The sequence below is a fragment of the Typopeltis vanoorti genome, chromosome 6 (genome assembly GCF_054136105.1).
Source record: "Typopeltis vanoorti isolate ZY-2024b chromosome 6, IOZ_Tvanoo_1.0, whole genome shotgun sequence".
Classification (NCBI taxonomy): domain Eukaryota; kingdom Metazoa; phylum Arthropoda; class Arachnida; order Uropygi; family Thelyphonidae; genus Typopeltis; species Typopeltis vanoorti.
The window spans coordinates 149,961,492-150,249,849 of NC_143554.1; the positions used below are offsets into that span (position 1 = coordinate 149,961,492).

Below are 288,358 nucleotides of genomic sequence, written 5' to 3' on the forward strand. Positions count from 1 at the left end.
GTTTGTTCTGATGTATCTCTTCTTATCTTCAACATCATTCTTTTCTCCTGTACTAACTTCAGTGTTTCTAGTCTAATCCACTTCTTCTTGATCTTCTCTTCTTCTGGTGTTGTTTCTTCAACAGTGTCTTCTATCACCTTCATTACTCCTCTAACTCTTAGATTTGAATTTGTTTTCTTTGTCCACACTTTTAAGTTTCTCTTCTAGCACTGTTCTGTACCCACTTCTTATTTCTGCTTCACTTATTCTTGCTGTTTCTCTTAGTTTCTGATGATGGGGTTTATATTTTCTTTTTAATTTCAATTTGATGGTTGCAATCACTAAACTATTCTCCAAATCTATATCCGCTCATTGAAAAGTTAGACACTGCTGTACTGATCTTATCCATTTTCTTTTAATCGTAATCATTCAATCATGTTCTTGGTTTTCCCATCATTTGATCACCATGTCCATTTTCTACACTCCTTTTGCTGGAATCTTGTGTTACAGATCATCATCTCGTGGTCCACAGCAAATTCTAACATTTTTTCACCTTGTTTATTTTGTTCATCAGGACCTTGCAATGAGGAAAAATAATTTCCACATCCTAACATGTCAGTGTTCATTTCAACATAAGTTTATCCTCTGAGTTGCATTTGAAATTTTTACTATGTGAATTTTCAACTTCCTTTTTGCCATAACTCTACGTTCTTTATTCTCATTCAGTTATTCCAAGCACCATATTTTTTGATAGATAACGTGCATCTAATGTATAACATGCACCCCCAACATTTTCATTGCTTCTTTTGATGTATAGATAACGTGCATGTGCCAACTAACGGTAGAGTTAGGAAGTACAGACAGAGGACGGAGGAATTTTTTAAAAGCACGTGTGTTGCTAGTAGCAGTAGTCAATTATTCCATACATCCTGTTTTAAAATATTTCATAAAGTCAATCATTATTTGTTTATATTTTATTATTAGATTTGAATTACCCATGGAAGACAGAAGTACTTCTCGGAGAAAATCCTACACAGTGCAGTTCAAGCTTGAAGTGGTAGAAGTAGCAAAGGAAAAAGGGAATCGTGAAGCTGGTAGATTGTTCGCTGTTGGAGAAAGTAGTGTTCGTGAATGGCGAAAGGCTGAAAAGTCCTGAAATGTTTACATACGAGGAAACGTGCTTATGGGATTTAGAAGATGCTTGTGGCAAACCATAGGAAAAAAACTGTTTGATTGGGTTGTTGGTGAAAGAGCTAAAGGTATGAGAATATCTACTGTCCATGTGTTGCAGGAATCAGAAAGAATTGTGCAAAATGATAATATAAAGGATTTCAAGGCCTACCCATCTTGGGTTTTTGGATTTATGAATGAATTTAAGTGTGCGCTCCTCCACTAGTGTTGGACAAAATTTGCCATGTGACTGGGAAGCAAAAGTAGCTAAATTTCGTTTGTTTCTGAGAGAAAACTTGTGTGGGATGACAATGATTATGAAGCTGAAGAAATACCAAACGAATTTTTAATGCAATTGATTCTTTCAATATTGAGTCTGATGAAGAATTTTTTGGAATTGAATAGTGTAATGTTCACTAAATATTGGGTAATATTTCTACCTTAGTTTTGTTGTTACATTTGATTTACCTCTTATACCTTTCTAATGTATACTGCACACATTCATTTTTAACGAATTTAGACTTTTTTGCATAGATAACGCGCACGTTATCTATCGAAAAATACGGTATTATTCCATGAAAAGTTGTAATAATCACCATGAAGGAATTGAGGTAGAACCATGTAACTTACACATTATTCTGCATATTCCCCATGAAGTGTTATGAATAAGTATATATGAATAATTATACACTTGTTACAGCTCTGCTGCATCGTTTGCAGTCCTCTGAGAAAAAAAAGTCTTTCCCTTATTGCACAAACAAGGGAAAGACTCTGTGGTAAATTTTGTTCCTTTCAAGTGTTTTTTTTTTAAATTTGGGAATAGTCAGGTGGGGCCCAGGTCTGGCAAATAGGAAGGGTGAGGCAACATGCCTCTGTTCAGTTTCCTGCAGCATTTTTCCTTCAGTACCTTCTTTAATTGTTTCATAGCTTCTGAATAAACTGCAGCTGTAACAGTTTCACCTTTTTTGAGGTACTTGGTAAGGATTACACTATCCATATCCCAGAAGACAATGTCAAGAACCTTCCTTGCTGACTTTTGGGTTTGGAACTTTATTGGCCATGTATCTCCATTCCATTGACTGATTGTTGTTCTCTGGGTCATAGTGATGAAGCCATATTTCATCATCAGTCACAATACGAGCCAAAAAATTTGTACCTGATTTCTCAAAATGACCCAAAAATCCCTTGAGATGACAGCACATGTTTTCTCTTTTGATCAGCATTCAAACATTTGGGGACTCACTTCACTGAGGGCTTCTGGATGTCCAGTTGATGGTGGATAATGACCCCAACTTGTTACCTGGATATCCCCACAGTCTTTGCAATGTTTTTGGCTAGTATTCGTGTATTATCAAGGATCATGGCATGCACTGAATCGATGTTTTCAGATGTGACTGCTGTGGAAAATCTTCCTGACCTGTGGGCATATGTTGTCACAGGATGCCCAGTTTTTAAACTTGACTACCCGTCTGGTAACTGTTGGATATGTTGGGGCACAGTCCCCTAAAGTCTCAAACAAAGTTTGGTGAATCTCAGTTGTAGACTTTTCTTGCAGCATGAAAAACTTGATGATGGCCTGCACCTCTCTGTCTTCGAATTTCTTCAAAATCTCTGACATATCTTATATATCCTAAAAGAAAAAGAAGAAATTATTACAGTTTGATGAAACCTGGTGGTTAAAGGGTTTTAAGATATGTTCTTTCTTGTAGTTATATCAGTTGCTTTGCAAAACTTTACAGTTACTGTCATTGAATTGATAGCCATAAGTTAGTATATCTGCTCTCCAGCTGAAACGGCTGCAGGTTTGAATCCCACCTTAGGCATGGATGTTTGTGATTGTCTGTGAAAATACTAGTGGTTGTGGTGGTTGGCAGTAGATGGTGTAGATCAGTGGTCTGCGACGATGGGACAGGTGGTCCACAGGCAGACTTAAATTAATTAAATAAATATATATTTTTTAATTATCTAAACAAATTAAAATTGAATAAGTAAAAATTATTGAAATCAAATGGAGACTTGAAAAAAAAAAATCATCAGAATGTTCAAAGGCAGAAGCAATAAAACTATATTGTTGTTCACTTCACCCTTATTATTATTCTTCATTCTGCCATTAAATTTGTAGCGGCAGAATGACAATAATAAAAGAGGGGTGAAGTGAACAATAATATAGTTTTATTTATTCTCCCTCCCTTGCTGTTTTGTCAGATTTGAAATGAACATGTGTTATCCCCATTTCAACCAATGGCTTGTTGTTTATTGATTTTTATTATTGAAGCTTTCCCTTCTTAAACCAAGGCTCAGTATATCTTGAGAAGTGCTAAGTGATACTTGGACAAAGTGTCCTGACTTAACCCCAGTATTATATATTTATATATTTTTCAGAAACGTTTTTTAATAATGAAAAAGTGGCTTAGAACTAGGACTTTGAAAACAAGGGCAAATGAAACAGGTGATGTTAACCCTAATTGTGATACAAGTGTTGTAACGGCGAGTAAATCTGATACTATTAAAGAAGAAGAAACAAGTAGTTCAAAGAAAAAATACAGTAGGAAATATAACAGTACATATTTGGAATTCGGGTTTACTTGGTGTGGAGATGAAAGTGAACAGAAACCTCATTGTGTTTTGTGTTATGAAGTGTTATTGAACAAGTGCATGAAACCTGCGAAACTCCGAAGACATTTAGAAACTGAACATTGTGATGTGAAAAATAAGCCAATTGAATTAGCTTCAATTGCCTTATTCAGTTGGCTATTGAATAAGCTAATTGAATCAATAGAGATGCTTAGAGACATTAAATCATAAGAAAGATATAGTTTCAGCCATGGGTTCCATTAATAGCAAGCCACTGATAACATCCTATCTCTTAAGTCTGCACATAGCAAAAACAGGGAAACCTCATTCTATCGGGGAAAATTTGCTACTTCCAGCTATAAAAGATGTGGTAAAAACGATGTTTGGCAACAAGTTACTAAAAGATGTTGATTTGATTCCTCTTTCAAATGACACTGTTGGTCACAGAATTAATGATATGGTAGGTGACGTAGAATCTCAGTTAATCAAAAGAGTTAAGAAGAGCTCTTATTATGTGTTACAAATAGACGAGACTACTGATGTTTCAAGTGATGCGCAGTTAATATGCTACGTAAGATATGCACATGATAATAACATTCATGATGATATTCTGTTTTGTAGAACTTTGCCATCCTGAACAACTGGAGAAGAAATATTTCACACTCTCAATAACTACATAATACACAAAGGGATCCAGTGGGAAAAATGTATAGGCTTCTGTTCGGATGGTGCTCGTGCCCTTACAGGCAGGCATAGTGGGGCTGTTTCTATGGTCAAGGAAGTAGCTCCAGATATGAATCGAGTACATTGTTTCATACATAGGGAAGCATTAGCCTCCAAAGGAATGTCACCAGAATTTAAAACTGCTATATAATGCTGTAAAGCTAGTTAATTTTATTAAAGCTCGACCGTTAAATAACAGGTTATTTTCAGTACTGTGCGATGAAATAGCCAGTGAATATATACAACTTTTTGCTTCATTCTGAAATTCGCTGACTTTCCAGGGGCAAAGTACTAACAAGATTATTTCAATTAAGGCATGAAGTGCTTTATTTATAAATGAACATAATTCTGATTTTGCATCACTTCTTGTTGACGAAGCATGGTTATCAACACTATCCTATCTTTCAGGCATTTTTTCGAAATTAAATGAACTAAATCTCTTCCTTCAGGGAAATTCTTTAACTGTTCTTGATACCTACGACAAAATAAAGGCATTCGAGAAAAAACTGGTTTTATGGATTAATTATGTAAAAGAGAAACAATTTGCACCTTTTCCAACATTAGAATTCTTTTTAGTGGAAAATTATATTTTTGTTGATTCTGAGTTTCTGGAAAGGGTTTGTGACCACCTTAAAAATCTGAAACGGAATTTTGAAACATATATTCTGAATAACTTTTAGAATTCTGAATAACTTGATAGGAGAGAATGAAAAATATATATATATATATGAATGAGAAAATAATAGTTGATAGTGTGGAAGGTGTGAGTGACTGTGAAAGTTTAGGAGATAGTTTTGTTTGGGAGAGTGAATCTAGATTAAGAGTGACTGACCTGCAGAGGGAGATAGATGAGCTGAAAGAGGAGGTGGAATGTCTTGTGAATGAGAGCAGAAGTATGAAAGATAAGATTAGGAGAATGGAAGAGATAAATGCAAGGCAAATCAGAGTAGGGGAGAGAGAGAATTTAAGGAGTATGAGTGAGAGGTATGGGGGTGCTAGAAGAGGAGAGAATGGAAACAGTAGAAGAGAGGGAATGAGAGAGAGGTATGGGAATGCTAGCAGATGAGAGAATGGAAACAGTAGGAGAGATGGAATGAGAGAGAGGTATGGGAATGCTAGAAGATGAGAGGATGGAAACAGTAGGAGAGACAGAATGAGAGAGGGATATGGAAGTGCTAGAAGTGGAGAAAATGGAAACAATAGGAGAGAGGGAATGAGAGAGATGTATGGGAATGCTAGAAGAGGAGAGAGTGGAAACAGTAGGGGAGAGAGAGAGAGGGATAGGAATGCTAGAAGAGAGAATAGCAGTAGAGAAGAGGGAATGAGAGAGACCTATGGGAATGAAAGAAGAGGAGAGAGCGAATGGTACGAGGTATAATGCATGGCGACTCAATGATCCGTGGTGTTCAAGATAGGATGCGTGAGGAGTGTTTGCCATTAGGAACAATAGAAAGGGTGGCTATCGCAATTAAGAGAGGTGAAAGGGTGGAGAGATGATTGTGATGGTAGGAACAAATGACTTGAGTGGTAATGTAAGTCGGGAAGCGAGGGATATGAGATTTTTGCTTGAGACTGTATGGAAGAAGACAGAGACAGGAAAAATAGTGTGCATGTTGCCTAAGTATGATAATGATGAGCTGAGCAGAAGAGCGGTGATATTGAATGGTGACAAGAGAGGACTGGTATATGTGGATGCTTGGAGTGCATTTGAGGAAAGAGAGGAATTGTATGCGAGAGACCGTTTACATTTGAATGAGGAAGGACGTAGGCATCTGGAGAGATTGCTGTTCTGAACAAGTCAGTGTGTCCCAGGGAGGATGATAGCAGGGGTAGCCTCTTGTGGGAATGGATACTTGGGAGAAGGGAGACGATGTCAGGTAACACTGAACCCAGTGGAGTCTAGAAGGGATAATGCTGGGTATAGAAACAATGGCATTTACAGGGTGTTCGGGATAAATTTGACATATTTATAATTAATTATATTTTTCCGTAAGTTACATGTATTAACACACACTTCTCTTCATTTAAAAGTTTGGACCCTTCTTCATTCATATACAAGATGTCAGAAAGGATGGATAGCTGGAACCCACCTGAATCATGGAAGAGAATAACTTGTATCATGATGATTCGTGCCCGCCATCAAAATAAGGATATTACGACTGCTGCCCAATGCTCCCTGAATACAGTAAAAACAATCAGGCATGAACTAGAGACTTGCAATGGTGACTACGAGGATGTAGCAAGAAGAAAGATCCCTAGCAGACGATCTGATTGTGTTCGTACAGCAGAATTCCTCGCAAATCTGCAGGAACAGGTGTTGAAGAACCCTGGCATTGGAATTCGGGCTTTGTTCGTGGAGTTGCTAACTGTAGTCAAGCCCTGGATAACAAGGGTAGCCAATGGTAGGCCGTATGTATGGCAGCAGGATTCGGCCCCTTGCCACACCTCTGGGAAAAGTCAAAAATGGTTGTCTGAAAATTTCTACGACTTCACCAGTCCAAATGTTTGGCCTCCAAACTCCCCAGACCTTAACCGCATGGATTATTTTGTATGGGGCGCAGTTGAAAAAGACACCAATCGCACTTCCAGTAATACAAAAGCCCAGTTAATGGATAAAATTAAAACAGTTTTTGCGGCCCTTCCCAGGGAGACTGTAGCATCAGCTTGTTCGAGGTTCCGAAGCAGAATTGAAGCTGTGATCGATGCTAATGGTGGTTATTTTGAGTAAATCTTGTTGATAGTATTGTAATTAACTCTGCCTGTAATGTTTTTTTGTCAATTCATTAAATTTAATAGATACAAAGAAGATTTTCTTTTTCCTTACGAAACTGTCAAATTTATCCCGAACACCCTGTATATGCTTTATGCTAATGCTAGGAGTAACCGGAATAAGGGAGAGGAATTGGTGGCACAGATAACATCAGCCTGGCCAAAAATTATTGCGATCACTGAGACATGGTTGACAGAAGGGGGATATAACAACAGGAATAGAAGTCGCTGGGTATAGCATTTTTCATCAGGATAGGAGGGGAAAGCGTGGTGGTGGAGTACTGCTTATGATAAGTGATGACCTATGTCCTCTAAGAGTGGAGGCTTTGGAAGGAAGTGAGACAAATGATTTTGAGAGCGTATGGTGTGAGGTAGAGGTAGGCAAGACAGGATATTTAGTGGGGTGTTGCTACAGACCCAGGAATACAGAGGATGGGGACCAGGAGATGTTTAGACAGCTAAGTTTGGCAAGTGCAAGAAGAATGATTGTTATGGGAGATTTTAACTACAGTAGTATAAATTGAAGAGAGGAAGATGCATGTAGCAATAGGGGAATGGAATTTCTAGAATTTTTGAAGGACAAATGTCTTAGGCAACATGTAACAGAGGGAACAAGAGGTTCAAGAGTTTTGGATTTGGTTATAGCATCAGAAGAGTTGATTATAACTGAGTTGACATCTCTCCCACCAGTTGGAGAGTGACCATATAGTTTTGACTTGGAAATTGAATAGACATGCAGGAGTATCAAAGAGACGGGAACTTATGTGGAATTATAATGCAGGTGATTACAATAGTCCTAGACGTCAACTTCGGGAAGTTTCATGGAGGGAGGAATTGGAAGGCCGGGATATCATTAGTGCATGGGAAATTGTGAAAGAATATTTGTTAGCAGCAATGATAAGTTGTATACCATAAGTGAAGAAGAGGACACAATTTGGAGTAAAGTGGATGACAAACAATATTAAACAGGAATTGCATGTGAAAAAGAGGCTATGGAAGAGATATAAGGAGACAGGTGAAGAGAAGATGCATGAAGAATATAAGACAGAGGCCAGAAGAGTGACTAGTGTGGTAAGGAAAGCGAAACTGGACTATGAGAGGAGATTGGCCCTAAGATCCAAAGAAAATCCTAGGGAATGTTTTAGCTATGTGGCCAGTAGGAGGAGAAATGACTGTGGAAGAATGATATTGTGGGATAAAAATGGGAATAGAGTGACTGATGCAGAAGACATAGTGGAATTGTTCAATGAACACTTTATTGGAGTATTTCATCCTACAGGAGTCAGTTTTAATGCTAGAGGGTTAGGGCAGGTTCGAGGTTTAGAGGTACAGGAGGAGAGTGTGTTTCAGATACTGAGTACCCTGGATGTCAGTAAAGCTTTGGGACTGGATAGTATTTCACTACGAGTTTTGAGAGAATGTGCTAGGGAACTGGCAGTGCCTTTAACCTGGCTTTTCAATGAAAGTCTGGCTTCGGGTGCCCAGCAAATGGAAGGAAGGTAAGATTAGTGCCATTGCATAAGGGTGGTAACAGACTGGAAGTGTCTAATTATAGGCCAGTCTGTGTGTCATCAGTAGTTGTTAAGATCTTGGAGAAAGTAGTGAGGGACCGTATACAGCATTGGGCAGATGAGGGTAATGTTATCTGTGAGAGTCAACATGGATTTGTGAAAGGGCGCTTTTGTTTTAGCAATATATGGGTATAGAAACAATGGCATTTATATGCTGTATACTAATGCCAGGAGTATCCGGAATAAGGGAGAGGAATTGGTGGCGCAGATAGCATCAGCCTGGCCAAAAATTATTGCGATCACTGAGACGTGGTTGACAGAAGGGGATATAACAACAGGAATAGAAGTCGCTGGGTATAGCATTTTTCGTCAGGATAGGAGGGGAAAGCGTGGTGATGGGGTACTGCTTATGATAAGTGATGACCTATGTCCTCTAAGAGTGGAGAATTTGGAAGGAAGTGAGACAAATGATTTTGAGAGCGTATGGTGTGAGGTAGAGGTAGGCAAGACAGGATATTTAGTGGGGTGTTGCTACAGACCCAGGAGCACAGAGGATGGGGACCAGGAGATGTTTAGACAGCTAAGTTTGGCAAGTGCAAGAAGAATGATTGTTATGGGAGATTTTAACTTCAGTAGTATAAATTGGAGAGAGGAAGATGCATGTAGCAATAGGGGAATGGAATTTCTAGAATTCTTGAGGGACAAATGTCTTAGGCAACATGTAACAGAGGGAACAAGAGGTTCAAAAATTTTGGATTTGGTTATAGCATCAGAAGAGTTGATAATAACTGAGTTGACGTCTCTCCCACCAGTTGGAGAGAGTGACCATATGGTGTTGACTTGGAAAATGAATAGACATGCAGGAGTATCAAAGAGACGGGAACTTATGTGGAATTATAAGGCAGGTGATTATAATAGTCTTAGACGTCAACTTCGGGAAGTTTCATGGAGGGAGGAATTGGAAGGCCGGGATATCACCAGTGCGTGGGAAATTGTGAAAGAATATTTGTTATCAGCAATGGTAAGTTGTATACCACGAGTGAAGAAGAGGACGCAATTTGGAGTAAAGTGGATGACAAACAATATTAAACAGGAACTGCATGCGAAAAAGAGGCTATGGAAGAGATATAAGGAGATAGGTGAAGAGATGCATGAGGAATATAAGACACAGGCCAGAAGAGTGACTAGTGTGGTAAGGAAAGCGAAACTGGAATATGAGAGGAGATTGGCCCTAAGATCCAAAGAAAATCCTAGGGAATTTTTTTAGCTATGTGGCCAGTAGGAGGAGAAATGACTGTGGAAGAATGATATTGTGGGATAAAAATGGGAATAGAGTGACTGATGCAGAGGACATAGTGGAATTGTTCAATGAACACTTTATTGGAGTATTTCATCCTAGAGGAGTCAGTTTTAATGCTAGAGGGATAGGACTGGTACGAGGTCTGGAGGTACAGGAGGAGAGTGTGTTTCAGATACTGAGTACTCTGGATGTCAGTAAAGCTGTGGGACTGGATGGTATTTCGCCACAAGTTTTGAGAGAATGTGATAGGGAATTGACAGTACCTTTAACGTGGCTTTTCAGTGAAAGTCTGGCTTTTGCAAAGGTGCCCAGGGAATGGAAGGAAGGTAAGATAGTGCCATTGCATAAGGGTGGTAACAGACTGGAAGAGTCTAATTATAGGCCAGTCTATGTGTCATCAGTAGTTGTTAAGATCTTGGAGAAAGTAGTGAGGGACCGTGTACAGCATTGGGCAGATGAGGGTAATGTTATCTGTGAGAATCAACATGGATTTGTGAAAGGACGCTCTTGTTTTAGCAATATGCTAGCCTTTTATAATAAAGTTACAAGAACATTAGATGAGGGAAAGGCATATACTGCAATTATCTTAGACTTGGCGAAGGCATTTGACAGGGTGCCACATGATAAGCTGATATTTAAGTTGCAGCACATGGGTCTGGATGTCAGATTGGTCAACTGGATGCAGGATTGGCTGTCTGATAGGTATCAGAGAGTTGTGTATGGTGGAGCAGTTTCAAGGAGGCAGAGGGTTACAAGTGGGGTCCCACAGGGCTCAGTACTAGGACCTATATTGTTTAACCTTTATATCAATGACATAGCCAGTGGATTGCAGGGGGATATTCAGTTGTTTGCAGATGATGTGAAGCTGGGAAGGATTATTAGTAATAGTGCAGATGTGGTAGCCCTGCAAGAGGATTTAAATAAGCTAGATAGATGGGCAAATGAATGGGGGTGTCAGTTTAATGCAGCAAAATGTAAGGTCTTGAGGTTTGGGAAACATCGATGGGATGCTGCATACTCTATGGGAGGAGTTATACTGGAGGAAGTAGGGGAGACAAGAGATCTGGGGTTGATGATTGATAGAAACCTGAAGTTTAGGGGACATATTGCAAAGGTGGTGACGGTAACACAGAGGATTGCTGCTATTATGAGAAGGACACTGACCTGCAGAGATAAGAGGGTTATCATTCCGTTGTATAAGTCTCTGATCAGACCACACTTGGACTATTGTTCTCAGATTTGGTCACCAGGATTTGAAGGGGATAAATTAACTGTGGAAAGGATACAAAGACGGATGACAAAGATGGTTTCAGGACTGTACAAGGATAGTTATGAGGATCGGCTGAGAGAATGTGGACTGCAGAGTTTGGTGGATAGAAGAAGGAGAGGTGATATGATTGAGACTTTTAAACTGTTGAGAGGTGGTTACAGGGTTAACACTGGGGAGTTCTTTCGCTTGGTTGATCAGCGGGAAGGAGTGATGACAAGAGGCCATCCCTGGAAGTTACGAAAGGAAACTGTGAGCAAGAGGGTAAGGAGTGGTTTCTTTGTGTGGAGGGTGGTTGAGCCGTGGAATGCATTGCCTGATGGAGTGGTGGGAGCGAGAATGGTGAGTGAGTTTAAAGAGTGGTATGATAGACTTTGTGTTTCTCAGGGGGGGACCTCCCCTCAGTGAGTCTTGACAGACTTTATGTCTTAGGAAGGACCTCCCTCGGAGAGTCTTTTGACTCCTTGGAGGCCTGAATGATAATAATAATAATATGCTAGCTTTTATGATAAAGTTACAAGAGCATTAGATGAGGGAAAGGCATATACTGCAATTTTCTTAGACTTAGAGAAGGCATTTGAGAGGGTGCCACATGATAAGCTGATATTTAAGTTGCAGCAGATGGGCCTGGATGTCAGATTGGTCAACTGGATTCAGGATTGGCTGTCTGATAGGTATCAGAGAGTTGTGTATGGTGGAGCAGTTTCAAGGAGGCAGAGGGTTACAAGTGGGGTCCCACAGGGCTCAGTACTAGGACCTATATTGTTTAACCTTTATATCAATGACATTGCCAGTGGATTGCAAGGGGATATTCAGTTGTTTGCAGATGATGCAAAGCTGGGAAGGATTATTATAATAGTGCAGATGTGGTAGCCCTGCAAGAGGATTCGAATTAGCTAGATAGATTGGCAAATGAATGGGGGTGTTAGTTTAATTCAGCAAAGTGTAAGGTGTTGAGGTTTGGGAAACATTGATGTGATGCTGCATACTCTTTGGGATAAGTTATACTGGAGGAAGTAGGGAAGACAAGAGATCTGGGGTTGATGATTGATAGAAATCTGAAGTTTAGGGGATATGCTTTTGATATGCTTTCTTTTTTTCCTTCACTGTCGCTTTAACTTTCTGTGTCCACCAGGGAGTTGTGATTTTTTTATCCTTGCAGACAACCTCACCACATGCCTCTCTGGCAGAATCAATCAATGTTTTCTTCAGAGTTTGCCACTTAATCTCCAAGGTTTGATTTCTGTTCTCAAACTCTTTCATTTTTTCTTTAATAATCGTTGTGTATTTTAGTCTACAGTTCACATCTGAGAGCTGCTCAACTTTTATTCGCTTTAAAACTTTCTTGCATGTTATTCTTTTCAATATGAAATTCAATTTTATCCTGCTCAAGACTAAATTGTGATCGCTTCCAATTTCAAGTCCTCTGTACATGCTTGTGTCCTGCACCAGGGAGAAAACATCGCCATCAACAATAAAATAATCAGTGAGACTTTTCTTATTCCTTGCCTCTTCTCTCCATGTGAATTTGTGCACATTTTTATGTTGGAACATGGTGTCAGTAATAACCAGTGCATGTCCTGAGCAGAAATCCAACAGGTATTTGCCATTATTATTAGCTTTGCTCTTTTCTTCAAATGTTCCCAAAATATTTTTGTATGTCTGCCAATGCTTTCCGACTCTGCTATTTAAATCTCCAACATGGACCAACTTTTCCTTTTTTATTGTGTCAGTTGCTTTTTCTAAAGGCTCAAAAAATTCCTCCACTTCTACCTTGGTAGAACCTTCTGTGAGACCATAGGCACAAATAAGTCTCAGTGTCTAATTTCCCATTCTGATATTTGCCCCCATCACTCTACTTGAGAGTGCCTGCCATTCAAGAAGATTAGCCTCGTATTTTGTGTTGAATACTATGGCTACTCCTTCTTGTCCTTGATTGTCATTTTCTGAATATAACATATTATTTATTTGTTTAATAAAAATTAAAACTTTGTTCAATGATGATACACTTTTAATCGTTTACTTCCAGTTTAATTAATTATGTTTCAATATGTATTCAAAACATGCTTTTAGATTTATTATGTTATAAATGGCACAGTTTTTCTGAAATGTTGATAATTCCTACTTAGGTTTTTAAAAAAATTACGAAAAGTCAAAATGACATATAAGAAAATAAATTAAAAACACTGTGTTTATTTTTGAAGTAAAACTTTAATTTCAACATTCTGAAAAATTATTTTTCTTGCTTTTCTGTTCGCCAAATCGTCGATGACATTGTCAAAGTCTATTTCATCACTCAGTTGCTGTTTTATAGACAGTAAGGCAAGATTTCTTAAATGCCAAAAAAGTGCTGCCCAGGGCGGATCGCCCCTGCTCCAGCTACACCTCTGTAACTTAGTGGTCTGTAGAATTGTTTTCAGCATTTTCTTGTCCTTGGCCTTCGAAAGGTTGAGAAACACTGGTGTAGATGATAAAGGTAGTTGCAGTTGGTGGAGACAGAGAGTTGTGGAGTAGATGCCTTCCCTCGGTGAATCTTTGGACTCCCTGGAAGTGTTATGTATCATCATCATCATCATCAAATTCCTGCCATGTATCCTCAAGGGGTGTACAGGATATGACAGTACTACATGAAAAAATTACATCATTACTAACTTCCTATCTACAATTTTCCTCCAAATCAGTCTGTTACTTGTCAAGACTCCAACATTATCAGATCTTATATTTCTATCGTCTAAGGCACTTTGTACCGTATCAATCCACCTATATCTTGGTCTTCCTCTGGGTCGTTTTCCTGCCAACCTGGCAGAGAACACTTGTTTTGCTAATCTTTCCTCTCCCATTCTATTTAAGTGACCATACCATCTGAGATTAGCTCTGCTAACGCATTCCTGGATGCTGACAATGTCAAGTTCTTTCCTAATATCCTCATTTTTAATATGATATTGCCATTGATGCCATCTGTTCATGCCTCTAATCTTTCTCATGACTCTCATATCTGCAGTCTCTAGTCTTTGGTCAAGTGTTTTACTTCTGACCCAGCTCTCAGATCCATAAGTTAAAATTGGTTTGAACACAGTCTTGTATACAGCTAATTTAGTGTTATTATTATTATTATTATTATTATTACGGGTATCTCCATGGAGTCAGTAGACTCATCGTGGGAGATCCAAACTAGCAAAACAATATCTGTCATATCTCTTCTTGAATTCATTTACAGACGAAGAGCTCACAACTGAGTCAGGCAATGAATTCCACTCATTCACCACCCTCCAGGCAAAAAACCTTGTTCTGACACCTTTGTTAACCACACTCTTCTTTAATTTCCAGAGATGACCTCTTGTTCTTCCATCACTATCACACAGCTGAAACATTTCCCCTGCATCAATCCTATAAAAACCTTTTAGTAATTTGAATGTTTCTATCATGTCCCCTCTTCTTCGCCTATCAACCAATCTCTGCAATCCACAAGCTCTCAATCTATCAATTCTGACGTGTTCCGACTAATTTCTTTCTTATTCCATATGAATTTATTCAATTGACTTCCCACGATACCAGCTTTGCTGATTCTGTTGTCTATTTCTATATTTAGTTTACCATCTTCAGTAAAAATTGTGCCTAAGTAGCCGAAATGTTTTACTTGTTCCACAGGTTCTCCATTCACAACACAGTTGACATTTTCAATGATTCTGCCTATTTTCATTGTCTTTGTCTTTTTATTGCTGACCTTCATACCATATATATTACAACAGCTATTCAATTTAGTCAGAGAATCTTGCAGAAAATAAAAAATGATGGTACAACATGACAAAGTGTTATGTATTATTATTATTATGTAATAATAATAATAATAATAATAATAATATTGTTTGCCCATGTTTCCATGCTGTATATCAGTAGCATCACTGATTGCCTTGCCTAGTTGTGCATCATCAGCACACAACTCCAGATCTCCTGTCAGCCCATTTCCTATATCAATAATATATAGATTAAACAACAATGAACCATGGGCTGATCTGTGGGACACACTACTGGTCACCATAAATCTGGAAGATTCATCCCCCCCCCCCACTTTCTGATACCGGTCCTTCAGCTATCCACTTATCCAAGCCAATATGCCATATTTTCCAGTTTATGCAACAGAGTAACTGATCCAATGCCATAGCAAAGTCTACTAGTATAATAGTGTATCTAACTCAGCCATAACATTATTATAAAATAAAAGCAAATTGCTAAAACATGACCTCCCTTTAGTAAAAGCATGCTGTACCTTGCAAAGTATAGTTTAAAGGAGTAGAAATGCTTACTTATGTGTTGGTAGTTTCTTGCTGATTTCTGTACGTGATCCAAAATCTTTACAATCATTCCATAGATACTGATGGGTTGATAATTAGACACATCAGTATTTAACTGTTTAACTATCTTGAAGGCTATCACTCACACTTCGTGGAGAATTGAGGGAGGGACAGAGAGAGAGAGAGCTATGTACCGTTATTAGCACATAGTTCTCTCACTCTCTATATATCATCTATATATCACTCTGTATATACTGTTAAATTTGTTATGTAATGATCATGAATTTATTGGAAAATCATTTATTGAATAAATACCAGAAATCAATAGCAGTGATTAAGTACTGTTACAGCCATTGAGGCAGTTTTGTTTGGCAAGATTGAGGGCATGAGAAGGAGAGGAAGACTGCAAAATTTCAAATTGAATGGACAACATAAAGAAACTTACCAACTTGAACTTACAACTGTTGAAAGAAAAGACGAGAGACCAAGTTAGGTAGAAAGGCTTTGTTCACAAGTTTGTCAGATACGAATGGATGCCACATAACAATGACAAGCCATCCCAACTATTTCCAGCAACTTAATGTTGAAAAGTGTGCTATCCCTCCCCCCCTTTGAAAATAAAAGCATGTTAAAAGATGTAAATGAATAGTTAAAATGTGATAGTATTTATGATATTTATGATTCTGTCTTTGTTTTAGGAAACAAAAAACAAGAAGATAAAAGACTTGCAAAATAGGCTGAGAATTGCAGAACAGACTATTAAGGTATTGTTTTCCTAGAATACATATTTTATTATTACTATTATTACGGGCAACTCCAGGAAGTCATTAGACTCATCGAGGGAGGCCCCAAATCATATTCATCACAACTATTTGACATTCATACAGTATCTATCATACCTCGCCTTAAACTCATTCACTGTCACAGCATCCACCACAGACTCAGGGAGCGCATTCCACTCATTCACTACTCTAAAAGTAAAAAACCCAGCTCTAACACCTTTACTAACCACACTTTTGCCCAGTTTCCATGGATGTCCCCTAGTCCTCCCACAATCAGCCCTGTTCTCAAAAATATCTTCTGAATTAATTTTATAGAAACCCTTCAGTAATTTGAATGTCTCAATCATATCTCCCCTCCTCCGCCTATCAACCAATTTTTGCAACCCACAAATCCTCAACCTGTTCTCATACGGTTCATTCCACAGACCTGCTATCATCTTGGTCACTCGCCTCTGGATCCTCTCCACCTCCTCCCCATCAAGAAGAAACCTAGGTGACCAAATCTGAGCACAGTAGTCTAGATGGGGTCTTATCAAGGCTCGATACAGAGGAACAATAACCTGCTTGTCTCTGCTTGTCAACGTATTCTTCAGCAACCAAGTGATTTGATGAGCTGTTTTGGTCACTTTTGCAATGTGTCCCCTAAATTTCAATTCCTTATCTACCAACACTCCTAAATCTCGTGCCTCATCAATTTCCTGGAGCAGGGTTCCACCAATGCAGTAAACTGCCGCCAATCTTTTCACCCCAAAATGCATAACCTTACATTTTGCCACATTAAACTGACATCCATTCTCCTTAGCCCAGACCTCCAATCTATCCAAATCATCCTGCAAAATTTTGATGTCATCTGCATTCACTATTGCCCTACCCAACTTCGCATCATCCGCAAACAAATGAACTATTCCTCTCAGATCATTTCCTATATCATTTATGAACAAATTAAACAGCAGTGGTCCAAGAACAGATCCTTGTGGCACACCACTAGTCACAGGCCGTCTTGTAGACTCTACTCCCGAGTAAACCACTCTCTGATATCTCTCCGTCAACCACCCTCCTATCCATCTCACCAACCCTATGTCCATTCCCATATGCTGCAATTTACTGATTAGAATTCCATGTGGAATCCTGTCAAAGGCCTTGGCAAGGTCCAGTAGAATCACCGTAAACCCATTACCCTTATCCAGTTCAGCCGTCACTGTGTTATAATACGTGAGCAAGTTACTGAGGCATGACCTACCCTTCACAAAACCATGCTGTCCCCGATACAGTATCTCATTTTCTTCTATCCAATCTCGTATTTTCCTCTTGACTATTTTCTCTAAGACCTTGACAATGATTCCTGATATGCTAATCGGTCGGTAATTTACAACAGCAGTCTTGGAACCACCTTTATGCAGTGGAACTATTTTCCCCTCTTTCCACCCGCTCGGGACTAACCCAGACCCGAGACTCAAATTGAACAAAATGGTCAAGGGTACTGACAGTTCTTTAGCTGCTTCTCGTACAACACGAGCTGGTATACCATCCAATCCCACAGATGTATTGACAGTGAGGTTATGCAATAGACTACTCACCTCCACTTCATTAACCACAATTCCCGTATAATCTACTGGTTTATTCGTTTCTGCAATGTCACCACCTGGATGATATACTTTTGCAAAGTGCTCACTCAGTAACTCAACTGATTCAGTTACCTCCCTACCATCGGCATTCTTTAAAATCAATCTGCCATGTACATTTTTCCTTTTACTTGCTACATATCTAAAAAACTGTTTAGGATTCTCTTTAGCCTGCATGGCCAATGTTCTTTCGTAATCCTTTTTTGCTTTTCTTACCACACTTGTTACCCTTCTGGTCTGGGCTTTATACCGTTCATGTGCCTGCCGGTCACCCTTCTCCTTAAATTCCCTCCATAGTTGTTTCTTTTTTTGCAACTCAAGCTTAATGGTGTTATTCATCCATTTAACCCCTACTTGATTTATTTTTCGGACTCTAGGTATACAGTCAGCCATTGCTTCATGCAAGCACTTCTTAACTACCTCCCATGCACTATCAAGTTCTAGTCCTTGCAGTTGTACATGCCATGGCACTGAACCAATCAAACTCCTAAGTTTGTCATACTTTCCAGCCCGATAATTCCACATGTACCCTGTCTTAATTGAAAATTCTACACCTTTAGCCACCTCCCAAGTTAAGACCCTATGATCACTCTCACCGATTGGTGGCAATGTGGTCATATTTGTTACAGCCAAATCCTCAGATGTAATTACTAGGTCAAGCACTCTCTGACCCCTAGTATTTTCCATTACATGCTGTCGCAGATAGTTATCCCTTAATAACCGCATAAAATCCAGTTCCTTCCTCCCTTGTGTCCTCTCCTCACTCCAATCAATGCGACCATAGTTGAAATCTCCCATAATAATCACCCTCCTTCCACCCATTTCTTCTATTTGCTTGTGATACTGTCACCACCATCTTTTCCATCACCTGGTCTATAGCAACACCCAATTGTATATTTAGTTCTGCTAGCCACAATCTCACACCACATGGCCTCAAATGTGCTCTTTTCTCTATCCTGCAATTCAACTTCTATTCTCCTTGGCTGGAGCTCATCAGCTATCATCAACAATACTCCTCCCCCCATTTTATTCTCTCTGTCATTCCTGAACACACTATACCCATCACATTCAATCCCACTAGTTATATCATCTACAGTCAGCCATGTTTCACTAATACCTATAACCTGTGGTCTGGAAGTGCCAACCATGGCCAAAAACTCTTCCTTCTTGTTCCTAATACTCCTAGTATTAGTGTACATGAATTTAAGACCCCCAACCCTACCTTGATGCCTTATATTAACTATCCCACTCAGATTTGTTGTCCTTATTTGCTCTGGCATATTATATTCATTCTTACATTCAACTGCCTCCATAAGGACTGTATCTCTACTCTCCCCCCCCCCCAACAAATCTAGTTTCCCTGAATTTGCACATCCACTACATTCAGCAACACTTTCTCAAGTCTTCTTACACCGTAACCATTCAAATGCAAGCCATCCATCTTATATAGATCCTTTCGCCCATCAAACTCACTCCACACATCCACAAATTCCACACCACTCGTCATACATAACCCACGCATAAAGTCATTTGCAATTATAGCCCTCCTTTTAAACATTTCACTGTCATACCATGGCAAAAGACTAATCATTCTAACTCTCTCACTCTTTTCTTTTGCTACCTCAAACAATTCATTCAGGTCTTCTATCATTTCCATTTTATCTCCTTTCAAATCATTCGTACCTGCCACAACAATCATTTCTTTCACCCTTTCCTTTTGCTCTCTAATAGACGCAGTTACGTCCTTTATGGTCGCACCAGGTTGGTGCGATTTTGTCAAATCCTCTACTAACACACCTCTTACTAACGAGTCTCCATACAGCACTCTATCCTTCATTTTGTTCATGTTCACATTCATACGTCTATTTTTCCTGTCATACCTTTTATTATTGGTTGGTTCATTCAGTCTACTTTTGTTCATGCACTCTAGCTGCTGTTTTGCTCTTTCTATCGCACTATTCAACAACACGATCTCACTCAATGCATCAATCTCATCTTTTTTGTTCTCTGAGAAACCATTTATACTATCATTCACACTTTCTACATTCACACTCTCACAATTTTCATGTACAACCTTGCCGTTTCTTGTCATATTCCTATTTCCTTCATTCTGAAGGTTGACAAAAATATCACACTCACGATCCGAAATACACTTCAATTCCGCATTCTCCCTACATTTTCTGCACACATTCAATCCTTTATTATCATCTAACCACACTCCGACCACACTCCGCAAGCGTACATTTCACAGCTAGTACACTGACTCATTTCTTTTATGCTACCATTCTTTGATAACGATGGCGAACCTTCATTACTGGCCGCCATTTTCCTTCGCACAGGTGCCATAGTTATCTGTAACGTGTTTTGTCAAATTATACGTTATAACACACCAAAAATAGACGCACTAAAATACGCAAGGCAAACAAAACAAAACTACACAATATTAAGTAATTTGTATCGATAACTGAAAATGATACTTATCTTATCTGGAGCTTGCACTAACACTACACATTATGAATTCATCTAGCGGCGACTTCCCGACATAGATTATGTTATAAAACACTTTAGTACACTAACCACGCTAATAAAGCTCCAATAATATACCAAAATTAAACACTTAAGTCCATTAAATTGAATCCAAAACACCAATAAATCAACAAAAAACACAAATCTCTCAGGAGCTCTCCGATAGCACGTCCGTTCACCAGCTAGCCTCGACACCCTCAATGATTTTATGATTTTATGAAATATTTAATGATTTTAACATAAGTTAACATTAAATTAATAAAATTGGTTTAACATATTTATGAAATTGGATATAGTGAATGAAATAATATTTTATTGTTATGATGATATTGTATGTAATATAAAACCATTTTAAAAAGAAACACAATTTTAGTTTTGTACTTCTTTGATTTTGATATTAATTAAATTTAAATATTGAAAAATATAAAACAGTTTCATTTTTGTGTAGGAAATAGAAACAGAAAATGAAGATTTGAAAAATAAGATGAGAGCAACTGAAAATCGAATCAATGGTCTTTTGTTTGATATAACTGTTTGTCATCTGGTGAGTGAATAAATATTAAAGTGATCAAGGTGGTGAAGAAATATAATTTAATTCAAGAAGCATCACAATTAGATATTTATATTATTTATGCCAAGGGACAATTATTATTATTATTATCCAAGACCCAATGAAGTCAGAGACTCATCTTGGAGATCCTTTTATCCTACACACAGCTCATCATACCGTGCTTTAAACACACTCATACTCTCTGCAGACATCACACTCTCAGGCAAGGCATTCCAATCATTCACAACTCTGCATGAATAAAACCTGTTTCTCACTCCCCTAATTATCCAGTTTCCAGGGATGACTTCTGGTTCTCCCCTGATCTCCCACTGTTTTCTGTAGAACCTCTCCAACATTGATCCTATAACAATCCCTTATTAACTCTGTAGGTCTCTGTCATATCTCCCCTCTTCCTTCTATCCACCAGACTGCAAATTGCATCTTCTCAATCTTTCCTCATATTTGACATTCCAGTGAGTTGTCCCTGAACCCTTTCCAACATCTCTTCGTCCTTCAAAAAACCAGGTGATTAAATCTGGGCAGTAATCCATGTGTGGCCTAATCAAAACCTTATACAATGGAAAAAGAATCTCCCTACTTCTACAAGTCAGTGTCCTTCGCATCATTCCCAGAAGCCTTTGCGTTGTCTTCACAATTTTGGCAATGTGTCCTCTAAATTTCAGACCCTTATCTACTATCACCACAAAATCTCTTATTTCCTCCAACTCTGACAATATATCCTCACCAAGCATAAATTCTGCATTCCATCTTTGTTTCCAAAATTTTAAAAACCTTACATTTTGCAACATTGAACTAACATCCCTATTTCCGTGCCCAATCACTCAATTTATTCAAGTCTTCGTGTAAGGCCACAACATCTTAAACTGACCTTTTAGTCATATTTGCTTTGCAATTCAAAACAACCCTATCTGAACTTGCTCTGGGTTCAGTGGTGTAGCTAGAGCTTTTGCTGCCCCCTCTGAATATACCAAAAATACTACAAAAAATCAAAACGACATATAGGGAAATAAATTAAAACACTATGTTTATTTTTGAAGTAAAACTTTAATTTCTACATTGTAAAATGTTATTTTTCTTGCTTTTCTGTTAGCAAAAGGAATGATACCACAGGAATGGAAGGAATGTAATATAGTTCCATTGCACATGGGTGGTGCAAAAACTGATGTGTCTAACTACCGACATATTAGTATTTCTGGTGTGGTAGTGAAGATTTTAGAGAAGTTAGTAAGAACTCGCATACAGAAATGGGTAGACAATCATTCTGTACTCTGCAGAGAACAGCATGGGTTTACAAAAGGAAGGTCATGTTTTAGCAAGGCAAGGGATCTTGATGTATTGGTGGATAATAATTTAAAGTTCAAAGATCACATAGCAAAAGTTGCAAATACAACTCAGAGGATAATTTCTATGCTGAAGCAAACCTTGACATGTAAGGATAAGGAAGTAATTTTGCCTCTTTATAAGGCTTTGATAAGACCACACTTGGATTACTGTGTGCAGATTTGGTCTCCTGGGTTTCAAGGGGATAAAGAAGCTGTGGAAAGGGTGCAAAGAAGAGTTACAAAGATTATATCCGGATTATAATCTTTAGATTATGAGGACAGATTGCGAGTATGTGGATTACAGACTCTGGTTAACAGGAGAAAGAGGGGTGATATGATAGAGGTCTATAAACGTTTGAATGGGTGTTATAGCATTTCAAATGATGAAATTTTTCGTTATATGGAGGGTGGGGAGAGAACACGGGGCATCCATGGAAGTTAAAGTTGTTTTCAGTCAAGAAAGGGGTAAGACTAGGTTTTTCTCTAGGAGAGCAGTGAGTGAGTGGAATAAGTTGCCCTTAGGGGTAATGAGTGCATGTAAATGAATTTAAGGGAAGGTATGATAGCTGGGTTGGGTAATTTACAGCCTCCCTTGATGAGTCCTTGACTCCCTGGAGGTCTCAGATAATAATAATAATAATAAAATCATCAATGATATTGGCAAAGTCTGTTTCATAGTAATGTAGCTAATGTTTAATCAATTTTATTTAGAAAAATTCCTCTCACAACTAGCAGCACTTACAGCAATTGTGAAAAAAAAATTGCAGTAGCAATACAATATTTGGAAATGAGTTCTCCAGACTGTATTTTAGAATTAAATGCAAAAGTTCAAAAAGGGTCTAAGTGTCGCCCGGGGCGGATCGGCCCCTCCCTAGCTATGCCTCTGTCTGAGTTGCATACCAGTTATGTCCTGCTTTAATATTCATTATTTCTGAAGATATGATTCTCTAAATAATAAATTATTAAATAACACTTTTAAAAATGTTTAAAATTAAGAAAGAGAAAGAATTATGTTGCTTTGTTTATTACAAAAAAATTTATTTTGCATCATGTTAGTATTACTGTAAGTGAAAAGTATTTGAAAGATAAATTTATAATCTGGATTTTTTTTTTCTCAGAAACAAGAAACTCTACTTAACAAACCAACTAAAACCATTTCATCTTGTTTACCTGAGGATCAAAAGCTTTTTGGTGCTCAAGTACGAAATTTCTTTCATGTTCACCAGTGCCAACAGCTGCGAGCACCTACAGCTACCAATGTACAATGGTGCTCTCTTGTGCTGTGTCAAAGGATGAGAAATGTACTGAACCATATGAATACCTGTCAGTCAGGAAAGTCCTGTCCTCTACCACACTGTGTGTCTTTTAAACTGGTCATTAATCACTGTAAAAGTTGTACATTCAGTAATTGTCCCGTGTGTACCATCTTTGAATCCAGAACTAAGCACTCAAATTCATTACAGCTTTGAGAAAGCCTGCATATCACTTTGATAAGAATCCTTTTTATTAAATTCATTGTTGAAAAGAACTTTTATACAAAAGGGGGCTAATCAGAAGATTGCTTTTAGTAACTGTCATCATCTTCCAAAAGTGAACATATAGGAATATTCTGCAGTGTACTATGGAACAGCATACTATTCACCATTCCAAGGTTCAGAGGATGAGAATCATAAACAGGTATTAATTATAGACACATTCCTTTGTAACTGAAATCTTTGTTGAATATAAATATATATTTTTATGATATTCCATTTGTTAATGCAAATTTCTGTTAATAAAAAATGAACCAAAGCCTAGGGTCTTTATTAAATATGATGTAATGTCATGTCATGAAAATTATGAAGACAAGGCTCATATCTGACAAACAACATTATTTTTACATTGGGATTCATTTTGCTAGGAGTATTAGGAACAAGAAGGAAGAATTTTTGGCTTTAGTTGGCACTTCCAGACCACAGGTTATTGGCATTAGTGAAACATGGCTAACTGAAGATGATATAGCTAGTGGGATTGAATGTGAGGAGTATAGTGTGTTCAGGAGTGACAGGGAGAATAAAATGGGGGGAGGAGTATTATTGGTGATAGCTGATGAGCTGCAGCTGAGGAGAATAGAAGTTGAATTGCAGGATAGAAAAAAGAGCACATTTGAGTCCATTTCGTGTGAGATTGAGGCTAGCAGAACAAAATATACAATTGGGTGCTGCTACAGACCAGGTGATGAAAAAGATGGTGGAGATAGTATGCATAAGCAAATAGAAGAAATGAGTGGAAGAAGGGTAATTATTATGGGAGATTTCAACTACGGTAGCATTGATTGGTGGGAGGAAGGAATTGGATTTTATGTTGTTATTAAGGGATAACTATCTGCGACAGCATGTAATGGAAAATACTAGGGATCAGAGAGTACTTGAAATAGTAATTGCATCTGAGGATTTGACTAACGAATATGACCACATTGCCACCAATTGGTGAGCGTGATCATAGTGTCTTGACTTGGGAGGTGGCTAAAGGTGTGGAATTTACAATTAAGACAGCGTACATGTAGAATTATTGGGCTATAAGTATGACAAGCTTAGGAGTTTGATTGATTCAGTGCCATGGCATGTAAAACTGCAAGGGCTGGATGTTGATATTGCATGGGAGGTGGTTAAGAAGTGTTTGCAGGAGGCAATGGCTGATTGTATACCTAGAGTCCAAATAATAAATCAAGTAGGGATTAAATAGATGAATAACACCATTAAGCTTGAGCTGGAAAAAAAGAAACAACTGTGGAGGGAATTTAAGGAGAAAGTTGACCTGCAGGCATATGAACGGTATAAAGCCCAGACCAGAAGGGTAACAAGTGTGGTAAGAAAAGCAAAAGCAGATTATGAAAGGAAACTAGCTATGCAAGCTAAAGAGAATCCCAAACAGTTCTTTCAGTATGTTGCAAGTAAAAGAAAAAATGTATACGGCAGATTGATTTAAAAGAATGCCGATGGTAGGGAGGTAACCGAATCAGTTGATATAGTTGAATTACTGAGTGAGCACTTTGCAAGAGTATATCATCCAGGTGGCGACATTGAAGAAATAGAAGAACCAACAGCTTATACGGGAATTGTGGTGAATGAAGTGGAGGTGAATAGTCTATTACAAAACCTCAATGTCAATTCATCTGCGGAATTGGATGGTATACCAGCTCGTGTTGTACGAGAAGTGGCTAAAGAATTGTCAGTGCCTTTGACCATTTTGTTTAATTTGAGTCTCGGGTCTGGGTTAGTCCCGAGGGGGTGAAAGAGGGGAAAATAGTTCCACTGCATAAAGGTGGTTCCAAGACTGCTGTTGAAAATTACCAGCAGATCAGCATATCAAGAATTAATAAATTTAGTTTAATCCTGTATCCAAGTGTGTGCAAACAAAGTTTGCGCCTGAAAGTATCTTCAGGACTGGGGTAAAGTGGTAACTTTACCCCAGTCCTCAAGATACAACACTGGGTGACTCCTTGCAAAGGTGGAGCAAGCTACCAACAATCCTATCTCAGTATCTGCCATAATGCAAAACACATTTCCTTGCGGATATGTATAATGTTATGCATTAAGGGAAGGGCCACTACCCAGACTAGTTTCGACCTTTATTGAGGTCTCTTCAGTGGGAGCCAGGCCCAAGTGGAGATACCAAGGCAGAAGCATTAGCAAGGTCATCTCCTCCTATAGGAGCTGCCAAACGGTGTGCTACCTTTTTTTAGAGAAAAATTTTGAAAGTTTATTTTTCGCTTGGTCAGACTATAATAAATTTAGTTTAATCCTTTATCCAAGTGTGTGCAAACAAAGTTTGCGCCTGAAAGTATCTTCAGGACTGGGGTCAAGTGGTACAACACCGGGCGACTCCTTGCAAAGGTGGAGCAAGCTACCATCACTCCTATGTGTTTTGCATTATGGGAGATACTGAGATATGTGTTTTGCATTATGGGAGATACTGAGATAGGAGTGTTGGTAGCTTGCTCCACCTTTGCAAGGAGTTGCCCGGTGTTGTACCAGTTTACCCCAGTCCTGAAGATACTTTCAGGTGCAGACTTTGTTTGCACACACTTGGATAAAGGATTAAACTAAATTTATTATAGTCTAACCAAGTGAAAAATAAACTTTCAACATATCAGGAATTGTTGTCAATGTCTTGGAGAAAATAGTCAAGAGGAAAATACAAGATTGGATAGATGAAAATGGGATACTGTATGGGGGACAGCATGGTTTTGTGAAGGGTAGATTATGGCTCAGTAATTTGCTCATGTTCTATAACACAGTGACGGCTGAACTAGATAAGGGTAACGGGTTTACAGTGATTCTACTGGACCTTGCTAAAGCCTTTGATAGTATACCACATGAAATTCTAATCAGTAAACTGCAGCATATGAGAATGGATATAGGGTTGGTCGGATGGATAGGAGGGTGGTTAATGCAAAATCAGGAATAGAGTCCAAAAGATGGCCTGTGACTAGTGGTGTGCCACAGGGTTCTGTTCTTGGACCACTACTGTTTAATTTGTTCATTAACGATATAGGAAAAGATCTGAGAGGAACTGTGCATCTGTTTGCAGTTGATGCAAAGTTAGGTAGAGCAATAGTGAACAGGACGTCAAAATTTTGCAGGATGATTTGGATAGTTTGGAGGACTGGGCTAAGGAGGATGGATGCCAATTTAATGTGGAAAAATGTAAGGTTTTGCATTTTGGGGTGAAAAGATTAGCAGCAGTATATCACATTGGTGGAACTGTACTCGAGGAGAATGACGAGGCTAGGGATTTGGGAGTGTTGGTGGATAGGGAGTTGAAGTTTAGGGAACACATTGCAAAATTGGCAAAATCAGCTCATCAAATCACTTGGTTGCTGAAAAACACTTTAACGAGTAGAGACAAACAAGTTATTGTTCCTCTGTATCGATCCTTGATAAGATCCCATCTAGACTACTGTGCCCAGATATGGGTGCCAGGGTTTCTTCTCGATGGGGAGGAGGTGGAGAGGATCCAGAGATGAGTGACCAAGATAATAGCAGGACTATGGAATGAACCTTATGAGAACAGGTTGAAGATTTGTGGGCTGCAGAAATTGGTTGATAGGCAGAAAACGGGTGATATGATTGAGATATTCAAATTACTGAAGGGTTTCTATAAGATTAATTCAGAAGATATTTTTGAGAATACGACTGGTAGTGGGAAGACTAGGACTTCCATCCATGGAAGCTTGGTAAGAGTGTGGTTAGCAAGGGTGTTAGAGCTAGGTTTTTTACTTGGAGAGTGGTAAATGAGTGGAATAAGCTGCCAGGGTCTGTTGTGGGTGCCATGACTGTAAATGAGTTCAAGGTGAAGTATGATAGATACTGTGTGAATATTGAATAGTTATTCTTGACATGATGTTGGATCTCCCTTGATGAGTGTAAGGACTCCTTGGAGCTGCCTGTAATAATAATAATAATAATTTTAGTCATTGATTCTGAATTCTGCTTGTGGAATGATCCTGCTTAAGTAGGAATATGTACCAGTATTTTAAGAGTTACTTCTTAAACATTTGATGCAGTTATTAAGAGCATTCTTCTGTTTAATTCCTATTTTTAAAAATAGGAATGAATTGATCTCTTTCCATTTATAATTATTATTATTACATGACACCTCCAGGGAGTCCAAGGATCATCACAGGCAGGCATTCTGCTTCGCTAAATACATCTCACCTTCTCCAATACTACTTAATTCTCCTACTATGACACTATTACCATCAGCGCCATCTACTATTTATCATTACCAACAACAGTATTTTTTTGTCTGTAAATTTCATGCGTTCTGAAAGCTGATATGTCTGTCAGCCTTGTACAAGGAGTCAGTCCATCAAGAAGTAGCAACAGTGTGATCTTTACAAAATCATTACCAATTCTTATTGCATACCAAAATAAAGATTGTGCTATAAATATGTGATTGAGATCCATTTTGTGTTTTTCAGGAGAGAACTGACACGTGCAGAAGAAAAACAAAACTATAGGCCTAAGTCAGTTCTGGGGTAGGGGAAAAAAATCAGCTGCAAATAAGAGACTAGTTGAAACCGCAGTCGAAATTGACATAGGGCAAGATCTCTTACATTCTTGCTTCATTCACTCATGTTTATTTACAGTCAGACTAGCCTCCTTTTAAACTACAAATAATATGGTGCAACATGATGAGATTTAATGCCGGCTGTGGCATTGTCAGCTTAAACAAGCCCCCCCCACACACACACTGTTTTTTTCAGGGAACTATGGCAAACTTTGTAAAGTCAGCTACTAGAAGAGGCTCAGGCTCAACTTCTAGAAGAAGAACAAACCTAATATCACAAGAAGTGAAGATAAGAACCATTAATATAAGGAGTATTAATGGAATGGAAATCGATCTGACAGAAGAACTAGAAAAATACCATGGACATAATTTGCATCCCTGAAACCAAAAATTAAAAAAAAACAGATGAGATCTTACTAAATAATAAGTATAGAATGTTATATTTGAGCAATAATCATCAAGGAAAGGAAGGAATAGCAATAGTATTCAATACCAAATGTGGTGTTGGAGATTGCTTAAGGGTCAAAGCCACATAACTGGGGGGATACCTCCATATCTCTAATTATATATTTGGTTTAATCCATTATCCAAGTGTAAGCAAACAAAGTTTGTGCCTGAAGTAATTTCAGGACTAGGGCAACTCATGGTAAAGGTGATATAACTTCACATCACTTGCCTTAGTATCCCATAATGCTAAGAGCACATCCTTATGGTTATGTATAATGCTATGCATTATGGGAAGGATCACTACCCAGACCGGTTTCCCTGTTTAAGTGCAGGGTTAGCTCTCCAAAAACACGTGCGATCACTCAGATCATACAACAATGAGCTACCTGAGTGATCATTTAACTCAGCCAAGGAAACTCTAATACAGGCCACCCTAACGGATCCAAATCCTTGGATGCTCAAAAGCTCCATAAGGCAAAAACCTTAAGAGAGCAAAAACTCTGCTCCCCTGGAATCAAACTACCAACCAGTTTTGACCTTTATTGAGGTCTCATCAGTGGGAGCCAGACCCAGAGGTGGTGATATTAAGATGGAAGTAATGCAGAAGTCATATTTCCATATACAAGTTGCCAAAAGGTGTCACACCTTATTATTAAAATTCTCTGAATTAGAGATAGTTGATGGAAGTTTTTCCACTTGGTTATGCTACCAGTTATATATTTGGTTTAATCCTTTATCCGAGTATGTATCTACTGGGTACTGAAAGTTTGCACCTGAAGTAATTTCAGAACTGGGGCAACCCTTAGTAAAGGTGAGTAAACGTCGTAGTAAAGGCTTACAACATTAGATAAATGCAATACAACTGTCAAAGGTTACAGCTTATGTTTTGACATTGATTGAATAGTTAATAATAATTGGAATTGTTCAATTAACACTTTAGATTACGACACAATTGCACTGAAATCTAATGCAGTGTCGGAATTATCACATTCAGCCAACTGCAGCTAGACTTGCCTATATTCATTTGCGCTTCTCATTGCACGTTACAAGTGATTCTGACACTGCTCGTTTGGGCAGTGTATAGTATACTTGTGCGCGTTATTTCTGTGAAATACGAATCTTTTATTATTGGTGCGTGTTCGTGGTGAGGGTGAACTATTTTTTTGTAAATCTTATTTTATTATTATTATTATTACGGGCAAATCCAAGTATTCCTTAGACTCATCGAGGGAGGCCCTAAATATCCTGCCAAGAACACCTATTCAACATTCACAGTCATCTCACCCACAAGAGACTCTGGCAACTTATTCCACTCATTCACCAATCTCCAAGTAAAAAAACTAGTTTTAACACCCTTGCTAACCACACTCTTGCTCAGTTTCCATTGATGGCCCCTAGTCTTCCCACCACCAGTCCTGTTCTGAAAAATATCCTTTGAATTAATCTTATAGAAAGCCTTCAGTAATTTGAATGTCTCAATCATATCACCCCTTTATTGCCTATCAACCAATTTCTGCAACCCACAAATCTTCAACCTGTTCTCATAAGGTTCATTCCATAGACCTGCTATCATCTTGGTCACTCGCCTCTGGATCCTCTCCACCTCTTCCCCATCAAGAAGAAACCCTGGCACCCAGATCTGGGCACAATAGTCAAGATCGGGTCTTATCAAGGCTCGATACAGAGGAACAATAACTTGCTTGTCAAAGTATTCTTCAGTAACCAAGTAATTTGATGAGCTGGTTTTGCCACTTTTGCAATGTGCCCCCTAAACTTCAACTCCCTATCCACTAACACTCCCAAATCCCTGGCCTTGTCAATCTGCTGGGGTACAGTTCCACTAATGTGGTATATAGCTGCTAATCTTTTCACCCCAAAATGCATAACCTTACACTTTGCCACATTAAATTGATATCCATTCTCCTTAGCCCAGTCCTCCAATCAGTCCAAACCATCCTGGAAAATTTTGACATAATGTGCATTCACTATTGCTCTACCCAACTTTGCATCATCAGCAAACAAATGAACAGTTCTTCTCAGATCCTTTCCTATATCGTTAATGAACAAATTAAATAGTAGTGGTCCAAGAACAGAACCCTGCAGCACACCACTAGTCACCGGTCGTCTTCTGGACTCTACCCCTGAATAAATCACTCTCTGATATCTCTCCATTAACCACCCTCCTATCCATCTCACCAACCCTATCTCCATCCCCATATGCTGCAGAGTTCACTGATTAGAATTCCATGTGGTATCCTGTCAAAAGCCTTAGCTAGATCCAGTAGAATCACTGTAAACCCATTACCCTTATCCAGTTCAGCCATCCCTGTGTTATGAAACGTGCGCAATTTACTGAGCCATAATCTACCCTTCACAAAACCATTTTGTGCCCCACACAGTATCCCATTTCCATCTATCCATTGCTGTATTTTTCTCTTGACTACTTTCTCCGAAACCTTGACAGCGACTCCTGATATGCTGATCAGTCGATAATTTGCAATAGCAGTCTTGGAACCTCCTTTATGCAGTGGAACTATTTTCCACCCCTTGGGACTAACCCAGACCCTAGACTCAAATTAAACAAAATGGTCAAGGGCACTGACAAACTAGAATACCATCCAATCCCACAGATGTATTCACATTAAGGTTTTGTAATGGACTATTCACCTCCATTCCCGTATAAGCTATTGGTTCCTTCATTCCTGAAATATCAACACCTGGATGATATACTCTTGCAAAGTGCTCGCTCAGTAATTCCACTATATCAACTGAATCAGTTACCTCCCTACCATCAGTATGCTAGTAGGGAGGTAACTGGTCTGTGCTTTATACTGTTCATGGGCCTGCAGGTCACCTTTCTCCTTAAATTCCATCCACAGTTGTTTCTTTTTTTGCAGCTCAAGCTTAATGCTGTTATTCATCCAATTAACCCCTACTTGATTTACTATCTGGACTCTAGATATACATCAGCCATTAGCTTCTTCACCGCTTCCCATGCACTATCAAGCTCCAGTGTAAAATGGCATGTAAAACCATGGCTTCAGTGCCATGGTTTTACATGCCATGGCACTGAACCAAGCAATCTCCTAAGCTTGTCATACTTACCTGCCCGGTAATTCCACATGTACCCTTTCTTAATTGAAAATTCCACACATTTAGCTACCTCCCAGGACAAGATATCGTGATAACTCTCACCAATTGGTGGCAACATGGTCATGTTCATTACAGTCAAATTCTCAGATGCAATTACTAAGTTAAGCACTCTCGAACTCCTAGTATATTCCATTACAAGTTGTCTCAGCTAGTTATCCCTTAATAACTGCATAGAATCTAATTCTTTCCTCCCATGTGTTCTGTCTTCCTTCCAATCAATGCTACGATAGTTAAAATCTCCCATAATAATTACCCTCCATTGTAAGTGGATGGTGGAGATAGTATGCATGTCTATGCATACTATCTCCACCATCTATTTCATCACCTGGTCTACATAGCAGCACCCAACTGTATATTCTGTTCCACTAGTCTCAATCTCACACCAAATAGCTTTAAATGTGCTCGCTTCACTTTCCTGCAGTTCAACTTCTATTCTCCTTGGCTACAGTTCATCAGCTATCATCAATAACACTCCTTCCCCCATTCTTTTCTCTCTGTCCTTCCTAAACACACTATATCCTTCACATTCTATCCCACTTCTTCTGTAAGCCATGTCTCACTAATGCCAATAACCTGTGGCCAGGAAGAACCAACCCTGGCCAAAAATTCTTCCTTCTTTTCCCTAATTCCCCTGGCATTAGTATACATAAAGTGCAGAAGCTTGTTAGTCCCACTCCTATCTTGATGAATTATACTAACTATCCCAATCTTATTTGTTGTCCTTCTTACTAGCGCAGGCATATTTATTATACACATTCTTACACTCAACTGCCTCCCTGATATCTGCATATCCACTTCCTCCCCCCCCCACCCCAATAGCTCTAATTTCCCTGATTATGCACATCCACTTTCACTTCATTCAGCAACACTTTCTACAGTCTCAGAACACCAAATCTAATCAGATGCAAACCATCTATCTTATATAAGTCCTTTCGCCCATCACACTCACTCCATACGTCCACAAACTCCACACCACTCCTCCTGCATAACCTACGCATAAGGTCATTTGCAATTATGGCCTTCCTTTTTAACTCTTCTCTGTCTTACTATGGAAACAGATTTGGGATTAAATTCATCCAAAATTCACAGCGATTAATAACCTCAATACTATTTACAGTTGACTCTATTACCTGCCTCCCTAGCAAATCCCATTTCCCAGTTTTTTGACCATTTACTGTATCCTTTATCAATAAATGTTTTAAATGCCAAGCGCCCAATCCATTTAGGTGCAAACCATCTCTCTTAAAATACTCTTTCCTTTTATCAAACTCATCCCAGACATTCATAAAATGAATATTCAGTTTCATTTCATTGCAGAAGCTTTTACACAATCCTAACATCATTCCATTTACTATAATTGCTCTTCTGTTTAATTCGTCACTATCAAATCTTGGTAGCACACTCATGATTTTTCCACTCTCGATCTTTGCATTCATTGCTATCATTAAATCCTTCAAATCCTGTCTCGCAGAAAATCTTTCGCTACCTAGATCATTCATCCCTATAACTACAATAATCTCACTCGCTCTATCTTTCTGCAATTTCACAGCCTCAGTTATATCCTTACTCTTTGACCCTAGATAACATGCTTTAATTGCTCTTCCATCCTTCACACCCTTAATTATAAAATCCCCATACAGCACAATATCTTTTCTGCTCCTTTTTAACTTGACATCATTTACTCCCACTGATGCTTGTTTTTGTCCCTGATTTTCTCCCACATTCTTTTGTATATCGCTGAGCAATCTCTCTGTATGTATTTCTGCACTATTTATTCCATGCACACATTCATTTAATCCATTACTAAATAATCTGTCATTCTCATTCCATGTCATTCTTAATCCCCTCATACTTTCTATTCCATAAAAAACATTAGAATATATTGGAATGCTGATATATAGACTATACAATTTGGTCAGATCAAAATTATAAAACATTGCAGTCATTTAAAAATATCAGTTCCTTTGTCTCAGGAGAACTTGCACAACAGAGTTTACTCCACATGCTTCTACCAGTTACATTGGGATATGGCTGTATAAAAAAAGGAATGTTTCCTATGGGACTGATGGCACCTAACTGTGAAGTCTTGATGATCACTTAAACTTGGGACATTAGACAAACCAGATGTATCACCATATATTACACTAAACCTTTGGTGTTTATATGAGTCAATTAATACAGTCAAAACAGTTGATACATTAGAAGATGTGAAATGGACTGCATTAACTTTCATTTCTACCTTGACATCAGATTCAAGAAATGATACAATAGACACACAAGATGATAAAGATGTTAAGTAATCTGGATTGACATCCCTAGCAACTACAGAAGAAATGGTTAATTCAGATGACATATCAAAACTAGAAAATAAAGGATTGATGTCATCACTACCCATTATTTTGATTGGCAGTTGAGAATTAACTGTAGCATCAGAAACTGAATGAGACAACACACTGGTATGCACACATTCATCTGAATTGATGAAAGGATTGTTGTCATCACTACCCAAGATTTTGACTGGTAGGTGAGAATTAGCTGAAGAATCAGATACCGAATGGGACAATACACTGGTATGCACACATTCATCTGAATTGATGAAAGGATTGTTGTTATCACTACCCAGGATTTTGATTGGTAGGTATTATTTATTATTATTATTATTCCTGATACCTCCAAGGAGTCCGAAGACTCACCTCATCTACAACTGTCTCTACACCTAACCTCTACTACGAATCATCTCCATCAACGCCCACCTCCAACACCACCATAACTAGTAATTTTTGTCTGTAAATTGCGTGTGTTCTGAAGGGCCGATTTGTATGTATGCGGGATGAAAAACCCGAGTTTCCGGGAGAAAAAACCCTGCTACCTCCGTATGAGATCGGCTAACTCACCTTCGATTGAAATCGACCAGATAAAGATTCCTCCCATCGCGACGAGAATCGAACTTAGGCCTGTTCCAATCGAAGGGCGCAATGTACCATGTATTATAGATACATGGCTGAATTATGATGAGTGTCACTGTTGAAAATATGAAAAGAATTATATTTTTTCAATTATCGTTACACTAAACAAATGCACTGCGATCTAACGCAGTGTCAGAATTATTGCGTCAATTGCAGCTAAACACCGATAATCGTTTACGCTTGTCATTGCACGTTACAAGTGATTCCGACTCTGCTCGTTTGGGCAGTGTAGGAATCACTGACAGCAAACGTAAAATATTCGTGTACGAAACCTTTAGTATTGGTGTTTGTTCGTGGTGAGGGTGGAATATTTTTAATAAAGCAATTTTTTAATATGTAAATTTATTTATTATTAAATATTGGTTACTGATTAGGAAAAAAAATTATTTTTTATTTATTTTTTATTTTGTTTATGCAGCACCCCCACTTAATTATTTTATTTTATTTTATTTTTTTTTAATAAATGGTTTGGAATTAAAAACTTATGATTTCTTCCAACGAAGGAATTTATTTTGCCTTATCTGTATTAAAAAATTCTGAAATATAGTTGATTAATAAAACTTGTCTAATGGCAGTTTGCTGAAATACATTTTTAGAATACAAAGCATTATATATAAAAGGATTCTTAGTGTTTCTTCGGCATTTGGCCCCACAGTCGCGAAACATTAAATACATTCCATAGCCACTTGCACAAACGTGTAGAATTCACCATCGAAATTGAAAACAACAAATATCTTCTTTTTTTCTATACATTATCGTCACACGTCTTCCCTCAGGCTGCCTCTCCTTCACCCTCTACTGCAAACCTACACATACAAGCCAATACAAACATAACAATTCATACCACCATCGAGCACAAAAATTACGAGTCATCAGCACCCTCAAACACAGTCCTAACAATTTATTCAGTGAACAAGCTCTGAACCAAGAATTGGAAGTCGTTAACCAGGCATTTGTAAAAATGCCTGCATAGCTCAGTGGACATAGCGTTTGCACACCACAACTCTTGACCGCCCGAAGGAAGACTTGCTTTCGAATCTAGTTGGTGATTAGAAGACATTTTTCTAAGCCTATTTTCTACTGGTTCCAAAGTTAGTCGATCTCTGGAACGGGCAAGCGATTATTTTCTTCCGGAAACTCGGGTTTTCGTCCCATAAACTCAAGAAAATCGACCGTAGAACCCACATTATTTCAGACATTAAATATATTGTGGAAGGTTCAGTGCTTAAATTCTAAACGAATAAGCTCTGAGGCATTTAAATTAGGATCATAAATGTGAGGCTACTGCTAGATTGTCGCAACATTTTTTAAATTTATTTATTTATACTGGTGGAGTTAAAGCAATCAGGCCTTCTCTTCCACACTGCCAGAAACAATAAATACAAATATGGGAGGTGGTTAAGAAGTGCTTGCATGAAGCAATGGCTGACTGTATACCTAGAGTCAGAATAATAAATCAAGTAGGGGTTAAATGGATGAATAACACCATTAAGCTTGAGCTGCAAAAAAAGAAACAACTATGGAGGGAATTTAAGGAGAAAGGTGACCGGCAGGCACATGAACGGTATAAAGGGCAGGCCAGAAGGGTGACGAGTGTGGTAAGAAAAGCAAAAAAGGATTACGAAAGAACATTGGCCATGCAGGCTAAAGAGAATCCTAAACAGTTTTTTTAGATATGTAGCAAGTAAAAGGAAAAATGTACATGGCAGAATGATTTTAAAGAATGCCGATGGTAGGGAGGTAACTGAATCAATTGAGATAGCTGAGTTACTGAGTGAGCACTTTGCAAGAATATATCATCCAGGTGGTGACATTGCAGAAACGAATAAACCCGTAGATTATACGGGAATTGTGGTGAATGAAGTGGAGGTGAGTAGTCTATTGCATAACCTCAATGTCAATACATCTGTGGGGTTGGATGGTATACCAGCTCGTGTAGTACGAGAAGCAGCTAATGAATTGTCAGTACCCTTGACCATTTTGTTTAATTTGAGTCTCGGGTCTGGCTTAGTCCCGAGCGGGTGGAAGGCGGGGAAAATAGTTCCACTGCATAAAGGTGGTTCCAAGACCGCTGTTGTAAATTATCGACCGATTAGCATATCAGGAATCATTGTCAATGTCTTAGAGAAATTAGTCAAGAAAAGAATACAGGATTTGATAGATGAAAATGGGATATTGTATGGGTGACAACATGGTTTTGTGAAGGGTAGATCATGCCTCAGTAACTTGCTCACGTTTTATAACACAGTGACAGCTGAACTGGATAGGAGTAATGGGTTTACAGTGATACTACTGGACCATACCAAAGCCTTTGACAGGATACCACATGGAACCCTAATCAGTAAACTGGAGCAGATGGGGATAGATATAGGGTTGGTAAGATGGATAGGAGGGTGGTTGAAGGAGAGATACCAGAGAGTGGTTTATTCAGGAGTGGAGTCAAAAAGACGTCTTGTGACTAGTGGAGTGCTGCAGGGCTCTGTTCTTGGACCACTGCTTTTCAATTTGTTGATCAATGATATTGGAAAGGATTTGAGAGGAAGTGTTCACTTGTTTGCTGATGATGCAAAGTTGGGTAGAGCAATTGTGAGTGCACAGGATGTCAAAATTTTACAGGATGATTTGGATAGTTTGGAGGACTGGGCTAGGAAAAATGGATGTCAGTTTGATGTGGCAAAGTGTAAGGTTATGCACTTTGTGGTGAAAAGAATAGCAGCAGTATATCGCATAGGTGGAACCATACTCCAGGAGATTGATGAGGCCAGGGATTTGGGAGTGCTGGTGTATAGGGAGTTGAAGTTTAGGGGGCACATTGCAAAAGTAACTAAAACAGCTCACCAAATCACTTGGCTTATGAAAAATACTTTAACATGCAGAGAGAAGCAAGTTGTTGTTCCTCTGTATCGAGCCTTGATAAGACCCCATCTGGACTTCTGTGCCCAGTTATGGGCACCAGAGTTTGTGTCTGTGGAATGAACCTTATGAGAATAGGTTGAGGATTTGTGGGTTGCAGAAATTGGACGATAGGCAGAGGGGTGATATGATTGAGACATTCAAATTACTGAAGGGTTTTTATAAGATTGAGCCAGAAGATATTTTTTAAAATATGACTGGTGGTGGGAGCACTAGAGCCCATGCATGGAAGCTGGGAAAGAGCGTGGTTGACAAGGGTGTTAGAGCTAGGTTTTTTACTTGGAGAGTGGGGAATGAGTGGAATAAGCTTCCAGAGTTTGTTGTGGGTGCTACGACCGTGAATGAGTTCAAGGCAAGATATGATAGATACTGTGTGAATGTTGAATAGTTGTTCCAGACATGATGTTAGGGCCTCCCTCGATGAGTCTTTCGACTCCTTGGAGTTTCCCGGAACAATAATAATAATAATAATAATAAATTTAAACGCAAAAATATTTCACGATTTCCGTTGTGCTTCTGACGATCACGAGCTCTGAAAAACAACTGTTAATCTGCTGTTCTGTAGTTGATTACTGACTGTTGGTGACAGTGTTGCCACCCAGAAAAGACAAAATATCGCTAAGAGCCTGTCAAACTTAAGCTCCATTACGCTGCAACAGGGCTGGTCCGAGAGTATCTGAGACCCTAGGCAAAGAAAATTTAGGCACCCCTATACATTCATCCTCTATATATATATATACTCACACAAGCACACGTACGCCTACACGTGGATATTTATAAAATTAATATCATTATGAACATTAAACAAATTTATTAATAAAAATCAATACATCAATCAGCTAACGCCTGTTTGTTCCCGTATATAGGGAGTAGGCGAGGCCGTTTTTAAGCGCTATCTAACTTTTGGAGACTGAGTGGGCAGTTCAATCTCCACTGGTAGCCAATCAGAGATAGCTGGCCTAAGGCTATCACTAATTAATCTGCACGCAGTGAAGAAGGCGGCTAATAAGTGCCGCCATCTGGTGGTCCTTAATCCTAACACGATATATTTAATTTCTGAAAATAGTGTGGGTTCAACGGCCGATTTTCTTGAGTTTACGGGACGAAAAATCCGAGTTTCCGGGAGAAAAAACCCGCTAGCCCATGCCAGAGATCGACTAACTCTGGAACCGGTCGACTAAAGGCTTAGGAAAAGTTCCTCTAATCGGCGACTAGATTCGAACGCCTTTTGTCATGTGGTCAAGCGCTGTAGAGTGCAAACGCCACATCTAATGATATTTTATTTTCTCAAAAGCATCTATGTACATTCGGACTACATCTACTGAGCTACATTTGTATACATATATGATTACTTCTAATATCTGTATAGAAAGAAAATTATTACATCTTAAATAGAAAAAATAATCTTTCGGGCTTTTTCTTTGGCAAAGTTTTGAATTAATTCATCTATATTGATTGTAGATGCAATTTCATGCTCTCTAGATAGCTATTCATGCTCTCGGGTTATTATTTGAAATTCGTCGCTGCACACCTTTTACGTTACCTTTGATATTACTGGCGTTATTGTATCCTTGACCTCGTAAATCTTGTATTGGTAATGAAAATTTGTCTAGAGTTCCTAGTATTTCATTTGATAAAAATTCTCCAGTGGTATTTTTTATTTCTATAAATCCCAAAAACTGTTCTTTTATAGAAGACGTGCTATTACTAGTGTCTAGGAAACGAAGTGCTATGCTGATTTGTTCTGGTTGACCACTATCGGATCCACAGTCAATAATTATGGAAAAATATTTTGCGGCAACAACTGATTCTAAAATTTTCTTTTTTATCGCATTGGCGAATATGTTTATTATTTCATTTTGAATATCTTTTCCGAGATAATACACATATCTATCTTTATATTTTATTCTTCAAAGATGTTCATTCATTATTGGATCAAACTTGGCTAGAAATTCGACAAATTTCAAAAAATATCGGTTTCCATGCGAAAACAATGTCTAATTTGTTCCTCGAAATGATAAATCTTGATAGCTAACGTCTGAACTAAAGCAAAGAGTCGTTCTAATACTTGCATCCAATGTTTCCCGTCTTTTCTAATAATTAGCAAGTTCTCTTCTTCAATGGTTTTCTTTTCTTTTATTCGAATTTTTAATTCTTTCCACTTATGGCAATTTTCAACTTATTCGAAAATGAGAATATTTTATGAAATGAAGAACTTCATCTTTAAAATATTTAGTATCAATATATTTTTAATATTTCGTCGTTAATCTATTCACGAATTCATTCATTTCATGGTACCACATTTTATTATTGAAAAAATGCTTGAAAATCGTTCAAAATTACCGACAGAGGCGAATGTACTGTAATGTATCGTAAATGTCGTCTTCATTGAGCTTTAATCTCGGAAATTTTACTGATTTTAGTGATGTTTAAATGATACGAAATAAATAGACAGGTATTACTTACAGAAATACTGCTCTATGGAGAACACTGACTATTTTGGCCACAAACGTTCAGCCACTGTAAGAATGTTAGATAAACAAGTACCAAAACTACTAGCCATCGGACTCAACTGTCACCAACGAAAAAGCTTGACCCAACTAATCTGAAATCAGTAGAAGAATGCAGGAGTGGGGATAATGACAAGTAAGGGGAGCGAAGAGAAAGACCAATCAGAGGTATTATTTCACGAATACATGAATACTACCAATCAGAATCCCTGCCACCGCTATTCTATGAAAATTCTCACGACATTCTTATACTGATTTAGAATATACTGAACTGAATTAACAAGACGATTCTGTGAGAAAATGAATGACGTAATCCCCAACTTTTCAGACCTCAGGGAGCTTGCAAAAACAGGGCTTAATCTAAAAATCAACAGAATTGTCTATAAGGAATGAAGATAAGAAGTGAGAACAGTCAGTTAGTCACGACCTGATTGTTAGTTTGAGGTATACCCTGGAACTTCCCTGCTCATCTTGCGACAGATGCCAGAAGGAGGAAAATTTAACACAAACGCCACATTAAATACCTCAACTATGATAAAACAGGCCTATCGGACCACGCATTCCAAACATGCCACAGAACTGACTGGAAGTGCACTAAGTCCGTACACCGCACCAAAACCTGGTTTGAAAGAAAATTTCAAAGAAGATTGCAAAATGTTGAAACATTATCCAAATCTGAACCAAAATGATGGATTAATTATGCCAATAATGTGAAGGACCCATGTTCAACCCATACAGCAACCAGAAAAACCTTAGGCAGAAGAAAACCTCAATGCAAAAGGACTTTAGAAATTGTTTTATGTTGTTCCGTTTTTTTTTCTTAATGACAGGTCAACTAGTAGGAATGATTAACGAACGTTTAGATTCATTTTACTTTTGTATAGTGCAGCAGCAAGTAGCTTGTATATTGTACATATGTTTTCCTGATGATTACCCCAGGGTTGAAACGTCGATTGTTACTTGCTTAATATTAAGTAAAGTAATTATTCTAAAACGTGTGTTGTGTCTCCATTAATTCTTCACTATGAATGCTGACCACCGTGTAACCTTAAAAAAAAAAAAAAAAAAAAAACAGTAAGAGAATTCTATCAACCTGACACACTGATGCATAACATTTTCTGTCAAATATAGCGCCATCGTAGCGCAATTGGAAGAACGACTGTACATTGCACCCTTCGATTGGAACAGGCCTAAGTTCGATTCTCGTCACGAAGGGAGGAATCTTTATCTGGACGATTTCAATCGAAGGTGAGTTCAGGGCCGACCATCTCGGGGGTGCAGTGGATGCAATGCACCCGGGCCCCACGATCGAGTGGGCACAGTCGGTACATATTTGCAGAAACGTATTATATTTCTAATGTTTTTTTTTTTCCTGTGCCAAAATCATTTGCAGGAAAGAGGTTTTACAATACGTTTATTTCGAATCCTTTAATTTTTACCTTTGAAAAATATTTTAGGCCCCAAAAGGTTTCTTGCACCTGGGCTCCTTTATAGAGAAGGTCGCCCCTGGGTGTGTTAGCCGATTTCATACGGAGGTAGCAGGGTTTTTTTTATCCCGGATATTCGGGTTTTTTCATCCCGCATACAGACAAATCGGCCCTTCAGAACACACACAATTTACAGACAAAAAATACTAGCTGTGGTGGACGATAGATGGAGATGATTCGTAGTAGAGGTTCGGTGTAGTGGTTGATACAGTTGTAGGTGTCCTCCTGCGATGAGTCTTCGGAGACTCCTTGGAGGTGTCAGGAATAATAATAATAATAATAATAAGTAGTAGTAGTCAGTACTAATAATAATAAGTAATAATAATTAGTCAGGAATAATAATAATAAGTAGTAGGCTCTGTTCACTTACATGAGACGGCGGTTGCTTCGCTGGTTGCTTAGTTTCCGAAACTACGCAAGCGCCAGCGAAATCGAAAGTAAAACGTTGCACGTTGTGCTTACCAACATTGATGGTTAACGTAAGTTAGTCTCAGGATGAGCGAAAAACAGAATTTGTAGGATTCATGTATACGAATGAGTAACTTATAGAATATTTATATGTTGAGGTAGGTTAAATACGGTTTAACTAAATTATCTGTGTGTGTGTATATATATATATATATATATATATATATATATATATTGGAAAATTCAGCATTATATCATAATACGAGATAAGTATGACTGATACAGTCTAGCTAATGAAAACAAATTATTACTACATTCAGTGATTTTTCATATGGTCACAGGACTCATCGCTCGTTCATATTACCCTACTCGATGCAATACATCATAGTTCATTGCCTGTGTTTTCCGGCCGGTTTGAATGATTTGGAAGAAGAAAAATTCCGAGTTTTCAACAGAAAAGTGTGCTTCATCGTTATGAGGTTGGCTGCCGGTTATGAGATCACTCTTAAATGATGCTTACACGCAGCCTGATGCTGATTAACCATTAAGCAAAATAATCACGTGCGTAGGTACCATGGAGAGGGGGATACCATGGTTCTCTCCCAGCTCTCATGCCCTCAACTTAACTCTCACCATTACACCCATCTTTAGTCGACAGTTTTGTAATTGATCTTTTGTTTGCCCTGTTTTATTTTAATTTGAATTGTAAAAAAAAGTTTTCTTTGGTATAGTGAGTTACTAAAGTTTGCAAGTGTCAGACATAGACCAGGAATTTAATTAAGATATCAGTTTTTAGATGTAAACTTAAGTTTCTGTGGTAAGTTTTCAGTATTGAGACCACATTATAATGTAAATAAAGAGTTTAATAAAAATAAGCAATTAAAAACTGACAAAAGCTTAAGATTCCCACACAGTGCAATAAAAATCAAGGATTAATCTTACACCAATGCAATAAAAATCAAAGATAATTAATGTCTCTGGATGATTATTTGTTTTCTAGCTACCATGTTTATTTGGTAATGCATTTATTCATTACTATCAACCTATCCATTGGGCGTGTAACAACACTGTACTAAGTATTTGACCTTGTTAGACTCCACATCATACTAGACAGCTTCAAACTTACTGCACATGAAAGACTGTTACTGGTGTTGCAGTCATAGGTCTCAACTCTAACTAACATTCACACGCTTGCACATGCTTGAGAAGTCAGAACTGGAAGGACATGAAATCATTATTTCATCATAATCATTTCCATAGTAATGCCCATTCCCATCACTAACAAAACTACATAACATTGTTGTTCTTACACAGATCTTACCATTCCTCCCACCATAATTTAGTTTCTCTAACACTGTGTTAGGTCTCATGTGAATTAATAATTTCTCAAGATGCCTGATGCCAAACACATTCAAATATGGATTGTTCCTCTTAAAGAAATCCATTCTTCCCTCAAACTCACTCTATACATCCACAAACTCACATCCATTACTTCTACAGCCTCCACTTTGAATTATTTGCCATCATAGCCCTTCTTAATTAATTTCTATCATATCTAGGTAATATATCGGCAATATATTTTCACTTTCTCATTCTCTACTTTCACTTCTTCCAACAGTTCTTTCAGATTCTCTCTCATTTTGAACTTATTGAAGTTATAACCTGCTAATCAATGGCATGTTTTATGATAGTCACCATACCACATGACATCCTTCTTTTTCACAACTTGACTTTCCTGCTTTTTGTTACACACAGACTTACCTTATTTCATGCTTTGCTGTTTCTCATTTTGCTGCTTAGTTTTTTTGTTCTCTCTGTGTTTCTTTAAATGCCACTCAACTTTCTGTAATTCCCACGAAGTATGGCTAATAATCTGTTTTAACCTTGCAATTTCAGAAGTTAAATTTTCAGTTATTTTGTTTAAGGTAACCAAGATTTTTATAAAAGACTCACCCACCTACAAACTAGCAACATTTAGCCAGAGTACTTTCTCAAACTTTTCCAGAAATTCTATCCCCTTCTTACTACTTGCATTTTCCTTTCCATATGGGAGATTGTTATGGGAGATTTTAACTACTGCTGTAGTTAAAATCTCCCATAACCATCATTCTTCTTGCACTTGCCAAGCTCAACTGCCTGAACATCTCCTGGTCCCCACCCTCTGTACTCTCTGGTTTATAGCAACACCCCACTAAATATCCTGTCTTGGCCACTTCTACTTCACACCATATGCTTTCAAAACCATTTGTGTCACTGCCTTCCAAAGCCTCCACTCTTAGAGGACATAAGTCATCACTTATCATAAGCAGTACTCCACCACCACGTTTTCCTTTCCTATCCTGCCAAAAAATGCTGTACCCTGCCACTTCAATTTCGGTTACTATATCATTCTCCGTCAACCATGTCTCAGAAATCCCAATAATCTTTGGCTAGGTTGATGCTATCAGTGCCACCAATTCATCTCCTTTATTTTGGATACTCCTGGCATTAGTATAGAGGCATGAAAATGTCACTGCTTCTGTACCTATCATTGTTCCCTCTCGACCCCCCCCATGGGCTCAATGTTACCTGATGTCATCGCCCTTCCCACAAGAGGCTACCCCCTGCTACCATCCTCTCTATGAATTCTAGTTTCCCTGCATTGACACACTGACTTGTTCAGAAAACAGCAATCTTTCCAGATACCTTCGTCCTGTCTCATTCAAATGTAAGCATACAGTTTTCTTCTGTCCTCAAATGCCCTCCAAGCATCCACGTATTCCAATCCTCTGTTCTCACACATTCTGGCTATTATGTGATTCAGTATTGCTGCTCTTCTGCTCAGGTCGTCACTATCATACCTGGGCAACACACACACACACACACAATCTTCCCTCTCTGCGTTTTCTTTTGCACAACTTGAAGCAAGAATCTCAGATCTCTCACTGCCATTTACACTGCCTCTCAAGTCATTCGTGCCCAACATCACAATCATTTCATCCATCCTTTCACCCCTCTTAATTGCCATAGCCACATTTTCTATCATCCTTCCAGGCAAACACACCTCTGGCATCCTATCTTGCACACCAGAGATCATCGAGTCTCTATACATCACAGCTCTAACCACTCTGTTCCTTGATTGCTCTAGTAATCCTTTCCTTTTTTTTTTTTTTTGCAGTATACCTGAATTTTGTGCATTAGTCTTCAGTACTGTTCCTTGTCCTTTTAGTCTTTTATGTCATGTTATTTAATGATGCTAACTGGTGCTAAGAGTTATGAAGAGATAAAAAGGAAGTCACAAGACAGGATGTTGTGATGTGCTGCTATATTTACCTTTCGGATTGATGCACCAAAGAAGAAGAAGAAGCATGTTATTTCATTTTTGAATTAAATTAGAGGAACTGTGGGTAAAGAATACCATCTTTTAGATACAGCAGTATTCTGTATTACCCAAAATAATACATAAATATGTCACTTTTCCTCTAAATATCTAATTTTTTAATCCAAGGCTTCCACAGTTGTGTGTTCCTTATATATTTTCAGTTTCAGTATATATTTTTAATTTTATAAATCCTAACACTTGTTTTTAGAACTTTTAGTTATTTCTCTGTTCCTTGATGATCATTCAAGTCTTACTTCCTGTTCATCTCACGTGTGCAATCTGTTTCTTTTTAAAATCCATTTTACTCTTTCTGAAGTCTTTAGCAGTTAATATTCCATTTTCTTCTCCTTATTCTATGTATTTTCTTCTTTTTCTTCTTCTTAGTATGTGACACCTCCAGGGAGTCGAAAGACTCATCGAGGGAGAGTGTGCCAACAGCATCGAACGATTAATTCCTTCCAACTACTAATCTCGCTCAAACTTGCTTAACTTTTTGCGAGCCATTAGTAGCAGAGGCTCTACCAATTGTGACCAACCTTTGCTGGCTAAGGTTGTTTTGTGTTTTATAGTTTTCCGATGATGGTCATATTGGCCGTTTCTCCTTCTCTTAGCATTTCCTAAAAATGTCGTTTTCCTCTTCCTGATCTCATTCAGTAATCTTCTTTTTTGGTTTCCTCCAAGTACTTGGTGGTTTGTAACTTTTTTTTTATCCAGCTGATCTACATCATTCTGAGTAATGGCATCACCATGGCTGTTAATTTTCCATTTCTTTTCAACAGTCTATTGGAGATTAGCAGCTGTATTCTTGTATTCATTTTGATTTTTTGTTGTAAGTACTTATTTCATGTTAAGAAAGGCTGTTTATATTTGTCTTTTAATTTCTTCATCACATTTTCTATGAGGTGGCCTTTTAAGGCTATATTTAGATTTTTATCCATGACTTACCTGTGATTATATTATCACTGTTTTTGTTTTCTGTGTTTATTTTAGTCCAAATTTATTGCATCTGTTTGTTAGTTTATTAGCTATGTTTTCCAGATCTTCTTTATTCTCAATGATTTATACTGTGTCCTCTGCATATTTTAGGTTATGTTTCTACCACTAATTTGAAATACCTCTCTGTGTTGTGATTTCTTGTATGACTCTTTCTGAGATCTCAAACAGCAATAGTGATAATACACATCCCTGTTGGACCCCTCTTTTTATATCTATCCATTGTGAAAGCATGTTGTTTATCTTTGTGGCAGGTAGTTGATGTTAGTATATATTTTTTTTTTTTTTAAATAACGAAACCTGTGTTGCATTCATAATTAGAAGAAACACACGTATAAACCACAGTAAAAATTATTTAATTGTAAATATTTCATCCTAAGTATCTTAGGACCATCAGTACTGTATTTAAACAAAAATTAGGAATAACATACAGTTAGGGCGCATGATTACAATAGAATCTCATGAAAACGTGCATAACGTGCTAAAGTAGTACAAAAAAAAAAAAAAAAAAAAAAACGTTAATTATTTAACACAGTTTTGTATGATAATTTCCCATACTTTAGGAATAGTAAGAACGTCGTTGCGGTTTAGGTTTGGTCTGTGTAGTAGGGCTTCAGAACTTTCTTTGTATAAACGTTCATGTTTAAATAAAGATCTATGTAAAAGTTTAGCCTTTTCCCAATGGATCCTATGGTTTGGATTTTCAATTCCTTGTTGAGAGAGGCCAGATTTCTGCGGTTTAAGAAGACGAATGTGGTCTTGATGTTCCGAGATGCGTTTCTGAACAGACCTACCTGTCTGTCCAAAGTAAGATAATTTGCATGAGCATGGAATCTCATAGACACCACGTAACATCAAGGGTGAGAATTTGTCCTTAGGAGAAGGTAATAAGTTGTAAATTTGGTTGATAGGTTTGTAAGTAGTGGCAAATTGTATTTCTTCATAATTTTAGAAAGACGTTCTGAGATGCCTTTAACGTAAGGTATGGGAATCCTATGCACTTCTTCCTGTCTGGTTTGATGTATGCAGAAGTGACTGATGATTTTTTGAGTTGGATTATATCCATTTAGGATGGCTGTATTTTTGATAGCTTCTAATTCCTGGTTTAAAGATTCTTCAGAGGAGCAGAATTTGTGTGCTCTGGAAACTAGTGATTTAATAATGCCAAATTTCTGAGATGGATGATGAGCAGAAGAATTGTGAATGTAGCGACCTGAGAATGTAGGCTTGCGAAAGACGGAAGTGGTGATGGAACCGTCTGCTTTTCTTTTGATGTGTAAATCCAAAAAAGAGATACCCTGTGGAGATTCTTTTTCTTAATCTGGCTTCTCTCAACACGGAATTGAAAATCCAAACCATAGGATCCATTGGGAAAAGGCTAAACTTTTACATAGATCTTTATTTAAACATGAACGTTTATACAAAGAAAGTTCTGAAGCCCTACTACACAGACCAAACCTAAACCGCAACGACGTTCTTACTATTCCTAAAGTATGGGAAATTATCATACAAAACTGTGTTAAATAATTAACGTTTTTTTTTTTTTTTGTACTACTTTAGCACGTTTTCATGAGATTCTATTGTAATTATGCGCCCTAACTGTATGTTATTCCTAATTTTTGTTTAAATACTGTACTGATGATGTCCTAAGATACTTAGGATGAAATATTTACAATTAAATAATTTTTACTGTGGTTTATACGTGTATTTCTTCTAACTAATGATGTTAGTATATATTTTTTTATTATCCTGAAATCTTTGGAGTCCGACCAGTGTTTTTTGATATTCCTATAAGTTTATCATGTGAAACAGTATCAGGTACTTTTTTGAAAGCTATGAAGTAGAGGTAGAATTGTTTTCATACAGCAGTTGATCTTTTGTGTACCACTGTGAGGTTTAGTATTGCATCACTTGTGTTTTTTTCACTTCTGAATCCATATTGTTCTTCAGCTGTTATTTTATTTATCCATACTTGACTCCTGCCCAATATTATGTTATGAAATAATTTTAAGCCATAGATATATTATTATTATTATTATTATTATGTGACACCTCCAGGGAGTCCAAAGACTCATCGAGGGGGGGGGGGGGGCACCTGCTCTACAACTCTCCATCTTCACCACTCTACCAACTGCAATTACCTTCATCTACACCAGGGGTCGCCAAACTTCTTTGACTGTCGACCCCTTCAAGAGTTTCTTGACTTTTTATCGACCCCCTCTATTTTACTATTACGTAATTTTAATATTACCTAATATGTATGTTGATGAATTTTAGAACATTAACGCTCACTTCTATGTCGATGCGCAAAAATGAGACTGGGTTCGAATACGTGTAGGTATAAGTAAATAAGCAACCGCGCACGTGTTGCAATGTCGCCGGCCAGGCGGTAACCACTACATCTGTTTATTGGTAAATACGTCATTTTGTCCTACTTGATTGGCCTCCGTAACTATTTTCATGACCTTGCTCTATATTACAGGTCCTATTCTTGTCAATGTTCCCACGATTCACTCTTAATTGCGTTGTCATTCAGGATGGAGGTAATCCAAGTTAACCAAATTAAATATTTCCCGTACAATGATGTCTTATATTTTTCTATCGACCCCTGATCCCGAATCGACCCCTAACAAAGTTATATCAACCCCTTTGGCAACCACTGATTTATACCAACGCCATCTACTGCCGACCATCACCACTAGTATTTTCACAGACAATCACAAACATCCATGCCACGGCGGGATTCGAACGGAAGCCTTTTGGCTGGAGAGCTGATATGATAACCACTTGGCCAACCAGGGTGGCATAATTAATGGCAGCAGCACCCTCCCAAGTACTAACTGGTCTCAGGTTTGCTTAACTTCAGTGATCAGACGAGAACTGGTGCTTTCAAACCGATCTGGCCGCTCACAATTAAGCTAATTGCTCTAATTGGGATGCTTTTAGCAGAGAAAAATGAAAATTAATGGTGAAGATGTATAACCAAAAATGGTTATAAAAAGGGTTTAGAAGAAATATGTAGTCACATGGTATTTAGTAGTTAATTTGTTTTTATCTAGCCACAGTAGTTTTTAATGCTAATAGCGACATTTATTTTCTTCTAATAAGTAAGAAGTGTATGAAGGTTATTTTTATTTTCTGTAGGATCAGTCTGTGATTTCACAATGGCTTTGGTATTAAAAGGTGTTGCTTGTGTTCACTGTAAAAAGACATATGATTACTTTAGCATCCGGGTAAGTATAGTAGAAGTGTATTCAGTATATAAGCAAATAATTATGCATTTTCAATCTTAAAATTATTATTTTTTTAATTTGTTCATAAAATCTGCATTTGATATGAGATGGCTTCCAGGCATACCAAAATAATGAATAAGCAAACATTATCAGTGTATGTGTATTGAAAATGATAAGAGAAAGCATCATCATGCCTATCAAGGATTTAGGCCTAGAGTGACCTGTTCCAGTCTTAGAAGTCATCGTTGAATCTCTTAAGAGGACATCCTGGTTTCCTTTTTCCCTAATGGTTTGTAATTTAAGGATTGTTTTGGTAATCTTTCTATTTTCATTCTTTCAACGTGTTCCATCCATTTGTGTTTATGTTTTTAAATTTTTTTCTATTACTGATTCCTGGTTTGATTCTTATATAATTTCTTCATTTCTTTTGTGATCAAATAGAGTATACATTGCAGTTTTTCTCATAAACTTCATTTCAGCTGTTATTAATCTTTGTCTTTTTGTTTTATTGCCCAGATTTCACTTCCATACAATAGGACTGGTAGTGCTAATGTATTGTATACTTTTAGCCTGGTTTGGTTTAAATATAGAGTTAATTACAACTGTTATTTTTAAATATTTGCAATTTTTAGGTTTATAGAGCCTGTGTAGCTCAGTGGATGTGGCGTTTGCACACCACGGCGCTGGCTGCACGAAGGAAGACTTGGTTTCGAGTCTAGTCGGCGACTAGAGGAAATTTTTCTAAGCCTTTTTTTGACCGGTTCCCGAGTTAGTCGATCTCTGGCACGGGCAAGTGGGTTTTTCCTCCCGGAAACTCGGGTTTTTCGTCCCGTAAACTCAAGAAAATCGACCGTAGAACCCACATTATTTCAGACATTAAATATATTGTGTTAGGGTTAGGGACCACGAGATGGCGGCACATTTGAGCCATCTCTTCACTGCGTACCGCTTAATTAGTGATAGCCTTGGGCCATCTATCTCTGATTGGTACCAGTGGAGATTGAACTGCCCACTCAGTCTCCAAAAGTTAGATAGGGCTAAATGGCCTCACCTAGTCCTGTATACGGGAATAAAAAGGCGTTAGCTGATTTTTTTTTTATCTTTTTCATTTTCATATGTGATCATACATCCTAGGTAGTTAAATGAATTCACCTGTTCTAAAATTTTGTTATCTATTACTATTTTAGTTCTTATTGGATCTTGTCTTTTAAAGGCCATCATTTTTGATTTTTCTGTTGATATTATTTCCATAATCTTTGGCTGTCTCATTTAAATTTAAAATATCTTTCTGTAAGTTATCTTCAGAATTTGTAATTATTATTTGGTCATTGGCAAAAAGGAGAGTGTTTAAGTTCACAGTAGGAGAAAGTTTAATACCTTGTTGGAAATTTTTAATCCATTTTATTATTATTTCATTTAGATAAATATTAAAAAGAGTTGCTGAAAGGGAATATACCTGTCGGATAAACCTGTCCTTGGTTTATCTCTCTCTTCATATATGATAGCTTATGATTTAATCTTATTTGTATTTGATTATTTTTATATATACTTATAGCTTTTAAAATATTTGGTATTTGTCTTTCTTTTAATATGTTAAATAAAATACCTTCTTTTAACTTTATCAAATGCTTTTTCAAAGTCAATAAATGTAATGTGTGTTTCTAAATTGTATTCTCTTCTTTTCTATATTATTAATTTTAGGCAGAAGGCTGGGTCTGTAAATGATCGTTCTTTTCTAAATCCATTCTGTACTTCTAAAATAAAGTTTTCAGAATATTTTATTAGTTTGTTCTTTTGGGGGACCCTGTATCCTCCTAGAGAGCACATCCTCTGGGTGGCAGATAGGGGAGCCCACCTTATATCGTAACAGGATAATTACCTCCTGTTTAACCCCTCCATATAAAAAAAAAAACTGTGTAAATAAAAAAAACCTGGACATTAATTCCCCATATAAAAATAAAAACTCTTTAAATAAAATTTCCTTGACACAACAAATGATACAAAAAATTATTTGACAAAATAAAAATTTTAACAAAAATTTATTTGACACAACAATGGATACAAATTTAAAATTATACTAACACCTAATATGTACATTTTAGGATATAGACAGAGAAAAATAAATTCATTTAAAATATTGAATCTTTTACAAGAAATGTAGTTTAATATTATTAATTATGCATTAATACTTAGAAAGAAAGGTTGTGTGCAGGGCCGTTGCCAGATTAGATTGCACCCTGAGGCAAACAATTAAATATCGTTCCTGATGAATTATAAGACAAAATTATAAGAAAATCTCCAATTGCTATTTTGTTTTAATTACAAGAGAAACATTATGCAAAATGATTACATAATAATATTAATTAAATGTTTGCTCTACGGGGATATCAGACAAAAATATGTTTATAAGCTCGTCTAAATTTAAATTATTAGCTATGTCTGCCTCTACTGATATAGTTGCTAGACCAACTAATCTTTCTTGGGTCATTGCTGTTTGCAAATAATTTTAATCAGTTTAAGCTTGGAAAAACTTCTTTCCTCATTTGCTACACTAACAGGCATTGTTAGCATAGCGACAGCACCTACCACAATATGGCTGAACTAGCATCCTTATTAAGAGCGCCGTGAGGCAGACTGCCTCTTTGCTATACCCTGTCAGTGGTATTATTTGTGTGCTAACTCACGTAGATAATCCATAATGCTGCAATCATGGTAGCTATAAACTATGGTAAGAATCCATGCATTTGAATCAGCATACTTCTTTCTTGGAGTTTGTGATGGATGACCTCCAACATTTTAGTGCAGTAAACTTGTTGTGCTTGTTCTCTTTGGAGAAATCCAATAAATTTCCAAATGGTGAGATGGAAACTTCCGACATTGGACTGGAAACTTCTGTGCCATCCTTCTACTAATTATTTGTTTTTGGTAATTCATCTTCAGATCGTTGATACATATTCCACATATTAATGGGATAAGTTGGGTACTGTTGCCCATGGCATTGTGGTCTTCGAATGTAAGAATCTTCGAAATAATCTAACTGGTAAGCTTTCTGGAGCTAGAAATTCATACAATTCTCAAAAGCACTGACTACTTCATCTGTGACAAATTCTTCTGTTGGAACAAATGCAAGAGCTAGCATCATTCTTAATTTCAGTGTGAAGTTGAAATCTTCTTGGTAACGTTGTTGCAAACCATTCTCATGAATTTTCTGGTAGATGTTCTGACTTAGATGAAAGAAACATCTTTTAATTTCACTCTTTGAGAAACTTCTTTCTAAGCTGTTTATAACTGCCAATTCAAAATAGATTATCTTCAAGACATTCAGCATAGTTATTGTCTCAAACAGTTTAATATATGTATCCTGAGTTTTGTTTTGCAGTAATGCATAAATGCATGGAATGGTTCGTCCATCAACTAGTGCATGAATGGAATACAGTTGATAAAAAAAAGCGCAGGAGCAGTTTTGATAGTCCCAACCAGTGAGATGATGTTTCCAAGGGTCTGAGATTGTGACGTGTTCCAAAGATTAATATTCTGTTGTTATTGTCTGAACCGGAATCAAACAGAAGAAAATTTTGGCCGTCATGTGTAACTTTGTAAGAATCTGGAATATCGATTTCACCAACATTCGATGGAACAGGTATTGGATTATTAACAGCTTGACAGTGACGCCTGACATTGCGACATAAATGAACTGTCTTGGCTTTTGCATCTTCACATCGTTGAGAGATATTGGGTGATAATTTGCTGCAGTGCTTCTTGAGTGTCTTCTGCCAGTCTTTTAATTTGTTGAACTACTTGGAGAACTTCTTGTGCTGGATCTGGACCATGAGAATGATTGTTTAACTGTCCCACAAGCTCTTCTCCACGGTTTAATTTTAGCTTGAAAATTATGTGGAACCTTCAAATTATGTGGGACATAATTTGAAGGTTACGTCCGACAATTTAGCTTGTGGGGCATAACCTTTAAAAATCACTTTCTCCTTTCCTTTATTCGATTTTACAAATTCCATCATGGATAGTCAAAAATATTTTATAAATATTATAATAGATTGAAATAAAATATTTTTCTTTCAATTTCACTTCGATAACGGTTTTGACACGTTCATTGTTATTATCAAGACTACAATAATTCACAAATGTAAGTTACTTATTTATATACAAATATTTAACCACAATGTTTACAAGTTTACAGTAATAAGACGAAACAGATTGAAAATTATTTGTTGGCAGAGATTTCTAATCCTATGATCTTAACGTAATCCTAAATTGCTTCATGATAGTCATGACAGTTAAAATTCCACGAAAAATTAGTCTTATTTTAACATATAATTCGGATTAAATAAACTACAGGTAAATATTATTAACAAAATTACCTGATCCTGGGGCGGGAAATACCTAAATATGCCACTGCATGGATAGGACATGTATTGAGAATTCCAGCATCAGAACACACAACCCTTTAATTGTGTGTTCAAAGATAAGACCCGAAGAAGATTAAATTGTTATTCTGCATTCATTTTATTTTTTGTTATTGCAACTTTAAAACTTTTTTTTTATTTATTTTTTTATCATATTTAGTTTCATCTACCAATATTTCAAATGGGAGGATTCGTTGTCTGGGTTTTTTTACACCAGAGTTTTTTATGTGTTTTTTTTTTAAACAGGGGTTATTAATGGGGGAGGTTAATGTCCAGGGAGTAATTGTCCAAGAAGCATATATATATGTATGGTGGGGTGGTCCGAATATATTGAATAAGGACATGTGGACCAACAGGGCCATAAGGGGCAATCATCTTGATTGTAAGGGAAGTGGCATTCCCATGGTCCACTCACTTTAAATCTTTTCAATAAGGCCTTATCAGGTAAATGGGATACTAACAACTCTTCTTATTTTATGACTCTTATGCTGTTAGAGGGATAGGAAAATAATTTATCAAATTTACAGAAATCAAAATGGACGGATTAAAATCAATAATAAGGAGAAAATAATAAATATAAGGAGTGGAGTAAGACAAGGATGTATACTTCCACCACTTTTATTTAATTTATATATTGAAAAGGCTATTCAGGAAACTAAAGATAAAATATATAGTGGCATAAAGATAAATGGTGAGCAAGTCATGTATGAGATTTGCTGATGACATAGCCCCTGCAGCAGAAAACAGAAGAACATTAAAAACAATGCTAGAATTACTAAATAATAACCTTGAAAAATATAAAATGAAAATCAACACAGATAAGACTAAAATTATTGTTACAGGCAAAATCCCTGCCAATATAGACATCAGTGGGAAACAAATAAAACAAGTGAAAAGCTTTAAATATTTAGGAAGCTTAATAACAGAAGACGGCAGAACAAGAGAAGATATAAGACCAAGAATAAACAATGCAAAAGCCCAATTCTGTAAGATGAAAAGCATTTTAACAGGAAACCTCAACCTACAATTGAAAAAAAAATTAGTAAAGACATTGATATGGAGCATTGCACTGTATGGATGTGAAATCTGGATTCTACGCAGAGAAGATGTAAGAAGATTGGTGGCTTTTGAAATGTGGTGCTGGCACCACATGAACAAAATAAAATGGACAGAAAAAAAATCAAACGAACAAGTCCTGAGAGAGATAAATGAAACAAGAACTCTAATTAAATCGATCAAAATTAGAAGGGATAGGTGGTTTGGACATATACTTTGACATGATAGACTTGTGAAAAGAATAACTGAAGGCAAAATAGAGGGGAAAAGAAGAAGAGGCAGACCAAGGAAACGTTTTCTTGAACAAGTCAAAGACAGCACGGGTTTGAGGAGTTACCAGGAGGTTAAGAAGAAAGCCAATGACAGAGCAGAATGGAGGAAATTGCTGCTGAGCTAACAGTCCCAAGACTGATGTAACTGATGATGATGATGCTGTTAGAGTACTCGAGGGCCATTGGATCTTTCCATTTCTGGCCTGTATCTATGTTCCCTCTATAAACTTTTACTATAATTCTACTCTATTCTACTAAGTCTACTCTTTCCTCTTCAGTATACCCTATTCCTTGATTGTAAGGGAAGTGGCATTCCCATGGTCCACTCACTTTAATCTTTTCTATAAGGCCTTATCAGGTAAATGGGATACTAACAACTCTTCATATTTTATGACCCTTATGCTGTTAGAGTACTCGAGGGCCATAGGGTCTTTCCATTTCTGGCCTATAATTCTACTCTATTCTACTATAATCTGCTCTTTATTCTTCAGTATATCCTATTCCTCCTGTGGGTTTAAATTTGGAAGAAGGCTAGTCCAGAAGCCTTAAGGTAGCAGCCCAACCACTGGACTATCCATCGCCAGGCTAATCCCCTGATATGGAGAACATTATTCTACTTTTAAGCTGACAGAGAAAAGTAATCGGAATGAATCTATGGAAAGAGAAAGCTTTCTGTTGCAAATTGGTATCCATTAAAATCTAATGAAATCAAAGTTAACACATTAATTCTGAACACCATACAAACTGTATCATTGTGTACTTGCCTATTGGATAGATTGTGACAAATTTTTTTGTATACTTCTCATCTGTGAGCACACGACAAATTGCAGGGATAAGTTTTGTTGCTTTTAGGATATATCAATAATTGATAATTAAGAGCATTTCTATACTTGGTTGGTATAAATTAAAGATACCAAGAAATTATATCATCATCATCATCAAATTCCTGCCATGTACCCTCAAGGGGTGTACAGGATATGCTAGTACTACATGACAAAAATTACATCATTACTAACTTCCTATCTACAATTTTCCTCCAAATCAGTCTGTTACTTGTCAAGACTCCAACATTATCAGATCTTATATTTTTATCGTCTAAGGCACTTTGTACCGCATCAGTCCACCTATACCTTGGTCTTCCTCTGGGTCCTTTTGCTGCCAACCTGGCAGAGAACACTTGTTTTGCTAATCTTTCCTCGCCCATTCTGTTTAAGTGACCATACCACCTGAGATTAGCTCTGCTAACACATTCCTGGATGCTGACAATGTCAAGTTCTTTCCTATTATCCTTGTTTTTAATATGATATTGCCATTGATGTTATCTGTTCACGCCTATAATCTTTCTCAGGACTCTCATATCTGTGGTCTCTAGTCTTTGGTCAAGTGTTTTACTTCTGACCCAGCTCTCAGATCCATAAGTTAAAACTGGTTTGAACACTGTCTTGTATACAGCTAATTTAGTGTTCCGACTAATTTCTCTCTTATTCCATATGAATTTATTCAGTTGACTTCCCACCATACCAGCTTTGCTGAATTATATACTTGGTTTAATCCTTTATCCAAGTGTAAGCAAACAAGTTTCCACCTGAACTATTTTCAGAACTGGGGCAACTCGTATAAAGAGCTAAGACTTCATATCACTTGCCTTAGTATCCCATAATGCAAAACACATATCCTTATGGGTATGTATAATGCTATGCATTATGGGAAGGGTCACTATCCAGACTGGTTTCGACCTTTAATTGAGTTCTCTTCAGTGGGAGCCAGACCCAGATGTGATACCAAGATTGAAGTAATGCAGAAGTCATATTTTCATATACGAGTTGCCAAAAGGTGTCACACCTTATTATTAAATTACTCTGGCTCTCACTGAAAAGAACTCAATTAAAGGTCGAAACCGGTCTGGGTAGTGACTCTTCCCATAATGCATAGCATTATACATACCCATAAGGATATGTGCTTTGCATTATGGGATATTAAGGCAAGTGATATGAAGTCTTAGCTTCTTTATACGAGTTTCCCCAGTCCTGAAAATAGGTCGGGTGCAAACCTGTTTGCTTACACTTGTATGAAGGATTAAACCAAGTATATAATTTCTTGGTATCTTTAATTTGTAGTATAACCAAGTGGAAAACCTACTAACTTGGTTGTGTTAAGTCGGAGTGAACCAGAATATTAAAGAAAATTATGTTTCACTCAGGCTTAGCACATCTTTCACTCTATTGGAACAAATAATGACTTTTCAGAAATGAATAAGCACTTGTATAGAAATCATAATTTAGTTTTATGTCTTTTAACTTATATCGTATTGTGAAATTTTATTATGTATGGCTACTTAGTCTCAAATACTTTGTGAGCACCTGACAATTGCTATGAGAGAAATAATATTGAAAAATGCGAAATGGCCGACTTCAGAAACACGTAATACTGTGTACAGGCAAATCCTTTAGTAAGCACGATGCCTCCCCCCTTCCACCATTACACTCCGTAAGTTACGAGAGGATTCCGCGTGTGACGTGAAGTGCCGTGTGACGTGAAGACAGATGACGTAGATGTCGATGACGAAAGAGAAAGGAGTGGTGCAACGTTTAAAAGGGCATGTAATGCTGAGGACAAGGATTTTAGACGTTTTCCTGCTGCTGTGTTTCTGTGCCCTTGAAAGTCCGGCTGGTGTGGAGCCTCTACGTGGTTTTCCTTTGTTCAAGGAGATATCGGAAGAATGACCAGGAAGCCTGCCAGTCGGAAAATAGCCCAGCAGACATATTTGTGGAAGACTACAGAAATATCCAACTATGAAGTACAGAGGGAATCTGTAGTGAACATCCTGAGAATACATGAAGTAAAGTAGTTGTAGAAGGCAGATACCCGATGAAATAAGGAAGCGGCCAAAGTAACATACCAGCAATTGGTAAGGTGCAAAAATCTTCTATCTTCTATCTAGTGGAATTGATTAGAAAGATTTTATTGTAATGTGCTACGAGAGACTCTTAGGACAGTAAATTGATAGATTGAGAATGAAACAGAATATTGTACGAAAAGTTTATGTAACAGATAGAATCTAGAAATTACTGTTAAAATTGTAAGAGATATATATTAAATTGTTACTTGAATTTTCCTTGAGAGAGAGATTTACTAAAGTTTGTAATTGAGTTTGTTATATATATATTGAATAGGATTGTCAGAGAAAATTGAGAATAGAACTTAATTCATATTGAGAATGAAATTGATTAACTAGAGTAGCACAAAGAGACTAAGTATATTAAATGTTATTAAATATGTTTCTCAGATTAAGATATATAGAAAGGATAAAGTAAATTTAAATATGAGTGCTAATTTCCTGCCTAGCTTTGATTGTTTGATTGACTCAGTTTCAATAACGTGTATTATATGTATTTTTCTTGAAATTAAATGTTTTGTTTAAATATAAATGTTGTATTGCCTGAACTTAGAACCTATTGCACTTGCTCATAAAATTTAGCGAACCTCATACAGTGGGAGAATAGATAATATTGGGTCATGACTGCAAGTTGGAAAAATATAGTTGACAAGAGTGAATGCTGACTGTATTCCAACTCCTTCATCATACAAGTTTAGTATAATCTAGGATTCAGGGTGGCACAGCGAAAATAAATAAATTTCTCTGAATTTGAATAAGGAGTTAGAACCAGTGCTGAGACAAAGAAACAGGCATCTGCCATTTGCATTTTCTTTGTCTCACAAACCAACAGCTTCATTCTTGTCAGGGATTCGGCCTGAGTTAAGTGAGATAGAAGTTTAAAGTAAATGTATTAAATAAGGAATAAGAAGAAGAAATAAAATAGGAATTATTGAGAGAAAGATAGAATAGAGTGATATATAAATATAAGAGATAAAAGAGGGCCCAAAACATAAGAGAGTCGACACAACAGTTGATATGTTTAAATTATTAAAAGGAATAGATAGTTTTATTTCAGCCTACATTAATCAGATATGAACTATTTGCATATGACTTGCAGGTATAAGGAAAAGAATAAGTATGTCGTTAACATTAATGAAAGTTATCAAAAACATTTGTGGTGACTTGTAACAGCTAATTTTTGCATCTGCATTGTAGCTGATTGCTTGCATGTAGCTGTAAATATTACATGAATGGTACATACTACGGTTCTGAGTACAACATTGTATTAATGAAAATAAATTTGTCATATATAAATAAATATCCATTTTAGACAAATTATGGACTCTACAACCGTGTTATAAATAACTATTTGAATTTTCCGACATTTTGACCTTCGTATTTGGGGTGCTAGTGTCACTAGTGAACGTGGCGGTTGTGTTGAGTTATGCTAGAAAATAAAACGTTTTTAAATTAAAGTATACTGTGGCTTTTTGTCTCAAATTGTGATGCAGTTGTGCTTTGGTTGGATACAAGTGTCCTTCAGTGGGGTTATTGTTTGAAACTCTGTTGTATATATTGTGTTTTCGCTGCTGTTTGTTTCACTACTTCAGCGATTAAAGATGGCATCCAACAAGAGACATACATCAGTAGCTCGGAGGACTTCTATATGAAAGTCTGACTCTGACTTCAATTTTTCACAATGGATGCATTGCGGAAACTGCTATATGTATGCGCCGAAGAATGTGAAGGCTCTGTGGACTGTTTGGCTAAATGAGAAGAATGAAAACGTCAACGTATGTTAGAAATGGTGGGATAGATTGGAACGATTAGGAATGGAAGCAGACATCAGGACCGCAGCAGAAGAACTTCAGCAGGAGTTAGTGAAAATGAAAAGTGACCTTCATCTTCTGCAAGAGGAATTGGAAGTGCTCGGTAAGGAGGTTCTAGAAATTAAAACTGAGTTAAATGTGTTGAATAGAGAAATTAGGACTATGAAGATTACTTTAGCTGAAGTAACTAGAACAGGATTAAGTATAGGAGAGTCTTTCATGATTGATGAAGTAATAAATAGTATGGGATTGATTGGGAGTCAACAGAATGAAAGCACAAGAGGTCTAGAAGAGACTAGATGTCATGAGAGTGAGGGAGTAAGTAAAAGAATGTTGAGAGAAAGTAATGAAACCGGGAGAGTCATGCTGTATAACGTAGAAAATGAGGCCTTGAGTGACTCTTGTTTGGACTTGAATGAAGTTATGAATGGTACAATATATGGTGATTCTATGATTAAGGATATGGAGAGCAGTATGCCCGAGGAGTGCTTGGCTGGTGGAACAATAGAGAGAGTGCCTTTAGCAATAAAGAGAGGGCATGATGCAGAAAAGATGATAGTTATGGTGGGTACAAATGACCTGAGTGGTAGTATTAATCAGGTAGCAAAAGATTTAAGAGCATTGTTAGATATCATGAAGAAGAAAGATGTCAAAGGCAGGATAGTGTGTGTGTGTGCTGCCTTGTTTTGACAAATATGAGTTAAGTAGACAAGTGATGATAATGAATGATATGATTACAAGAATGTGAAAAAAAAGAGGTCTGGAATTTGTTGATGTGTGGAGTGTGTTTGAAGTATAAGCGATTAAAGAAGTTACTGTTTTCTGAACAAGTTGAAGAAATTGGGCAGGGAAACTAAAATTGAAAAGGTTGAATGTTAGAGGGATAAACTTAAGCAGTGATTGTATATTTGTTGATACTTATTCACGGAATAAATTGCAGAATAGAGTGGATAAAAATCGGCATGGGACTACTGAAATTAGTGACATGTATATCAGTTCTAAAGCTGGTACAAGAACTGAAGGGAATTTGTAATTTTTGTATATTAATGCAAGAGGCATTCGAAATAAGAGGGAAGAATTTTTGGCATTAGTCAGTGCAATCTCACCAAAAGTTGTAGGTATTAGTGAAACTTGGCTGTCACCATAAGATGTGGTTACTGGAATTGAATGTGATGGGTACCGTACTTTCAGGGAGGATAGAGAAGATAGAATGTGTGTGTGTTGGGGGGGGAGTACTGTTGATGATAGCCGATGAGTTGCAGCCAAAGAAAGTCATATATCAAGAGGATAGACGTGAATGGTAGTTCATTTGAAGTGGTCTGGTGTGAAATAGTGACCAACGCAACCAAATATACAGTAGGTTGCTGCTATAGGCCAGGGGGAGGGGATATTGAATTCATGCATCAGCAAATTAGTGCAATGAATGCAGGGTTAGTGATTATTATGGGGGATTTTAATTATGGTGATATCAATTGAAAGGAGGAATTATCACATGGCAAAAACGAAATGGAATGCATACATCTTCTAAGAGATAATTACTTGAAACAGTGCATAACTGAAGGGACACGTGGTGTGAGAGTGTTGGACCTGGTCATTGGTTCAGATGACATGCATAGGTAAAGTGTCCTCATTATCTCCAATTGGTGAGAGCAATCATGTGGTATTGACTTGGGAGGTTGCAAAATTTGTGGATTTCTCTCTTAAGAAGGGTGTATATATATATATATACGGAACTACAGGTTAGGCAACTATAACAAGCTTCGGAGTGAGCTTACAGCCATCCCATGGCAAAACATATTGCAGGGGAAAGAAGTTAGCAGTGCATGAGATAAAATCAGCAGGTATCTGAGGAAAGCAATATCAGATTGTGTCCCCATGGTCAGGAAGACAAAGAAGGTAGGCGTTAGAAGGATGTGTAGTAGTATTATCAAGCTTGATCTGCAAAAAAAAAAAAGAAAATGTTATGAAGAATTTACAAGGAGAAAGGCAATCAGTACACTCATGAGTAATACAAGGCTCAAGCTAGGAAGGTTACCAGCATAATAAGAAAAGCTAAATCAGATTATGCGATAATCTTAGCCAAGGAGATTAAGGATAATCCCAAAGAGTTCTGCTATGTGGCAAGTAAAAGGAAGAATGACTTCAGAAGGATAACTTTAGTGGGTGCTGATGGTATTGAGGTGACCAATTCATATGTAATAGTAGAGTTACAGACTTGAAAATCACTTTTCAAAAGTCTGTCACCCAAGTGAGGATATCTCTGTACCTGTAGAAATAGCTAATGTGAGTATTGAAGTTAATAAATCAGAGCTACTCTCCCTTTTTGCATTTGCATTTAAATTATATTGCAAAATTTAAATGCAAAACTGCTGTAGGTTTAGATGGAATATCAGCTTGGGTGTTGCGTGAATGTGCAAAGGAATTGTCAACGCCTCTTACTTGGTTATTTAACTCAAGTTTGAACTCTGGTATCCCCTAGGGAGTGGAAGGAAGGCAAAGTAGTTCCTTTGCATAAAGGTGGCTCAAACTGCAGTAGTTAATTACAGACCAATCACCATCTCAGGAGTGGTGGTAAAAGTATTGGAAAAGTTGGTCAAAGACAAAATTCAAGAATGGGTGGATCAGGATATGATACTCTATAGGGGCCAACATGGTTTTGTTAAAGGTCGATCCTGCCTTAGCAATTTATTAACTTTTTATAATAGAATGACATCTTAGTTGGACAAAGGAAATGGCTACACAGTGGTACTCCTGTATTTTGCTAAGGCTTTTATGATACCCCGTGGAATACTATTGCCCAAATTGGAGCAGATGTGGATGGATACTGAACTGGTGATATGGATAAGAGAATGGCTCAGGGAGAGATACCAGAAAATGGTGTATGGAGGAGCAGAGTCCAGAATGAGGCAGGTGAGCAGTAGTGTGTGCCTCAGCGCTCTGTGCTTGAGCCATTATTGTTTAATTTGTACATAAATGATATAGGAAATGGCTTAAAGGGAGATATTCAGTTGTTTGCTGATGATGCAAAGTTGGGCAGTGCAATAAAAAATCAAGCTGATATTGAGAGTTTGTAGGATGATTTAAATAAACTGGCAAAATGGGTGAAAGGTAATGGATGTCAGTTCAATGTGGAAAAATGTATAGTTATGCATTTTGGGATTAAAAGATTACCAGCTGTGTACTACATTGATGGAACGGTACTCCAAGAGATTGATGAGGCTAGGAACTCGAGGTATTGGTGGATAGGGAGATGAAGTTCAGGGGACACATTGCTAAGGTGTCCAAGATTGCACATAGGATTACTTGGTTATTGAGGAACACACTGACATCCAGATATAAAGAAGTTATTATATGAGGCATTGATACTTCCACATTTGGATTACTGTGCTCAAGTGTGGTCACCTGGATTCCTTGGAGATGAGGAGGTTGTGGAGAGGGTTCAGAGGAGAGTGACTAAGTTGGTGAGTGATGTAAACAATGCTCCTTACATTGATAGATTGAGAGCTTGTGGATTGCAGAGGGTGGTTGATAGGCAGAGAAGAGGGGATATGATAGAAACATTTAAATTACTAAAAGGTTTTTATAAGAATAATGCAGGGAAATGTTTCAGCTGTGTGATAGTGATGGAATAACAAGAGGTCATCCCTGGAAATTAAGGAAAAGCGTGGTTAACAAGGGTGTGAGAATGAGGTTTTTCGCCTGGAGGGTGGTGAATGAGTGGAATGCATTGCTTGACTCAGTTGTGAGTACTTCGTCTGTAAATTAATTCAAGAAGAGATTGATAGATATTGTTTTGATAGTTTGGGTCTCCCTCGATGAGTCTACTGACTCCATGGAGATACTTGTAAGAATAGTAATAATAATAATATTAAGGTCATCATCTGGAGTTTACACATATATACAGAGACAAGCTGAACTACATTTCACACAGTATGCTAAAGAGACAATGATTTGATCAGCGGTTATTCTACTGGCATGACCTCTAGTGAAAATAGAATATAAAAGAAAAAAAGTAAATCAATAAATAATAATAATAATAATAATAATAATAATAATAAAATTAATTAATTACCATATTTGTCGGTGTATAAAATGCACTAAAAGGGTGCGTCTCATATGCCGACACTCAGTTTTTTATTACTTTCATTTCTGGAAATTTTCTCTGTTCCGAGTTACATGATTTCTTTCTTTCTTCCTTTCGGCGTGTGAGAACATTCCAGTTACATAGAGTTCAGTGGATTCTCATGCGCTGTCATCGACGATCACAGCTGTGTTCCTGTTCGTTTAAACTTTCCAATTGTAATAGATTTGAAATGGTATTGATATGAACACAGATGGATAAGAAAATAACTATTTCTTAAAAGCTAATATTTCGCTCGTATTATATCCAGCATCTTCAGAGCACACAACACGAAGTTTGTTACAAATGCAAGACAACCACAATCCGATGTAACAGTGGGGCTAGTATAAGTAATTGCAGCGTGCCACACAAGACTAAAGTCCTAATAGGATGCCATCTAGGTTAAAAAAAAAAAAAAAAGAGTTCAAAGTTTTGAAATAGTAGTCGAAATAATAGTCTCAGAAAGTTTGAAAAAAATAAAATAAAATAAAATAAAAGTTATAAATAAATGTTCCAATGACATTGCTCTCACTGCTGAACTTTCTCACATACGTCACACCTTCTTAACCAATGGTTATAATCCCCGTAAGATAGATAATATACTAAATGCTACCCAGAAATCCCCTCTATCTACCACAGAAGACTACAACAAAACTATCACCATCCCATACATTAAAGGCACATCTGAAAAGATATCTAGGATGCTTAACAAACACCAACTGCGCACAGTATTTAAACCTTATATGAAATTAGCAACTCTCATCCATTCACCTAAAGACAAATGCACTCCTTTATCACATCCAGGAGTCTATGAAGTGCCCTGTTCTTGCCATCAAGCCTACTACGGGCAGACAGGAAGAACTGTGGACATCCACCTCAGTGAACACAAAAAATATATCCGACACTTTTGCTATGGCAAGTCGGGTCTGGCAGACCATGCTTTGGATACCCCTGCACATAGGATCAATTGGAAAAAAACAAAAGTAATGCACAGAAGCTTCTAAAAGTCAGAGAGGTTGTTCCTGGAATCAACAGAATGCTTAAAGCATACTCCAAACCTTAACAAGTATGGCTGTATAAATCTACCAAAGATTTGGGAGACAGTCATCCTAAGACCAAATTAATATTTATTACTTTTATTTTATTTTTTTAAAACTTTCTAAGACTATTATTAAGCGCCTCCGTAGCGCAATTGGAAGAACGACGGTACAATTGCGCCCTTCGATTGGAATAGGCCTAAGTTTGATTCTCGTCACAACGGGAGGAATCTTTATCTCGGCGATTTTAATCGAAGGTGAGTTAGCCGATCTCATACGGAGGTAGCAGGGTTTTTTCTCCCAGAAACTCCTGTTTTTCATCCCGCATACAGACAAATTGGCCCTTTAGAACACACGCAATTTACATACAAAAAATACTAGTTGTGGTAGTGGTGGAGGTGGGCTGTAGATGGCGTTGATGGAGATGATTCGTAGTAGAGGTTCGGTGTAGTAGTTGAGATAGTTGTAGGTGTCCTCCCGCGATGAGTCTTCGGACTCCTTGGAGGTGTCACGAATAATAATAATAATATAATAATTATTTGGACTACTATTTTAAAACTTTGAACTTTTTTTTTTTTTTTAACCTAGATGGCGCTCTGTTAGGACTTTAGTCTTGTGTTGCACATTGCAATTACTTATACTAGCCCCACTGTTACATCAGATTGTGGTTGTCTTGCATTTGTAAGAAACTTTGTGTTGTGTGCTCTGAAGATGTTGGATATAAATCGAGTGAAATATGAGCTTTTAAGTTAATAAATAGTTATTTTTTTATCCATCTGTGTTCATATCAATACCATTAAATCTATTACAACATGTCTGACGAACACATAAGCCTATCCGTGGGTTTCCAATTGTTGTAGCGGTTGTTGTGAACGGTAATAAATATCTGCCGTTAAATTTTCTCTAAATTTCTTTGCAAATTATGGCTGAAAAACACCAGCATTGCTACAGTATTGCATACAAGCTATGTGTGATTGCGTATGCTAAAGAACATGGAAACAGGGCTGTAGAGAGGCATTTCGGGCCACCCCTAACTGAGAAAATGATAAGAACTTTGACAGAATCAGGAAGAGGATCTAAAAAAATGCGTACAGAAAAGGGGGTGTGTCTTATATGCCGCCAAATATGGTACTTTATTAAAAACTACATCAAAGCTATATTCTATTTAAGATAACATCAGAGAAACATTCTTTCATATAGATAGTTTTCTTACAGTAACAATGATGTCCTAATTTTAACATGCCAATTGTTATTAGATTTAAGATTCTGGATTACTTATGGTCCTATTTATAGTTACTCTTAGGGAGTAAGGTTAAGTGGGTAGAATATGTGTTTTCCATATGCTTGGGATTTTTGGACCATCATTATTGTTTAGATTAGGGTGGTTGATAAGAATCTTACAGGCTTCCTTATTTATTTATTTATTCTTATGGCAAAAGGAATACAGAACAGCTACAGGTCAATGTTTAGTCTGGAAAGCCAATCTAAGGCCTCATCCGTCACCTTGTGAATGTCCTGTTGGCCACCACTGTGAAATTGGCGTCTTGGGCAGTTGTTCACAATATGAGTAATCGTCTGAGCGACAGGAGAACAATTCCAATAAGGGTGGTCTAACAGCCCCCATTTATGTAGTAGGTAGCCACATCTGACCAAATCATCCTTGGAAGAGCAAACAAAACCATGCTGCAGAGCACAGGGATCTTCTACCAGGAAGCTGTTTGTTGGGAGATTGTTGGACCAGTATTCTCTCCACATGTCAGGTGTTGATGGCAGGCAGCTGAAGAGAGTTCATCCATGGACCAGAAAGGCTTTCTAGATTTTAGGCAAAGACTAGGTGGATTTATGAGAGTCTGGTGCAGGGGCAGGAGTGGGTTGCTTATTGCTTTATTGAATTCTTTAATCGAGGCTTGTCTTCTCCGTATGTTTGGTGGAGCAATGTTAGATAGGACAGGCAGCCAGGAGAGAGAGAGAGAGGGGTGCTTCTCACTCTCCCACTAATTGTGTGCATGGTAGAGTTTAGTTGGGTGTCTATAATGTTAGTGTGTGCACTTCTTTCCCAGACAGGGGCACAATATTCTGTTGCAGAGAATGCAAGGGCTAGTGCAGATGATTTTAGGACTTTTGCACCACAACCCCAGGTTGTTCCAGCAAGCCTTGAAATGATATTGTTTCTCATTTTAATTTTGTTGGACAGGTTGGTGATGTGCCTTCTTAAGGCTTCTGTCCAGGATCACTCCAAGGTATTTCGGGTGAGGCTCGTGTTCTACCATTTTTCCACAGAAAGAAAGGTTGAGGTGTCGATTCGCCTCTGCATTGTTCAGGTGAAATACTGTGGACACAGTTTTTGTTGGATTTGGCTTCAAGTATTGCTGGTTGAAGTACTCTTCCAGGATGTTCAGATCTGTGTTCAAGGTTGATTCCAGGTTGGCAAAGGAGGTAGATTGATGTAGGATCGCTAGGTCATCAGTGTACATATACTTGCTTGAGCTGGTATGTGGTAAGTCGTACACGTAGCTGTTAAAAAGTGAAGGGGATAACACAGAGCCCTGTAGGAGACTGTTGTGAAGGAATCTGGGCCTGCTCTTTTTTCTGCCAATATGGACCTGGATCTTTCTGTTGGAGAAAATGGATTCAAAACGCTGGAAAGTTTTTTTGCACCTTATGATATTTCCTAGCTTTAGGAGGAGGCTTCCTTAAATTTATGTTCATACCATGTTTTGGTGTGATGTAAACAACTGGTGCTTTTCCATTCAATTCTGTGTAAAATGTTCAGGGCATGATCATAAAGGCTAGCTTCACCATAGTTATTATATTTAATGTGTCATTTATGTTCCTTTTGTCTGATAGGAATTGTGCATCCTGTTTTCCCTATATAGGGTAGATTACAGGTGCAATAAATACAGTATACACTCCAGGGTGGGCCAGCAGAGGGAGTGGATCTTTAGATGAGTTGAGTAAGCTCTTTAATTTTGCAGGAGGTTTAAAGGTGGCTTTAAGGTTGTATTTCTGTAGTATTCTGTTTATTTTATCTGATGTGACAAGATACACTTCTGGCAGTCTTTTCTTCGCTGTTTACTGGAAACCGACACATACTGGCCAATATATGTACATAAACTCCTACCACCACCCAATACAAAAACTAGGTGTCGTTAATACTCTGAAAAACAGGGCTTTGAAGATTTACTCCAATGAACAAGTGCTGAAAGATTAATTTAAAGTTATCAGTAACACTTTTCTAAAAAATTGTTACTGCCAAAATACTGTTAACAAAATTCTCTACAAGACCTCACTAAAAACCAAAGATAAACTAGACTACAATAAAACTATAACAATTCCATACATTAAAGAGGAAAATTGTAGATAGGAAGTTAGTAATGGTGTAATATTTCATGTAGTACTATCATATCCTGTACACCCCTTGAGGGTATATATCAGGAATTTGATGATGATGCTCTGCTCTACTTTGACTATCAACTTATCATGAGTAATCTGTCAAAAGCCTTTGCAAAGTTGTAGTACTATGTATTCATTTCACATGTTCAATGTTGCTGTCACCTTATTGTAATAAGTAAGTAGATTACTAAAACACGACTTCCCTTTAGCAAATACTTGCTTTTCATCAAAGATAATACCCAATTCTGAATCCTGATTCTCACCATCCTTTCCAGCACTTTAACCACAAGATCTGACACACAGATCACTCTGTGCCATCCTACTATAATCATTCATAATTGGCCTATAATTTGATATTTTTATAATTTGATATAATTTGCTTGAATTCTGTAACCTCTTACGAAGTGACACAATCTTGCCTTCCACTCCTTTGGAACTTGGCCCAATGTAAGATTCATAATAAACATATATCAAGGCATATGTGAACTCCCTGTCACATTCCTTCAAAATACGTGGTAATATATTATCAGGTCCCACAACCTTATTAATATCAAGTTTTCTTAATTCCCCATATACCTCTTCCAAACTCACAGTGTCTCCTCCTCATCATCCACTATCCACTGCTCTCAAACTATCCACGATGTCACATTTACAAGGATGAACAAACTTTATGAATTGCTCATTAAATATATCAACTATGTTCTCCACAGCAGTTATTCATATACTAATTTCTCTACTCGGTGCCATCCTACTATAATCATTCGTTTTTATGCTGGCTGCATATCGAAAGAACTTCCTAGCTTTTTTTTTTTTTTTTGGCTTCATTAACTAACTTTTACTCATATTAAACTTTATACTGAACTACCTCTAATCTGGAGTATTTTAGTAATAAGCTGTGACACCTTTTGACTACTTGTATATGGAAATATGACTTCTGCATTACTTCAACTTTGGTATTACTTCTCGATCTGGCTCCCACTGATGAGACCTCATTAAAAGTTGAAACTGGTCTGTGTAGTGGCCTTTCCCACAATGCATAGCATTATACATGTCTGTAAGGATATGTGCATTATATTATTGGCAATTTGTGTGAAGTCATTAGCCTCTATATAAAAGTAGCCCAGTCATGAAGTTTACTTCACCTGCAAACTTTGTTTGCTTTCACTTTGATAAAGGATGAAACCAAAAATATAATTTCTTGCATCTTTAATTTATAGTATAAATTAAAAACTTTCAAATACTAATAACCCTCTCAAGCTTCACATAATCTGCAAACAACTGAATATCTTTTTGTCATCCCATAACAGTATCATTGACATAAAGATTGAATGGTAATGATCCCAGTACTAAACCCTGTGTAAAAACACTCGTAAATTTCCTATACTTTGATACTGCTCCCCCATGTATAATGCTCTGATATCTGTCAGAAAGCCCGTCACCAATCCAATTCACTTACCTGATATCCAAACCCATATGCTGCAACTTAAAAACTAACTTGTCATGTAGCAAATGCCCTGTCACTTTAAAAAAATCCCATTAATTAATGGTGTATGCCTTATCCTAATCCACTTCTTTTGTTACTCTGTTGTAAAAGATAACCAGATTACTAAAACAAGAGCACTCTTTAACAAAATCCATGCTAGCCTGCATAAATAATATTGCCCTCATCTACCCAATTCCATATACAAGTTCTTACCAATTTTACCAAAATCTTAACAACTACAGATGAAATACAAACATACCTATACTTTTATACCTCCATTCTATCATCACTTTTATTCAATGACACTATTTTACTTTCCTACTACTCTCCAGTAACCTTTCCCATTTCAAGAATTTTGTTAATTAGTGAAGTTAATGTCATGGTAATTTCCACAGCACATTTTCTTAAAACACATGGTGAAATTTCATCTATCCCTCTCATTTTACTGACATTTTGGCTTATGTAGTATTTGGAATATGTTGGAAGTTTATTTTGCACTTGGTTAGACTATAATAAAAATAAAATAATATAAAACTATAATAAAAATAAAAATAATATAATAAAAACTAAATTTAGTTTAATCCTTTATCCAAGTGTAAGCAAACAAAGTTTGTGCTTGAAAATATCTTCAGGACTGAGGTAAAGGCACAACTCGTAGCAAAGGTGGATCAAGCTCTCATCACTCCTTGTCTCAGTATCTCCCACAATGCAAAGCACATCTCCTTGCAGACATGTATACTGTTAAGTATTAAAGGAAGGGCCACTACCCAGATTGGTTTTGACCTTTATTGAGGGCTCGTCAGTGGGAGGCAGACCCAGAGTGGTGATACTAAGGCTGAAGCAATGGAGAGGTCATATTCACCTATACGAGTTGCCAACCGGTGTACCACCTTATTATTAAATTACTCTGAATTTAGAGAAAGATGTTGGAAGTTTATTTTGCACTTGGTTAGTTTGCTTACACTTGGATAACTGCATACTGCCTACACCGGTAGGCAGTATACATGTCCGCAAGGAGATGTGCTTTGCGTTATGGGAGATACTGAGATAAGGAGAGATGAGAACTTGATCCACCTTTGCTACGAGTTGCCAAGGGCTGTACCACCTTACTTCAGTCCTGAAGATATTTTCAGGCGCAAACTTTGCTTGCTTACACTTGGATAAAGGATTAAACTAAATTTATTATAGTCTAACCAAGTGCAAAATAAACTTCCAACATCTTTCTCTAAATCCAGAGTAATTTAATAATGTGGTGGTACACCGGTTGGCAAATCGTGTAGGTGAATATGACCTCTCCATTGCTTCTGCCTTAGTATCACCACTCTAGGTGTGCCTCCCACTGACGAGACCTCCATAAAGGTTGAAACTGGTCTGAGTAGTGGCCCTTCCCTTAATGCATAGCAGTATACATATCTGCAAGGAGATGTGCTTTGCATTATGGGAGATACTGAGACAAGAAGTGATGAGAGCTTGATCCACCTTTGCTATGAGTTGCCAAGGGATTTCCCACCTTACCTCAGTCCTGAAGATATTTTCAGGTGCAAACTTTGTTTGCTTACACTTGAATAAAGGATTAAACTAAATTTATTATAGTATTTGGAATATCTTGGGGGAGACCACATTCCTACCAGGTTCGTTCCCTTTGTGGCAGATGGGGGAAACCCAAATGGGTTGCTCTGAATAAAGAATAAAGAGCCATGGACCAAAGGATATAGCAAAGGCATGGGAAGCTGGCTACATTATTATGCCAGTAATTTTCATGAGCAGGAGATAGTCTACAAACCGAGACAGTGCTACTGCATATGGGACAGCCGATGCGCCTACTCGAAGACCACATAGAGTAGGTGAGAAATCAGCAATGTGGTCAGCCAAGGACACGAAACATGTAGCTACCCTCAACATAAGATCACTATACCGACCTGGAAAATTGCAATTAGTCCAGGAAAATTTAAAAAGACTGAAATGGAGTATTTTAGGTTTATCAGAGACACATTGGTGTGGAGAAGGATTCATGGATTTACCAGACGGAAGACTATAGTTACATACACAGAGAAGGAGTTGCATTATTAATTGAAAAGAAACTTACACACTCAGTAATTGAAATAAAACCAGTGTCTCCTAGAATAATCACAGCCAAACTTCAAGCAAAAGAAAATGGTCAAACAATTAAAATAATCCAAATATATGCACCACAGTAACCATTCAGAGGAAGAAATAGAAAATTTCTATGAAGAACTACAACAGGAAATAGATAATCCCGAAAATAGAGAACTCATGATAGCGATGGGAGATTTTAATGCTAAAATAGGACAATTCACAGCAGACAAAGATGTGATGGGGAAATTTGAATATGGAGAGCTTAACGACAGAGGAGAGCAATTACTCCTCTTCTGTAAAGCAAACAATCTAATGATTACGAACACATTGTTCTATCAACGCCCTAATAATAAATATACATGGACATCCCCCAGATGGTAATATAAAAACTGCATAGACTATATCATGATAAACAAGCAATGGAAAAGATCAGTAAATAATGTACGAACATTAAGAAGTTTAGATTTCGACACTGACCACGAAATATTAACTACCAAAGTGAAGATAAAATTCAACAGGAAAAGCAATATCAGAAAAGAAGAAAACATCAACCTATCAAAACTAAAAGATAGCTCAAGTAGAAGTCGATTTTTAGAACAGATGTGCTTGAAATTAAAACCCTCCATCTTCCAGAACAGCAGAAAATACTGGGAAGAAGGAAAAGAAACAGTGTTGTCAATTGCAAAAGACACTCTAGGTACCAAATCCAAAATAAACAAACAGTGGATAACCCAAGAAATCGTAGCTACAATAGAAGAGAAAAGAGAGGCCAAGATACTTGTAAACCAACAAAACAATGAAGAGAATAGAGAAAAATACAGAGCACTAAAAAATAAAGTTGATAACCTATGCAAAAAAGCCAAAGAAAAATGGTTAGAAGAAAAAGCTAAGAAATGCCAAGAAGGCTACCAACAAAACAACCTAAAAGTCTTCCATGATACTGTAAGAGAAATTACAAAGGAATTCTCAGTAAAAGCAGTAACAATAATAAACAACAAGATGACTGAAACCAGGAATATTGAAAATATAACAAAAATCTGATCAAACCATTTTAAGACTATCTTCCACCAAGGAAACAAAAAACTACAATGCCAACAATAGAAGAAAATAATGACCACTCAAAAATTTTACAAGAAGTTCGATACGCAATAAAATATGTGAAAAACAATAAAGCACCAGGCATTTATACTGTCCCGACTGAACTGTGGTCATATGGAGGCAGCATATCAATAGAATATTTAACAACCCTATTCAATGAAATACTACAAACAGGAGAGATCCCAGATGACTGGAGAACTGGAAAGATCATCCCAATATACAAGAAAGGAGACAAAAGAGACTGCAGAAATTACAGACCAATCAATGTACTCTCCCACACCTATAAAATATTCGTAGGAATTATACAAAATGGATTAAAAAACACCTATGAAGAAATGATAGGCATTGAACAAGCTGGTTTCCAAGGAAACTATTCAACAGTAGACCAAATTTTCACATTCCACCAACTAGCAGAGTTCAGCTGGGAAGACCATAAAGAACTATATTGTTGTTTTGTGGACTTGAAACAAGCTTTTAGCATCCACAGAGAAATCCTTAAAATTCTACTAGAAAAAGCAATAGACAAATATATAATACAGTTTCTGATAAAATGTTACTCTAAGACAAATGCAATAATTCAAAAGGACACACTCACAACAGAACCCATAGAGATCCAAAAAGGAGTAATGCAAGGATGCCCATTATTCCCATGCCTATTCAACATATATCTAGAAGAAGTTGTAAAGAAGGTAATAGACAATGAGCCTGGAATCAATGTCAATGGTTTAAACATAAATAATATCAAATATGCGGATGATCTCGTCCTTATTGCAAAAACCCACAAAAGTTGATAAACAAGCTAAACGAAACCTGTAAAACATATGACATGACAATAAATATACAAAAGACAAAAGTGATGAAAATAGGGAAGAATGGAACTACCATCTCAGCTACCCTAAACGGAGAACAAATAGAACATGTAGACAACTTCATATACCTTGGATCAAAACTAACAGAAACAATAGATGAACTCAAAACAATCAAACACAGAACAGCGATAGGATAGACCACCATGGGAAAATTACAGAAAATCTGGAAAACAAACAAGATATCTAAGCAAGCCAAAATCAAATTGTATGAAGCAATAATTATACCAACAGTCATCTATGGAGCAGAAGCATGGACAGTTAAGAAAAGAGAGAAGAAAAAAACTGCTGGCATTTGAAATGAAATCCTTAAGAAAAATAAATAGAACAAGTTGGATAGAAAAGAAAACAAACATCACAGTCAGACAAGAATTATTGTATAAAAAGACAATAATAGAAAACATTAGAAAACAACAACTGAGATGGTTTGGCCACACTGTATGCATGGATGCAGACAGACTTCCTAACATCTTAATCAATACTTTTCCAACTGAAAAAAGAAGACCCGGAAGACCAAGAATTACCTGGCTGAAATTAATAAAGAACATCTCGGGATGAAGAACATATAAGGAACTTTTTCGAACAGCAAGGAATAGAGAAGACTGGAAGATCCTGCTCAAGAGAAGACTCAACCCGTCTTAGACGGAAGAGAAGAAGAAGATTTGGAATATGTTTCAGTAAGGAAATACCGTGAGTAGACATATTAATTAAAATTATAATAATGGAATTAACTCACAAAGTATTATTTATTAGTAGAATTTTCGCTTTAGTATCACAGGCATCTTCAGTACGTGTAAAAAGCTAATTAAACAATAACTGACAATTCCAAAAGGCACCACCTAAGTAGCTAATGTAAGATAACTAAAAAAGGTCATTAAATTTTAATTTTGTGTGTGTGTATATATATATATAGTAGTCAGTCATATATATATATATATATATATATATATATATATATATATATATTAGGGTTACCAAGTAATTTTATAAACTTGGTTATTTTACTCCTAATCCCAAGTAAGCAAACAGTTAAGTTTGCGCCTGAACATAGTTCAAGTCTAAAGGTGGTGCAACACCAGGGCAACTCATTGTAAAGGTGGGAAAGCTCTGATCATTATTCTTAGTATTTAACATAATGTAAAGCACATCTCACTAAGAGATGTATACTGCAATACATTATGGGCTGGGTCACCACTCAGACCGGTTTCAACCTTTTTTGAGGTCTCCTCAGTGAGCAGCTAGACCCTAAATACCAAGGTTTTAGTAATACAGAGCCTTATCAACTTTACCTATACAAGTTGCTACTAGGTGTTTTTATTTTGAATAAGAATCTCTGAATGAGTTGCCCTGGTGTTGCACCACCTTTAGACTTGAACTATGTTCAGGCGCAAACTTAACTCTTTGCTTACTTGGGATTAGGAGTAAAATAACCAAGTTTATAAAATTACTTGGTAACCCTAATATACATTATCCCCAAGGTAAAAAAACTTATATACTGATACTGGCCTATACTTTTATACCTCCATTCTACCATCACCTTTATTCAATGACATGTACTGAACATGTCTGTGATACTCAGATGAAAATTCTACTAATAAATAATATTTTACGTGAGTTAATTTCGTTATTATAATTTTAATTAGTATTTGGAAAACAATCTCTTTATTCTCTTCTAACATTTCCCACTCTTTATCATTCTAGGAATAAATCTTGCTGAACCAGAATGGAAGTCTCTAATAAAGTGATCATTAAATAGCTCAATTGTATTATGGTGATCAATGCAGATGATACATTGATGTCATCCAGCAAGGTAATCCATCCATAATCACTTTTCCTCCTACTCGCCACATAATGAAAAAACTCCTTGGGATTCTCCTTTTATTGCAGTGCTAGTCTTCTTCTCTCATATTCAAATGTTTATATCCTTACAATAGTAATCACTTTCTTAGCCTTGAGCCCTATATTTCTCATGCAACTGTTCTCCACATCTCTTTATATATCTTCCATAATCTCTTTTCATCTGCAGTTCCTCTTTAATTTCTCTTTTCATCCATTTGAATCTAAATCGCTTTATCTTCTTCATTCGAGATATGCAATTTGCCATTGCCATCAACAATATGTCTTTCTATTTACCTACTGACTTCTTTTCTTTCAAATTCTTTCATCCATTTACTGTTACAGGCTGCTTTCTATGATTCCTTCTGCCTTAATACCATTACAGGTTCTGAGAGTGACCACGTATTCGGGATTACATGGTCACTCTGACCAGCTGCAGGAAAGTGTGACTAATCACAATCAGGTACTCTGATGGAATGACCAAATCCAAAATTCTTGATCCATGTGTTATTTCCACTACATGCTGCTTAAGACAGTTGTCTGTCAAGAAATCCAAAAATTCAGTTCCGTTAGTAGTGCATGCTACCTTCTCTGCTTAGTTTATATTTCTGTAGTTGAATTCCCCCATAATGATCGCTTGCCAAACTAATTAGCCTAGACATTTCCTGCTCATTACTATCAGTATTCCCTGGTATACTTATTTTTTTCATTATTTTCATTATATGATATATGGTGCTAGTGTTATTTTCACTGAGATTCTTCACTTTGAGAGGGCATAATTCATCTCTTATCACAAGTAATGCTCCACCACCATATTTACTCTCTCTATCCTGCTGAAATATACTGTATTCTTCAATTTCTGTTCCTGTTAGGACATCTTTCTCAATTAACTAAGTTTTAGTGATACCAACAATTTGGAGAGACATCAGTCAGTACCACAAACTCATTTCCTTTATTACTAGGCCTTCTAGAATTTGTATACAAAAAATCAGTGCATTGCTATATTCTTATTGCCATTATTATTTCCCTCATGCTCCATCTGGCTCTTCAGTATAGTGTACGCTCTCTGCTATGGTCCACCATTGCAGTTCTAGTTTCCCTGCCCAAACACACTCATATTCCCAGAAAACAATAGTCTCTCCGAATACCCATGTCCTTCTATGCTCAAATGTAATTCATCTCTTGCATATAGCTCTGTCTTTTATCCTCAAATGTAATTCATCTCTTGCATATTCCTGACTTCTTTTCCTACATGTTCTTGTTATCATCTCATTCATTATCACTGTCTTCTCCTCCACTCTGCATTATCATACGGGGGCAACATGCTCACTATCTTTTCTTGGACAAATTCTATTACATTATCCCTCACATCAATTTCAAATCTCTCGCTACACGATTCATGCTACCTCTCAGGTCATTCGTACCAACCATTACTATCACTCCTCTACATTTTCATCCCTCTTTGCTGCTATTTTCGCACTCTCTATCATTCCGCCCAGCAAATACTTCTTTGGCACTCTACTCTGCACTTCCTGAAACATTCAATCTCCATACATCATTCTTGAAACATTCATTCATCCTTCTCTTAGTAGCATCCCTGGCTCATTCTTCCAATCTCTCCCTCCTTCCTCTCATCTCTCTCTCTATCCCTTGCTTCCACACTCTCTCTTGACTTTCTCTATTTTCCTTTCTTCCATTCTCTCATCTTCTCTCTCACTCTTCTCTCCCATTTACCTTCATTCTCAGACTGGCCAACCTTTCAAGCCTCTTAGTTTCTTCACGCTCCTCAATTCAGTCTTTATTCCTACTATCTCCTTTCTCAGCAGTTCCATTTCTCTCTCTCCACATCATTCTGCTTTCAATTGTCAGTCACACACACACACAGCCATCAGACAAACCATCTCCCTCTGCCACACTGCCTGAGGTCAAATTCATATGTACATCTTTCACATTTTCTTCGGCCTCCAACACACTGCTTGTATCCACAAATTGGCATTCACCTGTTTCCGAAGCACTATCTCTTCTACTTCTAAATCCCAATATTGAAATACTTGTCTTCCAGCATATTCCACTGCCTGCATTTCATACACACATATCACATATACATTCCCATTCTCACTTGCCATATTTTTAAACTAAAAGATGTATACATGGTGCATGTGCTATGCTACAAATAATGTAGTCTTTAAATGATGATTGGCTGCTATGACAACTAGCAGGCACCAGTAGATGGCAGCATAATGAATGGGTGGATTAGCTGTTTGTTAAAACTAAGTGTGCAGTATTTTGTGTTTGATATGGTGGGAAGAGAGAAATGCACAAATTTGTAATCAAAATAAATGAAGAGAAAATGTATCCCAGAGAAACAATCATAAAAATTGATGTTGTGTAAACTTTTATTTTGGAGTCTCCAAATTTTACATGACGCTTAAACTTTATGAAGTCTGAAAATTATAAGAAAAAGTAATGAAACTAAACAGCTATCATGTACAAAAATTATAAGACTTAAAAGTTATGAGACCTGTAAAGTCCTCAGGCCCTAGGTTGTAGCTTGGTCTTTTTATATCACTCATCTTAATTCAGTAGCCATTTTATTTAATTTTATTCTTACCATTTCATATTTCTGTGTACACTTATTAGTGTTTTTCATCTTTCACATTATTTTCAGTCTTATAATATTTCTGGCAGTGCCAGATTTATCTAGAGATCGAAAATGATGTGGAAGATAAAGAACTGTAATATATGTTACAATCCAGCAGTATGAATGATGGTGTGTTGGCTGCTACAGAAAATACAAATTAACTATGAGCTTGCCATATTCCTTACTAGGTGACTATGTATAGTGGGAATTTAGTTGGTTTGAGAGTAAAGCAAAGTTATTAATCTTATTTAATTTTCATACATGTGAAATTACATAGCATCTTTGTGTGTTTATCATGTATTGGTTGGTTCTTTTGGTCAGAGATTCTGAGCCATGCAATTTGCTTTTATTTTCTTGAAAATCAACTATTGCGACCCCCATTTCATGCGACCCATATTATTACATGATATATTATTATATATCATGTAATAATATTTCCATAGTAAGAGTTTTGTTGATGTCATTCTTTTTGGTTTAATGTGTTATCTGAGTAGATATTGCAATCGTGGTACTGTTTAATTACACATAATTTTAAAGAATGAATAGTGGGTCCAGTGTTATAGGTATTGTATCATTGACAGTTAACTTTGTAAACAGCATTGTGACAGTGTTGTTTTATTTTTATTTATTATTCTTTTTTTTTTAAAGTTTGATAGTTTTTTAGTGGTAGTGAAGAGAGTTTTCTAATTAGAATATTTGATGTTCAAAATAATTTGTTCAAAATAGCTGTTCTGTGGGAATTTTGGGATTGTATAAGTTCTTGATATGTTGCTTTTGGATAAGGGTAGGATATGTAAGAAATGACATTAAAAGACTACTAATTTATAGTAGTCTTTCATGATTATTGACAGAATGGATGGCAAAATCTATTAGCTGTTGTGGATATTTTTGAAGCCAGATGATATCTTTTAGGCATATCATCTCTTGATTTATCATGTTCACCGAGAAGAAGCCTTACACTGACCTTGACCTCACAGCAAAATAACAAGATGTTTTCTATACTTCTTGTTTGCAATTATTACCAAATACATGTGTGTGGGGGGAAAGGAATGTATTTGTTTTAGGATATATTAGAAACGAATAATTAAGAAGAATCCTATATTTCGTTGGTATATTTAAATTGCTAAAAGGAACTGATAGAATGGTTGGCACATATAAGAGAGTAAGAACAGATGTGAATAGAAATACTTTCATTAGAGGCAATGAATTACAAATAATTTATAGTTGTGGTACTATATTGTCGGTGTCCAATAAGTTGCTAGGATGGAATGACTTACATGTGATCCCATAATCTCTAGACATGCATGTTTCACATTTGTGATGCGTATAAATAGATGTTGTGTCTGAAATAACCAGCCCACTATCAGTCAGCCATTTATTTTGGACCCAACATGAGAAGAAATTGACTTACGATAAAAACATGCTTATACTCTCAAGAGCAGGGGTAAAGAAATAATAAATGAATTGTAATCAAAGAGGGGTATATCAATTTAATTAGTAAAATTGTTATAAAATAGTCCAAATTGTATTCTAAAATCATGCCCAGTACGGGAAAATTATGTTAAATCATATGTCAACCAATCAATGGAAGGTCAAATCACTACGTAAGAGTCCACAGTGACACAGCAGAAAAACTGTATAGCCATCTGGTAACCTCAACCATAACAGTTTCGTCAAGAGAGGCGTGGAGAAAAGAATGTGAAAACATCAATACCTGACGAATCAGGGATAGTTAAGTAGGTGATGAAAGTAATGAGAGAGGGCATTCGCGGATGAAATATAAGGAGCCACGTGCACTTTAAACACTCTCTCATGTTCCTGTATTTTCCTGTGTTCCTGTTCGAAGGCCGTGAAGGCTGAGGAAGCTTGTCTCTGGTATCCAGTTACATTCCATGTTGCTATGGTATCCGATATGCACAAAATATCCGAAAGAACATCGGCAGACAGAGCCATTGGTAAATCTGTTACCAATGTGAGGACAGCGAAGGAGATCCTTCGAGGAGAAAAGAAGGCAACAGACAGTGGAGCGACAAGAGAGACTTGCCACGCCCAAAGAAAACCCGGGACTAAAGTTAAGGAACCAACTTCATTAAGGAAATAGCCGGTAAGGTGCAGAACTTTTGTTTTGTATATAACAAGTCATATAAAAAGAGAGGAAACAAAAGCAGAGAGAACTTTGCGCATACATAGCCTTGCTCGAGCCATTTAAGTGATCCGTTTGGACTAATCGTCTGTGATAAGGCCTTTCTATGTTAGTTTAATCTCTTGTGTAAGAGAGACATTATAGCAGAACAGTTATTAAATGATTCAGCATATTATTATTATTATTCAGGCCTCCATGGAGTCAAAAGACTCATCGTGAGGAGGTCCTTCCTAAGAACATAAAGTCTGTCAAGACTCATCGAGGGGAGGTTCCCCTAAGAAACACAAAGTCTATCATACCACTCCTTAAACTCATTGACTGTTCTTGCCCTCACCACTCTATCAGGCAATGCATTCCACGGTTCAACCATCCTCCATGCAAAGAAACCACTCCTCACCCTCTTGCTCACAGTTTCCTTTCGTAACTTCCAGGGATGGCCTCTTGTCATCACTTCTTCCCGCTGTTCAACCAAGTGAAAGAACTCCCCAGTGTCACCCCTGTAACCACCTCTCAACAGTTTAAAAGTCTCAATCATATCGCCTCTCCTTCTTCTATCTGCCAAACACTGCAGTCCACATTCCCTCAGCCGATTCTCATAACTATCCTTGTACAGTCCTGAGACCATCTTTGTCATCCGTCTTTGTATCTTTTCCACAGTTAATTTTATCCCCTTCAAATCCTGGGGACCAAATCTGAGAACAATAATCCAAGTGTGGTATGATCAGAGACTTATACAACAGAATGATAACCCTCTTATCTCTGCAGGTCAGTGTCCGTCTCATAATTGCAGTAATCCTCTGTGTTACCTTCACCACCTTTGCAATATGTCCCCTAAACTTCAGGTTTCTATCAATCATCAACACCAGATCTCTTGTCTCCTCTACTTCCTCCAGCATAACTCCTCCCATAGTGTATGCTGCATCCTATCGATGTTACCCAAACCTCAAGACCTTACATTTTGCTGCATTAAACTGACACCCTCATTTATTTGCCCATCTATCTAGCTTGTTCAAATTCTCTTGCAGGGCTACCACATCTGCACTATTACTAATAATCCTTCCTAGCTTCGCATCATCTGCAAACAACTGAATGTCCCCTTGCAATCCACTGGCAATGTCATTAATATAAAGGTTAAACAATATAGGTCCTAGTACTGAGCCCTGTGGGACCCCACTTGTAACTTTCTGTCTCCTTGAAACTGCTCCACCATACACAACTCTCTGATACCTATCAGACAGCCAATCCTGAATCCAGTTGACCAATCTGACATTCAGACCCATGTGTTGCAACTTAAATATCAGCTTATCATGTGGCACCCTGTCAAATGCCTTTGCTAAATCTAAGAAAATTGCAGTATATGCCTTTCCCTCATCTTATGTTCTTGTAACTTTATTATAAAAGGCTAGCATATTGCTAAAACAAGAGCACCCTTTCACAAATCCATGTTGATTCTCACAGATAACATTACCCTCATCTGCCCAGTGCTGTATACGGTCCCTCACTACTTTCTCCAAGATCTTAACAACTACTGATGACACACAGACTGGTCTATAATTAGACACTTCCAGTCTGTTACCACCCTTATGCGATGGCACTATCTTACCTTCCTTCCATTCCATGGGCACCTTTGCCGAAGCCAGACTTTCATTGAAAAGCCAGGTTAAAGGCACTGTCAGTTCCCTAGCACATTCTCTCAAAACTCATGGTGAAATACCATCCAGTCCAAAAGCTTTATTGACATCCAGAGTTCTCAGTATCCGAAACACACTCTCCTCCTGTACCTCTAAACCTTGAACCTGCCCTATCCCTCTAGCATTAAAACTGACTCCTCCAGGATGAAATACTCCAATAAAGTGGTCATTGAACAATTCCACCATGTCCTCTGCATCAGTCACTCTATTCCCATTTTTATCCCACAATATCATTCTTCCACAGTCATTTCTCCTCCTACTGGCCACATAGCATCACACACTACCACATATGTGATAGTGTGTGCAGGTCCTGTTCCTTACAGAGAGCCTACAACTAATATAAGTTTTACAGGGAAGAGTTTAGTCCTCTGACTAAAACAGTGACTGTTAATTGAGTGAATATATCATGTACATTTTGCTAAGGTGATAATATTTAAGAATTGCATAACCACGAGAGCATCACTTAATCCTAATGCGAGATACAAGAATAAGGATGATTAACTAATGCTCTTGACATAAAATTAGATGAGCCTGTGTGATAAGAGAGATATAAGAGAGATTTTAACATTTAATATATTTGAGTGATTTATTACAGTTGTATGAAAATCCATGCATGAGTTTATCCTTATATTATTGAGATATGATTTTAGTGTAAATACCTTCTGTTCAAATAAATGTATTCTTTTAAACTAAAACTTGTGAGTTCTTGTGTCTGAGACTGAACTACCACTTAGAAAAGTTTGGACCTGTATAAGTAGGGGATATTGTATAAAGAGTGGGAAAAAGGAAGTCACGACTGCATACCACGTGATCTCTAACCTCATTAGTAATTAGTAGCTTAAGTCTTAGTATCATAAACTGGTTTCTGGCTGGTGCAGTCGATCCTAAAATCATTTGTCAGGAACTAATTTCAGTTACATGTAACTTCTTAAGATATGAAACTGAATTAGGGTATTATAAGAAAACAAAATAGCCAAAAAAAAAAAGCCAAAAGGAAAAATGAGAAAGGAGAACCCAGGGATGTAACAATGTTAAGATGGAAAGAACAAGAGGTCATCACTGGAAGTTGTATAAAGATGTGGTGAAGAATGGTGTGCTAGTGGATTTTTTAGAATTGTTAGTGAGTGGAGTGCATTGTGAATACAGATAGTGTAAATAACTTCAGAGCTCATTATGATAGATATGTAGCTGGTTGAGTGGGCCTCCCAAGATGAGTCTGGTGACTCAATGGAGGTTACCAAAATAATAATAATAACAATTAATAAAAATCTTGCAAGGAGAGAGAGAAATCAATTGTTTGCAGAATACAAATAACTAACTAATAATAAACAGCAGCTGTATACATTGGTTGTATACTTTACTATTTAGTGAGCTGTATAGCTTACTAAATAGTAAACTACTAATGGGAGGGACTTATGCTATAGGGAGAGACTTATCCACTGAACTAGTAATGTTGATTAGGTGGTTTATCTAGGAATGGCAGAAATATGTGAGTTAGCCGATCTCATACGGGGGTAGCAGGGTTTTTTCTCCCAGAAACTCGGGTTTTTCATCCCGCATACAGATAAATCGGCCCTTAAGAACACACGAAATTTACAGACAAAAAATACTAGTTGCGGTGGTGGAGGTGGGCGGTAGATGGCATTGATGGAGATGATTTGTAGTAGAGGTTCGGTGTAGTGATTGAGACAGTTGTAGGTATCCTCCCGCGATGAGTCTTCGGACTCCTTGGAGGTGTCAGGAATAATAATAATAATAATAATGAATAATGTGTGCATTGATGGAGTAATAAATGATTTTGAACAATTTGTTGTGTCTGTTTTGTGTATTTCTATCAGTGCTATTTTTTACAATTAGATACCTCACTCTAAAATATTATTGTTATTATTATTATTCATGACACCTCCAAGGAGTCCGAAGACTCATCGTGGGAGGAGATCTACTGTACTCTCCGTCTCCACCACTACCAATCAACTACATCAGTGCCATCTGCCGACCACCACCACCACCACAACGAGTATTTTTTGTCTGTAAATTGCGTGTGTTCTGAAGGGCCAATTTGTCTGTATGCATGATGAAAAAACCATGCTACCCCCGTATGAGATCGGCTAACTGACCTTCAATTGAAAAAGTCCATATAAAGATTCCTCCTGTCACGATGAGAATCAAACTCGGGCCTTTTCCAATCGAAGGGTGCAGTTTACCATCGCATATGCTCATCATCATCAGATAAGGAACTGTTTTCCAATAAGAGATGATTGCAGTTGTTATTGAAATTATCTACCTGTTTGAGAATTGTATCTTCATCATGATTTTTTTTTTTTTTTTTTGTCAGCAACTCTTCTGTCTTATCAGTCATGGAATATCATGTATCCGCTAGTATTTGGTTGGAGATTGCCAGACACAGTCCTCTTTATATAAAACATAGAAGAATTCATTTTTATTCAGGAAGAGATGGATTTTTGCTCCCTATGGCAATTCTTTTCAAAGACTGGAATGACAAATGTACCTGATTATATTGAAAAATTTTCCCCTCCCCAGCAGTGCACCATACTACAGGCACAGAAAAAAAAAGAAAAGAAAAGTAGTTTTATTGTATCACTAAATACAGTACCGAGAGATTTATTATGGTGTGTACTATATTTAGCAAAAGTTAGTATCATTAAAAAAAACTAGAATGAAGATATCCTTGCATAATGAAAACCATCTCACCTCACCTCCCAAAGAAAACTATACTGCTACATGCAAGCAAAACAAAGTTTTATTTTAGCCAGACACAATATCTAACTAAATACATTGTCCTGATATCCTCTTTTAAACTTTGAGTTGCAGAAAGTACATAGTAACTCCCTGTTTATAAACAAGAAAATATTCTGTGAGTTGTCTGCTAATGTTTTGGTCCTTTGTAATACCAAAAACCTATTTGTAAATATTTTCATCATATATATATATATATATATATTTTAAAGAAGCTTCAATTATTATATTATTTATTGAAAGGGTTTACGATGGAGATAATTTGTTCATCAGTTATGATCATTTATAAGCAGAAGACAATTTTCAGGGATTTTGATAATATTAGCATTAGTGTATAGGGAGGAGTCATCAAAAAAAGAGAGAATATTGTCTGGCAGTATGGTTGTTTCTTTCTGGCAAAAAAAAAAATTGTTGGTCAGATCTTTAATTTGGAAAGCTCTTTCAGAAATGTATTAGTTTATTTTAATATAAGCCAGAATTATTAAGTTTGGCTTCATTGAATTCAGTGAACAATCTGGCTTATTTTTGTGTAATGCATGGATGACTTAGTGAACTAGCTTTTGAAAGAAAACAAACTGCTCTGGTTGACCATCTGAATAGCATCTTTGCTATTCTTCCAACAGACTGTGGGTTTAGATCACATATGAAATTAATGAGCTCTAGGTTTACCATCTTTTTGTGGGCAGGAACTGCATTAAAAAAATCAGATGAAATGCAAGTATGCAATTTTGTTGTATTGCATCTTGAGTTTCTGTAATTTTTTCAGTAAGGCTTGAGTATTTAGGGAACCAATCAAAGAGTAATACAGTAATCCCTCGATTAATGCGCCCCCGATTAGTGCATCTTTTTTTTTCTATACCCAAATTCGATTAGTGCGCCTCTAAAATTCAATTAGTGCGTCTATATACATCTTAAAAATAAATGTTACAGATTTTAAAAATTTTCTATCTATACATTTTTTATGGCTAACTATTTTAAAAATCACTCACCAGGATGAAATAATTTAGTTACTGATTTAAAACATTTTACAAAGTTATTTTTAATGGCATACTACACTACTTCCATGTACGCTATGTATACAGTGTTTCCAAATTTTTACCGCCAAAATTTATGTCATCTGCTAATTACATAGCCTTTTCCTGATAATATCTCGTACCTCCTTTGCGTTTATTTTCCTCAACCTTTCATCATGAGTAAAAGAATTAATGGGCAAAAAAGTGAAAGTGTGAAAATGATTCGAAAAGTAATCTCATTGAAAGAAAAACTTGAAATAATAAAGAAAGTGAACAAGGCGAGTCCAGAGCAAAGATAACACAAGAACACAAAAATGGGTGAATCAACTATAAGAGCAATTTTAAGCAAGCTGCTGAATACAAAGTATTATAATGATTGAATTAGAGAGAGTTCTTTGTACATGGATTGAAGATTGTAACCAAAAACAGATCCTACTAAGAGCTGACCTTATTAAATCAGAAGCATTAAGTCTCTTTGCAGCCTTGAATTAGTGCTGGGTGGTTTGAGAAATAGCCTACATAATATTCTAATCACAGGCGAAGCTGTAAGTGTCGATAAGGAGGTGGGCGCAAATTATCCAGAGATTTGAAGAAAATTGTATAAGAAGGGGACTGTTGTGACCAACAAATATTTAATGTCGATGAAACTGGCCTTTTTTTGGAAGCCAATGCCTTCCAAGACTTTTCTGGCTGAATCAGGGAAATCTCAGCCTGGTTATAAATCGCAAAGTGAATGAAATTATTGCTAGCAATATGCGATCCATTTGGAAGCACATTCTCCCACATTGTGCAAATGATTTTAGAGGCTTTCAAATGAATCTATGTTAATTAAATCTCATTCTGAGAAACTGAGTGATTCCGACCTGCTAAATTTAGATGCACAGCAGGAAGATCCTGAAGAATATGAATTTAATCCTGACAAGCCCAAAAAAATTTCACAGAAACAAATTTAAAATATTTTTCGTGCAACTGAAACTTTTAAGTAGCAATGCTTAGAGACTGGCCCTTGTGAAGAGAAAAGCAGAAAATTTTCAGAAGAGGCAGTTGTATGAAAAAATAGAAACAGAATGCCTGCCTGAATAATAGATTTATATTTTGAATATGTTTTATTGTCTTTTAGCTTCATAGTTTTCTCTTAACTAGGCCCTGAGACATACCCTAATTCTTTTATAAAAAAAAAATCAAGGGAAAAAAAAGAAATTTGAGGAACGAATTATGCTTTTTTCCTTAGGTTATTATACTCGATTAATGCGACTGTTTTAAAGTTAGGTGCTCTAATCGAGGGATTGCTGTAATAGCAAAAAATCAAACATTTTTTATATTCTTCTCAGTTGCTGTTATCTGTAGCATTATAATATAGCAAAAAAAAAAGTATTTGAAGAAATGATTAAATCCTTTTGCTCTTTTTATATTTTATAGGAACATGAAAAAACATGTGAAGATTCCAAGATAAGATGCCCTCACTGCGATACCAAAATGAAGCGAAAAACACTGGACAAACATATGAAGAATAAATGTCCTGAGATTGGTCAGAAATGCCCCTACTGCTTACTTAGCTTTCGTAAAGAGTGTTTTGGGGTAAGTTTGAAGGAAAGCCAATCTTTAAGTAATAAATAAATAATAAACTAATAAACATTTGTTAACCACATCACTGTCAATATGGATAAAATGCATAACTCCTCATATACTTCGTAGTCATCATATACATGCATATATGTATATATACACATATATATACATTATGATAATTCATATATGTATTGTCATATAATAGATTATATTTATCAGCTCTGCATCACTATTTTGATGAGAGGTAGATGATAATAAAGAATTCTAGAGTTTCATTGTCTTGTTGAAGTATGATTTGGTAAACCATAGTAAAGAGGGTGGATTTTATGTGATTTATTTTTTTTAAGAAAACAACAATTCAGTGGAGCAAAGAGAGTGTGGTCGATGTACTGAAATCTTAATGGTGACTGATTTGCGACAATTATGATAGATGAAAAGATCAGTATGTGTTTTCTTTTCTGAATATTGAGAATTAAAGGCTCCCATTTGGTTTACAAAATAATAGAAGATCTAAAAAAAGTAATCCGATTATTTTCTTCTAACTCAAGAGTGAACTGGATGGATATGATGCTGGAGGTTGTTGATCTTATTGACAGACTCTTGTAGGTCTGTATGAGGACCTATGCCAAACTGTAAAAATATTAACATCTGTACCATAAGGGCAGCTTTGGAGGAAAGCTCTTTGGCATATGTTGTACAAATAGTTCTATGAAGGTATATATATATATATATTCATATCCCCAAGTTAAAAAATTTATTACATCTATATCTCCTCCAGAGATTTTTTATTAAAAATAAAAACACCTTGTTGCAACTTCTATAGGTAAAGTTGATAAGGCTCCGTATTACTATAACCTTGGTATTTAGGGTCTAGCTACTCACTGAGGAGACCTCAAAAAAAAAGGTTGAAACCGGTCTGGGTAGTGAACCCACCCATAATGCATTGCAGTATACATCTTCTAGTGATATGTGCTTTACATTATGGGAAAATACTAAGAATAGTGATCAGAGCTTTACCCACCTTTACAATGAGTTTCCCTGGTGTTGTATCATCTTTAGGCTTGAACTTTGTTTCAGGTGCAAACTTTATTGTTTGCATACTTGGGATTAGGAATTAAAATAACCAAGTTTATAAAATAACTTGCTTATCCTAATATATATATTTATATGTGTGTGTGTGTGTGTGTGTGTGTGTGTATATATATATATATATATATATTTTTTTTTTTTTTTAAAAGAATTGAATGACTAAAACTGAGATTTAAGTAAAAAGGTTTTAATATTAAAACATGACTTTCGGCTTGTAACAGCCTTCATCAGGTGACATTATGAAAGAAAGAAAAAAGAAAAAACACTAAAACACTGAAGCTTAAATAAACTATGAACAACATAGAGAGTCTCTATACATAATTGATGTTAAAATCATTGACATTACAGTTTCACATAAATTAGCAAAAGTTCTAAGAAAATACAATATCAGAACTTTGTTCACTCCACTTCCAAAAATCCTTTTCTTAATAAGCCACCCAAAACCTTGTCATCATCATCTTAAATACCCTGGTGTATATAAAATATTGTGTGATTGTGATATTCCTTATTTTGGGCAGACAGACAAATCTGTCGAATTGCGTATGGAAGAACATGAGGGACATTACTTACAAGAGGCAGCGAGCTAGTGCATTATCAAGTCATATCCTTTTCTCGGCTAATCCTAATGATGAAACCCAAAGTCACACAGTCTGCTGGGAAAAATCTACTAACATCTTCCGTTACAATGATGAACTAGAGAGAAAAATCGTGGAATCTAGGGAAATCATCTTCGATCCTGTTCATCTAAATAATAACTTGAGCTACAACCTCCCAGATAGTCGTTCAGCTGTAATCATGTACTGGCGTTCACGAGATGCTACTAGCACACACTTTCCCAACAATACAACAAATGAAAGAACAGCTTTAAATACAACCACAACATTTTAATGTCAATTATGTATAGAGACTCTCTATGTTGTTCATAGTTTATTTAAGCTTCAGTGTTTTAGTGTTTTTTCTTTTTTCTTTCTTTTATGATGTCACCTGATGAAGGCTGTTACAAGCCAAAACTAGTCGTGTTTTAATATTAAAACCTTTTTACTTAAATCTCGGTTTTAGTCATTCAATTATTTTTAAAAAAATATGTATGTTAACCGAGTCAATGATCATTCTTTCATATATATATATATATATATGTATGTATGATGTGTATATATATACAGATAACCCTCGTATAATGTGGATGTTAGGTTCCATAGAAATGCCGTGTTATATAAATCGCGTTATGCGAGACTCGGATCACATAGAAAAATTAGGGATAGTTTCCGAAATCGTTTTTTTTTTTTTTTTAAGATTATATAAACAATGACATATCCGACAAAAAAATAAAATATTTTTATTTAATTTACATAATATAAAATTATAAAAAAATTATCAATCGTATGTAAACTTCATTGCACATAATACATAAATGTTTTAGGCAAAATAAAATAAAGTGTATATTTTAATTGTCATCACTCTTTTCAAAACTAACATTTCGTAGATGTTCTTTATTTATGAGTGCCCGGACGTCGTCATCACTTGAAATTTCTTGGACATCATTTGTATAATTCTCATTGCATACTTAAGCTGATTTAGTTATCAAGTCAGTAATAAGACCTTGCTTACCACCAACGTTCCCTCTAAGCTGTGCGCACACGTTTTACAACTAACGCACAAAGCAAAAAAATATGCGCACACTAGATTTTCAAGATGAAATTGAAATTTATTATGAATGTTTAACAAGGTGAGAATTAGTAATGGTAATATTTTATTATGTATGTTTAGAGTTATTTGCAAAGTTAGAAAATTTAATTAATGGCAATCAGTCACTAGTGTTATTATTTTTTTTACTTTATATCTTACTTCTTATCAGATCAATATTAAATACATATAAAATATTTATGTTAGCACAACTTACTTGGCAATGGTAATAAAACACACACTTAGAATGCTATCTAGTACAGTTGGTATTGTGTTAGCCTCGCATGTGTGAAGTCCGTGGATCGAGTTCTGCCAAAAGCTTGTTAATCGCGATTTCCGACTGTTTACTGGGGAGGCTACTGCCGTGTGTGGGAACACGGTGGAGAGTTGGGGTGACCTGATTGACATCCCATTGACAACAGAAGGTAAAGAGTGAACTAAAATCTTTTAACTTTTTTGCTTAAATGATCAGTATGGTGACTCGTATGGGTGCACACATACTATTCAAAAGAAGGCAAATTTTGCACAAATGCAAATTTCTGCGCACACTCACAGCAAAAAATTAGAGGGAACATTGCTTACCACTATGCTGCAATTTTTTATTAAGTTCATAATACGGAGCAGGGGTGCTTAAGAGTCAAAGCTGTATAACTGAGAGGAGACCTCCACATACCCTTTAAAGGAATGCGGAGAACCGACCAAGGCTTCTGACCTAATGTCCAAACCTCACCTTCTCATGGTGCCCCCTGTTGGGTATCTACTTGGATACTAAACGAATGAGGATGGGCTGGCAATTTGGCATTTAGCTGATCAAATTGTATTCTTATCGATTAAACCAAAATAAAAAATTATGGCACAAAATTTTTTATTTTGTGCCATAATCGTTACAAAATTTCATGCTGGTTGGGGCATTGCCCGATTAAACAAGGCTCCCCGTTGTTTTCGCCAGGGAACCAGGGCAAACAGCGAAAAGTCAGCTACTGGAACAAATCTGAAAACAAACCCCAACTCAACATCACCAGAGTTAAAGATCGGTACTATCAACATAAGAAGCCTGAATGGCAAAGAAATGGAGCTAGCGGAAGAATTAGATAAGTACCAGATCGACATAATAGGGGTGACAGAAACAAAAAAGACAAAAACTGGTGAGATCTTTCTGGGCAATAAATACAAAATGTTATATTCAGGCAACGACAATCAAGGAAGAGAAGGAGTAGCCATAGTATTCAACACAAAATACGAGGCAAATCTTCTTGAATGGCAGTCAGTCTCAAGTAGAGTAATGTGGGCAAATATGACAATGGGGAAACTGGACAATGAGACTTATTTGTGCCTATGGTCCCTCTAAGGATTTTTGTCACGAAGACTTGCGAATTCTCTTTAAACTGTGTACTGGTGGTGAGGAGGCGCGGCAGTTGTAACAACGGAAGCAGACGACGCTTAGGACTTTTTTTAGCAAAGTTTCCGTCGAGTGGTATCCATTTTTTTTTTTTAAATGTGCCAGAAGTGAGAGAACAAGTACAACATTAGCGTTTGAAAGCAAATATAATTTTCTAGTTAGATCATATACTACAGTATAATAGGTCATCGGCATTGCAAAAAAGAGCTATGAGTTAATTTCAGCGAGCATTCATTCTGCGTAATGATCAAGACTTTCACCAGCTTTACCATTCATCACGAATCCGAGTTTTACTGGCGCAGTCGATAGGACCTACAAGGTAAGAGCAATTCGTTATGTAAATGCATGCTCCCATGTTTTAGAGTTCTATTTTGATTATTTGGGTGAAAGTCTGTTTTAATACAAAACAAAAAAAAATGGCGTTCGGAGTTTGTTCCATTCTGGAACAGTAGTAGTTTTGATTTCTTACCAGAGAAAGAATACATCAGTATTCAAATTTTGTTCCATCCTGGAACAGTAGTACAATAGTTTGGATAAAAGAAAAACACGCCAGTGTTCAAGCTATATTTTCGTCCCAGATAAATCAGAATAGTTGTTTTTTTTTTTCATTTTAAATTTATTTTGTTCTGTTCTGCATTTACCGATTTGTCCTGTTTTGCATGTTTGTTCCATCTCGGAGCAGTCAGTACTTGTGATTTCTCGCCAGAGAAAGAACACGACAGTGTTATCATAGTTCATTTTTGCATACTGTTTTGATAGTTCTGTTTCGAGATTTAAGTTATTATATAGTAGCGGTGTAAAATCGAAACTATTTCTTTTTTGTTTTTGTTTTGTTTTTATATATCCACACATATATATATATATATATATATATATATATATTTGTGTATTTGAAAGTGTAGTAAATTGTGTAGTTGAAGTTTTTTTTTTTTTTCTGATAATATTGTAAGATTTATCTATGTTTACAAATGATATGTTGAATTTAGTTATGAGTCCCATAATCGCCAAATATATACATCTCCTTCTGGGCATTTAAAAAAAAAAAAAAAAAATTGCAATTGATTCCTTTTTAAGGGTGATTAAGAGAGTTATTGTTAAGGGTGATTAAGTAAAGAGAGTTATTGTTAAGCACCATGGCTTATTTAACCAAAGGTAGAAAGGAAGATTTACGTAAATTGGCTGAAGAATTGGGAGAGAAGCCAACTGTTGAAGTGAAAGTGATAGATCTTAAAATGATTATTACAGGAAGTAAATTTTATGAAGAAGAATTTGTTAAAGGGATGTTGGAGACATTATTAGTACCAGACTCGAGGAAGAACTGATGAAGAAAGAAGAATTAGAAGCTCAACGGCGGAAGGAAGAACTAGAAGCCTGGTGCCGGAAAGATGAATTGGGAGCCCAACAGAAAAGAGAACAAATGGAGTTCGAGTTGAAGAAACTGGAAATTGAAGCGCATGTTCAACCAACCTCAACTCCAGTATCCAGTGACAATAAACCATATTGTCTTGAATTAATTAAGCTAATGCCTAGGTTTAGATTACAAGAGGATGACATTGTGATATACCTATCCCTGTTTGAAAGACAAGCTAAGAGAACCAAAATAGATGTTAAAGACTGGATATCATGTCTCTTGACTCTGTTACCATTTGAGATTGTCCAATTAATTGGTAGAGAGTCAGAAGAAAATTGCGAAGATTATGAATATATTAAAACAATTCTACTAAAGAGATTTAGACTGAATCCTGAAAGTTTCAGAAAAAAAGTTTGTGATGCACCAAAAAGGTTGCTGAAAAATCTTGGAGGGATTTCTGTTATGAAATAACTAATTATTTTGAAGAGTGGATTGGTGGCCTTGATATCAAGGATTTTGAAGGGTTAAAAGATCTAATTATTACGGATCAACTGAAGAAGAAAGTACCACATGAAGTGAGAGAACATCTCTTAGACGACTGGGCAAAATTCGTTTCTCCAACCAAGTTAGCTGACAGATTGGATGAATACGACAGTGTTTGTAGTACATCAAGGAAGCCCATTGGAGCTATTCCGAAGGACAAGGTTACTGAAAAGTTTAGACCTTATACTCCACCTGCTGAGCGAACATTCAAGAATAAGTTATTATCTCCCTCTCAAAGTCCACCGAGATGATACCAGCCGAGGCGAATTGATGATTCATACAAGCCTCACTACAAACCAACTTGTTTTACTTGTAGAAAGGAAGGTCATATCGCCAAGTTTTGTATGAAAAATAGTCAGCCAAAAGGTACTCCTGCTACAGCACACAGTAACCTAGTTCAAACGTCTACCACTGGGGATGACAATAAATCAGGTATGTTTCCTGCCAAAATTTCCATTCCAGTATCCAAATCAGTGGACATTGGTCGAAACGTAGATGATTTGAAGGTCGTCAAAATCAAATGCGGAAGTAGGGTTTTAAATGGAATAATAGACACGGAAGCGCAAATATCAGTAGTGCACGAAGATTTAGTGGCAGATACGCCCCATGATGGAGAAAGTAAGATAGAAATATCTTCTGCTTTCGGAGAAAATGAAATAACACCCTTGAGAATTTTTGAAATGAAAATTGATAATTTACATGGTAATATTCCAGTCACATGTGCCGTCTCAAGAAGACTGGTTACCGATCTGCTACTGAGCTCCTCTGCCTACGAAATACTGGTCGAAAGCGTCGAGCTACATGAGAGTAGTCATCATTGGGAGACACCAGTTCTGAAATCAAAAGATTTAAGTGATAAATGGTCAGAAGATGATGAAGACGAAGACATGCCTTCGAAAATAACCAGTACAGCATTGGCAGTCAGTACGATAGAGTCCCCACAGGTGCAGAAATGAGTGTATGCCAGAAAAAACAAAATTTGAATTCGGCAAACTTCAAGAGGATGATGAGACGCTCCGAAGGTGTTTTGAATGGGCAAAAAGGCAGAAAAATGCCTATGCGTTTGACAATGGGGTTCTGCTTCATAACGAACATATTTGTGGCGAGAATATTAGACAAGTAGTGCTACCCTGTGTGAAACGAGAAAATGTCTTAAAGATGGCACATGAAATCCCTCTTGCTGGCCATCTCGGTGAAAAGAAAACCCGTCAGCGAATCAAGTACTCGTTCTTTTGGCCTACCATTAAACAAGATGTGAAAAAATATTGGTAAAGCTGCAAGGAATGTCAAATGAGAAGGACTGTGCTACATATAGAGATAGAATCCCCATACGACCTATCGTCAGACCAGAAACTCCGTTTGAGGTATGGAGTGGATTGTGTCGGACCGTTAGAACCTCCATCGGGAAGAGGACATCGATTCATAATATGTGCTGTTGATTTATGCACTAGATGGGCCGAAGCCATACCTGTCAAGGAAATAAGTGCTAAAACTACATGTAATGTTCTGATGAGGATTTTTACTCAGACGGGATTTCCTAAAATGGTCTGTACCGACCAAGGTACGAATTTCACATCTAAACTCACTCAAGCTTTTGAAGATCTGCTAGGCATAGCTCCACGTTTTTCCGCTCCAGGACATCCTGAGAGTATGGGTGCTGTCGAACGTTGGAACAGAACTTTAAAAGAGATGATGAATAAGAATATACAGGAGCATGGAAGAAACTGGGATTACATCTTCCCTATCTTCTATTCGCATACCGAGAAGTACCACATAGCACTACTGGGTTATCACCTTTCCAGATGGTATATGGAAGATTACCTCCAGGCCCTTTATCTTTGTTAAAGGAAATTTGGACTGGTGGACGAGGCATCCCAACCACTGCCTCTCGCTCGATTGAAAATTATTTACAAGAGCTTTTTGAAAATCTAAGAAAAGCTCATTAAATTGCATCCGAGAACGCCAAAGGGTCTCAAGAACAGTACTCCTCCAGATATAATCTTCGTTCCAAAGCAAAATTCTTCATTGTTGGTGAAAAGGTTTTAGTATTGTTACCTTCATCCTCTCATAAGCTTCTAAATATTTGGACAGGACCTGCTACAGTCGTCCAACTTACTAGACCGCATTCTGCGAAGGTTGAGATGAAGGATGGAAGTATCAGGGAGCTCCACATAAATCAGCTTCGACCATATATTCAAAGAATTAATCATGTCGGTCTAGTTTTCGAGCTAGATGAAGATTTCGGAACACTCCACTATGCACTCGCTGACAAGATGAATAAATCAGTCGAAGATATTAGGAAACACCTTGAGGATATGAAAGCTCTCTTGACGGGAGAACAAAAACAAGAACTTTTTGACATCCTCCGGAAATATGCAGATGTTTTTAGTTCCAAACCTGGTCATGCCAAAGTTGACGGACACTCCATCAAAGTTACAGAGAACTGTTCCCCTAAGAGACTCAAACCCTATAGGGTGCCAATCCCTCTACAAAAGGAAGTGGATCGACAAGTCAAAGAACTGTTAGATATGGGTCTCATTGAGCCAAGTGTCAGTGAATGGACTCATCCTGTGGTTTGTGTGGCTAAGAAAAATGGAAGTGTCAGACTATGCATTGACTTTAGATTGCTAAATAGTTTTACTATTCCAGATGCTTATCCAATGAAAATAGCTAGAGATTTATTATTTGAGGTAGGACAAGCAAGATTTATCACTGTGGTTGACCTCACCAAGCGATATTGGCAAATCCCTATGGAAAAGGAAGCAAAGCCCTTCACTGCATTCGTTACACATTCTGGTCACTATCAATGGAACGTCTTACCGTTTGGAATGAAGAACGCTGGAAGTACATTCCAGAAATCATTGGATAAAGCACTAGCTCATCATAAGGCATACTGCCGATCTTATATCGACGATTTGGCTATATTTTCTAAAACATGGTCTGAACATCTCACCCATATAGATGAAATCTTCAAAACATTAAGAGAGGTGGGTTTAACAGTAAACCGAGAAAAATGCGAATTCGGGAAAAATCAAGTGAAGTTCCTAAGTCATTTGATTGGATCCGGTCAACATTCCCCAGACCCAGAGAAGGTCGAGGTTATAAAAGGTTTAGCGACACCAGTGACAAAGAAGGAAGTAAGAAGTCTACTTGGGCTGGCTAGCTACTACCGTGACTACATACCACGATTCTCCCAAATTATATTACCACTGGCAAATCTGACTAAGAAAAGTGTCCCAAACAATATTCCTTGGACTACTGATGCTGATGAAGCTTTTACGAAACTCAAAGAAGAGCTTATAAAAATGCCTTCTTTGCATACTCCAGATCTCGACAAGCCGTTCCAGTTGTATACGGATGCATCAGCAACAGCAATTGGCGCATGCTTAGCTCAAAACAATGAACAAGGAAAAGAATTGCCCATTGCTTTCTTCAGTAAGAAACTAAATTCCTGTCAAATGAAATGGTCAACCATTGAAAGGGAAGCTTTTTGCGTCTTGGAGGCGTTGAAAAAGTTTGACACATGGGTATTTGGTGCTGAAATAGAGATAATTTCAGATCATAACCCTCTGACCTATCTAACTAAAAGTGCCCCTCATGGTGCCAAGTTGTCCCGATGGGCTTTAGCCCTACAACGTTATAATATGACCGTTACATGTAGAAAGGGTAGTCATCGTGGTAACGCCAATGCCCTTTCCAGATTAAAAACTGATATAATTAATTAATGTTATTGGCTTGTTTCTTAATAATGATTATATATTTTCTTGATGTTTAGTTAATGATGATTATATAGTTTTTTTGTTTTGTTTGTTTGTGGGAGCTGTATTGCGCCATAAAGCTCTCACCTCATTTCTTGTATTTTAGAGTCAATTACTCGCCTGAGTTTTCTTTTAGATGCAACACCGACACTCCTGTGACGGATGTGCTTCCCCCAAAGGGAGTTGTAAGGATTTTTGTCACGAAGACTTCCGAATTCTCTTTAAACTGTGTACTAGTGGCGAGGAGGCACGGCAGTCGTAACAACGGAAGCAGACGACGCTTAGGACTTTTTTTAGCAAAGTTTCTGCCGAGTGGTATCCATTTTTTTTTTTTATTAAATGTGCCCGAAGTGGGAGAACAAGTACAACATTAGTGTTTGAAAGCAAATATAATTTTCTAGTTAGATTATATACTACAGTATAATAGGTCATCGGCATTGCAAAAAAGAGCTATGAGTTAATTTCAGCGAGCATTCATTCTGCTTAATGATCAAGACTTTCATCAGCTTTACCATTCATCATGAGTCCGAGTTTTACTGTCCTGCAGAAGGTTCTAGAAAGGTAGAAGTGGAGGAATTTTTTGAGGCTTTAGAGAAAGCAACTGACACAATGAAAAAGGAAAAGTTGGTCCTTGTTGGGGATCTAAATAGCAGTGTAGGAAATGATTGTGTGACATACGAAAATATTTTGGGAAAATTTGGAGAAAAGAGCAAAGAAAGACCAAAATCAAAAAAAAAAAAAAACCAAAGCTCACTGATATAAGTAGGGGGGCGGGGGGAGGGGAGGCGGTTTTTTTTTTTTTTTGTTTTTATGTGTACTACTTTTTGTTTGTTTGTGTATTACATTACCTTTACCCTTTTCAAGATAATTAATAAACAAAATGCCTTTAGCATCCCAAAACACCGATGCCATGACCTTTCCTGCTGATGGAACCGACTTGTCTTCTTTCACGCTGAACAACCGGTTTCTGTCCACTGTTTTGACTGCTGTTTGGATTCTGGTGTGTAATGGTGAATCCAAGTCTCATTCATAGTAATAAATCGACACACGAAATCAGTTTTATTCTTGTTAAAGCACTGTTCAGAGATTTTCATGCGAGTGCGTTTTGATCTGCTGTGATCAAACGCGGCCCCCATCTTGCGCAAAGTTTTTTTATTTTATCTACAGTGTCAGCAATTTCACGCACTTTGACTAGCCGGTAATCCAACAAAATGTCGTGCACTTGATCAGTGATTTCTGGTGTTGTTATCAGTGAAATATCAGCATCAAGTTAATAAATTAATTATTTACTTAGTTTCTGTGTTCTATTATACCGTTAAAATAATAAACAACATGGCAAATATTTGTTGGATTTCTGCTCAGGACATGGACTGGTTACTACTAACACCATGTTCCAACATAAAAATGTGCACAAATTCACATGGAGAGAAGAGGCAAGGAATAAGAAAGTCTCATTGACTATGTTTTTGTTAATAGTGATGTTTTCTCCCTGGTGCAGGACACCAGAGTGTACAGAGGATTTGAAATTGGAAGTGATCACGATTTAGTCTTGAGCAGGATAAAATTGAATTTCCTACTGAAAAGAATAACATGTAAGAAAGTTTTAAAGGGAATAAAAGTTGAGCGGTTCTCAGATGTGAACTGTGGACTAAAATACACAAAGTTTATTGAAGAAAAAATGAAAGAGTTTGAGAACAGGAATCAAACCTTGGAGATTCAGAGTCATGTGGTGAAGTTGTCTGCAAGGACAGAAAAATTAGAACTCCATGGTGGACACAGGATGTTAAAGAGGCAGTGAAGGAAAAGAAGAAAGCATATCAAAAGTTCCTGGCAAATAAGTCAACTTGTGCTCTTAGGGAATACAGAACAAATGCAAGAATGCTAAACACTGTGTAAAACTAGCTAAACAAAAGTCATGGGAGGACTTTGACAAGAATATAGAAAATAAATATCAAGAAGGTGGCAAAATATTCTGGAGATTGTTGAAGAAGCTTAGGAATAGAGGAAAGAGTGCTGTAAAAGCAGTTAGAGATGATAAAGGTGACATGAAAATGGGAGAAAAAGATATCCTTGAAGTATGGCGTAATTACTTTGAAAAACTGCTAAATGAAACAAGCAGTGATGACAGCACAGTGATAAAAAACACTGACCAGGCATGCAGTCAGGAATACATATCCATACTTGAAGTAGAAAAAGCCATCAGAGTCTTGAAATATGGAAAGGCAGCAGGAGTAGATGATATTCAAGCAGAAATTCTTACAGTGGCTGCACTGCATAGTTCAGAAAGCCTGCACAGAGGGACGAATTCCCGATGATTGGAGTAGAGCTCTCATAGTACCCATATATAAAAAGGGAAATAAAACTGAATGTGAGAATTACAGAGGTATTTCCCTACTGAGTGTTCCTGGCAAGATCTATGCAAGTATACTTGAGAAACGGTTGAGAAGAATTGTGGAAGAAAAGCTTGGTGAAGAACAAGCTGGATTCAGGCCAAATAGAGGCTGTCAGGATCAGATCTTCACTTTACGACAAATAGTCGAGAAAGCATGGGAATATAACAAAGATCTGTATTTAAGTTTTGTCGATTTGGAAAAGGCATATGACAAGGTGCCAAGAGAGAAGCTATTCAATATGCTGCCGTTATATGGTGTCAATGGGGCATTATATCAAGCAATACTTAGTCTTTATTTGAGTTGTAAGTCAGCAGTTAGAATTGAAGGAAGTACAGGAAGATGGTTTAATGTTAAATCTGGTGTGAGACAAGAATGTACATTATCCCCTCTGTTATTCATTATCTATATGGATCACATTATGAAGGAAAGTGGTATTAAACATGATATCAAAATTGGAGATATTAATGTCAGCTCTTTGCTTTATGCGGATGATGTTATACTTCTAAATAAATCCGCTACAAGTCTGCAAGATTCTCTGACTAAATTGAATAACTGTTGTAATAGATATGGTATGAAGCTCAGCGGTAAAAAAACAAAGACAATGAAAATAGGCAGAATCATTGAAAATGTCAACTGTGTTGTGAATGGAGAACCTGTGGAACAAGTAAAACATTTCAGCTATTTAGTCACGATTTTTACTGAAGATGGTAAATTAAATATAGAAATAGACAACAGAATCAGCAAAGCTGGTATGGTGGGAAGTGAATTGAATAAATTCATATGGAATAAGAGAGAAATTAGTCGGAACACTACTTATAACTACATGCGCAATACGGTCGGATGCAAATTTGACGAAGATAAAATTTGATTTTTAAGTTGCGCGTTGAAAAATATATGAAAAGATAAAGGGTTACGACAGTTTGTAGACCATCTGATATCGAAACCGCGTTGTATAAGTACCACATTCAACAAGGGATAGTACAATTTGTGGACCACGTTATATCGAAACCGCGTTGTATAAGTACCGCTTTATACGAGGGTTAGCTCTCTCTCTCTCTCTCTCTCTATATATATATATATATATATATACACGTTAAAGATACCAAGCTATTTTAAACCTGGTTTTACTCCATTTCCCAAGTAAGCAAACAGACAAATAAGTCAAATTTGCACCTGCGCGTAGTGTGAGTCTAACTGACCACAAGGTAGTGCAAGTCGAGGCAACTCGTGGTAAAGGTGGAATAAGCTCTGATCACTATTCTTAATATATACCCTTAATGCAAAATCCATCTCCTTGAGGAGAGACTCACACTACGTGCAGGCACAAACTTGACTTATTTGTCTGTTTGCTTACTTCGGAAATGGAGTAAAACCAGGTTTAAAATAGCTTGGTATCTTTAACATATATATTATACCCAAGGTAAAAATACTTTTTACATCTATCTCTCATCCTGAGATTTTTATTTAATAAGGTCAAAGCACCTTTTGGTAACTTGTTTTTGTAAAATACTTATAAGCTCTGTATTACTTAACCTTGGTATTTCTAAGCCTGGCTCCCACTGATGAGACTTCAATAAAGGTCGAAAGCAGTCTGGATAGTGGCCCCTTGCCTTTAATGCATAGCATCATACATCTAGTTAAGGAGATGGGCTTTGCATTAAGGGTAAATATTAAGAATAGTGATCAGAACTTATTCCACCTTTACCACGAGTTGCCTAGACTTGCATTACCTTGTGGGTCAATTAGACTCACACTACGTGCAGGTGCAAACTTGACTTATTTGTCTCTTTGCTTACTTGGGAAATCTAGTAAAACCAGGTTTAAAATAGCTTGGTATCTTTAACATATATATTATACCCAAGGTAAAAAAACTTTCTACACACACACACACACACACACACACATATATATATATATGTGTGTGTGTGTATTTTAATGTAATATCAATGGTATTATAATTTTAATATGCACTTCGCATCCATGGTAACCTTGATGTGCATAGACATCATGGCTGATTGGGTGATTAATACTGTGGATGTTTCCCTCTAAAACACTTTAATATAATTTGAAAGTTTATTTTTCACTAGGTTAGACTATAATAAATTTAGTTTAATCCTTTATCCCAGTGAGAGCAAACAAAGTTTGCGCCTGAAAATATCTTCAGGACTGAATATAGTGTTGTACTATCTTACCTGGGTAAGTAGTACAACACCAGGCAACTCGTAGCAAAGGTGGAGCAAGCTACCAACACTCCTATTCCAGTATCTCCCATAATGCAAAACACATCTCCTTGTGGATATGTATACTATTATGCATTAAGGGATTGGCCACTACCCAGACTAGTTTATAGTACAAAATATAGTTGTACTCAATATAGTACAAAATATAGTTGTACTCAATATAGCACAAAATATAGTTGTACTCAATATAGCACAACACTATATTCAGTCCTGAAGATATTTTCAGGCGCAAACTTTGTTTGTTCTCACTCGGATAAAGGATTAAACTAAATTTATTATAGTCTAACCTAGTGAAAAATGAACTTTCAACATCTTTCTCTAAATCCAGAGTATTTTAATAAAAAAAAGGTGGCAAACCTTTTGGCAACTCCTATAGGTAAAGATGACCTTGCTACTGCTTCTGCCTGGTATCTCCAACTCTGGACCTGGCTCCCAACGAAGAGACCTCAATAAAGGTCGAAACTAGTCTGGGTAGTGGCCAATCCCTTAATGCATAACAGTATACATATCCACAAGGAGATGTGTTTTGCATTATGGGAGATACTGGGATAGGAGTGTTGGTAGCTTGCTCCACCCAGGTAAGATAGAATGGGAGTTCATATCTTTCATCATTGGCCTCTTTAGAGTCAAAAAAAAGTTGTGCTGAGAGTCAGTCGATAGTGAGAGAGGAGGAGAAAAGATAGAGTGGATAGTAGTAGGTATATAAAGAGGCCTCAGTCGACCTGCTTGGCCACACTAAAAAGTCGTCGCCAAGCAGAGCTCCGACATTATCTCCCTCCATCCGTTCTTTCGGCTTTCGACGGTCAGTCACCTCTTCAGATACCTGCCTGACGAAAGAGGTGAATAACAAATGAACGAAGACACACACACACAAAAAAAGAACTGGGAAATAACACAAGAATTTACATACAACAATTAAGGAAAAAAACAAAACCAAAGAGAAAAGAAACTAGGTGAATTACGAAATTTTGACTTGAATGACCAATTTAGTACTGCAAGAATGGGGGAAGAGCCTGGCCTGAGTGATGCAGCCCACAAGGAGCTGCACTGCCTCACTGTAAGCCTTCGCCGCTTGGGTTCTCTGATCTGCCCCTTCCTATGTGGACTAGATATAAACACAGAAAAAAAACTTAAAAGAAAGGTTTTTTTTTTTTTTTTTTTTTTTCTTAAGTTATTTTTGCCCTCCGCTTGTGTGCCAATTCCTCAAATTCCTTTGCTAGGTCTTCCAACACTGTGAGTACGTGCGTTGACTTTTCCTCAATTAGTTTCCACCAACTCTTCATGCGTGTTGGTGTCCAGTTCATTTGTTCATAACTGTGGTCCCCCCACTTGAGCCTTATTATATAATTATCTAGCTCGCTCTGACCTTGCAATACGGCGTCTCCTGTTTCCATTACAGCTGTGTGGACTTTGTTTCTTATCTCGGGTTTGTCCTTAAGTGAGAGTAAGAGTCGGTTTGTTATAGTTGAATGTGCACGTCTGGGTTCATTTTCTTCTACCTGTCTTGTAGTGGGGTGAGAAGAACCGGTATCCATCTACTGGTAAAGTTCTTTTTTCAAAATCCATCATTATCCATGGATATTTTTTTTCCAAATCTGATCGTGTCAGTGACTTTGGAGTGTTGCACAGCTGTATTTTTTCCTCCTCGTTTAAGTCCAGGTGCCCGTCCAGTTGCTGAGGCACGACTTTGGTTATATCCTTCAGATAGAGTTCTCCCCATATGAGTCTATTGCTCCTCTTAAAAAATAAGAAAGTCAGCTCCCCTTCTGTGGTCATTTTCTGAAATAGTTTTTCTGCCATTTTAAGGGGTTCCTTAAAAGTTTTTTAGAATGACAGCCATTTGGAGTATTACCTTTAACAGAGTCTGTTGTGAGATTGTCCGTTCCTCTTCTGATGAGGTTTCTTCTGCAGTTTCTGTTTTGTTTTGCGTTCTTATCTCATTTCCTTCCTCCTCCTCAGAACTTGAGGTTTCTATTTGCCTTTCAACGTCAGGTTTGTTTCGTTTCTTTTCTCCTTCTTCTGGCCTTATGGGTCGTTTGGTTGTACTGGTACTTGTTTCCATTTCTTCAGTTTCTGTGCTGTTGTTATCGTTTTCTACCGTTTCAATGGTATGAGATGTCTTTGTATTTTGTTTCTTTTTCTTTTTTGTTGTCCCTTCTTCATTGCTTCCATTTATTGGCTGATTTCCTATTGTAGTTGTTATGATAGCTGGGGTTTGGAGGGCCAGAACATCTTCTGATTCAGTTGTTTGAGCCTCTTTTGTTGTTATACCTGAAACTGGTGAGTCCTGTTTTGTGGGTTCAGGACTGTTTACTGGAATGGTTGCTGAGGCAGGTGATATGGCGCCTCCTATTCTTTCTGCATGTGTCCTGTTAGGACAAACGTCGACTTTGTGAGTTGTGTTTCCACATTTGCAACAGGGTGATTTGCATTGGTCCAATGAATGTTCCGTTGATTAGCAGTTGCAGCATTTCTTGTTTTTCAGGCAGTTAGCGCTAAGGTGGTCTAAAGCGGCGCACTGAAAACATTGTTTCCTTACGCCCGGGTAGTTCACTATTACTCTGGCAGAGCCTAAGAAAATCAAATTGGGGATTTCGGTTTTCATTTCAATCAAAATGCTCACCTCCCCTGATTTCCACTCTGGGACGTCCACGTCTTGGCCGATCATTACATTACGAACTGTTCCTCACTTTGAGAATATAGTTTTAATTACTTCCTCCCTGTTTTCTAGATATTCTAGTGGAAACCTGTCTATCTTCACAGTTTTAAAGATACTCCCTACTAGGAAGGTATTTTTTCCCTTCGCATTTCACTCCCTCAAGGAGCTTTTCCCTTGTCTGTATATTCTTTGTTATAACTTGGAATCTTCCCCCCCCCCCCATAAGGGGTAAGTCCATATATGCTTTCTGCGTTAGCGACGTTGAGTAGAGCTCTCACAAACATCTTCTTCTTGATGTTTGGGTCAATCTCGATCCCGAGAGTACGAACTCTTGGCAAGAATTTAGACATACTTTGTAAGAAAATACCTTTCCAACGGAAAAAGAAAAATTTAGTCCCCAAAAGGACCGACCTTAAGACCGGCCTGCACCGATTGGCATGAGGCCGAAATACCGACCAAAAGAAAAACTGTAAGAGTTCTTACCAATGGATACTTCTTTGTAGCAAAACTGGAATAGGAGCTCTCTCTCGGGATCTTGTAAATGGTAAGATAGTACAACACTATATTTAGTCCTGAAGATATTTTCAGGTGCAAACTTTGTTTGCTCTTACTGGGATAAAGGATTAAACTAAATTTATTAAAGAGAATTTGATCTGAGCAAGAGTGGCTTAAGCTTATGCTGATGTAAAATTATTCCAATGATTAGCTTATGCTGTTGTAACATTGTTCCAGTAAACTTGTAAGATTGAAACAATTTGTTTACAAAAAAAAAATTATTAAATTGAATATTTTTTCTATTGGAAACATTACCATCATCAGAGCTAACATAATAACCATAGAAACATCATTAGGGCTAACATAATATCTTTAGAAACATCATCAGAACTAACATAATAACTGTAAAAATGTAATCAGATCTAACATAATAACTCTTCCTCAACATCCAAATCAAGTGAATTTTAGGATAGCAATTTTTGTCTGTAGTTGTCAGAATACCACACTACTTATTTAAAGGCCTGAAGAGTTTTTATTTTTAGTCTTCAGGCTTCTTTTAAGTCTTGATGCAGAACTGTTCAATTATCTAATCATTAGCCTACCCATAGTACTTATATAGGTTTACAATGTTTTTTTTTGACTTTCCACTTATAAAATGCTGTAAACTTTAAACATAAAAATAATAATAAATTATTATGATTACAACAGATTTTCAGGGATTCCAGACTCATTGAGGGAGGACACATATACTCATATCACCTGTCATAATCTGTATGTTAAGGCTTAAGTGCCAGGAGAAATTTATTATAGATGCTTAATGGAGCAAAAAAGTAAAAGTGCACTGAGAAAGGATTAGAATATTATTTAATTCTTCCAGTTTTTCATCTCAGGGAGTACAATATGAGACTTGTGACACTCACATAGGTAACACAAAAACTATGCAAAACATATGGATGAAAGACTAGCGTCCTAACTAGGTGAGGCACCCCCTGGGCACCTGTTGGTGGCCTAGGATGTAAACTGAGATCTCAAAGTATTAGTGTTCCCCATATTTTGGGAAGTTTTATGCAACCATATTTATTTAAATTAAGCTGATTTCTGAGAGCTGTTGCACATTCCAAAAATAGTCTTTCTCTTCTAAAATTATTGTGATGGGGTATGGTGATTTTTTTCCAACTAATGCTATGAGCTGTATATAAAGCATGTTCTGCAAATCCAGATTGACTGTAGTCATGACTGCAGATGTATTTTTTGTATTCTTCCATACAGATGTTGGTTGATCTTCTTGTGTGCCCATAGGCCATCTTGCAGAAATAGGATACTTTGTATACTCCAAGCATAGAAAGAGGAGGGGGGGGGGGCTGATCTTTAGTAGGATGATTGAGGTTAGCAAGCTTTCAGCGAGGCTTGAAAGCCATGCAGAGATTGTATTTCTTTAGGACTGGCTATATTTTCTGAAGTGCTTCAGAAAAAATAGCCAGTCTTAAAGAAATGTACAGAAATAATCTTATAGAAATGTACAGAATATAAAGAAATGTTCAGAAAGTATAATGAAAAGGATAGGCTGCAATTGGGTAAGGTATCTAGAAAGGCTAAACTATTATTAGTTTCTTTTTCCATGGTAAACTGGATTCTTGGGTGAAGACTATTGAGGTGAGAGAGGAAATATTTTAATGTGTTTGGGCCATCTGACTAATATAACTTGTATCTCGCTAAGATAGAAGGTTTGAGCTTGTTTTACAAAACATTACATAAAAATAAAAATTGGCTGGGGTGAGTGGAGAGAACTCATAAAGGCACATTTTATATGTTTATAAATTTTGTGCTTCCAAGAGAAATGGATAGTAATGGAAAACAGATCGGTAATATCAGGAGGAAAAACTTTCTTTATAAGTGATTAGGTTAGTCATTTAAGGGAATGTTGGTTTACAGTGAAGTGATATCAAAGCTAACCAAAATATCTATATATATATCCGATATATAATATCATGGATATGATATATCCAACAAGAATTTGTCATGTAAAAGAAGAATTGTGTCATTGATTGGAACATTTGTGAAAAGGGCAGAGATATCAAAACTGATTAATAAATCACTTTTTTCTAGTATATGATGTCTTTAATTTTGTTTACAAAGTGTTGTTTGTTTTTAATATAGGAGGTGGGGTGGGGGAATGACCTACCAATACCTTGAGTGTTGATGCTGGTTTCTTGGCTACATGATAATTGGGGCTGTCGATATCTTCAACTATCAGCCAAAGCAGTACATTCTACTTGTGAATCTTGGGCAAACCATAAATTCTCGAGGAACAAGCATAGTGCAGAAGTAGTTTTTTAACTGTATCTGCAGCCCAGGATGTAACTGAATTAAGTTGCTCTTCTGTTTTCTTTTAATCTAATTTTTCTGTTATAGTTCACAGGTTGATAGGTGCTGTTGTCTGAGACTAATTCATTCATTTTTTCCAGGTGCGTTGCTTGGTTTAAAATAACTTTGGCACTGCCTTTATCAGCTTTAATGATTATGATGTCCTGATTTGCTTTTAAAGATTTCACATCTGCCAATTCTAATTAATTAGGTTGCTAGTTATTATTTTAGTATTATTTAAAGTGTTTGAGGTTTCTAATTGTATTTTATCAGCTAAGGTGGTTGGGAGAAATCTTGTGCTTCTTTCAATTCTTTATATAAAATCCAGTTTGTTTACAGCTAAGAATAAACGTTGCTGTGGACCACAGCAAAGTTTAAGTCTTTAATAACTAACAAGAGTTCAGCATTGTTCAGGGTGTGGCTAGAAAGGTTAATCATATGACTGTTGCTCCTATTATCACTTAAGTTTGGTTATTATTCTCTATTGTTAGTAGTTGGTGTTCTTGTTATCACTTTATCACTGGCTTGTGGTTGGTTATTTTCATTCAGGGAAGGGAAATTTAAATTTGTCCATTGACTATTTAAATATTGCTGATTAAGTTATTTAAATCCAGATATTTGGGATATCCTTGAAAATATTACTGACAACTTGGCTAAACATATCCTGGAAACAAATAAAGCAAACCTCATAACCAAATTTCTTAGACTTAAAGATGCTCCAGAGAACGAGCACTTAAACATGAATTAAGAGTTATCAGCAATATCATCAATATCATCAGTGTTATCATCAATATACAGGTAACCCTCCTATAACGTGGCTGTTAGATTCCATAGAAATGCCACGTTATATAAATCGCATTATACGAGACATAGAAAAAGTAGGGTTAGGTTCCGAAATCATTTTTTTTTTTTTTAATTATATAAACAACAATGACATATCCAACAAAAACAATATTTTTATTTAATTCAGGTAATTCATGTAAGTTAAGAAAACATAAACTATGACAAATACATAGTATAAAATTATAAAAATTACAAATTGTACATAAATTTAATTGCACATAATGCATAAATGTTATAGACACAATAAAATAAAGCACATATTTTAATCGTCATCACTGTCTTCAGAAATAACATTTTGTAGATGTTCTTTAAGTGGTGGAGGTCGTCACCACTTGAAATCTCTTGGACATCATTTGTATAATTCTCATTGCATACTTTGGCAGGTTTAGTCATCGAGAAGTCAGTAATAAGACTTTGCTTTCCACTATGTTGCAATTTTTTATTAAGTTCATAATATGGCGCTAAACAAATATCCAATTGTCTCGTGAATTTTCCCGAGCGCTCCATCCAGGGATCATTATCCGTAAAATAACTTCCTAACTTTCTTGCCAAGTCCAATCCTTCTGCTAATTTCTTTAAACTGAATTCTTTAACGGATTCATCACAATCAGAATCTTCGGCAGAACTTTCCCTGCCTTTTGGTTCGACACCATCTATTAATTGTACCAGTTCCTTCTCATTTAAATCTGTTTTCATCAATTAATTCACTAATTTCGTTTTCAACCATATTGCAAAAGCCCTTTCCACCAAAAATGTGTGCGATGTTTATTATATGACGTAGCTCGGCATCCACTGGAGGTATGAAATTTTGTTCCATTATAGCTTCAGGCCATATTTTTTTCCAGCAAGCATTCAACGCAGAAGGTTGTAATTCCTTAATGGACAGAGAAATAATTTTTATACAATTCAATATTGAAAACTCTTTCCACGCTTGAGGCAGTGTCAATGTTTGGATTAGATTCCATTTTTTCCAAAATTAATTGAAATGTTCGTCGAATAGAATATGACTTAAATGTTAGGTTGAATATTGAAGTAGTATTAGGTGGCAAAAAAGTTATTTTAATATTCGGATTGCTTAAATTTGTTGGGTGGTGTGGGGCGTATCTAAAATTAGTAGAATTTTGAAGTTCATATTTTTCTTTGTGTAATTTTCTACATCAGGTACAAAACACTTGAGAAACCAATTTTCAAACATGCTAGCTGTAATCCATGCCTTTTTATTGGCCTGCCAATAAACAGGTAGGATGGACTTGTCGAACCCTTTTATCGCACGAGGATTTGCAGATTGGTTAATAAACATTGGTTTTGTCATGTAATCACCTGATGCATTACTACAAAACAGTAGAGTAATTCTATCTTTGGAAACTTTGAATCCGGGAGCTGATCTTTCATTTTTCGAAATATAGGTGTGTTTTGGCATTTTTTTCCAATATAACCCAGATTCATTAGCATTGAACACCTGGTCTGTACTGTAACCACCTTCTTTAATGATTTTTAAAAGTTCTGCTGGATATTTCTGGGCAGCTTCAACATCTGCTGATGCCGATTCTCCCTGGATTTTAAGATTATACACAGAAAACCGCTTTTTAAAGTTTTTGAACCAGCCCTTACTGGCAGAAAATCCATGCTGAGAGATTTCTTCTGAAGAATCTTGATCATGTTCTTTTAAATGTTTATAAACTTTAGAGTTTTTTGCTTAATAAGGCATCTATCCAAAGGAATTTTCTTTTGAGTGCAATCCTCTATCCAAATCATTAGAGATTTCTGCATTTTTTTCTATTAGACTATCGTAAACACAAGTAATGCACTTTGCACTTGCTGTTGACCCAGCAATAACACTTTCTCGGATTTTATGTTCATCTTGTTTGATTGTTCGAATTGTTGATTCATTTAAATTCAGAGTCCTTGCAACGACTCCTGGTTTTTCTTAAATTTTCAACCGATCCAAGATTTTAATTTTTTTCTTCGAGAGAAATGAATTTCCTCTTCAATGTTGGTTTTTTCCCTTTCGTTGCAGTTTTAGTGGCCATTACAATAAAAATAAACTTTTACATTAAAAAAAAAGCATGACATATGTATGTAACTCACCAGAAAATAAATTGCTCTGCTTGAGAATAACACACTTATGATTTTAAATGCACTTTCCAGAAAACGAAGACAATTTTCAACAATAAACACTTTATGCAGTAAACCCTAGATAGTGAACCTATGGCATGTCTGAGAATTTTGCTGGCATGTCAATGATTTACAGGTGATATCCTTTTATACGCTTATAAATTATTCAAGTTTTTTTTTTTAATTGTTACAATATGTACAAACTGAATTTTGTTTTACACAAGACAGCAGCTATAAAGACGTGCATATGACTGGTGCGGTATTAACAAAAGATCGCGTGACTCAAAGACAAAAGCAGCCGACAAGTGTTGAGTTGAAAAGCTAATTCTCTTCATTCGAATTCCATAACATCTGAAACTGTCATAACAACATTCACTATTAGTTTTAACACATTCACAACAGGGTATCATTTATTGTTCCGATGGACCTTCTCATTACTGACTAGCTCAACTCACACAAACGTTTCAATCCTTGGTTGAATTTTATGGCTTCTTGTTTGCATTTGAGGTGACAGGCAAACTCACACATTCATTATATGGTATTTTTTTAATTCTTGGTAGTCTTTTATTTTAAGTTAGCCTTTGTGATCTGTCATAATGATATTGAGAATTTCAAATGCAATAAAAAAACAGTTATTTCATAATTGAAAAATTGGACAATAGTTTTTAGTTAGATACTGTGTTTCGGTGCAACACATGGTTTTGCTTAAGTCTATACAGCGTAGTTTCTGTGAGAGGGACATGTGATTTATTAGTTAGCTCCATTTTTATTCCATCTGTCTCTAATTGCACTATTTGTTGAGAATGACGCAGACTGTAAAAGCCCTCTGTACAGTACCTTATTCAATGATGCAATAAAACTAAATTCGATACTTATAACTACTTGTGGGATACGGGCAGACACAAATTTGACGAAGATAAAATTTGATTTTTAAGTTCCGCGGTGAAAAATATGAAAAAAAAATAAAAATAAACAAAAAAAATAAAGGGTTACTAGAAATTGTAGACTGCGTTGAACAAGGGAAAGGGATACCACAATTTGTAGACCGCGTTATACGAGGGTTACCTGTATTCCTAAAAAATGTCTATAGCAAAGCTACTATCAACAAAATTCTTCACAAAACTCCACTTTAAAATAAAAATAAAGTAAATTTCAATAAAACTGTAGCCATTCCATACATTAAAGGCATATGAGACAAAATAAACAATTCTACAGAGATACAATCTTAATGTCACCTTTAAACCACCTGCAAAATTAAAGAACTTATTCAACTCATCCAAGGATCTACTTCCTTTGCTTGCCCACCGTGGAGCATACCATATTCATTACACCTGTAATTTGCCCTATATGGATGAAACAGGATGCACAATTCCTATCAGAAAAAAGGAACATAAATGGCACATTAAATTTAACAACTATGGTATATCTGGCCTTTCTGATCATGCCCTGAACACTTTACATAGAATTGACTGGAAAGGCATCTACTGTTTACATCACACCAAAACGTAGTATGAATGTAAATTTAAAGGGGCCTATGAAATTCTTATCAACTGCTCTAATCTTAACAATAATGGTGGTCTAAAATTCCAAGAATATGGATGGCACATGTTCTATCCACATAACCTTTTGGTCTAAGAGTTAATTATAATTAGGACTGTAAGTAATCTGGAATCTTTACTCTAATATAACAACACTCTCATGGTAAATTATGTATTAGGCCACCACTTTTGCTATATTAAAACTATCCATATGAATTTGTTCTCTGATGATGTTATAAACAGGATATAGCTTTGATTTAGTTTTTTTTTTTTTTTTCACAAGAGGTCAGGCCTGTAGAATAATGGTTGATCAAATCATTGTCAGTTTAGCATACTGTTTGAAATGTAATATAGCTTGTCTTTATATATATTTGTGTATACTCCAGATAATAACCTTAATATGAAGGTCAAAATATCAGAAAATTAAAATAATTATTTCTAACATGGTTGTAGTCTTCATAATTTTGCTGAAATGAAATTTGGTTATGAGTATAAATGAGCACCAAAGCCTAAATACTTCAGTAAAACTTACCATTTGAATATGAAACTAAATAATATTAGCTGAAAAGATCTTATAAATATTTCTTGCATTTTAGATGGGAAATGAGGATGTTGTAACATTTGCTCTTCAGTTGGGAAAAAAAAAAAACTGATTTTTCATCCTTCAAAACAAGCAATTTGACTGGAGAACACTTGCATTATCAGACATAATACATTATCTGACCTTATATCTATTAGTTGCTTTGCCATTAATTGTAATCAGAAAGTTCAAACAATGGATACTTGTCATAGTGGTTGTTGTGGAACTAGTGTTATGAAATTTGTGTGTGTGTGTGTGTGTGTGTGTGTGTGTTCAATAAAAAACAGCAATTTGCTGCTGAATTGTATTTTCAGGCATTTAAACATTTCTAGCCATTTCTTGTTGAAATTTTTCTGTTTGTTTCTTTTCAAGGATCATAAGCTGACATGCGAGATGAGATTGGTTCATTGCTCACAGTGCAAAGCAGAAGTAATTTACAAAAATTTAAAGGATCACATTGATAACAAGTGCGTTGCAAAAGAGGTGACATGTCCTTATTGTAACTTAATTTTTGCAAAAGCTCATTTTGAAGTAAGTTGAAATTTTCTTAGACCAACAATGTAGTAATTATTTATGTTAATTATAAAAAAATAATTTTATTCACCAGCATTCTAAAAGATTTTATGCATCAGTAGTCTGATTTTAATTATGAAATGATGACCTGCAATGTCATATTTAGCCTGTGCTCAAGCATGCATCAAATGCAAATCATTCATCAGCAAATTGAAATCTGACTTTATCAAGTCCATTAGCAAAAACACTTGCCTCCTGTACAAATGGATTTCATGCTTTCTGGTCCCTTTGAAAAGATTATCTGACACAAGTTCTTTTCATCTATCTTCCAACTTTCTTTCTCATCAAGTGTATGGCACCTAAACGTAAGCTGTCCACATGGTATCACTCTTCTCTTCCAGCTCCTACATAGATTACCAAGTGAAATCACCTCCTGTGTCATACTTAGTATGGTTTTTTTTTAACTTGATTAACAAATATTAAATAATTTGCATTAAAAAGCCTTTTAGTAACAGCATCTCTCTCTCTCTCTAACTTAAACATCATCAAGAATTAATTAATGTCTTGTATCATCTCCAAAATCCACTATTATTTCTGCAATACGAGGTTTGTCTGGGAAATTCCTGAACTTTTTAAACAAAAATTTTCCTGTCTAACTTAGAAGCTATTTGGCCTTGTCACGTTTAAAGTACTCTCTTCCACTTTGTGTACACCACTGCCAGTGTTTCTTCCATTCTTTGAAACATTTCTGGAACATTTTTTCATATTATGACCTTTTTCTTGAACACTAGTATTAATAAATTAAAGACTTAATTCTGTATGTTAATCAAGTAAATAATAGTTTAATATCCGACGTTTCACTGACTAATATCTGTCAGCATTTTCAAAGGATACACTGGTAAGCAGTAGAAAGTAACAAAAACTAGGAAACTAACTGACAATTCTAAAAATTATATAAAGTTATCACTGTGCGTGATACAATGATATAATACGCGTGTCGCAAGTACAACGTTTTTTTTTTTGTTGAGAAATTTATTGTAATTTTCATGAAAGTTCATTTCTTTTTGGTTAAATGATCTGATTAGAATTTTCCATATATCTGGTAAGATTAAGCCTTGATTCTTATTTAAGTTACCTGTTGAATGGCGACTGTAGTAGCTTCTTTAAATGTTCTGGAATGGTAGTTCTCTTCTATGTAGGGCATATGGCTCATATCCCATTCAATATTATGGTTGGTAGAGGCAAAGCGGGAAGAAAGGCCTGATATATCCTGTCTGTTGTTCCTTACATAGCCTATGTGTTCCTTCTTTCTTGTTTCAAAACTTCTAGCTGTCTGTCCGACGTAATTAATACTGCACGAACAGGGTATGCTATAAACTCCAGAGTATTTGTAGAAAGGATGGCTATCTTTTGGTGATCTTATAAACTTATGAATGGTCTCGATAGGTTTGAAGGTTACTCTGATATTATATGGTTTTAGAAGAAGAGCTAATTTTTTGGATATGGTACTAACAAATGGAATTGTTATAGAGTTGATGTATTGGGTTTCATCTTGTTGTCTTTGCGGTATGTCACTAAAGAGAATCTTGTTGATGATTCTTGTAAGGTAGCCATTTAGGGATAGATCTCTGGATATTTTCATTAATTCTTCTTGTAAGTCGTCAGGGTCTGTGGTACACTGTATAGCTCTTTTTTTGAGCATATGGATAATGCTGAGTTTCTGGGATATGTGTTGAGACGAGTCGAAATGGAGGTAGCGTCCAGTGTTAGTAGGTTTCTATATACCGACAGGTTGATGCTATTGTCTATTTGTTTCTTAATAAGGATGTCTAGGAATGGAAGTTTATTATCTTTTTCTAGTTCCAATGTGAACTTGATAGTGTTGTGAAAGCAATTAATTTTGTTTAGATAATCTATTAGTTCTTCTTTTTTGTGATTCCAAATGATGAAGATGTCGTCAACATACCTAAACCATGTGGTTGGTTTAGGGGTAATTTGGGATAAAATTTGAGTTTCCAGATTTTCTAAGAATAGGTCGGCACAAGAAGGAGAGAGAGGGCTACCCATGGCTAATCCATTGAGTTGTTTGTAGTATTTTTTTTGCCATGTAAAATAGTTCGAAGTTAAGCAGTGCTTGAACAACTTGTCTATACCTGTCTCACTTTTTTGGGCCGTGGTGACCCGTTTGATGCCCAGTGTGACAATTGAGTTCAAATTCATAGCCATAAATAAAGCCATGTCTCATCCCCGGTAATAATGTTTTTTAAAAAGTTTTTATCTTTGTAAACTTGACGGAAAAGCTCTCAGCTTACATCAACTCGAATTTGTTTTTAATCGTCATTCAAAAGGCGAGGCACAAATTTGGCAAAATGATGCATGCCTACATTTTGGTCACACTGCACATCCACCTAAGCATTCTCATCTCTGCTACCTCCATCCTGCTGATGTTATTTTTCCTCAGGTCCACAGTTTCCATAGCATATGTCATAGCTGGTCTCACTACTGTCCTGTAGATTTTCCCTTTTAGATTGAATGGCACCCTCTTATCGCAGAGCACTCCAGCCATCTCTCTCCAGTTCCTCCATCCTGCTTGTATCCTGCATCCCACTTCTTTCTCAGCCTCACCATCCTCTTTCATTGTTGAACCTAAGTATCTAAAGTCACTGACCTTCCTGATGATATTTCCGTCCAGTTCCCGCTATAGTATATATACTTTTATATATATATATATATATATATATATATATCATCATCATCATCATCATCAAATTCCTGACATACCCTCAATGGGTGTACAGGATATGATAGTACTACATGAAAAATTTACATCATTGGTGAAAAATATATGAAAAGATAAAGAGTTGCACAAATTGTAGACCGCATTATATCGAAACCACGTTGATAAGTACTGCATTATATGAGGGTTACCTGTATTTGACCATAGAGCTTATAAGAATACAATCCTTGGCAATGGAGTTGCCTTAGCTTGCACTACTTAAAAGGACACAACCACTCACCAAGCATCTGTATATTTGCCTTTATTAGTGCATTCATAGTTTCTACAAACATTCGGCTTTGCAATAATGTTGAATCCTTAATGTCAAAAAAAAAATTTATTATTAACATCTGACCTACATGGAGTCAGAGACTCATCTTGGGAGGTACACACTATCACACACAAATCTCATCCAACCATGCCTTAAACTGATTCAATGTGTCTGCACCCACAACACACTTAGGCAATACATTCTACTCACCAACCACTCTTCATGTAAAGAACCTGCTTCTCACTTCTCTGCTCCCACTCCCTCATGATACAATTTCCTGGAATGGCCTCTTATTCTACCTGCCCTCTCCCATTTTGTGAAAAATCTCTTCATGTCAACCTGATTACAACCCCTGACTAGCATATATGTCTCAATCACATTCAATCCCACCTCCTCCTATTTACAAGGCTTTGCAGTTTACATTCTCTCAATCTGTCCTTGTACTCCACATCCCAAAGACCACTCACCACTTTTGTGAATCTTCTCTGGACCCTTTCTAACATATCCTCAGTACCATGAAAACTCAGCGACCAAATCTGTACACAATAATCCATATGAGGCCTGATCAAGACTTTATACAATGGCATCATAATCATTTATTTCAGTGTGTCAGGGTCCTCTGCATCATTGCTATTATCTGATGTGACGTCTACACAACTTGTGCAATTTTTCTGAATTTCAGGTCCTTGTCCACCACCACTCCCAGATTTCTCATTTCCTTGCAGTTCTCCTTCAAAGTTTCCCTGCCAAAGTGTATATTTTGGCAGGGAAACTTTCCATCATTGCCTACCAAATTTCAAAACCTTATACTTTGCAACATTAAACTCACAGTTCTCCTTACCTGCCCATTCATGCAATCTATTCAAGTCCTGCTTGACTCTGCATTGTTCTCCCCAATTTTGTATCATCTGTAAACAGCTGCATATCACCAGTTAAACCCATCCCAGTATCATTAATATGCAAATTGAACAACAATGATCCTAAATCTGACCCCCGTGGCACACCACTAGTGATCTTTCCCTTTCAGGATACTGCACCCCCATATACAACTTTCTGATACCTATCTGACAGCCAGTCACTGATCCAACTCAGAAGTATGTTATTCAGTCCCATCCATTTCAATATATATAAGAGCTTGTCATGTGGCTGTTTATCAAAGGCTTTGGAAGATCTAAGTATACCACTGTATATGTATCTCCCTTGTCCAAAACATTTGTCACCTTGTTATAGTACATAAGTAAGTAGTAAAACATGATCTCTCTCTAACAAACCCATGCTAATAACCACAGAGAATACTGCTGTTATCAACTCATTTATGTATCCACTTCTCACCAATCTCTCCTGTATCTTCATCACAACTCCAGATATACAGATTGGCCTATAATTTGTAGCGACCTTAAACCTGTCTCTGTGGCACACCACCAGTGACCTTTCTCTTTTGGGATACTGTACCCCCAACTTTATTACCACCTTTATGTAATGGAACAATTTTACCTTCTTTCCACTCTCTTGGAAACGGTGCTGTTGTAAGACTCTTATTAATCCGGCATTGTAATGCCGGTTTAATAAGAGTCTTACAACAGCCCAGTTTCCAAGAGAGTGGAAAGAAGGTGAAGTTGTTCCACTGCATAAAGATTATTTATTTCCTCAAATACCTCCTGCTCACTTACTAAATATGTGGAAGGTGCCCAAACATGACATTCTTCACCAATCCTGTTAGTAAGCCCATGTTCGTTGCAAATTATAAATTCCCTGTTAATCCATTTCTATATATTAGCTGTTACTAACTTTCCAAAATGTTAACCACTACCACTTCAGAAATACTGAGAAATATAGGAGATATTTGAGGTTTTGGTATTTCTTACATGGTATGTTGGTTCTAATGAATGCTCAAGTAACTGTGTAATGTGTAGGTTTGGGCATTTGAGTGGACAGTGGTTGAGGTTGCCAGCTAAAGTTGAATAGTTATTCTGGTTTAGATCACTGTAGGTGTTGCAGATTCTTTATATTGTTATTTATGTTGCAAATGTTAATGAAGTGGATATGGATTTTTTTTTTTTTTTTGAGAATAAATGATGATTATTTTTATATTTTCAGTTGGATTTTTTGTTTGTTTGTTTTTTATGTTTTTAAAGTATTTTTGTGTGAGACCTTTTATGGTCTGCATAAAATTTGCCTGTTCAATAAGTGCGATATCCTGCTAACACTTACTTTGCAAGTAAGTGGCAGCAAGATATTGCACTAGCTGATCAGGAAATGTCTGGATTTATTAAACTTTATCTAGCATCTGACTCACAGAACCATTTTACTGCAGCAGAACTGTCAAATTGATTGGGGAGAACTCCCCCCCCCCCACAGTCTTATTGGCATGTCACTGAGGGTAACACTTACACTACATGTGGGAAGATAATGGGGAGGAGGCAGAAACCGAAACCCTGAAGTGACTGCATGCCACTTGATCCTCCAATAAGCAAGGTTGTGGTGGCTATCACATGAGAATGTTATAGCAAAGAAGACCAGCAGGTTTGTGGAATTGTAACTGCAACTTGGTAAGATATTAGCAAGAATTTATTTTCTAAAAAATGCAGAAATGTGAATTATATCCCTGATTTTGCTAGGATAAAAGAATATTAAATTTCCAGGAAAAGGGAACACATTGGATCTATCTCAAAGTGAGTCATTCTCTTATATGAAATCAACTAAGGCATTCCCAGAACTTTCTCATATTATTCTAGAAATTTCAAATTTACTTAATTTCACCCTGACAAAATCTTAATGAAAATTTGTGGAATTTGATGCTTAATATCTCTAAACAACCCAGAAATTCTGCTCTTTGTAAACAAACTCTACATCTCAATAGTAAATTAAGCAAGCATTAACAACATCTTCTAATTGGATAGTTACATCTACTAATGAAAGAAAGATGAAGTTACTGTTCTAGCTATGTCCAAAATTTTTCAGTTTTTCAAATCAAATTCTTCATCTGAATTTTATACACAATATTGAATGCAACATTTCTCAACCCTCATATCACGACAAAAATAAATTGTTTTGAAGTTGCTAAAATTATTCATAATCCAAAACTTCCACCTCTGAATATCTCTTTTACAGAATTGAAAGCCTTACATGATCTTCATCTTATTATTTTTAACAAAGCTATCAAATGCAATAATTTGAATGTGGTGGAATCATCATCATCATCAAATTCCTACCATGTACCCTCAAGGGGTGTACAGGATATGATAGTACTACACAAAAAATTTACATCATTACTAACTTCCTATCTACAATTTTCCTCTAAATCAGTCTGTTACTTGTCAAAACTCCAACATTATCAGATCTTATATTTCTATCGTTTAAGGCACTTTGTACCGTATCAATCCACCTATATCTTGGTCTTCCTCTGGGTTGTTTTCCTGCCAACCTGGCAGAGAACACTTGTTTTGTTAATCTTTCCTTGCCCATTCTGTTTAAATGACCATATCACCTGAGATTAGCTCTGCTAATGCATTCCTGTATGCTGACAATGTCAAGTTCTTTCCTAATATCCTAATTTTTAATATAATATTGCCATTGATGCCATCTGTTCACGCCTCTAATCTTTCTCAGGACTCTCATATCTGCTGTCTCTAGTCTTTGGTCAAGTGTTTTACTTCTGACCCAGCTCCCAGATTAATAAGTTAAAACTGGTTTGAACACTGTCTTGTATACAGCTACTTTAGTGTTCTGACTAATCTCTCTCTCTCTCTTATTCCATATGAATTTATTCAATTGCCTTCCTACCATACCAGCTCTTTTGATTCTCTTGTCTATTTCCATATTTAATTTACCATCTTCACTAAAAATTGTGCCTAAGTAGCTGAAATGTTTTACTTGGTCGACAGATTCCCCGTTCACAATGCAGTTGACATTTTCAACGATTCTGCCTATTTTCATTGTCTTTGTCTTTTTATTGCTGACCTTCGTATCATATCTATTACAACAGTTATTCAATTTAGTCAGGGAATCTTGCAGACTTATAGTGGATTTATTTAGAAGTATAACACGTCTGCATAAAGCAAAGAGCTGACATTAATATCTCCAATTCTGATATCATGTTTAATACCACTTTCCTTCATAATGTGATCCATATAAATACTGAATAACAGAGGGGATAATGTACATTCTTGTCTCACACTAGATTTAACATTAAACCATCTTCCTGTACTTCCTTCAGTTCTAATTGCTGACTTACAACTCAAATAAAGACTAAGTATTGCTTGATATAATGCTCCATTGACGACATATAACTGTAGTGTATTGAATAGATTCTTTTTGGCACCTTTTCATATGCCTTTTCCAGATCGGCAAAAGTTAAATACAGGTCTTTGTTATATTCCCATGATTTCTCAACTGTTTGTCGTAAAGCGAAGATCTGATCCTGACAGCCTCTGTTTGGCCTGAATCCAGCTTGTTCCTCACCAAGCTTCTCTTCCATAATTCTTCTCAACCATTTCTCCAGTATACTGGCATAACTTTTACCAGGAACACTAAGTAGAGAAATACTTCTGTAATTCTCACAATCAGTTTTATTTCCCTTTTTATATATGGGTACTATGAGCGCTCTGCTCCAATCATCTGGAATTCGTCCTTCTGTCCAGGCCCTCTGAACTATGCAGTGTAGCCACAGTAAACTTTTAAACCTCCATACTAGAGAATTTCTGGTCTAATATCATCTACTCCAGCTGCCTTTCCACATTTCAGGCTTCTGATGGTTTTTTACTACTTGTATTCCTGATTCCTGGTCAGTGTTTTTTATCACTGTGCTGTCATCACTGCTAGTTTCATTTAGCAATTTTTGAAAGTAATTACTCCATACATCAAGGATATTTTTTTCTCCAGTTTTCATATCACCTTTATCATCTCTAATTCCTTTTACAGCACTCTTTCGTTCATTTCTGAGCTTCTTCAACAACCTCCAGAATATCTTACCACCTTCTTGATATTTATTAAGTCTTCCCATGACTTTTGTTTAGCTAGTTTTAGACAATGTTCTTACTTTTTTAGATTTGTCTCTGTATTCTCTAAGAGCACAAGCTGACTTATTTGCCAGGATCTTTTGATATGCTTTCTTCTTTTCCTTCACCGCCTCTTTATCTTCCTGTGTCCACCAGGGAGTTCTGATTTTTCTATTCTTGCAGACAACCTCACCACATGCCTCTCTGGCTGAATCAATCAGGTTTTTTTTTTCAAGGCATGCTACTGAATCTCCAAGGTTTGGTTTCTGTTCTCAAGCTCTTTCATTTTTTCTTCAATTATCTTTGTGTATTTTAGTCTACAGTTCACATCTGTGAACTGCTCAACTTTTATTGGCTTTAAAACTTTCTTGCATGTTATTCTTTTCAATATGAAATTCAATTTTATCCTGCTCAAGACTAAATAGTGATCGCTTCCAATTTCAAATCCTCTGTACATGCTGGTGTCCTGCACCAGGGAGAAAACATCGCTATCAACAATAACATAGTCAATGAGACTTTTCTTATTCCTTGCCTCTCTCCATGTGAATTTGTGCACATTTTTATGTTGAAATAGTAATAACCAGTCCATGTCCCGAGCAGAAAGCCAACACGTATTTGCTATTATTATTAGCTTTGCTCTTTTCTCCAAATTTTCCCAAAATAATTTTGTATATCTGACAATCATTTCCTATTCTGCTATTTAGATCCCCAACAAGGACCAGCTTTTCCTTTTTCATTGTGTCAATTGCTTTTTCTAAAGCCTATAAAAATTCCTCCACTTCTACCTTAAGAGAACCTTCTGTGGCACCATAGACACAAATAAGTCTCATTGTCCAGTTCCCCATTCTGATATTTGCCCACATCGCTCTACTTGAAATTTCCTGCCATTCAAGAAGATTAGCTTCGTATTTAGTGTTGAATATTATGGCTTTTCCTTGATTGTCATTGCCTGAATAGCGGACTCTTCTGAACATGAAAGGAAAATGGGCTTTTTTTATTTTTCAAGATCGGTAATTTTTTGCACTAATTAGCAGGGATCCAAACATGAGCCTAGCTTCACTCCTTATTGGATAATGTATCTTTACTTGCCCCTATATAGTTCAGAAACTTAAAAGTCATCATGCAAGGCATGATGAATTTTAAATTTATGGACTTTCCTAAGTTACATTAACAAGAATATCCTCTACGATCTATTGTGAGTTGTATAGGAATTCTTACATACAAAATTTTGAAGTTTGTTTCAAATCTCTTCTCTCTCTCTCTTCCTCAACTGCCCATTCTTTGATATCAAAAAAATACCAGTGACTTTATTTCAAAAAGCAAGGATTTGAAACTTGATTCCACAGATTTACTACTAAGTTTTGACATAACTTCATCTGAAGTCCCTTAGCTGATACCCTAGAATGCTTTATCCTCAAAATTTTCCATCAGATATCTTAGACCTTTTTAAGTTTGTCATGAATTCTGTATATTTTAGCTGGATTGAAACCCTTTATTGACAGATTGAAGAGATGGCAATGGGCACTCCAGTTTCTCCTATTCTTGCCTTCTACGTGGAACAGTTTGAAAAAAAAAAATCCACTTTTGATTCAAACCTTTATGGCTTTGTTATATGGATGATACTTTTGCTATTTGGAATAAATCATACCAACAACTAGAATTCTGCTTACAAAGAAATTAATAACTTTCATTACAGAATCAAATGGGACTATCTCCTTCCTAGATGTATTTATAAAATGTGAATTAGGACGTTCCGTATCAATTTATCGCAAACCTTCCTTCTCAGGTTGCTATCCATAACAATTTTGCTTGCCATCCTTCACAGAAGTACAGCAATCCCTTGATTAGTGTGCCTAATGCGTTCTTTAAAACAGGTGCATTAATCGAAAATGCACTAATTGAATATAATAACTATGGAAAAATGTACAATTCGTTCCTCAGATTTCTTTTTTGACCCTTAATTTTTTTTATAAAAGAATTAGGGTATGTCTCAGGGCCTAGTTAAAGGAAAACCATGAAGCTGAAAGACAAAACATATTCAGAATATAAATTTTCTTCTTCTTCTTCTTAACAAAGAATTGAGCTAACGTAGTTTGGCAGGCATTTTGTTTCTTTTTTTCATACAACCGACGGTATGGCCCTATTGCCTCTTCTACTCTTCTGCAAATTTTACTCTCTTCATCAGTGTCAGCCTCTAAGCATTGCTGCTTAAAAACTTCGATTGTACGAAAAATATTTTCAAATTGTTTCTCTGAAATCTCTTTTGGCTGACTATCAGTGGTTAAATTTTCTTCATATTCTTCGGGATCTTCATGCTGTGTATCTAAATTTAGCAGATCGAAATCACTCAATTCTTCAGAATGAGATTTGGTTAACTCTCATTCTGAAGTTATTTTGAATGAGATTTAATTAACTATCATACATTATCATTGAAGGGGAGAAAGAAAGAAGGACATACGAATTGGTCTCCAACACGCGAAATCACTTGCTTTATAGATAAAATTTCCCAACTGTTATACAAGCAAAATTATTACCACTTTAAAAACTACAATGAGCATAAAAGAAGTTAATTTTCCGACGTGTAATAATAAACAACTCATCCCAGAAGACAGATTAATTACCCTATTATCAGAATGGATTATCCTTTCTATGACATGCGCAGAAGTGTCTCGGATCTGTGGGCATACTATAGCAGATGACATAAATTCCGGCAGTAAAAATTTGGAACATAGTATACATGGTGTACAGGGAAGTAGTGTAGTATGCGTATGCCATTAAAAATAACTTTGTAAAATGTTTTAAATCGGTAACTAATTATTTCATTCTGGTGAGTGTTTTTTAAAATAGTTAGCCATAAAAAATGTATAGACCAAAAATTTTTTAAATCTGTAACAATTATTTTTAAGATGAATATAGGCACACTAATCGAATTTGGGGTATCGAAAAATAATGACGCACTAATCGAAGGCGTACTAATCGAGGGATTACTGTATAGTATTTTAAATGCCTTCTTTCAAAAACTCATGTCATCTATTCCTTTTCTGAACTACTTTTGGAAGAAATTTCTACAGTTAAAGGAATTGCTGTTCTCAAGATTTATAACTTCAGAACAATACAGAATATTATCAAAAAGAATATTATCATTGCTATTAGAAAAGATGGCTTACATAGAATCTCTATCCTTTATGTTAAAGGTATTTCAGAATGTATCTCATCTTAAAGAAGTTTAATATCTCTACCACATTCAAGCCTATTAATTTCATCAACTCATTATTATCTTCAAACGATAAAGTTTAACCTCTACTGCTACCTGGAGAAGAGGAAAATTACTATGTAGTAATTGAATTATATCAGAAAAAAAAATTATTAGATTTTTTTCATGTAGTACTATCATCCTGTTCATCCATGGGATTAAGAATATCTTCTGTTTCAGACAAATAGGCTGATCTGTTTCTAAATGAATATCTGTGACATCAATCCTATATTATCTCCAAGAAACATAACAGATCTATTCTAGCATAATATGGGATTACAAATATTTGACCAAATCTTCTGGGATGATACTAAATTATTACACAGATGTTCCTCTAATTACATCTTTCTTTACTTTCTCACTTTCTTTAAAGAAAGTGCTGAAGTTTTTCTATGTTGCCCTGATCTCAACCTTAATGATGGACTTTCCATGCTATTAATTAATGTTTTTATTAAATATATTTATTCTCAGTCACATGCATACAGGCTTCATTTGATTCTAATAGCATAATTTTACTTGGTAGTTTTGTGACCGCATACAAGGAATGATTCCATTCTCCACATACCTTCATTGTTGGTTTGTTTGTTTGTTTGAATTTCTCACTGTCACATACTACACTGAAGATGGTTCACATATGCTGAAGTATCTGTGCAATAATTAATCTTAGGCAATTTTATGTTTAACTGTGATTAACATGTAATTCTATTTCACTGAATACCATACATGGTCACTTGAAGAATGGAAGAGAAAGATTAGCAAAAGAGGTATTTGATGTGAAGATGATAGGAAAAGATGACCCAAAGGAAGATTAAGATCTAAGTCAACTGTTGAAGTTAGATCTGGCAATACAACAGTCTTAGAATATAACAGTGTGAAAGAAAATTGTTAATAGAAAGGTAGTAATAGTGTAAACTTAATCATGTAATTATTATTATTATTATTATTATTACAGGCAACTCCAGGGAGTCCTTAGACTCATCGAGGGAGGCCCCAAATCATATTCATCACGCATGTGGACAGACTTGCGTGTTCGTCGAACATGTTTATTTTTTTACGATATATATTAGAACACAGAAACTAAGTCAATAATTAATTTATTAACTTATTGCTGATATTTCGCTGGTGTTATAACCAGCGTCTTCAGAGCACAAAAACATAGTTTGTTACAATATGCGAGACTATGACCACATGGTGTAATCAGCAGACTGGTTAAACAAAATTGTAGCAGCAACACAAAGACTAGAGTCTTGATTTTTTGGCGCCCTCTATCTGAAAAAAAAAAAAAAAAGCATACTAGTTTTTTCTTAGGATGACTGTCTCCCAGATCTTAGGCAAGTTAATACAGCCATATTTATTGAGATTTGGAGTGTGTTTCGGGGCTCTGTCGCCTCTAAGAACAATCTTTCCGACTTATAAGAGTTTCTGTGTAGTACTTTTGCGTTTTTCCAGTTGATCCTGTGTGCAGGGGTATCCAGAGCATGGTCTGCTAGGCCTGACTTGCCATAATGATAATTCCGGATGTATCTTTTGTGTTCATTGATGCAGATGTTCACAGTTCTTCCTGTTTGACCGTAGTAGGCTTGATTACATGAGCAGGGTACTTGGTAGACTCCTGGATGTGATAAAGGGGGAATGCTGTCCTTGGTGAGCAGATAAGGAACAGCCACTTTTTACAGCCACTCTCAAACCAACACTTTGGCTACGCTATGTTGACGATGTACTGGCTATTTGGCCACATGGCCCAGAGACATTGGAAACATTTTTAGGGCATTTAAATAGCCAACATCCAAAAATCCACTTTACTATGGAACTGGAAGCTAATAACTGTCTGCCCTTCCTGGATACACTTATCACACGTCTTCCAGATGGTTCCTTATCATTTTCAGTTTTTAGAAAACCCACACATACTGGGAGATACTTACACAAACAATCACACCATCATCCTTCTCAACAATATGGCATTTTAAAAACACTCATCCATAGAGCGAGAGCAATCTGTTCCAATGACAATGCTCTTGCTGCTGAACTGGCTCAGTTACGCCATACCTTCTTGGCCAATGGCTATAATCAACACAAGATAAACAAAATACTAAACGCTCCTCCTAAGAAACCCCTCCCACCATCCACCACAGAGAACTACAACAAAACAATCACCATCCCATACATCAAAGGCACATCCGAAAAGATTTCAAGAATTCTCAATAAACATAAACTACGCACTACATTCAGACCATGTAGCAAATTAGCTACCCTTATCTGCTCACCAAGGACAGCATTCCCCCCTTTATCACATCCAGGAGTCTACCAAGTACCCTGCTCATGTAATCAAGCCTACTACGGTCAAACAGGAAGAACTGTGAACATCTGCATCAATGAACACAAAAGATACATCCAGAATTATCATTATGGCAAGTCAGGCCTAGCAGACCATGCTCTGGATACCCCTGCACACAGGATCAACTGGAAAAACACAAAAGTACTACACAGAAACTCTTATAAGTCAGAGAGATTGTTCTTAGAGGTGACAGAAGCCCTGAAACACACTCCAAATCTCAACAAATATGGCTGTATTAACTTGCCTGAGATCTGGGAGACAGTCATCCTAAGAAAAAACTAGTATGCTTTTAGCAAATGCAAGTGATCCTAGTACGTAGTACAATACCGGATGACTCGTTGCAAAGGTGGGGGAAGTTCAGATCGCTATTCTTAGGTATTTTCCATAATGTAAAAACACATTTCTTAGGAAATGTATGCTGTTATTACATTATGGAGGGAGGTCACTACCAAGACCGGTTTCAGCCTTTTTTGAGGCTTCATCAGTGAGTAGCTAGACCTAATACTGAAGTGTATAGCGAAAAGAACTTATATACTCTGCGAACGAGTTTTCCAAACAGGTGCATCCATTAAGTTACTTAAGTATAAAGAGCTAATAAGCTTCATTTCGGCAATGAAAACATTACTTAAATTAAGGGGATATTAAATCCCACATAGTTTTAAAACCGAATAAGAAACTCAAAGATTGGAATCAGAGAGTTTCCTGCCGAATATAGTAAACTATAAAGTATCGGCGACACTAGCGTTAGCAAATGCAAGTGATCATAGTATGTAGTACAATACCGGACGACTCGTTGCAAAGGTGGGGGAAGTTCAGATCGCTATTCTTAGGTATTTTCCATAATGTAAAAACACATTTCCTAGGAAATGTATGCTGTTATTACATTATGGAGGGAGGTCACTACCCAGACCAGTTTCAGCCTTTTTTGAGGCTTCATCAGTGAGTAGCTAGACCTAATACCGAAGTGTATAGTGAAAAGAACTTATACTCTGCGAACGAGTTTTCCAAACAGGTGCAACCATTAAGTTACTTAAGTATAAAGAGCTAATAAGCTTCATTTCGGCAATGAAAACATTACTTAAATTAAGGGGATATTAAATCCCGCATAGTTTTAAAACCGAATAAGAAACTCAAAGATCGGAATCAGAGAGTTTCCTGCCGAATATAGTAAACTATAAAGTATTGGCGACACTAGCGTTAGCAAATGCAAGTGATCCTAGTACGTAGTACAATAGTATGGGTTTTTTTTTTTTTTTTTTTTTTTTTTCAGGACTCTAGACTTATGTGATAGTGTTTTTTTTTTTTTTTTTTTTTTCTTCAGATAGAGGGCACCAAAAAATCAAGACTCTAGTCTTTGTGTTGCTGCTACAATTTTATTTAACCAGTCTGCTGATTACACCATGTGGTCATAGTCTCGCGTATTGTAACAAACTGTGTTTTTGTGCTCTGAAGATGCTGGTTATAACACCAGCGAAATATCAGCAATAAGTTAATAAATTAATTATTGACTTAGTTTCTGTGTTCTAATATATACCGTAAAAAAATAAACAACATATTCATCACAACTATTCGACATTCATACATTATCTATCATACCCTGCCTTAAACTCATTCACTGTCACAGCATCCACCACAGACTCTGGCAGCCCATTCCATGCATTCACCACTCTAAAAGTAAAGAACCCAGCTCTAACACCCTTACTAACCACACTTTTGTCCAGTTTCTGTGGATGTCCCTTAGTCCTCCCACAACCAGCCCTATTCTCAAAAATATCTTCTGAATTAATTTTATAGAAACCCTTCAGTAATTTGAATGTCTCAATCATATCTCCCCTCCTCTGCCTATCAACCAATTTTTGCAATCCACAAATCCTCAACCTGTTCTCATAAGTTTCATTCCACAGACCTGCGATCATCTTGGTCACTCGCCTCTGGATCCTCTCAACTTCCTCCCCATCAAGAAGAAACCTAGCTGACCAAATCTGGGCACAGTAGTTGAGATGGGGTCTTATCAAGGCTCGATACAGAGGAACAATAACCTGCTTGTCTGCTTGTCAATGTATTCTTTAGCAACCAAGTGATTTGATGAGCTGATTTTGCCACTTTTGCAATGTGCCCCCTAAACTTCAACTCCTTATCCACCAACACTCCTAAATCTCATGCCTCATCAATTTCCTGGAGTACAGTTCCACCAATGTAATAAACTGCTGCTAATCTTTTCACCCCAAAATGTATAACCTTACATTTTGCCACATTAAATTGACATCCATTCTCCTTAGCCCAGACCTCCAATCTATCCAAATCATCCTGCAAAATTTTGACATCCTGTGCACTCACTATTGCCCTACCCAACTTTGCATCATCTGCAAACAAATGAACTGTTCCTCTCAGATCCTTTCCTATATCATTAATGAACAAATTAAACACCAGTGGTCCAAGAACAGATCCTTGTGGCACGCCATTAGTCACAGGCCGTCTTGTGGATTCTACTCCTGAATAAACCACTCTCTGATATCTCTCCGTCAACCACCCTCCTATCCATCTCACCAATGCTATATCCATCCCCATATGCTGCAATTTACTAATTAGAATTCCATGTGGTATCCTGTCAAAGGCCTTAGCAAGGTCCAGTAGAATCACTGTAAACCCATTACCCTTATCCAGTTCAGCTGTCATTGTGTTATAATACGTGAGCAAGTTACTGAGGCATGACCTACCCTTTACAAAACCATGGTGTCCCAGATCCAGTATCCCATTTTCATCTATCCAATCTTGTATTTTCCTCTTGACTATTTTCTCCAAGACCTTGATAATGATTCCTGATATGCTGATCGGTCGGTAATTTGCAACAGCAGTCTTGGATCCTACTTCATGCAATGGAACTATTTTCGCCTCTTTCCACCCCCTTGGGACAGAACCAGACCCGAGGCTCAAATTAAACAAAATGGTCAAGGGCACTGACAATTCTTTAGCCGCTTCACGTACAACACGAGCTGGTATACCATCCAATCCCACAGATGTATTGACATTGAGGTTCTGTAATAGACTAGTTATCTCTACTTCATTCATCAGGGTCAATACTGTATAACTGAGAGGAGACCTCCACATAGCCTTTAAAGGAATGCGGAGAACCGACCAGGCTTCTGACCTAATGTCCAATCCTCACCTTCTCGTGGTGCACCCTGTTGGATATCTACTTTGATACTGAACGAATGAGAATATGCTGGCAATTTGGAATTTAGCCGACCAAATTGTATTCTTATTGGTTAAACCAAAATAAAAAATGATGGTACAACATGACAAAATTTCATGCCAGCTGGGGCGTCGTCCGGTTAAACAAGGCCCCCGTTGTTTTCGCCAGGGAACCAGGGCGAACAGCGAAAAGTCAGCTACTGGAACAAATCTGAAAACAAACCCCAACTCAACATCATCAGAGTTAAAGATCGGTACTATCAACATAAGAAGAATGAATGGCAAAGAAATGAAGCTAGCTGAGGAAATAGATAAGTACCAGATCGACATAATAGGGGTGACTGAAACAAAATAGACCAAAACTGGTGAGTTCTTTCTGAGCAATAAATACAAAATGTTATATTCAGGCAATGACAATCAAGGAAAGGAGTAGCCATAGTATTCAACATATGAGGCTAACCTTCTTGAATGGCAGTCAGTCTCAAGTAGAGTAATGTGGGCAAATATGAGAATTGGGAACTGGACAGTGAGACTTATTTGTGCCTATGGTCCCACAGAAGGTTCTACTAAGGTAGAGGTGGAGGAATTTTTTGATGCTTTAGAAAAAGCAACTGACACAATGAAAAAGGAAAAGTTGGTCCTTGTTGGGGATCTAAATAGCAGAGTAGGAAATGATTGTCAGACATACAAAAATATTTTGGGAAAATTTGGAGAAAAGAGCAAAGCTAATAATAATGGCAAATATCTGTTGGATTTCTGCTCAGGACATGGAATGGTTATTACTAACACCATGTTCCAACATAAAAATATGCACAAATTCACATGGAGAGAAGAGGCTAGGAATAAGAAAAGCCTGATTGACTATATTATTGTTGATAGTGATGTTTTCTCCATGGTGCAGGACACCAGAGTGTACAGAGGATTTGAAATTGGAAGTGATCACTATTTAGTCTTGAGCAGGATAAAATTGAATTTCATATTGAAAAGAATAACTTGTAAGAAAGTTTTAAAGCGAATAAAAGTTGAGTAGCTCTCAGATGTGAACTGTAGACTAAAATACAGAAAGATTATTGTAAAGAAAATGAAAGAGTTTGAGAACAGGAATCAAACCTTGGAGATTCAGTGGCAAACTCTGAAGAAAACATTGATTGATTCTGCCAGAGAGGCATGTGGTGAGGTTGTGTGCAAGGATAAAAAAATCAGAACTCCCTGGTAGACACAGGAAGTTAAATAGGCAGTGAAGGAAAAGAAGAAAGCATATCAAAAGTTCCTGGCAAATAAGTCAGCTTTTACTCTTACAGAATACAGAGACAAATGTAAGAAAGCTAAACAGTGTGTAAAACTAGCTAAACAAAAGTCATGGGAGGACTTTGGCAAGAATATAGAAAATAAATATCATGAAGGTCGCAAAATATTCTGAAGGTTGTTGAAGACGCTTAGGAATGGAGGAAAAAATGCTGTAAAAGGAGTTAGAGATGATAAACGTGACATGAAAACAGGAGAAAAAGATATCCTTGAAGTATGGAGTAATTACTTTGAAAAACTGCTAAATGAAACAAGCAGTGATGACAGCACAGTGATAAAAAACACTGACCAGGCATGCAGTCAGGAATACATATCCATACTTGAAGTAGAAAAAGCCATCAAAGGCTTGAAATGTGGAAAGGCAGCAGGAGTAGATGATATTCGACCAGAAATGCTGAAATATGGTGGTATAAAAGTCTTACAGTGGCTGCACTGCATAGTTCAGAAAGCCTGGATAGAGGGACGAATTCCCGATGATTGGAGTAGAGCTCTCATAGTATCCATATATAAAAAGGGAAATAAAACTGCATGTGAGAATTACAGAGGTATTTCCCTACTGAGTGTTCCTGGCAAGATCTATGCAAGTATACTTGAGAAACGGTTGAGAAGAATTGTGGAAGAAAAGCTTGGTGAAGAACAAGCTGGATTCAGGCCAAATAGAGGCTGTCAGGATCAGATCTTCACTTTACGACAAATAGTCGATAAAGCATGGGAATATAACAAAGATCTGTATTTAAGTTTTGTCGATTTGGAAAAGGCATATGACAAGGTGCCAAGAGAGAAGCTATTCAATATGCTGCAGTTATATGGTGTCAATGGGGCATTATATCAAGCAATACTTAGTCTTTATTTGAGTTGTAAGTCAGCAGTTAGAATTGAAGGAAGTACAGGAAGAAGGTTTAATGTTAAATCTGGTGTGAGACAAGGATGTACATTATCCCCTCTGTTATTCATTATCTATATGGATCACATTATGAAGAAAAGTGGTATTAAACATGATATCAAAATTGGAGGTGTTAATGTCAGCTCTTTGCTTTATGCGGATGATGTTATACTTCTAAATAAATCCGCTACAAGTCTGGAAGATTCTCTGACTAAATTGAATAGCTCTTGTAATAGATATGGTATGAAGGTCAGCAATAAAAAGACAAAAACAATGAAAATAGGCAGACTCATTGAAAATGTCAACTGTGTTGTGAATGGAGAACCTGTGGAACAAGTAAAACATTTCAGCTACTTAGGCACAATTTTTACTGAAGATAGTAAATTAAATATAGAAATAGACAACAGAATCAGCAAAGCTGGTATGGTGGGAAGTCAATTGAATAAATTCATATGGAATAAGAGAGAAATTAGTCGGAACACTAAATTAGCTGTATACAAGACAGTTCAAACCAGTTTTAACTTATGGATCTGAGAGCTGGGTCAGAAGTAAAACACTTGACCAAAGACTAGAGACTTCAGATATGAGACTCCTGTGAAAGATTAGAGGCGTGAACAGATGGCATCAATGGCAATATCATATTAAAAATGAGGATATTAGGAAAGAACTTGACATTGTCAGCATCCAGGAATGTGTTAGCAGAGCTAATCTCAGGTGGTATGGTCACTTAAATAGAATGGGAGAGGAAAGATTAGCAAAACAAGTGTTCTTTGCCAGGTTGGCAGGAAAATGACCCATAGGAAGACCAAGATATAGGTGGATTGATACGGTACAAAGTGCCTGAGACGATAAAAATATAAGATCTGATAATGTTGGAGTCTTGACAAGTAACAGACTGATTTGGAGGAAAATTGTAGATAGGAAGTTAGTAATGATGTAATTTTTTCATGTAGTACTGTCATATCCTATACACCCTTTGTGGGTACATGGCAGAAATTTGATGATGATGGTGGTAGGGAGGTAATCATTCTGCCATGAACATTTTTCCTTTTACTTGCAACATATTGAAAACACTGTTTGGGATTCTCTTTAGCCTGCATGGCCAATTTTCTTTTGTAATCCACTTTTGCTTTTCTTACCACCCTTGTTACCATCCTGGCCTGAGCTTTATACTGTTCCTGTGCCTGCTGGTCAGCTTTCGCCTTAAATTCCCTCCACAATTTTTTCTTTTTTTGCAGCTCAAGCTTAATAGTGTTATTCATCCATTTAACCCCTACTTGATTGATTATTCGGACTCTTGGTATACATTCAACCATTGCCTTCTGAAAACACTTCTTAACCCCCTCCCATGCACTATCGACATCCAGCCCTTGCAGTTTTACATGCCATGGCACTGAGCCAAGCACACTCCTAAGCTTGTCATACTTACCAGCCCTGTAATTCCACATGTACCCTGTCTTAATTGTAAATTCCACACCTTTAGCCACCTCCCAAGTCAAGACACTATGATCACGCTCACCAATTGGTGGCAATGTGGTCATATTCGTTAGTCAAATCCTCAGATGCAATTACTATTTCAAGCACTCTCTGATCCCTAGTATTTTCCATTACATGCTGTCGCAGATAGTTATCCCTTAATAACAGCATAAAATCCAATTCCTTCCTCCCACCAATCAGTGCTACCATAGTTGAAATCTCCCATAATAATTACCCTCCTTCCACTCATTTCTTCTATTTGCCTATGCATAGTATCCCTACCATGTATTCCATCACCTGGTCTATAGCAGCAGCCAATTGTATATTTTGTTCTGCTAGACTCTATCTCAAACCAAATGGCCTCAAATGTGCTCTTTTCTCTATCCTGCAGTTCATCTTCTATACTCCTTGGCTGCAACTCATCTGCTATCATCAATAACACTCTCCTCCCCCCTTTTTATTCTCCCTGTCACTCCTGAACACGCTATACCCGTCGCATTCAATCCCACTAGCTTTATCATATCTTCTGTCTTCTGTCAGCCATGTTTCAATAATACCAACAACCTGTGGCCTGGAAGGCCAAAAACTCTTCCTTCTTGTTCTTAATACTCCTGGCATTAGTGTACATGAATTGCAGAAGCCCATTAGTCCCATCCCTACTTCGATGCCTTATACTAACTATCCCATTCTGATTTGTTGTCCTTCGTACTCGCTCGGGCATATTATACTCATTCATACACTCAACTGCCTCCCTAAAGTCTGCATATCTACTCCCCCCCCCCTTAATAAATCTAGTTTCCCTGAGTTCTGTACATCCACTTCATTCATCAACACTTTTTCAAGCCTCCATACACCAAATCCATTCAAATGTAACCCATCCATCTTGTATAAATCCTTTCGCCCATCGAATTCACTCCACACATCCACAAATTCCACACCACTCTTCATGCATAACCCACGCATAAAGTCATTGGCAATTATGGCCCTCCTTCTAAACACTTCACTGTCATACTGCGGTAAAATACTCACCATCCTAACTCCCTCACTCTTCTCTTTTGCTACCTCAAGTAATTCCCTCACATCCTTTTAATTTCCATTTTGTCTTCTTTCAAATCATTTGTTCCTGCTACGATTATCATATCTTTCACCCTCTGTTTTTGCACTTGAATAGATTCGCTGACGTCCTTTATGTTTGCACCCGGCTGGTAATACGATTTCATCAAACTCTCAACTAACACACCTCTTAATAGCAAATCTCCATACAGCACTCGCTCCTTCATTTTATTGACGTTTACAAACATTCTATTATTTACCGTAGCAGACTTCCGCCGTTTATTAGTCGGTACGTTCAGCACACATATTTCCATACGCTCCAGTTGCCTTTTTGCTCTGTGTATTGCTCCGCTCAACCTTGCGATTTCGCTATTTGCATCTATCTCATCATTTTCATTATCAATTAAATCATCCATTCATTCTGTATTTCTACCTTCATTTACACTTTCAACAACGCTCTCACACCTATCTGCTACTACCTTGCAATTCCTTATCACATCGCTATTTTTTGTATTCTGGCTATCGTTAAGGATATCACTCTCGCCACCTGAAACACGCTTGAGACCCTCATTCTCCTTACACTTTCTGCACATATTAACTTCACTATTACCATCTAACCAGACTCCCACCGCTCTTCGCAAAGCATACATCTCAAGACAGCACATTGCATAAGCTCTTTTATATCAAAACTCTTAAACAAACATGGTGACCTGGTCGCCATTTTTTTTTTATTGGTGCTATATGTACGCTATCTTATCTTAAAAATAATAATTAAAATAAAACAGAAAACACACAAAAATCGCACAGACACACCAAGAAACAAAAAGCAAACAATACTACGTAAAATTCTAGTAAAATTGCCAATGATAACATAAAATACTACTAATCTAGTACTAAAAAGTAGTACTAATCTTTTCAGGAGCTGTTAACAAGCCGACGATCATATCAGTGCGACACCTACCAACCGAATGCTATCATAATATTCTGTACACTCTTTTTAGGTTTCATATCAGGAATTTAGTGATATAAAACTTATTACATCAGCATTATTATTAAATACTTGTAAGTTACTTCTTTTTTCTTGTATGCTTTTTGTGATTCTTCTAGAAGCTTTGCTAACAGAATTTGCTAAGATAAGGTAAGCATCAAATTAGGTATATGGTATAATAATTTTTTTTTTATTATTATTTCCCCTTCTTGCTCTCTGTTTTATGCTAATTATTGTAAATTGTTTCAGACAAACAAAAAGGAATCAGAGGGGAGTGCCTCTGTACAGTTATGTATTTGCTGTTTTTCTAACAGATAAAAATCAAAGAGGGAAAAAGATACAGAAATGAATTCTTATTGCAAGAGCAGTTCACTGCTTCTTCTTTCATTCCATCTTCTTCTGTCCTTTTGGAAGTCTCCCCCACTCTGTCTTCCCCAAAGATTACAACCCTCAGCTGTTCAAGAAAAAATGTGAACAGGCTTCCCCTTTCTTCTATTCCTTTTGCCCACACACGGCACTAATGTGCTATATGTCTCATGGCTTTTTGTGTGTAGATCATATATATATATATAAGTTCCTTGCTATTCCAGAAACATGTTATTTGTGTATCCTCTTAGATTAAAATGTAACTTGAGATTTCATCAAAAAAAATATTCTAGTTATATTTAAATATAAAGTAACTCATATAAGTTTACTATCAATGCAACACTTTTCATATGTTGTATTAACTGAAACATTGAATTTTAATTCTTGAGTACTTAAAAATTAAAATTTAATAAGGTGAAACCTAACACATTTCTATTTCAAACATCTTCAGGAACACAAGAGAAAATGTGATAAAGTAAAAACAAGCTGTCCACACTGTAAGAGTGTCATGAATAATGAAACACTTAGTGTGCACATGGTGAAAAAGTGCCCTATGACCATCATAAAAAGTTGTCCAAATTGCTCTCAAGACTTCATCAAGCAGGAATTCCATGTAAGATAAAATATTTAATATTTTATTTTTAAATAAATTACATAGGCCAATTTTGCATACTTATTTCAAAAATAATATCTGTTTTTTTAAGGTCATATAAGCATATTTCACAATTCAGAAAAATGTTTATTTTTTACTAAATTTACTACATTACGAATAAATTTAGTAAATTTAGTCTATTCTTTATTATAAATAAAGAAGAGACATATAAGCATAAAAATGCTTACATGTGTATTCTTTATCATTTTCACTTTTAAATTTTTTATTGTTTTAAAAAATTTAAAAGTGAAAATGATAAAGCTATTTTTTATTGTTTTTTTTTTATTTTTATTTTTATATGATGCATAAGCAACTGCCCTTTCTTAACACTAACAGTAATCTGCCATCATATTGACATTCCACAATCCCTGTTATCTCTTTTCATCTTTTTTTATATCCTTGTAAATCTCTCACCCACTCACTGCACCATTATTCTTAGAAAATTCATAACAACAGTGCTTTCCTCTAGTGCAACACTACAGAAAAAAATTGACAACTTTCTCCCCTTCCTAGACACACTAGTTACTTGACTAGCAAATATTTTATTATCCTTTTCTGTTTAAGGCAGTGTTTCTCAACATGGGGCATATGCCCCACAGGGGGCAATTTGAATATTTTTTGGGGAAATTAGAAAATGTACATGTACATATTTATACATATTTATATTATACTTTTTCAGAATTTGGCTGACTATTATGCTAGAGGGGAGGCATCAAAATCTTTGAGATGTTGAGGTGGGGCATGATCCAAAAATGGTTTGAAGATGCCACACAGCAGTATGGCATCTTCAAATGATGCATATCTTGCTCCTGAACTTGGATACCATTACAACACTGTCTTAGCTAATTGCTACTCTATAAAATAGATAAAATACTGCATACTCTCCTGTCCCTTTTGCAATCAACACACAAAAGAGCTATTCCCATCCCTTATGTCATATTCAAGGTACATCAGAAAACATACCTGAAATTCCCTACAGATATAATGTTGGAGGCTTAATGGAGAAAGGATTAAAATTACTATCCCATTCTTTATATATTTCATCCCAGACACAGATCCCAGTCAAGGTTTTGCAGGCCATGCATTAGATGACATGCAGAATCAGTTGCAAAAAACTGCCATGCTACATTGCAGCAAGTTTAGAAGAGAAAGACTTTTTCTTTTTAGCATTTGCAGCTGTCCTCAAAAATCAGCCTTATCTGAATAAATATAGATGTGTAAAACTTTACAGAATATGGGCAACAATCCTCGGGCAACAATATATTAGCAGGTGTCATATTGTATGGCCTGAAGATGTGCCTGAATGTGTATGTGCTGTCAGTCCTGTTTTTGTTTCCTTTTCTCTACATCTTTGATGTATTCATATTGTCTTACTTATCCTGACCTGCCTGCCTGTTTGTCCTATCTAGTGCAAACCACAGGCACAGTTTACCTTGTAGACACCAGATTTTTGAGAGGTTAATGGGGAGGTTTTGAAGGATTCAGGAGATTAGCAATCATGTTGAGGGGTAGAAGGTTACCTTTATATTTTGTTGACATAGTATCCTTGATATTTGATCTTGACTGATTGTATGTAGCAGATAATCACTTTTCCTTTGATTTTCATGTTCATCCTACTATTTTGGAATTTGATGTAGAACTTTGTTGACTAATGTTCTAATGTAACCATTAGATTCTGTAAGCTCTATCATGTAGTGAATAAATAATAATTATTTTTTGTGCTGGGTGGTGATGGGATATAGTGTGTCATATTGTATGGCCTGAAGATGTGCTGTCAGTCCTGTTTTTGTTTCCTTTTCTCTACATCTTTGATGTATTCATATTGTCTTACTTATCCTGACCTGCCTGCCTGTTTGTCCTATCTAGTGCCAACCACAGGTACAGTTTACCTTGTAGACACCAGGTTTTTTGAGAGGTGAATGGGGAGGTTTTGAAAGATTCAGGAGATTAGCAATCATGTTGAGGGGCAGAAGGCAACCTTTATATTTTGTTGACATAGTATCCTTGATATTTGATCCGTGACTGATTGTATATAGCAGAGAATCGCTTTTCCTTTGATTTTCATGTTTATCCTACTGTTTTGGAATTTGATGTAGAATTTTGTTGACTAATGTTCTAATGTAAGCATTAGATTCTGTAAGCTCTTTCATGTAGTGAATGAATAATAATTATTTTTTGTGTTGGGTGGTGATGGGATATGGTGTGCAAGTATTATCCAGTATGGAGAAATTGTGTTCTGCTCAGATACCTCCACAAGCATTTAAAAAAAATGGTAAAGACTTGTTTACTTCCTATTCAACAGTGAATTTAATACAAGGATGAATATTATTTAGGGACCTGAGAAATTCTTCTAATTGGATAATAGAACAATGACATATCATTATTCTATAATGTCATTGACATATCTGAGCCAAACTTTAGGTCATGTTCCCTGGTTCCCTGGTACCAAATGGCTTTCTCTTCAAACCATGGATTGGTTTGAAGAGAAACTAAAGACACCAAAATGACACCAAAAATGTTTCATATCAAGACCCTAGTGCCAAGAATTTATGGACTCCCAGAATTACCCAAACAGGGCTTACCACTGAGACCAATTGTTTATGCAAGATATTCCTCATCTTCATTGCTTTCCAATTATCTATCAAACCTGCTAAGCACTCTCATTAGCAAAACAACCTCTTTTATAAAAAACATCACACACACATGCACACACTTCATGGAATGCACCAAGAACAGTAACCTTACACCTACTACAAGAGACCTTTTTCCACTGTAGATCTCTCTAAACATTGAATAAGTAGCATTTTCTTCAAATTCCAGGAAGAATGTTTTTAACAGAAAGAAAGATTAGCAATGGGCTCTTCTTTTTCTCCCTTGTTAGCAAATCTGTTCATGTCTAGAGACCAAACGTTGAACTTTTTCAAACCACTGCAGGATTCCAATAAGCAAGGCATGGTCTCACACTGGGTGATGAAATCCATCTCCTACCTAAAAAAAAAAAAAAAAGTTGTAACATAACCATAAAGCGTATAGGAAGCCAACAAACACTAGACAGTATTTGCATGCCACATGTTACTATCCTGCACAAAAATTTATGCCAAGTGGTGACATGTGATATGCAAATACTACATGATAGAGCATACAAAATCATTCCCTACATGTGATAGAGCATACAAAATCTCCACTAATATAATTGAAAGAAACCAAGAGCTCAGCTACAGTCAGCTGAACATGAAAACATAAGACTTCAGAGAAACAGTGATTTTCCCATATATATGGCCACAGACACAGGTCACAGACAAAACATTGTCATCATCAAATTCCTGATATCTACCCTCAAGGTAGATATCAGGAATTTAATGAATATGATAGTACTACATGAAAAATTTACAAAATTGCTAACTTCCTATTTACAATTTTCCTCCAAATCATTCTGTTACCTGTCAAGACTCCAACATTATCAAATCTTATATTTCTAACTTCTAAGGTGCTTTTTACTGTATCAATCCACCTATATCTTGGTCTTCCTCTGGGTCTTTTTCCTGCCAGTCTGGCAGAGAACACTTGTTTTTGCTAATCTTTCCTCTCCCATTCTGTTTAAGTGACCATACCACCTTAGATCTGTGACCATACCACTGTCAGCATCCAGGAATGTGTTAGCAGAGCTAACGCATTGCTGGATGCAGACAGTGGCAATTTCTTTCCTAATATTCTCGTTTTTAATATGATATTAGGATTGATGCCATCGGTTCACTCCCCTAATATTTCTCAGGACTCCCATATCTGTGATCTCTAGTCTTTGGTCAAGTGTTTTACTTCCCCATCTCTCAGATCCATAGTAAAAACTGGCTTGAATACCGTCTTGTATACAGCTAAATTTAGTGTTTTTGCTAATTTCTTTCTTATTCCATATAAATTTATTCAGTTCACTGCCTACCATACCAGCTTTGTTGATTCTGTTGTCTATTTCATCATCATCATCAAATTCCTGCCATGTACCCTCTAGGGGGGGGGGGTATGATAGTACTACATGAAAATAGTACTACAGGATATGATAGTACTACATGAAAAATTTACATCATTACTAACTTTCTATCAACAATTTTCCTCCAAATCAGTCTGTTACTTGTCAAGATTCGAACAATATCAGATCTTACATTTCTATCGTCTAAGACACTTTGTACCGTATCAATCCACCTATATCTTGGTCGTCCTCTGGGTCATTTTCCTGCCAACCTGGCAGAGAACACTTGTTTTGCTAATCTTTCCTCACCATTCTGTTTAAGTGACCATACCACCTGAGATTAGCTCTGCTAACGCATTCCTGGATGCTGACAATGTCAAATTCTTTCCTCATATCCTCGTTTTTAATATGATATTGCCATTGATGCCATCTGTTCGTGCCCTTAATCTTTCTCAGAACTCTCATATCTGCAGTCTCTAGTCTTTGGTCAAGTATTTTTGATCCAACTTTCAGATCCATAAGTTAAAACCAGTTTGAACACTGTTTTGTATACAGCTACTTTAGTGTTCCGACTAATCTCTCTCTCTCTCTTATTCTGTATGAATTTATTCACTTGACTTCCTACCATATCAGCTTTGTTGATTTTGTTGTCTATTTCCATATTTAATTTACCACCTTCACTAAAAATCGTGCCTAAGTAGCTGAAATGTTTTACTTGTTCCATTCACAACACAGTTGACATTTTCAATGCTTGTGCCTATTTTCATTATCTTTGTCTTGTTATTGCTGACCTTCATATGATATCTATTACAACAGTTATTCAGTTTAGTCAGGGAATCTTGCAGACGTGTAGCAGATTTATTTAGAATTATAACATCATCTGCATAAAGCAAAGAGGTGACATTAACATCTCCAATTTTGATATCAGGTTTAATACCACTTCATAATGTGATCCATATAGATAATGAATAACAGAGGGGATAATGCACATCCTTGTCTGACACCAGATTTCACATTAAACCATCTTCCTGTATTTCCTTCAATTCTAACTGCTGACTTACAACTCAAATAAAGATTAAGTATTGCTTGATATAATACCCCATTGACACCATATAACTGCAGCATATTGAATAGCTTCTCTCTTGGCACTTTGTCATATGCCTTTTCCAGATCTACAAAACTTAAATACAGATCTTTGTTAGATTCCATTGATTTCTCAACTATTTGTCGTAAAGTGTAGATCTGATCCTCACAGCCTCTATTTGGCCTGAATCCAACTTGTTCTTCACCAAGCTTTTCTTCCACAATTCTTCTTAACCGTTTCTCAAGTATACTTGAATAAATCTTACCAGGAACACTCAGTAGAGAAATACCTCTGTAATTCTCACATTCAGTTTATTTCCCTTTTTATATATGGATACTATTAGAGCTCTACTCCAAACATCAGGAATTTGTCCCTCTTCCCAGGCCTTCTGAACTATGCAGTGCAGCCACTGTAAGACTTTTATACCACCATACTTCAGCATTTCTGGTCGAATATCATCTACTCCTGCTGCCTTTCCACATTTCAAGATTTTGATGGCTTTTTGTACTTCAAGTATGGATATGTATTCCTGAATGTATGCCTGTTGAGTGTTTTTTACCACAGTGCTATCACTTCTTGTTTCATTTAGCAATTTTTTGAAGTAATTTCTCCATACTTCAGGGATATCTTTTTCTCCAGTTTTCATGTCACTTTTATCATCTTTAATTCCTTTTACAACACTGTTTCCTCCATTTCTGAGCTTTTTCAACAACAGAAATCTTACCACCCTCTTGATATTTATTTTCTATGCTCTTACCAAAGTCTTCCCATGACTTTTGTTTAGCTAGTTTTAAAAAATGTTTAGCTTTCTTACATTTGTCTCTGTATTCTCTAAGAGCACAAACTTACTTATTTGCCAGGAACTTTTGATATTCTTTCTTCTTTTCGTTCCCTGCCTCTTTAACTTCCTGTGTCCACCATGGAGTTCTGATTTTTCTATCTTTGCAGATAACCTCAACACATGCCTCTCGTTGAATCAATCAATGTTTTCTTCAAGTCTTGCCACTGAATCTCCAAGGTTTGGTTCCTGTTCTCAAACACTTTCATTTTTCTTCAATAATCTTTGTTTATTTTAGTGTACAGTTCACATCTGAGAGCTGCTCAACTTTAAAAATTTCTTAAATGTTCTGCTTTTAAAATGAAATTCAATTTTATCCTGCTCAAGACTAAATAGTGATCACTTCCAATTTCAAATCCTTTGTACGCTCTGGCATCCTGCACCAGGGAGAAAACATCACTATCGACAATAACGTAGTCAATGAGTCTTTTCTTATTCCTTGTCTCCTATCTCCATGTGAATTTGTGCACATTTGTATGTTGGAACATGGTGTTAGTAATAACCAGTCCATGTCCTGAGCAGAAATCCAATAGGTAAATTGCTATTATTATTCTCCAAATTTTCCCAAATTTCTTTTTTCTCCAAATTTTTCCAAAATATTTTTGTATGTCTGACAATCATTTCCTACTCTGCTATTTAGATCCCCAACAAGGACCAACTTTTCCTTTTTCATTGTGTCAGTTGCTTTCTCTATAGCCTCAAAAAATTCCTACACTTTTATCTTAGTAGAACCTTCTGTCGGACCATAGGCCATAGGCACAAATAAGTCTCATTGTCCAGTTCTCCATTCTGATATCTGCCCACATCGCTCTATTTGAGACTATCTGCCATTCAAGAAGATTAGCCTCGTATTTAGTGTTGAATACTATGGCTATTCCTTCTTTTCCTTGATTCTCATTGCCTGAATATAACATTTTGTATTTATTGCTCAGAAAGATCTCACCAGTTTTTGTCTTTTTTTCGATTGTTTCGGTCACCTCTATTATTTCGATCTGGTACTTATCTAATTCCTTAGCTAGCTCCATTTCTTTGCCATTCAGGCTTCTTATGTTGATAGTACCGATCTTTAACTCTGGTGATATTGAGTTGGGGTGTGTTTTCAGATTTGTTCCAGTAGCTGACTTTTTGCTGTTTGCCCTGGTTCTCTGACAAAAACAACAGGGGCCTTGTTTAACTGGGTGAAGCTTACAGTCCACAGCCCACATGGAATACTATCATGTTGTACCATCATTTTGTATTTCGGTTTAAGCCAATAAGAATACAATTGGGTCAGCTAAATCCCAAATTGCCAGCCCATCCTCATTTGTTCAGTATCCAGGTAACAGGGTGCACCACGAGAAGGTGAGGATTGGACATTAGGTCAGAGGCCCTGTCAGTTCTCCGCATTCCTTTGAAGGCTATGTGGAGGTCTCCTCTCCGTTATACAGCTTTGACCCTTAAGCACCCATTTCCATATTTAATTTACCATCTTCATTAAAAATCGTGCCGAAGTAGCTGAAATGTTTTACTTGTTCTATAAGTTCTCCATTCACATTGCAGTTGATATTTTCAATGTTTCTGCATGTTTTCATTGTCTTTGTCTTTTTAATGCTGACCTTCATACCATATCTACTACAACAGTTATTCAATTTAGTCAGGGAATCTTGCAGATGTGTAGTGGATTCATTTAGAAGTATAACATCATCTGCATAAAACAAAGAGCTGAGATTAATATCTCCAATTTTGATATCAAGTTTAATACCACTTTCCTTCATAACGTGGTTCATATACGTAGAATAACAGAGGGAATAATGTACATCCTTGTCTGACACCAGATTTAACATTAAACCATCTTTCTGTACTTCCTTTAATTCTAACTGCTGACATAAAACTCAAATAAAGACTGAGTATTGCTTGATATAATGCCCCATCGACACCATATAACTGTAGCATATTGAATAGCTTCTCTCTTGGAACCTTCTCATATGCCTTTTCCAGATCGACAAAACTTAAATAAAGCTCTTTGTTATATTCCCATGATTTCTCAACTATTTGTCGTAAAGTAAAAATCTGATCCTGACAGCTTCTATTTGGCCTGAATTCAGCTTGTTCTTCACCAAGCTTGTCTTCCACAATCGTTCGCAACCATTTCGCAACCAGTAATCTCAAGATTAGTCTTTTGCCACGGTATGACAGTGAAATGTTTAAAAGGAGGACCATAATTGTGAATGACTTTATGCGTGGGTTATGTATGATGAGTGGTGTGGAATTTGTGGATGTGTGGAGTGAGTTTGATGGGCGAAAGGATCTATATAAGATGGATGGCTTGCATTTGAATGGTTACGGTGTAAGAAGACTTGAGAAAGTGTTGCTGAATGTAGTGGATGTGCAAATTCAGGGAAACTAGATTTGTTAAGGGGGGGGGGGGAGTAGATATACAGTCCTTATGGAGGCAGTTGAATGTAAGAATGAATATAATATGCCAGAGCAAATAAGGACAACAAATCTGAGTGGGATAGTTAATATAAGGCATCAAGGTAGGGTTGGGGCTAATGGGGGTCTTAAATTCATGTACACTAATACTAGGAGTATTAGGAACAAGAAGGAAGAGTTTTTGGCCATGGTTGGCACTTCCAGACCACAGGTTATAGGTATTAGTGAAACATGGCTGACTGTAGATGATATAACTAGTGGGATTGAATGTGATGGGTATAGTGTGTTCAGGAATGACAGAGAGAATAAAATGGGGGGAGGAGTATTGTTGATGATAGCTGATGAGCTCCAGCCAAGGAGAATAGAAGTTGAATTGCAGGATAGAGAAAAGAGCACATTTGAGGCCATTTGGTGTGACATTGTGGCTAGCAGAACTAAATATACAATTGGGTGCTGCTATAGACCAGGTGATGGAAAAGATGGTGGTGACAGTATGCACAAGCAAATAGAAGAAATGGGTGGAAGGAGGGTGATTATTATGGGAGATTTCAACTATGGTCGCATTGATTGGAGTGAGGAGAGGACACACGGGAGGAAGGAACTGGATTTGATGCGGTTATTAAGGGATAACTATCTGCGACAGCATGTAATGGAAAATACTAGGGGTCAGAGAGTGCCTGACCTAGTAATTACATCTGAGGATTTGGCTGTAACAAATATGACCACATTGCCACCAATCGGTGAGAGTGATCATAGGGTCTTAACTTGGGAGGTGGCTAAAGGTGTAGAATTTTCAATTAAGACAGGGTACATGTGGAATTATCGGGCTGGAAAGTATGACAAGCTTAGGAGTTTGATTGGTTCAGTGCCATGGCATGTACAACTGCAAGGACTAGAAGTTGATAGTGCATGGGAGGTAGTTAAGAAGTGCTTGCATGAAGCAATGGCTGACTGTATGCCTAGGGTCCGAATAATAAATCAAGTAGGGGTTAAATGGATGATTAACACCATTAAGCTTGAGCTGCAAAAAAAGAAACAACTATGGAGGGAATTTAAGGAGAAGGGTGACCGGCAGGCACATGAACGGTATAAAGCGCAGGCCAGAAGGGTGACGAGTGTGGTAAGAAAAGCAAAAAAGGATTACGAAAGAACATTGGTCATGCAGGCTAAAGAGAATCCTGAACAGTTTTTTAGATATGTAGCAAGTAAAAGGAAAAATGTACATGGCAGATTGATTTTAAAGAATGCCGATGATAGGGAGGTAACTGAATCAGTTGAGATAGTTGAGTTACTGAGTGAGCACTTTGCAAAAGTATATCATCCAGGTGTTGACATTGCAGAAACGAATAAACCAGTAGATTATACGGGAATTGTGGTTAATGAAGTGGAGGTGAGTAGTCTATTGCATAACCTCAACGTCAATACATCTGTGGGATTGGATGGTATACCAGCTCGTGTTGTACAAGAAGCAGCTAAAGAATTGTCAGTACCCTTGACCATTTTGTTTAATTTGAGTCTCGGGTCTGGGTTAGTCCCGAGCGGGTGGAAAGAGGGGAAAATAGTTCCACTGCATAAAGGTGGTTCCAAGACTGCTGTTGTAAATTACCGACCGATTAGCATATCAGGAATCATTGTCAACGTCTTAGAGAAATTAGTCAAGAAAAGAATACAGGATTGGATAGATGAAGATGGGATATTGTATGGGGGACAACATGGTTTTGTGAAGGGTAAATCATGCCTCAGTAACTTGTTCACATTTTATAACACAGTGACGGCTGAACTGGATACGGGTAATGGGTTTACAGTGATATTACTGGACCTTGCCAAGGCCTTTGATAGGATATCACATGGAACCCTAATCAGTAAACTGGAGCAGATGGGTATAGATATAGGGTTGGTGAGATGGATAGGAGGGTGGTTGAAGGAGAGATATCAAAGAGTGGTTTATTCAGGAGTGGAGTCTAAAAGACGTCTTGTGACTAGTGGAGTGCCACAGGGCTCTGTTCTTGGACCACTGCTTTTCAATTTGTTCATCAATGATATTGGAAAGGATCTGAGAGGAAGTGTTCACTTGTTTGCTGATGATGCAAAGTTGGGTAGAGCAATTGTGAGTGCACAGGATGTCAAAATTTTACAGGATGATTTGGATAGTTTGGAGGACTGGGCTAGGAAAAATGGATGTCAATTTAATGTGGCAAAGTGTAAGGTTATGCACTTTGGGGTGAAAAGAATAGCAGCAGTATATCGCATTGGTGGAACCATACTCCAGGAGATTGATGAGGCCAGGGATTTGGGAGTGTTGGTCAATAGGGAGTTGAAGTTTAGGGGGCACATTGCAAAAGTAACTAAAACAGCTCACCAAATCACTTGGCTTCTGAAAAATACTTTAACATGCAGAGACGAACAAGTTGTTGTTCCTCTGTATCGAGCCTTGATAAGACCCCATCTGGATTTCTGTGCCCAGCTATGGGCACCAGGGTTTCTTCGTGATGGGGAGGAAGTGGAGAGGGTCCAGAGACGAGTGACCAAGATGATAGCAGGTCTGTGGAATGAACCTTATGAGAATAGGTTGAAGATTTGTGGGTTGCAGAAATTGGACGATAGGCGAAGGAGGAGTGATATGATTGAGACATTCAAATTACTGAAGGGTTTTTATAAGATTGATCCAGAAGATATTTTTGAAAATATGACTGGTGGTGGGAGGACTAGGGGTCATGCATGGAAGCTGGGCAAGAGCGTGGTTGACAAGGGTGTTAGAGCTAGGTTCTTTACTTGGAGAGTGGTAAATGAGTGGAATAAGCTTCCAGAGTCTGTTGTGGGTGCTACGACCGTGAATGAGTTCAAGGCAAGGTATGATAGATACTGTGTGAATGTTGAATAGTTGTTCTTGACATGATGTTAGGGCCTCCCTTGATGAGTCTGTCGACTCCTTGGAGTTTCCCGGAACAATAATAATAATAATAATAATACTTGTATATATCTTTACTTTACTTTATTATAAGGGGCAACATGGTTTTCTGAAAGGTAAGTCTTGCCTCATTAACTTGCTTACTTTCTATAATAAAGTAACAGCAGAATTGGATAAAAGAAATCCTTACTCAGTGATATTGCTGGACTTTGCAAATGCATTTGACAAGATTCCACACGGAACTCTGTTGCATAAATTAGAGCAAATGGGTATGGATCTGAAGCTGGTGATTTGGATTAGAGGATGGCTGGTGCATAGATACCAAAGAGTGGTTTACGGAGGAGCTGAGTCCAGGAGAAGGCAAGTGACTAGTGGTATACCTCAAGGCTCAGTGCTTGGTCCTCTGTTGTTTATTTTGTACATCAATAATATTGGGAATACTCTGAAAGGAAATATCCACTTGTTTGCCGATGATGCAAAATTAGGAAGAGCGATAGTCAATTCAGATGATGTAGATATCTTGCAGGATGACTTAAATAGGCTGATGGTATGTACTAAAGTAAATGGCTGTCAGTTTAATGTGGCTAAGTGTAAGGTGATGCACTTCGGGAGGATGAGATCACATGCTATTTAATATATTAACTGAACTGGACTGCAAGATGTTGATGAGGTGAGGGACTTGGGATTTGTTGTGGACAGAGAACTTAAGTTTAAAGGGCATATTGCAAAGATTGCCAAAACATCACATCAAATTACATGGTTGTTGAAGAACACACTAATAAACAGGGATAAGGAAGTTATTGTTCCACTTTATAAGATATTAATAAGACCGCATTTGGACTATTGTACACAGATCTCGTCACCTGGATTTCTTGGTGATGAAGAAATGGCGGAGAGGATTCAGAGGCAAGTTACAAAGATTGTTGCAGGTCTGTGGGATGTTCCCTACGAGGATAGATTGAAGATCTGTGGGCTCCAAAAACTTGCTGATAGATGTAGGAGAGGTGATAACATAGAAGCATATGAATTATTAAGGGGATTTTACAAGATTGATACTGATGACATTTTGAAGACCAGTGCAGGAAGGGGAGAATGAGGGGGCCATCCCTGGAGATTATGTAAAAGTGTGGTTAACAAGAGTTTTAGGACTAGATTTTTTTACTTGGAGGGCTGTGAAGGGGTGGAATGCATTGCCAGAGGTGGTTGTGAATGCTTCGTGTGTGAATGAATTTAAGGAGAAGTATGACAGGTATTGTGTAAATAATGTGGGGTCTCCCACGATGAATCTTTTGACTCCATGGAGACACCGTTATAATAATAATAATATCTTGCCAGGAAAACACAGTAGAGAAATACCTCTGTAATTCTCACATTCAGTTTTATTTCCTTTTTTATATATGGGTACTATGAGCTCTACTCTAATCATCTGGAATTCGTCCCTCTGTCTAGGCCTTCTGAACTATGCAGTGCAGCCACTGTAAGACTTTTATACCTCTATACTTGAGCATTTCTGGTCGAATATCATCTACTCCTGCTGCCTTTCCATATTTGAGGCTTTTGATGGCTTTTTCTACTTCAAGTGTGAATATGTATTCCTGACATATCCAAGTATGGATATGGCATTCCCAGATATGGACACTGATACTGCATGCCTGGTCAGTACTTTTTACCACTGTGCTGTCACCACTGCTTGTTTCATTTAGCAATTTTTCGAAGTAATTACTCCATACTTCAAGGATATCTTTTTGTCCCATTTTCATGTCACCTTTATCACCTCTAATTCCTTTTACAGTGCACTTTCCTCTATTTTTGAGCTTCTTCGAGAACCTCCAGAATATCTTGTCACCTTCTTGATATTTATTTTCTATGTTCTTACCGAAGTCCTCCCATGACTGTTGTGTAGCTAGTTTTACAGCTTTCTTACATTTTTCTCTGTATTCTGTAAGAGTAAAAGCTGATTTATTTGCCAGGAACTTTTGATATGCTTTCTTCTTTTCTTTCACTGCCTCTTTAATTTTCTGTGTCCATCATGGAGTTCTTATTTTTCTATCCTTGCAGACAACCTCACCACATGCCTCTGACTGAATCAATCAGTGTTTTCTTCAGGGCTTGCCACTGAATCTCCAAGGTTTGGATCCTGTTCTCAAACTCTTTCATTCTTTCTTCAGTCATGTTTGTGTATTTTAGTCTACAGTTCACATCTGAGAGCTGCCCAATTCTTATTAAAACTTTGTTGCATGTTATTCTTTTCAGTATGAAATTCAATTTTATCTTGCTCAAGACTAAATGGTGATCACTTCGAATTTCAAATGCTCTGTACACTCCGGCATCCTGCACCAGGGCGAAAACATCAATATCAACAATAACATAGTCAATGAGACTTTTCTTATTCCTTGTCTGTTCGCTCCATGTGAATTTGTGCACATTTTTATGTTGGAACATTGTGTTAGTAATAACAAGCCCATGTCCTGAGCAGAAATTCAACAGGTGTTTGTCATTATTATTAGCTTTGTTCTTTTCTCCAAATTTTCCCAAAATATTTTTGTATGTCTGAATCGTTTTCTTTTATTTAGATCCCCAAAAAGGACCAACTTGTCCTTTTTCTTTGTCAGTTGCTTTCTCTAAAGCCTCAAAAAATTCCTCCACTTCTTCTTTAGTATAAGCTTCTGTGGGACCATAGGCACAAATATGTCTCATTGTCCAGACAAAACATTAAGGATACTATATCAACAAAATAATGAAGTGGCTTTCTATCTTCTCAATAAGATCTCCAGTCTCCTGAAATGTACAAAACCTCTACATCCACCTCTCAAGAAACTTGATGTTTACAAGTTCAACTTTACTTGTGGTTTTCAATGAATGGGACAGAGTGGCATATCAGGAAAAAAATGAATCCATACACATCAAGGATATAGAGAATGAAAGGAAATACAAAACAGGACTGGCAGCACATACAGATGAAACCATACATCAAATATTATAGTAGTATATCAAAATATTCCATATAGATTCCGATTTTTTTCTCAAGAGCATTCAAGGAATCACCTGAAATAATCAAACGTCCTCCAGAGTGCAATTTAAAACAATGAATGATTCTATATATAAAGTCTGGTGTACTCTAATTCAACATGATATTCATGTTATAATCACCAGTAGTTCACAGTAGACTACGAACAAACATCATAGTAAATGCATGTTTCCATTTTTTTCCTGTTTTTTAAATATATCATTATGTACGTGTTAGAAACTGCTTTTTAGTTTATTTATGCATTTCTCCTGATGATGTGAGACATAAGAATTTTCAAAAAACTAGTAGAGTGATTGATAAAAAAAAATTATTCTGTTTCTTTCTTGTGGAATAATAGTAGTAAAAACATTTCTAATATGTCATTATCCACAGAAGCCTACACAATGATAGAATTTTTTTAGTTTTATATCATACATAGTTAGCTAAGTTGATAACATCTCAACTCTCTAGCGAATAGGTTGTAGATTTGAATCCACCTCTGGACATGGGTGTTTGTCTTTAGGTGGTAGAAAATTATTTCATGGCTTGGTACACCACCAAGCTTATTGAGACCTAAAGTGGCTTGAATAACATGATCTCCAATAATATTGCCTCTAGAGACTATGTTTGGTCTCTAGAGCAGGAGTTTCTGGATTATCTAACAATAGCACCCATGTTGCAGGTTTCATGGATGGACCTCCATTTTCAAAAAAAAAAATTGCTAAAAATTTTGAAATACACTCTTTGGAAAGAAGTCAGTGGATGCCATTGTATGAGAAACAAACAGCCATGGCACCCATGGCTCTTTGTTCTCATACTCTCTACATAGTCTCTAGATGTTGAACTTCCTGCTGTGATGACTGTAGCAATTCTATAAGGCATATTTTCCACAAGCGTACAATAGTGATCACGGAATTTTGGACCATTCTTCCTGTAGGAATGTAATGAGGTTCTAAATTGTTGTGGAGCAGATGTCCCTTGACCCACATGATGTTCTAGTTCATCTCACAGATTTTGTAGCACTTGTGGTGGTGTTCAGGTCCACAAACCACGAAGTTACAGCAGCAACCTTATAACATAGCGCATTGTCTTGCTGAAAGAGACAATGGTCGTTTCCATAGAAATACCACAAAGTAGAAAGCATCGCATTGTCCAGAATGTTCAGCTACCTCTTGGAGTTCATTGGTGGCACCATGAACAAAGGTCTGAGGCCAAACCCAGAAAAACAGGATCATACCCTCACACAACTACCTCCAAATTTCATAGTTGTGTTGTCACAACTATGAAAATATGGTAAGAGATGTTCACTGGGCATCCGTGATACCCATTCATCTGCTTGTTAGAGAGTATAGCATGATTTTTCGCTTCATAACACAACTTTCCAAGCTTCCTTTCCTGTCCCACTGTACATACTATTTGTACCCTTGTAGACAATGCTGCATGTTGTTTGGTTAATGTGGGGCTTGCATATGTTTGGTGAGTGTGGTGGGTCATACACTGTGGGTAACACTTACAGCTGACTTCCAGTGCTTCCATCTCAATATGGTATCACTGGTTGTTGACCTGGGATGGCCTAATTTGCTGAATAGATAGGCCTGCAACATGGTATCCTATCATAATGTTTCATTCAAACTCTGTCAGTTCCCTTCTTGCAGCCATTTCACCTGGACACAGTTGCACTGACTTGGGATCATCATATTCCTCTATTTCATAGCAGCTACAAACATGTGACACATTACATGGCAAGATACACTTTGCACATGGGACATCTTCTCCTCCACAATTTTTCTTAGCTGTTTCTCAAGAATACTTGCATAAATCTTAAGAAAACTCAGTAGAGAATTTCTTCTGTAATTCTCACATTCAGCTTTATTCCCTTTTTTATAGATGGGTACTATGAGTGGTTTAGTCCCTTTGACCAGACTTTCTGAATGCAACATAGCCGCTGTAAAACTTTTATACCTGCATATTTTAGAATTTCTGGTCAAATATCATCCGTTCCAGCTGCCTTTCCACATTTCAGGTTTGTGATAGCTTTTTCTATTTCAAGTAGATATATATATTATATATTATAGATTGCATTCCTGTTGTGTGTGTTTTTTTTTTACCACCATGCTGTCACTCCTTGTGTCATTTAGTAATCTTTCAAAATAATTACTCCACACATGAAGAATATCTTTATCCTTATAATAAATTTAGTTTAATCTTTTATCCAAGTGTGAGCAAACAAAGTTTGTGCCTGAAAGTATCTTCAGGACTGGGGTAAGGTGGTACAACACCAGGCAGCTCATTGCAAAGGTGGAGCAAGCTAACATAACTCCTATCTCAGTATCTCCCATAATGCAAAACACATCTCCTTGCGGATATGTATAATGTTATGCATTAAGGGAAGGGCCACTACCCAGACTAGTTTCGACCTTTATTGAGGTCTCTTCAGTGGGAGCCAGGCCCAAGTGGAGATACCAGGCAGAAGCATTAGCAAGGTCATCTCTTACCTATAGGAGTTGCCAAACGTTGTGCCACCTTTTTATTAAATTACTCTGGATTTAGAGAAAACATCTTTATCCTTAGTTTTCATGTGTCCTTTATCATTTCTAATTCTTTTTACAGTACTCTTTCCTCCATTTTTGAGCTTCTTCAATAGCGTGTAGAATATTTTACTACCTTCATGATATTTATTTTCTATGTTCTTACCAAAGTCTTCCCATGACTTTTGTTTAGCTAATTTTACACACTGCTTTGCTTTCATTCATTTTTCTCTGTATTCCCTAAGGGCATAATCTGACTTATTTGTCAGGAACTTTCAATATGCTTTCTTCTTTTCCTTTACTGCCTCTTTAACTTCTTGAGTCCACCATTGGGTTCTGATTTTTCAATCCTTGCAGATTACCTCACCACATGCCTCTTTGGCAGAATCAGTAAAGTTTTCTTTGAGGTTTGCCACCGAATTTCCAAGGTTTGGTTCTTATTTTCAAACTCTTTCAGTTTTTCTTGAATAATGTTTGTGTATTTGAGTCTACATTTCACATATGATAATTCTTCAATTTTAGTTTGTTTCAAACTTTCTTACACATTCTTCTTTTCAATACGAAGTTCACTTTTATCCTGCTCTACACTAAATGGAGATCACTTCCTATTTCAAATCCTCTGTATACTCTTGTATCCTGAGCCAGTGGGAAAACATCACTGTCGACAATAACATGCTCAACGAGACTTTTCTTATTCCTTGCATCTTCTCTCCATGTGCCATTTATGTACATTTTTATGTTGGAACATGGTGTTAGTAATAACTAGACCATGTCCTGAGCAGAAATCATATTTGTCAACTTTAAATTTAGATAATATTAGATAGTTTTAGGTAACGTTGAACCATCAAATCCCCATACATTGCACCTGTAGGCTGTTTCTTCTTGTACACACACATGTACACACATATACACATAAGTGACTGTTGTTGAAATAAAATTTGGCTGCTATCAAGAATTGTAAGTAGCAACAATCATCATCCGCTGTTATTTTAGCAGTAGTCTAACGTACTCATGCAAAGAAAGAACTGTAATTTTTTATTTATTTATTTTTTGTGATTCCCACATTCTACAATGTGTCGACTGATGCAAGGAAAAATCATATTTGTTCATAGCCCACTGTAGGAAGAAGGCCCGTCAGATATGACAGATACGATCGGCATGTTACTCTTAATATCATGTGTTTAGATGCTACGTGTTTTGGCAAAGTTGCAGCTGGTGACTTTTCGTATGCGAAAAATATTAAAGATTATAAACTTGAGATAATTAATAAGTTTTAAATAATGAAAATTTTTTATATCAATGGAAAAGTTTTAGCGACTAAACACAGTTGTTTTCTATCAGCCGAGTCATGTCATTATGCCCCTCAGCAATTGGTATGTATAGGTTAGTTTCTTTTTTGTAAAACAAAATTTAACTTGTACATATTGTAACAATTAAAAAAAATTATTTTTTTGAATGATATATAAGCATATAAAACGATGTCGCCTGTAAATTGTTGACGTGCCAGCAAAATTTTCAAAAATCCTTCTGTGAGATGTACTATAACACAGTATTTCTGTACTTATATTTAATAATAATTCTTTTAATTTCTTCCATAATTCATTCACTTCTAGTTCATCATCATTGGAGTTCCAAGTAATTTTTCTATCCAGTTCTAATTTAAGTTCTTTTTCTATTTGCAGTTTCTATTTAAGTTCTTGTCCGTGCGGGTAGCCTAGTGGCTATGCGCTTCGCAACCATATGCCTGGGGAAGAGTGTCCTAGGTTCGATTCCCGTCGGTGCCGTGAGGAGTTGAAGGATCTTCCTCAGCCATAGCCAAGTTAGCCAGTGTTGGGCATAGACAGCAGGGTTTTTCCAGTTTATTCTGGGGTTTTTCATCCCGCAAAGCGGCCTTGAGAACTCAACACTACAGGCCATAGGATATACTGGGGTATAGGGCTGACCACCTTATCCTGTGAACAGATTGAGGTCCGGTGATTAATAAACCCTCGACACCCCAAGGTAAAAGAGGGTATAAAGAAGATGACATGACATGACATTCCCATATTGTGATGAAATTTTTTCTCCCTCCAAACCTATAGTACATGGGTGGTCTGAAAAGTTCTCGGCCTCAACCATAAATGGCAACACTATCAGCAAGTTTTTTTTTTTTTTTTTTTTTAAGTTGGTACATCTGTCATAAGCATTGATGTGAAATTGCATGTCATTCTATCAAGTAGTTTTTTTTATATAGCTCTCGGAAGCCAAAGTGTTGTCTGTATCCCTTGAAATGGATAAAATTGAGTATCTTGCAGTTATAAAATTCTTTGTAAAAGAAGGTTTAATGCCAAAAGAAATTCATTTGAAGTTCATAAAAGTTTATGGGCACTCTTCTCCTTCGTTTTCGACAATTAAAAAATGGGCTGCCGAGTTTAAACGCAGCCATACCAGCCTTGAAGATGATCCACATGAAGGATGTCCAAAAAGTGTAACCACACCAGAAATCATTGATCAGTGCACCATATGGTATTGGATGATCTGCGAGTGAAATTGTGTGAAATTTCTGAGACTATAGGCATTTCAAAAGGATAGGATACATTTTGCATGAAGAAATGCAAATGAAAAAGCTTTTTGCAAGATGAGTGCCATACAGATCAAAAATGCACTCGCATGAAAATCTCTGAACAGTGCTTGGAGCATTTTAACAAGAATAAAACTGATTTTGTGTGTCGATTTATTACTATGGATGAGACTTGGATTCACCAGTACACACCAGAATCCAAGCAGCAGTCAAAACAGTGGACAGAAGCCAGTTGTTCAGCACCAAAGAAGACAAGGTCATGGCATTGGTGTTTGGGGATGCTAAAGGGATTTTGTTTATTAATTATCTTAAAAAGGGTAAAACAATAAACGTGTGTTGAGGCTTAGGTGCCATGAAGAATTCATGTTAGAGGTTTAATGGAATATTAACAGCACTGAGAAAGGATTAAAACAAATTTTAATACTTCAAAAACTCTGACATACAGCTTTTAAGCCCCACCGTAAACTTGCTACTCTTATCCACTCCACTAAAGACCAACTCCTTCCTCTTTCAGTTCCTGGTGTATATAGAGTACCTTGTTCCTGTAAACTTGCCTACTTCGGACAAACAGGCAAGTCAGCATCCATCCGGTTAGAAGAACACAGTTCTTACATCTGCAAACACGATTATGGTCAATCTGGCCTTTCTGACCATGTTTTGTATACATCCCACAGGATCTCCTGGAAAAAAACTACCATGCTCCACCATAGTAAATTCAAAAAAGATAGGCTATTCTTTGAATCTTTGGGAAAGATTTTGGGAAACTTTAATTATCAGAGATTCCTTTTTACATCCAGGCCACCTGCAAATGCCCATAGAGGGCACAGCACCTAGATAGGACTTTAATTTCACTCTGTATTGTATTTGTGTGTGTTGTTACAAAAAGTTTTTGTAATCCCCGAAGATGTCTCTGTGACGGAGACGAAATATTGGAAGTATTAAAATTTGGTAAAACAATAACGGAACATTTTGGTATGTTAAAGGGATTTTGTTTATTAATTATCTTGAAAAGGGTAAAACAATAACTGGGGAACATTATTCCAATCTTTTAACCAGACTAGACAAAAAAATTCATGAGAAAAGACCCGGTTTGCAGAAGAAAAAAATCATCTTTCATCAGGACAATGCACCTGCCCACAAAGGTGTTTTGGCAATGGGAAAATTAATGGACTGCACCATGCATTGTTGGAACATCCACCCTATTCCCCAGATTTGGCTCCCTCTGACTTCTCTCTCTTCCCAAAACTAAAACTCTTCCTCGCTGGTCAGCGTTTTTCTTTGAATCAAGAGGTGATTGTAGCTATAAAGGGGTATTTTGCAGATCTTACTGAGAACCACTGCAAGGACGGGATAATGGCGTGGAGCATCGCTGGAATAAATATATTAGTCTTAAGGGAAATTATATTGAAAAATAAAAATAATTTTGAAATTATAAATTTATTTTTTTCATTGTTAGGCCAAGAATATTTCAGACCACCCATGTATATTATTGCTCTGGATAGGTTAAGTTTATTTTCTCTATTAACTTTTTGAACTTGTCTGCCAACTATCATGCCTTATGAACAATGACTAATCCATCCCATCTTCCACGCTCCATTTTAGTTTTGTGTAACAGTTCCTGCATGTTCAGTTTTAGTTATGTAATGGTTCATGTTTACTGCTTATTGTATTTTTTTGTTCTTCCTAACCCAGAGGAAGCCACTAACATGTGGCAAAACTAGTTGATTTAACCCAGTGGTAGTTATAATTTGTCAGATTTTTTCTCCATTTTTATATATATATTTATTTATCACTTTATTTATTTATTTTTAAATAGTCTGGAAAACTTGTAGAACTTTCTGAAGTTATTTGAGGCTTCCATTAAGTAGAACATTATTCTCACATGAGCTGATGAAATTCATCTCCCTTGGTTGGGGAGCAGATATGTTAACTACTTGGCTAACCAGCCTGACAGAATTTATTTATTTTTATTTAATATTATTTATTTTATTTTATTTATTTTTATTTATTATTATTTTTTTTTGAATTTGCAACAGAGTCATGAGCAGTCTTGTGAATATGCATTTCTCACATGTCCAGGCTGTAATGTTGAGATAAAACGGATGCATCTAGACATGCATCAGAAAACAGAATGTTCCATGACAGAAATTGCGTGCTTGCAATGTGGACTAAAATTTCCAAGAGGAGAGATTCTGGTAAGCTTCTAACAAGGTTTTAAATTAAAATATGTGATTTCTAATAGCATTTATTGAATATGTAATTTATTTTGTGTTATCTTTTAAGAAAATATTTGCATTTGAAAATTTTGCTCAATGTGGACCATATTAGGAAAATCTCAGGGAATAGTCTCTCTTTCTCCACCCTCTCCTCCCACCACTATTGAAATGATCTTATGTGAAAAATTCATTTTGCATGCATGAATGCAATTTGTTTATATTATTTGCTGTTCTTTGGTTAAAGGTAATTATATCAAAACTGCAATGTGATCTTTATTTTATTCTATTTGTATGAAATGTCTTGTTAAGATGTACATGATATAATGTTTCCATATTCAAGTAGGTTATTGTATTATTATGTCCATAAGACATTTTTAGATATTTTACTAACCATTTGGTATTTGAGTCTAGCTTGCAGTATAAGCGCACTGCACTTTTGACTTGTGGGCAATAGAACCAGAAACATATAGAACTTCAACAGAATTTCATCTGTTTTAACCTCAATCTCAAATCTCTATTTGTTTAATATGGATCATTGAAAAGTAAGAAGATAATTTTTAGGTTTATAGCTTTATGTTTACAGTGAAGCTGACAGAAATGGGTTCTCTGAATAAGAGAACCCATTTAGGAGAGTATACCTAAATAGTGGCTAGCCAGTCTGGTTGGCTGAGTGGTTAGCATATTCACTCTTCAACCAAAAGGGTTTGAATTGTGCCATGCTCATGGGCATTTGCTAGTGTCTTTAGATGAGAGATGAATTTCATTGCCCAATGAGAGACCACTGTCCCACTTATTTGGAGGCATGAAATGGCCTGAAAAAGTTCCATGTTTGATCTCTAGAGCAGTGTCACTGGATTACTTAAAATAAAGAAGTAAATATATATATTAGAATTACTATATATATCAAAATTACTAAATTCATTCCATAACCTCAAAATAGATGAACACTAAATCTGCACAGTAGTCTAGTCTTTTACAATAGAACTGCTACCTCTTCATTTTAACATCCTCCTTTTCATCATTGTCACAACTATTGTTATATCCTAGCAATTCTTAAAATCCTTAGATTTATCATCATCATCATCATCATCAAATTCCTGCCATGTACCCTCAAGGGGTGTACAGGATATGACAGTACTACATGAAAAAATTACATCATTACTAACTTCCTATCTACAATTTTCCTCCAGATCAGTCTGTTACTTGTCAAGACTCCAACATTATCAGATCTTATATTTCTATCGTCTAAGGCACTTTGTACCGTATCAATCCACCTATATCTTGGTCTTCCTCTGGGTCGTTTTCCTGCCAACCTGGCAGAGAACACTTGTTTTGCTAATCTTTCCTCTCCCATTCTATTTAAGTGACCATACCATCTGAGATTAGCTCTGCTAACGCATTCCTGGATGCTGACAATGTCAAGTTCTTTCCTAATATCCTCATTTTTAATATGATATTGCCATTGATGCCATCTGTTCATGCCTCTAATCTTCCTCAGGACTCTCATATCTGCAGTCTCTAGTCTTTGGTCAAGTGTTTTACTTCTGACCCAGCTCTCAGATCCATAAGTTAAAATTGGTTTGAACACAGTCTTGTATACAGCTAATTTAGTGTTCCGACTAATTTCTTTCTTATTCCATATGAATTTATTCAATTGACTTCCCACGATACCAGCTTTGCTGATTCTGTTGTCTATTTCTATATTTAGTTTACCATCTTCAGTAAAAATTGTGCCTAAGTAGCTGAAATGTTTTACTTGTTCCACAGGTTCTCCATTCACAACACAGTTGACATTTTCAATGATTCTGCCTATTTTCATTGTCTTTGTCTTTTTAATGCTGACCTTCATACCATATCTATTACAACAGCTATTCAATTTAGTCAGAGAATCTTGCAGACTTGTAGCGGATTTATTTAGAAGTATAACATCATCCGCATAAAGCAAAGAGCTGACATTAACATCTCCAATTTTGATATCAGGTTTAATACCACATTCCTTCATAATGTGATCCATATAGATAATGAATAACAGAGGGGATAATGTACATCCTTGTCTCACACCAGATTTAACATTAAACCATCTTCCTGTACTTCCTTCAATTCTAACTGCTGACTCACAACTCAAATAAAGACTAAGTATTGCTTGATATAATGCCCCATTGACACCATATAACTGCAGCGTATTGAATAGCTTCTCTCTTGGCACCTTGTCATATGCCTTCTCCAAATCGACAAAACTTAAATACAGATCTTTGTTATATTCCCATGCTTTCTCGACTATTTGTCGTAAAGTGAAGATCTGATCCTGACAGCCTCTATTTGGCCTGAATCCAGCTTGTTCTTCACCAAGCTTTTCTTCCACAATTCTTCTCAACCGTTTCTCAAGTATACTTGCATAGATCTTGCCAGGAACACTCAGTAGTGAAATACCTCTGTAATTCTCACATTCAGTTTTATTTCCCTTTTTATATATGGGTACTATGAGAGCTCTACTCCAATCATCGGGAATTCGTCCCTCTGTCCAGGCTTTCTGAACTATGCAGTGCAGCCACTGTAAGACTCTTATACCACCATACTTCAGCATTTCTGGTCGAATATCATCTACTCCTGCTGCCTTTCCACATTTCAAGCCTTTGATGGCTTTTTCTACTTCAAGTATGGATATGTATTCCTGACTGCATGCCTGGTCAGTGTTTTTTATCACTGTACTTTCATCACTGCTTGTTTCATTTAGCAGTTTTTCAAAGTAATTACTCCATACTTCAAGGATATCTTTATCTCCCGTTTTCATGTCACCTTTATCATCTCTAACTCCTTTTACAGTACTCTTTCCTCCATTCCTAAGCTTCTTCAACAACCTCCAGAATATTTTGCCACCTTCTTGATATTTATTTTCTATATTCTTGCCAAAGTCCTCCCATGACTTTTGTTTAGCTAGTTTTACACACTGTTTAGCTTTCTTACATTTGTCTCTGTATTCTGTAAGAGTAAAAACTGACTTATTTGCCAGGAACTTTTGATATGCTTTCTTCTTTTCCTTCACTGCCTCTTTAACTTCCTGTGTCCACCAGGGAGTTCTGATTTTTTTATCCTTGCACACAACCTCACCACATGCCTCTCTGGCAGAATCAATCAATGTTTCCTTCAGAGTTTGCCACTGAATCTCCAAGGTTTGATTCCTGTTCTCAAACTCTTTCATTTTCTTTTCAATAATATTTCTGTATTTTAGTCTACAGTTCACATCTGAGAGCTGCTCAACTTTTATTCGCTTTAAAACTTTCTTACATGTTATTCTTTTCAATATGAAATTCAATTTTATCCTGCTCAAGACTAAATAGTGATCACTTCCAATTTCAAATCCTCTGTACACTCTGGTGTCCTGCACCAGAGAGAAAACATCACTATCAACAATAACATAGTCAATGAGACTTTTCTTATTTCTAGCCTCTTCTCTCCATGTGAATTTGTGCACATTTTTATGTTGGAACATGGTGTTAGTAATAACCAGTCCATGTCCTGAGCAGAAATCCAACAGATATTTGCCATTATTATTAGCTTTGCTCTTTTCTCCAAATTTTCCCAAAATATTTTTGTATGTCTCACAATCATTTCCTACTCTACTATTTAGATCCCCAACAAGGACCAACTTTTCATTTTTCATTGTGTCAGTTGCTTTTTCTAAAGCCTCAAAAAATTCCTCCACTTCTACCTTAGTAGAACCTTCTGTGGGACCATAGGCACAAATAAGTCTCATTGTCCAGTTCCCCATTCTCATATTTGCCCACATTACTCTACTTGAGACTGACTGCCATTCAAGAAGATTAGCCTCGTATTTTGTGTTGAACACTATGGCTACTCCTTCTTTTCCTTGATTGTCATTGCCTGAATATACCATTTTGTAATTATTGCTCAGAAAGATCTCACCAGTTTTGGTCTTTTTTGTTTCAGTCACCCCTATTATGTCGATCTGGTACTTATCTAATTCCTCAGCTAGCTCCATTTCTTTGCCATTCAGGCTTCTTACATTGATAGTACCGATCTTTAACTCTGGTGATGTTGAGTTGGGGTTTGTTTTCAGATTTGTTCCAGTAGCTGACTTTTCGCTGTTCGCCCTGGTTCCCTGGCGAAAACAACGGGGGCCTTGTTTAACCGGGCGATGCCCCAGCCGGCATGAAATTTTGTCATGTTGTACCATCATTTTTTATTTTGGTTTAACCAATAAGAATACAATTTGGTCGGCTAAATCCCAAATTGCCAGCCCATCCTCGTTCGTTCAGTATCAAAGTAGATACCCAACAGGGTGCACCACGAGAAGGTGAGGATTGGACATTAGGTCAGAAGCCCTGGTCGGTTCTCCGCATTCCTTTAAAGGCTATGTGGAGGTCTCCTCTCAGTTATACAGCTTTGACCCTTAAGCACCCCCCTTAGATTTATATATATAATAAAAATGAATAAATATAATAAATTATGTATGTGTGTGTATATAAGGGGAAACCAGAAAATAATCAATTTTTTGAACTACATTTTTAATATAAATTTTATTAAAGAAAAAATTAACATTATTCAGTTATATAATTGCCATCGTTAATTATAACCTTATTCCAACGATCTACTAAGTTTAGAATTCCTTTTTTTTTTTGAAAAAAGTTTTTTCTTTGGAGGCAAAAAATGATATCAAACTCCTTTGTACATCATCTTGCGAATGGAAGGTTTTATTTCTTATGCTGTGTTCTAAGTACTTGAATAAGTGAGATAGTCACTAGGGGCAATATCCGGCGAATATGGAGGATGCGGTAGAAATTCCCATCCTAACTGCCTAATTTTTTCTCGAGTCATTCTTGCAGAATGTGGTTTTGCATTATCTTGCTGCAAAATTATCCCTTTTCGATTGACAAGCGCAGGACGTTTGATTAACAATGCTTGATGTAGTCGCTCTAATTGTAGATTAGATATCACACAGTAGATGGCTGCTGTGTGATACCTTGTTCCATGAGTTGAATAATTCCATGAATGTAATGAAGAATTCCATGAATATCCCACCAAACGCTCAACAGAACCTTTTGTGGATGAAGTCCATCTTAAGGTGTTGGAATTGGAATTTGATTTGGAGAAAGTCACTGTTTTTTGCGTTTAGTCTTATACAGCACCCATTTTTCATCACCAGTTACGACTCGTTCCAAAAAGGGGTCATTTTGTTGTCTGCAGTTCATGCGGTACCCATACACCCTGTTTAAGAACCTTGCCACTCTTATGTAAGTGCTCTTGGACTGTTGACCATGATGAATTAAGTTTCTCTGCTAATTCTTGTATGGTTTGTTTTGGATCTGATTCAGCAAGAGTCTTAAGAGCATCGTCATCTAGAGTAAGAGGTCTTCCAGATCGAGGACGATCAGAGAGATCAAAATTTTTTTTTGCAAATCTCCTAAACCATCGCTGACATTTGTTAACCTTCAATATGTCTCCATAAGTTGAGCAAATGATTTTGGTAGTCTCGGTAGCATCCTTTCCCTGGTGAAACAAAAACACCATACAATGACATAAATGTTGCTCTTCAACTTTAAAGTCCGCCATATTAAAAAAAAAATCTGAAATTTAAAAAAAAAAATTTTTTTTTTAAAAATTTCTAATGTTTAAATAAAAATCAAATTTATGTGTGATTTAAAAAAATACAATCGGCTAAAAATGAACTATTAAAAATAGTTGATTACTTTTCGGTCCCCCTTATATATATATATATATATATATATAATTTATTTTTTATTTAATTAAAGTGCACAACTAGTTTCATCTTCTTAGAAGACTTCATTGGGTGCATTACATGAAAAGAGAAATACAAGAAATTGCAAGAGAAAAGCTATAAATTAAATCGGCAACATATTACTGATGTTTGAAGGCATTCCAGATTACACTATTGTTGTGAATGTACATGTGGTCATGATCTCATGAATGGTTTCATGTTAAGATGTAATTGATTGAGGACAATTTCTTTAGATTCCACAATTCTTTCAAGTTAGTCAACATAAAGATGTTCTCTGATTTTTTCCAGATCATTGGATGATGATAAAATTTTCATCATTAGGGGTTAGCAGAAATAAGGATGTGATTAGATAGTGCAGTGACTAATTCTGCCATATGTGATGTCTCTCATATGTTCTTCTAGATATAATTCAGTGGATTTTTCAGTCTGACCAAAATAGGGCATGTTGCAGTTGCACCAAAGATGGCAAACACCAAGATATTTTAAGCTATTTTGGTTTTGTTTAGGTGTGCTGAGTAAGGAACGAAGCTTGGGCAGAGGAGTGAAAGAAGTCTGGATTTTAAATTTCTTGAGAACTTTAGCCAACTTAGGAGAAACGGGCTGATATATGGTAGAGATATATAGGCTTTTACATCATTCCTATCTTCAATATGGCAAGGAGGTGGATTATTATTATTATCAGGAAGTCAAGGAGGCATTAAGGGAGGGCTATAAATCACTCAAACCAGCTGTCATACCTTCCCTTAAATTCATTCACACTAGATGCATTCGCTCCCCTAAAGGCAAACTATTTCATTCACTCACTGCTCTCTGGGAGAAAAACCTAGCTCTTACCCCTTTCTTGACTGCAAATAAATTTAACTTCCATGGATGTCCCCCATGTTCTCTCTCTCCACCTTCCATATAACGAAAAATTTCATCAGATGATATCCTATAACACCCATTCAAAAGTTTATAGACCTCTACCATATCACCTCTCTTCTATTAACCAGAGTCTGCAATACACATACTAACAATCTGTCCTCATAATCTAAATCCCATAATCCGAATATAATATTTGTAACTTTGCACCATTTCCACAGCTCCTCTGCATTGTATTTCCAACTTTTGCTATGTGACCTTTGAACTTCAAATTCCTATACACCAATACACCAAAATCCTTTGCCTCCTTAGTTTCTTGTAGTATAACCCTGCTAATTATAATATAATGTGCCGCTGGAATTCTAATCATACCAAAGTGCATAACTTTACACTTACTAACATTAAACTGACAGACATTTTTGTTTGCCCAAACTTCCAGCCTATTCAAATCATTTTGTAAGTGCTGAATATCAGTAGCATCCCTGATTGCCCTGCATATCTTCACATCATCGGCAAAAAATTGCACATCTGATGTTAGACCCCTGCCTGATGTCATTAATGTGCAGATTGAACAATAATGGCCCAAGTACTGAATCCTGAGGTACACCACTGGTCACCTTAAATCTGGCAGATTCACACCTGGTGTATACCACTTTTTGATATCTATCTCTGTTCACATTCCCTTTATGCAACTCGGCCATAACATTGTTATAAAATATGAGCAAATTGCTAAAACATGACCTTCCTTTAGTAAACCCCATTCTGCTCCTTGCAGAGTATAGCCTGTTTGTTTGCCCATTTCTGTATGTGAGTTCTTACCAACTTCTCTAAAATCTTCACTACCACACCAGAGATACTGATGGGTTGGTAGTTAGACATACATCGGTTTTTGCATGACCCTTGTACAATGGAACTATCATACATTCCTTCCATTCCTGTGCTCTCGTTGCTGAGTTGAGACTCAAGTTATACAAACATATGAAAGGCCTATCCAATTCTGCTGAACATTCCTTTAGCTCAGTGTTTCTCAAACTTCAGATATCCATGTACCCTTTTTAAATTTTCATTATTACCAAGTACCCCCTTATCAAAATAATAATAACGATAATAAATAAAGTATATTTCATTGTAAATGTCTATTTTATTTGAATTTTGATGTACATGTAAACAAAAAAAAAAAGATTTATTTTTAATAGAACAAAATTTTTACTTAATTTAAATAATTTATCATCAATGAGAGGGATACAATATATCAACGTTTTCTTCTTGCTTACAGCTACTCGTATCTGCTATATTACTCTCTTTTGTGCGTTTTATAAATCCAGTTTTTAACCAATGATCCATACTTATGCATTTGAATGTTAAAAAATTTATCTTATTTACTCAAATATAACTCGCATTTGCATTTTTTTCCCAAAATTAAAGCAAAAAAATCGTGGTGCAAGATATATGTGGGGATTTGCGGAAACTAAAATTTTCAGAAAAAAACTGAAAATGAGTAAGACTTACCAAGAAGCTCCTATTTGCCATCACCACTTCTGGCCTCGAGAGCGTTTCCCTTCTGTGCATTGTCAAAATCATCTACCCAAATAGCATCATCTTCTTTCCCATTATTTCAAGCAAAAATTACCAGTAATTTACAAGACTTGAGATACGTAATGAACAATCCTTCACAAATGACTAATGACAAGTGCGAAAAATACAGCAATTGTAGGGCAGTAGAGATAGAGCAGCTATGAAGACGTGCATGCGATTAGTGTGGTATTAACAAAAGATCATGTGATCCAAAGACAAAAGCAAGCTGACAATAGAGTCAGCTCTCATTTCAACAATTGAGTTGAAATGGTAATTCTCTTCAACCGAATTCCATAATATCTGAAATGCATTCACTATATATTTCTTAGTTTTAACACATTCATGACGGGATGGTGTTAAACAAAACCATGTGTTGCCAGTGCAACATATGGTTTTGCTTGAGTCTATATAGCAGTTTCTGTGGGACAGGACATGTGATTCATTAGTTAGTGCCGATTTTATCCCAGTTATCTCTAATTGCACTATTTCTTGAGATATATATTACACAGCCTGCAAATGTCTCTGTACAGGGACATAATAAAACTAATTGTTTTTTGTATGTCTGCAGTATGGTAGCTGTTGCAGAGGGTGTGTTATTTACTGCAGGGAGTGACATGAGACATTGTTATCATCATTGTTTTCTTGTGTTTCTACCATGTTTCTACCTTAAAGTCATCTCATCTGATATCATTAGCATTCCTAAAAATGGTATGTCCATTACACTCGATCCCACTTACCATATATGATTCTTATACCAGGTTTCACTAATGCAACAATCTTAAGCCACATCGTATTCAATAAAGCAACGAACTCAACCCCCTTGTTTCTAATGCTCCTGGCATTTTTGTATAAACATAATAAATTACCACCTAGCCTATTCTTATAATTAGATATGCAATCTATTTGATCTTGTTCTAGAATTTTCTCTTTTCCCTCCCCAGACATACTTAAAAGGTCTGAACTCAAGCATATTTTTTAACCCCATTGCTACATACATAACCATGTTTGAAGATATTGATACTTTTATCATGTTTGCATCCCATAGCTGAACTTTCACACACATTTTTCCCATTGTTTCCTTGATGATCTAGTTTCCTTGACTCTCTGCATTAGGTATCATACCAAGAAGTAATTTTTCCAGGCTCCTGATGCCAAATGAATTCAAGTGCAGGCCATCGTATGTTTCATGGCAGAAAAGACTTCTTATACAAGTCTTTTCTGCCATGAAACATACTCTGCACATCTAAAAACTCGCATCCATTTCTTCTACACAGCCTGCACATTGTAATATTTTCTTATTTTTGTGTTCTGTTCTTATTTTAATTTATTTATTCTAAATTTTTTTGCACCTTGGGTTATTTCAGCTTCGTTCTTCCCTTACTTCTCAATCCCTAAGATACAGCTATCTATCAAAGTTCCCAACCTTTCTGTGGCCTCACTCTTAATCGAACTCGTGTGCAAATCTTTCAGACAAAGAGATTGCCCCAAGGTAGAGCCAAATTCTCCCTGGCTGAAAATCTGAAGTCAACTCTTTTTCAGAATTAAGAAAATTTATTTGTTTAGCTGCACCATCCTAATTCCTATACAATATAATTAATATTGTCAGAGAGTCAGCCCACAGACTATTACACGATTTAGCAATCTAATACAAACAAACCCTTACAATACTTATTTTTATATTGCAGTTCGTAACCAGTTCCTGTGCTTTAACTTATACAGGTTCTATTCATAGCAAGTGGTGCATTGGCTTGAAAGATCAGACACATATTTTGGGTAAAGAAAACATGAAAGGTTATTCATTCTAAATAATGGTACATATTAATCAAAAAAACTAATTTTAAATGAAAAGTCTCTATAAGTAATGCTACTAACAGACGAGATCAATAATACAATCGGCATTTCACATTAAGGGACATTAGCAGAACCAAGCTGTCTTAATCCCTCTCACTTATTACAGTACGTATATGAATATCTTACTCTCTCCTCAAATATTAAGATATAACACATCAAATTAATCTAATGGCAATGCTTAAAACCACACACTTCTGGAGCCACAAAGTTCTTACTAGAAGATTAGGTATTAGAGTCCTGAATTCTATCAACAAGTCTGATCACAAGAAATTTAACACTTTCTCTCACCCTGGCCTTAAAATACAATACAATGGACATAAAAACTTTACATTACCGACCAGTTCAATCTTTCAGGAGACACTTCTCATCTGATCTTCTTGCAGGCTTACTTTGGGTTTACCTTGTTCTGGGATCTGTTGTTCCCCGTCTCGACCTTTCGGTCACGAATCACTTCTTTGCCTCATACTCGAAATTCCTCTAACAGAAAGGTAGTATGGCTGGAGCTGCATGAAATTTCTGTGTTCGCTGGTTGTTTCGTTGCATCGATGACAATGCTCGGACTTGGCCGCTACTTAATCGTCGCTGCTTGACCATCCTTCGCTCTCTCGAACGACATCTATTTGACTACAATGCCACGAGTAAAGGACCACAAGAGAGAGAGAGAGAGAGAGAGCTTGCGCCGCCAAACCTTTTATATTCCTCCGCATCTGCTCTGCTCTCCCTACTAAGTTATCGATTGCAGACGCCACCCAAGCCTTTCTGCACACTGCACTTTCTCCTCCCCGTTGCATCTCCACGTGGACATCTCGCACGTGCTTCGGACCTCGTATAGCTACTGCCTGGGGTCATGTTTATAATCCGATTATACAAGTCTGCACTTTGCTCTGACTTTCCTGTTACAATATTACTTTTACAATATCTTGTTTATTGTCTGTTATTTACAGGACCATTTATAAAATAATACATAGCAAAATACATAAAAGAACCATTATTACTATATTTACAACTTCGAATTTTACCTATTTACAAGTATTTATTTTGGGAAACTTTGCATCCCAGTTAAATCCTGAATGAAATGCTTAAGGACAAATTAAGTCTTTCATTCCAGATTTAACAACGTGAAATCATTTGCTATCATTGCCTTTCTCCTTCTTAGATGTCATATCTGGGTAACAATCCTACACTTTTTACTCTCTCACATTTCTTTCTCACTTCTTCCAACAAACTTTTCATATCTTCTCTCATGCTATATATGTCACTACTTAAATTATTAATACCTTCCAGAACTACCATCTCTTTTACTTTTCTTTTTTTGCTGTTCAGTTACATTTGTCATATTTTTAATTTTTGTCTCCAGGAAACTAGAAGTGGTGACTTCCTCTGCAAGCATAAATTTTAAGATTGAGTCACCATATCACCTCTTTTTTCTTAGATTTTAACTGACTTACCTTGTTGTTATTAGTATTGATTACCAACTTCAGTACTTACCTGCCTGTTCTTGTTCTGATCCCTTTTCTTATCATCTCTAAGTTTAGTCAAACGTTTTTCCACCTTTTCCAATTCTCTGGTCGAATTAAATAGTAGTTGTCTGTCTGTTTAGAATAACCATTTTCTTGAAAGGTTGTACTAACTGATATGAACAAAGAACTGAAAAGTTCTTTGTTTTTATTCTCTTCTTCACAGAGTAGGGAGCAAGCATGTTTATCTAATGTAGAGATAATGCCAAGTTTTTGAGGCGGATAATGATGGGATTGTGCATGAAGCTATCTGTTGGTGTGAGGTTAGTATTATATACCAGATTCTTTATACTAAAAGAGTCTGGTTCATGGCTCCAAATTAAGAAGTCATCATCAATATACCTTTTCCATAACTTTGGCTTTAATGGAAAGGAATTGATTCCTTTTTCCTTAAAGGTTTTATTTATTTATTAACATTCTATGTTAATCAATTTGCTAATATAGGAGGTAATGGATTGCCCATCAAGCCGAAATTCTGTTTGTAAAAAGAGTATTTTTTAAAAAGAAAGGAACCAGAATTTATGTAACAGGTCAGAAGTGACATAACTTTTTTGATAACTTATCTATTACAAGAATTAAAATCTCTTCTTAGGCACATTGGTAAAGAAGGAAATAACATTGAAACTTGTCATAATTTCATCTTTTTGAAGATGCACTGCCTTTAACAATTGAAACAAAGTGTTCAGAATTCTTGAGAAAGGAGGCAGTCAAGCCTGTTAAATTTTTTAAAACTTTTTCTGTTTATAAACGGAACTTTGACTTAGCCATGGGCAAGTCATTATCTTCTATGTTAGAAACTTTTATCCACGGTTATGGAAAAGGTATATTGATTGATAATGTTTTCTTAATTTGGAGCCATGGACCAGATTCTTTAAAGGAGGTCCTATGAGCCATCGCAACAATCAATTTCCAAGACTGCAGTTTACCCCAGAATTGAAAGTTAATGGTTCTCTCTCGTTCCTGGATGTCAAACTCACTCATGTGTGAGGAAAAACTGAAGATCTCTATTAAAGTGAAATTAAAGCAACTGATATAACCACAAGAAAGAACATATCTTAAAACATTTTAATCCCCATGTTTCATCAAATTGTAATAATTTATTCTTTTTATTTTAGGATATATAAGAAGACATGTCACAGGTTTTGAAGAAAATTCGAGAATTACGAGAACTCTCAACACACCTTCATACATTAAGTGAAGGTGCTCGCTCAGTGAAGAAGAAGAGATCACCAAAGCACTACACTTTCTTCTTGCAATCTTTCAGAAAAATGGTTATCCTAAACTGTTTGTAAGCTACATTTTAATTCACCTGCTCACTGCACTGAAGACAGTACTAATGTAAAAGGCTTTATATATCTATCGTATTTCAGTTTAGTTTCACAAAAGTTAACTAAAATTCTCAAGAAATTTAAAATTCACACTTCTTTTACTACTGTATCCAAACTTCATTCCTTACTCAGTACACCTAAATCAAAAAACATGACAGCCTAAATTATCTAGGAGTTTATTGTCTTTGGTTTAACTGCATTGTTCCCTATTTTGGTAAGATGGAGAAATCCATTCAGTTGCACATAAAAGAACATGTGAGAGGCATCACATGTGGCTAGAGCCAGCGTACTATCTAATATCTAATCACATTCTTAATTCTGTTCATCCTGACGACGAAGATTCCATCAATTCATCCAGTGATCTGGAACAAATTGCCGGCCTAGTTGGCTGAGTGGTTAGTGTATCCAGCCGGCTATGGGTTTGAATCCTGCCATGGACATGGATATTTGTGATTGTCTGTGAAAATAATAGTGGTGGTGGTGTGCGGTAGATGGTGTTGGTGTAGTTAGTTGCAGTTCATTGTAGTTGGTGGATTGAGTGGTGGAGACAGAGAGCTTTAGAGTAGGTGCCTCCCACGATGAGTCCTTGGACTCCCTGAAGTGTCACGTAATAATAGTAAAAATCAGTACACATTTTTAGATGATACGATGAATTGGAGAGAAGAATTCTGGAATGAACAGAAATTGTTCTCAATCCAGTTGATTTAAGTCCTAACTCTTAAGTCCAACTAACCTTGGTCGATTGGTAGAGCCTCTGCTATTAATCGCTCGCAAAAACTTAAGCAAGTTTGAGTGCGGTTAGCAGTTAGAAGGGAACCAATCGTTCAATGGTGTTGGCACACTCTCCCTCGATGTGTCTTTGGACACCCTGGAGGTGTCACATAATAATAATAATAACCTCCTATTTGATTATCACGCTTCAGCTATGCAGCCTTGGTGTACACGAGATTATACCCACATGAACATGACCAACAATACTATAGCATCCAGAATGCCTTCGAATGTTAGCAATAGGTTTGCAAGTTAATTTATAGCTGCTGTTCTCTTGTAATGTGTGTATATATATATATTTTTTTTTTTTTTTCATGTTATGCACCCAATGAGATCCTCTAAGAAGATGAAATTAGTTGTGTGTTCAAATAATAAATAGTTTTTTCTATTTTGATATATCTTGGCTTCCTGTCATTAAATTTCTTTAATTGTGTGTGTGTGTGTGTGTGTGTGTGTGTGTGTGTATTCCTGACAATTGCCTAGATATAAAGGTTGAAACATGAAATTTTATTTTAACTTAATTAAAGTAAGTTCCTAAACATGGTAGTGTGTCTTCATAATTATTCATAATGATTACTGATCACTATGTAAACCTCAAAGAAAGAATTCTATGTGATTCTGAGCAAAATGCCCAAGGCTTGGTCAGCTAGTCTGGTGAACCAGTGACCAGAGTTGTGGCAGTGGATTTGGCATAATTATTTTAAAGTCAAATTGTGTTTTAGTTTAATTTCATATGTTAAAAAGTTCATCATATAATATTCTTGAGATATTTAAGTAAATAAAAAAAAAATGATGAATAATAATTTTATTGTAAAGTTTATTATAAGACAAGAATGTTTTATAAGTTGACTTTCCAAATACTGCTATAGAAAACTCTTAGAAATTATAAAAAAGGCCCTGTTTAAAATCTATCGGTGTGATGCTATTGTGAAAGAAACTTACTATAGGCAGACTATACTATAATTAGACTATTCTGGTCCCTGGAGTTCTCTATGCTAAAAGAGTGGTTGGCTGTATTTTTATTCATGAAAATACAGCTATAGTAATTTAGAAAAATTCGATTTTATAAATGACTGTTTTTTAAAAGGATGAAAAAATAAATAGGTTGTAATAAACTGTTCTCTTGTATTTCATGTCAGAAGCATGAATCATCCTGTGGAGGAACAGATATTAACAGTGCAGGCCATCCATCACAACTTGAATGGGTGAATCTTGAACAGAGTGCTCTTCCAGAACGTTTATCTGTGAGTGAATTATATGATGACAAACTCAAAGATGAATCTCTGAAGAAAGATACTCTGGTAAGTGATAATTCTAGAATCCTGTTTTATAGAATCTCTATCTCCCCTCCCCCTACTTCCAAGTATATGTGCACATGCATCTGTGAAGACTGGTTGAAAAGACTTAGATTGAAATCTGTTTTATTAGTAACTTTGGGGAAGCTTGGATTCATTAGTTAAAAAAAGAACGAACTTAAATAGAAAATAGTGATACCTTTTTCTATTGTGTTATGAAAATGTATAGACAAGTCCAGCATCAGAACACCCTCAATTAAAAGATATAATGCACCATGTAGCAGCTTTCCTTTCAGCAGTAATTCAAAAGCAGTCCAGTTTAAAATATAATTCTTATTCACTATTGATGGTGCAAGATTATGATCATGTGTAATGGCTGTTGAACTTTATCCACCTTCATATTTTTTTACATTTTCTTACTCCTAGATCAATTGGCAAAAGTAACAGAAGTGCTATTGCACTTCTGTTACTTTTGCCAATTATGATTGTGCTCAGGGCACATGCAAACACTAAAAATTATTAGTTGATGCCATCTTTCCTGACTTTCTTATTCACATTGACCCAAGAGCAAAATTCTGGCTATCTGATTTCTTGCCCACAATAATAAATGATGAATGTCTCCCAAAACTTTGGCATGAATCAAAAATAATATCCCTGCCAAATCCTAATAAGTTAACAGATGGCCTAGTAACTACCAGCCTATAGCATTACTCTGCACTCCTTACAAACTTTGGATTATCCTCTCTAGAATTTCTTTAAAAATAGAAGCCATCTTACCCAGTGAACAGGCTGGGTTTAGGCCTGGCAGAAGCTGCTGCATTCAGGTCCTAGCTCTCTCAAACCATATAGAAGCTGGATATCAAAAAGGTTTAAAAATGGGTACTGTCTTCACAGATTTAACATCAGCTTATGACACCTTATGGAAGAAAGTGTTTCTGTAGAAAGCAGCTAAAATGATCAACTGCCATAAAACACTAAAATTATTAGAACAGATGCTCTCCAATAGGACTAAAGGTTCATCTGAATTCACAAAAAAGCAAAACATTTATCTTACAGGATTGATTACACAAGGATCTGCCCTCTCCCCAATTTTCTCCACCTGTGCACAAGCGAAACCCTTCAACAACTCGAAAGTTTATCTATGCTGTTGACATAGCTAATGCTACCCAAGCCAGTACCTTCCAAGGCTTTGAGTAAACACTCAGCAAAGATCTGTGCTCACTATTTTTGAATGTTGGGGAACTATCTCCTAATTCCAGCTAAACTGTTGTTTCTGCTTTCACATAAACAACCACAAGGCTCATAAAAAACTAAAAAAATAAACTTATGTAACAGGACTCTAATCCATGAAAGTAAACTCTTGTTACCTTGTTGTCACATTTGACTGTAGTTTAATTTACTAAAAAACATTAGGAAAAAACTAAGTTAAAGATATCTGTCAGCAACAACATCATAAACAAGCTGACAGGCACAATTGAGGTTGTAATGCCTCATCTCTTGGAATAGCAGCCCTAGCTCTAGTCTTCCCTGTTGTAGAACAGGGAATTGTTTGCCAGTTTGGAGCCAGTCACCACACAACTCTTGTAGAACATAACAATGAGAAGCATTTCTGGTATCTTACGATCTACTCCTCTTCCATGGTTACCTTTTCTTTCCCACACCACTCCTCCATGCTTCAGAAGAGAAGAAGATTTTATTTTTTCTGATTTTCTTTATTTCTTTATCAAAGAAATAAAGAAAATCAGAAATAACATGTATCTCTCTATTCATCAAGATATATCTTCACCTCCAGCATGCAACCTTGCCTCCAGATCTCCTATATGACTTGTGACATTACCAGATGGTGGCCTCCAGAACTGGTGGAGAAGACTCTGGAATAAACTGCAAACAAGTACTAATCACAGATCCAACCATTGAACCACCAGGATTCAATCTATCTCGACACCTCTGGAGTCATCTAAACAGATTTAGGACTGGACAAGGCTGCTGTGCCCACTTAGTACATATGTGGAGAATTTCACAGTCAGTTTTCACTTTTTACATGTGTGGTGCTAATGACTGTCCCCATACACTCTTTTCCTGGAGGCTTCAGGAATTTGCATTTACTTCCAGAGTGCTGTTGACTAGTTAACTGAACTGAACTGAGTCTATATATAGTTTTGCTCAATAATTCTTGTATTTCTCCCATATGCTAAGTAAATAAATAAATAAGAATGTAAACATTAAAAAGTAATCAGATATAATTGTTTGCAAACAATGCTATCTTCTTGTTAATACTTTCTTAATATTTTCTTGTATCTGTTAAGAAGGGGTATATATGGAACTACAGGTTAGGCAATTATAACAAGCTTTGGAGTGAGCTTGCAGCCATCCCATGGCAGAACATATTGCAGGGGAAAAGTTGTTAGCAGTGCATGGGATAAAATCAGTGGGTATCTGAGGAAAGCAATATCATATTGTGTCCCCATGGTCAGGAAGACAAACAAGGTAGGCGTTAGATGGATGACCAGTAGTATCAAGCTTGATCTGCAAAAAAAAGAAAATATTATGGAGAATGTACAAGGAGAAATGCGATCAGTACACCCATGAGCAGTACAAGGCTCAAGCTAGGAAGGTTGCTAGCTTAGTAAGAAAAGCCAAATCAGATTATGAGAAGACCTTAGCCAATGAGATCAAGGGTAATCCCAAAGAGTTCTTCTGCTATGTGGCAAGTAAAAGGAAGAATGACTTTGGAAGGATAACTTTAGTGGGTGCTGATGGTATTGAGGTGACAAAATCAGATATAATAGTCGAGTTACTGAGTGATCACTTTTCAAAAGTCTATCACCCAAGTGAGGATATCTCTGTACCTGTAGCAATAACTAGTGTGAGAATTGAAGTTAAGAAATCAGAGGTATTTAATATATTGCAAAATTTAAATGCAAACACCGCTATAGGTTTAGATGGAATATCAGTTTAGGTGTTGTGTGAATGTGCAAAGGAATTATCAACCCCCTCTTACTTGGATATTTAACTTAAGTTTGAACTCTGGTATGGTTCCCTAGGGAATGGAAGTTAGGCAAAGTGGTTCCTTTGTATAAAGGTGGCTCTAAAACTGCGGTAGTTAATTACAGACTAATCATCATCTCAGGAGTAGTGGTAAAAGTATTGGAAAAGTTGGTTAAAGACAAAATTCAAGAATGGGTGGATCAGGATATGATACTCTATAGAGGTCAACATGGTTTTGTTAAAGGTAGATCCTACCTTAGCAATCTATTAACTTTTTATAATAGAATGACATCTGAGTTGGACAAAGGAACTGGCTACACAGTGATACTTCTGGATTTTGCTAAGGCTTTTGACAGGATTCCCCATGGAACACTGTTATGCAGATTGGACCAGACGAGAATGGATACTAAATTGGTGTTATGGATAGGAGAATGGCTCAGAGAGAGAGATATCAGAAGGTGGTGTATGGAGGAGCCGAGTCCAGGATGAGGCAGGTGACCAGTGGTGTGCCTCAGGGCTCTATGCGTGGGCCATTGTTGGTTAATTTGTATATAAATGATATAGGAAATGGCTTAAAGGGAGATATTCAGTTGTTTGCTGATGATGCAAAGTTGGGCGCAATAAAAAATCAAGCTGATGTTGAAATTTGCAGGATGATTTAAATAAGCTGGTAAAATGGGCAAAAGGTAATGGATGTCAGTTCAATGTGGAATAGTGTAAAGTTATGCATTTTGGGATTAAAAGATTACCAGCTGGGTACTACATTGATGGAACAGTACTCCAAGAGATTGATGAGGCTAGGGACTTAGGAGTGTTGGTAGATAGGGAGATGAAGTTCAGGGGATACATTGCTAAGGTGTCCAAGATTGCACATAGGATTACTTGGTTGTTGAGGAACACACTGACATCCAGAGATAAAGAGGTTATTATTTCCCTTTATAAAGCCTTGGTGACCAGACCTGAGTTTGATGCAGGGGAAATGTTTCAGCTGTGTGATAGTGATGGAAAAACAAGAGGTCATCCCTGGAAATTAAAGAAGAGTGTGGTTAACAAGGGTGTGAGAACAAGGTTTTTTGCCTGGAGGGTGGTGAATGAGTGGAATTCATTGCCTGACTTAGTTGTTAGTTCTTCGTCTGTAAATGAATTCAAGAAGAGATATGACAGATATTGTTTTGCTAGTTTGGGTCTCCTTCGTTGAGTCTACTGACTCTATGGAGTTACCCGTAATAATAATAATAATAATATCTTATTAACATCTTAATAATATCTTCTTAGCTGAATAGTAAATGTATTGTTCAGCTAAGTTCTTATTTTTTAGTAGATATTAATTAAATGATTATATATTATTATTATTATTATTATTATGTGACACCTCCAGGCAGTCCAAAGACTCATCAAGGGAGAGTGTGTCAACAGCATCGAATGATTGAGCCCCTTCCAACTACTAACCGCGCTCAAACGCTGCTTAACTTTTTGCGTGAGCCATTAGTAGCAGAGGCTCTATCAATCGACCAACCTTTGCTGGTATATATTTGGTGGTATTTTTTTATTTTTGACTGTAGTTAAGTCATGTTGTTTTAGTTATCTGTTATTAAGTAATATTCTTTTGAAAATCATTTTTTGTTATGGCACTGATACGCGTGAGAAAAATGGTGATGAAGACATCGATGTTGGCCATTATCAATGTGTGTTATTTAGTTCGATGTATTGTGTATTTGATGTATTCATTGCTGGAGCTTCAGGAATTTGAATTGGTTTGTGGTACAAGGTGAGAATGGACAGAATATTTGTTGTAAATGTTTTGTAAATGAATATAAGAAAGACAAGTCGCAAAAGAATGAAGTGACTGATAATAAAGATATAAGGCAGAATTGTCAAGGTGTCATGCAGAATCCAGTAGTGGAAGCAGTGAGTGAAGTGATTGAAAGTAATGTGGATGATGAGATGCTAGCATGGAAAGAAATTGCATGCTTACATGGACTCCCTCATAGGACAAAAACGTGAGCTCAAGCGACTGGAGAAATGATTGGCAAGTGTTATGGAAGAATGGAGCATGAAATAAAGAGTGAATGGGAAAAGCATAAAAGTGTGAGAAATTGGGGAAACAACAACAGAGATAGTATTGTATGGGGATTCAATGATAAGAGGTGCAATTAATAAGAAAGTGATGATCATGTTTTCCAGGTGCAAAGATAAAGAATGTTAGTAATGCTGTAAGTGTGCAGAAGAATGGAGTGAACGAGTTGATTGTATTGGCTGGCACAAATGATTTGAAAGGTGAGAAATATGCAACGAGAGAAGATATGAAAGAGTTGTTATTGGAAGCAAAAATGAAGAGCAAGAAAGTAAAGATTGTGAGTCTGCTGCCTCAGTCTCATGAGTGTCAATGAGAAGATTGTGCAGGAGGAATGGTGTGCAATTTATGTATGTATGGAGTGAGTTTGATGGATGAAAGGACTAGTATATGCCTGATGGACTGCATTTATTTGGTTTTGGAGTTAGATGTTTGGAGAAAGTTTTGTTTAGTGAGAATGTGGTAGTGCAAAACCAGAGAAACTGGAGATATTAGGGAGAATGAAATTAAGCATGTCTCTGGCCATCCCTGATAAACGAGCATGGGTACAGTAATGATTATGCAATGTCGAGTGGGATTTCACAAGTCTCCAATTTAAATGGCTTGGTAATGACATCACACAAGGGGTACTATGCATATAAAGGGAATTGAAATGCATGTACACAAATGCAAGAAATATCAGTAATAAGGTGAGGAGTTTTTGGCATTGATAAGCCCTACTTGGCCAAAAATTATAAGCATCACTGAGACCTGACTGATTGAAAATGATATAGTTACAGGGATAGAATGTAAAGGGTATTTCATTTTCAGGGAGGATAGAAGGAACAAGACAGGAGGTTGGGTATTGCTGATGTTAGCTGCAGAATTACAACCAACAAAATTATTATTATTACAACCTCCATGGAGTTTGTAATATACTGTCTATTCCCATCCTCTGCAGCTTGTACACCAACTTATAATGTGGTAATCCATCAAACGCTTTTGCTAGGAATATCACTGTATATGATTCTCTCTTATCTAACACACTCATCACCTTATCATAAAATACAAGTAAATTACTGAAACAGGATCTACCCTTTACAAATTCCTGCTGACCTTCATAAAGAATGCTATGTCCATCAACTCAATTCTGTATTCTATTCCTTATCAATCTCTCCAACACCTTGACCACAACTGCAGTTATACAGACTGGCCTATAGGTGGAGATGGTCTTAGAACCATTCTTGTGAAGTGGTACTATTTTGCCCTCTTTCCACTCCTTAGGAATACTACCCACTGCAAGACGTTCATTAAATAATCAGGTCAAGGGTATACCTAACTGTGGTGCACATTCCTTAAGAATACATGGCGATATGTCATCCATTCCCACATCCTTATTCACATCTGACCCAACAAACATCTGATACACCTCTGTTTCTTTCACTTCCAATTCTCCTAATACTTGACTCTCTTCTATATATTATACCAGATCATTTATACCAGTATGATATTATTATTATTATTATTATTGTTCCGGGAAACTCCAATATACACTGATAAGGTGCTCGTTCAGTAATTCCACTTATCCTTTGCAGCTGTCAGTCTGCTGCCATGACTATCCACCAATGTTAGTCTGCCATAATTATTCTTCTTTTTGCTTGCCATGTTGCGGAAAAATTCCCTCGAGTTAACCTTGACCTGACCAGCCAGTCTCCTCTTATACTGTACCTTTTCTTTCTTTATCATGCTCGTCACCTTTCTAGCCTGCACCTTATACTCTTCATGGATCTGATCACCACCAACTGTCTTGTACCTCTTTCGTAACATTTTCTTTTCCAGCACAGCTTGCTTGATTTCGCTGTTCATCCATTTCACTTCCACTCTATTTATTGCTTAACCCTCGGTATGCAGTCATACATTGCTTTTGTCAGATACTTATGAGTTTCCATGCATTTTCAACATCTTTTCCACCCAGCTCATCTACCCAACATACTGATGCTACAGAGCTTCCTATAATCACCTGCTTTATACTTCCACATGTATCCATTTTTGGGAGTGAATTTTTCTTGTGTCATCACTTCCCAAACAAGTACCTCGTGATCACTCTCACTAACTGGCAGCAGTATCAACACTTCATTAACAACTACATCTTGTGAAGTTATCACTAAATCCAAAACAGTAAAGCCTCTAGGTGCTTCAGACACGTGCTGTTTAACATACTTATCTCTCTTCTTGAATATGTCTCATTTTCCCATAATCCATCCAAGGTGAATTCTTCGTTCAATCCCTTTTTTTTTTGGCACTCCTCAAAGGATAACAATTGGCCCAAACATACATATGAATTAACTTGTTCTATTTCATGGTTTTTAACTTTGACAGTTCTATGGTTAATATATTTATTCATCATTATTTTTGTTTTTTCTCTATTTATTTTTAATCCGATTTCTCTGGAGGCTTCATTTAGCTGATTGAACTTTCTTCTAGATCTTCAAGATTGTCTGTTATTAGGATGATATCATAAAAACAAGTGTGTTTTTATCTGTTTATAAGGTCATATTAGTTCAGATAAATATATATACGTTGATTACACTGGCCAACAACAAAAAAAATTTTTCTGCTGATTATGATCTGACACTTGTTTTTTACTAATTTGGGTGCGCTGATTTCAAATATCAAACCCATTTTTCTCTATCACGTCAGGTTTTTCCTCTATGGCATTTTCTTTTTGCTAATTTGTAAGTTTTTGATAGTTTTAAGGAGGCAGTACTATTTAGAGGATCAAAAAAATCGATTTTTTAATATTATTTTCTGAAAGTATGTACTTTTAAAAATCTGTTCCTAACTTTTTATCAAGAAATTCGAAAAATTCCCGAAGATATAGCCTATTATTCAAAGCAGTGTGCAGATCAGAATCGGCGCTCACCGCTCTCGCTTGTTAGTGAATGAATAAATGTGTAAGAACCTGCAACAGCACGTACTGGCTGTTTGAATGCGAGAGAGGCCGATAACCGACCTAATATATTTAGGTGATGAAAAGTAGGCGATGACAACTGCCTAAAACAAATGAATGCTATATGCGTCATAGCGGACAAAGAATGATCGAAATCAATCAATCGTTAATCGATCGTGAAAGTATGATGAGCGCTTATAACATTTCAATAAAGTCTCTGGTTTTTTTTGTCTTGTTAATTGCATGTTAGTCGGCAGTGAAGAAAATACATCATGTCTACTACTCGAAATTGTGTCAATAGTGTAGATTCCTTCTGCTACATTTGTGGGAGCTTTACTGTTCCCAGTCAAAGGACAAATATCACTTATTTCATTAAGAAAGTGTACTTGTGCATACTTTGACGTAAAAATTGCAGATCAGGACAAGTAATGGGCTCCAAATAAAGTGTGTAAGTCATGTGTAGAAAATTTACGACAGTGGAGCAAGGGAAAACGCCAAAAATTAGCTTTTGGCATTCCAATGATTTGACGTGAACCGAAAAATCGCGTAGATGATTGCTATTTTTGTTTAGTTCAGACTTCTGGTTATAATAAGAAGAATAAGAAAAAAATTGTGTATCTAAATCTCGACTCAGCAATTCGGCCAGTTGCTCATTCTAATGAAATAGCCGTGCCAATTTATAAAGGACTTCCTTTACTTGAGAACGAGCATGATCAGGATATGCCAGATGTTCTTGAGGAGCAAGACCCTGATGTTGATTTAGACAATGAAAATTTAATTTCTAGTTCTGGACCGCAACGTTTTACTCAAGCGGAATTGAATGACTTAGTAAGAGATTTGGGCCTATCAAAGGAATCGTCGGAATTGTTAGCTTCAAGATTAAATGAAAAAAACTTACTGGAGCAAGATACGAAGAAAACTTTTTATCGTAGCAGGGAAAATAATCTTGTACAATATTTTAAACACGAGTGTTGGTTTGTTTACTGTAACAACGTGTCAGGTTTACTAACTGAAATGAGTGTTGTACAATATCATCCAAATGAGTGGCGTTTATTTATCGACAGTTCAAGCAGAAGTCTCAAGTGTGTCTTACTACACAGTGGGAATGTATATCGCTCAATTCCTATTGACTATTCAGTCCACTTAAAGGAAACATATGAGGACATTAAAAAGGTTCTGAAGTTATTAAAATATACAGACCATAACTGAATCATCTGTGTGGATCTTAAAATGGTGAACTTTTTACTTGGCTTTCAAAGAGGATATACAAAGTTTCCGTGTTTTCTATGCCTCTGGGATAGTCGAGCTAGAAACCAACACTGGAGTCAGAAACATTGGCCTCTTAGAATATCCTTAAATGTTGGAGAACAGAATGTTATAAATCAACCTTTAATTGACAGAGAAAAAATAATTTTTCCACCTCCACACATCAAACTAGGTCTTATGAAGCAGTATGTTAAAGCTTTAGATTTACAAGGTGACTGTTTCCAATACATATGTGAAAAATTTCCACGAGTTAGTTACGAAAAAATTAAAGCCGGTGTATTTGATGGACCGCAAATTAGAACTTTAATGAGAGACCCAAATTTCATCAACTCTATGAACGAAATTGAGAAAGAGGCCTGGACTTCATTTGCAATGGTTGCGAATAATTTTCTTGGAAACAAAAAAGCGTGCAATTACAAAGATCTAGTGGAAACAATGCTTGAAAATTTCCAGCGCCTAGGTTGCAACATGAGCATAAAGCTTCATTTCCTATACAGTCATCTTGATAGATTTCCTGAGAATTTAGGTGCTGTAAGCAATGAACAAGGCAAAAGATTTCATCAAGACTTAAAAACTATGGAAGATCGGTACCAAGGAAGATGGGATTCTCACATGATGGCCGACTACTGTTGGAGTATTCAAAGGGATTGCCAAAACAGAACACGCAGCAGAAATTGCTACAAACAAAAATTTATTCCCTGAAACTCATGTGTAAGTAAAATTGTTATTTTTTTATAAATATTCTTGTAATTTTTAATGAATATTGTTAAGTAGTTATGTATCTAATTATCAGCCTCTCTCACATTCAAAGTGCCAGTACGTGCCGTTGCAGGTTCTTACACATTTATTCGTTTATTAACAAGCAAGAGCGGTGAGCGCTCCGATTCTGATCTGCGCACTGCTTTGAATAATAGGCTATATCTTTGGGAATTTTTCGAATTTCTTGATAAAAAGTTAGGAACAGATTTTTAAAAGTACATACTTTCAGAAAATAATATTAAAAAATCGATTTTTTTGATCCTCTAAATAGTACTGCCTCCTTAAAACTATGAAAAACTTACAAATTAGCAAAAAGAAAATGACATAGAGGAAAAACCTGATGTGATAGAGAAAAATGGGTTTGATATTTGAAATCAGTGCACCCAAATTAGTAAAAAACAAGTCTCATATAAAAGTCAGCAAAATTGTGTTGGACTGTGTTATTTATCTTGAAATGGAATATCCTTTCTTTATGCTCAATCTGATGTGAAACTAATGGCTTGCCTTTTTTATTCTGTACTCCAATGATGCCGACTATGCCATAAGTTTCTTAAAATACAGTATATTATCTAAGGAACATAATTATTATCTGCATGTATTTATCTAGAGAATACTAAAATGGGTATTTTGTAAACTTTGTTATTCTGCAGAGCAGGGAAAAGAAGAATGAATAAACACTTGTTTGTATATAAGAATTTGGAGTGCCTTTAGTACAAGGAAATGAATTTTAGTTTATGTAAACGAATCTTAGTCATTACATTTTTTAGAAGGAAATTGAATTATTTTGTTTTGGCTGTTTATAAATGTTTATAAATAGAAAACAAGTCAAAAGATAAAAAAAAGTCTGTTTTAGATAAAGATATTTTATAATTAAGCAAAGCGTGCTGATTTTGTCATTCATATTGAAACATACACAGGAAGATCCCTTTTGAAACGAGCTTCTATGTTCAATATATATTTGAACTTGAGGAATGTTGCAGTTATAGAAAAGCCGAAATTTTGATGATCTGAAAAGGTCTTTAAAGTTATCTTTCAGGTTATTTATAACATATTATTATATTATATAATATTTTCTTGACTGTTCATCTGCTGTACATACTACACATCTTGTCATTGAGTATGATAATATTTATTTCCTTTCAAGGTTATAAAAGAAATTCAAGCATTAAAAAAATTACATTTTGAAGTACATTTGTATTACAAGTAATAGATCATGAGATCAGTAGAAATAGAGGAAGACCAAGAAAAAGATGGCGAGATGGGCTTTGTAAACTGAGGCACTACAAGCATTTATGCTTAATAGTCAGAAGAAGAAGATGAGATCAGTGGACATTTCAGCAAGCACTACATATTTTACCGCCTTATTTTCTTAAGGTGGATCTGTACTGCAGTAACTAGAAAAGTCAGATGCACTAATATATCAAATCTCTGAAAAGAGTAGCAAATGCACACATATATGCATATGTATGTGTTTTAACTAAGTAACAATTCAGAGTTAAGAGCAGTTAATACATGTGATGTATTTATTATGATTTAAGTTTGCTGTGTTGCAAGATAGGATAAGAGATTTCCAAACATCATGCAAAATGAGTTCTTAGTTTCTGTTCAAGCTATCATTCAAGTGAATCACTTCACTATACTCTTCATAAAATTACTGTGACAGGATTTTACCATTGCATTACTTATTGAAGCTGTCTATTTTATTGTCTATGGAGATGTACAGCAATTCCTGACCATACTTTGTCAATTATGAGTGATATTGCTAAGATGTTCACCCTTCCAGATATATCACAACTTCTTCCGTTGGACTTATGCAAACCTTACAAGATCTACAGTAAATATTACAGAAACATTGATACTTTTGGAAAAAAAAAATGCTATTTTCAAGAGATACTATTATAGAGGCTTTGATTTATAAGTAGATGCTGATACTTATATCCCTATATTCAAAATAATGCTAGTATGACTGAGAAATAATATTTCGTACCTAAATTCTTTGATGGTGTGTTGTGATTTTTCTATGTATACTATTATATCTAGAACAGCTGTATGAAACTTACAGAAAACAGCAATATTTTCAAGAATATTATTATTGCTGTGCTCTTCCTGTGTGAGAAAGTCAGCCTTATTTTGTGACACTAGAAACATCACTGTATAGAAGATATGATTCTGATATAATTTTGTTTGCAGTTTTGAGCCAGAGATGTTCCATGTGTTAGAAACAAAGCAATTTAACCTTTGTTTAAAAGTTGTTAAAATATATTAACTTTTTAAAAAAAATTATAGTGACTACAAATTTTAAAGGCAAAAAATATAAATATTAAAAATTTAGGTACAATATTTAAGTTTTTTATTTTTTATTTTTTTAAATGTGGCATGGAAGAGGAGTCTTTAATGCTTTGTGACAGAGAGTGGATTATGTAATCCATATCTCGCCACTTATATATAATAGGTTTATAAGCTTTTTAGGATGTGCATATAAAAAAAATGACATCGTTTAAAGATCACCATGACATATACAATGTTGACATAATTATCAGAATTAAGTGAGAAAAAAATGCTTAGAAAATGTGATGTAACTTGTTCAGTTAATGATGAAGCAGGGCAAAATTTGCTATGGTAATGTACAGTAGAATAACAACAAAATGAGGAGACAGAGAAATACCAGTCAGATATAGGGAACATTACATAAGGGTGTATAAGAATTACAAAAAAAAAAAAAAAAAAAGATCACAATACAGAAATTGACATAGTATGCTCAAAAATATGGTCACTTAACATCAGTATTGTGTATGATCCCCTTGAACAACTGAGTAGGCCTGATAGGACTGCTCTGTTTAAATTAAAGATACCAAGAAATTATATTATTATTATTATTTTGACACCTCCAGGGAGTCCAAAGACTCATCGAGGGAGAGTGTGCCGACAGCAGCGAACGATTGATCTCCATCCAACTATTAACCATGCTCAAACTTACTTAACTGAGCCATTAGTAGCAGAGGCTCTACCAATCGACCAACCTTTGCCGGCAATGTACTTGGTTTAATCCCCTATCCAAGTAGATAAAGGATTAAACCATTATTCACTTGGATAAAGGATTAAACCAAGTATATAATTTCTTGGTATCTTTAATTTATAGTATAAACAAGTGAAATAACTTCCAACAACCTTTCTCTAATCCAGAGTAATTTAATAATAAGGTGTGACACCTTTTGGCAATTCATATATGAAAATATGACTTCTGCATTACTTCAAACTAAGTATCACCTCTGGGTCTGGCTCCCACAGAAGAGACATCAATAAAAGTCAAAACCAGTCTGGGTAGTGACCTTTCCCTAATGTATAGCATTATACATGTCTGCAAGGAGCTATGCTTTGCATTATGGGATACTAAGGCAAGTGATGTGAAGTTATACCACCTTTACTATGAGTTGTCCCAGTCCTGAAAATACTTCAGGTGCAAACTTTATGTGCTTTGTCTCTTGGTATCTTTAATTTATAGTATAACCAAGTGAAAAAACTTCCAATAACTGCTCCGTTTGTCGAGTAACCACTGCCACAGTTGCTCACCAATGACTATGGCTGTTGAGTTAAAGTCTGCTCTGGTGGAAGAATGGGATTTGTTGCCACAGAATCTTATGGGTATACTTTATTTTGAGCATGGTTTACTGCCGTGAGGACTTTAACTCAGCAGCCACTGCCACAGTCACTCACCAAATGACTGTGACATTGGCTGTCCTACGTGTTTGATCAGATTTAAATCTAGTGATTGTGATGAGCACAGCACTCATTAGATATCTTCAGTTTCATGATACTCCTCCACTACTTGAGCTGTATAACCAGTGATATTGTTATGCATGAAAATAATATATGGGCCAACTACCCCCCATCCCTACATAGTCCTTATAAGGACTTAAAGGGGCAAAGCAAGAATGCTTTTCATCTTCCCTGTTATCTATAGAGGACAATGTAGGGATAAGGTGTTATTGAGCTATTAAAGCCCTGATCATGGCAGGAGGGTAACAGCAATATCTGAGCCTCAGTTAGAACTTCATTAGCTACAGCATTGCCATCCATTACCCTCCAAGGGTATTAATCACCGTATCTCACGGCCAATTCATCTCTTTCCCCCCCCATACATAGTCACAAATAGGATTCAAGGATATGTTCTTGGTATGTCTGCACAGTTATGGTATCCCTATCAAACATATGAAGAGGGATGTGGCTGGTAATCATTATTCTTCCTGATATGAGAAGTATACCTTTTTTAAGTATTTTTTTCTGGATGTTGGAGGAGTAGTACTACATTTCTTGTTCTCTCCAGATCAAACAATGTCTAGAATCTGTCTATAGCTAAAATAGAATTTGTCAAAGAACAGAACTTTATTTCACTATAGAACTCATTGAAACTGGGCCATGAACATATGTTGGTTTGCAATTAATGTGTCACAAATCATGAGCTTCTTTCATAGAGTCCTTGAATTGAGTTTTCTTAACTCATTTGGTTGCAGATATTTACACCTGTAGGTGAAGCATCTGCAACAGACAGTTGGTGACAGGACATCATAGGGTTCATTCTTCCTGTTAGCGACAGATAATGGTTGATGACCAGTTCTTCTTTTAAGGGTTCCTGAAAATACATCTGTAGAATGAACTTGCACTCTCCTTGCTGTAGTGATGATGTTTGGAGTGTTGTCTGGGGATATTGGTAAGAGCTCCTAGTACTTAAACGCATATTTCATTTCTAGCTAGTTATGTAGACATAAGATTTTTTGTGTGCTGTGGGGGTTAGCTTGAGCAGTTTTTTAATGAATGTAGATTTGAGAAAAGAGAATTTTCACAAATAGTAGTGCTCTGGTGTTTTTCAGCTAGCGCTTCCATCCAAAAAACAAATCAAGGGAACTATAAATTAAAGATACCAAGAAATTATATTCTTTGTTTAAACCTTTATCCAAGTGTAAGCAAACACGTTTGCATCTGACCTATTTTCAGGACTGGGGCAACTTGTATAAAGAAGCTAATGACTTCACATCACTTGCCTTAGTATCCCATAATGCAAAGCACATCTCCTTGCAGACAGGTCTGGGTAGTGACCCTTCCCATAATGCTATGCATTATGGGAAGGGTCACTACCCAGACCTGTTTCAACCTTTATTGAGGTCTCATTAGTGGGAGCAAGACCCAAAGGTGATACTAAGGTTGAAGAAATGCAGAAGTCATATTTTTGTATTATGAGTAGCCAAAAGGTGTCACATCTTATTATTAGAATGCTCTGGATTAGAGTTAGTTGTAAGTTTTACCACTTGGTTATACTATAAATTAAAGATACCAAGAAATTATATTCTTGATTTAATCCTTTATCTAAGTGTAAGCAAACAAGTTTGCACCTGAACTATTTTCAGGACTGGGGAAACTCCTATAAAGAAACTGATTTGCTTATACTTAGATAAAGGATTAAATCAAGAATTTAATTTCTTGGTATCTTTATTTTATAGTATAACCAAGTAAAAAACTTACTACAGATCAAGGGAACAGATTTGAATGAATATGGACATACTTTTTTTATGTGAATTCCACCTAAAAGATGGTAAACCCATATTAGTTAGTAATAGTACTGTCACTGGGTTAAGGGTTAGAAGGAAACATTCATGTAATTGGAATTAACCAAGACCTTGGTGTTTTCAATACATGATGCTGGAGAATGGATGTATAAGCCTAATCATTATATGATGCTGGAGAATGAATGTATAAGCCTGAACAATATATGATGCTGAAATCAAGATCTACTGTTATTAATTCTATTTCACTCAAATATGTTTGCTTCAAATAGAACAAATTCTTCCGTATTGTGTCGAAATGGTTGCAGAAGATATGAATAAATTCTGTATAAATTTTTCTGTTGCTATAAATTTACCTGTTGCATAAATTCAGAGACTATCCAGAGGAAGTGATTATTGCTTTAAGAAACTAAATACACTTTAGTACAAAGTTGTACCTCTTAGCATTTTCTTGCTCTGCATTTTATGAATGAGCAAATATAAAGTGCCTTTATACAAATTAAGTCACTTATATTTACTTTATTCGCCTTTTTAATGTTGATAATTTTGTGATTATTTTAGGAATCAAAAACTAAAGAGATTGAAGAGCTGCAGCATAGACTGAGAACTGCTGAACACGTCATTGAGGTATTGTTTTCAGAGAAATCTACTTCTGTGATTTTCATAGAATTTACGTTACACATAAATATAATAGTGATATTCTATTTATGTGTAACGTAAATTAATTTCGCAAGTAATAACTACACAAGTTCACTCAGTTCATTTTATATTTTGCTCTACTTTGTTTATCAGTAATGTAATTTAATTGTTTGGCATATTAACTAAAATTAATTTTTTCAGACTTGGCTGCAATTTTAATGGACCTTGATTGAAACGTGTCTTTATTGCATATTTGATAATATCAACCTTTTATTTCTATTTGAGTCAGCCATTTGTAAGTGTGTTTGCAAAATGTGTAAAGCACCTAGTAGATTCATTGAAAGACAGATTTTATTGAAATTCATTATTGTGAATCCTTACAAAAATTTATCATGCATTCAGTTTTTATTTCAGTTGGATTATTTGTATGGATATAAAGTATAGAATTTATATATTACATTAACTCTGTTCTAGCTGAGTGAAATTTTTATATGTGACTCCTATTAAATCTGGAATGAACACTTAAATTGTCTTTCAGTGTTTCATTCAGGATTTAACTGAGATGCAACATCTTCCTGAAAAAAAAAATGACTTGTAAATAGATAATAGTTCAATCTTTGTACATAGGTACTAATAGTCTTTTCATGTAAAAGTTTTATGTATAAGATTGTAAATGGTCCTTAAATAACGACAAGAAAATAAGGTATTTAAAAGGAGACTTGGTAACAAGAAGGTCAAAGTTTAGCATAAACAATCGTAATTCGAAGATGCAATGAGAAGAGAAGGTACGATGTGCAAAATTTGTGTGGCATCTTCAAAATCAATGACGTAATAGGGAGAAAACAGATGCGGAGCCTATAAAAGTTTTAGCAACGCTAGTTCGAGGCTTCTTTTTGGTAGTTATTTTTAAACTCGTTCAGGTTTTGGGTGTTGGCTGTCCCCTGCGGTTCTCCGTGGGTAGTTGCTTCAATGTGACAGGAACGAGTAAGTGTCGTTCGGCAGCGACAATGTGGCTAAGTAGCAGGCTTGTCCAAGCATAGTATTCCATGCGACAAGACAAACAGCGAACGCCAAGATTTTGAGTAGCTCCAAGAGCACATTTCCATCTGATAGGTTCCTGAGCATAAGGTTAGAAAGAAGCACGTATACGAAAGGTCCTCAAAATTAAATAAGCTGAACTGATACACAAGATAAGGTTCACAATAGGTATTTCTCATCAGATGATATATAACAATTTCAAAGTGCTCCTTAATCACAAAATGCTTTTCAATTTTCTGAATGCACCCCAGGCAAGTTGAACTCTCCTATTTATTTCCTTTTGGAGTTCACAGTTTAGATCAATTCAAGGAATAGCCTTTCATATTTGTATATGCTGTGGTGTAATAGTGGCCTTCTTCCAGCATATCCTGTGGTGGGTAGCCATTGGTCAGCAAGTCCTGAGTGGTGTATTGTGGAACTGGATGTAGCCCTTGTGTTCAGAAATTCTGATATTGGCTGTCCTGCCTGTTTGGCTGTAGTAGGACAGTTTGCAACTGCATGGGACCTGGTAAATCTAAGGAATGTGACTGGTCTTTGTGGAGTGGATAAGAGATACCAGTTTCTTATGTGGTCTGTCAGTAGTTGTAAGGTTGTATTTCCTTAGGATTTTTGTCAATTTTTTGGATGTGTCCCAGATGTATGGAATGGTGATAGAGCTTGAGTAATCTCTGCTCTGAAGAGGGAGGGGAGAGGGTTGTGGTTACAAGGTTTTAGTATTTTTTGGAGGATTGTAGCCATTGGCTAAGTAGTTAGGGCACTATTATCAGAACTGATTAATTTTGCCCTGTTGTATAGGATTTTTGTAATCCTATATTGTTGGGAAAGGAGAGGTGACTGCTGGTGAATGTATCTACCCTTATATATATTATTTCTGTCAATGGAGAATGCCAGGGATCCATCAAGCTGTAGTGTAACCAGAGTGTCTAGGAATGGGAGACTGTTGTCGTTTTCCTTTTCTGAGGTGAACTGGATTCTGGGATTTTGATTGTTTAGATATGTTAAGAAATTATTGAGTATATCCAGGCCATTTGGCCAAATCGACAGCACATCATCTGTGTACCGTAGCCAGACAGTAGGTTTATGTTGGGCAAAGTTTAAGGCATTTTCTTCAAGGGTCTCAATGAAGAAGTTAGCCAGGAGTGGAGAACCCATAGCTGTTCCCACTATCTGTTTGTAGAATTTTCCTTGCCAAATGAAATAGCCTGAGTTCATGGTGAATTGAAATAGGGCTGTGATATCAGGAGCAAATATTATTATTATTATTATTGTTCCGGGCAACACCAAGGAGTTGACAGACTCATCGAGGTAGGCCCTAACATCATGTCAAGAACAACTATTCGACATTCACACAGTATCTATCATACCTTACCTTGAACTCATTCACGGTCGTAGCACCCACAACAGACTCTGGAAGCTTATTCCACTCATTCACTACTCTCCAAGTAAAAAACCTAGCTCTAACACCCTTGTCAACCACGCTCTTGCCCAGCTTCCATTCATAGCCCCTAGTCCTCCCACCACCAGTCATATTTTCAAAAATATCTTCTGGATCAATCTTATAGAAACCCTTCAGTAATTTGAATGTCTCAATCATATCACCCCTCCTTCGCCTATCGACCAATTTCTGCAACCCACAAATCTTCAACCTATTCTCATAAGGTTCATTCCACAGGCCTGCTATCATCTTGGTCACTCGTCTCTGGATCCTCTCCACTTCCTCCCCATCATGAAGAAACCCTGGTGCCCATAACTGGGCACAGTAATCCAGATGGGGTCTTATCAAGGCTCGATAATACAGAGGAACAACAACTTGTTTGTCTCTGCATGTTAAAGTATTTTTCAGAAGCCAAGTGATTTGGTGAGCTGTTTTAGTTACTTTTGCAATGTGTCCCCTAAACTTCAATTCCCTATCCACCAACACTCCCAAATCCCTGGCCTCATCAATCTCCTGGAGTACAGTTCCACCAATGCGATATACTGCTGCTATTCTTTTCACCCCAAAGTGCATAACCTTACACTTTGGCACATTAAATTGACATCCATTTTTCCTAGCCCAGTCCTCCAAACTATCCAAATCATCCTGTAAAATTTTGACATCCTGTGCACTCATAATTGCTCTACCCAACTTTGCATCATCAGCAAACAAGTGAACACTTCCTCTCAAATCCTTTCCTATATCATTGTTGAACAAATTGAAAAGCAGTGGTCCAAGAACAGAGCCCTGTGGCACTCCACTAGTCACAAGCTGTCTTTTAGACTCCACTCCTGAATAAACCACTCTCTGGTATCTCTCCTTCAACCACCCTCCTATCCATCTCACCAACCCTATATCTATCCCCATCTGCTCCAGTTTACTGATTAGGGTTCTATGTGGTATCCTATCAAAAGCCTTGGCAAGGTCCAGTAGTGTTACTGTAAACCCATTACTCCTATCCAGTTCAGCCGTCACTGCGTTATAAAACGTGAGCAAGTTACTGAGGCATGATCTACCCTTCACAAAACCATGTTGTCCCCCATACAATATCCCATTTTCATCTATCCAATCCTGTATTCTTTTCTTGACTAATTTCTCTAAGACCTTGACAATGATTCCTGATATGCTAATCGGTTGGTAATTTACAACAGCAGTCTTGGAACCACCTTTATGCAGTGGAACTATTTTCCCCTCTTTCCACCCCCTCGGGACTAACCCAAACCCAAGACTCAAATTAAACAAAATGGTCAAGGGTATTGACAATTCTTTAGCTGCTTCTCGTACAACAAGAGCTGGTATACCATCCAATCCCACAGATGTATTGACATTGAGGTTATGCAATAGACTACTCACCTCCACTTCATTCACCACAATTCCCGTATAATCTACTGGTACATTCGTTTCTGAAATGTCACCACCTGGATGATATATTCTTGCAAAGTGCTCACTCAGTAACTCAACTATATCAACTGATTCAGTTACCTCCCTACTATCGGCATTCTTTAAAATCATTCTGCTATGTACATTATACTATCGTTCTTTGATAAAGATGGCGAACCATCATTACTGGCCACCATTTTCCTTCGTACTGGAGCCATACTTACTTGCAACGTATTATATCAAATTATAAATTATAACACACCAAAAACACACAAAAAGATGCACTAAGAGATGCAGGGCAAACAAAACTATGCAATATTAAATAAATTTATCAAGGATATCTGAAAATAATACTTATCCTATCCGGAGCTTTCAAGAACACTATGTCGTGACGTTCTATTTTCATGTTGTGTTCTAATCTGCCATCTTGTTTCAAGTCACTCTTATTAATAAAACGACTAATTGCAAATTGATCACCGATCCAAAAGTAGGGAAATTTATAATTATACTGCGCCACCCTATTTTTAGATTAGTCTATATAAAACAGTAGGATCAATTCTTAATTAAGTTAGCAGTCTTCTCATTTAGGCCGAATTATTTACTATTCTACTTGGGGCACCCGCAAGATTCAAATTTTTTTTATGAACGGTGCAATAAAAGGGAATTCAGTAACACAAGGAACACAATATTTAGATTAACAAAATAAAACATTTAATATATGATATATAACAAATACAAGAATTCTACTTTTAAATGGAACAATACAAATAACTTAATACATCTTGCTAAGTCACTCATTCCAATTCAATGTTCTAAACTTTAACATACAATTCACAGCTTCAAATTTTCAAGCTTTCTTAACTCAAGTTAATAAAACTAAACTTCTCATTTGATCAGTCTGGACATATCTATCAGTTGTACTTAATGTTTAAATTCACAGCAGGCACTAATCAAGGTAGACAATATTCCAAGCAATCTCATTTCGGACCTTGAACTTCGAAAATGCGTTACAGTTAATGTTAGAATAAACAAACATGTATGACTACTCTTACCAGATACAATCTTCAATACATCAATTTATTGTGAGCACACTTATGAATTAACTTATTTAAGCTAACGTAACACATTAAATAAAATTCTCCAACGCTTTAACTGAACTACTGTTAATCGCTTCACTACTCTAAACAACAGCAGTAAGGTACTGATATCTTTCCTTGTTTACTTTTCTCCAACTAGTTAAATTCATTATAATTCTTCTCAGGGCAACATAGAATTAAGACATAATCCTAGACTAACTGGAACTAATCAGAATTTCTCATTGAATGTCCAGTTCTTTATTTATCCGATTACGACATCAATTTTCCTCTACAACAACAGCTGATTTCACTTGCAGCTGAGTATATGATTCACTACGTTTTTGCTCTCTTCTAAACACTCTTCTCATGAATTTCTGCCCTAAAGAATTTATAATTTTCTTTCACTTCTTTTCTTGTATCCTACTTTCCTTCAGGCTTCGCAAAACTCTCTCCTTTTCTTTCATTAAAAATTCTTATTCCCCCTCCTTTCTCCTTCTGGTTCCAAGGTCACACACTCTTCGACTTGTACTTGTTTATTTCATGCGTCTCCATGACAACCAATGAACGCAAACATTTCACTAATGTAATACAACGCTCTACTACTAGATAAGTGATTACATAACGTTACATTTTTACAAATAAGAATAAACAGAATATTTGAGCTACTTAATCAGCTTTTACATTACGTATACAATTATTTATAATAACACTTTTCGTTACTTTATATATATTTTTTTGTTATCATAAATTTCTACACATATTATTATTTAATAAATTAATAGTAGGTTAAGTTTAGAATAAATATTTAAATAGTAATCCTTAATTAAGGAACAATAAATAATTTTTATACAAATCATGATTAATATATAATAAGCAATGTTAAATGTGAATGAAAAAAAAATAAATTACACAACATAGTTTCATTCACAATTTAACAACTACATACTACGAATCCCTCTAGCGGCGACAGCCCCAATAAAATATGTTATAAAGATTATTATAAACTTTATAATACAAAATACTCTAAAAACACGAAAATCGTTCTAATATACTATAAAACCAATTTTCTAAGGAAAAACACACAAAAAAACCTCCCAAAATCACCAATTTTACACGAGCGCTAAATTACACCGAAATATGGTTTGGATGAAGTCTAAGGTATCTTTGAATGCAACATTAGTGAATAAAGAAGAGACCATTATGTCAGTGTTTTGGAGTGTGAGATTTTCTATACTGGCTTTAAGTGGACTGAGTTTTTTATGTATGGTGTGTGTGTTGCCAGTATGTTGTATGAGCACTTTGGTTAAATGTTTGACTAATTTGTATGTGGGTGAATCAATGCCATCTACAATGGGATGTGTTGAATTTTGAATGAAAATATTTTTACTAAGAAATATTTCATTCAGATTTAACAAGAAAAAGAAAAAAACTAAAAGGGGAAATGCTTGTAAATAAGTGAAGATATCAATTTTTGTTTAAAGAATTGTACTAACACAAACCTTGTAATATTAATTAAAAGTGAAAGATGTCATTTTTTTTGTAAAAAGATTATAATGTAAGAAGTTTCTCTATAAGATATATGTTAGAGCATAATAAAGAAGGATCAAAGTCGATTAATGACAACCTCTGATAAATTGTAGCCCATGGCAATTTGCTTATGTGCGAACAGCATGCGCACAATGTTTTTTCCGGGAAGACACGGCAATCGTATGGAAGATTCCAGGAAGATAGGAATGAATCGGGAGTCAGGCAGAAAGTTTTGAGTGAAAGAGGGCGCTAGAGATACGAGGTATAAAATGGGTCCCCCCCTCCCCCCCGTTCAGGGATTTTTAGGTTTTTTTCATTGGGAGTTGCTGGAAAGTTCCGGTGGAATCGGGAAAAGTTCCAGTTCGAGGTCTAGTCAATAGCGGGCAGCTATTCTCTGCTGTCGTTTCGCGATGTCGGGAGGGAAGGAATAGACAAAGAAATGTTGGGTACCTTTCTGAGTAAGCCTGAAGAAACTGACTGCCGCTTTCGTCCACATGCATCGATTCAATCCATGCTGTTTCCAGTCGAGAATGCGATGAAAGGGCAGAACAAAGAAGGCCAAACCTAGCTGTGAGTTATAATCACCAAGGATGAGATCGATCATTTGGAGGGAAATTATAAAGAAAGGATAGACGGAATAAGTTACAGGAATGTGGTAATGTAAAACCCTTTATAATTCCTTTGTTAACAAAGAACGGAACAATGTGTCATGGAAGAAACGAGAAGTTAGGTTATATAACTCTGAACTTGCATGAAGGACTATAGTGACATTTTAGATAGCAGTGTTTAGAACCAAATAGCTGTTTCTTTAATATTTGTCTGAATGAGTAGTAGTTAATTTGTCATAAGTAATGATCTATAGAATTATCGATGTGAATGTTTTAAGAATATGTGTAAGATAGTAAAGATATTTAAGGCATGTTAGCTAGAATTTTGTGCAGTGAAATAAGCCTATTCTTAGATGTGATATGTGAATTACAGTTGATATGTCTAACCTTATAACTTGGGATAACTCTATATTCGTATTGAGTGTTTTTATTGTAAATGTGTAAACTTTTGAATCTAATAAGTGTATCTTGATTATCTTAACCTGTTTTGTGCCTTGATTTGAATCCAATGCACCGCTTGCTAATATCTGAATCTGAACGGGAGAGAAATATATGAAAGAGACCACGACTGCAATCTAAAGTGTTTTAAGAGAGATAGATAAAATTGTTTAAGGAGTAATTAATAGATTGATTTACTATGTATATTTTCTGAGAGTTACTTCTTGGTTAAAAGGAATTTCTAACCTAAGGACCTCGCAGCTTGAACAAATAAATATTGCCAGAACCCGATTAGGAGGTAACTCCAGACCGTTATTGCTGAGGATCGGACTCTATTCAGAAGTCAATCCTTTGTCAATTTATTTAATATATGTAATCATTCTAAGAATTGGCCAAATTGTGTTAATAGATACATGTGTGAAAAAGATAAGTGATATAAGCAGACCAAGAACAAACATATAAAAGAATAAATATAAAGCCGGCAGGATATAACAGATGTAATGGCACATTTTATTTATGGATTTTTGGTAGTCCATATATCTGGGGGGAAGGCTTGTCTAGAGTTCTATGGTTTTAGTTTGTTTGTGACCTCCACAGGCCAAGAGGTAACCTTTTTAAGGAGCCTATGGAGCGTTCTGATCTGTGTACTCGTGAGTTCATAGTCTATAGGGAGGTAGGTAGAGTGATCTAGAAGTAAGGAGACAAGCTTATGTGTAATCTAATTGGTTTAAAACCACAATGGCATTTCCCTTATTTGCTTTAGTAATTACTCTGTTGTTATTTTTAATTTCTTGCAAGAGCTTCAAACTCTTTTCTTGATAGGTTGCTTTTTGGTGGTTTTGCATGAATGAATACAATGGGCTACATCCAATGTGATGTTGTTGGCAATATGGTTGTGGAGGCTGAGGATACCACATTCTACTTGGATCATTATTTTTCTGCAGAAATTTTTTTAGATGCTAGTGCATAGTTATAGCCACCTGTAACTCAGAAAATACCTTAGTCAATTGCCTCTGAACCCTTTCCAACATCTGTTCATCACCTTGAAAACCAGGTGACCAAATCTGTGCACATTAGTCCATGTGTGGCTTAATCAGAGCCTTATACAATGGAACAAGAATCTCCTTACTTCTACAAGTCGATATTCTCCACATCATTCCCAGAATTTGTTATGTTGTCCTCACACTTGACTGGGAACATGTAAGATTGGTTATTAGGAGGTTGTTGAGAAGGATAAATGATAATAGTGCGATAAGAAAGATAGTGTGTTGTGCCCAGGTATGATGAAATGAAGTGGAGAGCGAAGATCGTGAATGATATGTTAGAAGAAATGTGTGAGGAGGAAGGGATGCAGTTTGTTAATATGTGGAATGAGTTTGAAGGTCGTCTCACTGAACTGTATAAGAGTGGTGGACTGCATTTGAATGGTTTTAGTGTGAGTCATTTGGGAGACTGCTGCTGATGGAAGGTAGAGATATGAGTGCAGAGAATGAATCTGATCAAGTAAGAAGCAATGTTCAGGAGAATAAGAAAAGTACATCATGATGTATCATGGTGTAGTAAGAAAGGACAGATTGAAGTGCTGATTATGAATGAAGAAATGGGTAACATGAATATAGAGAACGAGGGAACAAGTGTGCAAGACACGCAGGAAAATAGGAAGGCTCAAGGTGGATATGGAAACATAGCATGAGAAAGGATGATGATCGAAGAGGATATGAATGCATGTGCAGACAAAAAAGGGAAGTGGATGATCTAGGATCAAGGGAAAACAGTTGGATTTGAATAAGGAGAAAAAGAAATGGCTTGAATTAAGCATGGATAAGTTACATCTAATAAGTTTTATAAGTGAATCTTGCTGTAGATCCAGGAATGAGCTGTTATGTTTATATACAAATGTTAGAAGTGTAAGTGAGAAGGCAAATTAAATTGTTACATTAATTGAGTCTGTTACCCAAGAATTGTTGGAATAAATGAGAGATGGTTTGATGAGGCACTTCATATTGGCATATGAAGATAAAAAAGAAAAAGGGTAAAAAGGGAGAGGGGAGTTCTATTGATGATAGAGAAAGAGTTATGTCTATACAAGGTAGAGATGCAAGAGGGAAATAGCGGCAGTGAATTTGAGGCAGTATGGTGTGAAATAGAGGTGAATAGAATGAAATACTTAGTTGGATGTTGTTATAGACCTGGATGGTAGTGACCATGAAATGTATAATCAAATTAGACAAGCAAATAAGAAAAGGGGAATCAGTATGAGTGATTTTAATTATGACAATATAGACTAGGATGATAAAATAGCAACTGGAAGTAAAGAAAATGAGTTACTTGATTTTTTTGAGGGACAGCTACCTCCGGCAGTATGTAACAGAGGCACATGAAAATTGAGGATTTTGAATTTGATCATCTCATCAGAGGATGTTATTATAAATGAGGTGTAAAATCACCTTTCAGTGGGTGAGAGTGACCATGAAGTGATTACCTGGGTGGTTACCAGCAGTGAGACGACCTCTGTGAGGAAAGGGTGGAACCAGGCTGGTGAGAATCAGGATTCAGAATTGGGTTGACAACAATGGTTTTATCTTTGATGAACAGCATAGATTTCCTAAAGGGCATTCATGTTTTTGTAATCTACTTACTTATTACAGTAAGGTGATAAAGCTTCATAGGACAAAGGAGATGGATACATAGTAATATACTTAGATTTTATAAAGGCTTTTATTAGATTACTTCATGATAAGCTGATTGTCAAACTAGAGCAGATGGAGTTGGATATTAGACTAGCTCATTGGATCAGAGATAGGTATCAGATAGCCAATACTTTCCTCTTACAGGATATCAGCAATATCCTGGAAGAGGAAAGTCACTAGTCGTGTGCCTCAGGAGTCTGTTTTAAGATCATTGCTGTTTAACCTGTAAGTTAATGATATTGGGAATGATTTGGAAGGGGATATTCAGTTGTTTGCAGATGATGCAACGTTGAGACAAACTATGAGGAGTAGAGCAGATGTGGGGATGCCATTTCAATATTGCAAAATGTAAGGTTTTAAATGGGAAACAAAGATTGGATGTTGAACATATGCTTGGTGGGGATGTATTGGAGGTAATAAGTGATCTTGTGGTGATGGTAGATAAGGATCTAAAATTCAGAAGACATTTACTATCCCTTTGAATATTGCTGCCTGAGAGACTAGATTTCACATTTTTTTGTTCATTATCTTTATAAATACCTTCACTCACACTTGCCTGCATCCATTCTAATTTTTTTATTTTTCTTGATTTTGTGGTTCAACACTTGCAGTGAGTGCGTGGAGGCATGAAGTGTTGAAGTAGACACCTAACTCAGAATCCATTTATGTGTAAAACATAATCATTTTACAGATCCTTTTGTCTTTCAAACTCAGACTATAGGTTCATACACTCTACATGATTCCTTCTGCACAACTGATCCATTAGCTGTCATTGCCTTCCCTCTCAGTTTGACTATCTGATTATCATACACTTCAAGAATTTAGATCCGTTATGGTCTGAGAAGCCTTTGTGCAAGTCTCTTCAGTGACCTGATCTTTTTTTTTTTAACCTGATATTTTATAATGAACTTGTTTGAGTAGTCCTTCTACTTGCATTCTGTTGAATTGCTCCATCCAGTTGTGTGCTTTTATATATTTTTTTATTTTCTCTTTTATTTGTTTCTGGTTTAATTCTTTGATTATTACTGAATTTTGTTTATGACAAAATGGGACATAATTTGCTGTTTTCCTCATGAATTTCATTTCAGCTGCTGTTAAGCTTTGTGTTTCTTTTTGTTTTATTATCTATAGTTCACTTCCATATAGTATTGTTGGTAAAGCTAGTCTCATCATATTGTACCATTATATGCATTTGTGGTTTAAGCCAATAAAGAATTAAATTTGTCCAGCTAAGTCCCATATTGCCAGCCCAACCTCATTCATTCAGTACCCAGTAGATACCTACTAACAAGGTGTACAACGCAAAGGTGAGGACTGGCCCAGTTGGTTCTCCACATTCCTGAAAGGCAATGTGGAGGTCTCTTCCCAGTTATTTGGCTTTGACCCTTAAGCAATTTTGATAAAAATTTGGAGAAAAAGAGCAAATCTAATAATAATGGTAAGTATTTACTGGACTTCTGCTCAGCACATGGACTAGTCATTACTAACACCATGTTTCACCATAAAGATGTGTACAAGTTCACATGAAGAGAAGACACAAGAAATAAGAAAAGCCTCATTGACTACGTCATTGTTGATAGTGATATCTTCATGCTCATTCAGGATATGAGTGTACAGAGTACTTGAAATTGGAAATGAACATTACTTAGTGCTAAACAGGAAAAAATGGATATCACATTGAAAAGAAAAGTATGTAAGAAAGTTTTAAAAAGAATTAAAGTTGGGCAGCTTTTACAAGTAAATTGTAGACATTATTGAAAAAAATTGCAGCAGTTTGAAGTTGTCTGCAAGGATAGAAAAATAAGAACACCATGGTGAATGCAAGAAGTTAAAGAAGCAGTCCTTGTAAATAAGAAAGTATACCAAAATTTCTTAGCAAATAAACTGGCACATACTCTAAAAGAATACAGAGAAAAATGTAAGAGAGCTATGCTTGTATGTCAAAATGTTCTGAAGACTATTGAAGAAGCTTGGAAATGGAGGAAAGAGTACTGTAAAAGAAATCAAAGATGATAAAAGTGATATAAAAACTGAAGATAAGGATACCTAGATGTCTGGAATAATTACTTTGACAGAATGTTAAACAAACTAAGCAATGACAGAACCATACTAGAAAATTTTCAAGAGGAATGTAAGGAGGACTACATATCAATCCTCCATCATCATAATCATCATCATCAAATTCCTGACATCTACCCTCAAGGGATGTGCAGTATATGATAATGCTACATGACAAAGTTATATCATTACTAACTTCTTATCTACAGTTTTCCTGAAAAAAGCAATCTATTACCTGTCAAGACACCAACATTATCAGATCTTATATTTCTGTCTTCTAAGACAGTTTTTACTATATCTATACACCTCTATCTTGGTCTTCCTCTCGGTCTTTTTCCTGCCAACCTGGCAGAGAACACTTGTTTTCCTAATCTTTCCTTGCCCATTCTGTTTAAGTGACCATACCACCTGAGATTAGCTTTGACACATTCCAGAATGCTAACAATATCAAGTTACTTTCTAATATCCTCGATTTTAATATGATATGCCATTGATGCCATCTGATCGTGCCTCTAATCTTTCTCAGGACTCTCATATCTGTGGTCTCTGGTCTGGTCAAGTGTTTTATTTCAAACTAGCTCTGAGATCCATAAGTTAAAATTGGTTTGAACACTGTCTTGTATACAGCTAATTTAGTGTTTTGACTAATTTCACTGTTATTCCATATAAATTTATTCAATTGACTTCCTACCATATCATGGGTGCTTAAGGGTCAAAGCTGTATAACAGAGAGGAGATTTCCACATAGCCTTTAAAGGAATGCAGAGAACCGACCAGGGCTTCTGACCCAATGTCCAGTCCTCACCTTCTCATGGTGCACCCTGTTGGATATCTACTTAGATACTGAACGAATGAGGATGGGCTGGCAATTTGGGATTTAGCCGACCAAATTGTATTCTTATTGGTTAAACCAAAATGATAGTACAACATGACAAAATTTCATGCTGGCTGGGCCGTTGCCCGGTTAAACAAGGCCCCTGTTGTTTTCACCAGGGAACCAGGGCGAACAGCGAAAAGTCAGCTACTGGAACAAATCTGAAAACACACTCCAACTCAACATCACCACAGTTAAAGATCGGTACTATCAACATAACAAGCCTGAATGGCAAAGAAATGGAGCTAGCTGAGGAATTAGATAAGTACCAGATTGACATTATAGGGGTGACTGAAACAAAAAAGACAAAAATTGGTGAGATCTTTCTGAGCAATAAATAAAGAATCAGGCAATGACAATCAAGGAAAAGAAGGAGTAGCCATAGTATTCCACACAAAATACGAGGCTAATCTTCTTGAATGGCAGTCAGTCTCAAGTAGAGTAATGTGGGCAAATATGAGAATGGGGAACTGGACAATGAGATTTATTTGTGCCTATGGTCCCACAGAAGGTTCTTCTAAGGTAGAAGTGGAGGAATTTTTTGCGGCTTTAGAAAAAGCAACTGACACAATGAAAAAGGAAAAATTGGTCCTTGTTGGGGATCTAAATAGCAAAGTAGGAAATTATTGTGAGACATACAAAAATATTTTGGGAAAATTTGAAGAAAAGAGCAAAGCTAATAATAATGGCAAATATCTGTTGGATTTCTGCTCAGGACATGGACTGGTTATTACTGACACCATGTTCCAACATAAAAATGTGCACAAATTCACATGGAGAGAAGAGGCAAGGAAAATAAGAAAAGTCTCATTGACTATGTTATTGTTGATAGTATTGTTTTCTTCCTGGTGCAGGACCCCAAAGTGTACAGAGGATTTGAAATTGGAAGTGATCACTATTTAGTCTTGAGCAGGATAAAATTGAATTTCATATTGAAAAGAATAACACGTAAGAAAGTTTTAAAGCCAATAAAAGTTGAGCAGCTCTCAGATGTGAACTGTAGACTAAAATACACAAAGATTATAGAAGAAAAAATGAAAGAGTTAGAGAACAGGATTCAAACCTTGAAGATTCAGCACGACTTGAAGAAAGCTCTGATCGATTCAGCTACGGAAGCATGTGGTGAAGTTGTCTGCAAGGATAGAAAAATTAGAACTCCATGGTGGACACAGGAAGTTAAAGAGGCAGTGAAGGAAAAGAAGAAAGCATATCAAAAGTTCCAGGCAAATAAGTCAGCTTGTGCTCTTAGGGAATACAGAACAAATGCAAGAATGCTAAACACTGTGTAAAACTAGCTAAACAAAAGTCATGGGAGGACTTTGGAAAGAATATAGAAAATAAATATCAAGAAAGTGGCAAAATATTCTACAGGTTGTTGAAGAAGCTTAGGAATGGAGGAAAGAGTTCTGTAAAAGGAGTTAGATATGATAAAGGTGATATGAAAACGGGAGAAAAAGATATCCTTGAAGTATGGAGGAATTACTTCGAAAAATTGCTAAATGAAACAAGCAGGGATGACAGCACAGTGGTAAAAAACACTAACCAGGCCTGCAGTAAGGAATGCATATCCATTCTTGAAGTAGAAAAAGCATCAATGGCTTGAAATGCGGAATGGCAGCAGGAATAAATGATATTCGACCAGAAATGCAAAAGTATGGTGGTATAAAAGTCTTACAGTGGCTACACTGCATAGTTCAGAAAGCCTGGACAGAGGGATGAATTCCCGATGATTGGAGTAGAGCTCTCATAGTACCTGTATATAAAAAGGGAAATAAAACTGAATGTGAGAATTACAGAGGTATTTCCCTACTATGTGTTCCTGGCAAGATCTATGCAAGTATACTTGAGAAATGGTTGAGAAGAATTGTGGAAGAAAAGCTTGGTGAAGAACAAGCTGGATTCAGGCCAAATAGAGGCTGTCAGGATCAGATCTTCACTTTACGACAAATAGTCGATAAAGCATGGGAATATAACAAAGATCTGTATTTAAGTTTTGTCGATTTGGAAAAGGCATATGACAAGGTGCCAAGAGAGAAGCTATTCAATATGCTGCAGTTATATGGTGTCAATGGGGCATTATATCAAGCAATACTTAGTCTTTATTTGAGTTGTAAGTCAGCAGTTAGAATTGAAGGAAGTACAGGAAGAAGGTTTAATGTTAAATCTGGTGTGAGACAAGGATGTGCATTATCTCCTCTGTTATTCATTATCTATATGGATCACATTATGAAGGTAAGTGATATTAAACATGATATCAAAATTGGAGATATTAATGTCAGCTCTTTGCTTTATGCGGATGATGTTATACTTCTAAATAAATCCGCTACATGTCTGCAAGATTCCCTGACTAAATTGAATAACTGTTGTAATAGATATGGTATGAAGGTCAGCAGTAAAAAGATGAAGAGAATGAAAATAGGTAGAATTGTTGAAAATGTCAACTGCATTGTGAACGGGGAATCTGTGGACCAAGTAAAACATTTCAGCTACTGTGGCACGATTTTTAGTGATGATGGTAAATTAAATATAGAAATAGACAACAGAATCAGTAAAGCTGGTATGGTGGGAAGTGAGTTGAATAAATTCATATGGAATAAGAGAGAAATTAGTCGGAACACTAAAGTAGCTGTATACAAGACAGTGTTCAAACCAGTATTAACCTATGGATCTGAGAGCTGGGTCAGAAGTAAAACACTTGACCAAAGACTAGAGATCGCAGATATATGAGAGTCCTGAGAAAGATAGGCATGAACAGATGGCATCAATGGCAATATCATTAAAAACGAGGATATTAGGAAAGAACTTGACATTGTCAGCATCCAGGAATGCGTTAGCAGAGCTAATCTCAGGTGGTATGGTCACCTAAATAGAATGGGTGAAGAAAGATAAGCAAAACAAATGTTCTCTTGCTAGGTTGGCAGCAAAACGACCCAGAGGAAGAGCAAGATATAGGTGGATTGATATTGTACAAAGTGCCTTAGACGATAGAAATATAAGTTCTGATAATATTGGAATCTTGACAAGTGACAGACTGATTTGGAGAAAAATTGTAGATAGGAAGTTAGTAATGATGTAATTTTTTTCATGTAGTACTATCATATCCTATACATCCCTTGCATGTACATGGCAGGAATTTGATGATGATTTACTGTCTTCACTAATAATCGTGCCTAAGTTGCTAAAATGTTTTGCTTGTTCTATAGGTTCTCCATTCATGATGCAGTTGATATTTTCAATTATTCTGCCTATTTTCATTGTCTTTGTCTTGTTATTGCTGATTTTTATACCAAATTTATTACAATAGTTATTCGATTTAGTCAGGGAATCTTGCAGACTTGTACTGGATTTATTTAAAATATATCATCTGCATTAAGTAAAGAGCTGAGATTAACAACTCTAATTTTGACATCAAGTTTAATACCACTTTTCTTCATAATGTGATCCATATAGATAATGAATAACAGAGGGGATAATGTACATCCTTGTCTCACACCAGATTTAACATTAAACCATCTTCCTGTACTTCCTTCAATTCTAACTGCTGACTTACAACTCAAATAAAGACTAAGTATTGCTTTATATAATGCCCCATTGACACCCTGCAACTGTAGCGTTTTGAATAGCTTTTCTCCTGGCTTTTCCAAGAGTTCTTGTTCTTTCCAAAGCTTCCCTTCCATAAACCTTCTCAACCATTTCTCAAATTCAGTTTTATTTATCTTTATATATATATATATATATTTATATATATATATATATAGGTACTATGAAAGCTTTACTCCAGTCACCTGGAATTCATGTCTATCCAGGCCTTCTGGACAGAGAAATGAACGTAGTGCAGTCACTGTAAGACCTTTATATTTCCATACTTGAATATTTGTGGTCAAATGTCATCTACTCTAGTTGCCTTTCCATATTTCAGTCTTTTAATGGGTATTTTACTTCAAGTATGGATGTGTATTCCTGACTGCATTCCTGTTGAGTGTTTTTGACCACTGTGCTGACACTGATTGTTTCATTTTACATGAAGTAATTACTCCATAAATCAAGGATATATTTTTTCTCCTGTTTTCATGTCACCTTTATCATCTCTCATTCGTTTTACAGCACGCTTTCCTCCATTTCTGTGCTTTTTCAACAACCTCCAGAATATCTTACCACCCTTTTGATATTTATTTTCTATATTCTTGCCAAAGTCCTCCCATGACTTTTGTTTACCTAGTTTTACACAGTGTTTAGCTTTTTTAAATTTGTCTCTGTATTCTCTAAGAGCACAAGCTGACTTATTTGCCAGGAACTTTTGATATTCTTTCTTCTTTTCGTTTACTGCCTCTTTAACTTCCTGTGTCCACCATGGAGTTTTGATTTTTCTATCCTTGCCGATAACCTCACCACATACCTCTCTGGCTGAACCAATCAGTGTTTTCTTGAAGGCTTGCCATTGAATCTCCAAGATTTTTTTGCTGTTCTCAAACTGTTTAATTTTTTTCTTCAATAATTTTTGCGTGTTTTAGTCTACAGTTCACATCTGAGAGCTGCTCAACTTTTATTCGCTTTAAAGCTTTCTTACATGTCATTCTCTTTAATATGAAATTCAGTTTTATCCTACTCAAGACTAAATAGTGATTGCTTCCAATTTCAAGTCCTCTGTACACTCTGGTGTCCTGCACCAGGGAGAAAACATCACTATCAACAATAACATAGTCAATGAGACTTCTTATTCCTTGCCTCTTCTCTCCATGTGAATTTGTGCACATTTTTATGTTGGAACATGGTGTTAGTAATAACCAGTCCATGTCCTGAGCAGAAATCCAACAGGTATTTGCCATTATTATTAGCTTTGCTCTTTTCTTCAAATTTTCCCAAAATATTTTTGTATGTCTCACAATCATTTCCTACTTTGCTGTTTAGATCCCCAACGAGGACCAACTTTTCCTTTTTCATTGTGTCAGTTGCTTTCTCTAAAGCATGAAAAAATTCCTCCACTTCTACCTTAGTAGAACCTTCTGTGGGACCATAGACACTAATAAGTCTCATTGTCCAGTTCCCCACTCTCATATTTGCCCACATCACTCTACTTGAGACTGCCTGCATTCAAGAAGATTAGCGTCATATTTAGTGTTGAATACTATGGCTACTCTTTCTTTTCCTTGATTGTCATTGCCTGAATATAACATTTTGTATTTATTGCTCAGAAATATCTCACCAGTTTTTGTCTTTTTTGTTTCAGTCACCCCTATAATGTCAATCTGGTACTTTTCTAATTGCTCAGCTAGCTCCATTTCTTTGCCATTCAGGCTTGTTATGTTGATAGTGCCGATCTTTAACTGTGGTGATGTTGAGTTGGGGTGTGTTTTCAGATTTGTTCCAGTTGCTTACGTTTCGCTATTTGCCCTGGTTCCCTGGTGAAAACAATGGGGACCTTGTTTCACCGGGCGACGCCCCAGCCGGCATGAAATTTTGTCATGTACCATCATTTTGTATTTTGGTTTAAGCCAATAAGAATACGATTTGGTCGGCTAAATCCCAAATTAGCAGCCCATCCTCATTCGTTCAGTATTATATTCGGGGGGGGTTCACTTCTTCCTTTGTCTGAGATCGTACCTTGTTTGATAAAATTTTTTTGCGCTTAATCCTTCTCAGTCTGTTATAGAAACTTCTAGATCTATTAATTATTTCAATAATGTTTACTCCGATGGTTGTTGGACAATTCTGCCCTAAATTTTCTTCTGTATTGACTTGGTCTTTTGCTATTTCAAGCTCGAAATTTGATAGATTTCAGGTAGACAGTTTACTTCTGAGATTGAAGCATTTTGAGATTCAGTCTGATTATTTTCAACAATTTCACTTCTTCCCTCTGACTGCATGAGATTACCTTTACTCTACATTATTTCTTCATATGATTTCTCATTCCTATCCCTTTTTTTAACTTCATGATTCTCTCTACTAAACCGTTTCCTTCCCATGGGAAATATTTCATTTTGAGAGAAATTAAAAGAAAACTTGTACTTCTCTAGAAAGTTAGTTCCTAAAATTACCTCAACTTGTGGGTGGGATGTCTTTGGGGGGACCAGCTATTCTTGCCAAACACACACATTAAACTCAGGTAGGTATATTTTTACTCTAACTTTCTTGTTCACATAAACATTGGACGTCGATATCCCAGATATTCTAAATTTTTTCCTCAGATTAGAAATTCCTCGCCATATACGAGATTTTATTTCGTGAAAATAATTTAATGAAAAGACAGAGGCCTGGGAACTAGTATCTAACAACATGTTACAATGTGATCCTTGTATCTTACCCTTAATTATGATCTTAGATTCTCTCGATTTTGTATAGCCTTTATTTCTCCTCTTATTATTACAGGGCACATGCCCGAAATTTGATTCTTTATTGTTTTTCCAGAATGGCCTTCTACTAGAAAAACAGTTCCGGGCAAGATGTCCAATACTATCACATTTGAAACATTTAGGGGGTTCCCTATGATCCCTTTTAGCATAACTATCCTGCAATTGATATTTATGGATATTTGAACTTTGTTCAGTCATTGATTCTAACTTCATCATCATGTTATCAATTAGGCTTAACATAGGCTGGTTCTGTCGCTCAACTTCTTGTCTTATTGTTTCATTGATCTTTTCTGGATGAAAGATATGAGGCTCTGAGGATTTGACCGAGATGGTCGCCAGCTGTTGTAATACAGCATCGAGTCGATCCATTACAGGCTGTTGTAATCGTTCCACCTCACGCTTTATCATGGAATTCACTTCTTCCCTACTAATCTGATTCTTCTATCATAAGGCCCTCATTACAATCAGACCCTAGATTAAAATTAATGGACTTCTGTCCGTCATTATTCCCTTGATTTCTTAATGCTCCTTTTTCTCTTTTATGCTCTTTTTCTGACTTATTGTTATCCTCCGAATTACTATTTTCCCTAATTACATTAATATGGCCTAATTTTGATGCGGGACAAATGTCGCCAAGCATCTGTTCTTTCTCTCTCAGCATTGTAGCAATCCTCTAGGTTTGTCAGCATTTTCTTATTTGTGGTTTCTCTTAATTCAGGTTTTAATTTTTGCTTAAACTGGAGGAAAACTGCCCAGTCTAGATGAGATCTATCTTCACTGGAAATACTAAGACTGTTGGCTAGGGTTTGCAGACGATTATAATAGTCTGTTATGCTTTCCCTATCCTTTTGAGTGCTTCCTTGTAACTTCCAAAGATTGGGTCCAATGCTCCTTAGTTTTGAGAATTGCAAGATTAATGTTTCTTCAAATTTAGTATAGTCTAGAGTTTCCTTTAGAATCGGGAAGGAATATAGGAAGTTCTTCGCTTTTCCCACTAACTTATTCCTAAGTAAAATTAGCAACTGAAAATCAGACCAATTTGCCAATTTTCTTAGTTTCTCTATATTGGAAAAAAAAGCTAAAACATCGTCAGTTTCCTCTCCAGAGAATTGTGGGAATACCTGTTGTGGATTCACCGTTCTGAAAATTTCAGTATCTTCCATACTAGTACTTGATGTTAGAGCCATATTGATATACCAGTTACAATTTTCACAAATCTAAACTTCAAAATTTCTTAATATTAGGCTTGCCTGATTCGCTCTATAACTTGCTCACTTTGATTTATTTATTTCTATATACCCAGGTCTATAAATCATCCTGTCGACTGCGGCATTATAAAATTTTTATTATATCTATCTTGTCTATCAAAATCCTGCCGACTGCGCCATTGAAAAATTTATTTTATTGTGCCATTGTAAAATCTTTACTCTCTTTACTTAATACTTTCATTTTGTCAATTCTTAATTCTTAAATCTTAATTGCACTGTATCTGTGCCCTTGTAAAATCCTTTGTACAATCTTTCTCTAGTTAAACCTTAATTCTCTTAACTTCAATATCTCTCTTGGCCTATCTTTACTTATAAGAACGATGCTAGTGGTTTTGGGGACAAAGGGAATACTAATGGTTAATGCGAATTCCTTTGTCTCCACACTGGTTCTAATTCCTTTTTCGGATTCAGGGAAAATTTATATTTCACTGCGCTACCCCCGAATCCTAGATTAACAACGAGTGTAGAACCAAGGAACCAGAACACAGTTTAGCATACAATCTTATATTACAATAAATTACGTTTGCAGTCGTAGTCTCTCTATAAATTTATCTCCTGCTGTGGTCCGTATTTTATTAGCAAGTGCAATAGAGAAGAAAATCAGGCAAGTCATCAGTTAAACAAAAAGAACAAAACATTTAATTCAATTTAAACATATTACACATTATGAATACACTCTGATTAAATAATCTGCACTAATTACTCAGACTGTCTATATCAGCATGCAAGACAAAGAACTTCATTTATGATTTACAACTTATACTTGAAAGATCACACTTATTCATTAATACTAAGGACATTTGTTAACAGAATTACTAAATTAGCCTCACGTGCTCTCATACAATTTCTCTCACAAAACCCTCATAACTTATTCAATCATTAAAAGACAATTCCTACCTAGGCTCCACGTGCTCTCGCACTATTTCTTTTACAAAATACTCAAAATTCTCATATCTTACTCTATCATTAAAAGAAACAATCTCTAGAGTCCTTCCCAAAATTTACAGATATCCTTCTAATACACATTTACTTATATAAAAAAACATAGACTGTACGTTACCAATTGCTGACCCCCCCCTACATATCTCCTCCGGACAATTACTTTCGACTCCACTTTCCTTCTGCTTTTTCTGAGGCATTCATGAAGGGTTCAATCTGCACTTATTTCTGCTGCCGAAAATAGGTAGATGTTGTTCTCAGGTGAACTCGCTCAACATCGTAACGATATCTCCGTAAGCATCAGTGATTATCTTCTGTTGGGCTGGTCGTCGACCGTTAAATTTTCAGGAATTCCACGGCAAAGTCCCTCAGTCATTATCTCGAATACGCAGGGAACGAGGGGATGCCACGAGGAAGCTCCACACACAATAGCAAGACCGCAAGATGGCACGAGATCCGGAGCATAAGAAGGCATAAGAGTAAGAGTCTTTTTCTGCGCTGCACGACTTTTTAAATTGCGCACGACCCATTCACTCTACATCATCGATTACTCCTCCTATTTGTCAGCGTTACTCAGTATTGAGCACCACAAATGTAATTCTTAGTGTACTCTTCTGAGCGTGTGTCTGTGCGGGTTGGGGGGAACTACTTGCTTACGAAAAGGGTGCACCTGTACTCTTCATTGCACGTGTTCAGAATCCTGCCACTTTTATTTAATTGGATTATCTCTTTCTCCCAGAAATTTATAAGTACTTACATTTAAGCAGTAAGGTTTAAGCAATTTAGCAATTCACAATACTTTACATTACTGCATAAATAAATGAAAGATTCTCAGTCATGTAATATTTTTGTAATTTACAATAGTTTAGTATATATGACATATCAATAATTGATTCAAAATTGCAAGCCCATGTTAAGTCTGTAGGAAACAAAATTTAATTTAATTTTTGTTTCATTCAGAACTTAACAAACAATTCTTTTATTTTGTGAGTTTTGGCATGTAGTTTATACTTTGTTTTCTTCCCACAGAACATTCAAAAGGAGAATGAATATCTGAAGGCTAAGTTGAAAGACACCGAAAATCAAATCGATGGCCTTTTATATGATATGTCCATTTACTGTTTGGTGAGTGATACCTCAGCTTGAAATTTATTAACTCCATAACTTCCAACATGGATATTAAATTTGTCTGATTAACATCGATTGGGTTCTTTTATGACAGTATTAATTCTTCTTTCATGAGCGTGATGGAAGATATGACATGTTTTGAAAACTTGTGGATTGCTTTTTTTCGAACATCCAGCAATTTTAAAGTTATGTTCTTGACTTCAGTTTTGAAGGCAGTGCATTTCATTTTAGAGACACTGAAATTGTTTTAGTTTTTATAAATCAGAAAGGTATAAAATTGGGTATTAATAGTGTTTAATATATCAGAAAAGAATTGTTACTTTTTGAAGAATGCACAAAGTTTCAATCAAAATTTCATTTATTTCACTTCTCCACTGAAATCACCACTAGCCCTTGTTAGTAGGTCGTTCTTTTACTGAATATTGTTTACGTGTGGTCTATATGATAAAGAAGTTCAGTAGTCAAACTGGATTTTTTTTTTTAATTAGTCATTAATCACTGCTTAAATTTCCACTGACTCTTAGATATTAGTATTATTATTATTAAGAGAGACCTGCAGGGATTTAGGGACTCATTGAGAGAGAGGCCACATATTACTTGCATGAGCTGTCATACTTGTTCTTGAATTCATTTATACTACTTGCACACATAACATCCAGTGGCAATCCATTCCAATCATGCACCACTCTATTCTCAATCTTTGCTATATGGCCATTGAACTTCAATTTTGCATTACTAAAACTCAAAGATCCCTAGTCTGATAGTTTCTTGTAGATAATCCCACCAATATTATATAACATTGGATATCTAATCGCATTGAACCGCATGATTTTACATTTACTAACATTGAACTGATAACAATTTTCACATGCCCACAATTTCAGCCTATTTAAATCATTGCATATCAGTTGCATTGCTGATTACCCTGCCTATCTTTGCATTATCAGCAAATAACTGTATATCTCCAATCAAATCCTTCTCAATGTCATTAATGTACATATTGAATAACAATGGACCAAGAACTGATCCTTGTGGTACACCACTGGTTACTTTAAATTTTGCAGACTTACATCCCCTGTATACCAATTTTTGATACCAGTCAACCAGCTGTCTTCTTATCTCTTATTTTATAATCCAAACCTATATTCTCCAATTTATGCAACAATCTTCCATGCTTGTATTTTGTCCAAAGCCTTAGCAAATTCCAAAAGTATTTTCCCTGTCTAGCACAATGGAAACATTATTATTGAATGGGAGAGTGCTAAAACATGATCTTCCCTTAGTAAACCCATTTCAGAGATTCTCTGTCCACCCATTTCTGTATGTGACCACTAACCAACTTTTCCAAAATTTTCACCACCACCACTCCAAAGACACTGATAGGTCGATAGCTGCACACATCAGTCTTTGCATCACCTTTATGTAATAGGATTACCATACATTCTTTCTGTTCCTGTGGGATCTTTGCTGTTCTGGGACTCAAATTATATAGTCTGGTTAGAGGAATAGCCAGTTCAGCTGAACACTTTTTTGGAATTTGTGCTGATGTCTCATCAGTGCCTATTGTCAAATTCTTATTCAGTTTATGCATCAACTCTAATACTCCTCATATACCTGAGTTTCTTCATCCAGTAAAAAATAGCAGTGAGTGCAATTTTGCATACACCTGCTTGATAGCTATTAGCAAAATGGGTACTTATTAGTTGAACAACCTCTTCTGTATCTGTCACCCTAACGCCATTTACATTCGACAAAGGTTATTCTAACATATTCAGCACCATTACTTGCAGCATAGCAAGAAAATTCTTTTGGATTGTCTTTACCTTTCAGAGCCAGTTTGTTTTTCATACTGAGACTTAGCTTTCCATGCAACATTTGTGACTCTTCTGGCCTGCTCCTTATAATTTTCATAACTGACATCATCCATATGCACATAGTATTCTTTCCCACATCATCCTTTTCTGAAGAATTTCATGCTTAATAAGATTACACATCCATTTAACTCCTACTCCATATATATATATGTGTGTGTGTGTGTGAAGGTGGTCTGTAAAGTTCTTTCCTAACAATGAAAAATGGAATTTATAATTTCAAAATTATTTTTATTTTTAAAAATAATCTACCTTAAGACTAATCATTTATTTCAGCGATGCTCCAGCGCCATTATCCCATCCCTGTAGTGGTTCTCAGTAAGATATGCAAAATACCCCTCTACAGCTGCAATCACCACTTGATTCAAAGAAAAACGCTGACCAGCGAGGAAGAGTTTTAGTTTTAGGAAGAGATAGAAGTCAGAGGGAGCCAAATCTGGGGAATAGGGTGGATGTTCCAACAATTCATAGTGCAGATCCCTTAATTTTCCCATTGGCAAAACACTTTTGTTGGCAGGTGCATTGTCCTGGTGAAAGATGATTTTTTTCTTCTGCAAACTGGGTCTTTTCTCACAAATTTTTTTGTCTAGTCTGGTTAAAAGATCGGAATAATATTCCCCAGTTATTGTTTTACCCTTTTCAAGATAATTAATAAACAAAATGCCTTTAGCATCCCAAAACACTGATGCCATTACCTTTCTTGCTGATGGAACCAACTTTGTCTTCTTTGGTACTGAACAACTGGTTCTGTCCACTGTTTTGGCTGCTGTTTGTATTCTGGTATAGTTGTTTAATTATGTATCTCATTCCCACTTTGAGCCTGTTATTGATAATGTGGAAAAATATCTTGTAGTCAGTATTAGATAGAGAAATAGGTCTCCAGCTGCTGATTAAAGTGTGATCTCTATTAGGTTTTGAAATAAGGATGGTATGGCATGCTACAGATTCACTTGGTGTGTGTCTTGATGAGAGAAAAGAATTAAATAGTATAACTAGAATGGGAAGAATAAAATCCCAGGCCTCATGGCAAAGTTCTATCTCTAGACCATCAGGTCATGGGGATTTTCTTGTCTGGCATTCTTTATAGGCTGTGATAACTTCAGATGCTGTAATGGGTCTGTCAAGTCCATCTAGGATATGAACAGGAAAGCCATTAATGTTCCAAAAGTTATAATTTCCAACCCTACTATTGTCTTCAAAGAGATTTTTGTAGTGTTTTTGAAAGGAGTCAGGGATGTCTTGAGTGGTAGTCATGTCTTCACCATCAACGCAGATTTGAGTGATAGTCCTCTCTTTACGAAATTTAGTGAATTGTCTGTTGAAAAATGCAGCTGAAGGGCTATCTGCTAAGTGCTGCTGTATTCTTATCTTAAAATTTCTTTCTTCTACTTGTAAGGTAAGTATGTTCATCCTTGTAAGCCTGTTTCTTTCCCCATTCCATTATATTCTGTTTAACGCTCTTTTGAATTTTAACCACATATCTCCATTCCAGGTAACATTATTCCACTTTGAACTGAATGTGTGGAATTTGGTTGAAAAGATCAATGGGAAATTTTGTGGAAGGCTCCATGATCAAGAACTGATCTCTACTTGTTCCATGTATTGGAACTTGTAGAACTGGATTATGATCTGATATGTTGATATCAAGATGTTTTATCTGAATTATCCCATTTATAAGGGAAGAAGAGATATAAATTTGATCAACACAAATACCAATGATTCATGTACATGTAAGCTTGGAGATTAGGATTGTGAATCCTCCATATGTTTACTAGTTGAGCATTGTCAAGACATGCTTTTAACTGCATATCCAACTTTTCCACTCCTGAGATGTCCTGTTTTGTCTAATGTGGTGTTTTCAATACAATTTCAGTTTCCAGCTACTATGATGTAGTGGGCACTGTATAAATGTGGCTCCAATTCCTGGAAGAAATTGGAGCCATATTTATATCTAACTGTTCCCTTGGATGGAGTCTAAATGTTCATGGAAGTTTTTTTCACTTGACTATGCTACTAATTATATATTTGGTTTTATCCTTTATCCAAGTGTAAGTAAACAAAGTTTGTGCCTGAAGTACTTGCAGGACTGGAGCAACTTGTGGTATAATTTCTCATCACATGCCTTAGTATCCAATAATGCAAAGCACATCTCCTTGCTGACGTGTATAATGCTATGCATTAAGGGAAGGGTCACTACCCAGACTGGTTTTGATCTTTATTGAGGTCTCATCAGTGGGAGCCAGACCCAGAGGTGGTGATACTAAGGTGGAAGTAATAATGGAGAAGTCATATTTACCTATACAAGTTGCCAAAGGGTGTCGCAAGGAGATGTGCTTTCCATTATGGGATACTAAGGCAAGTGATGAGAACTTATACCACCTTTACCACGAGTTGCCCCATTCCTGAAAGTACTTCAGGCGCAAACCTTGTTTGCTTACACTTGGATAAAGGATGAAACCAAATATATAATTAGTAGTATAAACGTTTATAAACTTTATTACACATCTACAGTATTTCCAGTCTATTGTCAAGATTCTCCCTTCTGCATCCCTTTGGATGTTACATAATGACCCACGAAGGGGGGGGGGGAGAATAAGAACTCCTACTCCAGTCCTGTTAAATCTTCCAAAACTCCAATAAAAAAGAAGTGGATATCTATCTGTTCAAGTTTTTGCTTGAGTATGCATAGCATGAGTTTCCATATAGTTTCTTGTTGAAGCCTGTGTAGCTCAGTAGAAATGGCATTTGCACTCTACAGTGCTTGACCGCATGAAGGAAGACTTGGTGGTTCAAATCATCTAGTCCCTGACTAGAGGAAATTTTTCTAAGCCTTTTTTTGATTATTTTCAGACATGAAAAATATTGTGTTAGGATTAGGGACCATGAGATGGCAGCACTTGCTAGCCGCCTTCTTCACTGCGTACCGATTAATTAGTGATAGCCTTGGGCCAGCTATCTCTGATTGGCTACCAGTGGAGATTGAACTGCCTACTCAGTCTCCAAAAGTTAGATAGGGCTAAAACGTCCTTGCCTACTCCCTATATGGGAACAAAATGGTATTAGCTGATTTTATTTTTGATTTTTTTTTTATAGTTTCTTGTTTAATTTGCCTGTGGAATCCTCATACATTTAATCAGGCATGCAGAAAGGAGATGCTATGATTAATGAAGCGTCACTGGTAAGTCTTTAACTTCTAAATTTTGGATGAACCTGCTGAGGTCTTCAATCTGTAAAGGTGTATTTGTGTAGCCTGCTTCTTGTAAACTGTTTTTCAGTATTTTACAGTTGCTTCCATTATGTGAACTTGATGCCTATTGTTCTTGATTTTGAACCAAGTTATTTCTTTTTTGTGTAGATGATAATCATACTGAGAAAACTTTGAATTCTCCATGCTTTCTTTAATTGTATCTCTCGGTTTCCCTTTATTAGCATGAAATGGTTCTTCATAGTCCATAAACTCTTCTGAAACTGAAGAGTTTTCCTTTCATGATCCACAATCTTCTCCATCTTTACATTTTTTATTACTTTTAGATGTACTTCCTTTTTTTAATTTTTTTGTTTATTCTCAGTTTTGTTTATTCATCTTTCCTTTTTCATGATCTTATCTGCATGTTAAGTTCTTTCAGTTGTCTTACTTGCTTTTCTGTTTCTTCTCCAGTTTTTCCCCTTGTAAAACAGTTTTTTGTTTTTGCATTTCATCTGGTATCTGTTCAGATGTTATACTAGGTTCATTATCAGTAATTTCAACTGATGTTGTTCCATCTATATTTGACTGGGAAACTGGCTCCTACATATCTGGAGTTTTGGAGCTAATTTCTAGCTGATTTGATCGTGCACTGTTTGTGATTTACCAAGTGTAGTTTGTTAAAAGCTCTGTCTTTACTAGCCTTAATTGGAAGATCCGGGAACTCTTCATTATGCCTCTCTGATATACACGATGTTGTAATTGGCTCTACTGGTGCTCCCACTCTTTCAGCGAAAGTTCTAAAAGGACAGGTGTTAACTTGGTGTTCAGAACTTTCACATTTCTGACAGGGTTTGAGACACTGATTAGCAATATGTCCTATCTCCATGCATTTGAAACATTTAGATTTGAGGCAGTTACCACCCTGGTGATTGTTTGAACCACAATGCAGGCACTGCCTTTGTGATTTTACCAAGTGTAGTATAAAGAGTTTCTGGTTGTACTAATGTTAACAAATTTGGTACAGGTGTCTTCATATCCATTGTGAAGGTGACATCACCAGAAAGCCAGTTTGGATCTTCACCTGATAAATGCTTTCGTATGTAATTAATCTTACCCCATTTCAAGAATGTCTGTATAAGAATTTCATTACTGTTTTCTCTATATATTCCATTGGAAATATTTGATTTTTACTGTTTTTGCTTGGCTCCCAACCATTACAGAAATAACTGTGCTGCCTTCTAAAGTAAAACCCTTTAATAGTTTGTCCCTTGTTTCCACATCTTTAACTACAACTAAATATTTCTCTCTGTTGTATGAGGTGAGGTTGTGTGCAAGGATAAAAAAAATCAGAACTCCCTGGTGGACACAGGAAGTTAAAGAGGCAGTGAAGGAAAAGAAGAAAGCATATCAAAAGTTCCTGGAAAATAAGTCAGCTTTTACTCTTACAGAATACAGAGACAAATGTAAGAAAGCTAAACAGTGTGTAAAACTAGCTAAACAAAAGTCATGGGAGGACTTTGGCAAGAATATAGAAAATAAATATCAAGAAGGTGGCAAAATATTCTGGAGGTTGTTGAAGACGCTTAGGAATGGAGGAAAGAGTGCTGTAAAAGGAGTTAGAGATGATAAAGGTGACATGAAAACAGGAGAAAAAGATATCCTTGAAGTATGGAGTAATTACTTTGAAAAACTGCTAAATGAAACAAGCAGTGATGACAGCACAGTGATAAAAAACACTGACCAGCTATGCAGTCAGGAATATATATCCATACTTGAAGTAGAAAAAGCCATCAAAGGCTTGAAATGTGGAAAGGCAGCAGGGGTAGATGATATTCGACCAGAAATGCTGAAGTATGGTGGTATAAGAGTCTTACAGTGGCTGCACTGCATAGTTCAGAAAGCCTGGACAGAGGGACGAATTCCCGATGATTGGAGTAGAGCTCTCATAGTACCCATATATAAAAAGGGAAATAAAACTGAATGTGAGAATTACAGAGGTATTTCCCTACTGAGTGTTCCTGGCAAGATCTATGCAAGTATACTTGAGAAAAGGTTGAGAAGAATTGTGGAAGAAAAGCTTGGTGAAGAACAAGCTGGATTCAGGCCAAATAGAGGCTGTCAGGATCAGATCTTCACTTTACGACAAATAGTCGAGAAAGAATGGGAATATAACAAAGATCTGTGTTTAAGTTTTGTCGATTTGGAAAAGGCATATGACAAGGTGCCAAGAGAGAAGCTATTCAATACGCTGCAGTTATGTGGTGTCAATGGGGCATTATATCAAGCAATAATCAGTCTTTATTTGAGTTGTAAGTCAGCAGTTAGAATTGAAGGAAGTACTGGAAGATGGTTTAATGTTAAATCTGGTGTGAGACAAGGATGTACATTATCCCCTCTGGTATTCATTATCTATATGGATCACATTATGAAGGAAAGTGGTATTAAACCTGATATCAAAATTGGAGATGTTAATGTCAGCTCTTTGCTTTATGCGGATGATTTTATACTTCTAAATAAATCCGCTACAAGTCTGCAAGATTCTCTGACTAAATTGAATAGCTGTTGTAATAGATATGGTATGAAGGTCAGCAATAAAAAGACAAAGACAATGAAAATAGACAGAATCATTGAAAATGTCAACTGTGTTGTGAATGGAGAACCTGTGGAACAAGTAAAACATTTCAGCTACTTAGGCACGATTTTTACTGAAGATGGTAAATTAAATATAGAAATAGACAACAGAATCAGCAAAGCTGGTATGGTGGGAAGTCAATTGAATAAATTCATATGGAATAAGAGAGAAATTAGTCGGAACACTAAATTAGCTGTATACAAGACAGTATTCAAAGTTCAAACCAGTTTTAACTTATGGATCTGAGAGCTGGGTCAGAAGTAAAACACTTGAGCAAAGACTAGAGACCGCAGATATGAGAGTCCTGAGAAAGATTAGATGCGTGAACAGATGGCATCAATGGCAATATCATATTAAAAACGAGGATATTAGGAAAGAACTTGACATTGTCAGCATCCAGGAATACATTAGCAGAGCTAATCTCAGGTGGTATGGTCACTTAAATAGAATTGGAGAGGAAAGATTAGCAAAACAAGTGTTCTCTGCCAGGTTGGCAGGAAAACGACCCAGAGGAAGACCAAGATATACATGGATTGATACAGTACAAAGTGCCTTAGACGATAGAAATATAAGATCTGATAATGTTGGAGTCTTGACAAGTAACAGACTGATTTGGAGGAAAATTGTAGATAGGAAGTTAGTAATGATATAATTTTTTCATGTAGTACTGTCATATCCTGTACACCCCTTGAGGGTACATGGCAGGAATTTGATGATGATGATGATGATGAAAAATAAATGACTCTAGACAAACTGTATTCAGCATCATGATCAAATTCATGTATTCATTCATCATCGTTCAAATTCATCAAATTCTTCTTCATTACCTGGATGCCTACTAATTAATGACTATCTACCAATTTGGATTCTACTGCTCTCATTCTCGTGGAAAGGCTTAGACGTTGGTTATGCATTTTCACTATATAATTTAAGGAAATTACAACATACTAGGATGTACATTAAAATATTGAAATCTCTATTGATAGATCGGGCCACTTACCACTCTATCGAGTATAATCCCACCAACTCACAAATTAGAAAACTCCACAGGCTCCTTAAGAAGGTCACTTCTTGCCCTGTGGAAATCACTAACAAATTAAAACCATATAACTCCATACCCCCCCCCCCCCCCCCCCCCCCCCCGTATTTATGGACTTCCAAAAATTCATAAGGAAAATGTGCCATTACGTCCCATAGTGGATGGCATTGATTCTCCCACATACAAACTAGCTAAACATTTGACCAAAGCTCTCTTACATTATACTGGCAACACACCTTCATACATAAAAAACTCAGCCCACTTCAAAGCCAGCATAGAAAACCTTACACTCAAACACACTGACATAATGGTCAGTTTTGATGTCTCCTCCTTATTTACAAATGTCCCACTCAAAGAATCCTTAGAGCTAATCCAAGCTAAATTTCCTCCCGATATCACAGCCCTATTTCAGTTCACAATGAACTCAGGCTATTTTGTTTGGCAAGGAAAATTCTACAAACAAATAGAGGGGACAGCCATGGGTTCTCCACTCTCCCCACCCTTGGCCACCTTTTATATGGAGACTTTTGAAGAGAAAGCCTTAAACTCTGCCCCACAAAAACCAACCGTTTGGCTTCGCTATGTAGATGATGTATTCGCTATTTGGCCACATGGCTCTGATGCACTCCTCTCCTTCTTAACATACTTAAACAACCAACACCCCAGAATCAAATTCACCCTGGAAGAAGAAAAAACAACTGCATTGCTTTCTTAGACACGCTAGTCACCTGCCAGCCTGATGGAACCTTGGTCTTCTCAGTATATAGAAAACCCACCCATACAGGCAGATACATTCACCAACAATCCCAGCACCCCTCCTCACAACAATATGGAGTCATTAAGACACTACACAACAGGGCTAAACTTATCTGCTCGAATGACAATGTCCTAATCACAGAACTAAACCACATTCTCAACACTTTCTCAGCCAATGGGTACCCCCCCCCCCTAAAAAAAAAAAAAAAAAAATCCAAAAAATATTGAAACCAGTAAACTACAACCTCCCCCCACCCTCACAACAAGGATTACTCTAAATCCATCACCATACCCTACAACCGAGGCACCTCAGAAAAAACCACAAAAATCTTTAAAAAAAATAACTTAACTTCTTGTTACAGACCATATAAAAAATTGGCATCCCTTATCCGCTCTACTAAAGACCCCCCCCCCCTCCCTAGACCTACCTGTTGTTTACCAGGTCCCTTGCAGCTGTAAGCTGTCCTACTTTGGCCAAACAGGCAGGACAGCAGATATCAGAATTTCAGAACACAAGGACTACATCTGTTTTCACCAATACCACCCCTCTGGTCTTGCTGACCATGCGCTAGATACCTGCCATAGAATACGATGGAAGAAAGCCAGGATAATACACTGTAGCAAATACAGATATGAAAGGCTTTTCATGGAATCAGCTTCAGCCCTAAGAAATGATCCAAACCTCAACAAATTTTGCTGCATGAGACTTTTTCAAATTTGGAAAACCTACATCAGAAGACCTTCAGCCCAATCGCCCAAGAATACCAACATTGCCCACTAGAGGGCACAATCAGGACTTTAGGAGAAATAATAGCTTCCTACTTCTTCCTCACTTACTGTTTTGTTGTGCCTGCGTGCACGTGTCTTGTACTTAAGTCCTTGAAAATGGCAACGTGATGTTGCCGAAATATTGAAATATATTAAAATTTATTTTAATGTATATCCTAGTACGTTGTAATTTCCTTAAATTATATAGTGAAAATGTGAATACTGCTCTCATTCTATAGCACATCTCTAAGTCAGCATTATCCACTTTTGACATTTCCAAGGTATTTTGTCAGATTTTGCATAGAATCTAACCTTTGCTCACTGCAGTTGGTTGAGCCATTCACTAAATATCATTTTGAATGGTTTCCTCTCTTCATATTTCTCCACTAATGCTAGAATACCTCAAAGTTCTGTACTTTCCTTTAGCTCTTCCTCATGTAAGTGACAATAGTCTCTTTTAAAGGCAGCAGGGTTTTTTCATCTGGTAAAACATGCAAACTGGCCATAAGAACACATGCACATTGCAACAGACATAATGCTCAGATCTCATGGGCTTAGTTGCTTTGGCTGTAATTTCAAATAGTAGCATTCTCTCAGTAACTGCAAATCCATAATTTTTCTAGTGTAATATGCTCCATTTAGTTCCTGATCTTTGAACAACATAATGCTTAACTTTCCCCTCCAAGATATTCCATAACCATACCTAAAAGTTTGATCTTTTTGCAATTTTCCATTGGTTAACCTACTGAACCTTGGTTACCAATATACGGTCTTCTCTTATTTCTTATGAGAATAATCACTTAATGGTTACAGCTCAAGATGAAGTTTCTCATTTTAGTATGACTTACACCCAGTGGTGAGCTATGGAAATTTTAACAAAGGGCCTGCATCGTCGAGCAAAAAAAAAAAGCCGTATTTCACACAAAAACTTTTATTAATACAGCTATGTACTACTCCTTAATCAAAAAGTATGAGGACACAATCAACCACAGTCATTTTTAAACAAATATTTCATGATCTAAACATGAAATATTTGCACACAATCATCTGTGTTAATTTATCTTACATAAGAAAAACATTTTTTAATTATCAAAATATAATAAGAATAAAATCTTTTATAATTGCACATATGCAATAGTCCACATTTTTTATAAACAAAATAAATTTGTTTTTTTTGCGCTAGAAGTTTTAATGACAAACAATGTATAAATAATAAATAAATATTATCTAAACACAATAAAATTTAAATACGTTATATTTGTCTTTTGTTTTTATACTTCAAGTGATAATCAGCGGTACCAATCAAGGGGCATTATTTTATAGTCCTATTTATTTATATGTGATTACCAAAAGTGAATTCTTATTTGTAAAATGGTAGTAACAGTAACTATAGTATTTTATTTAATAAAATCACTTTGTTAGGTTCCGTATGAGTTTGTTGCTTAATATATTTCAAAAATTATGTTTGTTTGTTTTTTTGAAAAAATAAAAAAGTAAGCAAGAAGAACAAGGGACTCGCAAATTTGAGAAAAATTTAACTTATAGCTCACCACCTATAGCATTTCCTGCCACAAACACATCTTATTTGTAGTATCCTCAGCCTACAAAAAACTAGGTGCTCTCTTCCACATAAGACACCACTTCTTGCCTGCACAACTCATAAGACTGTATAAGTCTCAAATTCACACTTCTTGAATTCTATTCTCACATTTGAAGTGGTGCACCAACTGCCTAAATTGCTTAGTACTATCCAGAAGTAGATGATATAACAGACTTTAATTGCTTTCTCATAAATATTCTGTCTTCTGCATTTTCTATAGAAATTTTCATTGATACTGTTTCATCAAAACAGCTTTCATCATTATTTGAATGTTATCTATGCATTTTAAAACATGAGCAGCTTTTGGTTACTTCCACATACATTTTGTCATAAACTTACTGAACAGAGTTCTCATACTCCTCTTTAATTCCTGTCTCTGTTCTTTAAAACAAACTTCCTCATACTATTTTTTACAAGGAGTACAACCTCTCTCTCTCTCTCTCTCTCTCTCTCTCTCTCTCTCTCTCTCTCTCTCTCTTCTTTCTGTGTAGATTTTGCAGTTTCTTATGTCTGAAGGTAATTTAAAAAATATATAAATAAAATAATTACTTAAACTATGTGCAAGCATGCATCAGTTATTATATGTTCACCTATCTTATGACTTACATATTTAGGCTTATGTCTTGATTATTTCTGATAATTAGATATGTTCTCCTTGAATTAAAAAAAAAGTCTCTTAGCTTTTAAGACTAAAATATTTAATCTTCACTGAGTATAGGGTACGTGAATTTTTAATGTTCCTGAATACAAGATTTATTAACTTTTTAGAAATTAAGCCAGCCATTAACCCTTTAATCTCTGTTTGAGTTCTTATGGTTATGACTTTAGCTGCTCAGATGTCGGCAGCATGGAGCAGTTTGGTAGCAGTATGCATGAGTAAACTACAGACACGTTGCTATTGGTTGTATAGATTTTTTTTTTTTTTTTAGATGTTTCAAGAAAAGATTGTAGACAATGTGACCTCTTCATAAATACCAAATTATACCTTAAGAGTTTCCATTCTGCTCTTCTTACTTGATGAAAATGGGAGTGGAAAGACTTTATATAAACAGCTGTATGTTCCATCAATTTAAAGTAGATCATTTTCAGTTCCCTTGAGCTTCAGATTAACTGGGATCATATATAATAAATCAAACTTTTATTCTTGTTTATATCATCATGTATATATCAAACTCACACAATTAAGTAATCTATTGCAACTTTATCCCATTGCTTGTGTATAATTGACTTTGGAAATAAGTTATATTTCATATTGTAGTTCATATCAAGAAATTTGAACAGTGCATTTATGAACTTCTTATTTTCCTTTCTAGCAAAAAGGCCCTCTATTAAATGGAAAAAGAACTATTTCAGTGTTACCTTCACAGAATCATAACCATGTTCATGCTCAGCTGAAAATTTTGCTGCATGCTCACCAGTGCCAACAGGCCCAAATGCATAGGGACAATCCGATGCACCGGTGCCCCATTCCTTTGTGTCGGAGAATGAAAAATGTGCTAAACCACATGAAATCCTGTCAGGTTGGGCAGTCTTGTCCAGTTCCACACTGTGTCTCTTCCAAACTTATCATTGATCACTGGAAAAACTGCATTACAAAAGATTGTTTGGTGTGCATCACTTCAGAATCACAATCCTGACATTCCTATCTCTCCTTCAGAAGGTTCATGTGACTGCCTAGCTTCATGCATTGGAAAAATTGCATACTGTGATTCGAATACCTTCTCCTCCAATTTTATTGTTCAGAGGGTAGTATTTTTATTATCTCTGTTTGCCAGTTAGCCATAGGCTGATGACAATGTCTTCCTGTTGTGTGCTGACTGTCCTACAAAAGCACTGACCAGATGTTAAGTTTTGAGAATCAGTGCCTTCTTCAGTTGAACTACAATAAAGATCAAGTAGAAGATATTTGCAATTGTATATAAGGATGTTGGTTAATTAGTTCCAAATTAGAATGTGTTTTTATAGCATGAACCAGAAGTTATTGAAATGTACAATGCTTATTATATATAGTGTGTGCTCTGTTATTGTGATGTTTTTTTTTTTTTTTCATCAGTGAAAATACTTGATCAGTAATTTAACTTATAGTTTAATATTTCTTGGAAGAAGAGAATTTGGAAATGACCACATCTGAGTTAAGTCAAAAATAAAATTAAAATAAGGAATAATTATACTATAAAAATAAATTAATAATAAATAAAATCAGATACATAAGATTTGGAATTCACAAGAATTCTACATTTCCAGTTCCACTGTTTTGCAAAGACATTGAATGAAAATCCAATTTTTATGAAGAAAAATTCAAATTGATATATTTCATTAGTGTTAAAATTGTGCCTTTTAAATGCTACATGAACACATAATTACCAAAAAGCTATTTTCCTTGATTGGTAAGATAAAGAATGAACCAAAAAGCAGACTTATTCTTCATATACTTCAGGATGGTTGACTGATAGATATCAAAAAGTGGTATAAAGAGGATCTGAGTCTGCAAGGTTTAAAGAACAAGTGGTGTACCACACAGATCAATGCTTGGTCCACTGTTATTCAATCTGTACATTAATGATATTGGGAAGGATTTGACAAGTGACATACAGCTATTTGCTGGTGATGCAAAGATAGGTAGGGTAATCAGGAATGCTGCTGATATGCAGAACTTGCAGAACGATTTAAGTAGGCTGGAATTGTAGGCATGGAAAAATGGGTGTCAGCTCAACATGAGTAAATGTAAAGTCATTCACTTCGGCATGATTAGATATTCAGTGTCATATTATATTGGTGGGATTAGGCTAGAAGAAACTGACAAGGCTAGGGATCTTGGAGTGTTAATAGATATGAAGTTGAAGTTTAGGGGTCATGTGGCAAAGATTGCAAATACAACTCAAAAGATAATTGCAATGCTGAAACAAACGTTCACACGTAAAGATAAGGATGTTATTTTGCCTCTTTACAAGGCCTCGATAAGACCTCACTTGGACTATAGCGCAGGTCTGGTATCCTGGTTTTCGTTGTGATTCTGATATATATTGGATAGAGTACAAAGGAGAGTGTTAAAAATGATATCAGGATTGTAGAATACTGATTATGAAGACAGATTGAGAATTTGTAGACTTCAGACACTAGCAAACAGGAGAAAGAGGGGTGATACGATTGAGACTTACAAACTTCTGAAGTGTGGGGAAAGGACGAGAGGGCATCCTTGGAAGCTGAGAATGAAGACCACCAAGAGGGTGTGAGGGCTAGATTTTTCTCTCAAAGGGTGGTGCGTGATTGGAATTGATTGCCTTTGGATGTTGTGAGTGCAAGCAGTGTGAATGAATTCAAGAATAAGTATGATAGCTGGTGTGTGTAGTATGTGGCCTCCCTCGATGAGTCTCTGACTCCCTGGAGGTCTCTCTTAATAATAATAATATATCATATATTAGCTGCAAGTTTTTATGTTTCTGTCTTCAGCTACTTACTTCCATAACACCTAACTGTAATATAATATTATAACATGAGATATTATAAACAAAACTCAAATTCTGATTGGAAGGAAAGTGAGACTGGTGAATGAATATGTAAGAAGTGTTTTGAGAGAGTGCCAGTTGTGTGAAGAGAGTGAAACGCAATATTGGAGTGCATAATATTGACAGAAGTCCATAAAAAAATAGTGCACTTATGTGGAATCTTTCGCAGCACTGTGAATAATGTATAAAATGAAAAAATTACAAATTCATCAGGAGATTAATAGAGTTGAGAAGAGAAAAAAAAGTAAGAAGTGTGCAATAAGAAACAAAAGCATTTGACTAAGCAAAATAAAGAGGGATAGGGTACAGCAATTCTGTTATAAGAGGAGTAATTAATGAGAGTATGACCAAATCTTGTTTTCCTGATATGAAAATTAATAATATTAGGGAAGCTGTCAGAATGCAGAAAGGTAAGGTGAAAGAATCATGGAATAGCAAAGGTGACCTTGCTCTTCCATGGAGTATGAAGACAAATTTTTGGTTATAACAGCAAAATGTAATCAACACACCATGGCAGGTTAGCTTGCATGTCAGCTTCATTCAAGCACAGGTACATGGATATATCGACAAACTGTGGCAAAACATCTGCAACTAGTAGGCCTATACACTTAATGCCTGTAGACTGCATCCCTTTATTCACAGCTCATTGTAGAGCACCTTTTCAGTGGTGCTGTATCCTTAAAAATTGAATGATACACCAATGAGCTAATGTACTTTTTACAGATGAGAGTTATTTTAGTCTTTCCTCCGAGTGTATATGACACTTGATCTGGTTTGAAAGTGGTACAGCTTACCATCGTGAGAATGTTCTTGAAAGGGATAGGTATGGCAGTGTTGAAGTCATTGTGTGGGGAGGCATTATGCTTAATGGATGCAGTGCGCTACAAGTGATAGAAAAGGAACTGTGACTGGTGAAAGATATTGCAACGAAGTTCTTCAACATCATTTTTGATTGTTTCCTGGTGCTGTAGGCGAAGAATTCATTTTAATGGATGACAATGCCACACCACATTGTACATGAGCAGGGGAGATGCTTCTGGTGACAGAGGATATTAATCAAATCATGTGACCAGCACACTCCCCAGATCTCGATCCCATAGAACACTTTTGGGACACAATAGAGAGATGTATTGCTGCTCAAAATTTCCTTCCAGAAAACACAAACAAGGCCTTATCCTTGCTCTGAAGGAGTAGTGGGCCAGTTTGCCTAAAGAACTGCTGAATCACATGGTGCTAAGCATGGTACAATGTTGTGAGTGCTACATCACAGTTCGAGGTGGGCATATTCCATACTGAAATCTCTCCACATAGTTTTCTGTAAGCACTCTACATTAATTCCTTAACTACATCCTTAGGAAATTTGTAACTTTTGCCAGAGTGTATTGCAGTTTAATTTGTACGAAATCTATATCACATTTTTTTGTGTAATATAATTTATTAGTACGTTGGCAATAAATTTATGTCCGCATTTCGCTGTAGTTATGAATATTTTTTCATATATAGGTAAAAATGTAGTTTGTCCTTAGCTTTTGGACACTAGTGTATTTGTGGCACCTCCAAGTAGGGCACTCTACTTCACACAATCCATTGTTTGCAGTACTTTATCTTCCATCTACACATTATGCCTTTATCTACTCACATCTACGTACTGCACCATCCACCACCAACTAATTATATTTTGCTCTAAATTGTGTGTTCTCTTGGTAAAATGCCTGCATATAGGATGAATAACCTAAGTTTCTGGAACAAGAAATCCTGCTACTTCTGTATGAGACTATCTAACTCATCTTTACTTGAAATGCCTATATAATGATTCCTCTTGTGATAACTAAAATCAAAATTATGATTTTTCTATTTGAAGGATGTATATCAATTTTTTTTTTCTTACTCAATTTCAAGATGTCAGACACATACTGTCTATAATTAATTTTTCCTAGTCTTTAATTTTTTTATGCTAGTCTTGTACCTGTGATGTAACTTTGAAAATCCAAAAAACTTGCAATTTGATTATTTAGTTTAATAAACTGTAATGCTCATTAAGAAATATGTAGTCTCCATACCAGATTTTAAATGAACATTTGCTAAAACACTTTTGCTAGAACGTTTGCTTAAATCGATGCCATTACTGAACAAGGAAAGAAATAGGAATCTCTTTATTTTTATTTATATATTTTTTTTTTTGAACAACTGAAGTTGTTCAAGGAGGGCTGTTCTAAAAACAGAATTAGATGGAATGAAAGATCAGGACTAAAACGATGTTGGTTAGAAGTAGCTCTTGTTCTAATGATTTTGGAGGAAAGTGAAGTAATGATAGTGGCCAATTCAGCAGAGTACTATCCATGAGAATATCCATAATGATTTTGGAGGAAAGTGAAGTAATAATAGTGGCCAATTCAGCAGAGTACTATCCATGAGAATATCCATAAAGGGACACAAGGCAGAAACTATAGGTCTGTGAGAGAGCGATTGAAGTGAAGATGTAAGAGAGGGATCATTTATTAACTGCATTGTCCTCTTCTGGATAGATTCGAGCAAGCTTAGAGAGAGATTTTGGTGCACCAGCCTAAATATGGGAGCAATGTTCCATGGTTGGACAGATGTGGACTTTGTATAGAGTTAACATTTGTGATACAGTGTCTCGTGCAAAATACATACACCAAGTTTTTTGGCACTGAAGAAGCTATGGTTGAAATGTGTTTGTACCAGCAAAGGTTGGAGGTATAGGTTAGTCCAACAAGGAAAATCTGATCATATTTTGATATCTGGGTATTATTGAAAGTATGGGAGAGGTATGCAAGTTTTTTTTTTGCAAAAGATCAGTGAGGGCTGAGTTTTGGTGGCATTGAACTCTACAAATCTGTTTATTTCTGTATTTTCAAAGGTTGAACTTGTCCCGTAGAAATATAGCTAGGAGAGTTCAGAACATTGGTCATGGTGGATCTTGAGAATTCTATACTAGAGCACTACATGGTTTGTCAAATGAAAAAGGAATGAAGTGCAATGTCATCAACGAAGCTATTGATAGGATTGGAAGTCTGAGAGAAGGCCATTTATATACAAGAGGCACAGAGTGGGTGAAAGAATGGAAACTTCGGTTACTTCTCCATTGGTTGGAAACTCGGAGGAGAGGAAGCCATCCACCAGGGCATGTGCTGAGTGCCTAGTGAGAAAGTTGGCGATTCACTAGGCACTCAGCACATGGTTTGGCACAGTAGTCTACTTAGTAAACTGCCATCCTATAGACTGTTGAAGGCAGACCATAGGATGGCAGTTTACTAAGTAGACTACTGTGCAAAACCTGATCAAATGCTTTTGAAATGTCGAAAGCAATCTGATCACTGATTAGTTGACTAATTAGGTCACTAATTAATTGATTGCTGAAGATTTCAGGTTATTTTTTTATTTTAATCATATGGACTGGACATATTCAGTTTATTATGAAGATTTCATGTATGTGACATTAAGCTAACATAACATTTCAATATTTAAACCTTATTTCTTAATTTCCATTTTTTAAATTCCATATTCTTCAAATTCTTTCTATTATTATTATTATTATTATTACGGGCAACTCCGGGGAGTCATTAGACTCATCGAGGGAGGCCCTAAATCATTTTCATCACAACTATTCGACATCATACAGTATCTATCATACCTCGCCTTAAACTCATTCACTGTCACAGCATCCACCACAGACTCAGGGAGCGCATTCCACTCATTCACTATAAAAGTAAAGAACCCAGCTCTAACACCTTTACTAACCACACTTTTGCCCAGTTTCCATGGATGTCCCCTAGTCCTCCCACAACCAGCCCTGTTCTCAAAAATATCTTCTGAATTAATTTTATAGAAACCCTTCAGTAATTTGAATGTCTCAATCATATCTCCCCTCCTCTGCCTATCAACCAATTTTTGCAACCCACAAATCCTCAACCTGTTCTCATACAGTTCATTCCACAGACCTACTATCATCTTGGTCACTCGCCTCTGGATCCTCTCCACCTCCTCCACATCAAGAAGAAACCTAGGTGACCAAATCTGGGCACAGTAGTCGAGATGAGATCTTATCAAGGCTCGATACAGACGAACAATAACCTGCTTGTCAACGTATTCTTCAGCAACCAAGTGATTTGATGAGCTGATTTGGCCACTTTTGCAATGTGTCCCCTAAACTTCAATTCCTTATCCACCAACACTCCTAAATCTCGTGCCTCATCAATTTCCTGGAGCACGGTTCCACCAATGCAGTAAACTGCTGCCAATCTTTTCACCCCAAAATGCATAACCTTACATTTTGCCACATTAAATTGACATCCATTATCCCTAGCCCAGACCTCCAATCTATCCAAATCATCCTGCAAAATTTTGACGTCATCTGCATTCACTATTGCCCTACCCAACTTCGCATCATCTGCAAACAATTGAACTGTTCCTCTCAGATCCTTTCCTATATCATTTATGAACAAATTAAACAGCAGTGGTCCAAGAACAGATCCTTGTGGTACACCACTAGTCACAGGCCGTCTTGTGGACTCTACTCCTGAGTAAACCACTCTCTGATATCTCTCCGTCAACCACCCTCCTATCCATCTCACCAACCCTATGTCCATTCCTATATGCTGCAATTTACTGATTAGAATTCCATGTGGTATCCTGTCAAAGGCCTTAGCAAGGTCCAGTAGAATCACTGTAAACCCATTACCCTTATCCAGTTCAGCCGTCACTGTGTTATGTTATAATACGTGAGCAAGTTACTGAGGCATGACCTACCCTTCACAAAACCATGCTGTCCCCGATACAGTATCCCATTTTCTTCTATCCAATCTTGTATTTTCCTCTTGACTATTTTCTCTAAGACCTTGATAATGATTCCTGTTATGCTGATTGGCCGGTAATTTTCAACAGCAGCCTTGGAACCACCTTTGTGCAGTGGAACTATTTTCCCCTCTTTCCACCCCATTGGGACTGACCCAGTCCTGAGGCTCAAATTAAACAAAATGGGCAAGGGCACTGACAATTCTTTGGCCGCTTCACGTACGACACGAGCTGGTATACCATCCAATCCCACAGATGTATTGACATTGAGGTCCTGTAATAGACTAGTTACCTCTACTTCATTCATCACAATTCCAGTATAAGCTGTTGCTTCTTCCATTTCCGCAAATTCACCACCTGGATGATATACTCTTGCAAAGTGCTCGCTCAGTAATTCCACAACATCGACTGATTCAGTTACCTCCCTACCCTCAGCATTTTTTAAGATCATTCTACCATGAGCATTTTTCCTTTTACTTGCAATTTTTCCTTTTACTTGCAAACTTACTTATATCATTAACTTCTTTTGTACCCTCAAGACAGGTATACAGAATACTACGATAGTAATATATGTTTAAGTTTGCATTATTTCTAACCCTCCTGCAAACAATTTTCCTTTAGTTTACATCTACACTTGTAAGCACTCCAATGTCGTTTCACATTTCTGTCTCCTAGCACACTTCTGATTGCATCAGTTCATCTAGGTCTTCCTTTGGATCTCTTTCCTATCATGTTGGCATCAAAGATCTGTTTTGTTAATATTTCCTATCCCGTTTGGCTTACCATATCACTTCTGAATGAGTGTAAAATGAAAAAAATGTAAAACGAGGACCATATCACCTGAGATCACCTCTGCTAACGCTTTTCTGAATGCTAAGTTCTTTCATAATGTCCTTCTTTTTAATGTAATGCTGCCATTGTTTGCTCCCCCTAATCTTTCCCAGAACTCTGACATCTGTAGTTTCCAGTCAGCGATCAAGTATTTATTTATAATCCAGCTCTCAGATCCATAAATTCGTTTGAAGGCTGCTTATTGTTTAGTGTTTTGACTAATTTCTGTCTAACTTTATATAAATTTATTCAACTAGCTTCCCACCATACCATCTTTGCATATTCTGTTGTCAAATCTTTCCCTCTACTCACTGACATCATTAGATGCTGTATGGCAGGGGTCTTTGACCTTTCAGACAGTGCGGGCCGCATTAAAAATTTCACTGAAGCCCGTGGGCCACTTAACTATGCTGCGGCATTTGGAATTGTAAGGTGCTTTCCAGATTCACAAGGAACACTGTGCATTTGATACTTCACATAAAATCCTATAAAAATAAACTCAGCTTTAAGAGCATAGGTAAGAGTCGGGCTCATGATAAGTAAATACAATCAATACTTGAAAAAAGATAATTTAATGAAGAAATCGTTCATTTTTTACAACGTCAATAGGAAACTTGGCAATGCTTTTCCTTGACCAGCTTGTCGATGTTGGCATCAATGTTGAAAGTGACTGTGCAGAGTATTCTCGAGATGTTAGTCCATAATCTGAGTTCTTGTCTTGGACTTCACATGCCTCATTCTGGAGAAGAACAGCTGACATAAGTATGTGCTTCCTAACAAAGCGCACATCTTCAAAGCATCCTGGCAAAGATTAGGGAATGCATCCTCAGAAATGTCTGTAAAATGTAAGGAAAGGTGCATTGAATAATTTTTCTCTCAAAGAAGAGTTGCTTCTCTCAGAGAATAGTTCAAGCAGCTCCATTTGTACTGAGCCTGGTATTTCGGCAGCATTGACACTGAATGGCATTGAAAATAAATCTAAAGAAGACTTGGCTACGAAAATCACTAAATCTCTCTTTGAACTCGCTTTGCAACACGGCTAATTTTGTAGCATATTCATCAAGAGACAAACAGTTGGACTCAGTAAGAAGCTGAAAATGAGATTTGTCTTTTTTTTTGCGAGTTGTGTCTCCCAAAGTTTGAGCTTGGCCACAAAAGTTTTGATGTGATCAAACAGAATGTGCACCAGTTGATCTTTGGATTGTAGAAGCGTATTTAGGTCATTCATATGCAACGAGATGTCGGTCACAAAGGCAAAGTGTCATCCACTTAGGATCGTTAAATTCCCCAATCGGCTTCCTCTTGGTTTGCAAGAACTATTTCGCTCCTTAAGTCAGACTTTTAAGAACCTTCCCTCTGCTCAACGAACACACATCACTATAATAAACCACATCGCCATGATCCGCTTCGCACTCTTGGGTCCAAAACTCTTGGAAGTGACGATGATTCAGTCCTCTTGCCCTAATAATGTTGACGACAGTCACAATAACTTTTATGACATTCTCAAATCCAATAGTCTTCGCGCACAAATTCTCCTGGTGGATTAAATATTGGTAATGGATGAAATCTTTTCCTTCTAGTTCCAGTTCTTTCCATAGCAGTGCAACAAACTCTTCGTTCTTTCCCACCATAGCAGGGCACCATCAGTTACCACATCCTCAAGGTTGGTTTAGTTTAGGGCGAAACGCTGGATCGTTTTCTTGGCGGCTTCAAGAATATCTGCCTTTCGTCGTTCCTTTCATAGGTACGAGCGCTAGCAGTTCTGTCACAGTGAATTGATCAATGCCATGGACAAAGTTCCTTCAATGTCATTGGCAAGTTCTTCGACACGTGCTACAGTTACCCCAGACAAACTTGGTTTTTTAAACACTTTATTAATTGGACAGAATATCCCCAGCAGCGATGAGACTTTCACAAACCGTCCAAGAAAGCTTTTGATTTTTTTTTGCAATTTTTTCAGCTGTTACATAAATTACTTTGACGCATGCTTTGCTCTCTTCCCTCTGCCATTTAGCGTACCCTGCTGGCATTTAAATCAATTTGGAGACGGTTCACTTTGTCCACACGAAGCTGCCCTTGAAGGTGATAGATTTGTACTTTTTTTGTGCCGATCGACGCATGCTTTGTCTCATAGTGTCGATTTATATTGTATTCTTTTGATGCTGGCACTGGCTGACGACAAATTAAACACACTGGCTTATCGTCGATCGGCAGAAAAAATTACAAATTGGTCCACTTTTCATTAAAAACCCGACAAGAATCACTTGATTTACACGCCTTTAATCGTTTTCATTTAATGTTAAGTAGTTATTTTTTTCAAAATGGTCGGCGAGCCACGGCAAAGAACTCCGCAGGCCATGCGTTGAAGACACATGCTGTATGGTCACTCCTTTTCTTTGTGATGGCCCATGCCAGGTAGACTAATTTCTGTCTTTTTTTTTATATAAATTTATTCAGGTGGCTTCCCACATACCATTTTTGCATATTCTGTTGTCAAATCTTTCCTTCTACCCACTGGACATCATTAGATGCTGTATGGTCACCCCTTTTCTTTGTGATGGTTCACATCAGTCCTTGCCTATGCCTTTCTCGAGACTTCAAATCTCTGAAGATTAGTCACTCCAGACATATCATCCATCCGTCTCATCTTCAATGAGATGGATGGTCTACACCTTCCTCTTTTTCAGGAATTTTATCTTCTATTAATGTTTTGAGTTCTTCCTTTCAATGTATCCAAAGTATTTCTGCTTTCTTCTGTCAATATTTTTAAGGAGCCTTAAAGTTCTGTCGATCTTTTCTAGTATGCATTCGTTCGACCACCTTTCAGTATATGATATCCTCAACAACCTTCTGTAGCACACCACATCTCGAAAGGTAACCTTTTCCTATCAGACTTCTTTAGGTTCTAAATCTCATATCCATAAGTTGCTGTCAGAGAAAAAAAAAAGGCATCCAGAATTCCCAACTTTGTTCTTGTGGAGAATGTTCAGATTTTAGATCTGACTCTTGTTTTAGCAATTCCTGATCTTCTGAACAGCAATTCTTCACATTAATAATACATTCCAGGTATTCGAACTTGCTGACTTCCTCTTTCTCCATTAAGGTACACGTTTCTCAGGAGCTTTCCTGTTTATATTTCCTTTGAGAACCATAATCTTTATCTTGTTAGGATTGAGTTGAAGTCCTCTCTTCTTACTTATTTCTTTAACTTTGTTAAAGAGTTATCCTAGTTCTACCCTGTCATTACAAAGGCATACTGTATCAGCAGCGTACGTCAGATTATTGATCAATTTGCCATCTATCCTAATTCCAGTTAAGCTCATCCAATATTTCACACATGATGTGCTCAGCATGGATGCTGCTAAACATGTGAGGAGAAAGTAGACATCCTTGCTGACCTGAAGCCAATTCAACACCTGTTCTTACTGTAGCTTCTTGCTTACTGCACAAGTTAATTATTAACCTGATAATGTATTGAAGAAAACCGATTCATTTCATTACCTCCCATAATTTCATATGCTGAACGCAGTCAAAAGCTTTGGAGTAGTCTATGAAACACACTACCATAGGTAGTCTAAATTGTTTATACTTTTCAATGGCCTGTCTAAAGCAAAGGATCTGATCTCTGCGCATTCCTAAAACCTTGTTCCTCAGACATCTCTGCATCAACTCCATTTTAGAATAATTTTTAATAAATTCTTGCTTGCATGAGTAATTAATAGTTTTTGAATCCTTCATATCTCCCTTCTTGTGCAGTCGTATAAAACCGACTTCTTTCAGTCCCTAGACCATGATTCTGTCACCCATATCCTTGCAATTAATCTATAAAACAATACATCTTATCCCTCCATTCCATATGGCCTTAATTATCTCTGCTGGGATTCCATCCACATGAGATCTTATTATTGTTAAACTGTTTAATTGCTCCTTCAAACTCATGCCTAAGCTGAGGATGTTTCAAATCGAGATTTTCTTGGTAAGAGGGCTCCAAGTGTTCCTTATCTCTGCTCTACAATTCTTCACAGTACTCTTTCCATCTGTTTTTGATTCCCAATTCTGTTAATACGCTGCTCTATTCCTAACTCTGATGTTATTCTGGGCTTAAACTTATGTTTTAGGTCACGAACCAAACGAAATATCCTTTTATAATTGTGCCTCTTAATCTGGAATTTTTTCTCTTCACATTTATTAGCATAATATTTTTTCCTTGTCCTGTCTGATGGCTTTTCTGACTTCTCTATGCAATCTTTAATATTCTTCAGTCCTTTTGTCTGTTTCTCCAGATGCCTCCTTTCGATCAGATCCCATGTTGAATCTGATATCCATGGTTCTCTTGTGGTTCTAATTGGGCCTAGACACTTCTTGTCTGTATTCTGTATTATAACCTTGACTCCTTCCCACAGCATTTCAGGTTAGTTCTCGCTAGTCTCAAAACGTTCATCAAACCATGAAAATATTTCTTCTATGAACTCATTTGGGATTACTCTGACATCTATCTTATGGGATGGGCTTGATTTTGAAGGCTTCCGAGTCATCGTGCTCTGCCTCTTACTAACTGATGGTCAGAACCGCAGTCTACTCTTGAACAAGTATATACATCAAAGATGTTTGCCTTCCACCGTCGGAAAGCCAGGATGTATTGATTCTGGTGCTTTGACCTATTAGTATCAGATGTCGAAGTATAGGTCCTTCATGGGTGTTTCTTGTAACAGGTATTGTTAATAATTCATCTGTTAGAATGAGAAATTTCCAAGTCTTTCGGCATGGGTATTATGTTCACCTAGACCAATCACATACCTCATCATCATCTTCCTATCTTGTATTAGGCCCCGGGGCCTGTTGCAGTCTCATGCCATCTTTTATATTGTCTTCCAACTGATCTCTTCCACACGGGTTTGTATTCAAGGATTTGTTTGGTGACTTGGTAACTCTACTACTGTATTGTCCATTCTTTCATGTGCTATTTCCATTTCCATTTACACCGGATATATTCTATTATTGGTTGTTCATTCATTTCTTCTATGATTTCTTTAATGATCTAACAAGGTGTATCCTGCGGTTCTCCTCATAAATGCCATTTCTGCTGCAGTTATTCTTTTATCATCTTTTCTCATCGTCCATGCCTCATTTCAATAAGTCAGTACTGGTCTTGCCAATGTTTTATAAGCTATAATCCGAGTATGTTTTTGTATACCTTCGAGGGTTTAAAAATTTGATTTATAATATAATATTTAAAACTCTGTTGAAATTTGTCATTTTCATTTCTGTCTTTTTCTTCTCTGTAGGTTAGGTGATATTCAAGGTATTTGAAAGAGTTGACTTGTTCAATAATTGTATTTTCTAAACAGATTTTACTTCTTATGGGTTCTCTTTCCTTAAAGGCAAGTACTTTTGTTTTCTCTTTTGAAATTTCTGTATTGAATTTTTTTACTATTAGATTCACATGATGGATAGAGTATTGTAGATCAGTTTCAGAGGTTGCAAGTATAACCTGATGATCTGCAAACAGTATTGTGTCTATATTAATGCTTTGGGATATAATCATGTACTGTGAGTCTCCAGTGTTTTACTATAGAATTCATATTGATTGCGAAGAGAATGAGTGATTGGCCTTGCGTTACTCACCTGCTTATAGGTTCCTGGTCAGAGATTCTTCCATTAACTTTGACCAATCATGTTCTGTATATGTATCATGGATCGCTTTAATTAGGTGATAAGGAACTGTATCATATATTAATATCTCATAAAGTTAATTGCAGTTAATTCTGTCAAATGCCTTATAATAATCAATAAAAGCAATATGGGTTTCCACATAGTATTCTTTATGCTTTTCCAATAAGATTTTTAAGGTACACAAGAGCGGCCTCTTCTGAATCCATTCTGCATTCTCTCTTCTCCTATCTTATCTTCATAGAATTGGGACAGTCTATTTTTCAGAATTTTACTATAGATTTTATATCCAGAGTTTAGGAAACTAATTCCTCTATTCACAATTATTAATATCGTCCTTGTGTATAGTAATGACTATTGCCTTTTGCTGGTCTTTTGGTGATGATTCACTATTCCATATTTTATTTATTAGTTTAAGGAAACGGATTTTGAGGTTTGGGCCTGCATATTTGATTAATCCAGTATTTAACTCATCTTCTCCTGGTGTTTTATAATTTTTACAAATCTTTAGAGCAGTTTCTAACTCGTCTATTGATATAGGAGCCAAGAATGTCTCATTAGCAAAATTTATTGCTTCAAAATGTTTATTATGAGTCCAAAGGTTTTTATAATGGCTTAGTATTCATATCGATGGCTGAAAAGACGTGCGTTTTCTTTTAGATTGTTCTGGACTGTGGGCGTGTAATATCTGTTTCAAGTTCAGAGACAAAGTTGTCCTAGGACTGTGTTTTTCTTACAGCTTGGTTAGTGATTTCTCTTTTTCTCTTGTATTCTATATAGTCATCTTGAGATTTTGTTGCTAAGTGTTTTTTTAAAAGCATTCCTTTTGTCTTCAATAATTTGGGCGATCTGATCATCCCATCTTCTAACTTCCTTTCTTCTCTGGCATTTCCTCTTCCTTCCCAGTGATTTATTGGCTGCGTCTGTTATAATTGTTTTGATGTCATTCCATTCTTCCTCGACAGTTTTGTCTAAGTTTATATATTCAGTTTTTCATTAATTTTTTTATTTTTATTTTATAGATCCATATACGACTGCTAGGTTCATTTAAAAGGTCAATCTTAAAAAATGGTTTCCTGTTCAGATGAATGGGGATTTTCTCATTAACCATTGAGGTGGGAATCTTAGATGTGAAACAAGAAGAAAGTAGCCCATTTCTTATTCACAACCTCGCTATACTATTGTATCTAGAATGAACTTTGCAAGTTTTTTTTATTAGCTATTACATAATCTATAATTGCCTGCGAATCTAGTGCTGACCACTATATTTATGGCAGTGTTTATGCTTAAAGAATGAATTTGTGATTTTTAAACTATTAAATACTGAAAAATCAATTCCCCCCCCGTTGTTATTGCATATGTTCTCCTTAGTGTCAACACAACCAGAAATAGGGAAGTCTCTAATTCTGGCATTAAGGTTTCCAAGAACGGATATGTAATCAGTTTTATCCACTTTGTTCCAAACATATTGTAGAATTCATTACTTTCTTCTTCACTGCCTTCAATAAGGGCATAAACTGCTATTATTGTTAGGTGTTTATGATTTAACCTTATTCGAGCCTGTAATATTCTTTCATTGTGATATATATCGTTTTCTATATTATTTTTTAAAGAACTATGAAGCATAAGCATTATTCCACAGCGAGTTCTTTTTTCTCTAGAACACCAGAGTAAATTTGGATGTAGTTTGATGTATGTTTGGTTCCTTTTTGCTTCCTCTTAGTTTATAGCTGCCATTTTAAAAAATGGTTTCCTTTTTACAATTGTTATCCTTGGTCGGGCCGAGTCGAGAATCCAATTTAGGCTGTCCAAATTTTCTTCCTTTATGAGACTTGAAAGCAAAGTAAGATGTCCTGCAAATTGGCTGTTGGCCAATGTGTAGTAACTCCAGTGGTTGGGCTACTACCTTTAAGCCTCTGACCAATCTTATTGGAACCGCATTTCTTCGGTTCCCGATGTTATGGTTATTCCGCCAATACTCGGACGACAGAGCCCCGTCTGACGCCCGTTAGAATCCAAACTGCACCACGTGGAGATGGGGTTGACATTTGGTTAGGGGAGGCTATGTCAATAACCCATAAGCTAGCCAAACATACCTTTATATACCAATATAAAGTTCAACTCCGAGGTTAATCCCATACATTCTGCAATTCTCGTTCACAGCAACACTGACTTGGTGACTAATAAACAAGACCCTCTGCCTAAGCCCTGAATGCGGCTCTGATTATTCTGCATGACAACCGATGCAGCATGGGATGTATTATAAGGCACAAACATTAGGATTTTTTAGAGATCTTTTTCACATATCTGTGGGAGGGGTTGGAATCAGTTCATCCCATGTTGGACAGGTGGATTTGACTTCAGCCTACTAGGCGAGGCAAATACCTGGGAAAGAAGGCAGACTCCCACTACATAAGGCGAAATAGTAAAATAGGAAAGATTCACCCCTAGCCCTGAGGGGAAGGTTCAAGAAGAAAAGAAAGAAGTGGAGGGACCAGTCAACAGATAATGTATATATTACATGAAGTAAGGCATGGTCCAACAACAGTTGCCTCAGGATTGCCACTCCCATACTTACTAAAGCAAGCCCTTGAGGGATATTGTCAAATTCCATACTCTGAGATAGGGTACCTCAGGATTACCACTCTGGTACTGGTGCGTTGAACTCATCACAATATCCTTCAAAGCGAGCCTTTGAGGGATATTGTCGAATTCCATACTCTGAGATACAAAAAATTCTGCTTAAACAGCTGAAATGTTTTACTTGTTCTTTAGGTTCTCTACTGAGACTGCAGTTGAAGTTTCCTATGTTTTTGCCTATTTTTTTTCCATATTTTTTTTTTTTTCAGATTCTACCAAATTTGTTGCATATATATATATATATATATACTATCTACCAATAATTGTCTGGATACCCCTGTTATTTGATATTATGGAACATTCCAAGTTTGTTAAGAATATAAAAAAAGGAAGCAGTATTTCATCGTAGCAGTTGAATACAGGTGGTATGGCAACACGACGTGAACTCAGTGACTTCGAGAGAGAGAGGTGTTATCGTGGGCTATCACATTGGTGGCATGTCCATACGTGCCATTCAACTGCAGCATCCAAAATCAACGGTTAGTAATGTGATTAACAAAAGGAGCCGTTGTGACATCACTAGTGCAGGAAAACATCCTGGACGGCCGCCGAAAATGACTGACAGGGACAGGTGGGTGTTAAGACAGGTGACACGCAAAAACCAACTACAACTGGCACAGACCATCCATGATGAGTTCAAAGCGCCAGGAATACCATGGTGAGAACTAATTCTGTACGAAAAGAACCCCATTTAATGAGTTTCCACGGAAGAGTAGCGGCACAGAAGCAGAACATCACAACAACAAACAAAGCGGCTCGTCTGGCCTGATGCAAAGAGCTTGTGAACTGGACAATTGACCAGTGGAAAAAGGTACTTTAGAGCGGTGAATCAAGGTTCACCTGTTTCCATTCTGATGGCAGCGTGTGGAGGCAGCCTGGTGAACGCTTGTTACCTCAGTGTGTTGTACCCACAGTAAAGTTTGGCGGGTACAAATGGAACTCCATGGTTCCATGAAGGTAGCTCAGTATGTTGATATTCTGGATAATCAGGTGCTGTCTACATTGTGAAGTTTTTATGGAACAGACCCGTGTTACTGTTACTATCAGGACGACAATGCCAGATGCCACAAAGCTGCAGTTGTTATGGAATGGCATAAAAAGATGGGTGTTAAACGACCTCCCTAGCCTGTGAAGAGTCCTGACCCCCAACCCTATCGAACGCTTTGGAACAAACTGGAACCGCGATTGAGGTCCAAAGCAGCAAGTCCGCGATCTGTCGCTGAACTCTGTGATGCTTTGATGGAGAAATGGAGACAAATTCCACGAGATGTCTGCCGCACATTGTTGGAAAGCCTCCCTCAAGATGCAAGAGGTGATCAAAGCCAAAGGTGGACATACCCGATCTTATGATTTACTTGCTGGTATCAATTGTAAATTCCTAGTGTCCGTATAATTAGTCGTAGTGTAGATGGTGAATAAGAGTGCATCCTTGTCTTTCATTTGATTTTACATTAAATCATCTTGTACCTCCTTCATTTCTAACTTCCATTTACTTATAATTTAATCATTCGAAAGCTTTTCTCTTGTACCTTTGTTGTATCTTTTTCAGATCTACAAAACTTGAAATACAAATCTGCTATATTTCCGTTATTTCGGAACTGTTAATCTTAAAGTGAAAATCTGATCTTGATGATCTTCGTTTTATTCCACAAGTTTTCTTAAGTTTACTTTTCAAGTATGCTTGTATAAATTTCATATGGAACAATTAGTACAGACATTCCTCTGTAATTCTCATATTCAAATTTACAACCCTTTTTTTTATAGATGAGAACTTTTCTATGAGAGCTCTACTGCAGTCATCTGGAATCCCACCATCTCACCAGCCCTTCTGAACAAATTAGACGTTATGTCAATGTACATTATACACATCCACATTTGAGCATTTTTTGCATATCATCTACTGTAGCTGCTTTTCCACATTTCATGTTTCTTACAGTTTTTTCTTTCTTAGTCCTTGTGTTTTATATTCAATGTACAATTTTCCTGTCATTTCCTTTGTTTTGCTTCCTGTGAATTCCCTTTTTTTTTTTTTCATGATTTCTTTTTGTTTTCTTTTCTCGATTTCCTTTCTTCGGTTTCCCAGGATTTCTTTTATTGTGTTTCTCGTGATTTTTGTTATATTTCCCATTATATTATATTATATTAGTATGTTATATTACTATGTTTTTTCTGTAAATTCACTAGAGTGAATCTTGTACAATAACAAACCACATTTCTAGTCAACAGGGTTTGGCTATAGTGAGCATCTACATAAGAGAAAAGTCTTTCAAAAGACCATATTTCTAAGATAAATGAGACTTGGAAGAGCAGTAGTAGTATAAATTATTATTATACTATCTTGGGGAATTTTTTTTTTTAATGGATATCATGAATCCACCTTAAAAACCAAGTTTACAACCTACAGGCGTACGGGTATCTGCGCAGAGCTCGAGTCTTTTAAGTAGTGCGAAGATTATATTCTCATAAACTGGCATATTTTCGAAACATTATTATTATTATTATTATTATTATTATTATTATTATTATTATTATTATTATTATCTGAGACCTCCAGAGTGTCAAGGGCTCATCGAGGGAGGCTATAAATCACCCAAACCAGCTGCCATACCTTCCCTTAAATTAATTTACACTGGATGCACTCACTACACCTAAAGGCAAATACTTCCAGTCATTCACCGCTCTCTGGGAGAAAAACCTGGCTCTTATCCCTTTCTTGACTGTAATTAAATTTAACTTCTATGGATGTCCTCGTGATCACTCCCCACCTTCCATATAACAAAACATTTCATCAGATGATATCCTATGAATCCATTCAAAAGTTTATAGACCTCTATCATATCATCCCTCTTTCTCCTGTTACCCAGAGTCTGCAATTCGCATACTCGCAATCTGTCCTCAATCTAAATCCCATAATTCGGATATAATTTTTGTAACTCTTCTTTGCACCCTTTTCACAACTTCTTTATCCCCTTAGAACCCCAGAGACCAAATCTGCTCATAATAATCCAGGTGTGTTCTTTTCAAACTTTATAAAGAAACAGGATCACTTCTTTATCTTTACATGTCAAGGTTCGCTTCAACATCGCAATTATCCTCTGGATTGTATTTGCTACTTTTGCTATGTGATCTTTGAGCTTTAAAACATTTATTTCTGTATTTGGTTAAAAAAAATATTGCTATGAAAGATAGCTGTTTGGGCTGTAATTCAAAAAATAAAAAATAAATAAAATAAACATAGCCACAACCTGAACAATAAATAGGGTTTACAATTCTCACATTCTGTTTTATTTTAGTTTATTATTACTTTTTAATTTCTACAATTGAACTTCTGTTCCAATAATTTAGAATTCGAGTTTAAGAAGAGTTTAACTAATTCTTCTGGATTATGCAAAACCTTTATTGCATCATATTTGAACATTCACTTCGAATATCGTCTGCTTAAATGTCTTTACACATTTTCTAATGGCATTTTCTACTCTGAAGTATTGGTACTTCTGATCGCAACGTTTTCAGTATACATATTTCTTTCCATTTTGATACTATTTCAAGGAGAATAAGGTTCACTCATTTCCGAAAGAAATTGAATTTGAACGAAGATTGAAATTTTTGTTTTCTCCCAATGCAAATCTCATCGATTGGATGAACTGGAAAATGAAAACTCGATTCCTCTCGTAGTACCTACGAACATTTATAAGTGCTTTTAAAATGAAACCGAATTTCCACTGCTAGTCTGTAATCATGATTACTCATGACTAACCGATCCTATGTTATTTGAATTTAGTTTAAAGAAGATGAATAGAATTGTATATGCCTTTATTAAAGCAATTGTTACGAATATTGACTATTATGTAAGACTATATATATATATATATATATATATATATATATATATATAAGACTTATAATATAATATAATATATATATATATATATATATTATATTATAATATATAAGACGAGAGGAATCCTTTTATGGGCTTTTTCAGTTGAAGGTGAGTTAGGCGATCTCATACGGTGGTAACAGGGTTTTTTCTCCCGGAAACTCGGGTTTTTCATCCCGCATACAGACAAATCGGCCTTCAGAACACGCGCAATTTACAGACAAAAATACTATTGGTGGTGATGATGATGGGTGATAAATGGCGTTGATGGTAGTAGTGTCGTAGTTGGAGAATTAAGTAGTAGTGGAGAGGATGAGATGTATCTAGCGAAGTAGAGTAGTGTGCCCTCCCACGATGAGTCCTTGGACTCCCTGGAGGTGTCACGTAGTAGTAATAATAATAATAATAATAATAATATATATGTAAGGACTTATGAATATATATATATATATATGTGTTAAAGATACCAAGCACTTTTATAAGCTAGGTTATAATCCTTTTTTTCCCAAGTAAGCAAACACACAAGGAAGTCAAGTTTGCGCCTGCACGTAGTGCAAGTCTGAGCAACTCGTGCTAAAGGTGGAGTAAGCTCCGATCACTTTCCTTAATATTTTCCCCTAATGCAAAGCACACCCCCTTGCGGAGATGTATGATGCTATGCATTAAAGGTAATGGCAACTACCCAGACCAGTTTCGACCTTTATTGAGGTCTCATCAGTGGGAGCCAGACCATAAAAATGCCAAGGGTGAAGTAATGCAGAGCTTATAAATTTTACCTAAACAAGTTGCCACAAGGTGCTTTGACCTTGTTAATAAAAATATCCGGATGAGAGTAAGATGTAGAAAGTTTTTTAACTTGGATATACTATGTTAAAGATATCAAGCAATTTTATAAGCTAGGTTTTAATCCTTTTTTTTCCCAAGTAAGCAAACAGACATAAATCAAGTTTGCGCCTGCACATAGTGCAAGTCTGAGGCAACTCGTGGTAAAGGTGGAGCTTACTCCACCTTTACCACGAGATTTTTATTTAGCGTATAAAATTTCTTGGTATCTTTCATAGTATACCCAAGTTAAAAAATTTTCTACACACACACACACACACACACACACATATATATATATATATATATATATAAATGGGGAGCGTCGCTTGCCCACTTAGGTTGGGTGTGCTGTCATGTGGCTTTTGCAACCTGCGCTACAAAATTCACGTCAATTTGATTTTATGGTTGCATTTTTATCGATGTATGAACGTTTTAAGAGTGCATCAGCCCATCAGCACTCAATTTAATTGTTCCAATACAATTATTTGCAGGATAAATTTGAATAATTTAATTTACCAGTTAATATAATTTTAAATATGGAAAGCATAAAAGTCAAATGAACAACAGCTATGCTTCACGCCCGCCATTGATGTGAGAAGCACAAAGGGTTTACACTGTTTTGGTGAGATTAGATTATCGTTGGCACTGATAATCCGAATTTTAACACGATTTTTTAAATACACCCATATAATGCGCACAGAAATCGGAAAAAGTAATCATTAAACTAAATTTATTATAGTCTAAAAAACTTCCAACATCTTTCTCTAAAACCCAGAGTAATTTTAATAATAAGGCATACCTTTTGGCAACTTGTATGTATAGGTAAATATGACTTCTCCATCTCCCGCCTTAGTGTCACTGCCTCTGGGTTTGGCTCCCACTGATGATAGCTCAATAAAGGTCGAAACCGGTGTGGGTAGTGGTCCTTCTCTTAATGCATAACACTATACATGTCCACAAAGAGATGTGATTTGCATTAGGGGAGATATTAAGACAAGTAGTGATGAGCGCTTGGTCCACCTTTATCACGTGTTGCCTTAGTCCTGAAGATACTTCAGGCACAAAGTTTGTTTGCTTACACTTGGATAAAGGATTATCAAAAAAAATAGAAATCACCTAATGCCTTTTTATTTCAGTATATACAGGGAGTAGGCGAGGCCGTTTTTAGCCCTATCTAACTCTTTTGGAGACTGCATGGGCAGTTCAATCTCCACTGGTACCCAATCAGAGATAGCTGGCCCAAGGCTATCACTAATTAAGCGGCACGCAGTGAAGAGAGACGGCTCTACAGGTGCCTCCATCTTGTGGTCCCTAACCCTAACACTCGTATTTAATGTCTGAAGTAATGTGGGTTCTACGGTCGATTTTCTTGAGTTTACTGACGAAAAACCCGACTTTACGGGAGAAAAAACCTGCTTGCTTGTGCCAGAGATCGACTAACTCGAAAACCGGTCGAAAAAAGACTTAGAAAAATTTCCTTTAGTCGCCGACTACACTCTAAACGTGCGGCCAAGCGCTGTGGTATGCAAACACCACATCCACTGAGCCACAAAGGATTAAGCTAAAGTTATTATAATGGGAAATTATTATTTTTCCGGATTGAACCAAAGAATGGTTGAAATAACTGGTATTAATTATTTATTTATACACAAGTTCCAACTTCCATCAGCTATAATCAATCATACAATCCGTGAAAGATCTGGCAGAAAACGGGAGATTCAGTAGACCGTCAACACTGTTTCCCATTGTAAATATGGGCAAAAGAAAGTTATAAACTCTTTATAGAACAATTATTTGTCTATATCGGTGTCCGAAACAAGTCAGTTCACACTCTTCAAGCATGCTAAACAGATGCTAAGAGTTTGACCCGTTGCACACTGTACGTTTGTCCAATGGGCTCAAAGGTATTCGAAGTATTTTTGACCGCAGATCCCGGCTATTAGCGCGAATGTGATGCAATGCTTACGCTTACCTTTGCGCTCAGTTCAGAAAAAAATTTAAAAGTAGTCCTTCGTGGTGTCTGTGAAGACATTGACACAGCAGAAATCGCTGCTGACCTAAATTCTCAGGATCTGCCACCAGTCAAAGTGAGCAGAATGTACAAAGCAGACAAAACTCCCATGCCATTAGTCCTTGTTGAGATTCACAAAATATATAAGGATATCTACAACTTAAAAACAGTCTGTGGTCTCATCGTCACACCGGAACCACTCCGTAAAAGATCATCTTCTGGGCAGTGCCACAGGTGCCAAAAGTTTGGCCATGCCCAGAATCTATGCAGATCAGAATATAGATGTTTAAAATGTGGAGACAGCCACCCAACCAATAACTGAAATAATTAGAGCATTCCTGCACTAAGCCAAGGACCACCTCGGCCAAATGCGCCAACTGCAGTGGCCCTCATCCGGCGAACTACAAAGGATGTACTCAACACCCAAAGAACAGACGGATGGAGGCAATCAGTCAGCCCTCCTCCTACAGTACAAGAACTCCAGCGGCCCAGACATCAAAACCGGAGACTCAGCGACCACAGTCGGAGACCTCCAACCAAAAGCAAACAAGAAGTTATGCCGATGTGACCCGTACAATTAGGCCAATTCCAGAACAAAATCAACCAAGAGCACCTAAAAACCTAACAGCTATTATCACGGCCTCACTAGCAAACATGCTACAAAATTTTAGCCTATCAAACCCTACTGAAACCTCCACTAAAAGATTTCTTCGTGAAACACAGGTCATCCTCACAGCTCTCATAAATGAATAGTAACAAACTCATTCCAGCATCTCTTTAAATAGTTGCTTGGAACGCAAATGGCCTCAAAAACAAAATCCTGGAACTCTGTCCCTTCACATCTAGGTATCAGCCAGATGTTATTCTAATCAGCGAAACTCATCTAAGACCCTCAGACAATCCTACAATACGGGGCTATCACCTATACAGAAATGACAGACTACTCTACAGAGGCGGTGGCACTGCAATCTTCATTTAAAAACTACATTAAGCACCACTCTGTGAGCATTCCTTCAACCACTAACCTTGAGATCACAGGAGTGGAAGTAGTCACCAGCTCCACTGGCAAACTGAAAATCTACTCAGCTTACAACCCTCCCCAAAAATCTCTACTTCACTCTGATCTAAATGCCATCTTAGGCATCAGAGGGCCCACCATTATTGCCGGGGATCTGAATTCCAAGCATCCTGAGTGGAATTGTTCAACCACAAACAAGAATGGTTGCATCCTTTTCAATTACTTAGGATCAAGCAACGCTGTTATGGCAGGCCCCACCGAACCAACTCATCTCAGTACGTTCGGCACTGCTGACATCTTGGATATAGCTATCCTGCAGGATATTAAACTTCAGTACAGTATCATATCTATGGATGAACTATCATCCGATCACAATCCAATTCTGCTGCAGCTGGGAAATCAGGAATTCCTGTGTCCTCCTCACTCCTACATTGTATGGGAAAGACTGTCAGCAGCACTCAAGGATTATATTGGACCTGTTCCTCACATACGCACAAAAGAAGAAGTAGAAACTGCAGTTACAAATCTCACACAACAAATTAATTCTGCTATAAAGGTAGCTTCCTCCTACAAATCTGCCCGCAAGCCAGATCGTTTGCCTGAAGACATCATGAACTTAATCAGAGATAAAAACAGCTCGAAAAAGAAACAGCCCCTGTGCACCACAAGACAAAACAAATCTAAACAGCACTAAATGGGGCAGTCCCCACCCCCCCCCCCCCCCACCCCCCCCCCCCCCCACCCCCCCCCCCCCCCACCCCCCCCCCCCCCCACCCCCCCCCCCCCCCACCCCCCCCCCCCCCCACCCCCCCCCCCCCCCACCCCCCCCCCCCCCCACCCCCCCCCCCCCCCACCCCCCCCCCCCCCCACCCCCCCCCCCCCCCACCCCCCCCCCCCCCCACCCCCCCCCCCCCCCACCCCCCCCCCCCCCCACCCCCCCCCCCCCCCACCCCCCCCCCCCCCCACCCCCCCCCCCCCCCACCCCCCCCCCCCCCCACCCCCCCCCCCCCCCACCCCCCCCCCCCCCCACCCCCCCCCCCCCCCACCCCCCCCCCCCCCCACCCCCCCCCCCCCCCACCCCCCCCCCCCCCCACCCCCCCCCCCCCCCACCCCCCCCCCCCCCCACCCCCCCCCCCCCCCACCCCCCCCCCCCCCCACCCCCCCCCCCCCCCACCCCCCCCCCCCCCCACCCCCCCCCCCCCCCAATATACATCAAAGATGTTTGCCTTCCACCGTCGGAAAGCCAGGATGTATTGATTCTGGTGCTTTGACCTATTAGTATCAGATGTCGAAGTATAGGTCCTTCATGGGTGTTTCTTGTAACAGGTATTGTTAATAATTCATCTGTTAGAATGAGAAATTTCCAAGTCTTTCGCATGGGTATTATGTTCACCTAGACCAATCACATACCTCATCATCATCTTCCTATCTTGTATAGGGCCCCCGGGGGCCTGTTGCAGTCTCATGCCATCTTTTATATTGTCTTCCAACTGATCTCTTCCACACGGGTTTGTATTCAAGGATTTGTTTGGTGACTTGGTAACTCTACTACTGTATTGTCCATTCTTTCATGTGCTATTTCCATTTCCATTTACACCGGATATATTCTATTATTGGTTGTTCATTCATTTCTTCTATGATTTCTTTAATGATCTAACAAGGTGTATCCTGCGGTTCTCCTCATAAATGCCATTTCTGCTGCAGTTATTCTTTTATCATCTTTTCTCATCGTCCATGCCTCATTTCAATAAGTCAGTACTGGTCTTGCCAATGTTTTATAAGCTATAATCCGAGTATGTTTTTGTATACCTTCGAGGGTTTAAAAATTTGATTTATAATATAATATTTAAAACTCTGTTGAAATTTGTCATTTTCATTTCTGTCTTTTTCTTCTCTGTAGGTTAGGTGATATTCAAGGTATTTGAAAGAGTTGACTTGTTCAATAATTGTATTTTCTAAACAGATTTTACTTCTTATGGGTTCTCTTTCCTTAAAGGCAAGTACTTTTGTTTTCTCTTTTGAAATTTCTGTATTGAATTTTTTTACTATTAGATTCACATGATGGATAGAGTATTGTAGATCAGTTTCAGAGGTTGCAAGTATAACCTGATGATCTGCAAACAGTATTGTGTCTATATTAATGCTTTGGGATATAATCATGTACTGTGAGTCTCCAGTGTTTTACTATAGAATTCATATTGATTGCGAAGAGAATGAGTGATTGGCCTTGCGTTACTCACCTGCTTATAGGTTCCTGGTCAGAGATTCTTCCATTAACTTTGACCAATCATGTTCTGTATATGTATCATGGATCGCTTTAATTAGGTGATAAGGAACTGTATCATATATTAATATCTCATAAAGTTAATTGCAGTTAATTCTGTCAAATGCCTTATAATAATCAATAAAAGCAATATGGGTTTCCACATAGTATTCTTTATGCTTTTCCAATAAGATTTTTAAGGTACACAAGAGCGGCCTCTTCTGAATCCATTCTGCATTCTCTCTTCTCCTATCTTATCTTCATAGAATTGGGACAGTCTATTTTTCAGAATTTTACTATAGATTTTATATCCAGAGTTTAGGAAACTAATTCCTCTATTCACAATTATTAATATCGTCCTTGTGTATAGTAATGACTATTGCCTTTTGCTGGTCTTTTGGTGATGATTCACTATTCCATATTTTATTTATTAGTTTAAGGAAACGGATTTTGAGGTTTGGGCCTGCATATTTGATTAATCCAGTATTTAACTCATCTTCTCCTGGTGTTTTATAATTTTTACAAATCTTTAGAGCAGTTTCTAACTCGTCTATTGATATAGGAGCCAAGAATGTCTCATTAGCAAAATTTATTGCTTCAAAATGTTTATTATGAGTCCAAAGGTTTTTATAATGGCTTAGTATTCATATCGATGGCTGAAAAGACGTGCGTTTTCTTTTAGATTGTTCTGGACTGTGGGCGTGTAATATCTGTTTCAAGTTCAGAGACAAAGTTGTCCTAGGACTGTGTTTTTCTTACAGCTTGGTTAGTGATTTCTCTTTTTCTCTTGTATTCTATATAGTCATCTTGAGATTTTGTTGCTAAGTGTTTTTTTAAAAGCATTCCTTTTGTCTTCAATAATTTGGGCGATCTGATCATCCCATCTTCTAACTTCCTTTCTTCTCTGGCATTTCCTCTTCCTTCCCAGTGATTTATTGGCTGCGTCTGTTATAATTGTTTTGATGTCATTCCATTCTTCCTCGACAGTTTTGTCTAAGTTTATATATTCAGTTTTTCATTAATTTTTTTATTTTTATTTTATAGATCCATATACGACTGCTAGGTTCATTTAAAAGGTCAATCTTAAAAAATGGTTTCCTGTTCAGATGAATGGGGATTTTCTCATTAACCATTGAGGTGGGAATCTTAGATGTGAAACAAGAAGAAAGTAGCCCATTTCTTATTCACAACCTCGCTATACTATTGTATCTAGAATGAACTTTGCAAGTTTTTTTTATTAGCTATTACATAATCTATAATTGCCTGCGAATCTAGTGCTGACCACTATATTTATGGCAGTGTTTATGCTTAAAGAATGAATTTGTGATTTTTAAACTATTAAATACTGAAAAATCAATTCCCCCCCCGTTGTTATTGCATATGTTCTCCTTAGTGTCAACACAACCAGAAATAGGGAAGTCTCTAATTCTGGCATTAAGGTTTCCAAGAACGGATATGTAATCAGTTTTATCCACTTTGTTCCAAACATATTGTAGAATTCATTACTTTCTTCTTCACTGCCTTCAATAAGGGCATAAACTGCTATTATTGTTAGGTGTTTATGATTTAACCTTATTCGAGCCTGTAATATTCTTTCATTGTGATATATATCGTTTTCTATATTATTTTTTAAAGAACTATGAAGCATAAGCATTATTCCACAGCGAGTTCTTTTTTCTCTAGAACACCAGAGTAAATTTGGATGTAGTTTGATGTATGTTTGGTTCCTTTTTGCTTCCTCTTAGTTTATAGCTGCCATTTTAAAAAATGGTTTCCTTTTTACAATTGTTATCCTTGGTCGGGCCGAGTCGAGAATCCAATTTAGGCTGTCCAAATTTTCTTCCTTTATGAGACTTGAAAGCAAAGTAAGATGTCCTGCAAATTGGCTGTTGGCCAATGTGTAGTAACTCCAGTGGTTGGGCTACTACCTTTAAGCCTCTGACCAATCTTATTGGAACCGCATTTCTTCGGTTCCCGATGTTATGGTTATTCCGCCAATACTCGGACGACAGAGCCCCGTCTGACGCCCGTTAGAATCCAAACTGCACCACGTGGAGATGGGGTTGACATTTGGTTAGGGGAGGCTATGTCAATAACCCATAAGCTAGCCAAACATACCTTTATATACCAATATAAAGTTCAACTCCGAGGTTAATCCCATACATTCTGCAATTCTCGTTCACAGCAACACTGACTTGGTGACTAATAAACAAGACCCTCTGCCTAAGCCCTGAATGCGGCTCTGATTATTCTGCATGACAACCGATGCAGCATGGGATGTATTATAAGGCACAAACATTAGGATTTTTTAGAGATCTTTTTCACATATCTGTGGGAGGGGTTGGAATCAGTTCATCCCATGTTGGACAGGTGGATTTGACTTCAGCCTACTAGGCGAGGCAAATACCTGGGAAAGAAGGCAGACTCCCACTACATAAGGCGAAATAGTAAAATAGGAAAGATTCACCCCTAGCCCTGAGGGGAAGGTTCAAGAAGAAAAGAAAGAAGTGGAGGGACCAGTCAACAGATAATGTATATATTACATGAAGTAAGGCATGGTCCAACAACAGTTGCCTCAGGATTGCCACTCCCATACTTACTAAAGCAAGCCCTTGAGGGATATTGTCAAATTCCATACTCTGAGATAGGGTACCTCAGGATTACCACTCTGGTACTGGTGCGTTGAACTCATCACAATATCCTTCAAAGCGAGCCTTTGAGGGATATTGTCGAATTCCATACTCTGAGATACAAAAAATTCTGCTTAAACAGCTGAAATGTTTTACTTGTTCTTTAGGTTCTCTACTGAGACTGCAGTTGAAGTTTCCTATGTTTTTGCCTATTTTTTTTCCATATTTTTTTTTTTTTCAGATTCTACCAAATTTGTTGCATATATATATATATATATATACTATCTACCAATAATTGTCTGGATACCCCTGTTATTTGATATTATGGAACATTCCAAGTTTGTTAAGAATATAAAAAAAGGAAGCAGTATTTCATCGTAGCAGTTGAATACAGGTGGTATGGCAACACGACGTGAACTCAGTGACTTCGAGAGAGAGAGGTGTTATCGTGGGCTATCACATTGGTGGCATGTCCATACGTGCCATTCAACTGCAGCATCCAAAATCAACGGTTAGTAATGTGATTAACAAAAGGAGCCGTTGTGACATCACTAGTGCAGGAAAACATCCTGGACGGCCGCCGAAAATGACTGACAGGGACAGGTGGGTGTTAAGACAGGTGACACGCAAAAACCAACTACAACTGGCACAGACCATCCATGATGAGTTCAAAGCGCCAGGAATACCATGGTGAGAACTAATTCTGTACGAAAAGAACCCCATTTAATGAGTTTCCACGGAAGAGTAGCGGCACAGAAGCAGAACATCACAACAACAAACAAAGCGGCTCGTCTGGCCTGATGCAAAGAGCTTGTGAACTGGACAATTGACCAGTGGAAAAAGGTACTTTAGAGCGGTGAATCAAGGTTCACCTGTTTCCATTCTGATGGCAGCGTGTGGAGGCAGCCTGGTGAACGCTTGTTACCTCAGTGTGTTGTACCCACAGTAAAGTTTGGCGGGTACAAATGGAACTCCATGGTTCCATGAAGGTAGCTCAGTATGTTGATATTCTGGATAATCAGGTGCTGTCTACATTGTGAAGTTTTTATGGAACAGACCCGTGTTACTGTTACTATCAGGACGACAATGCCAGATGCCACAAAGCTGCAGTTGTTATGGAATGGCATAAAAAGATGGGTGTTAAACGACCTCCCTAGCCTGTGAAGAGTCCTGACCCCCAACCCTATCGAACGCTTTGGAACAAACTGGAACCGCGATTGAGGTCCAAAGCAGCAAGTCCGCGATCTGTCGCTGAACTCTGTGATGCTTTGATGGAGAAATGGAGACAAATTCCACGAGATGTCTGCCGCACATTGTTGGAAAGCCTCCCTCAAGATGCAAGAGGTGATCAAAGCCAAAGGTGGACATACCCGATCTTATGATTTACTTGCTGGTATCAATTGTAAATTCCTAGTGTCCGTATAATTAGTCGTAGTGTAGATGGTGAATAAGAGTGCATCCTTGTCTTTCATTTGATTTTACATTAAATCATCTTGTACCTCCTTCATTTCTAACTTCCATTTACTTATAATTTAATCATTCGAAAGCTTTTCTCTTGTACCTTTGTTGTATCTTTTTCAGATCTACAAAACTTGAAATACAAATCTGCTATATTTCCGTTATTTCGGAACTGTTAATCTTAAAGTGAAAATCTGATCTTGATGATCTTCGTTTTATTCCACAAGTTTTCTTAAGTTTACTTTTCAAGTATGCTTGTATAAATTTCATATGGAACAATTAGTACAGACATTCCTCTGTAATTCTCATATTCAAATTTACAACCCTTTTTTTTATAGATGAGAACTTTTCTATGAGAGCTCTACTGCAGTCATCTGGAATCCCACCATCTCACCAGCCCTTCTGAACAAATTAGACGTTATGTCAATGTACATTATACACATCCACATTTGAGCATTTTTTGCATATCATCTACTGTAGCTGCTTTTCCACATTTCATGTTTCTTACAGTTTTTTCTTTCTTAGTCCTTGTGTTTTATATTCAATGTACAATTTTCCTGTCATTTCCTTTGTTTTGCTTCCTGTGAATTCCCTTTTTTTTTTTTCATGATTTCTTTTTGTTTTCTTTTCTCGATTTCCTTTCTTCGGTTTCCCAGGATTTCTTTTATTGTGTTTCTCGTGATTTTTGTTATATTTCCCATTATATTATATTATATTAGTATGTTATATTACTATGTTTTTTCTGTAAATTCACTAGAGTGAATCTTGTACAATAACAAACCACATTTCTAGTCAACAGGGTTTGGCTATAGTGAGCATCTACATAAGAGAAAAGTCTTTCAAAAGACCATATTTCTAAGATAAATGAGACTTGGAAGAGCAGTAGTAGTATAAATTATTATTATACTATCTTGGGGAATTTTTTTTTTTAATGGATATCATGAATCCACCTTAAAAACCAAGTTTACAACCTACAGGCGTACGGGTATCTGCGCAGAGCTCGAGTCTTTTAAGTAGTGCGAAGATTATATTCTCATAAACTGGCATATTTTCGAAACATTATTATTATTATTATTATTATTATTATTATTATTATTATTATTATTATTATTATCTGAGACCTCCAGAGTGTCAAGGGCTCATCGAGGGAGGCTATAAATCACCCAAACCAGCTGCCATACCTTCCCTTAAATTAATTTACACTGGATGCACTCACTACACCTAAAGGCAAATACTTCCAGTCATTCACCGCTCTCTGGGAGAAAAACCTGGCTCTTATCCCTTTCTTGACTGTAATTAAATTTAACTTCTATGGATGTCCTCGTGATCACTCCCCACCTTCCATATAACAAAACATTTCATCAGATGATATCCTATGAATCCATTCAAAAGTTTATAGACCTCTATCATATCATCCCTCTTTCTCCTGTTACCCAGAGTCTGCAATTCGCATACTCGCAATCTGTCCTCAATCTAAATCCCATAATTCGGATATAATTTTTGTAACTCTTCTTTGCACCCTTTTCACAACTTCTTTATCCCCTTAGAACCCCAGAGACCAAATCTGCTCATAATAATCCAGGTGTGTTCTTTTCAAACTTTATAAAGAAACAGGATCACTTCTTTATCTTTACATGTCAAGGTTCGCTTCAACATCGCAATTATCCTCTGGATTGTATTTGCTACTTTTGCTATGTGATCTTTGAGCTTTAAAACATTTATTTCTGTATTTGGTTAAAAAAAATATTGCTATGAAAGATAGCTGTTTGGGCTGTAATTCAAAAAATAAAAAATAAATAAAATAAACATAGCCACAACCTGAACAATAAATAGGGTTTACAATTCTCACATTCTGTTTTATTTTAGTTTATTATTACTTTTTAATTTCTACAATTGAACTTCTGTTCCAATAATTTAGAATTCGAGTTTAAGAAGAGTTTAACTAATTCTTCTGGATTATGCAAAACCTTTATTGCATCATATTTGAACATTCACTTCGAATATCGTCTGCTTAAATGTCTTTACACATTTTCTAATGGCATTTTCTACTCTGAAGTATTGGTACTTCTGATCGCAACGTTTTCAGTATACATATTTCTTTCCATTTTGATACTATTTCAAGGAGAATAAGGTTCACTCATTTCCGAAAGAAATTGAATTTGAACGAAGATTGAAATTTTTGTTTTCTCCCAATGCAAATCTCATCGATTGGATGAACTGGAAAATGAAAACTCGATTCCTCTCGTAGTACCTACGAACATTTATAAGTGCTTTTAAAATGAAACCGAATTTCCACTGCTAGTCTGTAATCATGATTACTCATGACTAACCGATCCTATGTTATTTGAATTTAGTTTAAAGAAGATGAATAGAATTGTATATGCCTTTATTAAAGCAATTGTTACGAATATTGACTATTATGTAAGACTATATATATATATATATATATATATATATATATATATATAAGACTTATAATATAATATAATATATATATATATATATATATTATATTATAATATATAAGACGAGAGGAATCCTTTTATGGGCTTTTTCAGTTGAAGGTGAGTTAGGCGATCTCATACGGTGGTAACAGGGTTTTTTCTCCCGGAAACTCGGGTTTTTCATCCCGCATACAGACAAATCGGCCTTCAGAACACGCGCAATTTACAGACAAAAATACTATTGGTGGTGATGATGATGGGTGATAAATGGCGTTGATGGTAGTAGTGTCGTAGTTGGAGAATTAAGTAGTAGTGGAGAGGATGAGATGTATCTAGCGAAGTAGAGTAGTGTGCCCTCCCACGATGAGTCCTTGGACTCCCTGGAGGTGTCACGTAGTAGTAATAATAATAATAATAATAATAATATATATGTAAGGACTTATGAATATATATATATATATATGTGTTAAAGATACCAAGCACTTTTATAAGCTAGGTTATAATCCTTTTTTTCCCAAGTAAGCAAACACACAAGGAAGTCAAGTTTGCGCCTGCACGTAGTGCAAGTCTGAGCAACTCGTGCTAAAGGTGGAGTAAGCTCCGATCACTTTCCTTAATATTTTCCCCTAATGCAAAGCACACCCCCTTGCGGAGATGTATGATGCTATGCATTAAAGGTAATGGCAACTACCCAGACCAGTTTCGACCTTTATTGAGGTCTCATCAGTGGGAGCCAGACCATAAAAATGCCAAGGGTGAAGTAATGCAGAGCTTATAAATTTTACCTAAACAAGTTGCCACAAGGTGCTTTGACCTTGTTAATAAAAATATCCGGATGAGAGTAAGATGTAGAAAGTTTTTTAACTTGGATATACTATGTTAAAGATATCAAGCAATTTTATAAGCTAGGTTTTAATCCTTTTTTTTCCCAAGTAAGCAAACAGACATAAATCAAGTTTGCGCCTGCACATAGTGCAAGTCTGAGGCAACTCGTGGTAAAGGTGGAGCTTACTCCACCTTTACCACGAGATTTTTATTTAGCGTATAAAATTTCTTGGTATCTTTCATAGTATACCCAAGTTAAAAAATTTTCTACACACACACACACACACACACACACATATATATATATATATATATATATAAATGGGGAGCGTCGCTTGCCCACTTAGGTTGGGTGTGCTGTCATGTGGCTTTTGCAACCTGCGCTACAAAATTCACGTCAATTTGATTTTATGGTTGCATTTTTATCGATGTATGAACGTTTTAAGAGTGCATCAGCCCATCAGCACTCAATTTAATTGTTCCAATACAATTATTTGCAGGATAAATTTGAATAATTTAATTTACCAGTTAATATAATTTTAAATATGGAAAGCATAAAAGTCAAATGAACAACAGCTATGCTTCACGCCCGCCATTGATGTGAGAAGCACAAAGGGTTTACACTGTTTTGGTGAGATTAGATTATCGTTGGCACTGATAATCCGAATTTTAACACGATTTTTAAATACACCCATATAATGCGCACAGAAATCGGAAAAAGTAATCATTAAACTAAATTTATTATAGTCTAAAAAACTTCCAACATCTTTCTCTAAACCCAGAGTAATTTTAATAATAAGCATACCTTTTGGCAACTTGTATGTATAGGTAAATATGACTTCTCCATCTCCCGCCTTAGTGTCACTGCCTCTGGGTTTGGCTCCCACTGATGATAGCTCAATAAAGGTCGAAACCGGTGTGGGTAGTGGTCCTTCTCTTAATGCATAACACTATACATGTCCACAAAGAGATGTGATTTGCATTAGGGGAGATATTAAGACAAGTAGTGATGAGCGCTTGGTCCACCTTTATCACGTGTTGCCTTAGTCCTGAAGATACTTCAGGCACAAAGTTTGTTTGCTTACACTTGGATAAAGGATTATCAAAAAAATAGAAATCACCTAATGCCTTTTTATTTCAGTATATACAGGGAGTAGGCGAGGCCGTTTTTAGCCCTATCTAACTCTTTTGGAGACTGCATGGGCAGTTCAATCTCCACTGGTACCCAATCAGAGATAGCTGGCCCAAGGCTATCACTAATTAAGCGGCACGCAGTGAAGAGAGACGGCTCTACAGGTGCCTCCATCTTGTGGTCCCTAACCCTAACACTCGTATTTAATGTCTGAAGTAATGTGGGTTCTACGGTCGATTTTCTTGAGTTTACTGACGAAAAACCCGACTTTACGGGAGAAAAAACCTGCTTGCTTGTGCCAGAGATCGACTAACTCGAAAACCGGTCGAAAAAAGACTTAGAAAAATTTCCTTTAGTCGCCGACTACACTCTAAACGTGCGGCCAAGCGCTGTGGTATGCAAACACCACATCCACTGAGCCACAAAGGATTAAGCTAAAGTTATTATAATGGGAAATTATTATTTTTCCGGATTGAACCAAAGAATGGTTGAAATAACTGGTATTAATTATTTATTTATACACAAGTTCCAACTTCCATCAGCTATAATCAATCATACAATCCGTGAAAGATCTGGCAGAAAACGGGAGATTCAGTAGACCGTCAACACTGTTTCCCATTGTAAATATGGGCAAAAGAAAGTTATAAACTCTTTATAGAACAATTATTTGTCTATATCGGTGTCCGAAACAAGTCAGTTCACACTCTTCAAGCATGCTAAACAGATGCTAAGAGTTTGACCCGTTGCACACTGTACGTTTGTCCAATGGGCTCAAAGGTATTCGAAGTATTTTTGACCGCAGATCCCGGCTATTAGCGCGAATGTGATGCAATGCTTACGCTTACCTTTGCGCTCAGTTCAGAAAAAAATTTAAAAGTAGTCCTTCGTGGTGTCTGTGAAGACATTGACACAGCAGAAATCGCTGCTGACCTAAATTCTCAGGATCTGCCACCAGTCAAAGTGAGCAGAATGTACAAAGCAGACAAAACTCCCATGCCATTAGTCCTTGTTGAGATTCACAAAATATATAAGGATATCTACAACTTAAAAACAGTCTGTGGTCTCATCGTCACACCGGAACCACTCCGTAAAAGATCATCTTCTGGGCAGTGCCACAGGTGCCAAAAGTTTGGCCATGCCCAGAATCTATGCAGATCAGAATATAGATGTTTAAAATGTGGAGACAGCCACCCAACCAATAACTGAAATAATTAGAGCATTCCTGCACTAAGCCAAGGACCACCTCGGCCAAATGCGCCAACTGCAGTGGCCCTCATCCGGCGAACTACAAAGGATGTACTCAACACCCAAAGAACAGACGGATGGAGGCAATCAGTCAGCCCTCCTCCTACAGTACAAGAACTCCAGCGGCCCAGACATCAAAACCGGAGACTCAGCGACCACAGTCGGAGACCTCCAACCAAAAGCAAACAAGAAGTTATGCCGATGTGACCCGTACAATTAGGCCAATTCCAGAACAAAATCAACCAAGAGCACCTAAAAACCTAACAGCTATTATCACGGCCTCACTAGCAAACATGCTACAAAATTTTAGCCTATCAAACCCTACTGAAACCTCCACTAAAAGATTTCTTCGTGAAACACAGGTCATCCTCACAGCTCTCATAAATGAATAGTAACAAACTCATTCCAGCATCTCTTTAAATAGTTGCTTGGAACGCAAATGGCCTCAAAAACAAAATCCTGGAACTCTGTCCCTTCACATCTAGGTATCAGCCAGATGTTATTCTAATCAGCGAAACTCATCTAAGACCCTCAGACAATCCTACAATACGGGGCTATCACCTATACAGAAATGACAGACTACTCTACAGAGGCGGTGGCACTGCCATCTTCATTAAAAACTACATTAAGCACCACTCTGTGAGCATTCCTTCAACCACTAACCTTGAGATCACAGGAGTGGAAGTAGTCACCAGCTCCACTGGCAAACTGAAAATCTACTCAGCTTACAACCCTCCCCAAAAATCTCTACTTCACTCTGATCTAAATGCCATCTTAGGCATCAGAGGGCCCACCATTATTGCCGGGGATCTGAATTCCAAGCATCCTGAGTGGAATTGTTCAACCACAAACAAGAATGGTTGCATCCTTTTCAATTACTTAGGATCAAGCAACGCTGTTATGGCAGGCCCCACCGAACCAACTCATCTCAGTACGTTCGGCACTGCTGACATCTTGGATATAGCTATCCTGCAGGATATTAAACTTCAGTACAGTATCATATCTATGGATGAACTATCATCCGATCACAATCCAATTCTGCTGCAGCTGGGAAATCAGGAATTCCTGTGTCCTCCTCACTCCTACATTGTATGGGAAAGACTGTCAGCAGCACTCAAGGATTATATTGGACCTGTTCCTCACATACGCACAAAAGAAGAAGTAGAAACTGCAGTTACAAATCTCACACAACAAATTAATTCTGCTATAAAGGTAGCTTCCTCCTACAAATCTGCCCGCAAGCCAGATCGTTTGCCTGAAGACATCATGAACTTAATCAGAGATAAAAACAGCTCGAAAAAGAAACAGCCCCTGTGCACCACAAGACAAAACAAATCTAAACACACTAAATGGGGCAGTAATAGATGCACTGAAAGCTCACAGAGACTATGTATGGGATGAAAAGTTATCCTCCATTTCACCTAGTGATCACTCCATCTGGGGACTACTGAAAAATACCAAAAACAAAGGCAGATCCCTTCCCCCAATATTAACTGATCAGGGCCTTGCTCATACAGATGTGGACAAAGCAGAGGCTATAACGCACAGCTTGGAAGAGCAATGCAGGCCTTCGTATGGAAACCTTGACTTTGACCACATACATAAGATTCACAGCAAGGTCAGACACTCACTCAAACTTCCTATCACCAGCACTGACCATATTGCATCAACATCACCTGCTGAGATATATGACATTATTAAAAATTTAAAGAACAAAAAAGCTCCTGGACCAGACGGCATTACTAATCATGTGATTAAACTTCTGCCCCGGAGGGCAGTAGTGTACCTGACCAGTATAATAAATGCAATTTTAAGATTTCACTATTTTCCTTCCACCTGGAAACTGGCTGACGTAATTCCCATACATAAGCCAGGCAAAGAGTCACACCTACCCCAAAATTATCGTCCAGTCAGTCTCATCTCAAATCTGGGTAAGGTTGCAGAGAAGGTCATCCTCTCACGACTTCAGACCTCAATAAATGACCTAAACATCCTTCCAAAAGAACAGTTTGGTTTTAGGCAACACCATAGTACTACCCAGCAAATTCACAGAATTGTTGAATACATCACAACCAGCTACAACTGGCGCCAGTGCACAGGCGCTGTTTTCCTAGACTTATCCAAAGCATTTGACAAAATCTGGCATTTTGGACTCTTGCACAAGCTTATCTCAGCCGGCATCTCACCTAAAATGGTTCATTTAATCCACTCATATCTTCAAAATAGATCAATGCAAGTAAAAATCAACGGTTCTACATCCTCCCTGCGCCACATCTTTGCTGGAGTGCCGCAGGGATCTCTACTGGCTCCATTGCTGTTCTCTGTATACATGTCAGACATCCCACACAATCCGATGACTTCCATTTTGGCCCTATATGCGGACGATACGGCAATACTAACGAGATCTCTCAGACCCCTTTTAATTACCAGAAAGCTTCAAGAAAACATTCTAAAGCTGGAGGGTTGGTTCTCTAAATGGAGATTGGAAGTCAACCCCCAGAAAAGCTCAGCCGTTCTTTTCTCAAAAAGGCCAATGTCTCCTGTAGGAGATTTGTTACTATTCAATACTAAAATTCCCTGGCAGTCAGAAACAAATTACCTGGGTGTAATTCTCGACAAAAAGCTATCTTTCAATCAACACACCAAGTCTGCATGCACAAAGGCATCTAAAGCCATAGCACAGATCTATCCGCTAATTAATAGAAATAGCAAGCTCAGCAACAGAATCAAATTGCAGCTATACCAGTTGACGATTTGTCCTATAATCAGCTATGCCTCACCTGCCTGGAGCCACACCTCTAATGTTAACATCATCAAAATACAGCGAGTGCAGAACAAGTGCCTGAGAATGATTTTGAACGCCCCGTGGTATGTTAGAAACACTCAACTCCACAGAGACACAAATATTCCCTATATTTTCTCTTTTCTACGATCCTTAGCCACCAAGTTTTTCCTAAAGACGTCCACACATCCCAACGATTTGGTTCAACAAGCTACAGCATACGATCCAACGGACATATTCAAATATAGAAGACCAAAAGCTATATTGGCCTCCTTTAGTGATGCATAATCTCCATGCCCAATCAGGGCGAGCATTCTGCTCATAAATTTTACCTTCACTGCAACCACAACAGATAGCGGGGAATATGAAAAGCATCTTGCTTCACCCCTAAAGACATAAATGTCAATTGTCAATGTTTACGCTTCAAAAAGTGTCCTCTTCATGAAACATTAGTGTATTGTATATATATATAAGAGGATTTCTGATTTTATTATGAAAAGGATGCATTACATTTCAACAAAGCTTTCTGTAATATAGAAATCTCAGCCAGGACTACTTTAAATATCTTAGGCTCAGGGTTTATGATATATACTGATGTACATAGCATCAATGTGCCAGTAGTCTAATTTTACACTGAATTTACTGGTCTTCCCCTCAATGAGTTTCTTCTTGGTGGGTCGTAAAAGAGATATATCAAATCCCAATCCTCTAAATGTTGCAGTTATTAGAAATTTATCTCCTTCTTTAGCACAAAGTATCTTCTTTCCTGTGTGTGACGCGCTGTATCTCACTTCCCCTTTTATCAAAGCCAGTGGCTTTAAACTAACCTCACAGGCATAGTGTTTAAAACCACTTTCGATTAAATATCCTGAAATATGACGGATTGTCATCGACCCTTTCAACATTTCCAGGACAAAAGGAATGCGATTGGTTTTGCACATCGGCGAAAGATTCTCCACTTGTTTCTTAGTATTTGAACTTTCTTCTGGAGAAATTAAGGAAATGTTAATGAATTCTGCTGGGTAAGAGGGAACCCTTGGAACTTCTAGATTGCTTCCAATCATTGACTGAGAAGTCAATTTCATGTTAGTTTTCGAAGTCTTGGATAAAGAACAAATCTGATCGGATGCGAACAATTTAGTCTCTGAGACGTAATTAAGTTCCTCAGGTGACATCACAAGAAACCTAATATGAATGAAAAAATCTTCTAAGATATTTCGTAAACTGTCTGGATTCACTTCAACCTTTTCTTTTTGGAGATGGTTCAAGCCCCATTTATGAACAGCAACAAACAGACTGTATTCTGAGGGAAGTGTCAAGGAATCGCTACTTACTATGAGCTGCACGGTATCTTTGTGGCAATCCAAGAAATCGGAAGACATAATGATGGATTCTGTTTCTTTTTGAAACAGTTCTACACATTTGCCGATTAACTTTCCTATATCCATGAGTCTTGCAAATTCGTAAACTCTACATACACATTCATTTTTAACTGTGGTATGTTCCAACAGAAATTCTTTACAGTTTTCCTTAAGTGATGGTATTTGGTATTTTTCTGCTGCGTAGTAAACTTCTATTGCTGTGTCTATGGATGAAATGGAAACCTCTTCGGTGTATAGGAATCTGTAAAAGATATCAAACTATTGAATTATGATTATGCAACGTAAGTAATACGAAAACTTCAATGTTAAAGTAATCATCAAAATATAGGAGAGCAAATACAAAACAATTGTTTGAAATCACTCACGTGATCATGATGTAGAATGCTCTCGGTGTTATGTCAAGAACTCTTATGTCTTCCTCTTCTTTTAATGGAACATTCAACATTGCTTCGAACTTAGGATTTCGAAGAACAAGTAACAACTTGTTGGCTTTGATTGTTTCACGTTTTTCTCCTTCACCAACATCGAAGGTTACATCGGACAGTTGTGGATTCTTTAATACAGACTGAAGTACTTCAGTTTCCATATTTATGGCTGAAATATGTAAAAAAAAGAAGTGATGCGATTATAGTTCTATCACGCTTTTTAATTTCTGTAAAATGTTGCCTTAGAAATATGGAATTTAACTGAAATCATTAAACCTCCTGTTCTCTCTCCCCAAACACAGAGTTACCTTCATGCATATGAAATGAGAGGTAACGTCCCACTAGAATAATTCTTAGAAACTTATTTTTTAACTGAGTTTTTCTGTCAATTACCTAACCATCCTATTAAAGCAATTTTTGTCTAAGTAAAAATATGCATTCGATGCAGATGATTACTTCTTTCATAGTTGATATGGATATCGAATCAGTTTTGTTTAAGGTTAATTTTTGTAAGAAGTTAATCAACCTATCTGGGAAAAGTACTCATGAATGTTAGAGTATGCAGTACATAAATGCTGCTATAATTTCGTGCCAAAAATCATCTTGTCTATAAATAAACAAACAGAATAGCGGAAAGTGTAGTATCTCGCATACTTTGTTCATCAAAGCGATAAAAAGTTACCATATATTATTGAGCTCAAAATTAAAAATAGTAGTAAACACATCCAGCTGCAAAAATACCACTTCCATCCTATAGCGTTAGGCCTAAGAAAAAGCATTTATAGGATCGATTTCAGTCGTCTAGGGGGGAAACTTTTTCTAAGCCTTTCTTCGAATGATTTCCGAATTAGTTGATCTTTGACATGAGCAAGTAGGTTTTCATTTCCTGAAAACTCGGCTTTTTAATCAAAAATCTCAAAAATTGACAGTAGAAGACCTCTCAGTATTACGAACATTAAAACGAGTGTTAGGGATTACAGCCAAGTGGTGATGTCAGCTCTCTGCCATATATTATATGAGCATAATGAATCATATTTTGACACAGTGAAAGTGGACATTATACGATAGCGTGCCAAGGAAAGAAGTCTGGAGGTGTCTGAGGGAGAAGAAGGTTCCGGAGAAATATGTCAGATTGATGCGGGAGATGTACAGAAATGTGAAGACAAGTGTTCGGACCTGTCTTTCAAGTAACAGTTGGCTTGCATCAAAGGTCAGCATTAATTTAACATCTCTGCACACAGCAAGAGGACATCTTGCTGTGTGTAGATTCAAGAGAAGAAGCAGGAACTAAACTGGAAAGATGGAGAAAAGTACTGGAAGAGAGAGGTATGAGACTGAGCAGAAGTAAGACAGAGTATATGTGTTGCACAGTGGGCGGCGGGCAGGAGACAGATCTGGAGCTGGAAGGAAATGTCACCAGGAAGGTGAGGGACTTTAGATACTTAGGTTCAACAGTGGAAGAAGATGGAGGAGCTGAGAAGGAAGTGGGATGCAGGATACAAGCGGGTTGGAGGAACTGGAGGGAGATGGCTGGAGTGTTATGCGATAAGAGGGTGCCGAAATCTGAAAGGCAAAATCTATAGGACAGTAGTGAGGCCAGCTATGACGTATGCTATAGAAACTGTGGCCCTTAGGAAAAATAACATCAGCAGGATGGAAGTAGCAGAGATGAGAATGCTTAGGTGGATGTGCGGTGTGACCAGAAAGGATCGTCTGAGAAATGACTATGTGAGGGGAACAGTGAAAGTTACGATCTTAGGAGCGAAGATACAGGAGGCATGGTTGAGATGGTTTGGTCATGTGATGAGGAGGGAGGACGAATATGTGGGAAGAAGGGTCATGCAGATGGATGTGCAAGGAAGGAGGAAGCGTGGGCGACCAAAGAAGAGATGGAGGGAGCTGGTAGAAGAGGACTTGAGAATGAAGAACTTGGATGTGGTGACAGCCCAAGAGACAAGAGGATGTGGAGAAGACTCATCATCAACAGTGACCCCACTTAAGTAAGAGAAGCTGCAGAAGAAAAAGAAGAAGAAGAAAGTGGACATTATCATCAGTTTCCTGATGATAATGTCAACTTTATATACTCACTATCTCACACTACTCTAAAGGTATCAGAAGTATACTATGTCTACATGATTACGTTTATGTTATTATTTATCTGCTATGCACAATGTTCCTCCCAATTCTGTACTAATTGTCAGCACTCCAATATTGTTATATCTAATATTTCGTTCTTCTAAGGCCCTTCTGAATGAATTAATCCACCTTGACCTTATCTTCCTCTGAGTCTCTTTCCTGTCATCTTGCATTAAATACTTGATTTGCTAACCTTTCCTCACCCCTTCTATTTAAGTGACCATATCACCTTAGATTAGTTCTACTTAGACATTCTTGAATGCTAACACTGTCAAGTTTTATTCTAATATTTTCATTTTTAATATGATTCTACCATTGATTCCATTGGTTCGCTCTCCTAATTTTTCTCAGAACTCTCATATCTGTGGTCTCTGGTCTTTGATCTAGTGCTTTATTTATAACTCACCTCTCAGATCCGTAAATTAAAAACCGGTTTGAACACTATCTTTTGTTCTGATAGTTTGGTTGTTTGGCTAATTTCATATCTTGCCAGCTGAATACATTTTTATTCCATATAAAACTGTATTCAGCTGGTTACCTACCATATCGTCTTTGCTTATTCCTTAGTGAAGATGGTATTTTAAATCTATAAACAGATAACACTCAATTTATAGATATAACTTTCCCTTTTCACTATCAAGCGTGCCTAAATAGCTGAAATACTTTAATTGTTCCATAGGCTTATCCATTTAGGATGCAGCTGATGTATTCAATACTGCATTTTCACAGTTTCGATATAAAGATTTCGTATAAAGCAAAGAGCTAAGTTTGATATCCAATTGTAATATCAGATTTAATGCTATTTTGTTTCATAATGTGATATATACAGATGACGAATTAGAGGTAAGATAATATGAATCCTTATATTACTCATGATTTTACATCAGACTATTAAAACTTACCAAGAATGGCAAAGCTGCAGGAGTAGATGGTATACTCCCTGAATTCCTAAAACATCTTGGTCAACATGGCCAAATATAGCCGGCTGCCCTTTTCTCAGAAATCATCATGACTGGTAAACTACCAAAGCTGTGGCGGGAAGCCAAAATTATTGCCGTGCCCATACCAAGGAAAGATCCAAATGATGTGAAAAACCTACGACCTATCTCCTTGCTTAAAAAAAAAAAAAAAAAAAAAACTACCTTTAAGCTCTTTGAAAGAATTCTCCTTAAAAGAATTTCACCACTCATCGAAAGAGCGCTCCCGACTGAACAAGCTAGCTTCAGACCAGGAAGAAGTTGCTGTGACCAGGTCCTGGCCCTGACAACTCAAATTGAAGTAGGCTTCCATAAGCAACTTAAATCTGGAGCCACTTTCATTGACATAACATCTGCTTATGACACTGTCTGGATCAGGGGCCTCCTCCTAAAACTAGGAAATATTATAAAGTGTAATAAAACTTTACAACTTATTGAATCTATTCTCTCCAACAGAAAGATCCGGGTCCATATTGGCAAAAAAAAAGAGGAGGCCCAGATTCCTTCACAACGGTCTTCTGCAGGGCTCTGTGTTATCCCCTATACTTTTTAACATCTACTTGTATGATCTACCTCATACCAGATCAAGCAAGTATTGTACGCCGATGACCTAGCGATCTTACATCAATCCACCTCCTTTACCAACCTAGAATCAACCTGGAATACAGACCTGAACACCTTGGAAGAGTACTTCAAGCAGTGGTACTTGGCCAAATCCAACGAAAACAGTGTCCTCAGTATTTCACCTGTACAATGCAGAGGCGAATCGACAATTCAACCTTTCTTTCTGTGGAAAAATGGTAGAACACAGGCCTCACCCAAAATACCTTGGAGTGAGCCTGGAACAGAAGCCTAACCTATAAAAGGCACATCATCAACCTCTCTAATAAAATTAAAACCAGAAATAATACCATTTCAAGGCTTGCTGGAACAACCTGATGTTGTGGTGTAGAGGTCCTAAGGTCGTCTGCACTATCTCTCGCATTCTCTGCAGCAGAATATTGTGCCCCTGTCTGGGAAAGAAGCACACTAACATTATAGATACCCAGCTAAACTCTACCATGTGCACAATTAGTGGGACAGTGAGAAGCATCCCTCTCTCCTGGCTGCCTGTTCTATCTAACATTGCTCCACCACACATAGGGAGAAGACAATCCTCGATTAAGGAATTTAATAAAGCAATGAGCAACCCACTCCTGCCCCTACACCAGACTCTCATAAACCCACCTAGTCTTCGCCTCAAATTTAGAAAGCCTCTCTGGTCCATGGGCAAACTCTCTTCAGCTGTGCTGCCATCAATATCTGACACATGGAGAGAATACTGGTCCAACAATCTCCAACAAACGGCTTCCTGGTAGAAGATCCCTGTGCTCCGCAGCCTGGTTTTGATCTTCCTAGGAAGAATTGGTCATCAATAAACAGGATCAGAGCTAGTCAGGGCAGATGTGGCTATCTTCTACATAAATGGGGCTGTCAGATCACCCTTATTGTGATTGATCTCCCGTGCTCAGACGATTACTCATATTGTATACGACTTCCCAAGGCGCCAATTTCGTGGTGGCCTACAGGACATCCACAAGGTGACCGATGAGGCCTTGAATTGGCTTTCCAGGCTGGGAAGCCAATTCAAGGTGGTTATGAAGGTTATGTGGCAGAGGTTATGGAGGAAACAGAAGATCACGTCCCGTCTCACCACGAAGCCGTCATTCTCGTAGTCACTCACATAGTCCTTTTCATAGTATCAGCAGAACTCGTCCTCATGTTAGAAGATGATGATGATTAAACATCGGATACAGCTACATTTATGTTGTGAAGTGTTGTGAGAACATACAGCCTTGTCACACTTGTTGTGGCAGGACGATAATTGTCCCTGGCTTGATTATGACAAGTTACTTTTACTTTATTTTTTAAAAAAGGAAAGACTTAGAAAGCAGGTTGTGCCTTTTATGTATTGAACTTTTATATGTTAAGATTTTCCTCATTTTTTTCTGGATATTGTGATTTTACCTTTCACTAACCAGTTTCACGTGGCCATAAGCATCAATAAATAAATCAGAATATTTTTCTATATTTCATTCAATTTAAACTGCTAATTTACAGCTTAAATATAGACTATGTATTACTCTCTATAATGCTCCATTCACCCCATAAAATTGTAGTGTTTTGGCTTTACTGTGGGCACCTTGTCATATGCCTTTTACAGATCGATAAAACTCACGTATACAGATCCTTGTTATTTTCCCATGATTTATTTGTCTTAAAATCGAAATCTGATATTGACAACCTGAACCGAGCTGTTCCTCTCCAAGTTTCTCTTCGACAAGCTTTCTCAAACGTTTTTCAAGTATGTTTGCTTAATTCTTACTTGAAAGACTTAGTAAAGAGGTTTTTCTGTAATTCTCGCATTCAGCTTTATTTCCTTTTTTTCTAGGGGTTTCCTTTATACCTCCACACTTAAGCATTTCTGGTCGAATATCATCTACTCCAGCTGCCTTTCCAAATTTCAGGTTGTTGATGGCTTTTTCTACCTCAAGTATTGATATGTACTCCTCTTTGCATTCCTCTTGAAAAAATATTATGGTTCTGTCAAAATTTTAGTATTCTTGTTTCACTTAACAGTATTTCAAATTAAGTAGGAGAGTGGACAGGGAAATTACTAATGCGTTGGATGGCGAAAACGATGGTCTTGTGCATTGTAACATGGAATACAATGGAAACTAGCGTGAACTATAATACATATGCAACCATTGAAAATACTAGAACCGCAAATATATGTGGGAAAAGCTATCAATAAACTTATTTTTATATATACAAATGCTCGAAGTTTCAAATATGGCAACATCTTAAAGAGAAAGGAATCGACTTCCTTGTGTAATGAAAAAGAATTATAATAATTTTAATAACTTGAACCATTTCAATGAGTGGAGGAGTCTGATGATAAGCAGATCAGTAGTGCAAACCTGTACACTGAAACACTGAATTTAAGGAAAAAGAATATTCCTGATAACAGGTATGACTAAGGAAATCATGCAGAAAACTGCTAATAAAAGAAATTAATGGGAAAACTATAAATTACGATGTATAGAACAGTTCTATTAGGAATATAAACTTCATGCTAGGAAGGTGAACTGACAGAGTAAGGAAGAAAAAATTACGCTGCGTATTAGCTGAGCGTGGCACTGCTGTTCAAAAATAATCTGGAGAAATTCTTTTACTATGTGGCCAGTTTGTGGATGAATGACCTTAGAGGATGGAACAGGTTCAGGTGATCAATGCAGATGGCATTTGGTATAAATAGATTACAAGCTGTGTATCACAAATGAAGCTAGAGATTTAGCGGTGGTGGTAGACGGAGAGTTAAAGATGACATATTGCTAATGTAGTCCTTAAGATGTCTTGAATATTGAAGAACACATTAACAAGTAGAGATAAGGAAGTTGTTATTCCTCTGTTATAAAATCACCCACGCTGCTTGTATAGGAGTCTGTCAGGAACAAGTCGTCTGCGAAGGCTTGCGGACGAACAGAACTTCCTATGTGCAGCAACTGACCGAAGCATTTAATGACGACTGTTTCCGACCCATATCTCACCTAACTCTGGGCAGGAAAATGAAGAGGATCGGTATTGGCAGTCGGATTCCTATAAGAAACGACTGATTTCTGCGAAGAATCGAAAAGTTGTCTACAGTAGTGTTAGCAACGCTGGGATTGGACACTGGAAGAATGGAAAAAAGTAATATGGTCCGACGATCAGGTACACCTTGTTCTGTACCGATGGTAGCAATCCTTAATCTTTACAGATAATGAGCTCAAACTATTAATGAGCTAAGTCTTTTTGGAGAGACAGACAGACAAAGAGAGAGAGAGAGAGAGAGAGAGAGAGAGAGAGAGAGAGAGAGAGAGAGAGAGAGAGAGAGTACTTTTACCATCCATCGTGGCAGAAAACATTAACACTCGTATCATTACTCATCATAGTTTCGAGTTTTTTGTCGATTTTATTAAATGTATAGATTAAAACTCGAGGTTGGAGAAGAAATTCCACTTCCCGTGCTAATGATCGAGTAAATCGGCCACCAAAGAAAGGTCTTGAAATATGAGTAAGTTTCGCTAGTCAGCTACTTGAATATCTTATAATGGACTTTCTTCAGACACCCTAACGCTTCACAGAAATCGTCATATTCTTGGCAAATAATAATAATAATAATAATATTGAGAGGATTCTACATTACAGACATTAGAATAATTTCTAGGAAATTATGTCTTTTCTTTGAACATAATCAAGACATTTCATGTAGCATATTTCATTTACTCAATACGTACGTAATTTTGTTTCTTGCGATTAACTATTCCAGGGTGATTATGCAGTACTTTCGAAATGCCGTTTGTTCCAAGAGCGCTAGATCGCTGGAAGAAATAATGTTCTAGGTTTGTTCTAGTCGCCGTACAGAGGAACTTCATCGTGGCTTTTTTTTTTTTTTTTTTAAACCTCTTCTACTTTAGTCGATCTTTGGCACACACAAGAAGGGTTTACTCACTGATAACTAACTGAAGTCTTTTCTTTTTAAATTTTATTTATTTTTCATGTCACAACTCCAAAAAAATCGACCGCAGTCATAACATTACTTCAGAAAAATTATGTATATATTTTAGGGCGATGCTAGGAAATCATTTACAGCCTTGAGTTTAGCTATCAGTGACAGCTTATGCTGGAACGACTGCCCATCTATCTTCCAATAATCAAGGGCTGAAAGAGCCGCCCACTCTTTCAGAATAAACGTTGTAGAATATATTTTATTTTTAATATATGACAGAAATATTATTGCAACAAGTGGCCATTGTTAACGAACTAATTTATCAATAATAGATTTATTTAGTTTATTCGAGTAGTCTATTAACTATTTTATAGTTTAGCCTTTAAAATAAATTGAAATAATTTCTTACTTTTTATGAATGTGCAGAGGAATGCAGGTCTTTGCTGACTCGAGCCACCATTGAAGACAAACTATCTGATTAAAACTGTGCCGGTTTTACCGCTATCATGCTAATTTTATCAGCATTTGTTGAGAGAGAGAGAGAGAGAGAGAGAGAGAGAGAGAGAGAGAGAGAGAGAGAGAGAGAGAGAGAGAGAGAGAGAGAGAGAGAGAGAGATTATGAAATGCCAACTCATCATAGGCGTTACAAATTGCGAAATATGTAATCGTTCACGATAAGAGCGGAGTTAGTGCTTTTACTTTCAGTTTTGGTTTGGGTTTCGTGATGATGGTATTCACTCAATGTATATAACGCCTTCCACATAGACCAAAGGTGAATCAATCGGTTTTAGTTTGGAGAGGAAATTCTACTTTCCGTGCTAAAGATCGAGTAACTCGGTAGCCTGCTAAAGAAAGGTCTTGAAATTAGTTTCTCTTGAATACTTTATAATGGACTTTCTTCAGATAGCCCAGAGCTTCACACAAATCGTCATATTTTTGACAAATAATAATTATTTAATAATAATAATAATAATAATAATAATAATAATATAAAATACTGAGAGGATTCGAAATTACAGATGTTAGAATAATTCCTAGGAAATTATTCATTTTCTTTGAATATCATCAAAACATTTCATATATCATATTTTATTCACTCAATACGTATATGATGTTGTTTCTTGAGATTAATTATTCCAGGGTAGTTATGTAGCACTTTCGAAATGCCGTTTGTTCCAAGAATTCTAGATCACTGGAAGAAACAGTGTTCTACGTTTAATCCTAGTCGCTGGGTAGAGGAATTTTATCGCAGTTTTTTTTTTCTTAATCTTTTCCAGGTTTGCCTATCTCGGCACATTCTATTTATTTATTTATTGCTAACCACTCAAGAAAATCGACCGCATACCACTATTTCAGAAAAATATAGATATAAATAAGTGCGGTAGCAGTTATCTCATGATTGATGAACAGCCTATTTTTCTACCCACTGCAGGGTGAAGGTCTTTCCTATTGAGGGAGGTTTGGGTCTACTACTCCCATGGCGAACCAGTCCATATTGGAAGAGGGTATTTATACTCGGGTGAATGAATGTATGAAGGTGAAAGACCATCACAAACATCCATGCCTACGCGGACTCGAACCCGCAGTCTCTCGGCTGGAGAGGGATATGCTAACCATTCGGCCAACCAGGCCGGCGTATCTCATGATAAAAAATATCATAAATTAGCTCCTCTCCCTCAATGTCCAGGACATCATTTACAACTTTGAATTTAGCTGTCGGTGACAGCTTATGGTGAACTGACTGCACATCTTCCAAAATGTTATTCCTGAAACAGACCACCGCTGTTTAATAATATAGAATAAACGTTGTAGAATACACATCACATTATATATATATATTTCCAAAATACCCAAAATAATCCCCCCCCCCGTAAATATTTAAGTTTGCCAAAAACAAGAAAACTGGTGTGACTATCCTGTATTTCTTTAGATTAATATGTAACATCAATTGAAATTAACAGAGAAAGTCAAGATTATTATAAAAATGCCTAATGCCAGTCCTATGCAATACACTTCCAATATTCCTGCGTTATTTTTGTAGATAGCATTAACAAGTTTAGACTAAACTTATATAATCATATCTGCTAGTACGATTATTATTGCTCAAATATACATCTCACTTGGTGCATATAAATGACATGATTCTTTAGGTTCATATAAATCTCTTTAATAAAAATAAAAACAAGTACACTTTCTAAAATCAGTAATTGAACATGGCAATATATTGATTTACACATGCTTTTTTTTTTCCCGGCTACATTTTGTAGCCGATTTCAGCTCCAAGGGCATCAACTTCCCAGTGACCTTCTAATTTTACACTAAATGTATATTTATTATATTTGTGTATTTTCTTCTTAGGAATGAGAGGATGGAAAATTCTCTTAATGAATATCTTTTCTATTTTTGCAATAATTAAAAATTTTTCTCCACTGCTAGCTGAAAGCACTTTAGACCTCCTGTGTGGAACTCGAAAAGTTACTTTCTGTTCAGAGGAATTAAGTGACCAGACGGTAACTTCATCGAAAAAGCGTTTAAGACCATCTTTGTAAAATTTCACCCAAATGAAACAAATTAGCAATGAACCTTCCAGTATTTCTAGTATAAAAGAAATCTTACTATCGGTGGAAGATTGACTATTACAAGGAGTTTGGGATGTTTTATGGGTGAAATAATATAAACATTCATGATTTCTTCTGCAGGAATGTCTGTGTGATTCCACGTTTCATCCAAACAGTAAAACAGATTTGCGTTCATTAATGGGTTTTATAGAGTTACATAGGAGAGGACAAATTTCTTCAGATGTGAATAATTTAGTTTCTGAAACACGCACAAGTTCTTCTGTTGACATCAAATTAAACACGATATGAATCAGAATATCTTCCACAACATTTCGTAAGTCTTCTGGTGTGGGCAGAACTCCTACTTTTCTGAATCGGTACAAACCCCATTTTTTAACGGCCTCAAATAATCGATATTCCGAAGAGACTGATAATGTATTTCTTCTCATTATATTCTGAACCATGACTTTAGAGCAATTTAAGAAGGAACTTGACTCAATGATGGTTGCTGTTTCAAGATTGATGATCTCCATACATGTATACGTCAACTGATGTAAATCCATACGTTTAGCAAATGGATAAATTTCGCAAACAGTTCCTTTATTTTTTTCAATGTATTCTAACAGGAAATTTTCGCACTTCTCTTTAAGCGTTCTCTTTAAGATATTGGGTATTTGTTTGCAGCATGACACACCTCCATGGCCTCTTCCATTGAAGATATAGAAAGATCATCAGTGTACAGATACCTGAAAAATATCGTCGTAAGTGAATGGAACCAGATACTAAATTCGAATAGAAATAGTTCATGTCTGAAATGAACTTAATCAATAGAAATTACTTACATGATTACCCCACGGAATGCATCTGGTGTGACGTCTGGAACCAATATTTCTTCTTCCACCTTTAAAGAACTGTAAAGCATAAGTTCAAAGACACAACTTCGAAGTGCAAGTAGCAGTTTGTGGGCTTTAATTCTTGCTTGATTTTCTCCTTTACCGACAATGAAAGTCACATCAGATAAACGGGGATTCTCTAACAAGGACTGCAATGTTCAATGTTTCCTTCGCAGTTACCATGTTACTTCTGAAATTCAGGAGGTCAAATGATAGACATTTTTCTCTTTATGAAGATTTTTCTGAATAAATTTATAAAAATTTATTAGTTATAATTAGTTATAAAATTCCACCTTTATAACTAATGTTTAAAGAAATATATATATATATATATATATATAAATATAATTTTTTAACTTGGTGATATTGTATATTAGGATGACCAAATTATTTTATAAACTTGGCTATTTTAACTCCTAATCCCAAGTTTGCAAACAATTAAGTTTGCATACTGAAGCAAAGTTCAAATCTAAAGATGTTACAACACCAGGGAAGTCACTGTAAAGCTGAGTAAAGCTCTGATCACTATTCTTAGTATTTTACCAACCTTTACAATGAGTTGCCCTGGTGTTATCCCATCTTTAGACTTGAACTTTGTTTCAGGCGCAAACGTAATTGTTTGCATACTTGGGATTAGGAATTAAAATAACCAAGTTTATAAAATTACTTGGTTATCCTAATATATATATATATATATATATATATACAGAGAGAGAGAGAGCCGAGAGAAATGAAAACCACAGTTTATTAGTACTGCACAACTAGTTTCACTTTGTATAAGCCTTCTTCAGGTGCATATTATAAAAGAAATAACCAGTAAACATGGAGGACACAACTGTAAACATCACGGAAAGTAAGTGTATATATTTAACTTTGAAGTCAACGTGTTCAAACCTGTTCCCTCGTTGGTTTCATTGTTAGGCGTATGCATGCGTATAGCATCTCGTGAACTCCAGTATTTGACCGCATCAGAATGACAGTCTAAAAGTTTGTAGCTCAGGTTGTTGTTCAGATGTACAGGAAAATGTCGTCAATATATCGTCTCCAAATTCTTGGTGTTAATGGATAGTAAAACTATCTTCATACATCTATAGCCCTTATGACGAGGCTTCTCATAATAATATATGGGATTTTCAGAAAACACTGAAGACAATAGGCCTGAACATCAACAGGTTACTGTTCCTCAAGCGCTGTAAATCCATGCCGCATTTCCTAAGTTTTTATCCTTTAAAGAAAACATTAAAACGGAAAGGGCTAGAAGGATTTATTACAGAACAAAGTTAGATCTTCTAGCCGAGAGGATATTTGATGCAAAACGCACTCTCTCTTTTTTATTTAGCAAAAAAAGCTAAATAAAAGCTAAGTGAATCTCAAGCCGCCAAAATCAAAATCATTAAAAACATTCGAGGCACTTAAACAAATACAAAGTAATTTGACTCCTTTAAAACCTCACATCCATCCTGACAAAGTTGTGATTAATAAATCAACTTATAATCTTTCAGATGCAGAGAAAACTATCCAAAGTAAAGGATTAAATTTTAATCCATCTCCTAGATCTATCCCAAAAGAATCATTACTTACTAAGATAGGAAAGGCTATATCCTTTCTCCCTACTCAAGAAGCAAACCTACTCCGCACTGATTCTATTTTCACCATCAATAACTCAAAACCCCTACTGACAATATCTCTTCATCGGAACGACAGGCTCTTAAAAACTTACGAAATAACAAAAATATAATTATTCTTCTCGAGGATAAAGGCAACGCCACAGTTGTTCTTAACAATGAAGAATATCATAATAAGATGATGGAATTCTTACGAAGTGACACTTACTCGATCCTCGAGAGAGATCCCACTCGTGAACTCCAGCCGGACAAATAATTTACTGAAAACTAGCTCTGAACTTCCTAGAAACATTCGCCTTTCTCTTCGTTCTCTCCATCCGCTTATTCTACGATTAAATGGACTACCCAAAATCCACTAGGAAAATATCCCACTTCGTTGAAGGAATTGACCCTCCAACATACAACCTTTCCAAATATCTGGAAAATGTTTTTCCGGTAAGTCGTTTATTAAAAGCTCTGCAGATTTTGAGTCATGTATAAAAGATACTATTGTTAAAGAAGATGAAATAATGCCAAGCTTTGACATAGTCTCCTTATTCACCAATGTTCCTACAGACGAAGTTCTTGTGGTATTCAAGGATAAATTATTTAAAACGATCTTGGCTTTACTTACTCATTGCATCAGGATACCATCTGTAAACAAAATCATGGTCTTGCAATGGGTAATCCGTTGTCTCATGTACTTGCTAACATCTATGTAGAAGATCTGGAAGTTAAAGATATCTCTTCCTATCCTTTAAAACCAAGAATTTGTAGACGATATATTGACGACATTTTCCTGATTTGGAGCCATGGCTGTGAATCTCTCCTGAACTTCCTTGAACATCTAAATGGTCAACATCCAAACATGCAATTTACGGCTGAGTTTGAAGCTAATGGTTCCCTTCCATTTTTTAACGTCAAATCGATCCATTCCTTAGAAAAACGTAAAATCTCGATCTACAGGAAACCTACTTACACCAGAAGATATCTCCACAGTCAATCCCATCATTATCGTCCTCAAAAATTTGGAATAATTTCTACTCTGGGACATAGTGCTCGCTCTCTTCTTGATGATCCGATAGAACCTCATAAAGAAATCAATTTTATTAGGTCTGCTTTTCGACTAAATGGTTATTCTCAAAAAACTACTAAAAATTCCTACTAAATCCTCCTGAAGGCCATAATGAAGAGACGAATAGTGTGAAAGGTAATATTTGTATACCAGACATAAACTGTATCTCTCCAAAATTAGCCGAGGTTATTAAGAAACAACATAAGAACTTTAGTTACTCCTCTACCAAAAATCCGCTCCCTTTTGAGCCATCCGAAACCTAGTCATCATAATTTTAAATATCGTGGTGTTTACCAGATCTGGTGTGACTGTGACATTCCTTACTTTGGTCAAAAAGAGAAGTCAATCGAGTTACGCTTTGAGGAGCACAAGAGAGACGTCACTTCCAAGAGAACACATGCCAGTGATTTGTCTAGCCATGTTCTGTTTTCGGCCAATTTTGATGAAGAAATCCACAGCCATACAGTCTTATGGGGCTAGTCTAACAAAGTTTTCCGTTGCCATGACGAATTAGAAAGGAAGATAATAGAATCTAAGGAAATCATTTTCAACCCCTTACATCTGAACAACAACCTGAGCTAGAACCTTTCAGGTTATTCTACTGCGGTCAAATACTGGTGTTCACGAGATGCGGTACGCATGCATACGCCTCACAATGACGCCAAAGGGGGAACAGTTTTGAATACTTTGACTTCAATGTTTCAACGTTAAATATATACACTTACTTTCCGTGATGTTCACAGTTTTTTCCTTCATGTTTACTGGTTATTTGTAATGTGCACCTGAAGAAGGCTTATACAAGCTGAAACTAGTTGTGTAGTACTAATAAACAGTGTTTTTCATTTCCTCGATTTCAGTCATTCAATCTTTTTATAAATATGTATAACAACCGAGTAATTCAATCTTCATACACATAAATATATATACATATATAGATACAAGGCCATACTAGCACTTTTGGCGTGTTGGGCAGGGCCGAAGCCCTAGAGTGTTCCGGAGCCCCTCATTGTTTAAGGCCCTAATATTTCTAGTCTCTCCAGCTATGCCGATGCATAAGTATGGCCCCACACACATCGTATCCAAAGTATCTATAAAAATCCACAGTGCTCTTTCTCACCTGTGCGGTACGTTTACAAGCGTGTAGGTCTGCGAATTGCTGTTCCCACAAAACCATGTATGAGAAAAAGGGGAATGCTAAACGTGTCAGTGGTTGTCACTCTGTGTTGCACAATTTGTTTCTTATATTGATAATGCAAATATCTCCCCTGATAGCACGTGGTGTCTCGCTATCTACTGATAACGATTTGTGCTGTACTTTATGGGAGTATCGCCATTACCTAAATAATATATCAAGAAACATATTTGAATAAATAAGTGATATGAGAACCTAGTAAGCTTTGCAACTGTAGCTTTCGGATTGTAAAATGCATACGTAGATATACGTGCAAACTCATTTTAATGAAATTTAATACCTAAACGTTAACACTTTGTTAGTATAAATTTAATTAATAGAATATTATTTATTATTTTATTTTATTTATTTATTAATATTTTTGTGTAATGTTTATATTCTATGTTTATGTTAACTTGTTTTAAATTTTATCTTATGCAGTCTACAGGATTAAGACTAAACCACTGGAGGGCTACCTGTTTTATCTTATGATTACAAGTTTGAATATTGGAAAATGCTTTTAATAGCTGACCAATTTTAGATGAGGTACGAAACCCAGTCTGAAATTTTATCACGAAAAATGGGAAAAAATCTCTCAGAAGCTAGTTAATGTAGTGAAGCCAGAAATTCTAAAATTTCTGACAGGTTCAAGATATTTAAAAAAGTAAACATTTGGAAAGCATTGCAGATTAATATCATGGCTATTTAAAGGTCGATGCAAAGACATGCGAAGAAAGGGGTTAGAAAATTGACTCACTAGGGAAATAGTTTCTCCACCATGAGTACGTCTTGTTACTCTTAGACTTGTTTAGTCTCATTCGATGACTATTTAATCCTATAGGTTATTTCATTTAGTTTCCTGGTTCCTAGAGCGAACTATGTAGCCTTAGTTCACTCTAATATCAATTTGTAATTATTTATTATTATTTTAATTTATTTAATTTTCTTTTTTGCATCCATGAATCGATAGTTTACACTCTGTTGTTTAATTTGTTCATTAATGATATTCGAAATTTGACAGAAAATATCCACTTGTTTGTTGATGATGCCAAATTGGAAAGAGCGATAATCAATGAAAGTGATGTAGATGTCTCCAGAATAACTTAAACATGCCGCCAGTATGGACAAAGTTAAATGGCTGTCAGTTTAACGTGGCTAAGTGTAAGGTGATGCAGTTTGGAAGGATGAGATGACGTGCTGCGTATTGATGGAATTGAACTGAAAGAAGTTAAAAAGGCAAAGGACATGGCGATGATTGTCGACAGAGAATCAAAGTTTAGCGGTTATATGGCATTGATGGCCAAAACAGCACATCAAATTACATGTTTGTTGAAGAACACACTGAAAAGTAGGGGTAAGAAAGTGATTGTCCACTTTATAAGGCATTATTGAGACTATTATGCACAGATCTGGTCGCCTGGATTCCTTGCTGATGAAGAAGTGATGGAGGGGATCCAGAGACGTGTTATCACTCGTCTGTGGATTGTTTCTATGAGAATAGATTGAAGTTCTGTGGGCTCCAAAAACTGGCTGTGAGCAATAGCTCTTTCAGCATTAATTTACTTGAATTTAATTATTTTTTCTTTAAAATTTTATATAATAGGAGAAATGGATTTGTAAACATTTAAAAATTTAAACCTCTATATTCATTTGATAGGTCTAGTTGTTTATCCTTACTTGTTTTATTGTTAGCATAACTGCAAATTCAGCAGTGAATTGTTTTGGAAAAAGCTCAAAGTATTCCAATCACCAAGTTGCTCCGTATTATGAAATAAGGCCCTCTATTATGAAGAAAGGAAGCTATATAATCTCATTAGTGTTAATCTGAATGACCGAGTCGATAGCGTCGCACTGTAGTGGATCTTTAGGTAGATATTCAGATCCATATCGCCTAATAACCATTTACTTGGACATTTCTTTTGGCTCTCAATGTAAAAAAAAAATACTCTTCAATTTCTTGTTTCATTTGATTTGTATAATAATCAGCTCCAATTTAATAAGACAAATTACTGCTTCAGTAGCCTAGTATAGTATTAAGTAGTGATATCCGATTTTTTACAGTTTTATTATTTGCACATAATAAACGTAGTCGTGCCGAATTCTTTGTTCGTAATCAACAGTTGCCAGTTACTTGTAAATATTTAATTTGGGAAGGTTTTTTAGAACCAGTTCGATAAGTCTCCTTTTAGCTTTTGAATAGAAAGAAATAAAAGTCCAAATGTTAAAATAATTATAAAATTGATAAAACTTCACACTGATCCTTTTCGTTTCAAGTTATGAACGAACGCTTAGTGCCTTTATTCCTGAAAGGGAATAGACGGAACTCCTTTAGCCGTAACTAACATTTTGAAGACAGGTTAGCCAGTCTCAGTCGTTCAGTAGGCCTCATCGATACTGATCCAAAACAAGTAATGAATAATGAATCAATGCTTGTCAAGAGAGAGAGAGAGAGAGAGAGAGAGAGAGAGAGTGAACAATATCAACCAAAGTTTCAACCTAAATTCTTACTGAAAAAGGTAAACAGAAATTGGTAAAAAAATGCTGACGAAATTTTAAGGAATTTTCTGATCTCTTTATTTGCTCACTCTGTTGGGAATTTCAGATCGAGTGATCTCGTAATAAAAAATGAAATGATTACTCGAATAGTTTCTCAGTTATCGCAATAACTAAACTCGATGGAAAAGTTCACTTGCTTTCTGAATTTCATTTTGTTTGGAGAACAAAAAAAGAAAGTTGAACTAACGGGTGTTCCCCTAATGGATAAAAGAAAAGAAGTGATAAGATTATGAAATGGCAGATCATCATGATTTATACATTGCGAAAGATGTAATCGTTCACGATAAGAGCGGACTTAGTACGTTTTATTTCCACTTCTGCTTTAGGTCTGTGATGGTCGTGTTCACTCAATAAAGCCTCCCTCCTACCAAAGGTGAGTCAGTCTTTTTAGTTTTAAAGTAAGGAAAATTTGCCTGCTTCAAATGTATCTTAACAAATATTCTTATATTAATAATATGAGAATGAATATTAGTTGTTAAAGAGCTTCTTGGAGATGTGATTTCTTGTGACTCCATGGGGGCGGGGAAAATAATAACAATACAAAAAATTATCAAGATTCATATCTGGAGTTGTACCAACCCTTAATGTAATTTAGTTAGATACGACTGAAGTCTGTGTGTGTGCGTGCGCGTGCGTGCTTTTGGGTGGGTGATTGGGTGGGTACGTGCGTGCGTGCGTGTTCGTGTTTCATTATATATATGTTTTCCATCACCACCTTTCTACTAATATCAACTGTTCCTCAATTTTCTACTTGATCCTATCTCTGTAGGTAAAACATTAGTTCAACAAACACTCATTTCTCTTGACACCAATAAGGCAAATTACAAAAACGTAATTTGTGCCAAAAGTCTCATTTATGAAATAACTATTTCTATACCATAACCTGCTAAGCTAAATTTTATCGAAATATAAATTAGGATATCTAACTTTTAATAATAATAATGGAAACTAATCAAAAAAAAAAACTATACATACATATAAAACTGTATGTGATGTATTTGGTTTGCAGATTATTGCATTAATAGCACTTATATAAATGTTACTAAATCACATGAAAATGTGTAATTATCTCTTCGATATATTTCGTGTATCTGCCACAGTTTATCTGTTTAACTGTTCTCAGTTTATTGTAGGACTCCAATATAGATGGCTATTACTGAAGTTTTATTTAAAATCCATGAAGATTGTATCGTACCATCTCTACGTTTGTTTTATTTGTTGGTCCACAAAGTGGATAATCGGTAATAGGCACACAATTTGTTGTCACGCTCCATGACATGACGTGTGTTATAACCCAGTTCCACGGTTAGATATTTGAAGAATCCTGATTAAACCTGGTGTAGCATTAAACCCTGGTTGCTGTTATGACATCAGCTGGGATGCACAGGATTTCTGAGGCCCCATTAATTTTTTATGGAATTGTTACGAACAATATGCAGCATTTCTGTTTTTTTGCCAACTACTCGATGGCCTGTATTTTTTGTGTGGAAGGATCATCCATATCTGTGCTTCATTTTCTTCTCAACGTCCTTTACATGCTTCAAAATGTTAAAATTTTTATAAAATTGATAAAACTTCATGCTGATCCTTTTCGTTTCATATTATGAACGAATCCTTAGTGCCTTTATTCCTGAAAGGGAATAGACGGATCTCCTTTAGCCGGAACTAACATTTTGAAGACAGGTTAGTCAGTCTCAGTCGTTCAGCAGACCTCATCGATAGTCATCGGAAACAAGTAATTAATAATGAAACTGGTATGTTGATAGATCGTTCCACTTTCAACATAGCAAATGCTACAATAGCAATGAATTTCATAAACTCCTGGTTAGTGTATAGTGGGTGTAGCAACCTCAGAACAGAATTTACACCTCCAATAACACAGAGAAAAGGAATGAAGAACTTCGTTGTCTTAGGCATACCACACTGAAATCTTAGACACATCTCCGACAATTCCTTCTAATAAAGAGATTTCAGCGATGCAATCACCTTTCCCTACATCAAGAAAGCTACCCCAACTTCGGGTCCCATTCATCAAAAATCTCACTTCCGCAGAGTTGGAAAATGTACGCTTTATAGCGCAGAAATGTGACCGCAACAACTAATGTACAACAAATGCTTGTGCATTAGTTAATCCGACACGTTTTTGCCACTCTGGTCTCCTGAAGTTCGTGAAATATCTGCTATGTGTAATTATTTTTATAGTCATGTTTATACAAGTCTTGTATCCCTGACAATATAAGTTATACGTCTTACAAAACCTGTCGGGTCGTTTCAATAGATTAGTCTCATATTAAATTTACAAAAAAATACGACTCTGTGTGCACAGGACATATGTATTCTGTATATTTTGTGCATGTTTATCTCCCTATTTTCTGTCTTCTATTCTGTTTGGCTAATTTCCCTAATGATATAAAATTTGTGTACTTCAACACGGCTACAACGATTGTCTATGTGACAACGATCTCAACAATGGAATCATTTTTATTCCAAACATTTTTATTTTTCAACAGTGAGTGAATGTAGCCCGCAAGTTTAACTAAACTCCTGTTAAATATCTTAAATGTCTCCGACAGGGAAAACGTATTTGACAATATGAATATTATTAAGAGTATGAATTTCAACTTTCATTTTTAAAATTCTTTATCCTTGGTGGATTTTTCCATTAAGATCACTATTCAATTTGCAAAATTCCTTATCGTTCCAATCATTGTTTTGCAATACACAAAGAGGAATAACGAGTAGGTAGTAATTTTCAATTTCCTTTAATTTCAGAGATAACCATGGAGACAGTGGAACAAATTTTCGAATCTCTATTGGAGAATCCGCGTCTGTTTGATGTTACATTCTTAGTTGGTGATGAGCACCAACCAGTGAGAATTAAAGCTCATAAATTGTTACTGTCCCTTCGAAGTCCTGTTTTTGAAGCGATGTTTTCAGGCTTATACAAAGAAGAGAAGGAAATATTGGTCCCAGATATCACACAAGAGGCATTTGGTATCATGATAAAGTGAGTGGCCCTTCGTAGCTGCTTTTTCTTCTTTGATGTTTTGATATTTTATGAACTCTCCCTAATTTCATCATTCTGTTTTTTTCAGGTACTTGTACACAGACAGGATATCCATTCCGACCCTAGACGAGGCTATGGAAGTGTATCGTGCAGCAGAAAAGTATGAAATACCTCTCCTGAAAGACAAAAGTGTAATATTTATTTTCAACCACGTTACATCAAACAATGCGTGTAAAGTTCTTGAGTTTGCGAAACGTATGGATCTATCGAGAGTGATCACCTATTGTCTCTCTGCAATCGACAGACTCGTAGAAACCATCATCCAGTCTGCTGATTTCCTCAGTTGCCAAGAAGAAACCTTACAGTTGATAGTGAGTAGGAATACGCTGATTCTCAAGTCAGAATATTGTCTGTTTGAGGCAGTTCATAAATGGGGAATGAAGCAACTCGAAACAGAAGAAGCTCAAGTGAAAACAGAAGACATACGAAAAATCTTAGAAGATCTCCTTATTCACATTAGATTCGGCGTAATGTCGGCCGAAGAAATTGTTACTGTTTCAGAAACAAAGATGTTTACTTCTGAAGAGATTTGTTCTCTGCTCTGTAGAGCTATAAAATCTAAAACTCATTCAACATTTGTTTCGCTAGTGGGAAGTGATGTGATTTCCCCTAGATGTTATCGTCCTATGGACTTCATTTCGCCGTACTTTGTGAAGACTGAAGGAAATTCTTCATTGGTATTTGAAAATTCATCTAGTAAAGATTTGCAGGACTTCACTGATAATAAGATCTCATTTATTCTGGAAATACTGGAGAACGCTTTACTAATTTATGATATTTTTGTAATCTCATTTGATGGTGGGACAAAATATGTTTTTCCTATGGTCTCTGTTAAGAGACTCAATTTACCTGAAAACGAAGTAAAATATTGTGCTTCGAACAAAAAATATGAAAACATTTTCGCCCAAGAAGGAGATAAATTTCAAATAACTGCTGTAGCAGAAAAAGGTATTCTCATTGAGAGACGCCTTAATCCTCCTGCTGTAATTAAAAAAGTATACCAAAAGAAAGATTGCAAATTCTGTGTACAACTAGAAAGCAATTGGAATGGCGATATACTCTATTTATGGATTAAAACATAGCTAAAATTAGGGAAGGCATCCGGACATCTCATTTTCACTGTTTTGTTCAGGGTGCAATTCTGTGATATTTAATAAGTGTATTTATTGACTACTAACTATACGAGAGCAGTTTTTGAGTTATAAACCGTCAGTGATACTGTTATCATTAATGTTAATTAATTATTGTAATCATCCCCTTATTGAACGTCCATTAAAATTCTTTCCCATTCTATTAATAAAGAAATATAAACTAAAGCTGATCTTTTAAAATCAACGTTTGCAGTAATCCACTGAAGTCACTCATTCTTCGCATGTTG

At 36.6% G+C, this 288,358-nt stretch overlaps 3 protein-coding genes across 4 annotated transcripts; 2 read left to right on the top strand and 1 right to left on the bottom strand.

Moving 5' to 3' along the window:
• The first annotated feature begins 42,406 nt into the window (after positions 1-42,406).
• On the top strand, positions 42,407-226,654 carry LOC150106098 (uncharacterized). Of its 2 annotated transcripts, none has more exons than XM_090393843.1 (10): positions 42,407-42,504; positions 49,845-49,933; positions 87,984-88,142; positions 113,556-113,714; positions 137,043-137,204; positions 158,581-158,739; positions 173,561-173,722; positions 189,852-189,917; positions 212,679-212,774; positions 225,944-226,654. In XM_090393843.1, exons 2-10 carry the CDS (start codon positions 49,865-49,867, stop codon positions 226,265-226,267), a joined length of 1,356 nt encoding a protein of 451 aa, XP_090249969.1. In that variant the 5' UTR covers positions 42,407-42,504; positions 49,845-49,864; the 3' UTR covers positions 226,268-226,654. The 2 variants fall into 2 exon arrangements, with proteins under 2 accessions (XP_090249969.1, XP_090249970.1); XM_090393844.1 differs by having other exon boundaries at positions 173,564-173,722.
• A 38,421-nt stretch (positions 226,655-265,075) lies between these two features.
• Positions 265,076-274,572, bottom strand: LOC150106099 (BTB/POZ domain-containing protein 2-like). Its single transcript, XM_090394484.1, has 3 exons — positions 274,466-274,572; positions 266,353-266,581; positions 265,076-266,228 (listed from the first exon to the last, which is right to left on the bottom strand). Exons 2-3 carry the CDS (start codon positions 266,571-266,573, stop codon positions 265,178-265,180), a joined length of 1,272 nt encoding a protein of 423 aa, XP_090250610.1. The 5' UTR covers positions 266,574-266,581; positions 274,466-274,572; the 3' UTR covers positions 265,076-265,177.
• A 9,671-nt stretch (positions 274,573-284,243) lies between these two features.
• Positions 284,244-288,241, top strand: LOC150106100 (BTB/POZ domain-containing protein 2-like). The gene is made up of 3 exons (XM_090393845.1): positions 284,244-284,286; positions 286,686-286,920; positions 287,009-288,241. Exons 2-3 carry the CDS (start codon positions 286,694-286,696, stop codon positions 288,060-288,062), a joined length of 1,281 nt encoding a protein of 426 aa, XP_090249971.1. The 5' UTR covers positions 284,244-284,286; positions 286,686-286,693; the 3' UTR covers positions 288,063-288,241.
• The last annotated feature ends 117 nt before the right edge of the window (positions 288,242-288,358 follow it).

Bases quoted from the DNA above. Each gene is read 5' to 3' on its own strand.
- LOC150106099 (XM_090394484.1), bottom strand. From the start codon at position 266,573: ATGGAAACTGAAGTACTTCAGTCTGTATTAAAGAATCCACAACTGTCC. The intron at 266,229-266,352 runs GTGAGTGATTTC...TATCTTTTACAG, and splicing joins GCATTCTACATCATGATCAC to ATTCCTATACACCGAAGAGG.
- LOC150106100 (XM_090393845.1), top strand. From the start codon at position 286,694: ATGGAGACAGTGGAACAAATTTTCGAATCTCTATTGGAGAATCCGCGT. The intron at 286,921-287,008 runs GTGAGTGGCCCT...TGTTTTTTTCAG, and splicing joins GCATTTGGTATCATGATAAA to GTACTTGTACACAGACAGGA.
- LOC150106098 (XM_090393843.1), top strand. From the start codon at position 49,865: ATGGCTTTGGTATTAAAAGGTGTTGCTTGTGTTCACTGTAAAAAGACA. The intron at 158,740-173,560 runs GTAAGCTTCTAA...ATTTCATGTCAG, and splicing joins TTCCAAGAGGAGAGATTCTG to AAGCATGAATCATCCTGTGG. The intron at 173,723-189,851 runs GTAAGTGATAAT...TGATTATTTTAG, and splicing joins CTCTGAAGAAAGATACTCTG to GAATCAAAAACTAAAGAGAT.